Source organism: Phocoena sinus, chromosome 14 (assembly GCF_008692025.1).
Source record: "Phocoena sinus isolate mPhoSin1 chromosome 14, mPhoSin1.pri, whole genome shotgun sequence".
In the NCBI taxonomy this organism is placed as follows: Eukaryota; Metazoa; Chordata; class Mammalia; order Artiodactyla; family Phocoenidae; genus Phocoena; species Phocoena sinus.
Genome location: NC_045776.1, coordinates 57,778,320 through 58,066,677, shown reverse-complemented (window position 1 = coordinate 58,066,677; position 288,358 = coordinate 57,778,320). Strand labels below are relative to the sequence as shown.

The following is a 288,358-nucleotide window of genomic DNA, read 5'->3' as shown; positions in this document are numbered from 1 at the left end:
AAAAAAAAAAAAGTTAGAAAAATGTCTAGCATAGATACTATCATACATAGATGTATGATAAATGTTAGCTCTCATTTTTTATGTAGGCAAATATGTTGCTAATTCTAAATAACTTTCTTAGAGTTAAGATTTAGATTACAACCTGTTCATACTTTGCATATTATTATGTAGTAGAATCACCTGGAAATTTGTGCTTTTTACATGAAGCATTCATTTGTTCATTCGCTCATAAAATAGACGTGTATTCACTGCTGAACTTGAGGCAAGAACTAGGGTGCCAGGAGGACAGAAGGGGTAGGCCACAGCTCGTAACCCTTCCTTAAGGAGGAGCTTGCAGTACCTCAAATGGTCCAATATGGGGCTCGTTGTCTTTAGCACGACGGAGTGGAGGCTGTAGGCCACAGGGTTGAACACAGCAATAAAGGAGAACTACTCTCTGTCTGCAGGGTAGGCAGAAGAGGGGCTCTCTGGACCCTCTACCCGAACACACTCTGACAGAGAAGGATTGCAACAGTCACTTACGCAGTCCTTAGGGAGGCTGCCTGCATAGCCAGGTTAGATTTCTTTGCAACTATAATGTCACTAATAAGTTTCACAATTTCTTTATTTTCTTAAACTATTTCATTCAGATATAATCGATATATAATAAAATATACATATTTACGTTGTGTTATTTGGTGTTTTGACATATATATACACCAGTGAAACATTGCCACAATCAAGATACTAAGCATATGTTATATATATGTATCCCCAAGTCTCCCCATGCCCCTTAGTGATCCCTCCTTCTCACCCCTTCCCCTCCCCCTGCCTGCAGGTGACCCCTGATCTGCTTTCTGTCACTGTAAATTAGTTGGTGTTTCCTACAATTTTATATAAATAAAAGTATGTACTGTTTTTCATCTGGTTTTTTTCCCTCGGTGTAAATACTTTGAGATTTGCCCATGTTGTCTGTATGTATCGGTAGCTCCTTCCTTTTGTTTTGGTGAGTGGTATTCCATTGTATGAATATGCTGCAACGTTGTATCCATTCCCCTGTTAATGGACATGTGGGTTGCTTCTGGTTTGGGCTTTTGCAAATAAAGCTACTATGAACATTTCTGTCAAGACTTTGTATGGGTATAGCCTTTCTTTTCTCTTGGGTAAATACGTAGGGGTGGAGTGGTTGGATCCTACAGGTGTATGTGTACTTTCTTCAGAAACTGAAAACTGTCTTCGGAAGTGGTTGTATCATTTTACCCTCCCACCAGCAGAAAATGAGATTTCTGTTTCCTCTATGTCCTCTTCAATATGTTCAGTCTCTTCAAATTGCAGTTATTTAAAAAGTTGTGAAGTGGTGTATCATTGTAGTTTTCATTTGCATTTCTCTAATGATTAATGATGAAATGTTTCTTCAGAGCTTTTGCTGATTTTTTAATGGGTTGTTGGTTTTCTTGTTATTGTTTGGAGGGTTTCTTGTATTTTCTGGATTCAAGCCCTTCATCAGACATATGCTTTGCAAATATTTTCTCTCAGTCTGTGGCTTAGCTTTTCATTCTCTAAACATTGTCATTTGAAGAGGAGACTTTAATTTGAATGAAGTCTAATTAATCAATTTGTTCTTTTATGGCCCATGTTTAGGTGTCGTATCTAGAAAATCTTTTCCTCACCCGAGTTTCCAGTGTTTTTTCCTAACTTCTTTTCTAGAAGTTCCATAGTTTCCGGATCTGTCTTGAATTAATATCAGTCAGGTCAAGTGGATTCATAATTATGTTCACATCTATAGCCTTCATGATTTTCTAATTGTTCTATCAATTATTGAGAGAGGGATGCCAAAATCCTTGATTGTAATTGTGGATTTGTTTATTTTCCCCTGTACTTCTATCAGTTATGGCTTGATGTATTTCGAAGCTCTATTATTAGGTGCATATTGAGGATTGTTATGTCTTATTGATATATTGACCCCTTTATCATTATGAAATAACCTTCATTATCCCTGGTAATATTCTCTTCTCTGAAATCTACCTTGTGTGAAATTGTTATAGCTACCACAGCTTTCCTTTAATTAATGTTAGCAGGGAATCTATTTTTTCATTAATTTATTTTTAATCTGTCTTTATATTGAAATTGTATCCTTTATTTAAAGCATATAGTTGTGTCTTGCTTTCTTATCCAATCTGAGAATTTTGGCCTTTTAATTGAGGTGTTGAGGCCATTAACCATTTACTCTGAATATGGATTTGCATAGGTTTATATCCACCACCTTGTTGTTTATTTTCCATTTGTCTCATCTTTTCTTCATTCCCCTTCTTCTTCTTTTGGATTAACTAAATATTTTTATTTCTCCATTTTATCTCCTTTGTTGGCTTACTAGCTCTAACTCCATTTTGTAATTTGAGTGGTTCCCTTAGGGCTTATAGTACACATCATTAACTTGTCCTAGTTGGACTTCAAATGATATTTACACCACCACACGTTTTGCCTTAGACCATTTCAGCTGCCGTGACAGAAGACCATAGACTGGGTGCCTGAAACAACAAACGCTTATTTCTCACTGTTCTGAAGGCTGAGAAATCCAAGATGAAGGCACTGGCAGGTCCAGGGTCTGCTAAGAACCCTCTTCCTGGTTTGCAAATGGCCTTACTCTTGTTGTGTTCACACCTGGTGGAAAAGCAAGAGAGAGAACAAGCTCCCCCGTCTTTTTATAAGGGCACTCATCCCATTCATGACGATGGACCTTCGAGATTTAATTACCCCCCAAAGGCCCCACCTCCTAATATCATCACATGGGGGGATTAGGATTCCAACATACAAATTTCGAGGGACACAAAACATTCAGTCCATAACATATATGAGACATACAATAGTATAGTCCCTTTCTCCCTGCCAGCCTGTGTGCTATGGCTGTCATATATTTTACTTCTGTATGTTATAAAACCCAGAATGCATGGTTATTATGTTTGTTTAAACAATCATTTATCTTTAAACATAATTAAACAACAGGAAAACAACCATCATCTATTTAACCATTAGTTACTATTTTCTGAGGCTCCTCATTTCTTTGTGCAGATCCAGATTTTCATCTGGCATCCTTTTCCTTTGGTCTGAAGGACTTCTTTTAATAGCATTTCTTGCAGGATGAGTCTCCTGGGGTGATGAACACATTCAGCTTTTGTATGGTCTAAAAATATCTTTATTTTGTTTTCATTTTTGAAAGATATTTTTTTGGGCATAGATTTTAGGTTGACTCATTGCCTTTAGAGATGTTTCTCCATTGTCTTATCTCTGACATTGGCTCTGACAAGAAATCTGCTGTCATTCTTAAGCATATGCCTCTGTACACGTACATACGTATCTTTTTTCTCTGGATGATTTAAAATTTTTCTTTAGCACTATTTTTGAGCAATTTTGTCTTGAGTTGTCAGTGTATTTTAATTCATATTCACTGTGCTTTGAGTTCATTGAACTTCTTGGGACATTAAGTTTACAGTTTTCATCAATTTTGAAAAATTGTTGGCCATTACTTCTTTAAATATTTTTTCTCCCCTGCTCTCCCTTGGAGATTCCAATGTCATGTATATTAAGGTGCTTTAAGTTGTCTCACAGCTCACTGATGCTCCTTTTGTTTTTAAAAAATACTGTTTCTATGGTCGAGTGGATAGTTTCTGTCTTCAAGTATATTGATCTTTTCTTCTGCGATAGCTAACCTGCCACTAATCCCATTCAATGTATTTTCAACACAGACAGGTTAGTTTTCATCTCTAGAAGTCGGGTTTGGTTGTTTTTATATCTTGTATGTCTCTGCTTAACTTTTTGAACATATAAAACACTTTTAACAACTGCTTGTCCTTGTCTGCTAATTCTAACACCTGTGTCCGTTCTACATCAGTTTTGATTGACTGAGTTTTCTCTTCATTATGAACCATATTTTCTTGCTCTCTGCATGCCTGGTAATTTTTTTAATGGAATGCCAGAAATTATGAATTTTGCCTTTTGGGGTACTTGATATTTTGCATTCCTAACAGTTTTTTCTTGAGCTTTGTTTTGGGATATAATTAAGTTGTTTAGAAATAGTTTGGTTGTTTCAGGTCTTGCATGTACGATTTGTTATGTGGGACAAGAGTAGTGCCATCCCCCACTGAGGCAAGACTCTTCTGAATGTTTTACCCAGTGCTCTGTGAATTATGAGATTTTCCATTCTTACTGGTGGGAACAGGCACCATTCCTGGCTCTCTCTGAATGTCAATTATGAGTCCTTGTCATCCTTTAAGAGAAGAAAGGGTGGTTCTTTCCCTGTCCCTGGGTTGTTTTCCTCACCCACACGCACTGTTCAGTACTCAGCTGAACATGCAGGGGTGACCTGCAGATCTCTGGAGTTCTCCTTCAACGCCACTCTGTCCTCCCAAAGTCTGTCCTGTAAATTCTGGCCACCTTCTTCTCCTAGATTCTCAGCTCTGTCTCCTCAATTCATGAGCCTCCTGGTCGCCCCCTTCCTGTGATGTGCCCTGGGGACTCTCTCAAGGCAGTAAACTCAGGTGGTTGCAGGGCTCCCATCACTTGCTTCCCATCTCATGGCAATCACTGTCCTTCATGACTGATGTCCAGTGTCCTGAAAACCAGCACATTGTGTATTTTCACAAAAAGTATGATGTCTTATGACCTGGCCTCAGAAGTTACACCTCATCATGTCCACAAAATCCTGCTGGTTAGAGAAAGCAGCCCTCGCCAATGGGTGTGTTTTGGGGAGGGGGGCATGCATTTCTGAAGTCAAGGGTCTCTGGAGGCTCGTTACCTCCCACAGGCAGTGAGCACACAAATGCGGGGAGTGGGTAAACTAGATTGGATGGGCGGGTTGGGGCCAGATGGTAGTACCTCAGAAAGAGTTGACAAAAATAACCTTTCCACTCTGTACTCTGTAAACACCTCTGTCGGCATTGAGATTTCATCACACTGCTTCACTATTATTTAAGTGCTAGTCTCCACTAAATTGAGAACTTCGGGAAGGAAGAGACCATTTGTTATCCATCCTGCATCCTCTGAGCTCCTAGAGTGATGCCAGATTTAGAGCAGGAGCTCACCATGCTTTCTTAAGTGAAATCAGAATAAATGGGCTGGAACAGCCCGCCAGGGTGGCCCTGAATTCAACCACGTTGGCCAAGCCTGCACCTGCTCCCATCACCCAGCCATCAGTCCACAGTGGGACGGGGAGTGACCTCGGGGAGGGGCTCTGTGCTGCTCCAGGTACAATCCCTGAGGGCCCAGCCACAGTGTTCCCAGTAACAGGGCAACAAGTCCTTCTCCGACAGGACATTTGGGTGACACAGCACAGAGTCCACATCACTGCCACCCCCCATCTCCATCCCCAACCACGTGGGTTCATTATTAGGGGTTCTCATCACTTTTCTCCTGAATCACTGCAGCAGGGTCCTAGTTTTTCTGCTCACCTTCTTCACCCATTTCCAATCCATTTTCCACACAGCTGCTGTGATGCACTTTCTAAACACAGACCCAGTCGTACCATTCTTCATTTTAAAACCACACGATGGCTTCTCATCACCTCTGTGGTTCAGTCCGGACCTCCAGCACCCTACACCCCGGCCCTGACAAACTCCTCAGAAATGGTGCTGCTTTTCACAGGTCTTCTGGTTCTTTCTCTGCCACATGTCTTTCCTCTCTGACCTGACTTTTTGCTTAGCTGATGCTTCCTGCCCTGTCCTTCCAGATTCACCTCCTTTATGAAAGCTCCAGGACTCTGCTAGCCTGCGTTAAGTGGCATTTCAGGATGTTATTATAGTCCTCAGTATTTGCCTTTTGTAACATTCATTACACAGTGCTGTGAATGTCTGTGACCAGAGACTCAACCTGTTGAGAGTATAGACAGACAACTTTCTCTCTCTCCCCAGCACTTAGAATACAGCCTGGCATATAGGGGGTTCTCAAATGTTTGGACAGTAAATGAATCAAATGGTTTTGGACTTCCCTGGTGGTCCAGTGGTTAAGACTCTGTGCTCCCAATGCAGGGTTCAGTTCGATCCCTGGTCAGGCAACTAGATCCCGCATGCTTCAACTAAAGATCCTGCATGCCGCAACTAAGACCCAGTGCAGCCAAATAAATAAATAAATATCTTTTAAAAAACCTCTTAAAAAAATAATGGTTTAAAAAACACCCCAACCCAATTTTATTCTACTGGTTACCAGCCACCCTTTTTGAACATCGGACAGACAGTTTTCAAAAGCAGGAATCAGCCTGTGAAATGAGGCTTATTTACGGATGAGCTGGACTTCCTATAAAAATATTGAAGTTGAGCCCAAGAGCTACTGTGACTCATTATGGAAGATCTTCCTTGTGGCTGCTGAGGAAGGCCCTAGAGGGAAGGGAGTGGCTGAGTGTATCCCTGCCCCTCCCAGGGGGCTGCAAGCTGTGTGGATGTCTTTCCTGCGCTGGTTTCTGGGTTTCAGGTTTCTAGACTGGCTGAGATGAGGAAGTGACCCTTGAAGCATCCCTCCTGTCCCCACCCCCAGCCAGTGCTGTCCAGACTCTACCTTCTCACTTCTTCCCTGAAACAAGAGAGAATCTAGAACCCTCCCAGCCACCCATTCTTGTTAACAGACGTTCAATGCCCGCCTCACCGATCACACTGATGGACGGAGGTGATCCTGTCCTCAAGGAGCCGTTGAGTTTTCCTGAAAGACCTGCACGCAGGAGCTTAGAGGCAGTTGTATGAGTCGCAGTGATCTTTCAATATATTCTCACACCACATCTAGGATTACTTCTAAAAGGATGCTTACACAGAATCCTGTCTTGCTTCAGATACCACTGGCTTTTTGGAAGTCACAAAGACACTTTGGGAAACTTTATTTTACAAGGCCATCCCCTGTCCTGGGAGGTTTTCATGTTGAATTCTATTAACCGCTTTTGTCTTTTGTTATAATGCATATATGAACAATTAAAAGCCATTTAAAATAATTGATTCAATTCACTAAAGCCAACAAATTAATTAACTGATGTATAATTAATCAAAGCAGCAAGGCATCCCTTCTTAAGGGACCAGAGAGGAAAGCTGTGATTTGTGTGTTCGTGAATGGAGTAGATAACAGTCAGGTGTGATCTTGGACCAGATACTGATACAATCAGGGTCATAATATAAGAGCCAAAGGTGATACTCCAGGCTCAGAGTCTTAAGATAGACACAGAACTCCGGCTGTCAGAGAGGGGAGGGTGAAGGTCCTGAGAGCACATCCTGGTCCATGGAAACATACACACCCTCAAATCGCCATCCCAGGAAGGTGGCCCTCAACAATTTGTTTCAGGTCCATGAGATGAGTACAGACTGAGAATAAGCATTTAGAAACTTTTATAGGAACTTGACAGAGTCATTTTATGCTTGCTGAATCTAATGTAAACTTAGGGCTTATATTTTTATGTCCTTTTTCATTTAATTTTTCTACTAATTCATTTTTATCACATTTAAAATATGTATCAGGGTGCAATGAATTATAAATAGCAAAAAAAAAAAAAAGCAAAACAAAAACAAACTGGTCCTTTACCAAGATATTTCTAGAACCACTGGTTTGGATCATTCCAGAAATCTTTAAATTAAAACCTTGCAAAACACTGTCTGGCCTGAACATGTTCTAGAGGACGTACTAAGAGCTCTAATATTCCTTTGCAACTGAGTTGGAAAACAGGATTGGTGCTGCCTTGCATCTGTCTCTCTGGAGAGGCTCCTGTGCTCTGCAGACCCAATGCCATCCGGACAACAAGGGGAACAAGGATGTATCAAAGCCGTGTATGCTGTACATAATACAGCTGCACTGATGCTCATTTTGAACATGTGCTCACAGAGAGGGTCATGAGTTAAGTGAAAAGTAAGATTACGGTACAATCACCAGCCACAGCTGTGCATTAGAGCCAATTCCACCACAGTGAATGAATGGTCCTAAGTCCCATAATAAGAGTGGCAGGGGCTGAGGACCTATATCTAAGGGCTCTTAGCAGTGAGATAGCAGAAAAGAAGCCCAAAAGTCATCCTTTGTGATAGTAGGATGTTGGTGAACAGGTTAGAACAGAGCTAGCTAGTCATGCCCAGGCTTTCCTAGTAAAATGGAGGGAGTATAGCCACTTACTGAGACTGAAATGGACACTTGTTGGATCTGATTCAAGTTGTCCTGGGGTCGTTGTGATGGGAACATCTTCTAGCAAGTTTATCTAGAGGCTTTTTTGGTGCTAAAACAGCTGTAATAGTTTCTGTAGCCTCTTGGTTGGGATTCCAGGTGGGCCTGCCTTGTGACTTACAAGTATCGTATATGAACATATACACCCCAGGGGATGACTCCCCACAAATCCATTCACTACTTCCCATTCCTTGAACTTCTACCATGAACAACAGCTCTGACATGGGCATGAAGAAGGCTTATGGTTTGGTTCTGATGTGTGAACTGTGAGCTCCAGATTTTAAAAAGTAAAATAGCTAATCTGGAAAGAGAAGTTGCTTATTGCCAAACAGCTACCATATTTACCATATCGTAGTAGAAGTGAAAATCCCTCACCTTCTATTATGATATATGGAGATGGTACACGGGATCCATTGGGTCAAATGAATGGGAACAGATCTGATGCCCTGAATCAGGAGTATTATTCTTCCAGAAACCTATGGGACACTCAGTGTAACATACCTGATATTTAATAGCAGTGGAAAGTATCAACAGTGGACAAAATCAGATAGAGCGGGGTCAAATCCTAACTTCTCTGCTTCCTGGCTATACAATCCAGGATACTTGACCTCTCTGAGTCTCAGTCTCCAAATCTGTAAAATGGGGATAATAAAACCAATCTTGAAAGCCTAACACTGACAGAACACTCCTTATACACTAGTCCCTGTACTAACTATTTAGAGATTTTTTCACTTATTCTTACAGCAAATCTTCAAAGTTATATACTATGATAACCTGATACCCACATCCAAACACTTACTCGTTACGGCTTCAAAGATAAAGCATGTAAAGGACTGAGGACAGTGCCTGGCACATAGTAGGTTCTTAATAAGTAGACTCATTAGTCTATTATTGTTGCTGCTAACCGTTCAGGGAGCCAAAGGCAACACGGGAGGTGAAAATGCACACTTGGCTTTTGCTCAGAATTCTCTCCTCTGCTGGAGGAACCCAGGGCTGCCCTGCTCTAGGGTGCTGGGGGGTGGTCCAGGATCCGGATTTCTCAGGCCCCACTCCCAGGTGCATCAGTAAGGAAAGCAGGTTTACCTTCAAGGCCAAACTTAGGCAGAGAATGGTTTAAAGGACAACTAGAAGGCTCCATGACCCCCCATAAGGCCTAGATGTCACCTGAAACTCATTTCAGGGGAGTTCGGCCATTCATTCTGCTGGGATCTCTAGAAAGCTCTACCCTGCTAATGCCCAGGAGAGGTTACACAGAAGTGTGAAGAAATTCCACACAAACAGTATAAGATGATATCAACAGCTGTGCTAGAGGACCTTTGACATGTAAAAGAGCAATGGTCACCTGGCAGGGGTTAGAAGATGTTCTTGAAAGAAAAAAGAGGCCTGCAACAATTTGGGGTGTGTCTCCGTTTGTACCCGGCTGACCCTGCTCATCTTCATCTGTGTGCAGATAAGTTACACGTTGTGAGGACAGGTAAGAAGCCTCTGGAAGGAGCCTGCCTGGCCCTCAGCGCACCTCAGCGAGGGGGGCTGCCACGTGACCCAGCACATCTCCCCTCGGGCCGTGGGCTATGGGGTGGACCCCCAGGCAGTGACCGGCCACCCGGGCAGGTGCCAGGCCACCCTGTCTCCTCAAGCCAACCCTGCCCGTCAGTGAGGAACCGTTCTCCACTTACAGAGATAACACAAGTTTGAATGTTTCCCTTCTGCTTCCCAGGGATACAACCCAGTGACTCATCTCTTTTACGTGAATATGGGTCTAAAGATACAAACATCAAGGGTGGGAGATAAGGGTTCTGAATGTCACACGTGGTCTGTGACCCCACAGCCACCTTGCTCACCCCTCTGTGTCGCTGTTTCTTCTGGGTAAAGTGAAGGGGGTGCTTGAGACAGCCCTTCGGGGCCCCTTCGGCACCTCTCCTGGGTGTCGGTCAGCGAAGCCGTATTATACTTCCCAATTCTCAGTTTGCCTGTCTGCAAACCCCACTGTCACTGCCTGATGGCAACCGACCTCGTATGAACATTAATGACCTTCGCATTCTCTTTCCAGCTCTCTCGAAGCATCCCTCAGGTCATACTGCCCTCCCCCCAGGGAAAAAAGGGAAACGAGAGCTTTAACCAGCTTCTGGGGACTGTACATAGGCTGAAACTATTTGATGACAAAACCAGGAAGGAAGTTCAGTCAATGTACTTTTACATGCGGTCAGTAAAAAAGTATTCAAGAGATCCTGTGGAAGGATCACAGATACCTGCTGAGCTCCTACCGAGTGCTAAGTTCCTTGGATAAATTGAATTCACGTCCTTGTTCTGAAGGAATTTGCAGTATATTATGGGAAGATAAATGCATGAATCCGAGTAGCTCCAATTCCAATTCAAGGTCAGGGGGATAAATGCCACAAAAGGGGATACAAAAGTATCATATTAGTTCAAAGGAGAGAAAGTTATTGGTGGCTAGGAAATCAGACGCCCTTACGTTCTCAATGCTTGTTGTAGGAAGGCTTTGTGGAGGAGTCTGGGTGGTGAATAAGTAGGACGTGGATCTATGAAGATGGGCTGGGGGTGGGAGTCTGGAGGAACATTCCAGAGCAAAGGCAGGAGCGGGGAGGGGAAGGTGGCAGGTAGGTCCCCGGGCAGTGGGTGGCCCATTTGTTTGACTTGGTTCTGAGTCATGAGGTTATAAACGCTGGCTGAGATCTCAGAAAGCCTTGAACTCTGGGTTACATAATTCCTGCCCTATTCCTTACGTTCTTAGAAAACATTGCATGTTCTGCAGGAGGGAAAGATACGTAGGGGAAAATAGGAGTAGAGCTGGAGGGGAGAGGGCTCAGTGAGGAGAGCCTGTTACTAATGCAAACTAGAGGGGATGGTGGTCCAGAGAAGTGGTTTCAGGACAGAAGGATCACATAGCCTCCAGGCTGCCTGGGACTCTCGTGCCCTCAGCCTGCTGTTCTGGTGTGATTATGAAGACCTCTCTCTTTACAAGTGTACCAGTTGGCACAATAAATGATAGAATCACTCTAGTTAAAGCGGAGTAACTGGAAAGGTGGGATAGAGAAAAAGAATCAGGTTTAGGAGGAAAATGAGTCTGGTTGTGGACATACTAAGTTTGAGGTAGTGTTTGGGCTTCTAAGTAGGAATAGATAACAATAATAACAGTAATAATAACAATAGCCAACAGTCCCTGAGTACTTCCCCTGTGGCAAGCTATTACCCATTTATTCTTCACAATGACACCATGAGGCGGACACTATTATTATCCTCATTTTATGGAGAATGAAACTGGGCAGAGAGTCGTATGAGTAGTAAATAGTTGAAAATTCAGGCCTTGACCTCAGGAGGGAATTCAGAAGGGAGACAAGAATCCAGAAATTATCCACCAAGAAGAGGTAGCGGAGGCTGAGAGGTCCAGGCAGGTTGCCAAACAGAGAGCGAAGCAGAGGACGAGAGTTAAAGAACAAATAAGGACATAGCAGGAGGAAGGGGAGGTCGGACAGCCCCGAGAGGAACATTGGGTTAGGAAGAAACCAAATGACAGCATCGCGAAAACCAGGCAAGAGACAAGAGAATGACCGGCTTTTGAGCGCAGGACGCTCTGGAGAAATGGGGCTAGAGGGGGACAGTCACCAATGCTGGATTGGTGGCTTCTGACCCAACTGCATGCCTGTGAATTTCTCCATCGTCAGAAAGGTTTCCCTTGTACCAGCTCACCAACCCATGCACAAATGGTGGCCCATTTGTTTGAATAAGGACAGATGTCAAGTTCCTGGCAGTGTTCTGCATGGTGTGGGGATTGCATCCCAGGCTCCTGCTCTGGGGGTAGCAGCCCATCTGAAGGCCGCTAGTGGCTCTGGAGGTGGACCGGCTGACACAGGAGTGAGAGAGCCCATGTGTGTGTGCCAGGGGTCACTAATGCCTGGAGCTTCCACTGAACTAGGTTTTTTAAAAGAAAAGTGATCAAGCAACTCCCTCAGAATGGGAGTAGATAAGAACTGTAAGGCTTATCTCACCTTTGACTATTGAAGGCCACTCGCTGACCTCCAAGGGTAGGATTTTGCTAATCTGTAAGCCTAACTTGCCCTGAACCTCACCCAGATTCAGTGTAGGCTGTGCATGCCAGGTGGGGATGAAATGAAATCTCAGTGTTGTTGTCATATCGTGTGCCTATTACTATTATTTTTTATTTTCATTGAAGTTCAGTTGAATTACAATGCTGTGTTAGTTCCTGGTGTACAGCAAAGTGATTCAGTTATACATGTACATATTATACATATATATACATATATATTCTTTTTCAGATTCTTTTCCATTATAGGTTAATATAAGATACTGAGCAGAGTTCCCTGTGCTATAAAGTAGGTCCTTGTTGTTTACTTTTTTTTTTTTTTTTTTTTTGCGGTAGGCAGACCTATTACTGCTGTGGCCTTTCCCGTTGGAAAGCACAGGCTCCGGACGCGCAGGCTCAGCGGCCATGGCTCACCGGCCCAGCCGCTCCGCGGCATGTGGGATCTTCCCGAACCAGGGCACGAACCCATGTCCCCTGCATTGGCAGGTGGACTCTCAACCATTGTGCCACCAGGGAAGCCCTGTTTACCTATTTTATATATAATAGTGTGTATCTGCTAATCCCCAAATCCTAATTTATCCCTCCCCTCAGACTATTAGTATTTGGAATCTTTGTCTTGTGTACTTTTGAAAGTAGGATGCAATTAACCTGACATTCCTGCTTCTCTTGGTGGTACATATAATCAGTGACTGTGCTGAAACTATGGGCCCTTCCATATCTGGAGTAGGCTAGGATTTATTTTCTCTCTCAGTTTTAATTTCTATTCTTCCCCACCTGCACAACCTTCCTCCTTGAGGAATTCAGTCCTTTAATGATGAAACTATCTTTTGATTCAGGAGAGAAATGGAGGGCTTCTCAACCTCAGCGCTATCGACATTCATTACTGGATCGGTCTTTGTTGTGGAGTCTGACCCTTGCGTTATAGGATGTCCAGCCGCCTCCCTGCCCTGATCCCACTAGATACCAGCAACAACCAACCCCTCTCCCCAAGCTGTGACAATCAAAAATGCCTCCAGACATTACCAAAGTCCCCTGGGAGCGCAATCTTCCACATTTGGGAACCACAGTGATTAGCTCATTCAGACTAAGGTGTTAGTGACTTAAATATGTATTTCTTTGATGAATATTTCCATGTTGTAAGTGGAACCAAGGAAGAGCTATGCAGACAGGCAGAAATGTCAATTTCTCTTTTCTTCTGTGACCCAGTTAATCTCTCATTCATGCTTCCTGATGGCAGAAATACAATCCACCTAATGGATAGACTTGGTCATCTTGGGGATTGGATGCACTCAGTTCAATTCAGGATTCCTCGCTCAGTCCTGGGACGTGTACACAGTGCTGTGATGCCCTTCAGGAAGGAGCAGCAGTGGTCGTTGGGACTTGGTACTCCTTGTGCTGGTACCCACGGCGTCATGCGAGCATCCTCTTTGCTTCTCCTGTGGACTCCTCCCTGACGCGTCCGCTGGGTTCTACCGTCACTTCAAAAGGGCTTTCACCACTCTGCATTTTCCTTGTCCTGACCACAGACTCCTCTGGGACGTAGGAAACTTGAGAACTTGCTCCCTGTCTTCTCTGAGATGGAGACAGACTCTCCTGGCCCGGACGCACCCTGCTCTGTTCCTGTCCACTGCTGGCGACGCAAGCTGGTGTGATTTCCCTCGGTCACTGGGTCCTTGTGCCCAGCTGGGCTCTCCCCCTTTCCACCACCCCCAATACAGGTAGAGGGGGAGGCAGCCAGTGCCCACCTATCTTGCTTTTCCTCTCCCCCAGCTTAGAGGAGGGAGAGGGAAAAAGAAGTCCCTTGAACTTAAAAGTTAAGAATTTAATGCCTTTGTTTGGTTCTGCAAAGGCAACTTCCCCCTTAGACAGTGATGAATCGCTGCTAGTTGCCTGGGCTGGAAGAAAGCCCTCGGGGCCTCGTGGAGAAATTGACTGGAAAGAGAACACATGGCTTAATGCCCTTCCCACCCCCCACTTGGCACCCCTCCCCTCCTCTGTCTGCGGGTACCGGGGCTCTGGATGTACAGATCAGGCAGCATTTTCCAGGCACGTCCTCCATAATCCGAGAGACATGGCACCGGGTTACTTACTTTACCTAATTCCATCAGGCTCTTTGATGGGTGAGCATGGGCCTCAGGAGGTACGGAACTTAAGAGAATCCATTTCTCATCATCAGTCATCAAGACTACAGTAAAGTGTCTACATAAAGTGTCCCTGCAGATCTGAGGATTCTCATGGGAAATTTGGGAGGGTGACGACATGAACGCAAATATTACTAAATGTGTGCATTTGACCTATAGAGAGTAATAATTCCCTCTATACTGGGGACACATAAGACCCAGCGAAAAATAGCTGTGTCTTCCTGCATCTATAGTTAACAAGAAACAGCGTCAAGCGTCTATCCTTCAGTGGAGAATAGCTCATGTGGTCTTACAGTTACCAAGATTACTATCTCACACCCTCTCTTTCTCTAAGCCTCCATCCTCTCCTGCACTAACACTACCCCGTGATGCACTTGCTTCCACTCTCACTGAGAAAGTAGAAACAGAGAGAGTGGACACACGCCACATCCTCTGCACTTGCGCCCACATTCCCTGCCTCTCTCGCATCACTGCGGTCAGGACCAGCTCCCCTCTTTTCACGGGATCCCACCCCCTCTCCTTCCTAGAATTCCTTCATTCCTTCATCCTCCCGGCTCTTTCCTCTCCTGTCAAAGCCTGCCTTTCTACTCTTGTGTCCTCATCAAAAGAGGGAATATACTATCTTTCCGCTTCAATATCAAAGGAAAAGAAATAAAAACTCTCTCTGGACCTTGCGTCTCCTCCTCTACCACCTGATTTCTCTCCATCCCGTTACGGCAAACTCCTCAGCAGAGCTGTCCATCCTCACCTTTCACCCACTCACTCCAGTCCACATTCGTCCACGCCATCACAGAAACTGCCTGGATCCAAGGCACTGTGGACTCCAGGTGTGAACTCAGTAGTCGGTACTGCTCACTGCTCGAGGTTGTCGACCACTTTTCCTTCTTTATACACTTTCTTCACTTGGAACCCAGAACCCCACAGCTTCTCTCGTTCTCCCATTCCTGCTCAGTCTCCTTTGCTATTTCCTCTTCTCATCCCCCTGGATGTTGCAGCATCTTTGGATGCTTTCTTCTATCTACACTCACACCCTGGGAGTCACAGCCAGTGCATGACTTTAAGTCCACGTATATTCTGATGACACCCCACATTTATATCTCCAGCCTGGATGCCTCCCTTGGATGTCAGACTTGTATGTACATTTACCTGCTTGAAACTTCTGCCTGGATACCTGCAGACATCTAACAGCTGTCACGTCCATGGCCGAGCTCCTGACCTCCCATCCCTGCCCTCCCCCGCCTCGATCCTGCCCCCCCACCCCACTGCCACCCTCACTTCATCAACAGCACTGCTATCCTTCTGGTTGATCAGGTCCCAACCAAGGAGGAATTCTTGACTCTTCCTCTCAAATCTACGTATGGTCCAATCAGCAATTTCTGTCAGTTCAAAATATATCCAGAATCTAAACGCTCCTCAACGGCCCCAGCGCCACCATCCTAGTCACCCTCCGTCCTGTTATCGAAATCACTTCCTCCATCTCGACACCACACACGAGGTCCGTGCAAACCTTTGTTAGACCAGTGGGGCTCACCTGTTTGGTCTCAGAACACTTTATATCCTTAGAAATAATTGACGACCTCCAAAAGCTTTGCTACATCAGGTATGTCCATTGATATTTACCGTATCATGATTTAAAACTGAAAATTTTAAAATAATTCAGTAAAAAAATAACATGCACATTAACAATTTTATGAAAAATAACATTTTCTAAAACAAAAACAGTGCAGTGAGAAACGTAACAGTATACAGTTTGAAAAGTATGTTTTGCAGATCTCCTTAAGGTCTGGCTTAACAGAATTTACTTGGAGTCTCTGATCTACCTCTGCTTTCAAGCAATTAAAGGTTATATGTCGTGTAGCCTCAGCAAAACTCCACTGTATACTCGTGAGAGGATGAGAATGGAGAGGGAAAATTAAGCCTTACACAACTATGAAAATATTTTGACTTCATGAGGGTCCCTGAAAAGGTCTCAGGGACTCCCAGGAGATAGGAGACTATGCTTTGAAAAGTGCTAAGTTAGATGATACCGTGCCTCTGCCCGGACCCCTCAGTGGCTCCCAGACACAGGGAGAATAAAAGGCAGGATCCTTCTATCTTATCGGGGACCAGTATGATCTGTCCCGTTCCCTGCCTGGCCTGGCCCTCTCCTTCCTCTGTTCCTGCCGTACTAGCTTCCTTCCCAGCCCTAAACCATGGTCCTGCCTCAGGACCTTTGCCCTTTCTGTTTCCTCCGCCCAGAAGCTCTTCCCCCTGGTGTCTTCACGGCTCGTTCCTTCACATCCCTCAGTGTCACCTTTTCCATGGTCTTGCCTGGCTACCTCTCTAAAACTGCCATCCTGTCGCCTCTCTCACTGGTCCACCTATCATCCTTATCCCTGCCTCCACTTTCTTTTCTCCTTAGCGTTTATCTCCATCCAACTTACGACTTATTTACAATTCATTTTTGTTCACTTCTCTTCTCCCAACCACATCCTATGATCATTTATGACCTTAAAATAGGAAACATTCTAAATATCTAACAGTGATGGGTAAGTTAAATAAAGGATGTTGCCTCTGTTCTATGTATCCCCACAAGAAAGCAGGCAGGGAATTCCGTTGTTCTGTTCACTGATGTCTTCTCAGCGACCAGGCAGGGACATCGTGCCTTGTAGGCGCTCAATGGAGTTTGGAGAGTGAATGAATGAAGGAGCTAGTGAGTGAACGACTAACCCTGTGAGGCAGCGTTATGATGTCTGCGTCCCAGCTGGGGAAGCAGAAACCTAGTGAGGGTGAGACTTTCCGTGACTCATGGAGCTGGTGAAGAAGGAGCCTTGGGTGCAGGTCTGTGACTGTAAACCCTGGGCCCTCCCAGCCCTGCAGCCCCACCACGCACGCTGGGTGCACCCTCCATCCTACAACCAGCCTCCAGCCTACCCGGAGAAGGGGTTTCCAGGTTCTAAGTGTGCCCTCTGTGCTGGAATAGCCTTCAGGGATGTTGGGATCCAGCGCTCTGGTCCCCCAGGTGAGACAATGACCCAGAGATGTGCCATGACTTACCTGGTGTCGCAGGCCCCAGAGCAGGAACTGGAACCCGTGTGAGACCCACCAAGGAAACGCGGATCACAGAGGACTTGGTTTAACCCACTACAGTCTGGCCAGACATTTGGCTTTTAGAGGATTGATGATGTCACAGTCACATGGACGGTCCGGCATGGTCTCGACGCAGAGACATGCACTGGGGTGTCTATTTTCGTGGAGACGAGTCAGGACACATACTGGTGCTGTAGAGCCACCTTCCCCAAGGTCAAGGCCAGGCTGCTGGTCTCAGGTGCCCAGAGGCTCTGCTTGACCTGCTTTCCTAAGGGCAAGGGCTTAGCGTGGACCATGTGTCTTTTCCTCCATGCCAGCACTGTGCTTGCCTCCTTATCCACCTTCATGATCCCATTCACCGCCCAGGACAACCGTACAATCTGCTTATTATTATCATTTCAACCCTCAAGCTTAGAAAGGCCAAGTAACTCGATTCAATTCAGAAAGACGATGAGAGAGACATGACGCACCTTATAAAATAGGTGTGCAACACGCCTGCCATTCTAACCTCGTAGGAAAAGCAGGAGACAGGGCTTAACCTCCCAGAAACCAGGGCCCTCGGAGCGGTGGGGGTGAGACAGGAAAGGAAGGAAGGAAGGAGGTCTTATCTGGTGATCCTTTTTTATACTTCTCTTCCTGTCTTTCAGACAGAATTTAGAAAGTGTCATATTTATTTTAAAGTACTCTAGGGAAACAAAAAGTGTGTTTGTGTGTGTGTGTGTTTGTGTGTGTGTGTTGGGGAGGGAAACAGATGAAACAAGATGGACACAATGCTGATAATTTTGAACTTAGGTACTGGGTTTGGGGTTTATTATATTATTCACTTTAGTTTGTGTATGGATGAAATTTTCCATAATAAAAAGAAAAAAAGGAAAAATGATTCAGCTAAAAGAATGCTCATCCAATAATTGTTTATGATCGCAAAATATAGAAAATATTCTAAATATCTAACAATAATGGGTACATTAAATAACTGATGTTACATCTGACCTGTGCATCTAGAATAATATAGATGTAATTTGTTGATGTGGAAAATATCCATCATGTGCTAAATAAAAATAAAAAATAATTTTCAAGAAAAGATGTATATTAAAATTTCATTTTAATTGCACATTTATAGTTTAATGCTTGTGTTTCTCTCTGCATTGAAAAAGTCTGGAAATATTCTTTGAAGACTTAACTTTACATATTTAGGTAACACATGAACTCTCAAACAAAGTATGTATCACCACTGCAATTAATTAAAAAAAATTTTTAAGCAGATCATAAAACAGCATGTATAGGATGATTATATTTTCATTTAAGAAAAAAAAGGAAAGAAAAAGGAAAGACCAGAGCCTGGATGTAGGATGCAGACTAGGTCTCAAAATTCCAGAACCAAAGCCAATCAGCTGGAAGGAAAGTTTGGGAGAAAAATCTGGGACCAGATACATTGCTGGTTGCACAGAACATGAGCAACCCTCCACCCCAAAACTGGGAAGGGGGCTCTAGTGCCCAGTGCAAGGCAGGGTTCAGCCAAAGCTTGTTAAATTTAAAAAGCTCTTCTCTGCTCTGCTCTGTGCATTCCCTGAACAGAGGGGGAGGATCGAGTTCATTATTTCTTAGATTGGAAAGTTCTGACGGAAGGAAGCCTCCTTGGAAGGGAGAAAGGCAGCAAGGAGCAGAACAACAGGGGAAGGCGCTGCTAAGAGTGGTCCAGGCATCTATCTAGCGACATCTCTGCCGAGGGATGAGGGACAAGGGGAAGGACGCTGCAGATGTACTTTTACTCCAAGGGAGGCTGGGGTGGGGGAAGGTAAACAAGTGCATTAGAATGTGGTGGGCACTCGTGGGGGCTGTAAGTGCAGACACAATCGGAGCCACAGATTCATGTCGTCCGGCTAAATGAAAAATCTGTAATTCAGACCGTGAAGTCAGCAGCTGGGTTTGCTGCTTTAGCAAACATAAATCTAAGGTCAGAAATCTTACCCTCGATGGGATGCGGGGCAAGGTTCTCATCTGCATCCTTTAGCCATCAGCTACCAAGATAAGCGAGTATGTCAATGTGATACTAATGGGGCTCCGTGGATCCCGTTACTCAAGTGTCTCCAATCAATTAGGGGTTTTAACTTCGTCATCCCAACATAAATATCCTTTAATACGCAGTTAAGGCCACTGTTCATCATCATGATGGCTTTATCATGGCATGTGGGGGTTTAATGCTGCTCAAATTTTAACAGAGAGGAAGACAAGACATTTGGGACTGAGGAGGAGATGTCCTGGCCCCTTGACGCACACAGGTGCCAGGGAATAAAGATCACGCCTGCCCTCTAGATGCTCGGTACCCAAGTGCTCCTTGAGCTTGGGGAGGGGAGGCATTCCAGGGGACAAATCTTTCTCAGCAGCCTATTTTGAGAGAGAAACTCTGTGAGGCCTGAGACTATGTCTGCTACACAGAATAAATAAATTGAAGCCCATCCCCTTCTGACAAGGTTTCCAAAGTTAAGTAACATCAGTAAATGTCTAAATGCTAAAGAAACGCAGATTGGACTAAACATTACAACCTCTGATTTAGGATGGAACTGCATCCAAGGCAAAGAGTAAAAAACAGTTCTATAATGATTTTCACCCTCTTCCTACTGTCACAATCCTTTCCCTTCTTCCCCGCTTAAAAATCTGCAGCTGGGGGACTTCCTTGGTGGCGCAGTGGTTGAGAGTCCACTAGTGGACTCTAGGGGTCACTAGGGCAGCGTGCCGAGTGCTGTGTGCTGGGGGCACAGAGGAAGGGGCTGTAGACCTGCCACCACTCTCCTCCCCTAAGATCGCTGGCAAGATCCAAGGTCAAATCCAGATGTGCAGTTAATGTGCCTCCGTGAACCGTTGCTTCTTTGTAAACCTCAGTGAAATCACACATTAGACTTCAACACCAGAGCTCCTTGAGAGAAAAACAAACATACACCCAGAAGGGCATAGCCACTCAGCTGTCTCGCTACAAATCTGCTATCCACTCACTTACTTTGTCATCGTGATCAGTGCTGCGACCAACAGTCCACCTCTTCCCGCAGTGGATGGATGGCGGCGGCTCTGTACCAATGCATCCATCCCCAAAACTGCGAAACAGAGACCACCGGTGACTCGTGATAAGGCAGAGCAGCATGGGAGAGCTCTGTTATCTCCTGGGAGATTAGGGAAATGTCATTCATTTTATTTCACCTCCCCCAGCACAGAGCCTGGCACAAAATGCAATTTCTACAAACGTTGAATGAGGCAGAGAGTCTGCGGGATGCAAATGAGCTTTAAGGACAGAAGTGAAAAATTAGGTTGGGGACATCAAGAGACGCTGACAGAGCTTGGAATGCTATACTGCTGAGTGAAGCCCTCCCTCAGCAGCGAGGACCTGAAATGATGAAAAGTTTTTGAAGGGAAGGGGAAAACCATGAAAATCTCTTGGGAGAAGGGTAAGAATGGTAATAGTCTCACCTGCCTCTATTGGGTGTTTACCAGACCCCGGCACTGCCTGATTGCTTCATCCTGATCAGCTCAGTTGATCTTAGCTGCAGCCTTGCTAGGTGGGTACTTTCATTTCCACTGCTTTATAGATGGGGAAACTGAGGCACAGAGGATGCATAAGGAGACACTAACGTAGGGCAGAGCACTCAACACCGGCTCCCAGACCCTGCCCGTCATATCAACCTCCTATTTGCATGGGAGGGAGTCAGGTTGGAGAAAACAGAAGCAAATATGAGGAGACTATGAGCTTCTAAGACTCTACGATGGTGAGGAATAGAGAATTCTGGAAAGGAGTGATGAGCATAGAACAAAAGAGACAAATAAGTTCCCTTTCTGCCCAAGTCCAGCTTTGCCATCTGCTTAAGCAGCCTTTGTGCAGATTTTCCTGGAGTCTCTGCACATCACCCGGAAGTCAGGACTGCATAAACACACAGCAACAGCATAAACATTCAGCATACAGGCCAAGTAACCCTGCAAATCCTCAGTCGCGTTTCCCTAGAAGGTTCCAATCACGGGACAGCAGGCTGCCTTTCTCCTGGAAGTTGTTTTGAATACAAAACGATCTGATTGTATCTAAATATGTTTTATCCAATTTGACCTCAGTGATGTTCTGCAAACATTAGCTGGTGTTAAAAGACGTAGCAAACAGTCTATTTAGAGAGCAAGCAAATCATTCCTTCTCTCAAGAGGTTTTCTTCTTCAGATTTTCTGGAGTGGATCAACATGGATTTTTAGAGCTGCTGATGGATTGACTGGGAAACCACTTTGTATGCCGGTTCAGACAAGTGGTGATTTTTTTTTTTTTTTTTTTGAGAAAAATGAAAACAACCTAAATCTATTTGTTTTCCTTTCATGGGCTCTTAGGTCTGAAACCCAGCTTCTTTTCGTTACATGTCTTCACTTCGTGTTCCCAGGATCTGATACACAGGTGATCACTGCAGACAGCTGAGCCCGGCCCCCCATCCTGGGGGGAAAGTGCTCACTGTGTACAGGAATGGCCAACACTGGGGCCACCATCGGCACCTCTCAACCCATGGAGAGGCCCCCATGCGCTCTGCTTAGAGAGAGGCTTTGCAGGAACTTTGAAAGAACAGCTCATGTCTGGCCTCCCTCCTATAAACCATGTCTTCTGAGATCCTGGGTCCTGGCAGCTTCCGTTTCCCATAATCATTCCCATCTTTCCCCCTCATCCCGCCAATGTGCTTCTGCTCCTCTAATTCACCTGTTTTTATATCTTAGCATCTTTTCCTGGTCCAAACTGAGGGCATTTTGGTCCACGCTCTTGTATGCTTCATGTCACCATCCAGCATTCTTTGGTTTGACTGTTGGTTTTTTCTAGAAGGATGTCGTGGGCCAGCTGTCTACCAAGAATAATCCTGACTATGTGATTTTGTTATTAAAGTAGATGTTGCATTACCCTGCATCGTTAAGTTTACGTAATTTAGGAAATTATGTTATCGTCCTTTAACTCAGTAGTTCTACTTTCTTTGGAGAAGTCGGAAGGATTTCTCCTCTTTGTGGCATGTGTTAAACTCACTCTTTTCCTCACACCTGACAGGGAAACATCACCTCATCCAGGTCCCTGACTTCTCCTCCCCTCCAGGCTGCTCTGGTTCTGTGCCATTTGGCGAGTGAGTGTTGAGGACGCTCTTTTTAAAATACAAGTTGGATTCTATCATTCCCCTGCTTAACCCCCGGGGTAGCTCCCATACAAGTCCCTCTGTGATTCCTTCTCTAAACTCACCTCCCACACCTGCCCCCTTGTTCACTGGGCTTCTTTTGGCTCCTTGAACTTGTGCAGTGGTCTTCTGAGAGTGAGATCCCAGGAGCCTCCAACATCCACTCGCCAGGGGATTATACTAGACCATTCTATTGGCTCTATTCCCCTTGTCAGGAAGTGGCTCAGAACAGACAAGCCTACACCTACTTGGGCTAATGAGGAGGGAGGGGAATTCAGCAGGGGGGCATCGGGGAAGGACGTCCTCACTCCTAAGGGAGACGAGGGGGAGGTGGGTGTGGATATCTCAGCCATTTTTCCAGTCTTGAAGAAAAGCAGGCCTGGGATGAAACAATATGGGTTTCCAGTTTGGTTCGGGAGCACAAGTGTGTTAGCCTCGCAGAGAATGTGGTCATGAAGCAGCGGAATGAACAGGACCGTTGCTGGATGGCTTACGACTTGAGGGCCTCGTGCTTGCCTCTTCGGCTGCTTGATCTGATTTCATCCTCATAGAATCAAACAAGGTGGGTACCATATTCTAGATGCGGATGCCAGGCTTAGCCAGATGCTACCTAACTCGGCCAAGGCCAGGCCTGCACCGGTCCTGAACCCACCCTCTGAGCCATTTCTCTGTCACTCAAGTGTCACTTTGGGGCCCAGGGGGCCTCGGTGTCCACGGGACAGAGCAGAAGCTCTCTCTGGAGAGAAGGAGTGACCTGGCATCCGCTCTCTATCCCACACCCCGGGCTCAGCATCTCGGGAGGTGGCTGCTGCCGCCAGCGTCCCAACCTCCCGGTGGCAGGTCCCCGGGGAGCCATGCAGCGAGCTCACTTTGAGAATGACAGCGGGGTAGTTGAGATAAGAAATAATGCAATTCTCCAGGTAGAACTGCAGTCTTCCAGCCCATATAAATGATTCCTTTAGTAATTTTGCCAAGGATTATGCGTTATGTGTGCTTGGGGAACCAACCCAGCCTGAGAATCTGTCAATATATCTAAAGAAGAGTGCATGTAATCAGTCAAGCATTCCCAAAAAAATGTAGTCAATTTGACTGTGAAAGCATTTAACTATAGTTTTTCAGGGTTTTTTTTTTTCTTTTTCCCCAAGAATCACCCAGAGCAATTTCTTAAAAATTAAAATGAAATGTTTCTGGGATAACAAATCATCCAGTATTCTGGTTCAGAGCCGTATCACTCTCCAGTTAATGGGTCTGAAGAGAGATTTCAGAAGTTTCTCCAGACTGCCGTAGAGAGCCTGCAGCCAGAGGGAACACAGGGAGGTGCTGTCCGGACAAAATCGTGTGGGTTACAAGCCAGCTTCTTCATTATGCCCTGAAACACCAGGGCGAGGACGAACAATGGGAGGGCTTGTAGGGAAGGGGGCCTCCAGTCCAAGGGGAGCACGGGGTGGGGGAATGAGGGGGTCTTGGGGGGAGATGCGGTGAGTGGAGCTGTGTCGAGGCTGGGTGTCGCATTCATGCAGTCCCCTAAGCTCCGCCCCGGCTGCGCACCCAGATCTGGCTTGGTTAATATAATGTGTGCCTTTGTACGGAGCCATTCATCATTTTGTGGAGAGGCAAAAGCAGAGATCTGTCTGGAAGTGACTTTTCTTTGGAAAAGAAGATATAATGATTTATTACCAGGTTACTGTATTTTGGACACTGGCTCAAATTTGCAGTCCTCCAGGAAACATTACTGACAGAGCCTTGCTGGTTTCCAAACAATATCCACGAGCACCTTTGCTACAGGAATGATCTTTGAAGAAGAACAGATGAGAAGGGTGACCACATGCTAAGGACAGAGCTACACGCTGCTCTTGGGGGTGAGATGAAGTTGTCCCCAAACCACCACGTTATGAAAGGAGGGGCAGGATGGATTTGACCTTGACTGAACCGTCTCAGGCGTCCCTGAGAAATTCACCCACTGTGAGCCCTGCGAGGAGAGTTTCTGGCCCCCCTGGCTTCCCCGTGACCTCTGTCTCTTCTCTGTCACAGTCACCTGTCACAGGTGACTTGAAACAAACGCCAGGTCCAAGTTCCTATCCTGCCCACCTGAAATTCTCCTCTGGCCTCTTATCAGTTTCTATTGATTAAAGAGTCCAAGGGCCCTGGTCGGTTACAGGAGAGGTTGTCTTCAAGTAATGGCCTCCCTGCCCCGGTAGGAAGTAGGAATAGAGAGTGAAGGGATGAGAGTGGCTGTGTTGGCTGCCAGGGCCAGGAGGAGACTGGGGTGCTCTGCAACGTGCTGGGGAAGGAACCTTCAGAGGGGTGATGATGGTGCCCTAAGGATGCTTACCATGTGCCTGCCATGTTCCATGGGCCCCTCCTTCAATTCTCATAAGAACCCTATGACTTAGGTACCATATCACCATTTAAGACATGAGAAAATTGAGGCTGAGAAAGGTTAAGTTACCCTGTTCATCACTCAGCCAATAGGGGTGCAGCTGGGAGATACAGGCGAGGGCTACTCCGGGAGGGAAGCCTACAGCAGACGGGTCCCTCTCCTGACCCCAGGGGCGCGGGTGCAGATGAAGGTCTCACTTAAAACACAGACGGCACCAGGCATATTTCTGGGTCTTTGCTAGGTTAGATTTTGTATTTGTCTTGTACTTTCCAGGTGCAAGGTTGGTAGGGGAAGAGAGGAAAGAGGGATGGAGGGTGTGGCCCCGAATCCACGTTTTGTTTCCCTGTGATTAAAGACCAAAAATAATATCCTGTGAGAAGTCTGTTTTGAAAACTCAGAGTGCTGCCCACCCAGAAAGACTGAGCTTTGAAATCCAAAACAAGTTGAATGAAATGTTTTAGAGCCAAAAGGGAGAAAATTAATCCGCTTATATAATACAATATATACTAAGGCACCTACAGCGTAAAAAGGAAGGGGAAAAAAAAAAACACAGGAAGAATTGACCCTAAATTTCCTAGGACACCAATGGATGTGAATTTTTGGAAAAAAAAAAAAAAAGTTATTTGAAGGGGGATTCTATTTCGCCTTAAAAGAGAAATAGAGGGAGAGGGAGAGGGAAGGGGAAACTGTAATCATAAATGTGTCAAAAGCTGTTCTGGGGTTGAGGAGAGTCAGGGGTCCGTTTTTCTTGTGCCCTTGTGTGGATCTCCCCAAAGCTTATGTGGCAGGGCCGGGGGGTAGGGGCGTCGTTGTGCTCAAGTGATTTCTTTATAATCTTTCCCAAAGCACATATCAGTGTTCATGATATCAAACTAAAAGCATGTAATCCATTCTATAATGATATTTGTATCAAAGACACCACAATTTGGGAACTACGAACATGGACGGGATATGTAATTCGGTGATTAAATGATACGGATTTTACAGTGGAGAATGTATTTTCAGATTTTAATTAGAACCAAAATGAGCTGTGTGGATTCTTGTTAACTAACATGTATTATCTGGTACATGATAATATTAATAAAACTCTTTTCTCGTGTCACATCTGAAGGAGTCAGGGAGCCAAAGTGGGCAATCTGAGAGAATGGGGTTTCTCCAGTGAGTCCCCCATCCGCCGGCCCTGAGGACAGGCCTGTGCACGACGCACACACAGCTCCAGAAGCCTCACCAACGGGCAGGTCACCCGAGATGCCCACAGGATGCTGGGGATCAGACATCTGATGGGAGCTGGACAGATGACCTTAAATTCCCTCATGGCTCCGTGACGGTCGGAAACTATTGTTCCTGAAGAGGTTATTCTGTGACTTTCCCCCACGGGCAACTACCTGCTCCACAAGGTGGGGAGAGACAGGACTTGCTGTCCTGCCTAAGAAGAGGATCCCTTCTAGGTGCCGAAAATGTGCCATCGGCAGAATTGCTGTTTACTTAGATAGTCTCAAGCCCAGCCACAGGCATTTCTTGGCTTACTATTCATACAGTTTTTAAGCTCTTAGGACAAGTGCCCCTGTGCCAAGACAGATCAGCACCTCTGCTAACTGAGCAAGAAGGCTTAACCAGTAAGTTTACCCCACTCGTTAGCACTAACCAGTCTCAGACCCTCCTCAGCTCCTGCCTATAAGGAAGGGAGAGGCTTCCCCGGCCGTGCCGTGAATCAGAAAGGTGGGTTGGCCTCATCCACCTTACCCTTGGACCTTGAACAAGACACAAGTCTTCACTTCAGGGAAAAAAAGAAGAGAAAAGGGAAGTACTACCTTTTCATTGTTGACTAGCTACCCCGACGCCACTTGTACATATGTCCTCTTATTTAACTCTCACGAAATCCCGACAGGTAAGGGTTGCCACCTCTACTTTACAGATGAAGAAACTGAGCCCAGAGAGGTTAAGCAAAAGGCCCATGATCACATAGCTCTAATTCAGAGGTGATGTAGAGGATGGACCTCCCTTCCATGTAGACCTTCAGCAGGGTGATGTGGCTCTGCCATCGTCACCCTTCCCCCTTTCTCCCAAGGAAGGTAGCTCCCCAAGCCCCAAAGAGGGGATCACTCACACTGATCATGGACCTCCAGGAGCTGGAAAGCTGGCAGGCCTGTACCATGGATGCTCCCGGACCCCCGCCTCCTTCTCCATCTTTGCCCACTGCATCCGCAGGTAAATAGATGATTGAGAAAACAAACATGTCTCCTGAGGTTTGTGTAGTTTCCGTCTCTGCAGACTGAGAGCGTGTGCATTGTTCCTCACTGCTAAAGAAGTTTTCACATAAATAAAGGTGCCAGTGTGGGGCTTCCCTGGTGGCGCAGTGGTTGAGAGTCCGCCTGCCAATGCAGGGGATGCGGGTTCGTGCCCCGGTTCGGGAAGATCCCACATGCCGCGGAGCGGCTGGGCCCGTGAGCCATGGCCGCTGGGCCTGCGCGTCCGGAGCCTGTGCTCCGCAGCGGGAGAGGCCAGAACAGTGAGAGGCCGGCGTACCGCAAAAAAAAAAAGGTTCCAATGTGACTCCTTTCACCTATGTTAAAATTCCATTTAAAAGTAAATTGACTTCCTGAAATATACGTACTGGCAGCAGTGGCTACCACAGCTGGTTTTACATTTCACATTGAACAGAGTGCTGTTTGCCTTGACAGATTCCATATTTTTTCATACATAGATCAATAGAATGATGTTTGAAGAGCTTGAATCCATCTCTCATCCTCTCCCTACCCCAACCCTGTGTTCTGAAACCCATAAAGAAGGAACTTTCTAACAGGTGTCATTTAATGGGAGACTATTATTTACAGCGTTTGACTAACACAATCAACTGTAAACTCAAACAAGAAATGCTGGGAGAGAGAGCGAGGAATCTGGGTGGGTCTGAAAAAAAGCATTCTAATGAATTTTTAAAAAAGAATTCGTGTGTGTGTACACTTGTATGTGCATGTGTGCACGCGTGTATGCTTACGTATGGGGTGTGTGTGTGTGTGAGCGTGTGCCTGTGTGTTTAAGACTAATTCTATGTAGTTTTCCCATGACCCTCTGACCCGACCGTGATGGCCATGGACGTGGCAAGGAGCCCCCAGCCGAGGCAGGAACCATCAGGCTGAGGGGGCAGAGAGAAGCAGGGAATGAAAAGTCGTGGGCAATGGGGGAGTGGGAGTGGAAGTGAGAGTGTGTGTGATGGGAAATGGGGCCTCAGAGGGATGTGAGTCTGGCCTTGGCTTGCCAAGCATCTCCCTTTGAGATCAGCATTTGGCTTTGGGAAGGAAGAAAGCCACCTGGTCCCAAGTCCCCACCCATCACTCAACCCTCTGCTGGTCAGCTAATCACATTCTGGGCTGGAGATTTGGTTCATTTTCTAGTGGGTGGAGCTTGGGACTGTACAGGACCTCATGCAGAATAACGGGAGGCTCCCTGACTCCATTTTTTTAATGTAGCAGGAAGTCAAAACTTTGGCTAGAACCTTTTTTTTTTTTTTGGTCTTTGAGACTAATGACCCATCGTTTGTTGTTACCATAGAACGACATGACTTGTAGCGTTATTTTCTAGAACTGGTTGATGGGTCTAAGACAAAGAGTAAATCAAGAACTTTCTGGGGCCTTTTACTATTTAACATTGCAGGAAAAGTCAGAGATGCTGAGTCACGATAGAGGCCAATGAGGAGGGGACGGAGAGGAGAGAGCCGGCATTTCAAGCTGGGAGCTGACCCCGTTGTCTGTGTTCGGATGGCCCAAAGGACAAAGCCAAGTCCAGAGCTGCTGCAGTAATTCTGATATTGAAGGATGTCTCCATCATTCCCCTCCCCAACTTGCTTTTGAAAAAAAAAAATATCTTCTTTTATCTTAATGTGAAACATTCTGTTTGCTTTACGTATATAAAAATTCTCTGAATAGTTCACCTCTTCCCTGGGCTTTGTAGTGCCTAGATTTTCACATCATTTATTCTTTACAGTAAATGCTATTCATTGGAAAGGGAATCCTGTGTGATTTTGTTTTCATTCCTTTGCCGTCCGATGTATTCTACTTTGCAGATCAGAAACGAGGGTAACTCCTGAGACTTTCCAGGGGAGAGATGTCTCCCTGCCTGTCTCCACGGTCAAGGAAGAAATGATCAAAGCCAGCGGATCAGGCCCCATTCTCGGGCGGGTTGAACTTGGAGATGAGCATAAATTCTGACAAGGAAATGAGGACTCTCTGTTCTAGTTCTTATCTGTCAGGGATATAAATATACAGCTTTTCTTTGTGCAACAGTATAATCTGAAATTTAGGTTTGGAAAGAGAGAAAAGTGACTACTCGGGCATCAGTCCTGGACAACTGAGTCTTTGTCAAGATCCAGCCCAACCTATTGGAGTTCTACACTGGGATTTGGGTCAAAACCAAAGGCAGTGCCAACTTCCTTAGCCCTTAATATACTTATCATCATCCTTGAACCTCAGAGACTTAGGAGACAGTTGTGATGATGGGTTGGGTTTTAGTAGTCCTGGTTCCCTGAGTAAGTGCTCTCAGAATACCATTCCCCGTATAACAACTCTACCAATCGGTCCCAGGATATTGATAGTTGGGGCATAAAAGGAATTCAATCCACCAAGATGCATGGCTAAGAACTGAATGAGAAGAACCTGGTTTAGATACACTGGCTGGAAGATCACAGAGAGAATCAATGCAGTGAAGGCAGAGGAAACTAAATCAGTGTACTGTTCCCTAACGAGGCTGGAGGGAGGGCGTTAGCATGTGGCTGGCTCCAGGGAGGTCTCCGATGAATTTTTTTTCCAGCTTTTTTTTTTTTTTAAACATCTTTATTGGAGTATAATTGCTTTACAATGGTGTGTTAGTTTCTGCTGTATAACAAAGTGAATCAGCTATACATATACATATATCCCCATATCTCCTCCCTCTTGCGTCTCCCTCCCTCCCACCCTCCCTATCCCACCCCTCTAGGTGGTCACAAAGCACCAAGCGGATCTCCCTGTGCTATGCGGCTGCTTCTCACTAGCTATCTATTTTACGTTTGGTAGTGTATATATGTCCATGCCACTCTCTCACTTTGTCACAGCTTACCCTTCCCCCTCCTCATATGCTCAAGTCCATTCTCTAGTAGGTCTGCGTCTTTATTCCCATCTTACCCCTAGGTTCTTCAGGACCTTTTTACATCAGAGCACTCTGCTCTTCCCCAGTAGCGGAGCACAGAACACCGCCACTGCTGTCTAGACTGTATCCATTCCACAAGATCCAGTTCAAGTCCAAAGTCTTCCCTATGGCGCCAGACCCCAGTGATCCTTCCAGAATTATCTGTAACACAATATGATGGCTTCTTCTGTTTAAGGTTTTCTTTTCTATTCTCTGTGATTCCTCTTCTCGACTAAGTCATAAAGACGACGTCTTGAGGCTTGTTGCCATGGTTTACAGCTCTCTGTGCCCCACGGAGCCGAGCAGAGTGCCTTGTGCACGGCCTCTGCTCATATACTATTAATGGGTTTTTGAATGGATGGTCTAAAAGACCCAGGAATGGGAAACCCTGCCTGTATTTTTGGTAAAAAGGATCTTCATCTTCAGATCTCTGATACTTCTACCTCCTTATTCCAAACTGCACTTAAATGAGTTAGAAAATAACCTAGTTTGGGAAAGAAGGTGCATACTGTATTCCATCAATTCGAAAGGCACTCTTGTTTTTCATTTTTAACACTGATGACTCTTATAATTGGCAGTATTTTTTCCCTTTCCTAGTGTTACGTAATAATAGTCCTTCCTATAATGGATGATGACTGAATACAGTGTGTTGGTCTCTATCATTCGTCACCTGCCTGTCTAGTAACTCATCTATAACTCCATGCAGCGGCCTTCACTTGGCAAATGAATGTGGAAGGCATCCGTAACACATCAAAATGCGACAGTCCCCACCATGTTCCTTCCTCCTGCTGCTACTGCCATGTATGTTCATAGGTGAAATAGAAGGAATAGTAAGAAAAGTGCATCCAAAGGAAGACACCTAGACACAGCTGGACCCAGGCACAGCTGGACCCAGGCACAGCTGGACTCAGGCACAGCTGGCTTACTTATCTACTTCCATTTCCTCCTCTTTTTATTATCTCTCTCTCTTTATGCAGCCTGAAATTTCACCAATCCGTGATTTACTGGGATGCTGGGGTTAGAAATAATCACCTACTTTAACGACACAAATACCTGAGTTAGTGACTCATCGACCTCAGTGTGTCTTAGTGTATCTAGCAACTTCTTACTGGTCAACTGAGATCAGCAACACCAATGTGGGTGTAGGGGGAGGGCGTGGGAGAGGAGAATGGTTGGCATGAAGAACTGGGGGAATTGAACGGGTTATTCTGCGCTAGGCTTCCAAACATGAGGTCTGCTATGGACCACTTTGACCTCAGTGGAAGCCTGGGTATGCTGGCAGCTGGGATTTAGGGAGGAAAGGTGAAGTTGGAGGTTTCCAAGCTGGCATCGTACAAAGAACAGAGAGAAAACACTTCTTGCTCTTGCTTTTTTCTGTAGTACATGTGTGGTGAATGGGGGTGATGTACCTGGCTGTCCAGAATCCAGACTCCCTTCCTTTTTTTCCCTTTATTCAGGTATTGATTGGTCCTTCCCCCGTCAGTCCAGGAGTTTCAGGGAGGTCTTACATCACCCCCACCTCCTGATTGGCTGAAGTCAATGAACACACCCTGTGCCAGAGAAAGTGTTTAAAAATGGACACATGACCCAATTCGGAGTCCTGAGATGTGTGTTTCTGAGAAAGACTCTTCTCTCTGCTTCTGAGGAAGCTGGGAGACGAAACGCTTTCCCGTAGCTTGGACAGAGTGATGTAAGGCTATGGTGTCCATTCTCTTTTATGGTTGTATAGATTCTTGTAGGTTGACCTATAAACCTAACTGACGTATATCATTTTTATAATAGAAAATATTCATCTTGGGGAAAACAGTGGACTTCAAACAAACTTTTGGAAACCAAGCTGTTCATCAATCTAAGAGTAATAGTGACAATTTCTGAATAATGAGAGTCGTTGATATGTATCAAAGAAGTGAAGATCTTTTCTACAATTTTTCAAAAATCTGCGAGTGACATTGTGTCCTGAAGTGATATATGAGATTAGAAGGGAATATGACATCCTGATATAAAAAATGCAAGAACGGAAGTGATTTATGAAGTGCCAGCTAACTTCATGTTAACTCTACTGGGTGGAGTGAATTATTTTGAACACCGTGGTGAGACACGTCAGTAACTTTTTAGGAAAGTACCAAGTTCAAGGTCCAATGGTTGAAGGTGGGAAGCTCTGAGGAAGGGGAGTCTGCCCAGCATTTTGGAGAATAGGTCTATTTCAGCTCAATCTGGTCTGAGGATGGGGCCCCAGGGCATATGAAGGTTGAGATCCATTTGGACCCAGTATGGTCCTAAAGGGTCTGCTTGATGGGTCATCTTCCCACCCACATAATAAATAAACAAAACAATGATTAACAGCCCATGACTTCAGCGGACTTTCCAACTTGTAAGACGCTTTTACATTCATATTTCAGGTGCACTCAGGGAGGTAGACTTCCTGTTCTAGAAAAGCAGCAAAGAGGGAAGGAGGAGCTCAGGGTCTCACAGCGGAGCTGGGACCCCAACACCTTTTTCTGATTCCCAAACAAAAAACTTCAGTTCATTAACTTATCTAGATGTTTCCATTATATCTTGCCTTGAGTTTTACCAAGAAAATTGAGACCACCTGGTGGGAATTCCCTTGTTTTCCATCTTCTGCATTTTGACATGTCTTCACAATCTTCTGTACTCTCTAAATTTTCTCTTGTCTTAACTAAAAGGAAACGATGACCCTTCCCATAGGTAGACTGAATTCAGTGGCTTGCGTGTCTCCCTCTTCCACCTGCCCGAGACCACCTTTGGTTTCTTTGTCTCCTGCCTCCTTTCCCTTTGTTTACCTTTTGTGTTAAACTCTCCTCTATACAAAAAACAACTTTTATCTGTGGTCACCTTGTTCATCCTTCTTCTTCCTTCCCCTCCATCCGTTACCTTTTAGGAAACGTGGTCTCCACGGCATCTTCTCCCTTCCCCACACTTCCAGCATTTCACTAAGAGTTTTAGTTCTGCCTTCATGACGCCTCCAGATTTTTTTCTTCTTCTTCACACCCAAGGAAACCATCTTCATTCAAGCCCTTATTATGCCTGTTACGGACTGAAGTGTGCCCACCCCCCAGACTCACAGCTTGAAGTCCTAATTCCGAATACCACACAATGTGACTATATTTGGACATAAGGCATCTAAAGGGTAATTAAGATAAAATGAGGTCATTAGGGTGGGCCCTCATCTAATACGACCATGTCTTTATATGAAGAGATTAAGATACACACACACACACACACACACACACACACACACACACACAGGAAAGACCGTGCGAAGACAGAGGGAGAAGACAACCACCTACAAGCCAAGGAGAGAAGCTTCAGAGGAAACCAACCATGCCGACACGTTGATCTCAGATTTCTAGCCTCCGGGACTGTGAAAATCCATGTCTGTTGTTTAAGCTCCCCAGCCTGGGATACTTGGTTATGGCAGCCCTAGCAAACGAACACAACACCCAAACTCTAAGTAGCTTACTGGCCACTTTCCATGCCCCCAATTTATCCTCTTCCAATGCCAATGTCCTTCTGCACGACCAAGAATGATTTTCCTACATCACCCCATTGACTACAGCACACCCCTTCTCAAAAGGTTCTGACAGCCTCTTCGTCCCTGTACAGAAGGTCTGGAGAGCTTCATCCTAGCGTTGAAGGCTTGCACTGGTTTGTTACCACCTCCATTTCCAGCTGCATCTTCCTGCTCTTCCTATCTGCATTTCTGCTCCTTGCATACGCCACTCTTTGCCAGACCTCACCATGTTTTTCCGGAGCACACCCCTTCCCTCCCTCCACTTAACATCTCCTTTTATGACACCTTGGTGCACATGCCGAGGCCAAGGCCAAATGGCACCTCCAAAAAGCTTTGCCTTAATTTCTCTTTTCTTCTAAATTCCAGAGGAAAATAGCATATAGTCTACTTATAGGACACAGAACCCTCGTCATCTAGTTTCATAGTTTTGTGTGCACTGGATATAACTTAATTCCTCAGCTAGACTCTGATCTCCTGGAGGACAGGATCAATAGTTTATGCCCCTTTTTTTGTATTCTCTATACTTCTTGCCAGAATGCTTTATACATAGCAAGTGATCAATAACTATTAATAATAAAGTAATAACTCAAAGTTCAGGTTAACGTGAGTCCCTATTGTTTCTTCTTTCCTAGGTAATAAAAATAATATGATGAAGGGCTTTAGAAATGTGAGATCCAGCTCAATGTTCTGCAGTGGATCTTATTTATTTTTACATGTCTATTGCCTTGGTTTTTATTTCTCTATCTCCTGTGTCTAACCTGTGGATTGTTTTGTTTTTTTATCTGGTTACAGAGAACTGTTGGTAGGGAACACCGCTCTATTTCACTTGGGTTCTCACTTAATTACTTTGGTAATGTATTCATTGCCTTATTTGAAGTAAGCAGCTCCTGCACAACTTTCATGATGGAGTGTATTCATTTCATGAAGATTAAAAATGGATAGCAAATCATTTTTATCATCATATATGTGTGGTTATGGAAAGGATGCTGTTGCTTTGGAACTTTTGATTCAGAGAGAATTTCCCTTTGTTTACTGTGTGGCTGAGTAATTCCCCTGCTCGCTACTCCGACTACTCTCGAGAATAGCTCTGGCTTTGGCTGTGCTTGCTGGCTAGACAAATAGATCACTGCAATTGGAAAAACATCACAAGAGGGACAGTTCCAGGTTTGAAAATAGGGCAATTAGCTCTCAGCATGGAAAGGTGTGTCAGATGTTCCTGAAACTGAATGACAGATAATGTTGGCTTGAGCCAGACATAATACCAACGGCTGAAATGGCCACGGGGGATGCCTCCCTGTCGGCTTCTGCCAAAGAGGATGACTTCTGGCCTGAATTCCACTGCTCACCCCAGGAGAACTCGCCCGTGTGTGGTTGTGCAGAGATGTATGTCTATGGGATCAAATACTCACTCTCATTGTTCCCTTTATCCATAAGAGGAGGAATTTGCTGCACAAATGATGTGTTGATTCTTCAGGGGAATCACCATCATAGACACTCGGGGTGGGTACCTTCCTCTGGAGAGCTGCCTGTCCACAGCTCTTGTTCCCAGTGGGGCTACCAATCGTGGTTTCTGAGAGCCTACCTGGGGACACATAGCACCAGCCCCGTCCCAGGGGCTGGTCACTGCAGTGAGCGTGTCACCTACATGAGGCCCATGAGAGAGCTTCAGGAGGAGGAAGATGCTCTTCTCCTCTGAGGTTGCTGCATTGACACGACGTAAGCCTGGTTTCAGCAGCGCCCCATGCCAAGTGAATATAAATTGTTTGGATTAGAAGGGAAAGAACAAGCCAACCTACCAAAATAAGCAAAGACAAGCGGGAGAGAGAGAGAGAGAGAATGATGACATCATTTGCATCGCTGCATCTAGCCTTCCCTAAGGCCATTTCTCCCACTGTCTTCACAGTCCCACAAGTGCACAGTCACACAATTGATCCCGTGTATTGATCTGTATTAGGATGAAGAGAAGCTCCTGGGTGCGGGTGTGGGTGTGGAAAGCGGGGACACTCTCTCACCGGAGGGTTGCCTCTTTCCCTCCCTACACAGGAGTCGTGCTTGGGTCTGCCAGGGAACACTGGCTGGAGGGTCAGAAGTGACCACATGGTGTTTTGGTCAGCCTCACGGGAGCTGGGTTGCCAGGCAGGATAGGCACGGTGGCTGTGTGTGGCTCTCTGGTTCCTAGTTTCTGTCCAAGACTCTTCTAGTCTAGTCAAGGAGATGGGACAAGACACTCAGAGAAACGGAGAACCTTCTAGGGCACCTGCGTCAGCCGACCAACATGCGGGCAGGCTCATTGTGTTGACGGTGCTTGGTGGTTGTGGTTCTTGATCAGAGGCTTGGAAGGCCGGCTAGAGTTTTAGTCAAATAGAATCCCAGCTCTTTTTCTAAAATTTGTTTCCATTATGATTTTTATTACAGGATACTGAATATAGTTCCCTGTGCTATGCAGTAGGAACTTGTTGTTTATCCATCCTATATATAATAGTTTGCATCTGCTAATCCCCAACTGCCAAATCTTCCCTCCTGCACCCCTCCTCCCCCTTGGCAACCACAAGTCTGTTGTCTATGTCTGTGAGTCTGTTTCTGTTTCATAGATAAGTTCATTTGTGTCTTATTTTGGATCCTACATATAAATGATATCATTTGGTATTTGTCTTTCTCTTTCTGACTCACTTCACTTAGTATGATAATATCTGGGTCCCTCCATGTAGCTGCAAATGGCATTATTTCATTCTTTTTTATGGCTGAGTAATATTCATATATATATATGTATGTACACCACATTTTCTTTAGCCTTTCATCTGTCACTGGACATTTAGGCTGGTTCCATGTCTTGGGTATTATAAATAGTGCTGCTACGAACATAGGGGTGCATGTATCCTTTCGAATTATAGTTTTGTCCAGATATATGCTCAGAAGTGGGATTTCTGGATCATATGGCAACTCTATAGAATCCCAACTCATTAAGTGACAGGATAAATTTATTCTCTTCACCTTTTAGACTTTTAGAATAGCTGGACAAGTTTTATTTCTACTTTTCTTGAAGGTTTCTTTTTATTTTTCTTTAAAAGGAAAATTTTATTTTTAGTATACCATAATCACATGCAAATATTGCCATCTATTAAGAACAACAGCAACAAAATATGGGTGAGGTGGCAACATAAGCAAATATGTCCACTTGGTAGAAATCATAGAATTATAAGGTAATTTGTAATAATAACTTCTACACGAAAAACATGTCTTTATTTTTGTGACTCATTGTAATAGACTCTTATTTTGTCTTCAAATTTGCAGAACCAAAATTTAAATACAATTATATTTATAGTATCATTGGATAACAAAATACGCAGAAAAAAATTAATGGAAGATATTTAAGACCTCTACACTGAAAACTACAAAATACGACTGACAGAAATAAAGACCTAAATGAAGATCTATACATACCATGTTCAATGAATGGAAGTATTAAAGGTCTTATTCTCCCTGAACTGATTTATCGATTTAATGCCATCCCATTCAAAATCACAATGGAAATTTTTATAACACTGACATATAGATTCTTAAAGTTATATGAAAATGCAATGAACCTAGAAGAGCAAAAAAGATCCTGAAAAAGGTGAGCAATTTTGGAGAACTAACAGCCCCTGATTGCAAGACTTACACAAAGCTACAGTAATCGAGGAGAATTTGATGCTGATGTCAGGATAAACAAATAGATCAATGAAACTGAAGTTCGGATAATGACCTACCCATTCAGTGTGGAAAATAAAGTCATGTTAAATGTGTTGAAACAACTGGTAAACAAATGGATCTTCATTCCTACTCATATCACACACAAAAAGTAATGTGAAGTAGCTCATAGACAGGAACATAAAATCTAAAACTTTAAAGCCTCTAAAACAGTGGTTGGTCAACTTTCTTGTTTTTTTTCATATTGATAAACAATTTATTCAACTCATTGTAAATTAGTCTTTTTTTTAAATTGGGGTATAGTTGTTTTACAATGTTGTGCTAGTTTCTACTGTACAGCGAAGTGAAGTAGAGTTCCCTGTGCTATATAGCAGGTTCTCATTTGTTATCTATTTTATACATACTAGTGTATATACGTTAATCCCAATCTCCCAGTTCATCCCACCCCCCACTTCCCAGCCCCTGCTTTACCCCCTTGGTGATCATACGTTTGTTCTCTATGTCTGTGTCTCTATTTCTGCCTTGCAAACAGGTTCCTCTGCACCATTTTTCTACATTCCACATATATGCATTAATATATGATATTTGTTTTTCTCTTTCTGACTTACTTCACTCTGTATGACAGTCTCTAAGTCCATCCACATCTCTACAAATGACCCAATTTCGTTCCTTTTTAATGGCTGAGTAATATTCCATTGTTTATATGTGCCACATCTTCTTTATCCATTCATCTGTCGATGGGCATTTAAGTTGCTTCCGTGACCTGGCTATTGCAAATAGTGCTGCAATGAACAATGGGGTGCATGACTCTTGTTGAATTATGGTTTTCTCTGGGTATGTGCCCAGTAGTGGGATTGCTGGGTCATATGGTAATTCTATTTTTAGTTTTTTAAGGAAACTCCATACTGTTTTCCATAGTGGCTGCACCAATTTACATTCCCACCAACAGTGTAAGAGGGTTCCCTTTTCTCCACACCCTCTCCAGCATTTATTGTTTGTAGATTTTTTTTGATGATGGCCATTCTCACCGGTGTGAGGTGATACCTCATTGTTGTTTTGATTTGCATTTCTCTAATGATTAATGATGTTGAGCATCTTTTTGTGTGCCTCTTGGCCATCTGTATGTCTTCTTTGGAGAAATGTCTTTTTGTCTTTTTTGGTATTTCTTTCTGTCTTACCCTTTTGTTGCCCTAAGGATTATCAGGGCCAGGCCAAGAGAGCAGGGCAGGCTCTGCACTAATTCTGGTCTGGGCCAAACTGGGGTGCCTGGCTGTCACAGCTGCAGGGAAAAGTGTGTGTCTTTCCAAAGTGGTCAAATGGAGGCATGTTCCTACTTGTTCTCCTTACCTCCCCGTATCTTTGTGACCAACCGATAAGATCATCTGTGTAGTAGCACTAAAGAACAGCAAATACTAAGCATTATCAATCAATGTCTCTCACTTAAATACCAAACACATCACTCAAATGAAAGGACAATAGCCTTGTAGATTTGGTCTGCATGGGTCAGCACGGTCCTTGCTCAGAAATGCCACGACCAGATGGACCAAGTGGTCCCCATTTAGACTGTTATTCTGACCAACAGTGCTACCAGATCCTTCCACTTTTCAGTATTTACAAGGAAAGAACTTATTCAAGAAATTGTGAATGGGAAATAATAACAAAGCATTTATTGAACCCTCTGCGATTTATAAAATTTTACATGTATAAGCTCATAATATAATGCAGATTTAAGACAAATTAAAACTAGAAAAAAGTATAAATAGTGGGAGACAGAGCAAAGAGGAAGAATCTATTTGTGACAAGGACTGTTCAAAATAATTCAGTTTCAGGGACTAAATTCTTTTCCTGCAGATCAAGAACCCCTGGGAAGACAGAATTGATGGAGCCATCTCAATCCATCCCACATGAGTACTAACACCCTGAGACAGTGAACAGCTTTTAAAGAGATGAATCTTCATTCCAGGGATGAATATTAAATTTCACCTTTCATAAAAGACTTGAGTCAGATTTACTGTGTGAAAAGTGATTCTCATTTACCTTCGTCCACAGGAAAGAGGGCACTGTCTGCTTGTTTCTAATTTGGATTGTCTGGTTCATACCAGCAAAAAAGGCAGGCATTTCCTCATAATAGTCACCTCAGCTGTCCCTTGTACATTACAGGTACTGGAAGGATATTTAATTCTGGATCAGGAAGAAGAGGTTTCTGAAGCTATCAAGATTTGTCCAAACCTAAGTTTGGTCATCAAGAAATATAGCGAATATAATCTCTGAGCTTCTTGAAACTTGTCCAGCTGGTAAACACGGTGGCATAAGACTTACTCATCAGAGAAAATGACTTTATAAAGGAATGTGCCTTTTGGACTGTGCTCCCCTCACACCTCTGAATTAAGTATGAGTTTGCTCAGGAAAGTAGAGACCATTTTAGTAGATCAAGCAGGAAAGGATTGAAGAGAGGAAATTAGGTGCTTATAAAACCACTGGAAGCCTGAAAGAGGGGGAATTAGGCACCACCATAACTTTCAGATTTGCTGTTAGAAACCAAAGAGGTGCTGTCGCCCCAAGTCAGGAACCTACAGAGAATTGCTGAGGGTCCCCTAGATGAACCTTTGCAGGCTGATACAAATGTCAGGGCTGAAGTTGCTGACAACTCATCTGCTGGAAGCACAGCCATGGCTTCCAGAGGGAGAAACATCCTCCTCCCGCTTTCCACATATCAACTGAGCTCATCTCACTGATGGAATGTTAAATGTATGCCAAGCACTCCTGGCCAGGGAGGAGGGGAAATGCAGTTTCCAAATTTCTGGCCTGTGAACCATGAGAAACAACAGCAGGAGATGTACTGCCAACAGATAATTCCCAGCCCAAGCTCTATCTTCAGTACTTCTAGTTTGGTACCCTTCCTTCACCAACCACCTGCCTTCCTAGCTTTCAGCCTCTGTACAGTTTGGACTGGGGCTTGTCCTTTGATACTTATTGTCCTTGATAAATCCATGGACAATGACCAGGTGGTCTTCAAAATAATTCTCCATTCAATTCTATTTCCTCTCCTTTGGACCCAAACCTCCACAATACCTTCCACTTCTACTTTGCTTGATTTAAAAAAAAATGCGTAAGTCAACATTCTAACAAAGAACGGGAATGCCAATATATGTCAAATGGATTAGATCTGATAACGAGACGTTACCGTCATACTGGAAGCTGTTGAAAGTGTAGTAGTCGCTCTGTCTAGTTTCAAAGTGCATTAATTCAATCCAACACATCCATTTACGTTCAACAAAAGACCCACGATGACATTGTGACATACTTTTCTTGCTCTTATATCTGATTTTTGTGAAGAGTAAGACCAGGCTAAGGAAACAGGAGTATGTAATGATGGGAGGGAGGTGAAAAGATGGGAGTGAGGAAATTTCATTTGAATCTTCAAGCAAAAGAGAGGAAATAAGTTATGTTACGTTTAGTGAAATTTTATGTCCCATTGGAGCAACAAGAGGAAATGGGTCCTGCTCGCCGTCTAAGATGAGCCCATGGGGGTGGGAATGAAGTTCCATGCATGACTCGGCACTGTCTCTACACCTTGCCCCAGGGGCAGGGTCCCTGACTGCGCATCACTGTTGTGCGCTGGCCCCGACCTGCCAGTGGGGGGCGCTAGAGGGAGACTGCAAGGAGGGAGCACGAAGCTGGGACTTGATCCTCCCAGAGCTCCCCATTCCTCTGAGCATCCCTGCTGGCTGCGTTTCTTCACCCCGATGGTGGCATTTCCTGTCCACAGCAGCGGCCGACTCAAGTTTGCAGTTTTTCTAACACTCACAGAACCGCTCTCATCACACAGGCTCAGAGACCCAAACCAGCTGAGCGGAGCCTTCTCAGAGCTAAGACCCAGCAGGACTGGCCGGGGCTTCCAGAAATGGTACCCACCCCCATCCCCACCCCCAGGGGACAGCCACTCCTCCCATCACCACCGCCGGAGGATATACCTTGCTCTTCTTTTGTCTATTTGGTTGCCTAGTTAACAGTTTATGCAGAGTTTACAGTTCTTTAGATTAAATTCTCTCTCTTAAAATAGCTGATGTGGTTTTTGACTCCTGAGTGGACCCTGACTAATACATGGGCAAACAGCACTTTGGGCACACAGGAGGCCTTGTGTTTACTGAATGAATGATTGCAGGAATGAGTGAATGAACCAGTGCCCGGTAGCTGACCAAAGGCGTGCTCACGTTCCATCACTGGGAATGAGCACAGGTGCCTCCCGGGAGGCCAGCTGGGTGCCCCTGGGAATTGCCCCCAGCACCCTCCTTGCCTGGCACAGACGCCCTCCCAGCTTTCTGCGGAAGCCTTTTCCCGGCTCCAGGCTCCCTTGCCTCAGACAGGGGAGGAGACAGGCTCCACACCCAGGGCAAACATGCCCCCGTCAAGACGGTGTCTGCACGAGGCCACTTGGAACTGTCAGGAAGGACACCCAGCCTAGCCCTGCAGTAAAATACAGCACTTAATGTCTCTGCCAGACCTGCACTGACCACTAACCCTCAACTCCGGCAAATCTCAAACCTCATACCCTGCTCTAGGAAAGAAGATAGCCAGAGGAGAAGCCGGGTTGACTATTACCCAATTGAAGTAACACAGTAGGAAGCAAATGAACCCGATTAAAGAAAATGGAGTACATTTCTGGCTTGGCAGAGAAAAAAAATGCATAAATTTTTATATGCACCTGAAATTTTCCGTGGTGACTGCCGCACTTAGGAGCTGGAATCCTAAAACGAGCGCGCCATCTGCTGTCCATGGTCAGAACCCACAAGTAGTGTGTATTTCAAAGCACACGGCCAGATGTGGACAAACATTCTATGTTAACGTTGCACGAAGCCATACATGCATGATGCCTACATCACGTAGTTCCCACAACAGGCTTGGCCCAGCTCAGAGCAGGTAAACGTACCATACGTCCATAGTGATTCCAAGGGATGCATGTTCTCCAGCATCTGGGTCTTTAAAGAGGCGCATCACCCGAAGATTGGAAGTATGCCACACTTTATGGCAACACTCTTGGCAGATGCAACTGAAAATGAACAGTTATTGTATCGAAATAAATAGCTATGTCTGTGGATAAGACAGAAAAAGATTGCAGGAGCCTGTTCCATGGAACAAGTCAACTGCAGGATGTTAGAACTAGGAAGGATCTTCGAATATTTTTTTTCAAGAACCGTAACAAGCCTCAAGGGTAGGTGACATGATTGACAACTTATAGATGCCATTGTAGGGTCCTGGAAAGAATGGTGCCTATGGAAGAGTTTTGAAAGTCTATAGTGGTGACTATGATGATGATGATAATAATAAATATTTTTTGTTAACTCACTCCCTGGATGAGGGAAAAAAAGACCGCCTTTTTTTTTTTGCTTCTTAACACATTTTATTTACTTATTTATTTATTTATTTTCCCTTTTTATTTTATTTTTTTATATCTTTACTGGAGTATAATTCCTTTACAATGCTGTGTTAGTTTCTGCTGTACAACAAAGTGAATCAGGGACTTCCCTGGTGGCACAGTGGTTAAGAATCCACCTGCCAATGCAGGGAACATGGGTTCGATCCCTGGTCTGGGGAGATTCCACATGACGCCGAGCAACTAAGCCTGTGTGCCACAACTACTGAGCCCATGTGCCACAACTACTGAAGCCCTCACACCTAGAGCCCGTGCTCCACAACAAGAGAAGCCGCCGCAAGGCGAAGCCCGCATACCGCAATGAAGAGTAGCCCCCGCTCGCCGCAGCTAGAGAAAACCCGCACACAGCAACGAAGACCCAATGCAGCCAAAAATAAATAAATTTTAAAAACAAAGCAAAACAAAACAAAGTGAATCAGCTATATGTATACATATATCCCCATGTCCCCTCCCTCTTGGGCCTCCCTCCCTCCCTCCCTATCCCACCCCTCTAAGTGGTCACAAAGCATCGAACCGATGTCCCTGTGCTGTGCGGCTGCTTCCCACTAGCCATCCATTTTACTTTTGGTAGTGTATATTACAAGACCACCATTCTTAATCAGTTTCTGAAAACCCTAAAAAAGAGACATAGCTCTTTTAGAAAAAATTCAAGGTGAGTATTAAAATGCAAATACCACAGAAAACAAGAAAACACAGACTCACATGTGTTTCTCCAAACAGCAAAGGGCTTTAAGTTAAGTTCTTTCCTGAAATAAGTTTTGGAGAGATGTGAGGGCAGGGGTTATCTAGCATGGGTGAGCTAAAAATTAAAAAAAAAAAAAAAAAGGGTTGACCACGGCGATCATATCAAGGGGGCAGAAGGAAGCACAAAAGATTAGGGTGGTATCAGACCAAGGACACGTGATCAGGACAGGTGCTCTCGGACCTGCTAAGTTGGGAGGGGGACAAGCCTCATCCTTTTCCTGCCAGCTCAGCCTCTCTGTCTGGCAGCCCAGGAAAGTGAAGAGGGGCCGTGGGAGCCACAGCCCTGCTTACAAAGACAAGGACATGTATAACCTCTGATAACTTAACACTATGGTCTCCAATGTAAGAGGGTTTTTTTCTGTCAAGTTTCATCTTTCAACTTTTTACTGCTTTGTTTTTACTTCATGTGGGACTTATTTCACAACTGCGGGGAGGGGGGAAATGTGACTTATCCCCTGTCCTACCGCCAATAAGAGTCCCCATTCTTGTCCCCGTGTATTCATGCCATCTGTCTCTGCAGTGGACCAAATAATCCATCGTCATTCACTGGCACACGGGCAGAATCAAGGGGTCGTCACAGCAGACACCACAAGACCCCAAGGTGCTCTGAACCATCAATGGTTGGGTTACACTCAGTGAGATTCTAGTATCAAGTCTATTTTCCCGTGACCCAATTTCCTAACATTGAATATCAGCCTTGCTAAGTGTGACATCTGGTGGTTCCCTGTTAACCAGAGTATCAGCTGACCAGAATTTCTCTCCTAAGTGTGTTCACACATCGTTTGCAATAGGAGCCTAGAAAGTCAAATTAATTTCTGATATGACATTTTCATTTCATGCTGATATGACATTTTCATTTCAGTGATAATCTGAAGTCTTTCTGGGCCAGAGAAATGTTCCTTAAGGTAAATCTCAAAAAATTCTTAAAGCATGTCGGTCATAATAGATATTTTTATGATGTTGATAACATTGACTAAGAAAACTATTAGTCTGTAGTTCCTCAGACTGTGCTCAGCCGTCTGGGGGAAGAAGAGTGAATAAGATGGGGTCTTACCTTCTCTGCATTCTTGGTCCAAACCTGCCTCCTTCTGCAGCTGCTTCCCCCTATATTACCATCTACACCGTTAGCCTGGATTACTTTTCTTCTATAGCAGTTAACACTCTCTGAAATCATATATAGCGGTTATAAAGCAAACTAACATATTGGACAACCATGAACACACTCCCGTCATGCTTTCCTTCCTCGTTGGTTTCCTGTCTCCTCCCAGAAGAAGGTAAGGTCCATGAGGGGAGAGACTTTCTTATTCTCTTCTGAAACCTCAGTCAGTGACTAGAAGCACAAAGGAGGTCTTCAATAATTATATGTTGATCCAGGGATGATGGCTGAAAAAAATCTATGTCAATATTTGGGAGTTTTTTTATACTGGCTTATTTTTTTCCATTTTAGGTTAAACCTGGTTATTTCCCGTTGATGCAAAATGATTGTTGAAAGGTATGAGGTGCGTTTAATTGCTATGCATGATACATTTCTAAAAATGAAACATTTTCTAAGCCCTATATATCTTCCCAACTCATTCATCTCCTACCAAATGATGTGTCTCGTATGGTGAAACACATCCCTGAGAAAGAGACGAGGTGCTGAGAGCAGAGGTGGGCTGGGCAGGTCTGCTAACCCAGCCCCTTGGGAAGACATCATGCCCATCAGTCCCTAAGGTTGACCAGCGGTTTGGTCTGGGGATGTCCTGCACATCTGTCTACACATCTGGTCCCACCTTCTTATTTTGTGGTTGTTGCTGTTACATTGTTTTCTCTAAATATGAAAGCAACATATGTTCGTATAGAAACCAACACATTCTGGCCCATTTCTCCTTGGTCTTTTTTCTAACATCTACCCACATGCATGCATGTGCACGTATTAAAATTTGAATCGCACTGTATATATAAAGTTCTGCATATTTTCCCTCGTCCTTAAAAACTGACTGTTTTTCATGGCTCTTTGCTAAGGTTTGTGTTTCAAGTTTTCTGTTAGTGCACGAGGTTCTTCCTGCTCATATCTTTCCCAAAGATTTGGAAGTCATCCTATTTGAAATCGAACAAGAGCTTTCTTCGAAGCTTTAAAAATATGACTTCACATATATTTCCCAGAGTGATTGACAGGTGGCCGGAGCAAAGACCCGTCCGTGTCTCATGCAGCCAGTCTGGTCCTCGGTGAGTTTGCAGTCGTGCTGTAGAAGGCTTAGCCAGTGAAGGGGGCCTCTGGGACACAGGAACAATACAACTGCTTTTGTCTCCCTTAGAGGTAGTACTGTTTGATCATCGAATGAAAATAATCCAGAAATGGATACTGAGTACTTAATATATAAATTAATAGGGTGCCATGAGTCGATTTATCTAAGCAGTTTGGTCTTGAATTAACAACTCTATTTATTGTGAGCCTGGGAATTCTGAATAAAAGTTCTTCTTTCTCTTTTTTATTCTTTTTCTTTTTTCTTTTATGCTGCTCATCAGAAAGCCAAAAGTTGACAAAGCCTCAGCTGACCCCAGTTTTGTGAACAAGCAAACCAACCACCGTGCTGGGGAAGGTCTATTGTCTGTCCCTCTGTTCACAGCAGATATCAAATTACAAGGTGGGAGATAAGAGGAGGTACTTTTACCAGCATCCTCCACCCGAGAAGGGAGCTTGCAGGAGGCCTGTGCAAATTCTGTCCACAAGGGAGGGGAGAGAAAGAGAGAGAGAGAGAGAGAGAGAGAGAGAGAGAGAGAGTAATTTTCTAGGTGTCCTTAAATCCATGGTTTGTTAATTGGAGGAAAGCACGCCGGGTTCCCTGAGAGGACCAGGAAAGAAGGACCTCCCTCCCCTGACTCAAGGGGGTCCCATGATTTAGTGAGCAGCTTTCCAGAATGTTCAGCCACTCAGCCATCTCATCAGGGGGTGCTTGGATTAACAAATGCAAGCATTCTAACATTACTGGAGGGATTATTACATCGTGTTAAATATTTCATTTATCTGACACCACCCTACTGACTCACGGCTATCATTTATTTATTTACTTATTTATTTTATTTATTTTTTTTTTTTGCGGTACGCCGGCCTCTCACTGTTGTGGCCTCTCCCATTGCGGAGCACAGGCTCTGGACGCGCAGGCTCAGCGGCCATGGCTCACAGGCCTAGCTGCTCTGCGGCATGTGGGACCCTCCAGGACCAGGGCACGAACCCGTGTCCCCTACATCGGCAGGCGGACTCTCAACCACTGCGCCACCAGGGAAGCCCACGGCTATCATTTATTAAATCAGCCTCCAGGTAAAATGACTTGATCGTTTTTCACAGTGGGACTCAACTTTCAACGCCCTCTTTCTGCCACACTTGCAAACTTGTGTCTTCCTTTCTGCTTCCATTTCCAATTCCCCACAGGTGCACGTGCTTGTGGGGAATCCCGGCTACGTGAGCGGAGCAGATGGACAGGCTGAGGTGTCAAGGGGAGGAGGGGTGCATCAAAAGCCGGTATGGACGGACATCTGGTCAGTCTTGTGGACAGAATCAGGACACAGGCAAAAGGCTTGGAAATAAGGGGCCACCCCCAGGTCCAGATGCCTGAGCAGACACTGAGTGCACAACTCAGATGCTTGGAGCTGTTGGAACGTCCCAGTCAGCGCATTCCAGCAGAAAGCAGCCCAGGTCCCTCCAGGTCCTTGGAACAGTCAGTGAGGGACTTCTACACCTCTAGGGTAGGCTACGGTCTGCGGCCCCTGTCCAGCAGGAAGAAGTTTCAGAAGCAGAGACCTTCGGCCCCTTACCCCTTAAGAATAAGGATGTAGTCTCTCAGGGGGGAATGAGACCAGCTGGGATCTGGGAGCTTTTGCTGCAGTGCTTGCACCTGGACACACCTCTCCTCAAGCAACAAAATACAAGGAAACTAGGGCTTCCCTGGTGGCACAGTGGTTGAGACTCCGCCTGCCGATGCAGGGGACACGGGTTCGTGCCCCGGTCTGGGAGGATCCCACATGCCACAGAGCGGCTGGACCCGTAAGCCATGGCCGCTGAGCCTGCGTGTCCAGAGCCTGTGCTCTGCAACGGGGAGAGGCCACAACAGTGAGAGGCCCGCGTACCGGAAAAAAAAAAAAAAAAAAATCAATTTGCTGTATACCTGAAACTAACACAACATTGTAAATCAACTATACTCCAATATAAAATAAAAAATTAAAAAAACTGACAAGTAAGCCAAATCCAGCTGCCACCTGCTTTTCTTTTTAATAAAGTTTTACTGGAACATAAAGAAATTACTATGTGCTAGCTATTTTAGGAGCAATGATGATCAAAGTATGACTCCAGAACACATGGACCTACACAGTCAGGTGAAATCACTGCTGGTTACCTGTGCCAGGTAGAGAGATCACCTTCAATCCTGCCAGCACCCCAGCAACGATAGGGATTATCATCACCATGTTATAGAGGACACTGTAAGTATCTCTTGTGAGTTCACACAGCCACGGAGCTGCTGACTTAGCACCTAGACTCTGATCATCTCTGACACCAGAGCCTGTGCTTTTTGTCATAGAAAGGGGTCCAACTCGCCCTAAATAAAGCTCAATGTATTATCCTTCGTCTGACTCTGAGTCAAAAGGTAGCGTACACCCAGCTAGGACTTCTAAATGAGTCAAAAAATGACCCTCCACCTTCTGTGCTCCTGGGATCTAACCAGAGGTACTTGTATTTCCTTGGCCTTGCTGACACTTGTGGCCTTGTGTTCTTTCATTGGAATCCTCTCCCATGTTCTGCACCCCTTATACCTCCCCGCACCGGGAAATTGGGTCCATGTTCACTCAGGGAGGCTCCCTCCCAGGCTTTAGTGGACAGGAAAGCATGGTTACAGACCAAAGTATTTCAGCTCAACTGGAGATCTTTGTCATTTTTCAGAGACTTTAGCATCTTGGATAAAGAGCCCCTATCTACCCAGGGAGTCCAGATGGTCACATTCAAGATGCCTGGGGTGTGAGGTGGGTGCACCTCTTTCCCTGTCTCAGAGACAGGCCCTGGAGGTCTGAGCTAATGTGAAACTTCTGTAATTATAATTAGATTATTATATCGAAGCATTTTTATTTGTAAAATACAAATGACACTTTCAATCCTGGCCCTCATTCCACCATATCCCCCTTTCCATTCCTCGGAGCTCAAACACAGCCTACAGCAGTATTTAAATGATGATAAGGTCATTTCTGCCTCAGTCCTTTACAGCTGGACACTTTACACCCCTCACCGAGTGACACTGTTTCTTCAGTTACTACTCCCCCGTGGTTTTCTAAGTGGATTCTTTTGATTAGATGCACCAGGCTAGATTACACTGAGGAATGCAGTGTATCTTACAAGCCAGTTAACTGATCTGCTGCGACCTCAGAACAGAAAGGAGAGAAATAAAGCTGTCCTGTGACTTACATCTCAAAAAACAATGATCATCTTCCAGTTAAATAAATCTATTTGAAACAATGCATTTTCAACTATTTAAAAATACAATAGCCTATCGAAGCTGAATAAAAGTAGATATAACAAAATATGAATAGCAGCTACTTCTGGATGGTGGGATTAGTGGTGATATTAACCTCCTTATCAATACTTTTCCATTTCATTTAGTGTCTGCTGTGAGCATATAATGTTGTTATAATCAGAACAAAGGCAATAAACATTTTGTTCAATCTTAATTTCTGAAATGTTACCCAAAACACTCACATTAAAACTGTATGTTATACACGCATAAAGTTACTTGAATGCTAGAGATGTAAACTGACGTTTCCATAAAGTCTGAATTCCAGGTTTTTGTCTCTAGCACATGGCCAAACCCAACTGATTCCATACAAAACAGGTACAAATTCTGGGTATTGTATTTTTTTTTAATTTATTTATATTATTTATTTATTTATTTTTAGCTGTGTTGGGTCTTTGTTGCTGCACGCAGGCTTTCTCTAGTTGCGGCAAGCGGGGGCTACTCTTCGTTGGTGTGCAGGCTTCTCATTGCAGTGGTTTCTCTTGTTGTGCAGTAGGGGCTCTAGGCGCGTGGGCTTCAGGAGTTGTGGCACGAGGGCTCAGTAGTTGTGGCTTGTGGACTCAAGAGTGCAGGCTCAGTAGTTGTGGCGCACAGGCTTATTTGTTCCGAGGCATATGGGATCTTCCCGGACCAGGGCTCAAACCAGTGTCCCCTGAATTGGCAGGCGGATTCTTAACCACTGCGCCACCACGGAACTCCTGGGTGTTGTATTTTATTTTACTTTATTTTATTTTTTTTGCGGTACGCAGGCCTCTCACTGTTGTGGGCTCTCCCGTTGTGGAGCACAGGCTCTGGACGCGCAGGCTCAGCAGCCATGGCTCACGGGCCCAGCTGCTCCGCGGCATGTGGGATTTTCCCAGACCAGGGCACGAACCCGTGTCCCCTGCATCGGCAGGCAGACTCTCAACCACTGTGCCACCAAGGAAGCCCTAAGGTGTTGTATTTTTAAAAATGTTTTCGATGCTGCAGAGACCTGGAAAGTGGGGATTTAGAGAAAGACAAGAATTACCAACGCAGATATTTTCCAAACAAAAGTATTTGCCAAACCTAGATGAACCTGAGCTTACATGTCCATAGCTTTTTAGGGCATAAGGAGAAGGAAACAAAACCAGGGGTCTGTCCAAGGTGAGAAGTCTCCCCCTGCCCCACAAAAGAGCGCAACTTCAACCAGATTGCCAGCCCTCAACATAAAGGTGAACTGGAAATAAACCCACATTCCTGTCCCCAGGGGATAGCTAGAGAAATGTCCAATCTTAAAGATTTGAGCTGGGTAGAGAAAGAAAATTTCCACCTAGTATTCGTAAGGACAAGCCAGGCCTCAAGCAGGTGAGTCTTATACAGATAGTCCAAAACTTTAACCCTATACATTAGCTGAAAGCCATCCCTGGTAGGTAAGGCACCCGGGAACCAACAGAAGCAAATGCAGATCCTCTCTGAAAGAATCTCTTTCCCACCTTTAACCTAGTTTTCAAAGGATACTTTCAGATAAAGCTTCATGGTTAAAAATCGTGAAATTTACAGGGAAGCTAGGCCTATGAGCATGAGGCAGAAACAAAATTCAGCAGAACTGGAATAAGATATTAGATGTTGGATTATCAGACAACAGACATTAAAACAAATACATTGGATAAGTTCAATGACACGGAAAGAAAAGGGATCAAAAATAGTAATGAAGAAGAGATTAGAAAGAAAGACCTAGGAGATTGGATTAAGAGCCATGTAGAATGTCTAGAAGTGAAAAATATAAGCACTGAAATTTAAAATTCAGTGAATGCTATTTAACTGACCCAGACTCAGAGGAAGAGAAATTAACAAACTAAAAGATAGACCTGAAGAGATGTTTTAGAATTCAGTCCAGAGAGAAAAAGTGATGAAAGGAGGTTAAGACCCATGATAGAGAGAGAAAGATATAACAAACACTGCGACATGGTCTCTGTGGCAATGGACGGCACGTCAGGAATGGTTTCAGGCAGAAGTGGGCCATGCCAGGTAATTCACACAGCGCTGGACAGCGTCCACGAGGCCACAAATCTCCTGTCACCCACAGAAGGCACAAAAGGTTCTGGTCACTCAATCAGATGGCATCTTTGGACAAGTGTCCCTCACGGGCACATACCTACGACTGTGCTTGGGCGCTGCTGGGACACCAGAGCCAGAGGCTGTGGACACAGGTGTTTCCTTGTACAGTACAGGGATTAGCCTTGTTGAAATACATGACAAATATAGCGCAGGACAGGCGGCTCTACTTCATGACTTTTGAAATTAGAGGCACATTTCAAAGAGCCTGAGAGGCGAGTGACACTAATCCCCTTCAGCCACTTAACAAGGACGGCCTGGACCAGGTCTCACTTGCAGCTCGTGGGGGATAGATGATCCCATGACCGCATCTTGGGAAGTGGAGAGGGGGCTCCCACACAGTCCTGGGATCAGAGAAGCCAGTGGCTGACCCTGTTCCTCCACAAATAATGTTTCGTCCAGCAGAGGGAGATAGCTTCAGAGGACTCTGCATGGAAACCAGAGCCAGAAATGGAACTAGGAACCACTGCAGTGGGTAGGAAATGAAGCTCTACCATATGGAGACTTTAGGACACATGAGGGACGCCTGGGCCTTGGGCTTGGGAGGACTCTGCTGGTGAGACAGGGCAGAATCAGTATCTGAGAGGTGGGCATGGCACGGGAGGATCCTGCAAGGGACCAACCCGGGGTGCCTGGCAGAGCTGTTGATCTCTTTGTTGTTTGTCTCTCCCATTGAGGGGCTAAACACTGAATAGCGTGCCTGGACTCCCATCTCTTGCAAGGATATCCCAGGGCATGGAAGCTCCCGTGAGATGAGACTAAACTTTGCCAGACATTAAATTTCTTTTTCTTCTGACTTAGAATACATTGTGCAAAAAGCATGCCCTGCGTCAGCAGCCAAAGCAACTCATCTGGGACATGCAAGCCTCATCCATCACGTTCGGCATTTTGATCCACTGTTCCATCTGAGGCTTGAAATGACAGAGCTGCCACCATATGTGAAATCTGCCTTCGCTCTGTTTACTATTTCATTTCATCCTTGATTTCCTCTTGCTTTTCGAGGTGTTGAATGCATTATTGAAGGGCTGAGTTGATGTCTACAATACTCTTTCAACTGTCTTCGATTTTCTCAGCCAAATATTTTAACACAGTTACTGGAACTGAAACCAGGGTGTAAAAATGTTTGCATTCGTTTATTGGGAAAAAATAATCAGTAAAGTCTTACTACGATGTCTTGTGGAACTTACTACAATGTTTGAGTCAGAAATGATAGACTTTCTAGGCGGACACGTTGGCATTTGAAGCCCTGAACGATAAAAGTTGCTCTGGAGCCCGGGATGCAGGGGGCTTAGCACTGGCCAGCTTTGACTGTGGTTTGGAAGTGTGTCACAGATTGCGTTCCACCTGGGAGACCACGGCTGTCAGCCTCAGCCCAGGGTCAGACAGAGGATGCTTGTGGGGAGAGAGAGGATGGGCCACCGGGGCAAGGACAGAGCCCTTTCTGCAAGCACGCAACCCACGTGAGAATTTCTTCACTGGAAAACACCAGGGAAGTCTGGGAACAAGATGCCCACAGGAGCCAAGGATCCTCTGGAGCCTGGGGTGGGAGGCCCACATCAGAGGCACCTTGACTCCCCAGGGCTGCGAGTTGGGGCATCAACCACTAGGAACTCAAAGATCATCTGTGGGAGAAACGTGACGGTGAGGGAGGGTGGTGATATACACTCCGTGCAGCTAAAGTGCAAAGTCTGTCCTTGGAGGATGTGACCGCAGGCCATCACAGCTCAAAATGAACAGCTTTCTTAGAGGAGCTGGTTTTGGTTCAGGAGGGTCCACTCTAACGGTGACAGCAGGGACAGTGCTGGCGAGCAGGGAGGTGAGGGGGAGGCCTTCCCAGAAGCAGACGAGACTGCCCCCAAGGCTCCTGGCTGGTGGCCAGAGGCACAAGGATGGGCAGGGTTCTGCCCGCCTGGCCAGCGCCCTCGGACCCATTTACTTGCTCAGCACCTGTGCCGGAAGCTTGGACATCCAGCCCCCTCTGGTTTCACTCGCACAGCCCACCCCTCCTTTCTTTTATTGGTTCCAGCTTGGACTCACACTGACTTCTGATCAACCCCACAACAGTCCCTGCTTCGGTGGCGCCCCCTGTTCATGACGGTCCTGACTCTTGACGTTTCCCTAAGGAAGCAGGGATGCGCCCAGCATGCCCGGGAGGTGGGGAGGAGGCATCCATTCGCTCCAGGCTGGCTGCTCCATGACTTGGACACGGTGTTTGCCCCACTTTCCTTACTTATGGAAAATACCGAATTCATAGAGTTGTTTTAGAGATTAATTAAGAGATATACGTCACTATAGTGTTACCCAGTGGGGGATCAGTTCCTAGATGAGGCCTCACCAATACCAATATTGGGGAATTTGGTAGTAATGCCAGGAACTACCGTGCACAAGCTTGAATATTAATCTCTTTCTTAAATACACGTTCAAGTGCACAAACAGGATTTAATCATCAGTCAACTACATAGCTCTCTTTACTTCAGTCTTTTCTCATCAAGCTGAGTTAAGAAATCTTCTGTGTGCTATTAAGGGGAGATATCTAAACAGAAAGGAAGGTGGTCCCCTGTGCCCTCCCTGGGCAGGTCAGGGAAACGTACCCAAGAGAAGACAGAACAGTGCAGTCAGACAGACCTGGGGTCGATGCCCTGCTCCTTCCATTGCTAGACTGACAAGTAATTTAAGCTCTCCAAGTCTCAGTTTTCCAACCTGTAAAGTGGGAAGATGATATCTATGTAATGGAGATCTTATAAGCATTAAATAAATCTGACTCAGAGTAAGTACTCAAGGAATGTTATCTATATTTTTTACAATATCACATTAAATAATTATTATTTATTCCACATACTACCAACTAAGAAACATATGTAACTAAACTGCAGCAACTAGGTAATGTCGTCCACCAGACAAACAGTGAATGAGATGATACTGTGCGCGGTGGCCATTCGGTCCCCAAGGTCATCATTTATTCATTTAACTCATGACTGCATGATTAATTATGCACCGTTAATGTTAGCGTCAACCTAAATAAGTGATGACCACTCTCATCTGTTTATTCTTTGCTTCTCAAGTATGATATTTTTAAATGAATGTAACTTTGTTTTGTACCAAAAAGCACTTTTTCATGATGGATACACATACATCATTTTATTTCATCTGGTTGATAAAACAAATTTCAACTAAGGCACGATTTTCAAATTAATGATTTTGAATAATTAGATATGAATGCATTCTGTACAATGCATTAAGTACTTAATGTGGCCCGGAAAGAAAGTTACATGTGGGGCAATGCAGCCATGAAATAAGGAAAATATGCTGCGTGCTGTCATGGGGGGTGGGAGATAGATCCTTACTAGTTGTACGTGTGTATATGTGTGACGACATGCATTTAATGGTATGTGCATACAGTTACACACACATGCATGTAATTTCAACTGTGGTAGGCGATAGGAAGGAAAAACAGTGAAAGGCCAGGGAAAGCTTCTCTGAGAAAGTGCTTTTGATCTGAAACCTGGAGGGCAAGCAGGTGTTAGCCATCAAGGTCATCCCAAGGAGAGGAGAGAGTGTGCTTGAAAGTCCTAAGACAGGACAGTGTTCAGAATCTTCAGGAACTAAAGAGGGCCAGGATGGGTGCACATTCGTAAGAGAATGAACAGTGGAGCTGGGGTTTGTGAAGCCTTGTAGATCGTGTTAAGGCTTTTGGATTTTATTGCAAGTACATTTTGATAGGACATTAAGCAGGGGTCTGCAATGGTCCAGTTTGCATTTTTAAAAGTCCCTCTTGGGCTTCACTGGTGGCGCAGTGGTTGGGAATCTGTCTGCCGATGCAGGGAACACGGGTTCGTGCCCCGGTTCTGGAAGATCCCACATGCCGCGGAGCGGCTGGGCCCGTGAGCCATGGCCGCTGAGCCTGCGCGTCCAGAGCCTGTGCTCCGCAACGGGAGAGGCCACAACAGGTAGAGGCCCGCGTACCGCAAAAAAAAAAAAAAAAAAAGTCCCTCTTGGTGCCTGTGTGAAGTATGGATGAAAAAGGGGCCAAAGGAATGGATATGGAGGCCAGAATGAGGCCCAGTGGTGGCTTGAATAGGACAATAGGAGGATGTGGAAAGAGGATTTTGGAGGCAGAATCTCAGGATTGGGTGAGAGATTAGATGAAGGACTAAGACGGGGAGAAGGCTAAAATGCATCTCAGGTTTCTGGGTGGGTGGAGGTTCCTTTTTTTTTTTTTTGCGGTACGCGGGCCTCTCACAGCTGTGGCCTATTCCATTGCGGAGCACGCGGGCCTCTCACAGCTGTGGCCTATTCCATTGCGGAGCACAGGCTCCGGACGCGCAGGCTCAGCGGCCATGGCTCACGGGCCCAGCCGCTCCACGGCATGTGGGATCTTCCCGGACCGGGGCACGAACCCGTGTTCCCTGCATCGGCAGACAGATTCCCAACCACTGCGCCACCAGGGAAGCCCGAGGTTCCATTTATTGAGATGGAGAGCAAGGAGAAGACATATCAAGAAATGCATGGACTGGACCATTTGCACATGGGTGAGCCCCCTGTTGCTGAAGAGTGTTTGAGCATAAATGGTTTTTTTAAAGATACATATGGGGGAGAAATTTAGATGAGATGAATTTTAAGATTCGTTTGTTCTAATTCTAGAGTTTGCAAGTCTTGGTTGGATGGCAGCCTGGTAGTATTAAGAGAAAAAACACAAATGCTTGGCCATCTCTTGACCTATGGAATTGGGTACAAGGTACAGTTTTCTATTACCTTCAATACCAAAATAATTGACACGTCTCTGAGTTATACAATATTGTTATATTATATGAAAATTTGAGTTTTATAGATTTGAAATAATGTGGTGACATTAATAACAATGCCTCCTTTCTTGCACAAAATTCAAAATAATGTCAATCCTCTAAGTTAAAAAACATTAAGAATTTTGCATCAACAGATGAATGGATAAAGAAGATGTGATATGTATACGCACACACACACACACACACACACACACACACACACACACAAAATGGAATATTAGCCATAAAAAAGAATTAAAAAGTGCATTTTGCAGCAACGTGGATGGACCTAGAGATTATACTAAGTGAAGTAAGTCAGACAAAGACAGATATTATACTATATCACTTATCTGTGTAATCTAAAAGATAATACAAGTGAACTTATTTACAAAACAGAAACAGACTCACAGACATAGAAAACAAACTTATGGTTACCAAAAGGCAAAGGGTGGGGAGGGATTAACAGATACACACTTCTATATATAAAATAGATAAACAACAATGATTTACTGTATAACACCAGGACCTATATTCAATATCCAGTAATAACCTATGATGGGAAAGAATCTGAAAAGAATTCACTTTGCTGTACCCCTGAAACTAACACAATATTGTAAATCAACTGTAGTTCGATGAAAGAAAAATCAGGAATTTTAATTTCAAAGGTGATTAATCCTGTGGATTTTGAATTGTGTGTCTGTTGCTTTCCTATGGCTGTGTCATTTTAGCAGGTAAACTGAAATACTGATCATTCTTTTCTCGAATGAATGATGAACTATGACAGTTTTGAGTTAGGTGATGTATACAGGAAAACATCCTCACTTAGAGTGAGAGTCTATCATTCTTCCTATGTAGCAGAATTATGGAATTTAGCTTACAAATGAGCTTGCCCAGCCCCCATGGATGTAGCTTTATAGAATGTGATACAGCCAGTAGAATTAGTGAATCATCTTTTCTTCCAAATATTATACATATTTTCTCAAACGTGTTATTTTAAGTTCCTTCTTCTCTTCCCCTTTGTCTCTCATCTTCCCAAAGTATAGATTTAAAGTAAGTTATTAGCAGGTATGTAGACAGTCTTCAAACTGCAGTGGTACATGGGTAGAAAGCAAGTATCAAATAGGAAATTATTCCTTACATTTCTGTTCCCCCAAGGAGGAGGAACAGCAAGACGTTAAAAGGGCTGTCATCATCAAAATATATGTGGAGAAAATAATTTCCCAGAGAGAAGATAAAATTCTGTGGGCTATCTGGTTTGAGTTGGGAGCGGTTTGAGCTCATAGCATACAACATGTTCAAAAAGACTTGTGTTTGCAAGATGCAGAGGACAATGAGGTTTTGGACCAATATGTGGGTAAAATAAGAGCACGTACATGCCAGTAGGACATTTTCTTTGTTTTTCAAAACTGTTCAGCATTTTGTTTTATTTTCTTTCAAATACCCTGTGCAAAAAGAAAGGGGGGGGGGGACAATGGATCACATCCTGCATTGATCCCAGAAGGGGCATCCTTTCTCTCTGTGACTTACGTCAGAATGTATGGGGCAGTTTCTCTGTTTTACATGTAAGAATCATCATCTAAAGTACCATAGTTTCTCCTTGTACCTGACTTCATGGTGTTTCCATGCCTGTGTAGAGAATATGAAATGAGGCCAAAATAAAAGATCAGATTTAGTTAGAGTTCCAAAAGAAAGCTCTTTGGTTCTGCTTAAATAGGACGGGCGTTAGTAATTCAGATCAAGAAAAACAGTAGAATACATACGACACCAGAGAGTAACAGAGAAGCCTTCTGGGCTCCTTGTCTGTGGACCCACCCAGATGCCATGAGGTGAAGCAGGTATGCCATGAGGTGAAGCAGTACACAGGTAAAAGAAAATGCAGGGCCAGCTCATCAATTATATTTGTCACATTGTGCACTCTAAAATGTTTTTATTAGAACGATAGATTGGAGTAAAAATTTCATTTCCAAAGTTTGGAGAGGAAATCGAATGCAACTGTTGATTTTGCTCCCCCTCACCCTTGTTTTAAACAATCTTAATCATGTTCCTTAAGATCTAAACAAATTAAAACACACAGAGAAGGAAAAAGGGTGAAGGAAGACAAATTGAGGCTTTTCCTCCTGTATTTCGGTGAATCTTGAGCAATACCAGCATATTTGTCTACTTGATGACTGACTAAAATCACCTGCCAGGTAGGACTGTGGATGGTAATTTAGCAGAAGGAAGGCAAATGGGGCATCAGGTGTCCACTCGGAACTTGCCTTTCTGTGCTCTGATTTCTATGTGACTAGAGAAAGCGTCTCTTCCTGTTAACCGATGATTTCAAGGGTTTTCACAAATACAGCTCTGAGATCTAGATACAGTAACATCCTATTTATCCAGCACCTGGAAAAAACAAGCATCACCAAACATGGAATTTTCATAGCACTTTGCATAGCACTTTGAGTACCAAAACTTAAGGAAAAAGAATCACCAATTTTGATTGAAGCCCTTCACAAGAGATACATTTTCTCCTTACTTCTTCCTGTGTGTTTTGCTGGTGATTCCTAAATTTATATCTCCAATGGACACTTCTCCCTGAACCCTATTTTCTTTATCTAAGTACCTACTTAGCAGACCCATTTGAAAATCTATTAATCATCTCAAAATTAACATGTTGATCTCTCTTAAACCCTTCTTCTCTCAGTAAATGACAATTCTACTCTTCCAGTTGCTAAAGTCAAACCCATTGAGGTTATTCTCTCTCTCTCTCTCTCTCTCTCTCTCTCTCTCTCTCTCTCTCTCCTCATATCCAATTCATCAGCAATTTCTGTTACTGCTATTATCAAAGTATCTCCACAATGAGATCACCTCTACCACTTCTGCCCTGGTTCAAGCCACCATCACCTGTCACTTGAAATACTGCAACAGATTCCTAACTAGTCTCCATGCTTTATTCTTGCCCCTACAGTCTATTCTCAATAGTAGTCAAAGTAACGCCTCTAAAATGTAAGTCAGTATGTGTTTCTTCTCTACTTAAAACCTCCAATGGCGTCCCACCTCACTCAGAGCAAAATCCAAAGTCCTTCCAATGGCCCAAAGCTGTCCATGAGCCATCCTGACACCAAAGTGACCTCAGTGCCCTCCCCTGCATCCACCTCAGTCCATGGACATGCCAAACACACACTATCTTTCCATATGCTTTCTCTTCTGTTTGGAATATTTTATCCTACAAGACCTACGTGACAATGTCCCTCACTTTCTACAGGTCTCTCTGTTCCAACAGGACGCTGTTGGCAACTTTCCCAACCACCTTATAACAAATACCTTTCCCGCCATATTCCCTCTCACTGCTTTATTGTTCTTCCATACATTTATCATTATATAACATAATATGGGTGGACGGATGGATTCATTCATTCATTATTCTTATGGCTTAAAGCTCTTACCTATGAATAAATGTGTAAAATGTATGATGTTAACTCTGGGATCTTAGCTATATCCTGAATAACTGAGATGGACCTATAAATGACTTCCGAATAGAGTAGAATTATTCCACCTGGGGGGAAATTGTGATATGCCTAATAGATTCTCAGAAGTTTGTGTGAGGAGCAAGAATGTCCACAATGATGTAGCAGCTCCCACCGGGCTGCTTGGAGTGAGTGGGAGCGGAGGAGGAAATGGTACCCCAGGTTGTCTTCTCTGGGGCTCGTGACATCCATTGCTTGTGGCAAATCCATCATGCCCCCAAATTTGGGGTGCTCTGCAGCTGGCTTTCTTACACAACTCCCAGAATCAAAACCAGACAGGCAGACACCAAAGGTGTCTGGATACCGTGCTCAGGATTTCCCCATAAAAAGAAGGAACTATACAGCAGGTGAGTTATCTCCCAGGAGGTCTGACATGGAGGAGGAATGTGAGGACCTCTCGCTTCCCTTTTCTTGCTTTTTTTTCCAGCAAGTATTCCTTTTTTTTTTTTTTAGAGTATAATTGCTTTACAATGTTGTGTTAGTTTCTGCTGTACAATGAAGTGAATCAGCTATATGTATATATATATATATATATCCCCTCTCTCTTGGACTTCCCTCGCCTCCCCATCCCACTCATCTAGGTCATCATAGAGCACCGAGCTGAACTCCCTGTGCTATACAGCAGGTTCCCACTAGCTTTCTATTTTACACATGGTAGTGTATTTGTCAAACCTAATCTCCCAATTCATCCCACCCTCCCCTTCCCCTGCTGTGTCCACACGTCTGTTCTCTATGTCTGCGTCTCTCTTCTTGCCCTGAAAATAGGTTCATCTGTACCATTTTTCTAGATTCCACATATATGCATTAATGTATGATATTTGTTTTTCTCTTTCTGACTCACTTCACTCTGTATGACAGACTCTAGGTCCATCCACATCTCTACAAATGACCCAATTTCATTCCTTTTTATGGCTGAGTCATATTCCATTGTATATATGTATATGTACCACATGTCTTCTTTATTCATTCTCTTGCTTTCTTAATAAAGTCTACTTTTTAGCTCATGCTTTTTGGAGTCCACAGGAGCACCCTCAGGTTCAACAATTTGCTAGAAGGACTCATAAAATTCAGACAATCTCTCCTATTCATGATTATGGTTTATTACAGCGAAAGGACACAAGTTAAAATCAGCAAAGATAAAAGGAATGCCTCCAGGCAGAGTCCAGGAGAGATCAGGCACAGCTTCCCCTTGTCCTCTCCTAATGGAGTAATTTGATGATCATTGCTTAATTCTCCCAACAATGATAATTGATGTGCATGGAGTACTGCCAACCAGGGAGGCTCACCTGAGCCTTGGTGTCCAGGGTTTTTGTTGGGAGTGTGTCTTGGAGGCATGGAGCTCCCCGTGGCTGAACTTAGTACCTCAGTTCCCAGCCTCTCCAGAGGTTACACAGCTGTTGTGTTGCCCAAGACCTCACCATAAATCACACGGTGAGCCCAGACTGTCTGGTGTGACCCATGGCCCCGGGTAAACAAAGACGCCTTTATCAGACAGGGTATCCCAAAAGCTTAGAGGTTATTTCCCAGGACTTGGTCAAAGGCCAGACCTTTCTTTGAAATGTACAGAGTTTCAACACCCAAGAACTGCTGAGTCAGACCTTTACTGCACACATGCCGTGTGGTTTTGTCAAATGCCTCCTTGGCCTTTGCACAATAGATGATGACCACGAAGGACACAACCTCAGTGGCAGAAGAAAAGGAACCTGTTCATTCTGATCAGAAAGGATTACATTCCCTCTTCAGCCACAGAAGAAAGCCAGCTAAAATGACAGTAGTGGATGAATCCGTGAGACCCTGGCAAGTTCATGTACAAACAAAGTGGGTCAACTCAGTTATTCTATAACCAACATATTATGTGGTTAGTTGAACAATTAAAATTTTCTATAACAAACATGTACATTTCTGAGAGAATAAACAGATTTCTTGATTATTTACCATAGACATTTAATCATGATAAGAAGAAATTATAAAACATAAAGTAGACATTTATCCTTCTTGCTAGATTCTTAATTTACACTACTCCTGTGATTTCCAGAGCGAAAATATTCCTGAACCTTCACTCATAATCCTTGGCTAAGCAGGATAATACCAGAACCATCCTTTGAATTTTCAAAGTACTTATGGCAACAAAATTATTCAGGACTTCTTATCCAACACAATTGTAATTTGCCCTTCTAGAAGGAAAGGTAGTCAAAAACCAAATTATAGTCATTAATTTCTAATTTCCACACTGTAAATATCACCCATTTGTGGCTTTGATTAAAACAGTAGAGGCAGAGAGAGGAGCAGTTTTATTAAGAATCAAAGAAACCAAAGGAAGAGCTGTTTTGTAGCTTTCTGCGTGTCCACCTGCAGGAGTTGCTTTGGAAAATTTATAGCAAAATTCAAGTTTGACTCACATATGTATGTGGACTGGGATGTAGAGAAGGCATGACTCATTACAAGAGTTCAACTCAAGCTTTGAAACACATTATGCTTCCTCTTTTATAAGAGAAAAGATTTCAGCTCTGCGTACCCAAATGATATTATTTCATCAAATCCAATTCGTTCTTTTTTTTAGTGGGAAACAGATAATTAGGAATTCCTTCTCTTCCAGAAACGTAAGAGGAGCTTCAAATCTTTCAATCAACAAAGCCAAAGAGAAATATTCCCTCTGAGCCTCCAATCCAATAAAAAGTTAGAGATGGAATCCAGACAATCTAGAGGTCTGCAAACTCCTAGACTCACCCTGAATAAAGGCTTAGCTCTTTTCATATTTTTGAAAGTCAACGAAAATTAAATGATATTTTTTTATGGTACTACAAGGAGGTAGTGATCTTGATGCATTTCATCAATGTTTTTGGCTTTTCTTGAGTCATCACAACAATTCTTATCTCAGGTAGCTATTTATCGAGGCATTAGACAAGGGAAAGACAAAGAAAAAAAATACAGTCTGAATTTCAAAGCTAAAAAAGGCTTAAAGTGAGTTTACTTCAAAGTGAATTCAGTCGCCTTACTTTATAGAAAACTGAGGCCTGGACAGGTGAAGTCACCTGCACATACTCGTTCACTTTCTCATCTATTCAATGAATGCATTAAGATTGAATCTCTTCCCTATGCTTTATGCGAAGATTTAAGTCAGCCAAGAAGACAAATTCCAGTGGCTTTGCAATCAGAGAACCAGCAACGCCAAAGAAGCCACTGAGGCTGGAATGTGGATTTGCCCCCAGTGGCATGTCCTGGCTCTTCTGGGGAACTCAAGTCGCTGAAGACCAAAGAATATGGGGGACTCTATGATGTTCCATAGGCTGCTCTAGCTCATTCTGCAGAAGCCAGTAGTCCTGTAAATTTCATAATGTACGCTTCTCTCCAGAGTGTCCAGAAATACTTTGACACTTTCCTGATGGACTCAAGTTCACTTTCATTTTCTGTCCTATGCTGAAATAAGAAGTAAGTTTAAACTCCCCTCCCATCCAGGCTGCCACATAACATTGAGCAGAGGTCCCTGTCCTAGACAGTAGGAGTTTGGGGGAGAATGGATACATGTATATGTATGGCTGAGTCCCTTTGCTGTGTACCTGAAACTATCACAGCATTGTTAATCGGCTATACTCCAATATAAAATAAAGAGTTAAAAAAAAAAAGAGAAGTAAGTTTAAGCAATGGGAGATAAGCTCTTTCCTTGCAAATAGATGCCTGCGACACTACTAAAAAAAAAAATCTGGTAAAGCAATTATACTCTAAGATGTTTAAAAAAAATCTGCATAGCAAGCTTGATGCTAATAGCTTTCAGTTATGCTCTCCTAATGATGCCCAAGCTCTTACAAATTCATTATGAGCCCTCTCTGCTTCCCTTTTATTACTATGCTGTCATTTTTTTTTAATTAGTAATGCTTTGGATTCAACATATAACTTGATGGATACCATCAAAGGAACACTCGCACAAAGTTCTTTTCTCAACAAGGTCAAGATTGTTCCCATTATTGTTTATAATAGCTTTCATGTTCCTCTGAATTTTGTTTCATTTTCTTAAAATCTATGAAAAGTTGTATCTTTATGCTCTTGGATTAATTATAATTACATCACGGGTACCAGTACTTAGTTGCGCATTTAATCTAGGCTGGGGATTTTGTGTTTCTCTATATCACACAGCGCTGAAAATAATTCTTTGGTGGGATAAGAAGATAGAGTACATGTGGATACTTAAGGAGGTATTGATGGAGTCATGGAGTAGTATCTTCCTATTAGCTAAAATCTAACAGATTTAATGTTTGCTTTTTTAAAAAAGACCATTTCCTGAACTCATCTTCTGTTTTTCACTGTTTGTAGTGAAGGTCTGGACTTTGTCCAGACTCTCCCTCACCGATGTATGTTACTGATGAGAGGCACCCCAGCCCAGCTTCGAGCCTCACTCACCCTGGTCATCTCAGGGTGCTGATACCTGCATCGTCTTCCAGTGACCAAGCCCACAGTGCTTTCATCTTCCTCTGTGTGTAATGCATAGCCATCCACATGCATACTCAGTCTGTGCTTTGAGGCATAGGAAATGGAATTTTAAAATGCAATAATCCATTCCCACGAGAAAAGGGTTTAAAGTATCTCTGCCAATAATGACAGCTTTCCCTCTCCATCTCTTTGCAGGCACGCCTGGTTGTGAAGTACACGTGCACCCTGATTGTCCCTCTGGTTGATATAGAGACGCAGTGCATTAACTATCTGGTTAATATAGAGACGCAGTGCATTAACGAAAGCCTGAGAATGGAGCCCATTTCTACTATTAACCATTTATTAAGTCAACAAGTAACTAATGACGACACTCTTCTTTCTAATGTGCAGCAGTTTTATGCATTTAGCGGTATTATTCTTTGAACAGATGTGTCTTTTCAAAGCTGTCTTCCTTTCCTAGGAACAGAGGATTTCTTAATTGTATGCTTGTAAGATGCTTCAAAAGGTGTCTCTGAACACACCACTGAGATCCTTCCTTACAGAGGGCCCAGTGATATGCAAACCAACCCATCATCAGGATGTGAACAGCCAGCTCCCCACATCAAGCACCCAATTAGCTCGTATTCTTTTGCTAAACGTACTCCTCAGCCAATGCAGTGAGCCTCAATGCTTTGATTTGGAAGCCTTAGAAATACCTGGGAGTTATTTGAATGTGGCAGTATCAGAACTACAAAAGATAAGCAGGAAGCATTTCACAGCCCGTCAGCAAACTGTAGGATTTGAGAGCAGACACCCAGGGTTGTACCAAATTCCCTCCACGTTAATGTTTTGAATAACCAAGCTCGTTAGCCAGGTTTTTGCTCAGCACTTCCCTTTATCGATAAAAAGGGGCATTCACAAAGAATCAATATCTAAAGTTCATCAGGCAACTGCAATTACTTTTATGATGTCCTCAATGCCGAGCGTTAACAAAGAAAACCTCGCTTCTATACTCTGAAAGGCACTGATAGATGCTGGCAACCACATTGATAGCACTTTTTCCTCAAGAAGTATAATAAGCTCTTGGGTCACCTTCAAAATATGCTTACGTTCTTTCCCTGGAATAGAGTTACTGTGAGGTATCAAGTGACTGAAAAAGCGAGGAGAAGAAATAAAATGATTGCTCAGCAGGAAAAGCGTGATGGTGGTGTTCCAGCCTGCCTCTCTGCCAGAGCAAAGGTCATGGAAATTCAGCGTGAGCCCAATTGGGTCTTCAGCAGCAGACACCGTGAGCGCGATCCTGGCACAAGTGGTGTTTGTGTGACAGCTGCATATATGGGCTCCAGCTCCAGCCTCAGCCCTGCTCTGCAGAGGAAGGTGCGTCCCACAATTTCCCACTGAGTCATGAGATCAAGTAAGAATTCCTCTGATGTCTTTAAATAGCCTTGGCTCCAGCAAGCAAACGTGGGTGTGGTTACTGAGTGTGTCTGTGTGTGCCTGGCGGGGATAAGCAGGTCTCCGGTTGCTGCTGGAGGGGGCTGTGGAGGGGGCTCTGGAGGGGACTGCAGTTGCCTCCCAGTGACACTGGTAAGATCTGTTTGCAGTGGTTCAACACAAGAGCTCATGCACTAAGGTGCTCATGGAACGATGGTGTCTGATGGTAAAGGCAGGAATTGGCTGCCTTCTTTGCTGGATGGGAAATTGATGTTGGGGCCTGCTGGAAAAATCACTTGTCCTGTGAATAAGTTACATGGACCACCACCAGCCCCCGCCCCCCTCCAGCCTTGAGCAGCCCTTAGAAGACATAAGACCGCAGTCCCCCATACTAAAGCTGCCTGAGTCTGAACCTGAGAAAGAGCCACCCACTGCCCCAGGCTTTGTTGCCCTTCCCCACATGGGGTGAAGGCAGAAGGGGGAATTAGGGTGAGACGACTGCTAGAATGGGGGTTTGACTGATTCATCCCGGTAGTGTCCTTTGGTTTCTGAAACCCGGGACTCAGTCTGCTCCACGCCATCTACTGTGTTATCTTTGCTTCAGTCCTTTCTCTTTAGTGGGGATCACAACTTGCCACATTGTGGAAACCCACGTGGGTCTGTCTCTTTCACCAGAATTTGAGCTCCTTGGTAGAAGGAGCTGAGCGTTATTCCTCTCGAGGTCCTTGCCCAGGGAAGGTGCTAATAAATATAAATTTAACTGAATTAAACTAAGGGTAGTAAGAAGTTAGATAAATCCTAGCAGCAACCCCCATTCCTGTCTTGCTATTACTTGTGTCCTGTAAACAAACGTGCCAAGAAACCCGAATGCTTGACTTCCACTGATCTGAAGGTACTGGAGGTTCACTGCTACCTTTTCATTCTAATTCTTGAACTGTCACCACATAATGATGTCTCAGGGGCTCTTGGCTGCTGTGACAACAGTGAGGTTCAGGGACTCTCGTGGCAGGAGCTCTGTAATCCCTCGTGCTGATTCTGCGTTTACCTGACAGCTGTGTACTCTCAGAATTAAAAACAAAACAAACCATATTTTTACAGATCCTTTTGTCTAAAGAGTTTTGCGTGTTGCAAACTTATCTTTAAATGTCCATATGGGAAAGCCAAGTGGCAAATATCACCCTTCTCTGAATGTGAAAAAGGTAATGAATTTTTTGGGTGGCCTGTCTTTGCCTTACCTCCTCCTTCCTGCCTTTTGTCCATTTTTTGCCCTATTATTAGCTCATCTCTGAGAAGGCAAATGTATACGGGAGGAATAATGAAATTATTAAAGGATAACGTAACCACTGGCAAGCGTCTCTAGAAAAGCTCAAGGATGTGACCGTGAGTGCAAGAGGAGGATTGGGAAAGAAGGTGGACACTGAATGTGAGCTTTGGTTTGTATTTATTCTCTGAAAGCCATCACTCTGTACCCCCGTCACTCACCACCAGACGTCAGCACGAGCGGCTGGATTGTTACCCAACAGCCATTCTGGAGACAAAGTTCCTGTGGCTGTTTCCCCCCGGGACTCATGGGGAAGCTCTGGCTGATTTGGTCATTGCCGGGAGGGCAGGGGCCCAGCTTGCTCTTTGGTCCCAAGTGATGCTTGATGGCGGCTGAGGTGGGAGTATGTCTTGCCACTGCTACCCACGTTGCCAATTCAGGGGCTGAAATCAGATGGTGTCAATGCCTCCTATATCGTACCTGGCCCACTGCACATACTTAACAAATATTTCACTTTTGATTGACTTTGAATCAGACCTGCTGTCCTCCCTTCCAAAGGCTGAATCCCACCGCTCCCCAGAAGAATCAGAATTATTTCTCTTTGGGGAAAACCCAAGTCCTCTTTCAATTAATATTTAGAAGGAGATGAACATAGTATTATGCGGGTTATTAAGAACATACAGCGCTAAAAGCAAATGCCTCCTTAAGGGGCATTCAGTGTGATTTAGCAAATAATAGCACAAGCATCGACCCACAGAAACAGGAAGAGGAGAAGGTTTAGACCAGGAAAGTACCCGGCTAAGTCTGTCGGTGTCTCCGGCGCCCACGTCAGGTGTGTTTTTTGTCCTTCAGGTAACTAAAGAGCATCTCCAGACCCCCCTCCAGCAGCTCGGGCAGAGGTTTGGATAAAGGGTTGTGGGAAATGTGAAGCCCTTTGTCCATGGGGTTCCAAGCGATCCTGGCCAGTCTGCACAGCAGGTAGAGCTCCTCGGGGAGGGTCTGGATGTCATTGTCGTTCAAGTTCAGCAGCTCCAGGCTCGTGAGCAGGCAGAGGGAGCGGGGGAAGGTGTGGATATTGTTACTCTCGGCAATGAAGATCTGCAGGCTGGCCAGGCACTGGATGCTCTCGGCAATGTTCTCCAGGCGGTTGGAGCCCACGTGCAGGAAGTCCAGCTCCCTGAGCGAGAACACGCAGACAGGGATGTGTGCAAAGCGGTTGTGGCTGAGGTTCAGCTTGCGCAGCCGGGAGAGGTCCGCGAGGCTGGCGGGGAGCTGGGACAGGAAGTTGTGCGACAGGCTCAGGACCTCCAGGTTCCGGCAGGCGCTCAGCTCTGCCGGCAGCTCCGTCAGGCAGTTCATGTGCACAAACAGGACCTTGAGGCTCTGGAGGAGGCTGACCTCCCGGGGCAGGGTCTTCAGGCGGTTCCCGCACAAGTTCAAGACCACCAGCCGTGTCAGCTTCCCCACCTCGGGCGGGAGGGCCCGGAGCTGGTTGTGGGACAGGTTGAGCTTCTGCACCTCTGACAGGCTCCACAGGAAGTCAGGAGCATCTGTCATGCCCTTGGTGACCAGGCTGAAACTGACGTGCCGCAGGCCCCGCTTCAGCAGACACCGCGGGTCCCTCCCTGAGAGCAGAGCATCGTCCCACGGGGAGAACTTCTGCCTCCCCCGCAGGACCCCCCGCCCCGGGAGGCCCTTGTCCTTGCAGCGGGCACCAGACTGCCTGGCCCCCATTTACCTGCCTTCCTCGTGCCCCTCTGTCGCCGCAGGTGGGGATGGGCTCCCGGCCCAGCTGCTGAAGCCCGGCAGGGAGCCGATCGGGTGATGGGAGCCGTGGCCGGTGGTGCCGAAGGGTGAGTAGGACTTGGGGGGAGGTCCCAGATCCCCGGCTCTCAGGGTCCCAGATGCCTGGTCCTCGGGGTCCCAGATGCCTAGCTGCGCCGCCGAGAGCCGCCCGTCTTCCAGGCTGGGTTGAAGTGGCTTCTCTCGGAGCAGCCGGGCTGTAATGATACCCTTGTCCCTGAGGCTGCAGAACTGAACCTCTCGGGTCCCTCTGAACACCACGGGGCAGCTGTCACTGTCATTCTGCCCGCACTTTATTGGTCTGGTGTGTGCAAACAGGTCAAGGGGAGGCCGTGTCTGACTTTCCTGTCTCTGCTTTTCTGGGTGTCACAGCTGAGCAGGGCGATTAACCAGCCCGTCTCCGAAAAGAAGCCAAGGGGGAAAATAAAGCCAGGGTGTCTGCAGGTCTCAGGCTTATCCGGACCGTGGAGCGGAGCCGGACTGAATGTAAGTCACAGAATTATGTTCCCAAAGTTAAGGATTGGCAGACGTAACATACATACCGATTCAAACCGCAGTGAATCGTGTCGTTGAGAAAAAGTAACAGAGGGAGCCGGGACACCTGGAATCCTCCAGGACAGGGTTTTACACGGTACTGGTCAGAGGTGATTCCTTGAGGAGAGGGTGAAGGGGTCTTGACCACACTCACATTTTCTCCCAGAGAAGCTCTGGGGTCCTCTGTTCTACAGAGAGCTCCTGGGCTTGGTAGGGTGCTCTGTAAATGTTTGGACAGCCCTTGACTGTCCACTTAGTAAGGAAAGCACAGTGTCTATTGTCCTGGAAAGTAGTCTGGAGAGGCCTCCCTGGGTACACACCTCTCTCCATCTCTCTCTCTCCATCTCTCTCACTGAACAAGTTAACTTACATCCTAAGTAGGTAGTCAGTTGTTGGTGTCATGGGCTGAACTGTGCCCCCGCTCCCAAATTTCCAACAATGAAATCCTAACTTCCAGTAACTCAGAATGTGACCGTGTTTGGAGACAAGGCCACAAGAGGACACAGGAAGAAGACGGCCATCTGCAAGCCAAGGAGAGAGGCCTCAGAAGCAACCTGCCTGCCAACACCTTCTCCTAGATTTGCAGCTTCCAAAATTGTGGAAAATAAATTTCTGCTGTTTAAGCTCCCCCACCGGCCAAGTCTATGGAGCTTTGTGTGGCGGCCCTGGCAAACTCACCCAGCTGGGGCACAGGCGGACACATCTGCATAGGTGAAATAATCCTAAAAATAAGTTGTGGTTAAGGGGAGAAGAGATATCGAGGTTGATGGCCCAGGTTCTGAGAAAAGGGCGTATGGGCTTTGCAATGGCTGGCGTGGCCCGCAGGCCTGCGGCTTTTGCTGGCACAGCCGTGGCATAGCAGTTGGGCCTCCTGGACAGCAGTGCTGGTCCTGTGACTGCGGTCTCAGAACAGTCATCACCAAGCCAGGACCTTGAACTGGGCTCTGGCTGGGTGCCGCCCCGGGGAAGCTGCAGGCCCATCCACTGAGGTGGAGCGGCAGGAAGTGTAAGACAGTGCCAGGCCATCTCTGCCCCACTTGGCATTTGAGAGCGCTCTGACCCCTTTCAACTGATTAAGCCCAGGCATTCCTGGACAAAGGTGGACACTCTAGACTTTTTATTTTTCTTTCTGTATGCGGGCCTCTCACTGTTGTGGCCTTTCCCGTTGCGGAGCACAGGCTCCGGACGCGCAGGCTCAGCGGCCATGGCTCACGGGCCCAGCCGCTCCACGGCATGTGGGATCCTCCCGGACCGGGGCACGAACCCCTGTCCCCTGCATCGGCAGGAGGACTCTCAACCACTGTGCCACCAGGGAAGCCCACTCTAGACTTTTTTTTATGGTATATCTGAGTATACCATAGGTATTAATTGGGGAAGGGGGTGGGGGAGTAACGTGATTAATTTGTATCCTAGGTTTTTGGAGCAGATCACACCTTATATATGTAAATTTCATGTGACAATAGAATTCTTCTGCTTCCATGAGCCTGAGAAATTATGCTAGAATATCTGAAATGTTGAGACCAGCAGGAGCTGGAGTGGTTTGAGAAAGAGTCATGGCTTTCTTCCTTGTGACAATTCTCTCTCTTTCCCCTTAATACATTCTTTCCAATAAATACTTTTTGAGCACTTATCAATAGCCAATATTGATCGAATATTTACTATGTGAAATGCACTGCACTAGGCACTTTACATAGAAGATGAATATTAAAATTAACTCCATTTTAATATGAGGAAAAGGAAGCCAGAGAGAGGTCAAGTTGCTAATGCAAGATCAAGTTGCTTGCCCAACTTCAAGTATCTACTCAATGGCAGGACCAGAATTCAAACCGAGTTAGTCTGACTCAACAGCCCTGGCTGGAACCATAAGAAAACTCTGGGCTTAAACGTATACAGAGCTGGAATAACTGTGGCTAGGATATGGTTTTCTCTTTTCAAGTTTCTATGGAGTAGGTCTGGAGAGAACATAGGTAAAGAAATGACTCTGTAACCACATGATAGAAATAACTACATAATTAGGCATTAACCCTACTTTCTCTCCCCCAACACAACTAGGAGAAGCCAAAGTTAAAATACCATTACCAAAGACTTTCGCATAATGGATTTAATCCCCTCCCCAAAAGAGTTCAGTTCTTTTTTTTTTTTTTTACATCTTTATTGGAGTATAATTGCTTTACAATGGTGTGTTACTTTCTGCTTTATAACAAAGTGAATCAGTTATACATATACATATGTCCCCATATCTCTTCCCTCTTGCATCGCCCTCCCTCCCACCCTCCCTATCCCACCCCTCCAGGCGGTCACAAAGCACCGAGCTGATCTCCCTGTGCTATGCGGCTGCTTCCCACTAGCTATCTATCTTATGTTTGGTAGTGTATATATGTCCATGCCTCTCTCTCGCTTTGTCACAGCTTACCTTTCCCCCTCCCCATATCCTCAAGTCCATTCTCTAGTAGGCCTGTGTCTTTATTCCTGTCTTACTCCTAGGTTCTTCATGACATTATTTTTTTCTTAAATTCCATATATATGTGTTAGCATACAGTATTTGTCTTTCTCTTTCTGACTTACTTCACTCTGTATGACAGACTCTAGGTCTATCCACCTCATTACAAATAGCTCAATTTCGTTTCTTTTTATGGCTGAGTAATATTCCATTGTATATATGTGCCACATCTTCTTAATCCATTCATCCGATGATGGGCACTTAGGTTGTTTCCATCTCTGGGCTATTGTAAATAGAGCTGCAATGAACATTTTGGTACAGGACTCTTTTTGAATTATGGTTTTCTCAGGGTCTATGCCCAGTAGTGGGATTGCTGGGCCATATGGTAGTTCTATCTGTAGTTTTTTAAGGAACCTCCATACTGTTCTCCACAGTGGCTGTATCAATTTACATTCCCACCAACAGTGCAAGAGGGTTCCCTTTTCTCCACAGCCTCTCCAGCATTTATTGTTTCTAGATTTTTTGATGATGGCCATTCTGACTGGTGTGAGATGATATCTCATTGTAGTTTTGATTTGCATTTCTCTAATGATTAATGATGTTGAGTATTCTTTCATGTGTTTGTTGGCAGAATGTATATCTTCTTTGGAGAAATGTCTATTTAGGTCTTCTGCCCATTTTTGGATTGGGTTGTTTGGTTTTTTGTTATTGAGCTGCATGAGCTGCTTGTAAATTTTGGAGATTAATCCTTTGTCAGTTGCTTCATTTGCAAATATTTTCTCCCATTCTGAGGGTTGTCTTTTGGTCTTGTTTATGGTTTCCTTTGCTGTGCAGAAGCTTTGAAGTTTCATTAGGTCCCATTTGTTTATTTTTGTTTTTATCTCCATTTCTCTAGGAGGTGGGTCAAAAAGGATCTTGCTGTGATTTATGTCATACCGTGTTCTGCCTATGTTTTCCTCTAAGAGTTTGACAGTGTCTGGACTTACATTTAGGTCTTTAATCCATTTTGAGCTTATTTTTGTGTATGGTGTTAGGGAATGATCTAATCTCATACTTTTACATGTACCTGTCCAGTTTTCCCAGCACCACTTATTGAAGAGGCTGTCCTTTCTCCACTGTACATTCCTGCCTCCTTTATCAAAGATAAGGTGACGATATGTGCGTGGGTTTATCTCTGGACTTTCTATCCTGTTCCATTGATCTATCTTTCTGTTTTTGTGCCAGTACCATACTGTCTTGATTACTGTAGCTTTGTAGTATAGTCTGAAGTCAGGGAGCCTGATTCCTCCAGCTCTGTTTTTCGTTCTCAAGATTGCTTTGGCTATTCGGGGTCTTTTGTGTTTCCATACAAATTGTGAAATTTTTTGCTCTAGTTCTGTAAAAAATGCCAGTGGTAGTTTGATAGGGATTGCATTGAATCTGTAGATTGCTTTGGGTAGTACAGTCATTTTCACAATGTTGATTCTTCCAATCCAAGAACATGGTATATCTCTCCATATATTTGTATCATCTTTAATTTTTTTCATCAGTGTCTTATAATTTTCTGCATACAGGTCTTTTGTCTCCTTAGGTAGGTTTATTCCTAGATATTTTATTCTTTTTGTTGCAATGGTAAATGGGAGTGTTTTCTTGATTTCACTTTCAGATTTTTCATCATTAGTGTATAGGAATGCCAGAGATTTCTGTGCATTAATTTTGTATCCTTCAACTTTACCAAATTCATTGATTAGCTCTAGTAGTTTTCTGGTAGCATCTTTAGGATTCTCTATGTATAGTATCATGTCATCTGCAAACAGTGACAGCTTTATTTCTTCTTTTCTGATTTGGATTGCTTTTATTTCCTTTTCTTCTCTGATTGCTGTGGCTAAAACTTCCAAAACTATGTTGAATAAGAGTGGTGAGAGTGGGCAACCTTGTCTTATTCCTGATCTTAGTGGAAATGCTTTCAGTTTTTCACCATTGAGGATGATGTTGACTGTGGGTTTGTCATATATGGCCTTTATTATGCTGAGGAAACTTCCCTCTATGCCTACCTTCTGCAGGGTTTTTTATCATAAATGGGTGTTGAATTTTGTCGAAGGCTTTCTCTGCATCTATTGAGATGATCATATGGTTTTTCTCCTTCAATTTATTAATATGGTGTATTACGTTGATTGATTTGCGTATATTGAAGAATCCTTGCATTCCTGGAATAAACCCCACTTGATCATGATGTATGATCCGTTTAATGTGCTGTTGGATTCTGTTTGCTAGTATTTTGTTGAGGATTTTTGTATCTATGTTCATCAGAGATATTGGTCTGTAGTTTTGTTTTCTTTCTTTGTGACATCCTTGTCTGGTTTTGGTATCAAGGTGATGGTGGCCTCGTAGAAGGAGTATGGGAGTGTTCCTCCCTCTGCTATATTCTGGAAGAGTTTGAGAAGGTTAGGTGTTAGCTCTTCTCTAAATGTTTGATAGAATTCGCCTGTGAAGACATCTGGTCCTGGGCTTTTGTTTGTTGGAAGATTTTTAATCACAGTTTCAATTTCAGTGCTTGTGATTGGTCTGTTCATATTTTCTATTTCTTCCTGATTCAGTCTCGGCACGTTGTGCATTTCTAAGAATTTGTCCATTTCTTCCAGGTTGTCCATTTTATTGGCATAGAGTTTCTTGTAGTAATCTCTCATGATCTTTTGTATTTCTACAGTGTCAGCTGTTACTTCTCCTTTCTCATTTCTAATTCTATTGATTTGAGTCTTCTCCCTTTTTTTCTTGATGAGTCTGGCTAATGGTTTATCAATTTGGTTTATCTTCTCAAAGAACCAGCTTTTAATTTTATTGATCTTTGCTATCATTTCCTTCATTTCTTTTTCATTTATTTCTGATCTGATTTTTATGATTTCTTTCCTTCTGCTAACATTGGGGTTTTTTTGTTCTTCTTTCTCTAATTGCTTTAGGTGTAAGGTTAGGTTGTTTATTCGAGATGTTTCCTATTTCTTAAGGTGGGCTTGTATTGGTATAAACTTCCCTCTTAGAACTGCTTTTGCTGCATCCCATAGATTTTGGGTGGTCGTGTCTCCATTGTCATCTGTTTCTAGGTATCTTTTGATTTCCTCGTTGATTTCTTCAGTGATCACTTCGTTATTAAGTAGTGTATTGTGTAGCCTCCACGTGTTTGTATTTTTTACAGATCTTCTCCTGTAATTGACATCTAGTCTCATAGAGTTGTGGTCAGAAAAGATACTTCATACAATTTCAATTTTCTTAAATTTACCAAGGCTTGATTTGTGACCGAAGATATGATCTATCCTGGAGAATGTTCCATGAGCACCTGAGAAGAATGTGTATTCTGTTGTTTTTGGATGGAATGTCCTATAAATATCAATTAAGTCCATCTTGTTTAATGTAACATTTAAAGCTTGTGTTTCCTTATTTATTTTCACTTTGGATGATCTGTCCATTGGTGAAAGTGGGGTGTTAAAGTCCCCTACTATGAATGTGTTACTGTCGATTTCCCCTTTTATGGCTGTTAGTATTTGCCTTATGTATTGAGGTGCTCCTATGTTGGGTGCATAAATATTTACAATTGTTATATCTTCTTCTTGGATCGATCCCTTGATCATTATGTAGTGTCCTTCTTTGTCTCTTCTAATAGTCTTTATTTTAAAATCTATTTTGACTGATACGAGAATTGCTACTCAAGCTTTCTTTTGGTTTCCATTTGCATGAAATATCTTTTTCCATCCCCTTACTTTCAGTCTGTATGTGTCTCTAGGTGTGAAGTGGGTCTCTTGTAGACAGCAAATATATGGGTCTTGTTTTTGTATCCATTCAGCCAATCTGTGTCTTTTGGTGGGAGCATTTAGTCCACTTACATTTAAGGTAATTAACGATATGTATGTTCCTATTCCCATTTTCTTAATTGTTTTGGGTTCATTATTGTAGGTCTTTTCCTTCTCTTGTGTTTCTTGCCTAGAGAAGTTCCCTTAGCATTTGTTGTAAAGCTGGTTGGGTGGTGCTGAACTCTCTCAGCTTTTGCTTGTCTGTCAAGGATTTAATTTCTCCATCAAATCTGAATGAGATCCTTGCTGGGTAGAGTGATCTTGGTTGCAGGTTTTTCTCCTGCATCACTTTCAATATGTCCTGCCAGTCCCTTCTGGCTTGCAGAGTTTCTACTGAAAAATCAACTGTTAACCTTATGGGGATTCCCTTGTGTGTTATTTGTTGTTTTTCCCTTGCTGCTTTTAATATGTTTTCTTTGTATTTAATTTTTGCCAGTTTGATTAATATGTGTCTTGGCGTATTTCTCCTTGGATTTATCCTGTATGGGACTCTCTGTGCTTCCTGGACTTGATTAACTATTTCCTTTCCCATATTAGGGAAGTTTTCAACTATAATCTCTTTCAATATTTTCTCAGTCCGTTTCGTTTTCTCTTCTTCTTCTGGAACACCTATAATTTGAAAGTTGGTGCGTTTAATGTTGTCCTGGAGGTCTCTGAGACTGTCCTCAGTTCTTTTCATTCTTTTTTCTTTATTCTGCTCTGCAGTAGTTATTTCCACTATTTTATCTTCCAGGTCCCTTATCCGTTCTTCTGCCTCAGTTATTCTGCTATTGATCCCATCTAGAGTATTTTTAATGTCATTTATTGTGTTGTTCATTGTTGTTTGTTTCATCTTTAGTTCTTCTAGGTCCTTGTTAAATGTTTCTTGCATTTTGTCTATTCTATTTCCAAGATTCTGGATCATCTTTACTATCATTATTCTGAATTCTTTTTCAGGTAGACTGCCTATTTCCTCTTCATTTGTTAGGTCTGGTGGGCTTTTATCTTGCTCCTTCATCTGCGGTGTATTTTTCTGACTTCTCATTTTGCTTATCTTACTGTGTTTGGGGTCTCCTTTTTGCAGGCTGCATGTTCGTAGTTCCCGTTGTTTTTGGTGTCTGTCCCCAGTGGCTAAGGTTGGGTCAGTGGGTTGTGTAGGCTTCCTGGTGGAGGGGACTAGTGCCTGTGTTCTGGTGGATGAGGCTGGATCTTGTCTTTCTGGTGGGCAGGTCCACGTCTGGTGGTGTGTTTTGGGGTGTCTGTGGACTTTTTATGATTTTAGGCAGCCTCTCTGCTAATGGGTGGGGTTGTGTTCCTGTCTTGCTAGTTGTTTGGCAAAGGATGTCCAGCGCTGTAGCTTGCTGGTCGTTGAGTGAAGCTGGGTGCTGGTGTTGAGATGGAGATCTCTGGGAGATTTTCGCTGTTTGATATTATGTGGAGCTGGGAGGTCTCTTGTTGACCAGTGTCCTGAAGTTGGCTCTCCCACCTCAGAGGCACAGCACTGACTCCTGGCTGCAGCACCAAGAGCCTTTCATCCACTCGGCTCAGAATAAAAGAGAAATAAAGTAGAAAGAAAGAATTAGTAGAAGTAGAAAGAAAGAAAGAAAGAAAGAGAGAGAAAGAAAGAAGGGAGGGAGGCAGGAAGGAAGGAAGGAAAGAAGGAAAAAAAGAAAGAAGATAAAGTGAAATAAAATAAAGTAAGATAAAATATAGTAAAGTTATTAAAATAAATAAATAATTATTAAGAGAAAAAAAGAAAAAAAAAAAAACGGACGGATAGAACGCTAGGACAAATGGTGGAAGCAAAGCTATACAGACAAAATCTCCCACAGAAGCATACACATACACACTCACAAAAAGAGGAAATGGGGAAAAGAATCATAAATCTTGCTCTCGAAGCCCACCTCCTCAATTTGGGATGATTCATTGTCTCTTCAGGTATTCCACAGATGCAGGTACATCAAGTTGATTGTGGAGCTTTAATCCGCTGCTTCTGAGGCTGCTGGGAGAGATTTCCCTTTCTCTTCTTTGTTCTCATAGCGCCCAGGGGCTCAGCTTTGGATTTGGCCCTGCCTCTGCGTGTAGGTCGCTGGAGGGCGTCTGTTTTTTGCTCAGGCAGGACGGGGTTAAAGGAGCCGCTGATTCGGGGGCTCTGGCTCACTCAGGCCGGGTGTGGGAGGGGCACTGCGTGCGGGGCGGGCCTGCGGCGGCAGAGGCCAGCGTGACGTTGCACCAGCCGGAGGCCCGCCGTGCGTTCTTCCGGGGAAGTTGTCCCTGGATCCCGGGACCCCGGCAGTGGCGGGCTGCACAGGCTCCCCGGAAGGGGGGTGTGGAGAGTGACCTGTGCTCGCACACAGGCTTCCTGGTGGCGGCAGCAGCAGCCTTAGCGTCTCATGCCCGTCTCTGGGGTCCGCGCTTTTAGCCGCGCCTCGCGCCCGTCTCTGGAGCTCCTTTAAGCAGCGCTCTTAATCCCCTCTCCTCGCGCACCAGGAAACAAAGAGGGAAGAAAAAGTCTCTTGCCTCTTCGGCAGCTCCAGACTTTTCCCCGGACTCCCTCCCTGCTAGCCGTGGTGCACTAACCCCTTCAGGCTGTGTTCACGCTGCCAACCCCAGTCCTCTCCCTGCGCTCCGACCGAAGCCCGAGCCTCAGCTCCCAGCCCCGCCCGCCCTGGCAGGTGAGCAGACAAGCCTCTCGGCCTGGTCAGTGCCGTTTGGCCCCGATCCTCTGCGCGGGAATCTCTCCGCTTTGCCCTCCGCACCCCTGTTGCTGCGCTCTCCTCCGCGGCTCCGAAGCTTTCCCCTCCACCACCCGCAGTCTCCGCCCACGAAGGGGCTTCCTAGTGTGTGGAAACTTTTCCTCCTTCACAGCTCCCTCCCACTGGTGCAGGTCCCGTCCCTATTCTTTTGTCTCTGTTTATTCTTTTTTCTTTTGCCCTACCCAGGTACGTGGGGAGTTTCTTGCCTTTTGGGAGGTCTGAGGTATTCTGCCAGCGTTCAGTAGTTGTTCTGTAGGAGTTGTTCCACGTGTAGATGTGTTTCTGGTGTATCTGTGGGGAGGAAGGTGATCTCCGCGTCTTACTCTTCCGCTATCTTCCCCAGCAATCAATAGTTCAGTTCTTTAGCGAGATTCTCATATATCAAATGGACGAGTTGTGTGGATAGCTGACTGTTTCTTCTAAGTTTTTGAAACATGGATGATGCCTCTTATTAACCATGGTGATCCAGTCCAAGCTCCAGTCAGAGCAGGTTCACAGAGGGGATGGTCATAGTCTCTGGGTCGTGTCCTTGTCTATGATGTGGGCCGTTTGTAGGCGGTGATTTCCCGGAGCCCCTTCCTACCCTGCGAGTCAAGTTTCTCACTACTAGTGAGACTGTTGTAGGGAAATGCAAGTCAGACTTAACGCCTTCTGGTGAAAGCAGGAAAAATCCAAGGCAGCTTTTATTTTCCTCACATTAAGTTTGGTCCCTGGGGAATAAACAGTAACAGGAAATGCTGTGGGGCTTTGGGACTTACTCTTAAGCCTATACATCCAATTTTTGCCAAAAGAGACTCTTTGAGGCTGAGTGGATTTCAGTTTGGCATAAGCCTCAGAGGGCAGCATTGTTGACAAGTTTTTGAAATTCCAGGGCATGTAAGTAATTTGACTGTCTTTAAAACCTAAAGAAGTTATAGAATTATAGAAACATATTTAATAAGCCTACCATGTTAACTACATTGTTATATATTCCAAGTGATTCTTGTTCAACATATGAAAATCAACATTTCTTATTTCCTTAACCCTCAATAAATACAACTGAAACGAGGAGAGTATAAAATAGTAGGTTATGAAAACATCTAGAGCTTCTCCTGAATTTACACTAATGGGACATCCATTGAAAATCTCTTTATTGTCACTATGGCTTTTCAGCTTATGTCTACAGATCATGTCTTTTAATTTTGGAAGAAAGAAATGTGCCTGTTTCAACCGTTTGCTAAAATAACCATTTTATTGATTTAAAGTTTTTAAAATAGAAAGTATAGAAAAGTATGGAGACAATCCAGTTAATGTTTTGCATATGTAAATTTCGAGCTTTTTCCTATACATATCTACTTCAATGTATTTTCTTGTACCAAAAAAAATTTCTTTTCATCTGTTTTAGCCCAGGTTTCCTCAATAGCATAGCTGGAGGCAGGAGCTCTGGGGCTAAGTTGGCCACATCTTTGTAGCAAGGCCTGCCTGTTGCTAGGTTTCATAGACATCTGCACGGTGGCTGGACCACCATGTCTCTGAACAGTCCCTGCTTAAGCATCTGTAAAATGCATGTAACGGTGAAACCCAAAGTACATAACAAAATGCCTTAATTCATGGTTATTAATGGTACATTGAAGGTTCATGGTGACCTCAGTAAATGACAGTTGCCCCATGAATGGCAGCTATTATACACATAGACCACCCGCCCCCCCCCAACAGACACCCCTAGATTCATTCACTGAACATCCCCACACGTTTGATGCTTATTTTGTCCTTGTTCATGAACTTCACACTCTTGTCAAGGGCAATCAGACCTATGTCTATGAAGCATCTCTCACTGATCTTTCACTCACCTTCTGTTTACTGTGTATTTACTTAGTGCCAGGAGCTGTTTTAGACACAGTTATACAGTCTATCTGATATTCAGAAGACTCGTGAGGTAGATATTGTTAACCTTAGGTTAAATATGAGGAAGTTGAGAGTCAGTGGGGTTAACTGATGCATAACGAGTTAGTATCAGAGTTCAATCAACACCTGGTCTTCTGATCTAAATCCTGTTCTCTTTCTACCATGTGACTAGCCAGCATCCCTCTGCACAGCTTTTCTTCTTAGTAAAGTGGCTTATTACTACTCTGATTAGAGCATGCCCCCGCCTGCCAGCTCAGAGCCACCGCAGTGAGAGGCAGCCCAGCCTGGTGGTCAATGTCGTGAGCCCTGGTTGCCAGGGCTGAGCATCTTGGGTTGTCATCCTAGATTTATTACTGAAAGGCCATGTGAACCGGGGCAAGGTACTTAGCTTGCATGTATTTCCATTTCTTCATATGTCAAGTGGAGGTAATCACAGTATTTTATAAGGGTGCTTGTGAGAATTAAATGGCTTAATACACATAAAACGCATAGGACCCATCTCCATAGGTAGCCCATGAATGGATACTAGACAGAGCACAGGAAAGACGGCCAATTCCACGGCTGCCCCGGGGCTCGAGTGCCAGGAACTTCATCCGTGCAGGGCAAGCCTGGTACTTTCCTCTCCTGGACCTTTCTCTTAGCCACGCTGTGCCAACAGTCAGCTCTTTCCAGGTCACAGCACGTTCTCCTGGTGAGCAGGGGGGTCCTGGGGCAGATCCAAGCGCAACTGCTTTCCCTCAAAGTCAGGCTCCTCCTCCAAACCCGCTTATCCGCACATTTGTTCACTGTCTCAGTCTGTTCCTTCAGCTCAGGTAGATTTCAAGCTCCTTATCTCCCCAGATCCCTGAAACAATTCTGAGGACACGGTAGGTGCTCAATAAATGCTCACTGAAACGAACAAACATCTGGGTGCTGATGGAAATCTGATGTGAGGGAAAAAAACAACAGAGAAGGCACCTGACTTTCCTGTTTGTTTATTTGTGTATTGTTTTTATTGGTTGATTGATTGATGTATAGTTGATATACAATATTATGTAAGTTACAGGTGTACGACATAGTGATTCATAATTTTAAAATGTTATACTCCATTTATAGTTGTTATAAATACTGGCTATATTCCCCATGTTGTACAATATATCCCTGTAGCTTATTTTATTTTTACTTTTTAAAAAATTTTATTTATTTAATTTTTTAAATGTATTTTTGGCTGTGTTGGGTCTTCATTGCTGTGTGTGGGGTTTCTCTAGCTGTGGCGAGCAAGGGATACTCTTCGTTGCATTGTGCAGGTTTCTCATTGCGGTGGCTTCTGTTGTTGCGGAGCACAGGCTCTATGTGTACAGGCTCAGTAGTGTGGCTTGCAGGCTCAGTAGTTGTGGCTCGCTGGCTCTATAGCGCGGGCTCAGTAGTTGTGGCTCACGGGCTTAGTTGACCCGTGGCATGTGGGATCTTCCCAGACCAGGGAATGAACCCGTGTCCCCTGCATTGGCAGGCAGATTCTTAACCACTGCACCGCCAGGGAAGCCCTGTAGCTTATTTTATATGTAATAGTTTGTACCTCTTACTCCCCTCCCCCTACACTGCCCCTCCCCCTTCCCTCTCCCCACAGGTAACCATAGTTTGTTCTCTGCATCTGTGAGTCTGTTTCTTTTTTGTTATACTCCCTAGTTTGTTGTAATTTTTAAAATTCCACATAGAAGTGATATCATCCAGTATTTGTCTTTCTGTCTGACTTATTTCACTTAGCATAATGCCCTCCAAGGCCATCCATGTTGCTGCAAATGGCAAACTTTCATTCTTTTTAATGGCTGAGTAGTATTATCCCGTTTGCCTTTAATCGCTTCTCTGTTACTATATGTTGACATTTGTCTGTTTAATGCGCCCCTCCATTTACCCGCGTCCTGTGTGCATGGGCTCATCACATAATCCAGAATTGTTTTTATTGACCTATAATTGACATATAACATTATATTACTTTCAGGTGTACCACATGATTCAACATCCGTACATATTGTGACGTGATAACCATACGGAGTCTTGTAACACCCATCACCACACATAGTTACAGAATTTTGTTTTCGTGTGGTGAGAACTTATAAGATCTACTCTTTTAGCAACTTTCAAACATGCAACGCAAAGTTAACTCTAGTCACCAGGGTGTACATTTTATGCCCAGGACGTTTATTTCATCACTGGAGGTTTGTACCTTTTGACCCCCTCCACCCATTTCGCCCACCCTCACCTCTGGCAACCACCACTCTGTTCTCTGTGTCTATGAGCTCAGTCTTTCGTGTTTTGCTTTTTCAGAATCCCCGATCTAACCGCCATGGCAGCAGTTCCTTTGAGCAAAGCTTTGTCCCACAAGCCGAGTCTAGTCTATCGCTCAGAGGAGGCCTTGGTGCTGTCTCAGGAAGGTCCTGGTCCCACCCTCCTGCGAGCCGCAGGGCATTGGGCAGCTGAGGTGCAGCCCCTCCATGTCCCCGTCTGTAGATGGTGACTATGCTTCCTCCTCACTGACCTGTAGTGAGGATGGATGGGATGACACTGGCAAAGTGAGTAGCAGGGCACCTGGTGCTACCCTCCCGGAACCCTCTGTGGTCCATCCACTCCCCCCCACCCCCCGACCCCCCCACCCCTGGGCCATGGCACAACCGCAGTCTTACGTCCCACCCTTCCGCCCAGACACACCCACACCTGACTAAGGAATTGTTCCAGATAAGAGAGGCCAAAAGAGAAACGACAACTAAATGCAATGAGTGATGCTTGATTGGATCTTGAACCAGAAAGAAATTAATTTTCTCATTTTATTTTAAGGACATTAGTGAGATAATTCTGAAATTTGAATAAGGCCTGTAGATTAGATCGTAGTGTTGCATCAATGTCAATTTTATGCTTTGAAAGTCATTGCATGGTTATATAGGAGAATGTCATTTTTAAAAAAGAAATACACACTGAAGTATTGAGGAGCAAAGAAGCATAACGTCTACAACTTACTCTCAAATGGTTAGGAAAATGTGCATATAAGTGTATTTTTAAAATATAATATATATATATAAAACCGAATAATAAAGCCAAAGAAGTAAAATATTATCACTGGGGGATTATGGGCTAAGAATATGTAGGAATTGTTTGTACCATTTTGAAACTTGTCTCTGTCCAAAATTATTTCAGATTAAAGTGTTTAAATTTTTTTAAAGTAATGGAACATGCAACAAAAATGGTAAAGATGAACAATTAAATAAGTTGCAATTATTCTCTCCGTGTGAAGACAAGAAATTGAAGTTTTAAATGGTAGTGGACATTTTTTAATACATAAAATGAACAAAAGAACTGAGGAATTTACCCAAGATGTGTTTAAGCGATAAGAAGAGGAAAGCATAGTTAAAGGCAGCAGTTGGAGAAAATAAAAACATTTCACTTTTGTGCCCGAGCTCAGACTGTTCAATGCACGAGTCTTACTCTTATGACCTTATATGGAATCTCTGGAGAATCTTGAAAGCAGAGGGGCTGCAGAAAAAGAGGAGATTGAAACTATTTCTTCATGAGGAGAGGGCGGTGTGGTGGTGGGGAGATGCTGCTGTCAGGAGTCCGGATGCTGGGATTCAAGTTCAGCCCCCGCTTTGCTATCAGCTGTGTAGCTCTGAGAGCATCACTCAAGGGCACCAAATCTCAGTTCAACTATCTAGAAATCCAGAGGCGGTAAACCAGAGACCCGGGAGTCCTCCCCACTTTAGGAGCTAGGTTTTTGTTAAGCATTTTGTATGTTCATTGTTGATGTTTAGACCTTTCAACTGTTTTGAATTATGAGGTTAGAATCAGCAGCGGAAGAACACAGACTTCTGTTTGATGACCTACTTGAAAGAGTCTTTGGTGTCTACTGGTTAAAAATAATTTACTTGGCTCCAAAACGATAGTTGTGAAACTTTCTGGCAGGATGTTATATGGAAGGACTTGACTGTGGTTAGGCCATTTCAAATGAAGCTTGTTGAAGGTGCTGAAGACAAAATCTTTCTTGAATACTCTTGTAGGAAAAGAGGTTGCTGTGTCGACTTGATTCTGAGTGCAAACGTGCTCCTACAATGACTTTCAAAGACGATAACCTTCCCAAATCCCTCCAGCTCTTATTCTCAGTAGTCACCAAACCCTGCGTCCTTTTCATATTTACTCCATGTACTTTCTCTGTTTTGTTCTTTCCCTCCTGTTCCCTCCCCACCCCCTGCTTTTCTCCATTTATTTTCTATTCCATTTAGTTTCACTGTCTATTCTACTCTTTGGGAAAACGCCTAGGGCTCAATGTCTTACAGACTTTCAGTAAACAGAAGAGTTTTATTGTGACATTGGGGCTAATCTAGCTAGTTGATAGAATGCTGAATCTGTTAAACCTGTAAAATGTCATTCTTGGGATTATGTTAAGCCTTGTAATTAGTTAATAAAAACCATTACCCTGTCAAAAGTCTATTTGGCCCTGCAATGACATCTTTAATGTCCCACCTGCCCTCCCACATCACCACCTCCTCCTTCTGGCTGCTGCTCAGGGCAGGGTCCACATCCTGGTGCCGCTGCCCTAGCAGATGCCAAAGTGTCTGATACTCAGCAGTGATGCTGGATTGAATAAGAGACAGAGGACTAGAAACACTAGGTATGTAGTATAGTAAATACACACAGGCAGATTGGAAAGGGAAGAATTAGAAAAGGTGAAGCAGACTCAATTCCTTTGATGTTGACTACCTAATTTTCCTAATGTACTTCCTTATTTCCTTCCCCTCCCCCTCCCCCTCCCCCTTCCTCTCTCCCCTCCCCCTTCCTCTCTCCCCTCTCCCCCTTCCCTCTCTTCCCCTCTCCCTTCCTCTCTCCCCCTCCCCCTTCCTCTCTCCCCCTCCCCCCTTCCTCTCTCCCCATCCTCCTCATTCTTCTTCTTCTTCTCCTTCTTCTTTTCTGGCCTTTGTTAAATCGCTTTTCAAACCTTTTCTCTAGGCTTTCTCATATTTCCTTTCTCCTCCAGGTCTTCAAGTGAGCTTGCCCCTCCCAGTCCCACCCACCCGTAAGGACCCCCTCTGTTTGGATAACTGTCACTAACCCTACAGCTCTCCCTGTGCACAAGGATGTTTGCCTTTTCAGTTGGGTTTCCCTGACTTTGTGATCTTTTTAGAGACCCAGCCGACAAGGAAAGGTGATCTGGATTTGAGAAATCACCCACCATGATCCATTCTGGTTTGGATGAAAAGTTGTAATGTTTTATTAGTTTACCCGACAGCTCTTGGTATTTGGTTTTTATTTTATGTCATTATTTGGTAATGTTATTTTTTAATATTCCTTACTAGCTTAAAAAAAACAGTTAAGGGCTTTGGAGGTATGAAACTCTGGTCAGAAGTCAGTATTTTTAAAAATTATGAAATGGAAATGAGGAAGAGCATAAATAAACAGTGGCAGATGGTGAAAGGCTAGAAATGAGAATGATGGAGAAAAGGACAAAGCAGTCCTAACCAAGGAAAAGAAGGATCTGTGCATATTCAGTAACTTAATTCAGATGAATTCACTGGAGTGTCGGCTGTGAATGAAACAATGGAAGCTAGATGTCCTCAGACAAACATCACAAACCATCAGGGAAATGCAAATCAAAACTCACATCTGTTAGAGTGGCTGTTATCAATAAGACAAGAAATGACGTGTTGGCCAGGTTGTGGAGGAAAGAGAACCCATGTGTACTGCTGGTGGGAATGTAAACTGGTGCAGCCGCTATGGAAAACAGTTTGGAGGTTCCTCAAAATAATTAAAAATAGAACTACCCAGCAGTTCTACTTCTGGGTATTTATCCAAAGAAAAATGGAAACAGGATCTTAAACAGTTATCTGCGCTCCCATGTTCATTGCAGCATTTTTTACAATAGCCAAAATATGGAAATAATCTAAATGTCTGTCAATGAATAAATGGATAAAGAAGATGTAGTATGTATTCATACAATGGAATATTATTCAGCCATTAGAAAGAAAGACATCCTGCTGTTTGTGACAACATGGATATGCTTGAGGACATGCTAAATGAAATAAGTCAGAGAAAGACAAATACTGTATGATATCACCTATATAAGGGAACTAAAAAAGCCAGACAAAAGATTTAGAACCCTTCCTAGTCAACTCCTATGGAGAATGTGAAGAGAATATCAGCTCTTTTTGTCATGTTTCTATTTGGGAAGAGTTAACATGTGAATAGCTTGGAAGTTCAGAAAATACCTTGAAGTGGTCCTCTGTTTTCATCCCACCCATTAAGTCTACTTTGTGTCAAGGTCCAACTCCATTCCCACCTTCTCTTTAACACCTTTCTCTGGTCCTTCCATCTCCTAGGCATACTTTGAACTCTGATGGAAAGTGATGGAGCAGATTTACTCCACCAGAATCCCCTTTGGGAAAATCACTTGAAAATCTTCTTGGATTAAAAGTGAGATTGAAAAGAATGAATCAGTAACAAGAGATGGCCACCAGCTGCCTTCTAAAGAGGATGGAGCTGCTACCTGGACAGCTCATAGCTCTGCTGAAGAATGGTGACTAGTTCAGGGATGCAAGTTTGGAGGGCAGTTTGCCGGTACAGAGCAGAAGTTTCTTTCCATGACAGAAAGGAAAGGCATTTGAGTGGAAAGACGCCAGAGAGGCTGATATAGGGTAACGGGAAGAAGAGAGTTTTTGCAGCCAGCCGAATGGCTGAGAAATCACTTTGGAGAATATCAATGTCAATGTCAAGATAGGACCTTTGCTGAGGAGCACGTGATCTAACCCCCCTCCCACCCCTCACCCCCCAATGTTCACTAAAGCTGACAGTGCTCACGAGGGCTTTCACCTGAACTCACAGAGCTGAGGTGAGCGTCCGGGCTGGTTCCAGGGATGGAGATGCTGTGTACAGACAGACCTGGCAGGTGAGGGGTACCATCTGGGAGAACCGCTGCTCTGCACCTCATCTGTCACCTAAAGCCACATATTCAGGTCTCAGCCTCACGGAGGAGCTAGACAAGGTACATAAACACAAGGAACACAATCAAAGATTGCATCCTAACTGTAGCCCTGTGTGAAGAGATGGGGGAGGGAGGAGTTTGCTTCTTGGTACCTGGGTCCGAGCACTTAGTAGGTTCTTACTTGTCTCTACTCCTTCTAAACAGCTTCCTAGGCTTCTCTTTCATGTGGGAGGGCACAGTTGCGCATCATGACTACCCCCACCAGGAATATGTAGCCCTTTCTTTGACTAAGCTTCTATTAAGGAGAAGTTACTATATGATTCGATGGGTGGCTCAAAAAATAAGCAAAAGTTTAAAAATCAGCTCATGTCAGATTTGGAGCCTGCAGAGACCACCAGTGTTGCAGTCAAAGTTGGTAGCACCCTCTCATGAAACTTTTATTAGGATTGTGGTTTTGCAAATGACAAATCAATTAGTAATGTTTCTTCTGGTAGATGGAGAAGCACAGCTGAGCCTCACGCACATCACGGGCTGACATTTCCTTGAACCTCCCAGATTCAGCCTTCCAGTGTGTTGCAAAAGTATGACACAAATGTAGCAGAATGGAATGCTCCCGCAAGGGCACCAGCGGCTCTAACAAGGCCAGCACAGCTGCCCGAATGCCCAACATAAATAAAGCATCAGCAACTACAGGACAAACAGAACGCGTAAATGAACTGAGATGCAGACAAGAGTCAGGTTTTGTAAGATCATCCCTGAGTGGATGCGGCTAATGGCTTCCTCGTTTCTTCTCAGATCAGGGCTGAACGGTTGAGTAGGAAGCCTTAGGAAGTCCCTAGCAACCAGGGAAGGACGCTTGCAGAGCTTCCAAGTGGCAAACACAGGCCGTCTTGCTGGGGAATAGTTTTCTAGGAGGCTTAGGAAATGAATGGAGGGAGAAGCAGAGGAAAAAAAGAAATGGGTAGGGGTATTCTCTGTTTCAAAGAGTAATCCTGAAATCTCAGAAAACCTGTTTCTTAACTGCATTCAACTCTAAATCCATAGGGGACTATGGCTTATGCAAACGTCTAATACCTGCTTGACACCAAGCATGGTGCTTCACAGGTAGGAGGAACCCAGTGAAGGTATTGAACTAGTTTTATCTTTAACTTGATTAATTCTCTGTTCCTTCTTTCCTCCAAACCCTGGATTCTCATTTGACATGACTTTGGTTTCATGAAATCCTAGCATCTGATTAGAAGTGGAAAGGCAAGCAGAAAAGACAGAATCATGTAAATCGAAATTAGTGTAGATAGTAAATTTGAGACTTTCACATCTAGTCAAGATGGGATGTCTAAAAAAAGAGGACAAAATCCATGAAACAATGATCTTTAGACATTGGACAAAAGCAAAGGACAGAGATTCCTGAGATAGGAGAAACAAACAAGGTGAGTCCCACCATCACCTGGAGGGGAGGGCAACCAGGAAGAGCTGGGCAGCCTCCCTGAGTTCAGGAGAAGATGTTGGGAGGAAGAGGAGGTCAAAGGGACGGAGTTTTCAGGGCAGAGAACCAGAGAGGCAAGAGCTCCACAGAGAGAGCTCTAGAAATCTACAAACGGCCCCTTCCCCTCTGTCCGCAGAGCGCCAGTCAGCATAGGCACGTCATGAAATGACCCGAGGCCAGGAAAAGAACCACCGGAAAGGATTACAGAGAACAGCTGCTTTAACTCACACAGGACCAGCCATCGTTTTTGCTCCAGAGTGGAACCCTTGCCATTTATACACATCAGTTGGGGGAGGGGGGTGGGGGAGGGATGGATTGGGAGTTTAAGATTAGCAGATGCAAACTATTATATATAGAATGGGTAAACAACAAGGTCTTACTGTACAGCACAGGGAACTATATTCAATATCCTGTGATAAACCATAATGGAAAAGAATATGAAAAAGAATATATATATATATATAAATATATATATATAATTGAATCACTTTGCTCTACAGCAGAAATTAACCCAACATTGTAAATCAGCTATACTTCAACAACATAAATTTTAAAAATATATACTACATCAGTTAAAGGACTCATGTAGTATTTCCTCAGTAGTGGACAAACTTCAAAAGCAGATGTGCTTGTACCCAGTCAACAAACCTACAAGCAAGTCACAAAAGGATAGAATCCTTTTCAAGGAAATGAATGGCATTCCAGAACAAAGCTCAAAAATATTTATAGTAACACAATATCCAGACTCTAACAAGGTAAAAATCACAACTTTATTGTTATCCAATCAGAAAATGCTAGGTAGGCAAAGAAGTAAGAAAATATGACTCAGCTGCAGACTGGAGGGGACCCCTTTGCAGATCTAACACTTAAGGAAGAAATAATACTAATTCTATACAAACTCCTCAATGAAATTGCAGAGGAGGGAATACTTAACAACTCATTCTATGAGGCCAGCATTACTCAGATACCAAAACCAGACAAAAGTATTACAGGAAAGAAAACTACAGACCGATAACCCTCAAGAACATAGATGTAAAAATCCTTAACAAAACTGTAGCAAATTTAATCAAGCAATATATTAAAAGGGTAATATATCATGTCCAAGTGGGGTTTATTCTAGAAATGCAAGGTCAATTTAACATTTGAAAATCAATCAATATAGTTCACATATTAACAAGCTAAAAAAGAAAACTACATGATCATCTCAATAAATGCAGAAAAATCATTTGGCAAAGTTCAACAACCATTCCTGATTTAAAAAAAAAAAATGTCTACAAACTAATAGAAGGAAACTTCCTTGACCTGATAAAGAGCATCTAGAAAACACCTACAGATAACATCACACTCAATGGCTAAAGATTAAAGTCTTTCCCCCCTAAGATCAGAAACAAGGAAAGGATGCCCACTTCACCACTTCTATTCAACATTACTAAAGGTCCTTGCCAATGCAATAAGAGAGGGAAAAGGAAGAAATTCTTCTAGATCAGAAAGGAAGAAGGAAAGCAGAGAAGAGCAAAAATTACCAAGGGGTATGAAGAAATTTTCAAGTTGTATCAAAGGGCATATTCCTTGCTAAATAGGGATGTCTGAGAAGGGAACGGTGTTGGCCTTCCAATCAGAGTCTCTCTAGGAAATGAAGAAAGTGGGTAAAGCAACACTAACAATCAGTGCTTTTATTTTTCAATTACCTACCCCAAACTGGTCTATTCAATTTGAGAACTAGACAGAATATTCATCCCTTTTATGTGGTTTCAGCTGTATTCCCATCTGCAACGACGACTCTCTTCTCTGTCTGCCCCATGTGACTCCAGGGCCTCTCCTCACCAGGTCCTACCTAGAATCAGCCACCCCACTGCAGGCACTCTTCCTCTAAGCCTCATTTCCAGGGCCACCCCTTTTACAAATCTTCTCTGGCCACTTAATGAGCCCCATTTTGCTCTCTGCCCCTCTCCTATCACTTTATATTTGGTGTGCAAATTCCTAGTTGCTTTTCAGTTCCTACATGTGTATTTCCTTCACTGCAGAGAAAGCACCTTGAAGGCAGTATTGCATTTCACTCAACTTTCTAATCACATGAACCTCTCTCCTGGCTAATTCATAGCACTGAGCAGATACCAAGATGTGTAAGAGAAAAGAATAGGGATACAACGCACAACTGTGTGCCCACAGCTTAGATTAAGAAATGACTAATTACCACGACCTTGGGAATCCCACCCGTGTCTCTCACCAACTCCACGGTTGACATATTATTTAACTTAACCAAGTTTAAAGCCAAGCAATGGCTCCATAGTTTTGCTAAATGATACGAGAAACTTGGAACACCATAACTTTGATTATTCCTTTTTTTGTAGTGCCTTTTTCTGTCTTGTTTTTATTTCATCCAACAGGGTTGATTGATACTATTTTATACAGCCAGTGTTTGCATAAATGTATGCTTTCTCAGTGGTCCCTCTTACATCTCAGATCTATATTTGGGGTCCTTTTCCTTTTCATGAAACACTTCCTTCAGAATTTCCTTAACAAAAGCTATTGGCTTTTTAATTTTTTTACATATTTTTTTGTTTTATGTATTTTATTTTTTTATTTTTGGCTGTGTTGGGTCTTCGTTGCAGTGCACAGGCTTCTCATTGCAGTGGCTTCTCTTGTTGCAGAGCATGGGCTCTAGGCGTGCGGGCTTCAGAAGTTGTGGCGCGTGGGCTAAGTAGTTGTGGTGCACGGGCTTAGTTGCTCTGTGGCATGTGGGATCCTCCCAGACCATGGCTCAAACTCATGTCCCCTGCATTGGCAGGCAGATTCTTTACTACTGTGCTACCAGGGAAGCCCTATTGGCTTTTTTATTGATCTGAAAATTATTTAAGTTTACATCTGTTTTCTCTAAGTGCACTAAAAATAGAGTTTCACTCTCCTGGGCTGTGAAAAATCAGATCTCAGAATAAATATCAGACTAAAGATCATCAGAATAAATCTCATGCCATTGTTGATAATATGCGTTTTCTCTCTAGCTTTTGAGAAGATCGCTTTGTCTCATTGGGATGCAACTAAATGTTGATTTCTTTTCTCTTTAATTGTGTTTGGAAATTGTTGGGTTTAAACTTTGAATTGAAATTTTTTATTAGTTCTGAAAAATCCACCACAATTATTTCTTCAAATGTTCCCTTTGACCCATTCCTATGGTAGTAGAGCCTCTCTCTCTCTCTCTCGCTCTCTCTCTCTCTCTCTCTATATATATATATGTACATCCGAATCACTTTGCTATTCACCTGAAACTAGCATGACATTATAAATCAACTACACATCAATTAAAAAAACCAAGGGGGTCTCCTATTAGATTCTCCTTCTTGGACCAGCCATAAAAGCCAAAGACCAAGGCACCAGGTTTGGCAAATGAACCCAGGGCTAAAACCTGCTTGCAATGTACTTTCTATTTCACGTTCCACTTTCACTTAGTTTTTGGCCTTAATTTCTTTTTTTTTAAGACTTGTTTTTCTCTTTTTAATATATATATATATATTTTAATATATATATTCTTTTCCCTTATAGGTTATTACAAGATATTGAGTAGAGTTCCATGCGCTATACAGCACGTCTTTGTTGTTTATGTGTTGTATATATAGTATTGTGTGTATGTTAATCCCAAAGTTCTAATTTATCCCTCCCCCATCCTTCCCCTTTGGTAACCATAAGTTTTTTCTATGTCTGTGAGTCAATTTCTGTTTTGTAAGTAAGTTCATTTGCATCATTTTCTTAAGATTCTTATTAGTTTGTCAATACATTTAATTATCTTGTAGCCCAGCAGACTTAGTTTATGTAAGTGGAAGAACTGGTCAGGGTCTCTCGCGCCCCCGAGTGTTGGAATCATAAAACTTCTACTGTCTTTTCATTGTTATCTCAACAGTGATTATATTGTGTCAACATAGTCTCATTCACAATGATTGAAAAGATGCTACTTTGGGAAAATATGCTTCCTTTTCTTGTCCCCATAGCTAAGTTTTTGAGAGCAAATATTGTAGAGAGAGGGGAGAAAAAACAGCAACAGGATCAAAGAACCAAGGTCACCAGGGAGACACAAAGGATTAAAAGCAGGCAAGTGGGAGACAGGATATTAACTCCTGAGTTGGAAACAGCAAGCTCTCCTCACTTCCAGGCATTTCCGTGGTCAGGACAGGTGCATTTGAAGAGGCTTGGGAGGATAGAGAGGCCCAAATAACCACTGCTGCACATTAGCGGGGATCCAAATTTAGATCCCATTCCAGACATTATACCCATTTAGATGGGGTTTTTATGACCCATCACATTCTGTTAATGAAAACCAATTGCTTTGAAACTCATTTTTCTAGGTCTCTATATCAGAAACTCTATGCCTAACCATGGATTCTTCGATTTTTAAAAAATTGGAGTATAGTTGCTTTCCAGTGCTGTGTTAGTTTCTGCTGTACAACGAAGCGAATCAGCCATATGTATACATATATCCCCTCCCTCTTGGACCTCCTTCCCACCCCACTCCCCCATCCCACCCATCTAGGTCACCACATATATTTCTGCCTGAAAAATCCAAACAACTTTGAACTTCTCACTTCCTGGTTCAAAGCTTGAACTTCTCTTTGTTCTTTTCACCGAATGCCTCAGAATGGTGGGTTAATCTTAAATGTTAACCAACCCTATACAGCTTACATTTAAAAGTTTAATTTGTTAAGAGCTTTCCTCTAACCCATCAAGTGAATGCACTTAGATTGTGAATGAATCCCATGAATACGTGTTCTATTCAACAATTAGTAGAATCTGAAAGAAGTAATTTCTTCTCTATCAAGCCTTTTCCATTAGATTATCAAATCTTACTGACTTGACTTCTGTCTGCAATTTGTGGCTCCATGTAATATTGGCCTTTGGGTCTCTTTCCATGTAGTTTTCAAAGTCTTCTGGGAATCTCTCCTCTCCCGTGGTGCATTAACTGAGAATTATGCAGAATAACTTTCCATTTGCATGAATGAAGCAAGTAGGGAAGACCTTCATGAATATCCCAGTCTCTACTAAGCATTGTTCACACCTGGAGAAAAGAAAAATTGAATATGGGTTTCTTTCTTGGCATTTTATAATTTTCCCCAAATGTATTAGTGGCAGTTTCTTAACCATATTTATCAATTTCTCATGAAAATCCAGTCAAAATATTTTTGGTCTTACCAGTAGTCTATCAATATTTGCTATTCTTTTAATAAGCCCTTATCATTATGTTTTGATAAGTTAAGATGAATGATTGTTCTGAGACAATTAAATTCACTTTTATCTGTTTTTTTTTCAGATTTAAGACGCTTTAAATAAGGGCATATTATAAAGTCTTTCAGTCACAAATATAATAATTGATATATTGTTTAACTTCTCCCTAACTGATAATCAGAAGTCTTACTGATACGTTTCCATTCTACTTGTGAAGATCTGCAGTAGAAAGAGGTTTGATCCCGACTTTGTGCGGATTGAATGGGGTTTTTAAGGTAGCTCGTAGAAACGTTTAGACCCCTGTTATTTCACTAGGGAGAGCTGTTGGTCCTTCATTAATCAGTAGAGCAAGTGCCTCTGCCCTGTCTGTGCAGCTACTTTCTGATTGTCTCATCATCATGTCAAGCTCTGCACAATTATAAAAAAAACTCTCTAATCATTCAGAGAGGCAGTAAAGAAGCTTCGAAAGAGAAGCTGATAAACTCAATCAGATACCTTGAAAACTTCTAAAGGATGTTCGGCTGGCTTCAGGCCCATCATCAAATACTAACTACTCTAACATAGAGAGTAGAATTATAAAAATTCCGTACAAGAAACTCATTTCATTACAGTCGAAAGGAATGGTAGGTCAAGAGGGACATGGTAAATGGTCTCAATACTGCCTATTAAAGAACAAAGTACCATGAAAATGTTGTCAATTAGCTTCCTTTTTTTTTTACTTTTTTCCTTTCCAATCCACTTCAAAGAATCTGGATCTTCCTAACCCTCACAGCTTGAGGGTGCCAAAGGGTTCATATGATCACTGAGATTTTCAGTGGCTTGCTAGACCCATGTTGTCACTGTGGAATCTTGGCCCCATGGGGAAGTGCTCCCGCTGTTCTAGAATCTGAGAGCCCCAGCAGTCTCTCCAGGTGGGGAAAAGGCTCCCTCTTTTACGGTTCTATCTCCTCCTGGGGTCCAAATGGTTACAGAAGCAGGGAGCAAACTCTCCCCACTGGCACAGAGCCTTTCCTCCCAGGATGTAAATGTGCCGCAGGGGCCCCGGCAGGAAAGGCTGAGGGAGCAGAGCACCGGGCATCCTGGAGCCCAGGTGAGCTCACCCTCCTTTGCTGGAGGCCCTGCCCTTCCTCTTGCTCATCGGTTCTATCAACCTCCTTTCCTCACCATCTTGCCAGGCTTATCCACGGGGATCCTCGACCTCCACGTAAAGCTAAGGAAGAGAAGACTTTGACAATGTGAAGTCAAAGGACTTCTCATCTTTCCCTTCAAAGTCATGTCCCACGGTCACCTTTTCCCCGTTATGGAAGGGGAGATGGCAGATTAGAAAGAGGAGTGATGAGAAAACTCCCATCTGGAAAGAAAAAAGAAATGGGCAGGCGGGGATTCTGGCCCCTGGGGATTGGAAGAGAACAGAATGGAACGTGAGGGAAACAGCAGAGAAGAGCCGTGTTCTTGGGGCTGAATTGTGTCCCACACCCCAATTTCATATGTCGACGTCCTAACCCCCAGCACCTCGGGGTGTGATTGCATTTGGAGACAGGGCCTTTAAAGAGGTGACTGGGGTAAAATGAGGTCCTATGGGTGGGCCCTGATCTTGTATGGCTGGTGTCCTTATAAGAGAGGCACCAAAGGGGGAAAAGCAGGGGCGGGGGATGGATTGGGAGATTGGGATTGGCATGTATACACTGGTATGTGTGGAATGGATGACTGATGGGAACCTGCTGTATTAAGAAAAAAAAAAAGTAAAATGGAATTCAAAAAGGAAAAAAAATTTAAAAAAGAAGCATTTATGACATCGACAGGCACAGAGGGACGACCAGTGAGGACACAGCGGGGAGATGGCCATCTGCAAGCCCAGGAGAGGGGCCTCAGAGGAAGCCAGCCCTGCCCACACCCTGCTCTTCAACTTCGAGCACCTGCAATGGGAGACAATAGGCTTCTGCTGGCTGAGCTGGTGGTAACACAGGCCCCAGCCTCCCTCTCCTGGCTGATGTCTGGAGAAAGGATGATGTGTGAACAGGCTGAGGGGAGGCTGACGGCAGGTCATTTGTTGTCTGGACATTCTGGGGTTCTGGGCAGAAAACCTCCACAAGACCTCGATCTAGTGTAGGGGTTCCGCCTGCGTGCCATGAGTCCAGAGCTGGGCTGGAGAGTGGCTTCTGCTGTGTGGGCCCTGCGGAGGGCGGGGCAGGCAGCACCCACGCCCGAGGACAGTCACCCTGGGCGGGCAGAGGAGGCCGGACTCTAGGAGAACCTCGGATTGGACTCCCTGCAGGGGGCAAATGGGAGTCAAGGTCAGACCTTGTTCCTGGGAGAGGGCGGTGAGGCCAGGCTGGCAGGGAGCACACCAGGCCCAGCTGAGTCGGGGTTGAACCACCGGCAGCAGATGCCCGCAGAGTGAGTAGTGGCCGCGGCTGAGGACCGTCGAGGCCCTGGGGCTCAGCAGGCTCCCCTTGGCCAGACGGACTGCATCCTGGGGAGGGAGACATGGGCTGTGGAACCTGAAACCCTGAACCTTTCCCGGAAAGGAGACTGAAAGATGGTTCTTTAGCAGACGCAGCTTTCCCTTCCACCTGGCGGATGGGGAACCAAGTTTGCGATCTGCCTACACAGGCCACAGGAGGGCCGCAGATTTAACCCTGGGATTCCACGTAGCTGCCTCCACTTCTGCTGTCCATCAAGGCCCAAGTTCCCTGTGGGCCCGGGGCCCCAGGATGTCCTGCTGCTGCATGAGCTGGTCCCTGGTCCCCAGTGAAATGTCCCTATTCATCTTTCTTTGTCTTATTTCTCTTTTTTTTATATTGCTATTTTTGTTATTGCAATATAGTTGATTTACAATGTTGTGTTAGTTTCAGGTGTACAGCAAAGTGAATTAGTTATACATACACATAGATCCACTTTTTTTTAGATTCTTGTCCCATACACTACCATATATAAAATAACTATTGATAATAAGCACTTACTGTATAGCACAGAGAACTCTTACTTTTCCTCTTTTCTTTCTGTTATCAAATTCCAGCTCCGCAAAAAATATCGCCCAAACAATCTGCTGGTTAGCAGACCCAGCTGTGTTCATTCTTACTGTGCGGGGAGCAGGGAGGAGAGTCAGAGGAAGGAGGCCAACGCTGGGATCCTCACCGAAATTCTGAAGGCTGGTTGAGGTAGGTTTTCATGGGAAGGAGCCTGGATTCAGGTAGGGTGAGCTCACTAACCCCACCCCTTAGGCTGGGCACCGCAAGGCAAGGATTAGAGAGGCAGAGGTTGAAAGCGTCTTGGGGTGTGAGCTATTTCTGATGCTCTCGATTGAAAAGCTGATGGGTCTCTGAAGAAGATTTGGGAAGCCAAAGTAATCCGCAGCTTCCTGGGTGAGAGCTTCCTGGAATAGGAAACACTTTGGGGAGGACCTTGGAGTCATGGTAATGCAGACAGCGAGCTGGCAACTGGAGACACTTCCTTCCAGGTCTCAGTCGGGGGAGAGCCTGGCTTGGAGAGAGCGGGCGCTGGCGCTGCACTTATTCTGCAAGGGATTTGGGCAAGTTACCCAACCTCAGTGCCTGGGAGATAACGCGTCCTTGCTCTAATGTTATCAGACTCTCTCCTGAGCCCTCAAAGACCTCCAGCATTCCTGGAGTTGAAGGTCACATAGGAGAGGCCGGGGTGGGAAGCAGGGGTTTCTAGGAGCTCCAGGAATCAACAGGCCAGTGAGCTGAGCTTTTAAGGAAATGAGGTTGGTGGGGCGAGGGAGAGGCATCTCTTCATTGAGGGGATTTGGGAAATCATTGCTGTCAGCCTCCACGACTCCTCCCTCGACAGTCCGCACTCCAAGCTCAGATGGAGGCTCTGATGGCCACGCATTTCCAGCCCTGTCTCTTTCCCAAACACAGTCGTCTGATAAAATAGAAAGAGCAAGCAGGCCTGGAGCTGAGGGCGCCAGGCTCGCCTCCCGGCGGGTCCTGGCATCACAAACTGAGTACCTGGACCTTGGACGAGTCACCTAGCATCTCACCTCTCACTTCCCACCTGTGCCATCTCTTCTGTGTACCTCACAGGGCTGTCACCTGAGATGAAGGACAAACTGTACTGTTCCGTCAAACGTCCTCTGCTAATGAGAGCATCCTTCCGGGGCCTGCCCTGCACTTTCCTACCTCTCCTCCCCCATCGCCCTTACATCCCTCCCCCACCTTTTCCTCCCCTCCCCACCCCCCACCCCCACCCATCTCTGCCTTTGTCTCTATTTATCTCTTTGTGTGTCTTGGGCTTCATTTCAGGGTTAAAATCTCTATTCCAGGCCTACATTTTGTCTAATTTCACTAAATACATGTATCATAGATTACAAGCACTCCAGGCAGTCCTGGTCAAAGCACTTGGCTTTGGAAGCAGAGTCCTAGAATGAACCCTGGCCCCTTCCCTTACCAGCTGAGTAAACTGAGGCAAATTGTTTCAGATATCACTGAATCTGTTTCCATATCTTAAAAATGAGCCAGTTTAAAAAAAAATTTTTAAGAGCATAGTGTAGGCCATGTAGAGATGTTTCTCAAGTTAGCCAGGGACCAGGACAGGTAAATGAAGGAATGGCTTCCTCACCTCCCCGGGTCTCTGACCTCAAGGATTAGCCCAATGCTCCTTCCCCTCCAGGTCTTTTTAAGGAAGGTGAGCCCAGTGTTTGAGAGCACAGGCTCAGGGCCAGGCTTTCTGTGTTCAGATCCTGACTCCACCACCCAGGGCAGGACCAGGGTAAGGAGACGGAGGCCCCGGCCTTGGGCACAGAATTTAAGAGGCTTCCAGACAACTCATTAATCAGAACAGATACTGTCTTAATGCAGTATTTTAAAAAGTCGTGTTAGCACTACTGAAGCCCGCACACCTAGAGCCCGTGCTCCGCAACAAGAGAAGACACCGCAACGAGAAGCCCGCGCACCATAGCGAAGAGTAGCCCCTGCTCGCCGCAACTAGAGAAAAGGCCCACGCGCAGCAACAGAGACCCAACGTGGCCAAAAATAAATAAATTATAAAAAGAAGTCACGTTAGCAAACCACGGCTCCCAGGCTGGCCCCCTCTTTTCATAAATAACATTTTATTTCAGAGCTGGGATGAGCACGAGGCAGGTGAGGTTGTGCAAACACAGGGTCTGAACCCGATCTTTAGAATTTTAATATGTTGTTCATCAGGGATTTTGACGTTAATTTTTGATTTTTTGAAAATATCGTAATAAGATATTATCTCGTTTACTAAGAGTTTCTGGTGTGCGTGTTGTACGCGCATGTCTGTACGTGTTTTATGCGCACTGTGTGTGTGTGGTCTGTGTTGTGTTGTATATATTATACACGTACGTGCGTGTGTGTGTGCATTCGCGGGGGGTGGGGTAGGCTGCCTTCTTCTCTGAGTCTCTGGACTAAGGGGAAGGGCTGGGCAGGAGGTGGTCAGCAGTCTCCTACAGTAGGAAATCTGTTTCCGGGTGGATTTCCAGCATCCTTTAGTGCAGCAGTTATGAACCCTCATCCCCACTGGGGCAGGCTCCTGCCCGGGAGGCCTGATGGGGGTCTGGAGTAACTAAGGCTCCTCATTTTCCTCTCTCAGGGAAGCTCAGGAAGCAAAGAAAGTAACTGTTGCTCTCCACCCACTACTACCCCCCCGGGGCAGAGTTCTAGAAAAGCAATGACAGTGGTTTCAGTGGTATAATCTCCAGGTTGGCATGGCCTTGGTGGTAGCTCCAGACAGGAATTTGGGGTGCTCTCCCCAGGAAGCCCTGTCGTGGGAGTGCTGAGTGGCCTGTGTGGCCCCAGGGACAGAGCAAGGAGATGCCCAGGAGGGTCTGGAGGAGAAGGTACCCAGGAGCCATGCAGGTGAAGAGGGGCCCAGTGGCCCACAGTGGGGGGAGGCAGAAGACCCCAGGGCCCTCAGAGGGGTCAGAGAGGAACACTATGTGGGCCTCAGGACAGCCCCGGCAGCCCAGGGACCCTCCCCAGGGTAGCAGCCACCAAGAACCAGCCGGAGGCCAGAGGTTCCCCCAATAACACCTCAGAGCCCTGTCCCCTGAACCCGTATTAGCTCGACTTTGCCTTAGTTGGGTCCCCAAAATGCCCATGGCCTCCCCAATGCCACCTGACCTTAAAGAAACTCTGGGAAGGACAAGCTGGAGTGAAAAGATAGGATGCTTTTGACCCAGTGCAGTTAAATCATCTTAATTTTGTCAGTCGGATATGCCATTAAGACCATGTGACAATAGAGGGGGTCCCTCTCAGGCCTCACAAGGACCGGAGGAAGGAGCTGCAGGTTCATTACGTCTGCAGGCAAGTCCTCCTCTTGCTGAAAGGGACCAGAGCTTAAAGGGAAAACAGGTAAAAGATGAGTTTTCCTCCCAGTTAAACCTCTGCTCATTAAACTCCAGGCCTGGTCTCTGTTTAGATGAAGGATTAACTACTTTCTTTGAAAGATAAAGTAGAGAGTAAACAGGCACATATTAATGAATTCAAGCTTGCTTATAAAACCCTCACCATCAAACATTAGATTTGGGGCAGGTTAAAAAAAAAATCTATCTTCAAACATTCCCTTGGAAATGATGTGTGCAGAATATGAATCTCTATAACCCTTGACCTTTAAGTTCTGGTTGTTGTCTATTTTCTTTAGTCTTTCTGACCTTTAGTCACTGAGCAGGTTATTGCTATACTTTTTTTGCTTTATGGTGTTAAAAAAATTTTTTTAACTACTCTGGGGTAGCCTATATAGAATATCTCATACAGGTTTCAGAGCACAATCTTTGGCAACATAAAGTCAGGGCAGGTTAATTAAGAAATTTAGAAAATTCTCCAATAGACATCTCTGTGCCCTGAGAAGAAGGGTTATCATTAAGATAGATTCGGTGTCATTAGGATCACTGAAGATGCCAACTCTTCAAAAACTAATAAAGTCAGTAGGGAGAAAACGTTCGGTGTGTTTAACTCATTTATTGAATGAAACTGACCCTTGTTCAGAACAAGGAAAGGGGAACTTTTTCCCCTCTCACCCCACTGTCTTCACACCTGTAGGATCTGATCCCTATTTCCAAGGCCAGAGGATATCCCTAAGCTTTTCCTGTCCCTTTCGAGGATTAGAACCGTCTCATTTTCAGACCCTGAGAAGTCAAGACCCTTTGTGACTCAAATGTAAGTCTGTCCTTCAAGTCAAAGCTTTCCACAGCTCAGGCCTGGCAGGGTTTGGGAACTCACAGGGCAGGGGCAGGATGGAGTCAGGGAGGAGGAAGGAGCTGCTGGGTGAAGTCCTCCCCTCCCCGCCTTGTGGCAGGAGTCCCAGGATGAGGGCTAGTCCCATGGCTGCTCTTGTGGGTCTCAGGCACACACACCTGGGACGGACGTCTAAGGCTGCTGCTCCCTGAAGGGACAGGTGGGCTTCGAGTCCATCCCTGAAGCACGGATAGGAGAGCGGGGAAGGGGTGAGGCCAGGGTGAGCCTTCCAGGCCAGGCTCCAGTGGCCAGCAGACATGGCAATGACCTTGTATTCATTTCCTAGGGCTGCTGTCACAAAGCACCACAGACTGGGGGTCTTATAGCAACAGAAAGGTGCTGCCCCACGGGTCTGGAGGCCAGAAGTCCAAAGCCAAGGGGTCAGCGGGGCTGTACTCCCTCTGATGTGCAGGGGGGTGGGGCTTCCTCGCCTCCTGCAGCCTCCGGTGTTTGGGGACGATCTTTAGTGTCCCTCTCTTGGCTCGCAGCCACGGGGCTTCAGTCTCTGTCTCCCTCGTCACGTGCCTGTGTCTCTTCTCTCCCGAGGACGCCAGCCGTGTTGGACCTCATCTTACCTTAACCAATTACATCTGCAATGTCCTTCCAAACAAGATCACATTCAAAGGGACTGGGGTCAAGGCTTCATATCTTTTGAGGGGGAGACACAGTTCAACCCGTAACAGACCTGGAAAGCCTTTGCCAGCTCCTCATAGCCCAGAGTGTTTAGGTCTCAATGTCAGAGGGGCACACGTGGTCCATCCTCAGCAGTCCCTCCCGTCTTACAATCAGCCAACCTCCCACTGACTCTACACTCAAGCTTCGAGAACTTCTTAGTCAGGCTGCATGGGATGGTCGCTGTGGACCTCCCCACCAATCCCCAACCCTCCGCTGAGTGAACTCTTCTGGTTCAAACTCAGCATCACCTCTGGTGGCTTCCAGAGTCAGGCCAGGTGTTTGCAGGTGGTCCTGGCAGATGGCTGACGAAGGGCGTGGGTCCCTAGGATGAGAAGTCAAGGGCTCTGGCTCTTTTAGGACAGCAGTAGGGTTTTGAGGAAGAGAGAGGTAGATGGGAAAGAAGGAAGGCGTCTACTTAACTGAAGGGAAGGTAGCCTTCTGCTGTTGTTTGGGAAACCTCAGGAAAAGGACCCAGGGTTGGGGGATAGGGTTTGATAGTTGATTGTGTTCGGCGCGCTACCCATTATCAGGAGGTAGTGTTTTTTTGTTTAGTGAGTCAGACTGTTACTAAAGACAAATGAAATGGTAGACTCGCTTTGTGATCTCATCCAGGAATTTACACCTGTTACATTTGAATTAGACGTTTGGAAACTGGCCCAGAGAGTGCGGGTTTCTCCTGATGAGTGGATACGCACCGCCATCTAGTGGCTCTCCGAACAAACTGCCCGTGGTCCGGAACAGGTAAGGACCCACGTCCTCTTTCCCTTCCGACTCTTCGACTCCGTATGCATGTGTTCAACTTAATTTATTCCAGATTAGGGTATAGCTTTAAAGAGAAAAGACTTTTGGGAGGAGTGAAGGGAGGAAACAGGGATCTTTGGCTGGAACAACATTTTATCATTTGACAGATATTGAATGCCCACCGTGTACCAGACCCTCCCTGGGCTGCAGTGGGGGGACCACAAAACCCTGCCTTCGTGAGAAATGCATAGTCTTGTGTGGGCACCCTCTCATATTTCAGAGAATCTGCTTCACACATTTGCATCCTAGGAAATTATAGAGAGACAATCTTTAGTGTCTACAATTTTCTAGAACATTCAAAGGTCTGCATTTTTTGATATACAAGGAACGTCCTGATTTAAAATTTTTTAGTTTTGAGTATTAGTATTATCGGTGCCATCCCAATGGTAGGCTCATTTCTGCTACTCCCTACTCTCCTTGACTACAGGTGCCGCCCTGGGAGCTGTCCTCAGCCCATGTCCCCCTAGACCCTCGACTTTAGCTGCAGCATCTATGCTGGTGACTCATACACTACAGCCCTTCCCAGTCTCCCTCCACATTTCCTAACACCCATCAGTCATCTCCCCAAAGATGACCTGCAGGCGCCCAAAACTCCAGTGTCATTATTGGGCCACGAGGTAACCTTCAAGAAAGAAGCCTCAGAGAGAGAATGATGGAGCAGAAACATTCTGAAGACTTTCTGGAATCTCCAAACCAGTCCTGAACTGGCTCCTCCAAAATTCTTTGTGAGAAAATACAATTATTTTGCTTTTTCTGTTATATGCAGTTGAATTTGATGTAAACAGATGTAAGATCAAACACGGTAAATGATGTACAGAAGAGAATGTCTGGAAGGTAGTTCTGTGCACTGCACAAAGGGCAAAGCAGTGAAGGCCTGATCAGGTTAATAGACAAACCATAAGGAGGGGGCTGTTTTTTACATCTATTTCACTACGTGTCTGTCCCACCGATGTCCTCAAATCCCCCTTCCTTTGAGGACTGTTTCTTCCTTTAGGAGCACATTGAAATGAAGCAGTCCCCACCCCATCTAGGGTAGCAAGTCTGGGCCCTGCCGCCTCTTCTGGAGCTTCTCTGAAAGATTCCCTCACGGCCCCTTGGTCACTTCCTGTTCAGACTCTCTGCTCCGAGGAATTCTCCGTCATCCCCTGTGTCACCCCCCCACACACTCACCATCACGTCCTCCCTCCGTCTCCATCCTCCTCCTAACCCCGGACACCGTCCCTCTCTCCTGACTCCACAAAACCCCTCTAAGACTGGCATGGAACAGTCTTTTTCTGAAGAAAAGGCCGTCTTAGGGTTTTTAAGCAAGTTACCGGGACACATCACCGTTGTTCAGTTTCTCCACGGTTACGGAGAGACCCTCACCCCATGCTCATTCCCCCGTGGCCCCACCTGCCACCATTTTGCTTGGATCCCACTCTTCCTGCCAAGAGCATCATTGGGACGTACACGCTTCTTGAATGTTTGTCTTCTCCCCCGAAAATAGGTAATAGGGAGATTGTCCTGCTCCCTGAATTTTTTTTTTTTTTTGTAGTTCTGTAAATTCTTTTTAAAATTTATTTATTTTTGGCTGTGTTGGGTCTTCGTTTCTGTGCGAGGGCTTTCTCTAGTTGCGGCAAGCGCTTTCTCTAATTGCGGCGAGCGGGGGGCCCCTCTTCATCGCGGTGCGCTGGCCTCTCACTGTCGCGGTCTCTCTTGTTGCGGAGCACAGGCTCCAGACGCACAGGCTCAGTAGTTGTGGCTCACGGGCCCAGTTGCTCCGCGGCATGTGGGATCTTCCCAGACCAGGGCTCGAACCCGCGTCCCCCGCATTGGCAGGTAGACTCTCAACCACTGCGCCACCAGGGAAGCCCCTGCCCCCTGCATTTTAACTGTCTGTGTGCCAGAGGTGATCCTCCACAGCCTTCTACGTCCTCGTGTCCTGTTGGCACTCCTGCCAAAATCTCCCCTGTCTGCCATCACCAGGCCTTTCTGGATCCCTTTCCAAGGCGCTCCTGGATTTCCTGGCTGTAGTTACTCTTTCTCTTTTCCCTCGGGTATTGAGAAATAGTCCCCTTTAACGTACGACTCTGGTGATTTTTCTGTCACATTTTCCACATCATCTCAAGCAGGTCTGTAGACGTGTTTCAACCAGTTCCACACATAAGGGGAAAAGAAGTCGCTTTGTTAGATTAGGTTCTCAGAACAAGCGAAGTCCATCTCCTTCATAGTTTGCCAGGCGTGTTTTTTTTCCACAAAGGACTCAATTATATTCTTGACCATCCCTAATTTAGAAAACAAGAGGATAACAGTAATAACTTCCCAAATAAAATGTTTGACGCTTGCTTTCAAAATGTGAGGGAATCTCTTTAGGATTTTTCCGTCAATTGAAATAAATAAGCAATACCAGCAGAAGGATATATATATATTATATATATAATATATATGTATAATATATATAATATTATATATATATATTTAAAATCTATTGTTAGGCCTATGTTAGAAGTGAAAATATAATTATGACAATTATGACTAAACTTATTATTTGGGAGGTTTTTGCTCTTTTGTTTCATTTTGCTCCCTCATTTAAATTAAATTTGCACAATATTTAATAGAACGTGCCAGATAACACAGTAGGGGGCTTGTCAGGAGTCAGCTCACTTATGTCACTTGGTGTTTTGTCCCCTGCAGACATTCCTAGAGAGATGTAGGGTGTTTCATGGACTGGAATACTTACCTTTATTAATGTTAATTCTCCTGTAGTTTCTTCAGAAGACTGCTCCATGCCCACCAGTGTTCAAGGAGCTTTGTGGAGTGAGGAAATGAGAGGTGCTCACTTTTCCTGTAAATCTAAAAGTGTTCTAAAAATGAAAATCTTTTCATTTAAAAAGTAACTATTCAGAAAATGAAAAGACAAGCATATGCTGGTAGAAAATGTTTTTGAAGCATATCTGCTAAAGGATTGATATCCAGAATACATAAAGAACTTTGACAATTCAATATTAAGAAGATAAATGAGTTTTTTTTAAAAAAAGACAAATGATTTGAACAGACATGTCACTAAAGAAGAGGTACAAATGACAAATAAGCACGTGAAAAAATGATTATCATATCATCTGTTGTCATTGGTAAATGCAAATTAAACTACGCTGAATTCCCACCGCTGGAATCATTGCTATTTAAAAGAGGAACAGGGGCTTCCCTGGTGGCGCAGTGGTTGAGAGTCCTCCTGCCAATGCGGGGGACACGGGCTTGTGCCCCGGTCCGGGAAGATCCCACATGCCACGGAGCGGCTGGGCCCGTGAGCCATGGCCGCTGAGCCTGCGCGTCCAGAGCCTGTGCTCTGCAACGGGAGAGGCCACAACAGTGAGAGGCCCATGTACTGCAAAAAAAAAAAAAAAAAGAGGAACAATACCGAATGTAAGCAAGGATGTGTAGCAACCAGAAATCTTGGAAATCAAGAATTGTTGATGGCAATGCCGCGTTGCCTCTTAAAGAGTTCTCATATACCTGCCTATGACTCAGCAATCTCACTCCTAAGTATTTACTGAGAAATGGCGACACAGGTCCGCGCAAAAATTTGTCCTTGGATGTTCACAACAGCTTTGCAAGTATGAGCCCAAAGTCTGTCATCCATCCAAACTGACGAGTAAATTATGGTACTAGTGGTGTCCAGGGGAGAGCCGCTCAGCCATGTGTCCAAGAGGCCACTGAATCACCGAGCATCATGGAAGAGTCTCAGGGCGTTAGGTTAAGTGAGAGAAGGTACACAGACCTCATACTGTACGATTCCATGCACGTGATGACTTAGCGAAGGCCAATCCATAGTGACATAAAGCAGAGCAATTGTTTCTAGAAGGTGGGGGAAGGAGCTGACTGCACAAAGACAACAGGAAGCTTCTGGGGGTGAGGAAAATGTATGTCGTGAACCTGGCAGTGGTTACAGGGCTGTTTACGTTTGTCGATCTTTTCAAATTGTGCACTTAAAATTGCTGGATTTTATTATGTGTAGAAGTATATACCTCACTAATGCTGATTAAGAAAAGAACTGAGCCTTATCTAAGCCAATCCCTGGGAACAGAATAGAATTCTCTGATGGATCTGGGTTTATCGAGATTCACGCCCTGGGGTGGGGAAAGAGCTCACCTTCCCTCAAACACAGACCATCTGAAACCTGGATTAACTGGGGGTTTGTTAGCAAGAAGGAAGGTGGGGTTATGACCAGGTGTGTCTTCTACCCAAGGTCAGATCTACAAGCTTCAGAGAACACTAACATCCTTATTCAAATTAACCATACATGATCATCTCATAATTACAATGCAGCCTTTCATGAATAGGTAATTACGTGTTGAACCCTTCCTGAGGACCCAAAGTGTGTAGATGTTACTGAATAACAGCTGTTCAATGAAAAGACACATTTCAAACAAATCCTGCAGCTCCATGAGCTGGCACTTCAGGGAAGAGAAGATTAAGCTCCCCTTGAACGAGCTGTGATATTGTGACCGGCACATGTGGTGAGTGACCTTCTTTAAACGTCTCTTTTCCTTCCCTTCATTTGGGTTGTTTTGTTTTCAATCCTTGGCTACTTTGCTTGTCCTGCTGGCTTTGAAGGGAGGGCATTTTTGGCCAAACTCTCAGAGAGGAAAGAATATGCCGCTTTGCTCTTAAAATCTGTTTATTTTTCCCCACTACATAGGTTTTGCTTCCATTTCTGATGTCTGTGCTGAAATTTAAGAAGCCTGCCTTGTACCAACAGTTCTCATTAAAATAGGCCTAGGCTGGTCCTCGCTACTATCTAGATTTCAGGAACAAAGCTCTTTATGGGTGAGTTACAGGACTGTGCATAACTTAAGTTCTCTATTCATGATGTGTTCCTGGTAGCTGTCAAAGAATTCACGCATAAATTGACTGAGATCTAGTACAAGCTTAGCTGAAACATCTGATATGTAAGAAAGACAATCTAGGAGAAAAATAATCAATGCATTCTTCTACTTTCTTTAGGTCCTAAATACCTTAGGAATGTAGGTAATCAAAAAACAAACAAACATTACCTCAAAAGTCCCTTTCCTTCCTTAAAAGCCCTCCCAGAGTGACAGAAGTGAAGCTGTGCCCTGGACACTCAAGTAGGTGAATATAACAATCTCTGAACAGCACTGTCACTTGGAAACCTGTAACGAAAAATATTGTCCGTTATGCCAGTAATTCACAAATAGTAAATTCATCCTGGAATGTATTTACACTTAAAGGTTTGTCTTTGCAGATAAATATCCATGTTTTATTTTATTTGAAAATGAAAAGTAAGTAGCTTGGGGCATTTTCATTTTTGTGTTGGTTGTTAGGATACATAAAGTTAAAACCTTCTGAAGAATTAATTGTAAGATGAGCCCGGCTTAGACACCTATTAACAGCTGATATGTTTGTTTTTCTAACAGTCTGGCACATGCCCAGCTATGGAGCCCCTGGGCCCTGGGGATAACATGATTCTGGCCACTTCTACTTAAGGCCTTTCTTGTCCCCAGTGAAGTTCTCACCCCACCCTTGAATTGCTAATACATTATCCCAGGGCAGACTTGGAGAATGGTTGGACCAAAAGGAAAAGAACCTTCTCATCCTAATATGGAATAGAGTTTCCTGAATAGGCGAGAGCTCAGGAGAACTCCAAGCTGCTCTAACAGTAAGCTTCCCTGTTTGCAGCATCTTCCATCCACACAGCTGCCGTTTGGAGAGTGAACCTGACTGTGCTTTGATCCCGCTGCCCCTCACCTGGCCTCACCACCCGGCTCTGTCTTCCTTGCACCCCATTTCATTCTGCATACTCAGCTGGTGTCCCTGTGCTATCCCTAGACTATACCACACCTATGTTCTAGTTATGTGTCTCATGTCGTAGCAGAATCCTCAAGAATGTATCTGCGGTTGTCATTAGCAACCTTTCTCCAAGTATTTCTGGGTCTTCTCCACTTACAGGCACACAGTAAGATTCCCCTGAGGCTAGTATGGCCCAGTGACTTGCCTTGGCCCAAAACATGCAAATGGAAACTTTAAGAGCTGGCCTGCGATGTACCTCTTTTGCGGACACAGTGATTATGGAAGCAGGTGTTTTTTGGTTTCGTTTTTTTTTTTTTTAACATCTTTATTGGAGTATAATGGCTTTACCATGTTGTGTTAGTTGCTGCTGTATCACAAAGTGAATCAGCTATACATATACATACATCCCCCTATCCCCTCCCTCTCGCGTCTCCCTCCCATCCTCCCTATCCCAACCCTCTAGGTGGACACAAAGCACTGAGCTGATCTCCCTGTGGAAGCAGGCATTGAATGAAGCCTCCGGCAGCTTGGATACCTGAGTTACAAGGGTGAACAGAACCCACAGCTAACCCACCATGGTTGGTCAGGAAAGATACCTTGGTTATTTTCTCTTCTGAGGTTCGGGAGTTGTTTGTTGCTAGAGTACAGCTGGCATGTCCAGACAATACGTCCTCTCCTGTGTTTGTCTATTATTTTTGTTTCACAGTATTGTATAAACTTTTCGCATCCTGTATTTTACTGGAGACTTCAGGATTGGTTTGCATTCTTTTTTAAATTTTTTGCCTTATTATCTATCCATCGTTATTCTTTTTGTTTTTTGTTTTGTTTTGTTTTGTTTTTTGCCGTACGCGGGCCTCTCACTGTTGTGGCCTCTCCCGTTGCAGAGCCCAGGCTCCGGATGCGCAGGCTCAGCAGCCATGGCTCACGGGCCCAGCCGCTCTGCGGCATGTGGGATCTTCCCGGACCGAGGCATGAACCCGTGTCCCCTGCATCGGCAGGCGGACTCTCAACCACCGCGCCACCAGGGAAGCCCCATCGTTATTCTTTTTGACTTCCATAGCCAAGTTCATGACCTTCAGTATCTTCGGCTCATAGTTGTGTCCTCATTACCTTTAAAACTTTTCTTTGTATTAGTCAGCATCCAACAGGCTCATGTCCTGGAATTCATTATTCTAAGACATCTACACCAAGACTGTAATCACTCAATCAAACCTTTCTTCCAAATTCCAAACTCCTGACCCCTCTGCCTGGATTCATCTTGGTTAAGCTACCAGGCATGTTGAGCCTGTTTCCTCACTGAAAGATAAAGCTAACGACCGTGCCGGATCGGATTGCGGTGGGGATTAAATGAGATCATGCATAAAAGCCCTCAGAGCAGCGCCTGGCCCACTGCAAGTGCTCAACAGCCATTAGCTCTAATCATTGTTGTTATTACCATGTGCTGTAGGCAGCTGCTCTCTACCACATATTAGATTCGCTCTCCGTTCCTGTTACTTTGGATATTTTGTTCTCATTCTAATTTCATCTATTCTAAATTTATTAATTTCTAAGTCACGGAATCTATTAGCTTCCTCGGACCATGCTGCTCTCCGGTGGTTTAGCTCCAGGCATCCCAACCGTGGCACCCCCTAAATCACTAGTTCCTTGTGAACATGCCCAGGGAAGACCAGCAGGTAAAGCTCCCTGCTGAACTGGACCACCTGCCAACCCACAGAATCGTCTGGAGGAAAAGAAATGATTATTGCTCTAAGCCATTACCTTTGGGGGTGATTTGTGACCATAGCAGAAACTAACTGATATACATTTTAGGTGTGTGACTTTGAGCAAGTTGGTTAACCTCTCGGGGCCTCTTATTGTTTTACCCTTGAAATGGACGATTGAAATGAACAATCATTTCAACAAATGAAATGTTGATTCTGCACGTGTGGGTTAAGCAGCTGGCAGTCATGACTGCTCAGTAAAATGGGTGTCACTCATCTTCCCCACAGCTTCCTGGAGTGCTCACCATAGCCATTAGCTCATCCTCTGTCCTATTCCTTCCTCGAATCTCCTTCCTCTAGCTCTCGCCTTCCGTGGATGATTCTGCACCTCCTTTCCACAGAAGGCTTCGGCCATCTGCCAGGAGCCCCTCCTTGCCTTGTTCTCACTTGAGTCCTCACTGCCTCTCTCTCTGAGCATCCCATTTTGGGAGCTCACTTCTGTCTGTGGCTTCACGATCATGCAGAGAGAATGGAACTCTCCATCTGTCTCGAATTTCCAGCTGTTTTTCTAACATCTCCCTTGGACTCTCTTGTAACATCAAAACTACAACAAACAACCGGACTCGTGATTTCCTCTGCCAGTGGCTCACCTGCCCATGTAACCAGTTTTTTGCGGTTTTGGAAAGAAAAATGTAAATCCCCGATTTCCTTGATCATCTGTATCCAATTAGTTACTAAGTCGTGTTTCTTCTTTTGAAATCTCGTTTTATCCTACTTTTCCCCATTCCCTCTCTTCTCCGTTCTCCCCACCTCACCTCCATCACCTCCCTAGTCACCCACCTTCCATTTCGCTTGATTCCACTCTTTCTGTTCACTGCCAGCAGACTTTTCTAAGAAAGACTTCACTCTTGTTTCTCTGCTTAAGAATCTATAATCCCTTCCCATCACTTCTGTTTCAAGCTCAAATTCCTCGCCCCAGTTTCTCCCTACACACCGTGGTCTCACTGCTGTAGCCAAACCAACTTCCCACTTGTCCCTAGTTGCTCTGTTCCGAGGCCAGCATCTCAGACACAGATGCAGAGGCAAAGATTAAAATGCTGATACTCTAGCTGGGAGGTGAAATCCATGGCAACGGAGAAGAGGAGAATGAAGAGAGGTGGGAGAGGGGGAGGCAGCAGAGTGAGGCCAGGGCTGATTCTGCTTCTGCATGAGCCAGAGCAGCTCACGGGCGCTCAGCAGGCCCGTCTGCCTGCCGGCTTCTCTGGGCCGAGAAGGAGACCCCGGGCCTTCCCGCAGGGCCTGGTAGAGAGAAGCAAGAGGGTGTCTCAGTCTGGCTCATTTGTCTTCTATTTCCCATTGGTCAAAACTACTGGAGGGCTTCCCTGGTGGCGCAGTGGTTGAGAGTCCGCCTGCCGATGCACAGGACACGGGTTTGTGCCCCGGTCTGGGAAGATCCCACATGCCGCGGAGCGGCTGGGCCCGTGAGCCATGGCCACTGAGCCTGCGTGTCTGGAGCCTGTGCTCCGCGATGGGACAGGCCACAACAGTGAGAGGCCCGCGTACCGCAAAACAAACAAACAAACAAACAAAAAAAACTACATGCGCACAGGATTTAAGCTCTGCCAGTGACTGGTTCCCCAGGTTTTGGAAGTTGAGCTAGAAAAACAAAGATGAAGTGGGCATTTGAAGGTCAGATGGCTCTTGGGCTGTAGTCCGCGTCAGCTGTTCTGTTTGGATGGGAAACCTTGCCCTTGGGCCTGTTGCCGAGCGTCTGGAACTCTCTCGGTTCCTACCCGTTCTCCAAGCCCCATCCTCCAGGTTCCTGTGGATTCTGTGACCCCCATTCTCCCCACTCCACAAATATCTCCGGAATTAACTTGCCCTTTTTAAGGTGACCAGGGTCAGCTTGTGTTGCTTGTAACTGAGAACTCTGTTTATACTTAGTAGCTTACGTTGCCTTCTGCCACCTTGGGATGTTTACAGTACTTGGAGATAGTTTATGTGACGTGTTAGCATAACGCAGGAACTGCACCAACGTTATTACATAGTGTTGAATGCAGCAGCCTTATCATCATCTTCAACAAGAATTTGTCCAGTTTCAGACGCTGTGGGAAGTGTAAGACAAAATAAAATAGAAAGGGGCAGGCATTCGTCGCTTAATGTGAAAAAGAGGTTAATAAAATCCGCAGGTGGGTTATGATGGAGATTGCATTACAAGGTACGTTGGTGACAAAAAGGAGAAAGCAGTCCTTGAGCACTGGACCAATCACAGAAGGCTGCCTAGGGGTCGGGATGTTTGAGGTGGGTCTTGAAGGATGGCCATCAATTCAACAGGAGGAAAAAGAAGAGATGGGCATCCTAGCCGGAGGGAAAAGCGGCTGAGCTCTGAAAGGATGGGGTCCATCAGTGGCATGTGAACAGTTGAGAGCAGGTCCTGAGATCTCCAGGCAATTCTAAAGGTCGACTTTAACGACTGTGGGCATGTGTTGAAGAGACACTGGTCAGTGTAGTTCTCTAGCCTCATTCCGCAGACATGATGCAGTCCTGGGACAGAGATTGAAGCAGAATACGGGAGAGCACGGGTGTAAAGTACCCTTTCAACATTCAGTACCTGGTAGCTGTTATTATTATTGCTGTCATTAGAGGCAGTAATTACAACATCTGTTGTTTTCCAGATTTTACAGAGGAGAAATACTGAGGCTCAGAGAAGGTAATTGACCTGTCCAAGAGTCAAATAGCTCACATTTTCCAGAAACACAATTTTAATCTTAGATCTTCTGAATTTCTAATATACAACGTTGCCTTCCAGAGTTAACTACTTCCTGAATCCTGTAAAGGACCTTTTGATGGAAGAATGCTGTCTGTTCCTACCGCAAATCCTATTTCTTAGTAACGTCTACTTCCTAAAATTTGAATATTGTCTCTGCCACTAGATCACTACCAGGTTTATAGGTTATTTGACTATAAATTGACTTCCTGATGAAATGTATGTAGAAGGTGTTATAAAGAGAGGAAAGACGGGAATCTGGAGATAAACATGGAGAAAGGAAATGCTCTGAGAACTGAAAGCGCAGAATATTGTAGAATATCTGCCTCCGCAAGGAGTGAATAGAAGGAGACCTTAATAAAAAACAGAAGAAAGCACCAATAACAGTGGTGGTTTGTAGGCGTCTTCTCCCAAACCAGGGCGGATGAAAATGACACGACAAGTATCTTTATAAACATCTATTTCCTGATGCAAACTATTATATATAGAATGGATAAACAACAAGGTCCTACTGTATAGCACAGGGAACTATATTCAGAATACTGTGACAAACCATAATGGAAAAGAATATGAAAAAGAATGTATATATATGTATAACCGAATCACTTTGCTGTACAGCAGAAATTAACACAACGTTGTAAATACTTCAATAAAATAAATTTTAAAATAAACATCTGTTTCCTAATTTTCAGATAATTTGTGTCCAGCTTTAAATTTCTTGTGTGTTGCAAACCTTGATTTCAAAATCTAACTTTCCTGTTGAAGGTTTTCATTGTTACAAATACCCAGCAGGCAGGGATGTCCTGCAGGGTCTGGGGGACAAATGCTGTTTACATGTCCTTATAAACAGCTGTCTTCCAGACCACCCCCCACCTCCCAATTTGGCTTCCTCTTCCTTGATGAAAGAAAAAACACACTTACCAAGTTCCCTAATGACCCATTCCCTGCCAAAATTTTTAAAAAATCTTTTTGGGTTTTGCTGTAGCTGGCCGCTATTTTACATTAATCGCTATCTACTACTTGGCTTTCAGGAAGATGTTCGTTGCTAGTTTGCCTTTCCCCTTAGGGTCTCTTGTGCTTCTTCCATATAAATAAGAAGATGAAAAATGGTTTATCTCTTCACGTGTGTCCAACTGCCTTTTATAAGCCTGTGCTGACAAATCTGCCCATCTTCACGACAGTGGCTGTAACAACATTGCTTTCTAATCCTCTGACGATGATGATGACAATAATCGAAGAAAATAATTATTGGACACTTACTTGACTTGATACTGGGCACTATGCTAAGAACCTTGATTCTCATCTTTGTTTGTTTGTTTGTTTTTTTTTTTTTTTTGCTGTACGCGGGCCTCTCACTGTTGTGGCCTCTCCCGTTGCAGAGCACAGGCTCCGGACGCGCAGGCTCAGCGACCATGGCTCACGGGCCCAGCCGCTCCGCGGCATGTGGGATCTTCCCAGACCGGGGCACGAACCTGCGTCCCCTGCATTGGCAGGCGGACTCTCAACCACTGCGCCACCAGGGAAGCCTGATTCTCATCTTTTGATATAGGTCTTCTATGTGTACAGATGAGGAAACTAAGGACAAGAAAGCCAAATAATTTCCCAGTGATCACCCAGTTAAGTAAATGTGGGAACTGGTATTTGGTCTTAGGCTGTCTGATTCCTGTATTTTTTGCCATGGCTTGATTTGTGTATGAAATTCTTGTGAAAGTCTAATTAAATGTATTTTTTAAGTATGCTCTGAAAACTTAGATTTGCAAATGTAAAATGATACAAGCACTTTAAGAAACCATTAAGGGTCAGAAAGCAGATGCTACCTGACATTCTCTATGATCAGTAATGGAAGGTGTATAAATATTTAAAAAGTGCATTAAGACTCAGTTTCAAGTGACAAAAACCCAACTCAAAATAGTTAAAGAAAGAGGAGAGTTTATTGGCAGGTGGATGTAAGGAAGGCTGAAAAACCAAGATGGTGCCAAGATTCAGGTACACCACCTAGGTGGGGTCTCAGACAGTGACTGTGGTTGGCCAAGCCACGGGGGGTGAGGCGGGGAGTGGTGGCCTGGATATGGGTGGGTAGAACAAGGTCATGTGGTGCAAACTGGGTCTTCTTGCGGTAACAACAGAACCATGGGAAGGTAGTTCTCAGAGAGTGTGTGGGAGTGTGGTTAAACTATCCCATCCATGTCTACAAAGACAGTGGAGAAGCTAGGAGATTTCCTTAAGAAACGTTTTCTAAGAAATGTTGTCAAAAGTACAGGCCTAAATTGAACGGTGAGAAATGTTCTCATTTGATAAGGCAGTTCTAGACCAGGCAAGGCATGATAGGCTCCTGACATTAATTATAATTCTACTCATGTGGTTCTGTACTCTTGCAAACAAATATTAATAACAGAGTTTTGAAAAGTAAAACTTTCCCTGACATTGAAGCAGATATAAGACACAATGTTTGAGGCAAAAGAAAAAGCTATGACTAGCCAAAACAAGAGAGAAAAATCTTGTAAGAAGTAATGAAATGAGGACATACTATTTGAATCAAAATTAATTCAAAGTTAAGAAATTCAGGGTGAGGGAGAAAGTAGCTTTCTACTCAGGCCTGGAGCACACTGAGGGTAAGTTTTGGCTTTGAGATGGTATTTATCTTAACTTTTTTTTTTTTCTTTTTTTTTTTGGTACGTGGGCCTCTCACTGTTGTGGCCTCTCCCATTGCAGAGCACAGGCTCCAGACGCACAGGCTCAGCGGCCATGGCTCACGGGCCCAGCCGCTCCGTGGCATGTGGGATCTTCCCGGACCGGGGCACGAACCCGTGTCCCCTGCATCGGCAGGCGGACTCTCAACCACTGAGCCACCAGGGAAGCCCTCTTAACTTCTTTTGAAGCTGACTCTTGTGGAGTGGCTAGTTCATTAAGTAAGCTTAGCTATCTTAAAAATTTTCTATTTTAATTTTAAAATAATCTGGTGGAAAGTCATGATAAGTTACTTCTGTTAACTACATAGGGAGCCTGTTTTGGGGGGTTATAGGATGTATTAGGGTAAGACTATGTTGGCTTTATAAAGGACTTCAAAATACAGTGGCTTAGCTTAACAACATTTTATTTCTTTCTTCCAAAATGCAGTCCTGGCAGCAAGGCAGCTCTCTTTCATGAAGTTATTTATGTTCCTTTGCCATCCTCCCGGACTGGCCCACCGTTGTGGGGTAGAAGCTTCATGGCAAAACAACATGTGAGTTTAAGCTGGTGAAACAGGGGCCGACCCAGCATGCAGGGCAAGGAGGTCTTCAGTTGAAGGTGGACTGAAGTCATACACTTCACCTCTGCTCATATCCTGTTGGCTTGAACCTAGTCAGAGTCTGTTGTGGACTGAATGTTTGTGTCCTCTTCAAATTCCTTATTGAAGCCCTAACCCCTAAGTGTGGCTGTACTTGCAGATGGGGCCTCTCAGGAAGTAATTCAGGTTAAATGAAGTTAATAGGGTGGGACCCTGATCCAATAGGACTATGTCCTTGTAGGAAGAGATAGCAGAGAGCTTTCTATTTGAACACACAGGAAAGGCCATATGGAAACACAGCAAGAAGACCAGCCATTTACTAGGCTGGGAGAGGTCTCACCAGGAACAGAATAAGCTGGAATCCTGATCTTGGACTTCAGATCTGTGAGAAAATAAATTCATGTTGCTTAAGCCATCCAGTCCGTGGTATTCTGCTACAGCAGCCTGGGCAGACTAATACTATTTCTGCCTAGCTGCAAGGGAGGCTGGAAATGCAGTCCCACCTGGGTGACCATGTGTTCAGAAGAGAAGCCTGGATCTCAGGAGGCAAGTAGCTATCTGTCCCCTTGGGCTACAAGCAGAGTCCTGCCTGTCACTTTATAGCTGCTTTGCCCACTCATTTACAGAGTTTATAGAACATCAGTTCCTACCCGAAGACCAAAGCTTATAAACCTCACAGTCCCTCAGAAAAGCAGTCCTGTCCCGCCCCAGGCCCTCCTCTACTGCTGAGCTCTGAGACCTTCTCTTCTTTTTTTCCCTTCTCCTTAATAATTCATGTAATTTCTTCAAATTATTCCTTTTTCTGATCTTTCTTTATCATGGACACGAATGGAATCTTCAGTATCTGCTTAGATCTCAATTTTTATCTGCTTAGATTTTAGCTACTTATTATTTTTCCCCCCAATGTCATCTATATCTGATTTCTGGGCCATAGTCTTTACCTAGTATCTTGGTTCCCCATTGCAGCTATCACAAATCACCATAAATTTAGTGCCTTAAAACAACTGGAATTTATTGTCTTACAGTTCTGGAAGTCTGAAGTCCAAAATGGACTTTCACTTGGCTGAAGTCAATGTGTCCTCAGAGCTGGTTCTTTCCGGAGCCTCTGGGGGAGAATGTGTTTCCCTGCCTTTCCAGCCTCTAGAAGCTGCCGAATTTCTGGAACACGGTCCCCTTTCCCTGTCTTCAAAGCCATCAATGGCAGGTTCGGTTGTGTCACACTAAATCTCCCTCCCCTCCCCTCCCACCTCCCGTTTCACTTACAAGGACTTCTGGGATTACATTGGGACCACCCAGAAAACCCAGGAAAATCACTTCATCTCAAGATCCTTATTTATACAGAGAAATGCATGGACCCTAAATCTATATAATTGAATGAATTTTGGTGAATGTTTGTATGCATAAAACCAACACCCCAACCAGGATACAGAACATTTCCATGACCCCAGGTTCCCTTTTGTTTTTTTCCAGTCAATCTTCACTCTCTCCATAGGCAAGCACTCTTTTGATTAGTTTTGCCTGTTGCTAAACTTCCCTTAATAGACTCTTTTGGGTCCGGCTTCTTTCTCTTACCATAATGTTTTTTTAATTTTTTATTTATTTTTAAATTTTTGGCTGCGTTGGGTCTTCATTGCTGCACACGGGCTTTCTCTAGTTGAGGCGAGCAGAAGCTACTCTTCATTGCAGTGTGTGGGCTTCTCATTGTGGTGGCTTCTCTTGTGGCGGAGCACGGGCTCTAGGTGCATGGGCTCAGTAGTTGTAGCTCACAGGCTTCAGTAGCTGTGGTGTGCAGGCTCAGTAGTGGTGTCTTGTGGGCTCTAGCGCGCAGGCTCAGTAGTTGTGGCGCACGGGCTTAGTTGCTCTGCGGCATGTGGGATCTTCCCAGACGAGGACTCGAACCTGCATCCCCTGCATTGGCAGGCAGATTGTTAACCACTGAGCTACCAGGGAAGCCCAGCAAAATTCTTTTTTAAATGCATTCATGTGGTGTGTGAGCCAGTAGTTCATTCTGCTTTACTATCAAGTAACATTCCATTGCAAAACATCCAACATTTTAAAATCCATTCTCCTGGAGATGGACACGTGGCTTGGTTCCAGTTTGGGGTTATGAATGAACAAATATCAATAGATAAAGTTATTGTAAAAATTCCTATTGAATCATGCTGCAACTTTTCATGCATTTTGTCACGTAGCATAACATCCTCCCAGGTTCCAGCCATTAGGACGTGCACATCTCTGGGGTGCACTATTCGGCCTCCATCCCTAATTTGCTACTGTCTACTGGACCAGCACCCCTCACCCCTGCCTAAGGCTTAGTCTCCTAATCACCTTATTTATTGCCACAGGACGTTAAGAAGCTTAGCTTACACTCAGCCTCTTTAGCTTTGCCTTGGATCAGATTCTGACACCATAACCCAATTTTAGTGACTGACCTCTTACCTCTTTCCTTGTAATTAACCCCCCCCCCCCCCCCCCCCAGCTGTATACGCCAGGCTTGGTGCCTGGATCCTAGTATGATGTCCCTGCCTGGAATCTAAATTCCTTTAGAACTAAAGGGCAGCCTTGCTTATTCCAAGCCTCCAGAGAAACGGTCCTGCCTCATGCTCTGGGCATCACTGGCTGGGTTCCTGCTACGTGGCTGTCTGTCCTCGAGGGAAAACATCTGTCAGGCCGTGCTTCCTCCTCTTGCCTGTGACCATACTTCTCTGAGACTGGCTCCTCCAGCCTGCCCAGCCACCAACGACTAGACCTGGATTAACTTCCCTGCAGGAGCTGGCCAGTCTAGCCCAGGGTTTCTCCAATTTTGTTGCCCGTTAGCACCTGGAGAGCCTTAAAATATTTTAATGTCTAGACTGCACCCCTTACCAGCTGAACCCGAATCTCTGGGAGTAGAAATGAACAGCAGTATCTTTTCAAACTCCTCCGTTGATTCCAATTTGCAGGCAAGATCAAGGACAGGCAAGCCAGGGACTTCTGTTCAAGGTGTGCTCTGCCTACCAAAAGCATCAGCATCACCCAGGAGCTTGTCAGAGATGAGGAAACTCAGGCCTCTAATCCCAGCCCTACTGCAATGGAGTCTGCATTTTAACAAGATCCCCCAAGTGGTTCTGAAAGCTCTGATCTAGCCCATCTCACTCTGTCTGAACTCTTGTTCTGCAATATGTTCATAATGGAGCAGGGTTTATTTTTTTTCTTTTAATTGAAAAATATAGTATTAGAAAAAAATTGAAATAATAATTCATCTTTCTTGAGCATTTAGTGTATGTTAGGCAGAGTGTGGGTGATTTATAGACATTGCATCATTGAATCCTTATGACGAAGTTTCTCAGCAAAACCTTCCCAAACTGCCCGATCAATGCTTGGTCTCAAATTCTCTATCTCAGTGAACTGTTGTTTCCTTTACAGAACTTATTACGTTTATAATTTTAGTATACTTTTCTTTCTGTCTTAACTGTCAGACTGAATACTCCACAGAGGTGAGACCCTGTCTAGTTTAATGGTGAATCCATCGCACCTGGTACTTAACAGGCACTCAAAAAGTATTTGTTGAATGAAGGAAGTTGGCACTATTATTATTCCTATGTTATGGATGAGGAAACTTGCCCACAGTGTCATTTCTAGTAAGTGAGGGGGAATGAGAGCCGTCTCTGAGCCTGGCTCAAGTTCTTTATCATTGTTAGAAGCACCTACCCCACCATTTGCCCTCTTATCAGCTGAACACAACAGTTTTCTTCTGTAACCTGCCTTCTAGTGTCTTGTTTACACGTGCTATTTTATATAATTATAACCAGGATGCCCATGTTAACTGGAATTTTGCTTTTCTTACTTAATGTTTTTTGTAAGTTTTTAAAGTTTTCATACTTTAAAAATGGGTACATATTATCTTATCACTTGATTACTATAAATTATTAACCATTTAACCCTTGCTTAGCATTTAGGCATTGTCCTTGTTCTTTATTTACAGGTGACATTGAAGCCAGCATCTTTGGATGCCTGGTTGAGCTGAATTTCTACTTTCTCACAAAACATGAACATTCTTATATCGTTTTCACCTTGAACAGGCCACCTCTGACCTTCCATGGTGCTGTAGCTAACTTAGATATTTCCAAGCCTGCTAAAGAATGGGAACATTTTGCACTGCAGGGTTTCATAAGACACGTAGAATTGTGACATTTTTACTGTTCCATCTTATCCAAGCTTGTTCATTAAAGTGGCTTCTGAAATTCTTCTTTCGCTGAAATCTTTCTGCTTAATTTTGAGCAGTGACAAAACAGGCCAACTTGGCAACTTTTATTCACTCCTCGGATGTGCTGACCCTTCGTTTCCCTAAATCAGGAGCCTGAGTTCCCTGTCTGCAGTTCAAAGACAAGGTCTGACTGAAGTCCGGAGGGACTTTCTAGGAACCCAGGATATGGGGGGGACAGGTGACCCCTCGTGATTCCCCTGTTGCCTTTCAGCTCATCCTCCACGGTCTCAGTGCAGCTAGGGAGAGAACGCAGGACCAGAAATCAGATCTGGGGACTAGCTCTGAACGGGACATTCACTGACATTGGGACCTAAACCCCCTGAACTCACTTCCTCATCTCTCATACAAGGGTAATTGCATCTTTTAGAATTGGGAAGATCCCATGAGCTAATCTACATGAATGCCCTTAAGACATTCAAAAAGATATATCTGTATGTGTATAATGTAAATACAAAGTTATTTCAGTGCAGAAACACTTGTAATTCTTTTAATATTAAATGCTCAATCCTTGATTACTTATTAAATGATGACTGAATGTCATCATTGATTTGTTAAATACTTAATACTTTTAATACTTAAATATTTTAATAGTTAAGAACGTCTGCATTTTAAATTCAGTACTGTGATGAGTACCTTCTTACCTAACCATATTGCATCCTTTTTAAAGGGCCAAATTCTACCTTTTTGTTCTGTACTTCTATGATTAAAAGTAATAATAATTGCTAATATTATAATATTTTATTAAGTGTGGAAGGATATGTCTTGAGAAAAACTGTAATTGGTGAGGTTGTCAAATTGATTGACACAACTGAAATAAAATTATCTCCCTATGAGGCAAAAAAAAAGACAAAAATGAGAGCGTGGGCCGTAATAAGTGACTTACGTTATCTTGCATGTTTATATTGTGAGAAAGTGAGATCTGCAAAGTGTTATGAATACTTTCAATAGGAAAAAAAATCAGAGGAAATTAAAAATTCTTTAACGGGGACCAGATGTAGTTTTAAAAAAAGAACAAAGCTGTTGAAATCTCCTGTTAAGACTGAACTCCGCTCCCCCCCATAAGCCCTCTTTCTTGAACAGTAAGGGTATGCTAATGATAATAATTAAATCCAAGCGATCCTTCTTGCTTTTCTTAGGCAAAGTGGGAAACAAATTACAACTCATTTTCAGAAAAACCTTCACAAAATCCTTTGCCAACAGCAGAGCGGGGACACTGGCAGCTAAAAGCCCCAGAGGGTCCCTTCCTGGGAGGGGAGGCTCTCGGCCAGGCCCGAGCCACCACCCCCTGGGGGACAGGGGCGCCGGTCAGTAGGCCCGGGGTCCCATCCTTGGGGCGAGGCCGGGGCACCTCGGGCGCGGGCTAGAAGAGCGGCGGGCCCGGCCGCGGCGGCCGCAGCGGCGGCAGGGGCAGCGGCGGCGTCGGCGGCGGCGCGGGGTCCCCGCCTCGGGCTCGGCTGCAGGGCCGCGCTGGGGCGGGAAAGGTCAACAGGGCAAATACTTTCTCGGATCCATCCGCCCCGGCCAACTTCGGCAGATCTCCTCCGCACCCCCTCCATCCCACTTTCTCCGCCCGCCCCCCAACTCCGAGCCCGCGGCTGCAGCGGGTCGACCCCCACGCCACCTCTGAGTTGGGGGATGGCTCTGGCGGTCCCCGCGAGCCGAGCGCGGGGGCCTCGGGGGGGAGGGGCCTTGGGGGGAGGGAGTCTCTGTGGGGAGGGGTCTCTGGAGAGAGGGAGGAAAGCTCTCGGGGCAGGGGGAGGTCTCCGGGGGGAGGAGCCTCCATGGGGAGGGCTCTCGGAGTGGGTGGGAGGTCTCCTTGGGGAGGGTCTCCAGGCTGGGGGAGGAGGTCTCCAGGGGGAGGGGTCTCTGGTGAAGGCCGCGGGGCGGGGTCGGGCGCGGTGGAGGTCGGCGGGGGTGTGTCCGAGGGGCCCGCAAGAGCGCAGACTCGCGCTCCGCCGAGTCCCGGCGTGCGGTCGCCGCTTTTTCCCCGGAGTCACCCGAACGGCAGAGACGAGATGCGTGGCGGCGGCGCGGGGCTGGCGCTCCTGGCCTCGCTGCTCTGGGTCGCCGTGCAGGGCCAGCAGAGAGGTGAGCCCGGGTCGCGTCCCGGTCCCCTGGCGGGCGGGAGGCTACGGGACAAAGCCCCACGCCTGGCCGCGCCTGAGGTCGGTGCGCGCATCCGCGTTCACCCCTGACCGGGGACCAGACACGTGGGTCTCCCGTGCGGCCCCTGGAAAGGTCGCCCGGCCGTGGGGGGGAAAGGGCTAGGGGAGCACCCCTGACGGACGCAGCCCCCTCATCCGCGCCTCGGGCTTCCCCTCCTCGGGCTCTGGGTCCCCGGGTCTGGCTTGGCGACCTGGTAGCCCCTATGGAGAGCCGCGCTGGCCCAGCTCTCGGTCTGGGCTAAGGCGGGTGGGCGGAGAATGAATGGGAAAGGCGCCCACAGAGTCCCCGCCACCGACCGGCGGCGGAAAGCTGGTGGTCCGCGGCCGGGAAAGGGGGCGGTCCCATGGCCACTCGGGGCGGGCCGGCGCGCGGGTAGTGCGCGGGGAGGAGCGGACGTGGGAACCGGCCGCGGGCGGCGTACAGGGCCCGGACGCGCCTCCCGGGCGTGCTGGGTGCAGGCCCCGAAGTGACCGAAACGGCCGTTCCCTCGCAGCATAGACGATGGTCACTTCGGGGTGAGGGAGCGGGAACTTGGACGCTGGCTGGCTGCGCGGACACGCTGACTCGCGGGGCAACGTTGGCGAAGAACAGAAACTCGAAGCGAACTTTCAAAGCTTCTGTCAGTGCCCCAGAGAAAGGGAAACCCCCCTTCGGTTTCTGTGGACAACACCGTGCCCGCTTTCCCCAGAGGCTAAGGCTTCTCGGCGCCGGCTGTTGGCTAGGCGGTCACAAATATTTGTTGAAAACGTCTTAATGTATGCAATACGTGACCGCGGGCATGCTCCCACAAATACACGTGCCATTAAAAACGGCGGAAAGTGCAGGCCAAAAGTAGGTAGGCGGTGTATATATGCCAATACACTATGTATAAAACAGATAACTAATGAGAACCGACTGTATAGCACAGGGAACTCTACTCAAGGCTCTGTGGTGACCTAAAAGGGAAGGAAATCCAAAAAAGAAGGGATATATGTATACGTATAGCTGATTTACTTTGCTGTACAGTAGAAACTAACACAATATTGTAAAGCAACTAAACTCCGATTTAAAAAAAAAAAAAAAGTAGGCAGGCAGAACGCGAAATACCCCGTGGGAAAGATGGGTGTTTGGCATCGTGCTGAGCTGTGAACTCTGTAGCCCGTCCCATTCATTGGCGCATTCGTGGTGGAAGCGCTGGACCGGAGCGAGCGACACGCTTTGAATGGCTGGGCGTCCGTTCTGCGCGAGGCGGGGGCAGGGATGCAGGGAATTTACATAGTTATCCCGGGAAGAAAGGGGCCGGCCTTGCGGGAGAGCGGGCTTGGACTCTTCGAGCTGAGCGCCTTTCTCTCGGGTTGCTGACAGTGAAAAGCCTGGTTTCCCACAGGGTGGAGGGAGAGCAGCTGGACTCAGCTTCCTTGTTCTAAGAAATTGAAAGTCCTGGACTGGGGAGATGCCCTGAGTGTTTTCCGCCCCCCTCTGGGCTCAGCACTTGGCCTGGGCGGCTGTGAATGGTGTTTGGAGAAAGTGGGACCGCGTGGGGCTTTCCTGCTTTAAGATGCTGCGGAAAACCACCCACTGCGTGGGAGCCTTTGAATCCTTCACACTACCTTCCAGATTTTCAGTCCTCACCCCACAACCATCACCCTTCCTAACAGGCACCTTTAAGGGAGTTTTGACTTTTTAAAATATAAGTTGGGACCCCATGTATATAGCATGAATGACTAGTGAAATGGTGTAATCTGGTCATAATATAATAATAAAATAATTCTGACTAGCATCATCAGTGAGTTAGTTATCTGGTGCTTATATTTTTTAAAACAATCATCCTATAGCATTCAGATTATTAGGAATTCTCTATCATTTCACAGCCTCTCTGGATTACTTTACATATCATGGTATGTGACCCAATAGCTCAGTTCCTTTGAGATGTAACCTGTGCAAAGTGAGCTATTCCTAAGTATAAAAAACTAGGTGGTATATTTCTAACAATAATGTTGTGTTACGTCCACAGCTGGCATTTACATGGATTATAGTTGCTTCACAGGTCAGCTCAGCAGCTCTTGTTTTGAACTGGGTTTTTTTTTTTTTTCTTAGTAAAAATAGACAATTCCAAGGATAGGGGAAAAAATCTGTTCTATGACTAGAGGAAATTTACTTCATTCTCATAAATGATGTAGCATTCAAATTTAGCATGTATGTGCTCTCCAGTGAAGTATGTACCTGAATGGCTTCCAAAGGTGCATTTTTCTTTCCTGTAGCTGTATTCCCCAAGTAAGGGCCAAGAAAAAATACTGATTTTAGCAGTTGGAAACAAGGATTGTGTAATAAAAACATCACTGCCCACTTCCTACGTATCCCAGACTTTGGCCCATTCCTTTTTTCTCTTCCACTTTTCCAGACATTAATATAAAGCCTACATCTGTAGTTAATATAGCACCATCGAGAATTCAAATGCAACAAAGATATGAGATAAACACATGCTGTTCCATAGTGTCTCGTGCCACTCTTAGAATCGCCAGTATTGTAAAATGTTTATATGACCACTTATTTCAAGGTAATCTTCCTTGAGACACCCTACAATTTTAGAATAATTCATAAGTTTCTACAGATATTCATTATCATCTACAGTAGGTTTTTTTGTTTTGTTTTGTTTTTTTGCGGTACGTGGGCCTCTCACTGTTGTGGCCTCTCCCGTTGCAGAGCACAGGCTCCGGACGCGCAGGCTCAGCAGCCATGGCTCACGGGCCCAGCCGCTCCACGGCATGTGGGATCCTCCCGGACCGGGGCACGAACCCGTGTCCCCCGCATCGGCAGGCGGACTCTCAACCAGTGTGCCACCAGGGAAGCCCTACAGTAGGTTTTTATGGAGAAAGGACAAGATATGCCTTTAAGCTTTAGGTGTTTTACTTTTTGGCTTTACAAGCTGTGGGAAATTGGGCAAGTTACTTAACCTCTCTGTGCTTTAGTTTCACCATCTGTAAGTGGGAGTAGTAATGGTGCCTCCTTGGAGAGGCTGTTCATGATGAAATGAAAGAATGCAAGATAAGTTCTTAGAACAGTGCCTAACCCAGGATCAGCCCTCAATAAGCATTATCTAAGCATCATTATTACTATTTTGCACAGAACTATTGGGAGAGGCCCTCTTGCCAGCTGTATTCTCTGGAATTTGGAGTCTGGGTTTGGAATCAAGTAGTCTTGGGCTCAAATGCCAGACCTGTCACTTTGATGAGCCGTGATGTTGGTTAAGTTTCTCAGCATCTCTGGATCTGTGAAATGCAGAGAACTGATGTGATTCAGTAACACAGGGAGAAAATTGGCCCAGCGTTGGGCATGTCAGCATCATAGGCACGCAGTCCATGGTGATGGTCTTAACTGTCCTGCCTGTGGTGCATCCTCACCATCCTGGACCCACATTCATTTGGGCATTAAGACTTGTTGATTTTACCTCTTGAAAATCTGTGCAATCCATCTCCCATTTTTGTCCCCACTGCTGACTAGGCTCAGGAACTGTTTGTCTTTCCCATGAAATATTGTGACGATTCTCTCATTGGGCCTCCCTCTTCCTCTCCTCTCCATCTTCGGCACCACCATCACCGTGATTTTTCTAGAAGTACCACCCTATAGGCTTGGACTAACGCCTCTCAAACTCCTGATTTCATAACACAGACATACAAAATGACATTGGAGAATCCCATGGGGCTAAAGGAGGAGGCTGGGACCCAGCTGGCCTGCTGGCCCAGAGCTCAGGGTGTTACCTGGGGACGAACGTGCCCCTGTTCATAGCTGACCAGTGATGCCGGGCACATGGGCTATTCAGTGCTGGGCAAGCCTCCCATTTGCAGTCTAAAACGCCCAGAAACCTCCCCGGTACCGTCATTGCTGAAGTATTTATGATGTGCCCTTCCCTGGACTCCTGGTGCTCTGGTCCCTTAGCATTATTGTTGTCCTTCTCCTGGTGGCCTAAACAAGTGGCTCACTGATCTGTCTCACCCACTGACCTGGGCTTCCTGAGGGCAGGGGCTGTTTTATTCCCAACTGGGTGTCCATCGCTGTGCCTGTCTTGGTTGAGCCACATTGAGATTAATATCTTTATTCACGAATCAAGTAACTTTAAAAACTATTTTTGAATAGGTAATCCATGCCCATGGTACAAAGTTCAAAAGATACCAAAGGGTATATAGAAAAGGTTAAGTCACCTACTTCTGAGGCAACTACGGTTTTGAGTTTCTTGAGTATCTTTCCTTACATGTTTCTTCATGTAACTCCTAAAAGCAAGCTACTTCCTAAAACCTGCTTCCTCCCTAGCACTTCCTAATAGTATAAGAAAGGTACTAGTTATTTCCTGATAAAACAGGAAACACTCTTCCTATCTCCACTGCCCTTCCTTCATGCTATTTCTTTAATATCCCTCCTGCCGGATGTTAAATGCATCACTTAATCAATGTCTACACTTACCGACTTTTCACTTTCCAACTTGTCCCTTTCAACGTGGCCTTTGACAGACGGTATTAGAGCCTTGTTTCCTAGATCTTTTGGAATTTAAAAACTAGCTCATTGATTGCTTTCATGACCCTGTACTCCTTCTGAAAGTATTGCTTACTGTAGCATTAATAAGCTATTCCTGAAGCTGTAAATAATTTAAAAAATATATATTTAGACGATTTATGATGTAGAGAGGTTAAGTTTAAGAATAACTCTATCAGAAGTTAAGGATAGTGTGTTATTTATTTTTCCAAAAAGTATGATTTATTACTGGAACGACAATGGCAGACACAGAAAAACTTAAAATTTAAAAATAATTCCTGGGCTTCCCTGGTGGTGCAGTGGCTGAGAGTCCACCTGCCGATGCAGGGGACGCCGGTTCGTGCTCTGGTCCGGGAGGATCCCACATGCCGTGGAGCGGCTAGGCCCGTGAGCCATGGCCGCTGAGCCTGCGCATCCGGAGCCTGTGCTCCGCAGCGGGAGAGGCCGCGGCGGTGAGAGGCCCGCGTACCACAAAACAACAACAACAACAAGTAATAATAATAATTCCTGATGAATAAAGTTAAGCCTGTACCTGTACCTTGAATACAAAGTTAAGTGGAGATAACCAGAGAGAACTCTTGCTCTGAGACCTTAGCTGGACCTGTTACTGATATTCCTCAGAAATGTTTGGATGAACAAGATAAACTATAGTCTCCTAAGAAGGATGTATGTAGCTTATTTACATGCTTGCAAATAATTATTTTACTTGTTTTACTTCTAAAATCCTAGCGTGTATCCATGGACAATTGAGTAAATAAATGCATTTCAAAATTAATGAGGAGAAGAAACTCCTTTATAGAAGTAATTTAGGTAAGTTCGTGAACTTGGGTTCTGTTGGGACATGCCTGCCAGGGAGCTATTTCAGTGTAAAATGCTGCACTCCAGCTGGGTTCATTGCATCTTCATGTCCTTTGTACTGAGGTGACAGCACTCAGAGTAACCATTTCATGGCACAGATGCTTGCCACCAGCGTCTTTGTTTTCTCAGGGCTGGATCGGGAGAGCTTTCTTTGGGGTAACTTGTTCCCAGTGATTTTGTGTCTTGCTTAGGGGCAGGAGACAGACAATGGAAACACTGAGATTCCACACCAGCGTGGTGGATAACATTCTTGCCTAGGTAAGCATTTACCTCAGAGGCTAATCCAGAAACGATGCTGTGGAAACACATCAGATCCTGATTTCAGCGTGTGTGTGCATTTTTTCCCTTTTTTGATTCAACCATTTGAAGTCTGAATCTCTTCATTCCTGAACTTATCTTTGAAGTCGGATCTGCTGGCCCAGCAGGCAGTATGACTCCAGTTCTTGTGCCAGAGAACCTCCTGCCTTGCTGATGGGAATGTCAGATTTAGCTCCATGAGTATTTATGGAAAGTGCCATCTTTTCCCATTCCCTGAAGGATTTCCTGCATTTTGTTGCATTGCTCCATAATTTCCTGCCAGAACCTCAGGAAACTCTTTACAACAATATAAAAGATGCTTAAGTTTAGCAGATCTTTTTTAGTTAAGAGGGGACATTCAGAAAGGAGAAAAACCTCGCTCCACAATGCTGATTACTGTACACCCCACTTTTAAATGTCTTCCAACCTCTTTGTAATGGCAGGATTTTACTCACTAAAAGCGATTCTCTTGTTATCTCAGGCCCAGCACAGGAATTCTTTCCTGCTCCAATGACTTCTTTCCCTGTTTCTCCCAGTTTATGGCATTCTTTCGGTCGCCTTGGTTTCATCTTCCTTTTCTTTCTTTTCTCTTTTTGGTATTCCCCCTATCTAAATCATCCCTCTGCATTTTTGTTTTTTCCTTTAAAAAGGTCCCTGATTTTTTTTTTCTGGTTTTTTTGCCTTTGTTCCTCTTTATTACACTGCAGATGATCACTGTCTGTCCAGAAGACTATAACCAGCCACTTGGAATAAGTCTCTGATGGCAGCATCCGCTCTTCTAATCTAGTCCCACATGGCAGTGAGACTGGTGCTCCTTAACCACTGTCTTCATAATGCACCCCCTGGCTTCACCCGCTGGCCACAGCCGTCCGTCATCCCCCCAGATTCACAAAGTCAGGTATTGACTCTGGGCTGTGTGATTTGTTCCCATGACTCCCTCACTTGAGCGGCATCCCCACTCTCTACCTGAAGCCTGAGCCGATCCCCCATGGCCAGTTGGTCCCCGCCCCAGGGCAGACTTGTTTTTATGGCCTCTATGGCCATTTTTGAACTTGCATTGTATTTTGTGATCAGTCGGGGTTCCCATCCAGCCAGAGTTGCCATCTGGTCCTCTTGTGGATGGCTTGCCCAGAATGCCATCGATCAAGGTCAAAAAGAGGGCACATTGTTCTTTCAAAGAGCAAAACCTTAGCTCCCCACATTTCTTTCCACACACAGATAACTTGGGGGCACAGGTTCTAGTGCTGGGACCTGAGCCCTAGGCAGTGAGAGGGCAGTAACGCCAACAAACCGCCCCCCCCAGCCCCCCGCAGAGGCAACGGGGTTGCCTTAACAACGATGAAACCCTTACCCAGCCCCTGGATTGCAAACCCAGCCCTGAGTCCGGCTCCTCTCGGGGCAGGAGGTCCTCCAGCTTCCTAGATTTCGTACCACTGGAGGGAATTAGGATTCCACAGGTCTGAGTAGGATCTAGAATCTGTTTCAGGAAACCTTATTCCTATCTGGATACCAGAGGCGGAAGGAATTTTCCAACTGGCCTTCAAGCTGAGCCTGTTGGGTTTCTAGTTTAAATAGTTGTTTCCAGAACTATCTTTGCCACTTGGTGTACTTTCTGTCCCTGTTGCTCTGTCCTGTGGTGGGCTATCACTCTTTCCCCATCCTCAAAATTCCCACTGTCCATCCTTCAGCCCCTTCCTTCTGAATCTCCAATTCAGGCATTTCTGTCTTTGTTTTTGTACGTGATCTAGTTTTCCCAACTCTTTACAACTCTGCCCTGGCTTCATGGCTGCACTTTTGTTCATCCCAGCAGTTTGGGGTGGGGAGAGTTTGAGATATTCATGAACGTTGTGAAATGTCTTTGGGAGCTCCCACCGCTTTTCTTGTAAGGGAGTTGGCATTTTAAATCCTTGATACCTTCTTGGGGTAGGGAATAATGTTCTCTTGTGGGATCGTTGTCATTTCTAGTCAGTGTTTCTAGATTTTCCCCCGTGTTTGCTCATTCACTTGCTCAGTTTCATGCACCAAACGTGTAGTGGACCCTCAACCTTCCAGGCCCCAAGTCGGGGTGTGTCCTGAGGTCCTCCTCAGCTGCTTTCCTCATTATGATTCCACTATGGACATTCTTGATGGAATTGTTTTTGAGGAAGTCCAAGTGCATAGCTAGAAAGGAACGTTCTCCATGAGAAATCATGGTTGAGGGGATTCAAGTAGCACAGGTGGAAGTTAGCATCTGTATTTTGCTTGCTCCCAGTCACAGAAGTTCAGGTTGCAGCAAGCAGGCCCCGTGGGGGTGGGGTGGGGGTGGGGAGAGGGGAGGGGCAGCGAGTGCCCTGCCTTAGCTTCCTCACCAAACCCCCTGCTGGGTGACATCTACTCCTCCAGACTTCCTTTGTCTCAGGGGGCCTCACAGCTCACCTGCTTGGCCAGCTCTTTGCGCGTGGAGAGCAGGTACAGTTAGTTCAGAAATTCTCTGTCTGGGCTGCGCGTTAGATTTTAATCACATGAGTGCCCAGGCGCCCCCCCCCCCCCCCACACCCCAGGGACTACAATTTATGTGGTCTGGAGTGGGGCCTGGTCATTTGCATGTTAGAAGGTTTTTTCAGTGTTTGGCTTATGACTTCCCTTCAAGCTCCAACAGCAAAATAAGAGCCTTTCTACCTTCTACGTCCCTAACACACCCCACACACCACAGACACACACCACACACACACCACACAACAGACACACACCGCACACACCACACACACCACACAAACACCAGACACACACCATAGACACACACCACACACACACCACACACACACCACACACACCACAGACACACACCACACAAACACCACACACACCACACAACAGACACACACCACACAACCACCAGACACACCATAGACACACACCACACACACACCACACAACAGACACACACCACACAAACACCAGACACACCACACATACACCACACACACCACACACACACCACACACACCACACACACCACACATACACCACACACACCACACACACACCAGACACAACAGACACACACCAGACACATACCACACACACCACACACACCAGACACACCACAGACACACACCACACACACCAGACATACCACACGCACACCACACACACCCACAACCCACCTACACTGACCTGCAGACCAGCGCCCACCTAAAGGCTTAATGGTACTGGAGGGTGCTGTATTGGACTAACCCCAGACTGATGGAGCCGGAATCTGGACCCGGCCCATCTGCTGGGTTGAGGCAGGTTCTGCAGGAATGGGTAGCTGGGCTGCAGATGCTGGGATGAGTCTAATGTGGCCAATAAAAGTTTCCCCAGGGCCCAGAAAGCCGTTGGCATCCGAAGCCTCCCAGGGGTTAGCGGGCCGTGAAGCTAATGGGGTCATCCTGTCCCTGTGGAACTGTTACAGTGGCTTCTCGCTCTACTGAGCAGGACTTACTCGGCCCTCTGTGGTCTGGCCTTGCTGCAACCTCTCCACAGCTGCTTCTCCCGCTGCGTACCCTCTTCGGGCCATTCTGACGCAGCCGTGGTTCCCATAATGTGACATGGTGGTTCACCTGTGACACTGCCTTATTCTGGTCCACCCAGTCATCCAGGTGTGCCTCCTGCTCCTGCCATAGCAATCTGTGCACACCTCTGACCAGCACGTCGTTTTGTAACGGTTTGTTACCTTGCCTGTCCCTCCTGGAGGGCAGAGATTTTTGTTCTTATTTCTAATACCTACTCAGCGTCTGGCGTTTAGGGTTGATTCTGTAAATATTGGTTGGATGAATGAATGAAAGTCCCAATTCAGACAAGCACCAGGGGCTGTGAGGGAACCCAGTGGATGGATAGTATTGAGAGGTTCAGACAGACAGGCGGTTGGGATTTGGAAAAGTCCCTAATGAAGAGGCAGAGTGATGATTCCTGGGCACAGATGGGCTGGGAAAGGACAGATGCCAGCTTGAGAAGGCTGGGAGGCCTTAGCAGGTACCCAGACAGGATGCAGGGATGGGGAACAAGAATGCAGGTAACCAAGCTACGGTAGGAGATGGTCAGACATTCTCGGGACCAAAGCTCACATTCTGAACCAAAACACATGACCAGGGACAACCTAGTAGCAGAAACACTAAGTCCAGATACTTTCCCTGCTCGCAGACGGGGTCCAACACAGAGAGAGAAGAGCCACAGAATCTGGAAATCAGGAGGGGCTTCGCAGCTTGAAGAGATCATTCACCTTTTTTTCCCCATATACCAATTCAGTACAAAGGAGAAAAAAGGATTACGTTTTTGTAATTGAAATAATATTGAATGACGAATAAGGCTTGAAGCCCAGATTATATTTAACAAAATCTTATTTCTAGATTTGGGGCCACTGACTTCTAGGCATCTCAAGCCCACAACTCATTAACTCACATATTCAATAGGTATTTGTTGAGTTTCTAGAGTTCTGCACACTGGTCCTTGAACCCCTAGAGCTGTAGTCAAGCAGGCACAAGAAGTGCCCAAGGAATCCTAGGCTACGTGTGTCCATCAGTTCAAATCTGGAGGGATTTTTGTTGCTGAATGCCTGGACCACCGATATCACCCCACTTATTGCTGTAAAATAGTGTCACTGTGAACAGAGAACTCTGATTAAACACTGCATTTCTACTGCAGTGTGTTTCCTTTTAGTTTGAAGATGGTGACTGTAGAACACTCTGTTTTGTCTTGACTTCAGTCTTGTTGGTATTTGTTGACTAGCTCTTGGAGTTACATTCTTATATAGAGTTTTTGTTTAAAGGAACTCTACCTGCCTGCCTTTGGAGGACATCGTTTAAGTGGGGAACAGCTGTTCTCCTCCAGGCATTTTGGGCTAAGCCAGCCTGGTCTTCTCAGGAACAGAACAAAGGCATACAGAATTTATGTCACAGATGGATTTTTGTGTGATAAAAATCACTTATTACTGAATGGAAGAATGGCCTATTCTCTTTGGAAATATGAGCATAACATCTAGTGTGCCTTTAGTAGTTTCCAACCTTGTTGGTTTAGTTTTAATTATTAAAATTGACTAAGTTAAGATGTGCCTTGTTTTCTGTGGTCAAACATTCCCTGAAACTTTGTGCGTAAGACAGTTTTCTGTAAATGAAGTAATTTCAAATTCAAATAATTCTGAGATAATATTTGAAGGAATCAGATAGATTTTCAGTGTATATTCCTGGACCCTCTTTTGTTCTTTTGATCCATGTGTCTGTCCCTGTGCTAACATCACACTGTCTGGATTCCTTTGGCTTTGTAATAAGTTTTGAACTGGGTGATGTAAGCCATTCCACAATTCACTTTTGCTAAATTGCTTTGATAGTTCTAGGTCCTTCGCATTTCCATTAGTATCAGCTTGTCAATTTCTACAAAAGAGCCAGCTGGGATTTTGGTAGGAATTAGATTGAATCTGTAGATCAGTTTGGGGAGAAGTGCTGTCTAATAATACTGAGTCTTCCTGTCTATGAATAAGAAACCTGTCTTCATTCATTTAGATATTATTTAATTTCTCTCAGAAATGTTTCACAGTTTTCAGTGTATTGGTCTTGAATTTCCTTTGTTAAATCTTTTCTTAACTATTTTATTCTTTTTCAATAAAAAAAGCCTGGGAAGTATGGAGAGCCGATCTGGTCCTTCTTTGATGCCCATGTGCCCAGGATCCCCTGTTAAGTGTTTGGCTGGTCTAGCCATCTGTATCTTCCCCTACTAGGATGGCAACCTCAGCTAGCCGAACTACAGGGTTTCCCCATTTGTTTTCTACTGAGTTTACACCTTTGTCAGCATTACGGAGCATCTGTTTCCACTCTCTGCTCCAAATCAAGTCAGCTGTCCATCTCCAGCACTAAAGCTGCTGGTTTTCAGGGCTCACCCTGCCCTGGGAGCGGGGGTGAGTATGGAGTAGACCCAGGCGCAAAGCTACTCTCTCTCTCACAGTCTGAGAGAGAGAGTAGCTTTTCATAAAGAAAAGCTTCCCAACTTGTTTGTTGTTGGTTAGTTTCAAAATCCTGAAATGGTTGTTTCTGAAAATTTTGTTCAGTTATATAACTGTTTTTGTCAATCTCTTTACTTACCATAGCCAGAAGTCCCACTAAAATATTTTAATTTATATAAATATCTTGACTACCATGAAATTCTCTTTATGAGATTCTATTTCTGTTGTTCGTGATTCTGTTAACAATCCACTAATTTTACTAATAGCCCATTTAAAATATTTTCCTCGCTAATTAGCAAAGTATTGGTGTTGATGGAGACAGAGAACATTATGGTGAGTGCCCCGACCCTGGACAGTCTTCCTTATTGGAATACGCCCTGACCACCCCAAGAGACACAACATTGATATTAATACCAGCTGCAAATGGGTAGTTTAACCTAAGTAACACACACACACACACACACACACACACACACACACACGATATCACGTGCACCAAGTCACTGTCTTTATATTGAAGTTTCTTAATTTCAGACACTGTACTAGTTACTGTTTATGTTTAGAGGATGCTCTTCTTGAGTCAATCAGTTTACATCCTCGGTTTCAAGGTACTCAAGTCGGGGAGGGCTCTGGAAATTGCAACCCCCAGGAGGGAACAATTGCTGCACTCACAGAAGTTCTGGACTGGCCAGTGGGGAACCAATCTCAGAGGTTGAAAGAAGGGCTGACCTCCTCCTGTAAACAAATTAGGCTCCTAACCATGCCAGCTTGTCCAGTGTAAAGGGCAGAGGATTGGAGAGTCAGCAGGGGGAGGTCTGTGCTGAAGTGCTGACCCGCGGGGGAGGGGCAAGTATGGAAAGTGCCACTTAGGACTAAAACAGAGAACTCACCGTCCACAGTCCATTGTTGAAGATGTGTACTTTGCTCAAAGTGGGGGACCTATATGTGAATCCTACTGCAGTTTGCAGGAAAGACAGGCTATTTGGTTTTTACTGGTTTGTTTGAAAAGAAAATGTATTAAAGAAGATGAATATGAAACGAGGACCTACTGTAGAGCACAGGGAACTATATTCAATATCTTATAATAACCTATAATGGAAAAGAATCTGAAAAAGAAGACACACACACACACATATATATATAAAACTGAATCACTTTGCTGTACGCCTGAAACATTGTAAATCAACTATACTTCGATTTAAAAAATAAAAAGAGAAGTTGTATATAAATGTGGCCTGTTTGAGAGTCACCTATTCATGCGGTCCAGGCTGGGTTCTGATTCACTACTAATGTGTGGAAATAGACTAAATTTTCCCTATTATCATAATGAAAATATAGGGAAAAATTCAGAAAATGAAAGAAAAATAATATTAGAAATCTTACTTTAATATGATGGGGGCAGAGGGCTCAAGGGAACTGCTGTGTCCTTGACCTTTCCCAAGTCTCTCCAGCTGTCTTCCTCTCTAGGATGGGGAGACGGCCCCACCTTCTGAGGATGGCCCTGTTTTTGCTCAGAGGCTCTTTTGAAAATGCTTCCTCTCCTCTGTCACCTAGACCTGGACCATGTCCCGGAAGCTCAAAGGCAAGGTCCCAGGGCAGCCAGGGGATGGATGCCGTGCTGTCCCCTCTGGCCCACCCCACCCCCGTGTGTAAAGCCCCCTCCAGGCCTCTGTGAAAAGACATCAGGTCAGAATACCAGCACCATCAGGACAGGACAGGCTGCAAGGGCTGGGTCTCTGTCAGCATTAGGCAGCGCAGGTACATAGCCTTCTTTCAAATTGAACATCATCGAAGCATTTCACCATGTCTTCAATAGCAGCATTTTCAACATGGATGAACCAGCCAGTGGCAGCATCACTCGGGTCGAACAGGTTTGCTTTAATAGATTGTCCTGGCTGATGCTCAGGTGACCTTGTTTGTATGTTACATCTTTAATTTTGGAGGCCTTGACCTTTTTTCCCTCTTTACTATAAGCCAAAAAACTTTGTTTTAACCGAAGTCCCGAATTCCCTCTAAAAATAATTGCCATAGGTTTCCAAAACATAAATGCAGTGCGGGGAATCTGGAGATCTGGTTAAATAGTGACAGAAGACTCTGGAGGAAGTGTGATCTTACTCATCAGTCTGATGAACTTTGTTCCAGGGCTTGGCTGAATTGGCCAACCCCAGAGAGTTAGAGCTGGAAAAACCCCAAGAGACCATTTCATCTGCTGAAGTCAGAGTAGCAGCCCCAGGGAGATACCTAACCAGGAAGTAGCTCAGCTCCAGCCCTGCCCTGCTGAATCAGAATCTGCATTTGTAACAAGATCTCCAGCTCATTTGATAAAAGTTTGAGAAGCTCTGCTCCAACCCTCTCTTTGCCCAGTTGAGCACAGAAAGACTTTCGTAAATCTTGTGCATAGTTCAATTATAAAGATCAAATCTGTGGATGCCAAGGGTCATTTTCTATTAATTCAACCTTAGGTCATGTTCACTTTTCTCATAGCACCGTTTTCATGTTGTGTGTCCCTGTCACCAGGAACTAGAGCATCTTTTCCGTCTTCACCCAGATTGCGCTGTGCTTGCAGGTGGGTTTGGGGAAACGTGGAAGGTCCTGCATCTATCCCTGTGAAACTTATACTGGATTTATTTTAGCCACTGTTGAGATTCCACTCATTCCAGGACACAGTGTGTTCACTTCCCATGCGTGTGATGCCTTGTTCTGTTGTTATCCACATGGGGACTAATCATATCGAACAAGGGAGTGCTGGGCACGTGGGGTGGAAAACCGAAATAGTGTTTGTAAATAGTTTTGGGGGAAAGTATACGCCTCCCGCTTTCCCCCTGAGAATGTGCCTGTATGGGGGATGGGCCTCTTCTGCTTTCCTTGGGACATCGGGTCATGGGGAGAGTCTGGATCACTGGCAGAGATGGCCAGCAAGCTGCTGTGACAGAGGGAAGAACTAGGTGTCTGCAGTTATGACAGGGCCAAAAGAAGAGGGGTTTAAACCAGAGAGAAGGGTCCTTGTTTACAAAAGCTACCGTGAGGTCCAGTAAACTGCAGGTGAACTGCACGCTGGGGATGGAGACCTTGACGAGGGCATTTTGAGGGATTTAAAGGAGGAGAATCCGAACTGAAGTTGAGTGAAGAGCCAGCGTGAGGCCAGGAACTGAAGAGAGTGATCACGGTTCTCATATACATCCTTGACTTAGTAATCGCTCTAAAAAAATAGAAGATTATCCCATTAAGCGTATGTATCTAGATAAAGAAGCAGCCCAATCTCAGAAAAAACAATGGTACTAGAACTCAGAAAGTACAGTGTTATCAACCCCAGTGAGAATGATACCAAGATAATGTGACTCTGGACTTTTGATTGGGGTGTTTACTCTAGCTGTCAAATGCGTTTGTCTGCTGTTGGACTCTGAGGTGGAAGATACTGCAAATGCTTTCGTGGTTTGTAAGCTGTCCCTCTCAGTATGTTCTGGAATAAATGGAGCTGTAATCCGGTGGATCCAGCCTCCTTGGGGTCATTGTCCTGGTATTAGAAGCGGTAATGCATCGGGCATCTCGAATGCCAAGTGATCCAGTCAGAGGTCCATGGATGCTCGTGAGGACAGTCCCTGACTGACGCTTTCACAAGGCATATCCAGAACCAACTACATAATTTTAAGAGCTGGTGCAAAATGAAAATGTGGGCCCCCTTGTTTACATTATGAGAAATTTCAAGACAGTGTCAACAGGGCTGTAAACCAAGGGCGACTGCACACCCATGAAGTGGCCTTGGGTACATCCCTAAAGAGCATGCCAAAGCTTTAAAGCATAAGCAAGTAAAATTTATATAATGGAGCACAGAAGTGGCAGAAGAAGGGGGAAGAAATAACTAAGACCTTGAAGCATTCGTAGAAAAGTTGGTGGTTTTTGGAAGCGTTTAGGTGGTTAGGAAATGTTGAATTAATTGAGGCTTTTAGGTATTTAAGCAAATGATATAAACATTGTAGACATGATAAATGATATTGATACAAGCAGAATATAACTGCATTTTCATTCAACAGAGCTGTCAACATTCCACCTAAAGGCTGCACTTGCTTTTGGATTTCCCTTTAAGCTGAGGAGGAGGAGGGAGGAGGGGCAGTGGCTTCCCAGGGTAATGGGAATAATATGAAATATCAAAATACTTATGGATGTTGAGGTGCTTTTGTGCTTTGCCTGTGTGCTATAGTGATTTCGATCCTGTAGAGCTTTTTAATTCTTGCCCTTAAATTTCAGTTTTGTGGCAACAAAAGAGAAAACCTCTTGATGGATGAATTGTAGTTATGGTCTCTGCAACTAAACTTGGGTATTGAGTCAAAACCCGCAGTGTCATCAAATATAAGCATTAAGGAACCTTTGTGGCAGGAGGAGGCGGGTCTTGATAAGGTGTTAGTTTCTGCAGACAGTATTCAGGCCTAGGTCCTCATGGCTTGTTTATCTTATAGTGAAAACCTCTGTCTTTGTCAAGGACACCTCGAGCCCATTGCTATGGAAGTGGACTCTGGCAGAACCCTTCCAAGGCCTTTTGCCCACCACCCCATCTGGGTTTTCTGAGATTAAATTTCTTTTCATCTTCTCACGTGAGAAAAAAAGTCAAGGGTGTTAAATGCCATACTCCCAGGAGCTGGGATTTGACTTCTCCCTCAAGTTCCTGTGGGGTCTTTCTCTCTCTCTTTCCCATCTTTTTTTTTTTTTTTTTCCCACTGTGCTGGAAAGGGCCTTGGAATCCCTAGAATATTTTAAAGCTTTTTCTTTTACTAACAGCCACCAATGATTAAATAGGTTTCGTCCAAAAACCAAGTATTTGCTTTTTGGGAACGGAGGGAGGGGCCATTCATTCTCTGTCTCGGCTGAAAGGGGTCCGCTACAGCCCACAGGGGACTCAAGTCACTTTCCTTCACAAGTGCTCCCAAGTGGTAGATTTTTTGAGAAATAAAATAACTGGTAAGTTTGCAGAATTCTCATTGGAAACAGAAGCCCTGTTTGACACAAAGCAAGCAAAACTTTCATCTATTTCAACTTTAGTGTCGATGTTTTATTGTTTCAACATTCTGAAAATATTGGTATTTGATAAACAAAACAACTAATGATTAAAGTGATTTTAATTTATAATAAATAACTTGAAATAGAATGTCTTTAAATGGTGTAGTTCTGTTTGGCAAAATGTTGGTTGTAGGTTTCTTGTGGGAAAGAAGCAGGAATAAGGAATCCCTTATTGTCAGAAGCCGCTGTCAATGGCTGATGAATTAGAAGTAAAAGTGGGAAAACAGTTTAATTTATAATATTTTTCAAATACACATACTTCATAATATACAGGTATATTTGTATTGTTTTCTGGGAAAAAAAGTTTGAGCTAAGATGAATTGTGCCACAGCTTGTAAAGAGCCTCCTGAACATATCTTAGGGGTTGGGATGCATTACTGTTAAGTAATTTCAGTTTAAACGTTCCTCTGTCTCTACCCCTCTCTCCTTTCATGTGTGGTCCTTAGCATCCACAGAGAGCGTGCCCTGAAAATACGCTCGTGTGCCAAATGTGGGAAATCAGATGATAACCTACATCTCATGAGGGTGATTATATTCCCTGGGAGAGAGGGAAAGTTTTCATTAGTTTCCTCAAGGCATCTCGTCTTCTGGTCCTGCAACCTAACTGGCATTAAGGACTCGTTTTCCACTTAGGGCCCCTGAGCTGGAGGCAGCTGCTTCTCCAGGCCACCTGGTCAGGTGGCTGAGGACTTCACCTGAGCAGGACATTAACTCCTGCCTTGGTCCAAGCCCCTCTCATCTTCACAATCCACCTGGATCCTCCTGGCTGCCCTTGTCCAGGGATGAGCTAGGTTCCTGGCAGAGGAGGTGGGAAAGCAGACTTACAGAGTCACCTACGCCATGAACTAACTCCTGGCTCCCAGCACTTTAGCCGAAGTGCTTTCCCTGCCTGGATGCTTGACCTTTTGGCGCCAGTGGACCCCTTTGACAAAGCTCACAGACCTATTCTCAGCATGTTTTTAATGCAAGGAGAATACAAAGAAAGCCAGATGTGTTAAACGATAGTGCTACCCCTGCATGGCTAGTCCCTTCTTATTTTTGAGGCAGCTGCTCAAATGTCACCCCAGAGATGCCTTCCCTGTCAGCTTACAGAAAAATGAGAGGAGGGGATCGCTGTTTACAAATGTACGTTTAACTTGGATCCAGCTATACAGTGTTGCAAAGGCAACAACAGAAAGAATAATAAGAAGGAAAAGAGGAGAGGGAGGGCCGGAGGGTGAGGTGGGATGAGTGAGTCGGGCGAACACTCCTGCTCAGCCTTCCGTGCAGGGACACCCTGCCTTGGAGGAGGGTGGGGTGACCCGAGGGTCTGAGTTTCCTCCACTCCTCTTTCATGATGCACGGCTTTCTGGGCTGCATGGTTCTTCTCTTTAAAGGTAGATCCTTTTCGTACTTGATGACCCTTAAATGCAAACCAACTACTTCATCTAAAACTTAATCAGAGATACAGAGACTCCAATAGATGAAATATAACCATGAAAGTCTAATTATATTTGTATTAGTGATATCCAATGATAATATGAAAATAATCATAGCAATTATTTATTGAGCCCTTCATACAATGTATTAGGCCCTTTATGACACAGTCTCATTTAATGCTCATAAATATTCCCAGGCATAGTGCTTCTCATTACACAGACAAGGAGACTGAGAGGGGAAGCCCTCAGCAGGCAACTGGTAGACCCGGAATTCAAGCCAAGGGCTTTCTGACTCAAAATCCCAAATGCTCACTTCTTACCCAAAGCTGCTGTTACAGGCACTAGTGATTCTAATAGAGGTGATAGTAAACCCATGATTAGAATGGACAGTCCATTTTAAGCCCGGACACCTCCAGGTTAGATATTAAATATGCCATTAAAAACAATCTGAACATATTTTCCCAGATACTTTACCTTAGAATTGCAAATCGTTTCCTTTTCAGAATATCACAGTGACTCTGAGTATGGATTAGACAAATATAACATTTGGTAGAACCCCAAAATTTTTTTTATTCCAAAAAAGAAAAAAAAAACTCATTAGAAAAAACTCATGCTTCTCTTATACCCCAAATGCATTAAGGCCACGAACGGTTGGCCCCGAATAATTTGAGAAATATTGATAAAGAAATTGCTGCAGTGAGCCTTGCACCTTGGCGCTAGTCAGTATTTTAGATACCCTATTTTTTAGATAGCAAAAATATTTTTTACTGGGAAAAAGCCCAGAAACTTTTAAAAACAAATTATTCAACGTGGAAAGTATCTCAGCTAAAAACCACGCTCATCATGTGTAGTAGCATTTTTTTGCCCTCAGTTTCGTGGTAGTTTTCACCTACTATTAATGAGGGAGTTTCCAGTAGATGAAAGTGGTCCTAAAATGCATTTAAGAAGGCCAAGTGGACCCAGACTGTGAATAAAGGGTTTTAAAAAAGAAAAGAAACTCCTGGTGAGTGAGAAGGAATTTATTTCATGCTCGATGGAGTTTGGTGTCATGAAGTCTTTAGCTACTGGTTAAGTATAGGGGTGGAAAAATGATTCCATTGTGTGTCCCGAATGGGGGCAAAAGTACAAATCACAGTTAACACTAACTAAAGTAAATAATGTCTCTCAACAAAAAATGTATAGTCGTCTAATATATTAAGTGCACGGCCAAGTGATGGGAAACTGTGTCACATGTGCCTGCTGCAGACCTCGTTCTGCCTTTGATTTTTATGTGTAAAGCCGCACTTTTTTTCTTGGCAGGTTCTTGATCCCAGTGCCCTTTCTGACCATTTGATTTCCTATTTCTCCCCCTACCTGAAGCTCACGTTAGTTGCCCTTTATTGAAATATTTCAGTAGTCTTTGAAAAGGTTCAGCAACCTGAGGAATTTTTTAAAATTCTTCTTCAAACATGCTTCCTCCAGTACAAATTTCCAACTCTCTTTCATATTCTAGCAGCTGTGGTCATATGCAACAAGGAATAATAATTATTCTAGAACTATGAAGTGAGAGCAAATGTAATAGGTAAGGAATAATTTTTAGTGATTTTTTTTTTTCCCCAAATATGAGCTTATCTGAGAAGAAAGATTTAGTTTTAGTGAAAGGCAACCCTATAGATTTTAGAAATTAGTTCAGGGTGTTTCTACACAACCATGCTAACAAAGGGACTTATCTTTCTTTTTATTAAAAGTGTTTTTAGAATACCAGCCAGGTAAGGAGGTATGGAAGTGCTTTAAAACCTGTCTAGTGTAAGACCTACCTGATTCCTACAATTGAGATATTATTCACCAAAGTTATGTTATGTTCACAAGGTTTAAACTTCTTTTTCTCAGTGACTCAGAGCACAGGCTCCTGAGTAAAGAGGCGGGTGCCCTCCTGACCCCCACCCCCTTCACCCTCCACCTCCCCAATAACTCAAGGCCCTTGCAGGTCGGGGTGTGGGGAGCTCCGGGCAGGAAGTGGGCTGTTCTCCTGATGTCCAGCAACTGGAGGGGGAGAAAAAAAGAGAAAGTGGGAACATTTTTTTAGTTAACTAGTAAAGGATTTGTTGATAGAGAAATGCATTGTTAAATTAGTTCCTGTGACCTTTTTTCTTCTCCTTGCTTGGCTAGTCTGTGAGAAGGGAAGGGGTAGAGTTGATTGCACTGCAAATCGAAATGCATAGACGTGGTCCAGAGCCTGGAAAACACCGCTGCAGCTATTTGGATGTAACACCACAGTTATTAAAATTAATATTTACCTCGGTACCAAACAGAATAAATATCAGCTCCTCCCCCCATGTAAGTACGACTCCCAAGAATTACATGTCGCTTTAGGAACTAGATCATTGCCTAAAATGTAAGTGTCTAACTACTGGTTGAGAAAAATAATAATTTGGGGACCTGCATAAATTTTTTCATAAAGCCTTTTTAATTGACAAAGAAATCCCTTTAAAAGAATATGATAAAAATGACCAACTTTAAGTTAAAAACGAAAAAATACACATCATATTAAAACTTTATATGATGTAAGTCTGTGTTATGTTTCAAAATTAAGAGTAATGCTCTAGAATACAATATTCCATAACTATTTTCTATTGAGAGGCTAAGGGTCTATTGATTTGAGTAGGGCCATTCTCCTAGGATAGAACTGCTAATAGGTAGCTCTGTTTTATGTGAAAATTCTTTGGAAGACTACCTAATAAGTTATTTTTTTTCTATTTATATTTTTATTTTGACTGAACCATAAGTTATTTTTTTTAATAGTTGCATGGTGAGTTTTTTTTAAATATAGAAACTCATAAAAATAACCATTTTTATTTTATAATTTAAATTATTAAAATATTTGTAATAGAAAAGGTTGGGAACTCCCTTGCGGTTCAGTGGTTAGGACTCCGCATTCTCACTGCTGAGGGCCTGGATTCAGCTGCTGGTTGGGGAACTAAGATCCCACATCCCACAAGCCATGAGGCGTGGCCAAAGGAAAAAAAAAAGAAAAGGTCATTGAAAATATTAAGCAGTACCTAAAAAGTAAAAATTAAATACATGAATTCCTTCTAGATTACTAAAATTATATTGTGCTTTTTCAAATTTCACTGGAAAAGAAATATTTTAGAGATAATATTGATTCTATATCCTTTATAAAGAAAAGTTTATCTTCTGTGACCTTGAGTCAAGTTCTGGTAAATTAGAGGAAGCCCGCTTAACTGAAACCCCTCCTTCTCACACTACCTGAGTTCACAACATCCATTCGTGAAGAACACCTCTTCTGTATCACCTGCCCCATCCTTTCTAGAACTTTATAGAATCTTCACTGCTATGATCGTCTTTACCAAGATAAAGTCAAATCTCTAAAGAACCCAATGGAGTTATTTTTCTCACAGTCATCCAAAGGTTGTTTTCTGAAGAGTTTGGATCAGCTGCTTAAAGATAAAAATCTCTGGAGACAAAGAGATTATACAAAGACAGAGAGAGATTCATACTGACTTGAAGAGAATTTTGAAAACTGGTTCTTTGTGTTCTAATGTTTTCTTCACCAAAACAAACAGGAAGTAAAGAAAGCAAAGAGAGAGAAATCCTAGATAATCATAGGAAAGACCTCGTAAGTACTAGCAGAGGCACCTGGAACAAAGTGAACACAGGATGGATGTCCTAAGTGAAAGTTGCTTGAATTTCAGTGGCAAATACGGGTTTTGGGTCATTTGAACCTTGTCTTAAAACCTACTTTCCCAACATTTTATTATGAACATTTTCAATCAGAAAAGTGGAAAGAACTGTACAGTGAACATCTACGCTCCTACCTAGATTCTGCAACGAACATTTACCTACTCTCTTCCTCACCTGTCCGTCCATGTATCCATCTCTACCCTTCAATCCAGGTTAATTTTTTGATGCATTTCCAAGTGAGTTAAAGACCTAAGTATACTTTGCTCGTAAACTGTTCAGCATTTGCATCAATATTTTTATGACTCTTCTTAAAAAATTTTTTTTTATGACTTTTATTTTTTGAGGTCACATCAACCTATAGCGGAATACACAAATCTACCCAAACCTTGTGCATTCTGTGATTTTTCACACCTGCGTGTGCCTGTGCAACGCAAACCTTTATCAGGTAGAGAATGGAGCCCAACCCCACAAAATTCCCTCCAGTCCCTTCACGGTTAGCCCGCATCCTTTGCAACTGCTCTTCGGTTTTTCCTATAGATGAGCTTTGCTTGTCCTAGAACTTCATGTAAATGAAATTGACATATATACTGCTTTCCTATAGGGCTCCCTCCACTCAGCATGTGAACTTACCATCTTTTTCTTTCTTTTTTTTCTTTCTATTTATTATTTTATTTTTTTTAATTAATTTTTTTTTTTTTTTTTGGCCACACCGTGCGGCTTGTGAGATCTCAGTTCCCCAACCAGGGATTGTACCCGGGCCACGGCTGTAAAAGTGCCAAGTCCTAACTACTAGGCCACCATGGAACTCCCCTCCTTCTTTTTTTTTTTTTAATTGAGGTATAGTTGATTTACAATGTTTCAGATGTGAAATGATTCATTTATATATATAGATATATTCTTTTTCAGATTCTTTTCCATTATAGGTTATTCTGTGATACTGAGTAGAGTTCCCTGTGCTATACAGTAGGTCCTGATTGTTTCTCTGTTTTATATACAGTAGTGTGTATCTGTTAATCCCAAATTCCTAATTCATCCCTCTCCCCTCCTTTCCCCTTTGGTAACTGTTAAGTTTGCCATCTCTTTCTGATTTACTTGCAAAGTGAGATGAAGTGATCTGACCTTTCGGTTTCAAGTGGCGGAGCTGATCTGGTGCCTTTTGATTTTCAGGGCTGTTCCCTGCCATTCTCAACCTTGCCAGCAATGCCCACATCAGCACCAACGCGACCTGCGGGGAGAAGGGGCCGGAGACGTACTGCAAGCTGGTGGAGCACGTACCCAGGAGGGCCATGCGCAACGCCCAGTGCCGGCTCTGCGACGGCAGCAGTGCCAACCCCAAAGGCAAGTGGCGCCCCCTTTGGGAGGACCCGTGGAAATGTACACCTTCTCAACCGACTACTGGAGACTTGTGTTAGGGAGCCACAGACCTGCGTTCTCCTCACCTGTTCATTTCCACTGATTTTACAGTTTAGAAGTTAAAAAACTTAAACCAGAAGCTGGGAGCATTGCGTGTTCTTGTTTTCTTTCAACAGAACGCCATCCCATATCAAATGCCATCGATGGCACGAATAACTGGTGGCAGAGTCCTAGCATCCAAAACGGGAGAGAGTACCACTGGGTCACAATCACTCTGGACTTGAGACAGGTGGGTAAGGCCAGAGCCACTGCAGGAGGCCTGTGGGTTGCTGGGTTGTAATCTCATGAGCTTCCGGAAAGTCCACTTGTTTCTTAATACGTTTACATTCTGGTCTCACTGCTTTTCCACCCGGTGAATTTAAGTGAGACACAGAAGTTGTCCTTGGTACCGTTTCTTGTCACGTTTATCGTGCCCAGGTATCCTTGGGGAGGTGAGTGGAGTGTTTCCACGTGGTCTGATGTTCTTAGAAGCTATGTTGGGACGCTGATCATCCATCCGCCCAGGATGCCACGCCAGGCAGTACCCAGGTGTCCACACACACTGCAGGTGGCGTCACAAAACGCATGCATTTCCAGCCTTTTGAGCTTGTTATCTTGCTGTTATCACTATGCAGCTGTTGTAAAAGGGTTCTACGTAGAAAACAAAGCTTGGAAACAAAAGAGGATAGTCTTAAACCTCTGGACACTGCCTCACCCCTGTCACGCCGTCTGCGAGGGCTGTGAGTACCTGGGGTTGTCGATTACTGCTGTGAGCAAGCCTTCAGCACAAGCTGGGAAAGGCAGTGTTTAAATGGCTCAGACCCCACTTGCATCCCCTTGCTTTGCTTTAAGACCACATAGGAGAATGGAGAGAAACATGGTACGGGCTCTGGCTGCTCCAGATATTTCTGGGGAAGGGAAGGAGAAGGAAAGAAATCTGAGTGGAAAGGATGAAAAAGAAAGGTGGCAGCTGTTGTCAAATTTCTGATTTCAGTTCTCCAGAAAAGTGATGGCATACCCTTCTTATTTATGTCCATTCCATTTCTCTTGGGTTAGAACTCATCACTGTCGTGTGAAATATCCTTGAAAGAGACAACTAGTTGAAATGTGCACTGTAGGATGGAAATAGGAATTTTGGCGATCTCATGATGAAAAGTCGTAATTCTTTGAATAAGTGATCATTAAAAAATATGTAGGGGGCTTCCCTGGTGGCGCAGTGGTTGAGAGTCCGCCTGCCGAAGCAGGGGTCGCAGGTTCATGCCCCGGTCCGGGAAGATCCCACATGCTGCGGAGCGGCTGGGCCCGTGAGCCATGGCCGCTGGGCCTGCGTGTCCAGAGCCTGTGCTCCGCAACGGGAGAGGCCACAACAGTGAGAGGCCCGCGTATCGCAAAAAAAAAAAAAAAGTAGGATTTTAAGTAGAAAACAAGACAATACTGTGTCTGTTTGTGCACAAGGAACTTTTGAGCTCTAATCATAACAGTAAATGAGGTAGTAAAATGTGAAGTTCAGAAGACATTTTTAAAGTTCAGGTTCATAGTGTCAACGTTTAAGTGAAATAATACTTCTGGGTGTTTCCAGCCACGAATCCTGAATTAATATGTCATGCCTTTGTATTTTCAAATCTGCCTGAAGGAAGAGAGAAAAAAGCCCCTTTTTGCCCTGGTTTTTGTTTTTGTTTCAGTGGTTAAGGATGCTTCTGCAGGAAATGTTGGTTTTCTCATCATCTTTTCAATGTATTTTCCTTCTTTAAGGGAAAAACTACAACATTTTCATCATTACAAATGCGATACTACGTGAGTTTGGCCAAATTAACAGCTGGACATTTTACGAATAGACTTCAAATCCATGTTCAACTGTTGTTTATCTTGCAATTTGTCGATTTTGACTTCTCCTAACAGGAGATCTTTTTGCTGTCAGTTGGACTGAATCAGCTTGAGGAATTCGGGGGCCTCACTTTTAGGTCTTTAAGGCATATTCAAACACAAGCATACACACAGAATATATAGGCTTCTAAGTACTTTCTAGTGTTTTTACATAAGCTTCTAAATTGAGATTATTTAAAATAACAAAATACTCAGAATTTTCTTTACCTTTTACACAACGTGAAGTTTCTACTGTGCTTTCAGTTTAAAAATGCAATATGATTATCGCTGAGCAAACCTTTCTCAGATATTTATTTATTGAGTCTTTTTATTGTGAAAATGTTTGAATATGTAGAAAACAGTATTATTGTGACACACACATACCCACCCCCGAGATTCAGGAATTTTTAAGCAATTTGTCACATTTGTTTCATCTTGGGAACACTTTGCAAGTGAATTGCAGTCATGGTGACATTGGACCAATAAAAGATTTTTTTGTATCTTCAGAAAATAGGACATTTGTTCTGAATAGGCACCAGGCCATTAGCTAACAAAACGAACAGTAATTTCCTAGTAACTATTTCTCCACCCATATCCAGTTGTCCCAGTTTAGCCACCGATGTCTTTTATAGCTTTTCTTTTTCTTTTTCAAACCAGGATCAGTAAGGAACACTCATTGCATTTGATGCCTGTTATGTGCTTGTTAAATCTCTTCTAATCTGAATTGTCCTCTCTTACAGTTTTAAAAATGATATTCAATTTTTGAATAGATGAGGCCAGTTGTCTTGTAGAATATCCTACATTCTGGATTTGTCTGGTGGTTTCATTGTGATGTTGTTAACATGTTCCTTTATGCCCTCTATTTCTTATGAACTAAACTCAGCTCTAAAGTCTTGATTACTTTCCAGTTAAATATTTTTGGCCAGAACCCACCGTTGGCGATCCTGGCTGCTCTGTTGCATCCAGAGCTGGTTGTCCCATGAGGATTGAGGCTATATTTGGGTCCTGCTTAGGTATTGACAGCTGGATGGCTCCCTTCCGCCTCATCTCATCCTTGTTTCCTGGGCCTCATCGACACTCAGCTCTAGAATGTGGTTATACCTTCTGATGACTTTTCTGTCGTCAAAGCCTGTGTATTTCCCTGTCAGGCCAACAATTCACCAGCTGCTAGTTAATTTCTAGATTATACACCCCATGAGGGCAGGGACCACAGCTGTCTGCTTCCTCCTTTCTCCTTCCTCTTCCCTTTTCCTTCCCTGTTAACGTTTATGGAGGCTTGACTTCACACCCTGACGTCGGCAGCGGTGAGGCAGTGAGTGTGTAATCACACTGTGAATCAGTGCTTTATTTTCACACTCCCCTCCTTTTTTTGGTTCACAGCCTGATTAAAAGATGACCATCAACTAATAACCCATTGACTGCTTTGTTTCACTCCTTTAAAAACGTAAACTCTGGGGGCTTCCCTGGTGACGCAGTGGTTGAGAGTCTGCCTGCCGATGCAGGGGACACGGGTTCGTGCCCCGGTCCGGGAAGATCCCACATGCCGCGGAGCGGCTGGGCCCGTGAGCCATGGCCGCTGAGCCTGCGCGTCTGGAGCCTGTGCTCCGCAACGGGAGAGGCCACAGCAGTGGGAGGTCCGCGTACCGCAAAAAAAAAAAAAGTAAACTCTGAAGTACAGGTTTCTAAAGTAAAATTAGGCAGACCTCAGTGTTATCAGGAATCAACAATTTCATGTTGTAAATGTGTTCATGTAACTTAATAAATATGTCAGCCCCTGAGGTTTTATGACCAAATCAGTCAGTTTCGTTCTGTTTTGGCAAATGCCAAAGACATTGATACCATTCTTCATTCTCTAGTTGATGACAGCTGTAGAAATTATGACATTTTAGCCTCTGTATATAATGTTTGGTTACCTGAAAGATAAGCTAAAGAAAAGATAAAAAGTGGTGTTATCAGAAAGTCCATAAATGTTGTGTGGTTTGCAATAAGATTTAACTACGGAGTGTTTGCTTTAGTAACACATTACAAGAGGAACGCTTAGATTTATTTCTTTACTTCTTTAAAGTAATGCCTGCTATTCATTTCTTGCATCGATTCACCATATTTTAGAATTTACGCTGATATCTAGCAATGTCTTACTTAAAAAGAAAACAATCTGTGGGAATTGAATGAGTGTGGTAGTTTTAAGAAAAAAAATAAAACTGACGAGTCACTTTAACAAATGTAAAACTAACATATACATGGGTGGCGTCCAGTCATAAACTGTTGCTCACTGTCCAATGACCTAGCATGATACCATGGACATGAGCCCAGGATCTCTTGTGATAACTTAAAATTTTAAAGAAATCATTCTGAGAGAGTGAGCATACCCATTCGATAGATCTTGAATTTTGTGATTGTCAGCATTATTTTAGTTGTTAATTATATTAAACTGTATATATGCTATTAAATATATTAAAATGTATTCCTATGGTAGAGTTTCTCAACTTAAGAACTCAAGGATTTCCAGTTTGAGATACTCTAAGTTAAGACACTGGGCAGATAAAAAGATGTTCAACATCTTTCATCATTAGAGAAAAGAAAATCCACAATGAGATACCACTTTTCACCCATTAACATGGCTATTATCAGAAAACAGAAAATAAAGGTTGGTGAGGGTGTGGAGAGATTGGAACCCTTGTGCATTGCTGGTTGGGAACGTAAAATGGTGCAACACTATGGAAAACAGTGTGGTGGCTTCTCAAAAAGTTAAACAGGATTTCCATATGATCCAGCAGTTCCACTTCTAGCTATATCCCCAAAGGAATTGAAAGCAGGAATTCAAAATGATATTTGCACACCCATGTGTTATGGCAGCCGATTCACAGTAGCTGAAAGGTGGAAGGAACCAAGTGTCCATCGACAGTGAATCGATAAACAAAATGTGGTCTATACATAGCATGGAGTATTTTGCCTTAAAAAGGAAGCAAATTGTGATATATGAACAACGTGGATGAACCTTGAAAGTGTGTTAAGTGAAATGAGCCAGACACAAAAGGACAAACACTGTATGATTCCACTTACATGCAGTCCCTAGAACAGTCATGTCTATGGAGGCAGAAAGCACCAGATGCTGAGCAGAGGGGGATGGGGAGTGAGCGGTAATGGGTGCAGAGTTTCAGTTTGGGAAGATGATGAGGTTCTGGAAACGGATGGTGGTGATGGTTGCACAGCTATGTGAGTGCACCTAATGCCACTGAATTGTGCACTTAAAATGGCTGGAATGGTCATTTTAATGTTATATATATTTTACCACAATTAAAAAATGTTAAAATACTGTGAAATACATGCTGTTTTCTATCAGCCAGGGTCCAATCAGGAAAACAGAAACCACAGCAGTTATTTAAAAGGACAGGTCTAGTAGGAGGAACTGGTTAATGGGTGTGAGAGAACTGGGAAAGAGAGTCCCTAGCTAACTGAGAGTTAACCACTGAGGAGGAACTAAGGGAGGCGATTGGGGTTACTCACAGCTGGAGGCTTGCAGGAGAGTACCCCACCTCTGAGCTGGGGTGAGGAGGCTTATGTGGGGAGTTCTGGAAAGCCAAAGACTGGGGCCAACTGCTGCTGGGCGAAAGACATTGACCGGAACAGCAAGTAGACAGAGGGGGAAATATCTTCCCTCCCTCCTCCAGCCTCCCTGCCTCCAGCCTCCCAGTCTCCCTCCTCCAGCCTCCCTCCTCTGGCCTCCCTGCCTCCCTCCTCTGGCCTCCCTGCCTCCCACTAGTGCCTTCAAACCCTGAGAAGCAGAGTACAGCAGGTGGATTTGCAGTCACTTTGCAACCGGCAGTAATACTGTCATCTCAGTAGGTGATCACTGTGCCAGGGCAGTGACATGAACACAGATCGGCAGCCTTGAAATCCTGGGTCAGAATTTTGTTATACAGTGGTCAGCCAGATTCTGAATATGCTTTTATAAGTTTTTAGATTAACTTCGGAATGAAAATGCAAAATTGATAATCCTCATGGCGAAATCATGGACTGCCTTCTAATACGTGGACAGACTAGGCGTCCTGGGATCTCAGCTGAGAGGCTGCCGTAGGTGACACTGTGACTTTAAGGACAGTGGTGGGGGAAGTGGAAGCAGTTCTATTTATTTCTGTATGTATTTATTTATTATTCCTCTTTGATCGTGTGGCATCGTGGCAGAGATGCGTCAAGGGTGGTTGGGTGCTATGCTTTCGGACAGCTTACAAAGTAAAATGCAACACTACTCTATATAAAATGGATAAGCAACAGAGACCTACTGTATAGCACAGGAAACTATATTCAAGGTCTTATAATAACTTAATGGAAAAGAATCTGAAAAAGAATAAACATATGAAACTGAACCACGTTGCTCTATACCTGAAACTGATACAACATTGTAAATCAACTGTACTTCAATTTAAAAAAAAAAATGAAGGAGGGTTCCTGGTTGAGCACCTGACAAATTCCTTATAAAAAATATGTTTCCTTTCCCCTGTCACACTGGTAGTCCACAAATGACTTAGGAGTCCTAAAAATCTTCAGGTATCACATGGGAAACATTAAGCAAGATACAATCTAATTAGAGTTAGCTAATAAGGTTAGCTAAGAAGTACAATTATGCAGATTTCCAGAAAATAAGCTCATAAGTCAATAATTCTTATTTTTTTCTTAATTAGGGAAGTAATACAGGCTCACTGTAGAAAAACTGGAAGGTACAGATAAGTGTAAAGAGACAGAAAAACCTGTCATCCCTTTACTCTGACACGACCACCAATAACATCAGTGTACTTGCTTTTAGACTTTTGCATGCACGTCTATGTATTTAAATTAACAGTGCAGTCATAGGGCTGCCGTTTATTCCATACTCCTGCAGGCCAGGCTTTCTGTGGAACCCTCGTAATCACACTATGAGTTTGGTTCTGCATTATCTCCTTTAGACAGATGGCAGAACTGAGCCTTAGTTGAAGTAATTCAAGGGTAGAACTCATCCCTGTCTGCATTCTTGGACGATATCATCCTTCCGGCTGAGGTTTGTGACAAATACGTTTGTGTCCTGATGTTTTATTTAACTTTATAGCATGATCATTTCCCAATATAACTAACATCATTATTAATAATTTTAAAGCTGCGTTAACATCCTACTCTGTGGCTTACCCATGATTTGCATAATAGCTCCCACGCATGACATGTTGGTTGCTTTTCTGTTATGGGTAATAACTTGAGGTTTCAGTGAAAAAGGATTGCATGCCAGTGAAGGAGTGCAGTGCATACAAATCATTTTCAAGGCTCATATGGCAAGTTTCTGTTTAGTTTTGAGTATCCCTTTCAAAAGAAATGTTCATTGCCTGTTGTGTATAGGAATCTATACATATATTCATATATATCGTGTATATGTATAGGAATCTATATATAATATATAGAATTTAGTATTATAGAATTTAGAATAATATAGAATTTAGCAATATAGTATATAGAATATATACAGTATATTATCTATGTAGCATATAGAGTCTACAAATGTATATGAACACTCAACCTATACATTGTATATTCATATGCTATGCATATGTGTGTCTATATACATATATATGGGTATCTATATAGGTATAGGTTATAGACTCGACAGCATTTTTTTCTCATCCATGTTACTTCATCTCCAACAATCCTGGAGAGGAGATGGCCCCCTCTTTGCAGGTGAAGAAGTGGCAGTGCAGAGTGGTCCACTGGCTTGCCCAGTGTCACATGGCTGTACCTGCTGCAACTGGGGCTGGACACAGCGACTTCTGGTTCCTTCCACACCACCCACACAGTCCCACCTCATTTGTTCCCGGTCTCCCATCATTGTTTCTCTTTCTAATACGATTTCCTGGGGAGGCTGGCAGGAGTTCTGACAATTTCCTTCTGATTTGGGAGTGTCTGGGTTCTTCCTAAACCCCTGTTTTCTTTGTCACTCAATGGGGTCCTCTCCCCTGGGAATGGGGCAGAGTATCAACGCTTCTCTTATGGTAAATCTGGGTGCTGTCTAACATGTGATTTTTGGCCAAGAAGCAGGAAAATGAATCAGTGTTTAGTAATCTCCTTTCAAAATGTTTAAACCTGGGCAAAATGTTCGCTGGGAGTGGTCAGATTTGTGAGTAAAAATGTGTAATGTCCCTTTAGAAGACAAAGTGTGTTTCGTAAAAAAGGAAACGTTTCCTATGGCATTGAAAATAAAGGCTGCTTTTTTGAAGCAGTGCTCTACACTCTGTGTAGGTTTAATTAGGAAGTAACACTTTGTTGTGGGCACATAATCACAGAAGGGCCTTTGTTTTATGCAAACCTTTAGACAAGAGCTGTTTGTTCGCTGGGTTTTATAAAACCTCATTAATCTGGACGTCTGCTGTTGTTTTTTTTCCCCCAAAAATTTCTGAAAAATTGGCCAGAGCTGGATTGAGGTTTATTATTGTATCGTCCATATGTAAAGTGTTTGCTAAGCACATTGGCACGGTAACTAAAAAAAGAACAGGCAAATTTCACATTCTTAAGGCAGAAAATCTTGAAAGACTTTTAGAACAAGAGTTGCATGTAAATTGGAGCTTCTCATTACAAATGAGTCTTGGGTGTTTGTTAAAAGAGTTCAGGCAGAAATTGTCCCTGGAAACCCTGGTAGAAATGACCATGACTGTGTACTTGTATTAATTCAAAATGATTTTATTTCAATTTTATATTACTTCATACTGGGATCAACCAGTATTTCAAATTTTTCTTGAATTTGTTTGGCAAAATGAATAGATTGGAAGAAATCAAGCCCTTCATTACTATTTGGAAGTAAGCCACACGAAATTCTTCTCCTTCATTTTTATCTTTTCCGTCCTATTCTCCATGAAGCTGCTTGTCTCAGAGATATGTCTGTCTTTTGTTTTCACATTTTTGTTATCTCATTTTGTTTTCTCCTACACAGCCGCTTTTCCAATTATCTACTGCTTTGTAAGAGACCACTGCCAAACTTTATGGCTTAAAGCAACATTCATCTTATATCTTTCTGGGTTTGTTTCTGGGGGTCAAGGTTTCAGGAAGGGCTTGACTGTGAGTGGTTGTATCTCAGGCTGCAGTCCTTGGGATGGAGTTGCTGGGGGAGGGGGTGCTGGGGCAGCTGAGGGCTGGCCAAGGCTCTCCCTTCATGTGGTCTCTGGGCTTGTCTGTGTGGACTCTCCTTGTGGGCTAGGGGCTTCCTCACAGCATGGCAGCCCTAAGGCAGCATTGCGAATAGGGCAGTTCAGGGCTCCAGCACAGGTGTTCCAGAGAAAGAGGCAGAAGTTGCATCCCTTTAAGACCTGGCCTCAGTGTCACACAGCATCTTCCTCTGTGCTCTTTGGACCTTCCAGTCTCTGAAGTGGGCAAAGATTCAAGTGGAGAAAACATGAGGCAACCCCACCCTGCCACAGGACGTGGGGTAAAGACTTTGAGACACATCTGAACCCCCCACTGCCTCCTCACACTTCTGAAAAGAGGCTTCCCTCTGCTGGTCTCCCATAGCTTACCTTTTAGGGGCTATACCTTTATCTTCAGGTGATGTAAAGAGCTATAGGACCAAGTGGCAATACAGATATTGTACCTTAAATTGTTCAATGTTAGTGACTAGTGAGCTGAATACATGAAAATAATTGAGGCCATATGTGGAGCTTCCTTTCCTGGCAAGATTTATTTTTAAGCTTTATCCTTTGTCTGTCATGAACGGTGGTCTGCCAAACAGTCAAGCATAACCATTTTTCCAGTTAGCACAACTTAGTTTACCAAACCTTCCCCCTTTTTTCTTTTCTGTTTTGAATGGCAGAGTGTTGGCCATACTGTTACAGTGTTGCTTGCTCTGCAGGGCTTCTTAGATCAGCCTTGGGAGGGTTCTGGGAAATGAGCGAAGAGAGTTTTGCAGGACTCTGTCAAAATATACTTTTCATATCTCCAACTGTTTTGGCTTCAAAATAAAGCTTTTTGTATATTTATGGAAAGAAAGGGAGGTCTGTTCTGGAATTATTTCTTCCTGTTATAGTAAAGCTAAAAAAAAAAAGATGTTTTAGTTTCTGAAAAAATTTTTCTTTGAAAAATACGTTTTGGAATCCATTCTAGTGTTTGCTTTTTTTTTTTTCTTTCTGCTTTTTACTTAGCAGTGTATTCAAATTGGAACATCTAACATCTTGATCTTTAAAAAGAAAGCTGTAACAAAGTAAAAAAACAAAGTAGCTCCTGAATACCTCTGCTATACCTCAGAATAACTCATGTGCTTCTTATGTCTTCAGTGGAACTTTTCTCTATGTAGAACTTCCTTTATTATGATACAGAAGCAGAAATTTTTTAACATAAGAAAAGAATTGTTAAAAAAACTCCCTTGTGATCCTAACACCCAGGAATTATCTTCTGATCCGTTCCAGCATATCTGAGCGCATTGTCTATATTTAATAATTCGTAACGTCTGCTTATTGATGGCAGGGGTCTCAGGATTCCTTCATGAACAAGACAGTAGCGACATCCAGGGAAAGTATTCAACAAACAGTAGGTTCCATATAAATGTTGGTATCATCACTGTACTTCAGTTGTTGCTTAAGGCTGACTGTGGTCCTCAGGGGCTTCTGGGCTAGCTGGGGAAAGAGGCAGGTAAGCCGATCACTTCTGCTGGCTGATATGGGGGTCAGGGGAGCTGAGCAGGTATGGGGCACATATAGGAAGGGCAGCTCAGAGCATCAGAGAAACGACCCGAATGTAGGACCAGGTGGAGGAAAGGTACCTGGGAGAGAGCATCATAGAAAAGGCCTGTTTGTGGAGCCAAAATAGTTCATCCAGTGTGATCATAACAGTTGTCTTTCATTTTTTCTTTCTATTGAGATACAATTTACATGCAGTGATGTGCACACATCTTAAGGGTATAGTTGGGTGCACTTTGACAAATACAGTCACATGTATAAGCCTCACCGCCATCAAGATGTAGAGCATTTCCATCACCCAGAATGTTCCCCTGTGTCCATCCTGTTCCGTTCACCAGCTCCCCTCCCCGACACCTGCTGGCCAGAGGAACCACTGTTCTGAATATTTTTTCACTTAGATTGGCTTTGCCTGTTATATAGCGTCATATAAATGCAATCACATGACCTGTCTTTCTTGTGTCTGTCTTCTTTCTCTTGGCATTATGTCTGCGAGATTCCCCCATTGTTGCTTTTAGTGGTTCGTTCCTTTATTTCTGAGCAATATTTCACTCCGTGAATATACCACACTTTGTTTATCCATCCTCTTGTTAGGGTGTTTGGGTTATTATAATTTCTCCTGTCAGTGCCTATTTTATTTTATTCTGTTTTATTCATCTATTTAGATATAATTGAATATAACGTTGTGTAGGTTTGAGGTACAAAACACGTTGGTTTGATAGGTTTATATATTGCAATATGATTACTACAGCAGTGTTAGCTAACACCTTTATCACATCACATAATTATCATTTCTTCCTCTGTATTGAAAATAATTCCAACTCTGACGTTTATAATCCAGTATTGTTGACTATGATCACGATATTGTGCATTAGCTCTCCAGAACCTTTTAGTCTACTAGTTGCTACAGTTTTGTCTATTGTAAATAAAGCTGCAGTGAACATTCTATAAAAGTCTTTCTGGACATATGTTTTTATTTCTTAAGGAGTGAAATTGCTTGGCCAATGGACGTGTGCACATTTAACTTCGTAAGACATTGACACACCAGCCTAGAAAGTGGCTTCAGTAGAAAACCCTTTGTCCAGTTTCTAGTTGTTTATTGCCAGAGGGCCAGGCAGTACCCATTTCTTCTTCATGGCTGGCATCTGAATTTCTGTAACAATTTTTAATGGCAGAATAATGTCATCATCTGGGTATACAGAGATTTGTTTAACCTGCTCACACTGTTGAACATTTAAGGTGATTGTAATTTTATAAATTACACTGCAACAAATATCTGAATAGTTTTGCGGCTGCAGTGCTGGTTATGTTTTAGCGTAGATTCCAGGAAATGGGATTTCTGGGTCAAAGAGCTTAAACAGGATCGCGAGAGGCCGCCTCGGGGGCGTAAGGCCCTGGCCGCAATGTGGGCTGGGTGCCAGCCCCGCGCGCGCAGGAGGGTCGCCCCGCAGGAAGCAGGACATCGGGTTATTCTACATGAGTGGAGGAGGTAGTTGTTGCAAGTAGAAGAGACACAGCGTTTTTTTTAGGATGTCTGAAGATGAAGAAAAAGTGAAATTACGCCGTCTTGAACCAGCTCTTCAGAAATTTACTAAGATGGTAATCCCAACAGACCTGGAGAGGTTAAGAAAGCACCAGCTAAATACTGAGAAGTATCAGAGGCGCAGAATCTGGGACAAGTTGCATGAAGAGCACATCAATGCAGGACGTACAGTTGCATTGACACACCAGCCTAGACGTACAGTTGCTGAAGCAACTCCACTCCAGTATCCGAGAAATGGAGAAGCTTTGTTTGAAAGTCCAAGGGGATGACCTAGGACTTCTGAAAAGAATGATAGATCCTGTTAAAGAAGAAGCATCAGCAGCCACAGCAGAATTTCTTCAACTCCATCTAGAATCCGTAGAAGAACGTAAGAAACAATTTAATGATGAAGGAACCTTATTACAGCCTTCTCTGACCAGATCCATGGCTGTTGGTGGAACATTTCACGCTACTGAAGATGAAGCTAATCCTCAGAACATGACTCAGATATATGTGTTGCCTGAAATTCCTCGAGATCAAAATGCTGCAGAATCATGGGAAACCTTAGAAGCGAACTTAATTGAACTCAGCCAACTGGTCACTGATTTCTCTCTCCTAGTGAATTCTCAGCAGGAGAAGATTAACAGCATCGAAGACCATATCAACAGTGCTGCTGTGAGTGTTGACGAGGGAACCAAAAACTTGGGGAAGGCTGCAAAATACAAGCTGGCAGCTCTGCCTGTGGCAGGTGCTCTCATCGGAGGAATGGTGGGGGCCCGACTGGCCTCCTTGCAGGCTTCAGAGTGGCAGGAATTGCAGCTGCGCTTGGTGGTGGGGTGGTGGGCTTCACAGGTGGAAAATTGTTACAAAGAAAGAAACAGGAAGTGATGCAGAAGCTCACTTCCAGCTGTCCAGATCTTCCCAGCCAAACTGACAAAAAATGCAGTTAAAAACCAAACTTCAGTATTATTGGTGCCAACATGTCTATCCTTTGCTGCTGTTGGACACTCATCAGCTTTTGGAACATGAACATGGTTATATCAAAATAGTGGCCGTCGATGCTCAAGTGGGATCAAACTGTGATAAGTGCATATATTTTGTTGTTTGCTGGGGTGTTAACGGGGATGTTAGATACTGAGAAGCCTGGACTGAGGGTGTACAGTGTTTGTCACGTAAAGTTTAAGGACTGCCAGGGAGCAGACTTTTTACCTGGAAATGTGAAAACCCAACCCATAACTTTGATAAGGACTTGTGACGTGTGAACATGTTGGGTTACGGAAGGGCAGTTTTCAGAATAGTTTCTTCCATAACTCTGACATGGAGACTCCAAGGCTAAGCATATTGTAAATATGCTTTTCTATCTCCTAAATATAGATTTTTTAGGCATTTTAGCAGAGAAAAGAATGGAAGTTCACTAGCTTCTTGTATCAAATAGGGAAATCAGGAGCCAGCAAGGGGCACAATTGAATTGCATAATGGAGTCCATTTGGTGAACCCTATTGCAATTTGGTCTAACAATAGTTTCAAGTGAAGGAAACAAATAGTGTAAGAAAATGGAAAGAAAGGCCTGACTTCTCTTTCAGATATCTTAAGTTGTGACACTGACCTCTTCTCTGAACTCTTTTTTCTGCCTCTCTATAAATAAAGAACACAGAGTCTCAAGTGGTAGACTTATAAGGCCAGTCACTAAGCTTGCTCTGTTAGTCTCTTTTTTTAATTTTTGAATTTTATTTTATTTATTTTTTTGTAGCTCCAACCAAAAGACACAGGCTTGCTGAATGGATACAAAAACAAGACCCATATATATGCTGTCTACAAGAGACCCACTTCAGACCTAGGGACACATAGAGACTGAAAGTGAGGGGATGGAAAAAGATATTCCATGCAAATGGAAATCAAAAGAAAGCTGGAGTAGCAATACTCATATCAGATAAAATAGACTTTAAAGTAAAGAATGTTACAAGAGACAAGGAAGGACACTACATAATGATCAAGGGATCGATCCAAGAAGAAGATACAATTATAAATATATATGTACCCAACATAGGAGCACCTCAATACACAAGGCAGCTGCTAACAGCTATAAAAGAGGAAATCGACAGTAACGCAATAATAGTGGGGGACTTTAACAGCCTGCCACTTAACACCTCAAATATCTAGTCCCTTCTGCCTTCCCTCCCTTGTAATTTTGAAAAGTTCTTTGACTTATGGGGTGAATTCTACCCATGTGTAATGCAGACTTTTCTCATAATCTGTTTTGGTTTTTTTGTTTGTTTGTTGTTGTTGTTGTTTTGGTTTTTTTTGGTATTGGCTGCCATCTCTGTTCATCCTCTACTGTAACCTCTAGGTAAAAAAGAAAGTGAGAGAAAGAGAGGTGTCAGTCTCCAAATACTTTCAACGTTGTCAGAGTTTGAGCTAAAAAATAAGCAAGAGGGGAACGCCAGGTCATTTCTTGGGGCACCTTACAATTTCAGGGGACTCATGTACTTGCCGTGCAGGGAGTGTTTGACCCTAAGTTCTTCAGCTGACAGTTGGAGGAGCTAAGGACTAGCTTTCTACCTCACTTCTGTTACTACCATCCTTTTCCCCAGGCTTTGCTGTCTCCTGTGATTTCTTTCACCTTGCACAGCTGCTGTTTCTTCCCAAGAATGGTATTCATGCTTGCCTTTTCTCACATTCAAGGTTGATGATGGACAAAGCCTGATGCCAAGACTCAGTCCTGGTGGAGGATTTGTGGTGCTAATCTCAACGCTTGACGTTGACAGCAAGCATGGCTCAGCCCAACCCAATGTCGATGTCAAATAGCAGAAAAGTTTTAAATTTAGGAAAAAAGAACTTAAGATTATAGGCTGACTTACCCTGTACTCTCAACTCATTTGAAATAGGAAGGAACCACCTTTTGCCTTATTCTTTATTCTTTTCTGAGGACGGAGGAAAGGGCACCTACACCACAAAAGGTATGAGATCTCTGCTCAGGAGCCAAATGGATTCATCAAGCTGTTGAATGATTTATCACTTCTCTCTTGCTGAGTTTACTCTTAATAACTTTTATTGATTGCTACCTTTTACTTCTATGTCTAATCTAAAGAGACCTTTCTCATTCATACTTTTTGCTTCTCACCAGTGAATTCCAATGAAGCAACATACCATTTCTTATTCTTAAATAACTGGAAAACATCAAGTATTTCTACCTGCTGACTCATATCTTTAATATAATACCAAGAAGGAAGTACTTTGAGTGTCAGAGTCTGATCCAGTATTTGACATTGGATACCTGTAAGGTTGGGATAAATACTTTTGAACTCCATCTTTTTATATTTTTGGATCCTTGCTGTCCCTTTAACACAGGGCGTTCAAACCAGAATGAGGATCAGAATTGCCCAGGGCGCTAATTTAAAACAAGATTCCTAAACTTCAGTTGCATAGGTTCTAATAATAGCCAATCTGGCCTGGTCAGCTAAAATTATAAATTTAAGATACAGTTATATCAAGATTCAGCTGTATCATTGAATCCTGTAATTTCTAGTATTCTACCCTTCAGCCAACCTAAAATTCCTATCCTGCCAACCTAAAATTGCCTAGCTCACCATCTTAACAGCACTAGGGACTCATTCTACTGTCAGTCTGGTTCTACATCAAGACCTGAAGGAGAAAAGAGGCCTGTTATTGACCCTCACAGTTTGTTTTGGGAGCTCTCCTTTTTACTGAGCCAGTGTGGGACATCACTGTATGTGCTCATAGAGGCCTTTGAGTTTTACTACTCATCAGGATGGGAATATTACTCTAGCAGTCTTCATGCTTAGGCAAGTTGCAATCCTTTTTAAAAGTTTTATAATTTAAAATTATTTAGAAATCGTATCTAATTTTCCCATAATAGAAGCTAATAGCCAACTTTTTGTAGAAATTTCTAGATGTGTTTAATCAACTATAAATGATATACGTATAAACTATAAAGTGTTTAGAAGTATAAATTAGTCAGTATAACACAGAAACCAATCTTAAAATAGAATTTAATGCCCTACAGTAGCAGATTAAATTTATCTTCTCTATGATTCATGTCTTATTTTTACTGCAACAAGTTAGAAGGTAAGGAACACTTTGATTAAGTTCTTAAAATTTACAGAGTACCATTTGGATAAAGGCAGCACTCCTAAAGCCTTTTTAATATAATAATCTGAGAATTTCTCTGTAGAACAGAGACTTTGAAACTTTTTGGTTGTAATCCACAGTAAAAAAATGCATTTATATCAAAACTCAGCATATGCATTATGGAACAATACTTACCATTATGTGCAGTGCACTCTGATGTTTTTTATTGTTTCAGTTTTTAAAATATGCTAGTTGTAACCTACTAAATTGATTTCATAATCTACCAAAGGCTTTTGACCCTTAGTTTGAAAAAAAAAAAAACCCACCCTTACAGAGGAACTGTTATTTATGGAGTATTTTCTGTTTGCCAGGCCCTTCACTAGACATTTTACAGGTAAGGACACTGGGCCTCAGAGAAGCTAAATGATTTGCAGAGGGTTATTCAACTACAAAAGGGTGAAGCCAGGATGTAAACTAGGTCTGTTGAGCTACAAAAACTTCTGTTATTCTCATACTGTGTTGCTTCTGTATATTAAAATTGAGACGGGCTATTCACTCTGCTTCACCCAAACACCCATATATTCTGTAAGGCAGGCTTGCTTTGAAATTACACATGCCGTTCATTTGCACTTTTCTTAAAATCTTGTTTCCTCATCAAATGTCCAGCAGCCTCAGTTTTTAATGGTGGCCAGTGCAGAAGTACATAGCGCTGAATTTAGTCCTTAGACTATAAAATTAATAGCGTTTCCATCCCACCCACACATCCTACAAATTTCCTTATATTTGTGGGTCACAGCCATCACTTAAGCAGTGCTTTTTATATTGAATTTTAAAATAAACTCTAATATTTTTTAAAACAATCATATAACTCATAGAATCAAATGATTATCCTTTAAAATGGTACCCTTGGGGGGCCATGCACTTATTGTAGTGATGCTGGTATTACTTAGACTATTTTTGAAACTTTTCTTTTGGAATTGCCTCTAAAGACATTTTACAAATCACATAAAAAAGCCATCTCAGTGTTTATTAGTCACAGACTCTGCTCCCTTGTTCTTATGACCTCTCCTGTCTTCCTTCCTCAGTTTTTGCTTTTCTTCTGCTGATTTAGCTCTCCTACCCACCTATGCTGGAGCCAATAACCTAAGAAGCCCCAGAAAAGGCTGTGCTGGCCAGAGTTCCTGGGGCAAGAACTTTCAGGTTATACTGACGCTGAGTGCTGTATAGGGAGAGTTCTGCGAATCCAAAAGCCTTCCTCTGTGGGCCGCCTGCCTGCCTGTAAGTGCCCTAAAGTAGTTTGCCCAGGAGTAAGGACTGAATACTGGCGTTTTCTATCAATCACAAGAAGCTGAGGAAACTTACGTATATAGTGTACAACATTTTTCTCCAGTGAAAGTCACAGAAGCCAAACCAAGCCATTCTTTGTGTTAACTTAAAAATGGAAAGGTCGTTTTCAGGGTGCCCCTTGCCCTTCGTTGCTGCCACATGAAATCTTTGGGAGGAAGGATGAAGAAGAGTGTGGGGAAATGGTTCTCCTGTGAAATGGGACATTTTCTTCTCCTAATAAAGTATAACATGGCAGTGGCTATCAGGTACTTATGAATGCTAGAAACTCTTTTTAAGTAGTCAGAGGCCTAATAAAAGGTAGGGAAGCTTCCCCACTAGCCTAAATTAATGTGAACAGATCAGGTTCTGTTTGTGTGGGGTTTTGGGGTTTTTTTTTTTTTTTTGCGGTACGCGGGCCTCTCACTGCTGTGGCCTCTCCTGTTGCGGAGCACAGGCTCCGGACGCACAGGCTCAGCAGACATGGCTCACGGGCCCAGCCGCTCCGCGACATGTGGGATCTTCCCAGACCGGGGCATGAACCCGTGTCCCCTGCATCAGCAGGCGGACTCTCAACCACTGCGCCACCAGGGAAGCCCTGTTTGTGTTTTTATTAACATTTCGTGTTGTTTCTAACAAGATGTTCTCAACTATTTATATTCATTAATTTGACACCATTTCACAGAGCCACTTCTTAGGTATGATAAACAATCAATGGTAGAAGATCCACCTATAGTCCATATTACTGCCCTCAAAGAAATTATTTATTGTGGGAGACAAGAAAAACGTCTGTGCAATATTAACAAAAGAAATAAATTCATATAAAAACAGAAGAGGTGTCAAAGGCAAATGATTTGCCCAAGATTAAAGCTAGTTAGCACAAAAGCTAGAATTATAACCATGGTTTAAGAAAAAAAAATCCTCAAAAGTAATTTAACTGAGTTTTTGTTATGCCATATCAGATTGCCTACTGAAGCTTGTGGTCTTTCAGACCAGCTTTAACATTCCAAATCAGTCAACAGCTACAGTGGAAAGAGAATTGGATGGGGAATCAGGAGATCAGAGTTCTACTTTTGGCTTTGTCTCTTATAGTAAGCTTTTACTCAGGGGTTGCTGCTTTCTCCCATTCTAGTCAGGGATTCTCCATTCTTTATATCTAGCCTCTTACTGGGTCTTCTTGTTAATTGTTTGAATATTAGTTGCATTCATTTCTTAAATATATTCGTAGCCATCACTCTAGTAAAAGACTTTATTACCTCACATCCGCTACCTCATCTTCCCCAACTTTAGGCCATTCCTCACATCACTGCCACAAGAACCGTCTTTCATTTTTCTGCTGAAATGTTTTCAGCAGATCCTGTTGAATACCTGATAAAGTTCAGCCTTCCGTATACTGGCCCCAGCTTTGTCTCTTCAGACTCACTACTCAACCATCTGACAATGCCACTGAAAATCAGACATTCCACAAGAATGATTTGAAGGCTTTTCTATGGTGAAGGTACAAACTGGTAATAAACTATGTTTACATTTTTTCCAGACTAAAGCAATTTCTGTAATACTACATTTTACAAAACTAGTCAGCTGAGTTTTGTTTCAGCTTTGAATAAGTCTAAAAGTTGTCTCCTAAGGAGAAGAGATCTTTTGTCCCCTCAGAGGAAATTACATTCAATTTCTTAACCTCCAAAACAATGTCAGTCTTGTCACCTTTGCACTGGATAGCCAAAGCATGAAGATTTTAATTTAGCAGCATAGATACTCCAGACTTGAACGGACCATCGTCCAGCTCCTGTGAGAAACTTGACTAATAAATATTTGAGGAAATTACTCAAGAGTACGTACATGTTATCCATACATTTCTCAAGTACTTGAGATTGTCTTTTATTAAGGTTAATCACTAAAAAAGATGTTTACCAAGGTTTCATTAATTAACCCCCTAAAGATGTTTTCCATTTTATTGTTAAAACCCTTGGTGTTAGAAAGGGTCAGCACAAAAAAATGGCCCAATGGTGAGAATGTCTACAAATTCTGTAAAGCTTACTGAATTCGCTTATGATGTTGCTAAGTGGTGCTTATATAAGGAAACATGCAATATATTCACTCATTCAACAACAACAACAACAAAAAAAACAAAACCAAAAGAGCTTAAACATTTTTGAAAATTAATTTTTATTGTTTTATTTTTTTTCAAAAATATTGCTCAATTTATATACTCACTAACAGTGAATGAAAGAGTGTGTCTCACAACCTCTCAGCAGCATGGAGACTAAAAGGTTCTTTCTTTCTTTGTTCTCTGTTAATTGAATAGCAAGGAATTTACTTATTCATTCATTCACTCATTCATTCATTCAGATATAGATATATTCATTTATTTACATTTGGTCACTGTATTGAACATGTATTTGGGAGCACTGGGCTGAGTTCAGATGCTTAGACAGTATTTGTTTGGTCTTGTTTATCACCTTCACATGTGTAAATTATGCCAGGATTATTTATCTCTGATGAGGCAAATGCTTTGTCAAATGGTGGTGACAGTTTTAGATATTTGAAAATCAGTGTAAGAGGCAGGACAGAATTTTCAGGTCATAACAAATGAGAAAAAAATTGAATGAACTGCAAATGTCATCATCGTGAGAGGTGCCAGTTGTCAGCAGAATAACTATGGCGCTTAGGGAAAGTGATTACAAATCTGATAGTGATACCTTACATCTGTATTGTGCATTTTATAGTGTTTTTCTATTTGTTATTTCACACTTACAACGTGAGAAATCGGGATAACATGTAGATCCATATTCACAGTATTCGTTGTGAATAATGCAGTGGGGTGTAGAGAACACAGCTGGATTTATCACTTTAAGCCTGAATCCTGGGAAACATTAAATTTCCTTCTGTAATTCTCTGGATTGTAAGAAATTTAAGATCTGTTAATCACTACCTTTTTGGGAGGAGGGTGGGGAGTAATTCTGGAAGTCTGACTCTGCAAGCATTGGCCTTGGTGAGGTGATGAGGCTGCCAAAGTAGTGACAAAGGTGGAAACTCTAGGGACTAGGCCTGCTTGTGCCAGTGCATTCAGGTCTGTTCTCCTTTGAGATTTCTGCACAGATACTTGGAGAGCACTGGCTCGCCCTGGCTTGGTGGCCTCCATGCCCCATAAGGTCCGGAAATGAAGGCTGGGAAAACCGCGAGATCAATTTAAAACCTGCAGATAATTAACTGGGATGCCACAGCTGTCTAAGCCCACATACCTGAGAAGTTTGGTGAAGCCTGAAAACCACTTATTAGCTTCTGTGCAGCCAACCGGAGGGGTTTAAGCTTTCTTAGAATAACTGATAACTATTATAACATGTGTAAATAGTTCTGTTCCTTTGTTTTGTGTGTCTTTTTAAATTAATAGACTTTATTTTATAGCGATGTTTTAGATTTACAGAAAAAATGAGTTTCCATATACCCCCTCTATAATAGTTTTTTAAATCAAATTTGAGTTACTCTTAATCATCTTTCTAAAAATAAGATCATAAAGTGACCTATCTAGTGTTGTTTTAATAGTGTCCAATACCTTTTCCCTGCCAATTAAGTGACCGTGAGAATTGTCAGTCTTATAATTTAAAATTTTGTTTTCTCTATTTTATGGCATACAATCAGAAGATATTTATCTTTGTTCTTCAGGGGCTAGAAGCACAAGAAAGCCCGTGAAATAACTGTTTCTTAGGCCTCCATTGAGTTGCTCACCATTTAGGATCGTTTACAATGCCGTACTGGACTCCAGGGCCAGGCCAAGAATAGGGCTGCCCAGAGGTCAGCCAGGCACTTAGTCAACGTCACCAGGAGGAGATGCCGCCCTCTGAGCTGAGAGTCTCCAGCCATGTCACTCAGGGGTCTCCTTTCACTCTCAAACCCTAACAGTTTGGGCTCCAGTTTTGTATTTTGTGACGTGTCATCAGGCCTCACTAGAGCTTAGTAAGAAACTGACAGAAATAGGGTCATGGGAAAGACAGGTTATCACGCATCCCCTCTGAGCTGCTAGCTTGCCCTCCAGATGGCTCGGTTGGCTTCTCCAAGGTTGGTCCCTCGTCATGTTCAATTTAGAAATCTTCATCTTCCACAAAAAGTTGAGTCTTTGTATCATTCACTTTTCTCTCCTTATTTTCACATCTTTTTTTTTTCTTGTGGTAAAATATACATAACATAAAATTTACCATTTAAACCATTTCTAGGTGTACAATTCACTGGCACTAAGTGCATTTACATTGTTGTGCAGTCATCGCCACCATCCCTCTCTAGAACTTTCCCATCATCTCATACTGAAACTCTGTCCCCATTAAACAGTACCTTCCCATCCTCCCCTCCCCTGCCCCCGTTTTCCGCAATTCTTATTTGGGTCTCGATGAATTCGACTATTCTAGGTAACTCATGTAAGTGGAATCATGCAGTATTTGTCCTTTTGTGTCTGGCTTACTTCATTTAGCATAATGTCCTCCAGCTTTATCTATGTTGTAGCAGGTATCAAACTTTCACACCTGAATAATATTCCCTTGTATCCCAGAGTTTGTTTAGCCATTTATCCGTGGTAGACATCTGGTTTGTTTCCATCTTTTGGCTACTGTGAATAGTGCTTCAATAGACATTGTTGCCCAGATACCTGTTGTTGAGTCCCTGCTTTCAGTTCTTGTAGGTATATACCCAGAGTGGAATTGCTGGATCACATGGTAATTCTAAGTTTCTTTCTTGAGGAACCGCCATCTTGTTTTCCATGCAGCTGTGCCACTTAGCTTCCCACTGTACTTTTTTAAATAAACAAAAGCCTTCCTGTATAAGACCTTTGTTTAGATATTCCTTTTTAAAAAAAGCTTTAAATGTGATGATGTGTCAGCTTGATGCCTGACGAATGATAGATGCTCAGTGAAGTTAGAGGTACCTAAAGAAAGATGAGAATCTTCAAATAGCATGTAGACCAAGGTTCCATGTACTGAGTGAAATCTTGCAAAAACAAAAAATGCTTTCTAATCTCTCTAGGGCTAAAACTATAAGCGATTCAGCTAGATTTAGTGAAAGAAACACATAATTATTGTGTCTAGAGGCTGTAAATGTATAACTCACAGGTTAATGTTTAATGGAGTTAGTAAAGTGCAGATTTGCACAGCTTTTCTAGATGGTGTCGCCAGTTGGATTTGTGAGGCTTAATGATTAGGGGCCCCTTTTACTTTCTGAGGTGCAATTGAACTGTTTTCTCACGATGAGGGATGAAAAGAGGGCTGTCAGGCGGTTTGCTGCTAACCGTTGCTGGACCTGCTGGGCACCATAGGTCAACGTGAGGACCAAGAGAGGATGTGAAAAGAAGCTTTCAAATGTTTTCAGCCAGACATTCTCTGGGACTGAGGGAAGAAGGGCAAAGTGTGGGCTTTGGGGCCATGTCGGGGAGACCTGTCCCATCTTCCTGAGGTGGAGAGGGGGTCTGGCCAAAGCTGGAAAGCCCTGCTGGGCTTCCGTGTTTTCTTTCTCACTCACACTGGGCCTTCTGGCAAACTCTTTAAGACCCGCTGGCTTTTTTCTCTACTTTAGTCTTGGTCTTCACTGTGTCAACACCACCAGCTCTCACCATTTCCCGGCACCAGCATCCAGTTCCGGCATCCAATCTTTTCATCCCTGGTGACCTGGTAACTCCCTGGTTTAGGGTCTTCGAATGGTCTAGAAGTTTTAACGTTTCGCAGAGAGCCCTGCCCTGTCCAGTCCCCTCCCGTCTCGACACTCAAGCCAACCGGGCCTCCTGCCATGTCCCACACTCCATGCTCTGGCCCCGCAGGGTCCCACTCTCCATCCCTCTGACCTCCCTCTCTTTACCTAGACATCTCCTACTCACTCTCCCCCACTTTCCAGGCAAGCCTTCCCTGACCACCCCTTCTCCAGACTAGGCTGGCCCCCACCAGACACCCTGGCCGCCTTCTGTCCTTCTCCCGGGGGACTTGGCCCACCTCTGTCTCCCCGTCGGGGCATCCAGGCCACCCTGACCGTGTCCCCCACTTCACCGCTGTCTTTGTGGCACCTGCCACGGTCCTGTTCCAAAGCAGATGCTCAATTAGTGTTCACTGAATGAATCTCCAGTGAAAAGGTGTTAGGGGCATCCTTGGTCCCAGTGTCCTGTGTCCTGGTTGGGGGAGGAAGGCGAGCTTCTCTGACAGTAACATCTCTGCTGCCTGCCCTCCCCCCAGGAGAGGGGCAGTCATTTTTCTAACTGGGAGACGAGCTGACCGCATCACTCCGGGGCTCCATCTGTCTCTCTTCCGGGCAGGCTGTTCTCAGGAGGCCCAGGTCCCTGACCCACAGGACAAGGCCACCAAGCGTGTGTCCACTCAGCCTGTGCCACCAGAGGCAGAGTGTCAGGCTGACCTCTGCAGCCACCGTCGAGGCCGCCACCTCCAGCTTTGCTTTTTCCTGGAACGTTGATGACTTCCTTCCATCTCCATGATGGACTCCCAAGCCCCCTTCACATTCGGGAGGGAAAGGAAGGAATGGTATTTACTGCCCCCTCTGTCTACATGTGAACAAACTGCACTGCATTTGGGGGAAAAGCCCAATGTAATTTCAAAGACTGAGACGTTCCTGGGTGAAAACCGATGGCTCCGGCTGACCGGTGGTCAGGAGTATGGGAAAGCCACTCTTTGCATTTCCCAGGTCCTAGAATGGCCGGTAACTGCATTTTGCAGCGGGTTTATCTCATTCTTGGGGCTCAGCTGTCACCCGGCACCTACAGGTGGGGGAAAGCAGTGAAGATCCCCACAAAGGACATTTGGTGACCTGCCTGGCTGTGCTTTTGAAGTCGTTCCAACTCACCTCCCACAAAACCTAGCAAAATCTTCCCAGAACCCTTGGTGAAATTGAACTGTGGGAGCAATTCTACAGGGAGATCCATGGAGACTAAGGACGGAAACCAGCCTCTTACTTTCCAGTTTTGATTCTTAATGTAGCGCAACACGTATCCTTTGAGATAATCCCCCTAGCATCCTGAGACGGAACTAGTGGCTTATGGACCATGGGACAGCTTATCGTGGGCTCTTTTTTTTTTTTTTTTTTTTTTTTTGGCGGTACGCGGGCCTGTCACTGTTGTGGCCTCTCCCGCTGCGGAGCACCGGCTCTGGACACGCAGGCTCAGCGGCCATGGCTCACAGGCCCAGCTGCTCGGCGGCATGTGGGATCTTCCCGGACCGGGGCACGAACCCGTGTCCCCTGCATCGGCAGGCGGACTCTCAACCACTGCGCCACCAGGGCAGCCCCGTGGGCTCTTTTTGAGGTAACTTTTCTAGTTGTTGAGAAACAGAACTCCTTCTGAAGGAGCTTTAAATACCCCTTTCCCACCTTCAGGTAACGGGTCCTGGTTCCCCTGTACTTCTGTGATGGGCCCGTCTCTCTGCCCTTCCTTCCTTGTTCATCATCTTTCTCACCCTGGCTTTTCCTCAGGGTCCACCTGAAGAATCTGAGCTTGCTTCCGAAGTGAGCCTTCCTTGATTTCCTGAGACACGAAGCTTAAGAATTTTAAGGAAAAAAACCTACCTGATCTAAATTTGCCATTACAAGTAACCAGCCCCTCCTGCCCTCAATAAAAGGAAAAAGCAAGAAGAAAAGAAAGGGGGGGAAAGAGACTGGATTCTGACGTGTTTATCCCGCACTTCTATTGACAGCAGCAAATTTAAAGAGAAACAAACCTATTTTATTCCACACTTCTCACTCATGAAGCTATTTCCTTTTGTCTGTTAATTTTGTATACTGGTCCTAAACTGAGGCAATAATAGTAAAACAGCTACTAAAATCAAATAGAAATGACATTTCAAGATCATTGCCCGTAAGAGATTTACCTAAAATGTGTATCCCACGGATCTTACGTGCCAAGTGAACGTCCAAGCCCCAAACTTCTCTTGTTCTGCCAAGTGTTTGTTTCTACTTCACACGATTATCCATTGATTAGTTAGTTCCGTGATCCATACTCTGTAAAACCAGAAGGGAGTCATAGCTGCATTTAGTAATTAGACTTCTAGTAAGTAGTTATTTCTTTATTCTTGAGTAATAGACGTTAGCTCAGACGATCATTTTGAATCTTATTGTCTAATAATGTCCTAAGAAATAACGCTGACAGAGCACAGATTCACCACTTTTATAGGGATAACTGAGCAATGTTACTTACCAAATAGACTGAACTCTTTTTTAAAAGTTTAATTTGACTGTTAAAACTAAACCTCTCTTGCCTGTGAAAAGGTTTTTCCCATCGGGTAAGAGAAAACAGTTCTCCATTCATTGTTTCATTATGGCCTCGGAGGCAGGTAAGTGCTTGTGTGGAGAATTTCCAGCCAGGGGTCCCGTGTGGTATCTGGGCCCCTGCAGCTTATGCAGCTGAGCTTTCTGTGGAGAAGAAACACTTTGCTTCCCTGAGCACGTCTGAAGCTGGCCCCTGATATTGGAGAATTACGCTCTGTGTATTTTTCTTATCTCTGTGCCTGAGGGGGTTTTAATATATTTAAGGTTGAGGCCCACATGAAAATTCCTGTCTGGATTCCTGTGTAGAAAGCGGTGTTTGGTGTATGTGTGCTTTATTTATGTGGCACTGTTTATGTGCATTCCAGTGATCATTAACAAAGGCCTCTTGGTAGAAAACCCTGATGAAAGTGGATTTGAAAGTGGCTGTATCAGCTGCAGGTTTGGCAAGACCTCAGTGACTCTGCATTTAGTGAAAGCCCTGCATCATCACTTTGTGTTCAGCCAACCTTATATGGAGAGAAAAGGCACTTTAGTCAACCATGCTAAAAAGCAGCAACGGAAATATCACGGATTTCATTTGGGCAAAGGTTTAAAATTCTATATATTAACAGAGAATTCCTTACTTTTTCTATAGGGGGCGTTAAGACTGGTCTGTCAACACACAATTGGTGAATTAGACTAGCTTGTGTTCATTTGCTTAGGGCCGCCGTAGCACATACCGAAACCTGGGGGCTTAAACAACAGAAATTTATTAGCAAACAGTTCTGGAAGCTGGAAGTCCAAGAGCAAGGTGTTGGCAGGGTTGATTCCTTCTGAGACCTTGCCCGTTGGCTTGCAGATGGCCATTTTCTCACTGTATCCTCACAGGGTTGCCCCTACGTCTGGGTCCTAATCTTCTCTTCTTAAAAAGACACCAGTCAGATGAGATTAGGGCTCACCCATTTGACCTCATTTGACCTTGATTATCTCTTTAAAGACCCTCTCTCCAGATACAGTCACATTCTGAGGTACTAAGGGTTAGGACTTCAGCCTGTGAATTTTGGGGAGACATAAGTCAGCCAATAACGTGACTTAAGTGAAAACAAATAGCGTTTAGATATTTCATAGCTTCCTCTTCCTCTTTTGCAGATTTATATTTCATAGTCCCTTTCTTGGTTTGTTTCCTAGTCTCCAATTTGGGGACCTAGAGAACTAGTGAGACACTGTGAGAACAACGCCCAGCTTCATAGCTGAAGGCCTTGATCCTTGGAGGGATGGTTCTGAAGTTTTCCCATTATGGTTGTTCTTCCACTGGGTTACGTTTTGTTACATGTGACTAAGCTGTCCGTCTAAAAGTTGACAAGGGTTTGATGAAAGTACAAGAACATGGTATTGAAATAGTTGCTACTGGTTGAGGTCAGTGGTTTGGAAAACCAGATTGGTACCCACCAGCTGCTCAGCTGGGAGTTTCATTCTTTTTCCTTGCAATCTGTAGAAGTGTGGTTTACATATTAGTACATGTGAGATCCTGGGAAGATTATGTAACCTTTCTGTGCCTCGGTTTCCTCATCTGTAAAGTAGGGGAAGTGACAGTACATATTTCATAAGAAGAACATAGTTGGAAGGGTCTGAAGACTAGTAATTCTAATAAAGGACTTAGCATTGTCCTTGGCCACAGCGGGTGCTACGTAGCATTAGTTTTTGTTCCTTGCACACTCTCCATCCCCTCCCCCCCACACATCCTGGGCCGTCACAACAGAAACTGCAGAGTTAACAGAAACAATTGCCACGGTGCCTGTTTAGACATGAACCCAGCGCCCAAGTGAATGTAGGAGTCTTTTTCTGGGGTTACAAAAAGAAAATTCAATGACCTTAGTGTGTGTGGACATTTGGGGGTTGTCTAGTGGATGCTAAGGACTCTGGAGTGAGACCCCTGGTTTCTCATTGGGACCTGCAACTCTCAGTAGTTTGTCTTTTAACCTCTCTAAGCATCAGTTTCCAAATATGTAAAATGGGAACCACAATGACTTGAAACTCATGGGGTTGTTTGGAGTTAAATGGGATGATATACATGAAGTTCTTAGCACACAGGAGGTGAACCTGTTGGTTCTGTCCATTTTCTAATGTGAAATTGGAAAACAGAAGGTAAATGCAGTCAGTCCATTTGTAAATGACCTTGATTTCCGTCCCTCTCAAAGGGGCTGCCTGATCATGCCATCTCACTTGGCACCTGCAATTTGTGAAGTCTATTTTAACATATTCCACAGTGGTCCACATGCTCATAGACGTCTCCTTTTATGGTGAAAATACTTGCAAGGCAATTGGACAGTGATGAGTAAAGAAGAGGGTGTCCTTCCTCCAGTTAGCTTGGGCATCAGTATGAAAACCAAATGGAAAGCTACTTAGGCCGGTTTCCATCGTGGTGTTCTGGGACAGTCCTGGAACTTTGCAAAGGTGAAACTAACCTCCCCCAAGCCGCATTAAAAAAAACTCTGATGTTCTTCAGGACTAGCTCTAGAGGAGACAGTAAGATTAATTGCCAGGTATTTCTGAGAAGTGTTTGGTTTTCCAGTAATATTAAAAAATAGTAGACTTAAAAAATATAAATTATGGAATATATGAATTACAAAATTGGGAAAAAAGGTTTTTTTTTAAAAATAAACTCACAATAAGAAAAAAAATGTACTTATGTTCATAGGAGAATGTTCTGGAGATATTTATGCTAGGACAAAATGGCCTTTGCATTATTTTAATTTTTTAAAAAGTGGTTTAGGGCTTCCCTGGTGGCGCAGTGGTTGAGAGTCCGCCTGCCGATGCAGGGGACACGGGTTCGTGCCCCGGCCCTGGAAGATCCCACATGCCGCGGAGCGGCTGGGCCCGTGAGCCACGGCCGCTGAGCCTGCACGTCCGGAGCCTGTGCTCCACAACGGGAGAGGCCACAACAGTGAGAGGCCGCGTACCGCAAAAAAAAAAAAAAAGTGGTTTAAATCGATGAAGACGGTTCTAGATTTTTAAACATTGGACATTCAGCTCCAGATATAAACTTTCATAACAGATAACACAGTTCCTGATTTTCCTGATTATTAAAATCTGAGAACATTATTTTGCTCTAAATGTGCTTTAGAAACAGTGATTGTGTAATTGCACATGAACATGGGCACTCAACGTTTCACACTCACACCATTTATAGACTAAATTTTATTGGGAGACATTTCTTGTAGGTGAACAGAGTTATTATAATGAGATAAAACCGTCCTTTGCAGGGAATAATTCAGTAGATAAATGTGAAATATTGTGGCTTCAGCTGGGTTAATTTTAAGGGGCTCTTGTGTTGCTAGAATTGTTGACGGCTAAGATGGGGAGAAGCTTAAAACCAAAAATAAAAAACAACAAGCCTAGAGGCAATATAGTTGGAATCATCCTGTATATAGCCTTTTCAGATTGGCTTCTTTCACTTATCAATATGCATTTAAGTTTACTCTATGTCTTTTTGTGGATTAAGAGTTCATTTTTTAAATCGCTGAATAATATTCTGTTGTATGGATGTGTCACACTTCCTCTATCCATTCACCTATGGAAATTTTCAACTCCTTTGGGTAAATACCAAGGAGTATGATTGCTGGATTGTATGGTAAGACTGTATTTAATTTTTAAGAGATCACCAAACTGTCTTCCCAAGTGGCTGTACCATTTTGCATTCCCACCAGCAACGAATGAGAGTTCCTGTTGCTCCACATCTTCACCAGCATCTTGTGTTGTCAGTGTTGTGGATTTTAACCATCGTGATAAGTGTGTAACGGGCTGACTTTTTTTCTCATATTCAGCTGTGTTATCTCCAAATCACTATATGAGAAATACATTTAACACGACTACTAATGAAATATAATACAACTATTATCATTCAGAATCCTGATGGAGAAAGACATTGGAAACAAGAAAACAAGCACTTATGTCAATATTAACACTGTTAATAACAACAACAATAATAATAATACAGATTTATTTGTGAGTATTTTTTGAGTTTATTTTGAAGACAAATGCCACCAGGAAAACATTTACAAGATACATTTCTGATTAACACTTATGAGCAGTGAGAGACACTTATGAGCAGTGAGAGACACAGGCCATCATCAGGTGGCAACGCTCTCAAGAGGCACTTTGGTTTTTGAGCACTTGTTACTGATTTTCGATTGACAGTTTTCAATGTCTTTGTTCCAGGTCTTTCAAGTCGCTTATGTCATCATTAAAGCTGCTAATGCCCCTCGGCCTGGAAACTGGATTTTGGAGCATTCTCTGGATGGCATGGAGTTCAGCCCCTGGCAGTACTATGCAGTTAGTGACACGGAATGTTTGACTCATTACAATATCACTCCAAGACGGGGGCCGCCCACTTACAGGGCAGATGACGAAGTGATCTGCACCTCCTATTACTCCAGGCTGGTGCCACTTGAGCACGGAGAGGTATGGCGCCCCCTGCTGGCCAGAAGGTCTGTTTTTTCATCAGTGTCACCTCCAGTGACAACCTAGCCATCACAGAGCCAACAGGAAACACTCAAAATAGAGCTCTCCTGGTACAGATCACAGAGATCTTTAACTATCTAGCTGCTGTAGTTAAGGTGCCATTGACTGGTGTCTACTGATGATTAATGTCACCACTGACACATTTTACTTTATTGATTTCTTCCCTTCAGGGAGATCCCTCAACCTTCACTGTGCTGTGATCTAATAACTCCATCAGATCATTCTCAGAGCATCTTTCTCATGACACCAAGGCAATAAGATTTGTTAAAATATTAAAGAGAGCGAAAATGCTTCTAAAATATAGAGCTCCCAGTTTTCTCTGGGAAGTTCTACCTGTCCCTGGAGGTGTTGAGGGTTGGAGATGGTTCATGAAATATTCCGGCTCCGTGCTCTCCATGCCCGGACTGCACACACATCCTTAAGTCAGAGTGTAATCAAAAACAAGCCATGCCTCGGTAGCATGCCTTGATGAGCTAAAACTACAAAAATCCTGCAAGTGTTTTTCACAGCAGGAACTCTGCAGCAAGCCCTGCATTGTTTCAAGAGCAGAGATGAGAAAATGGGAGTTACAAAGCTTTCTGGCACTTTCCCCCACTCTCCCCAGTCTATTCATGACATTTAGAATCTGTTTCAGAGAAGCCTGTGGATACACGTTAAAATGCCCTCACCTCACTGGGAGAAGTGGTCCTGTTTAAAAGTTTCCCGCAATCTCTGAGACACTGGAACGAATAACTTCAATAAACTGAACTTGGGCTGTGATCATGCTGTTCACAAGTGTCAATGAATATTAGATTTCTATAAGAACCCCATTGTTTGGTTTGATTTTAGATAGTATCTGTAAAGATTATGTCCTGAATGTAAAACAATCAGGGCTATTTTTTGCATGCTTAAAATTGATACTTGTTTATTTTGATGTCTTTATCTCTAGATTCATACATCGCTAATCAATGGCAGACCAAGCTCTGATGATCTTTCACCCAAGTTGTTGGAATTTACTTCTGCACGATACATCCGCCTGCGCTTACAGCGCATTCGAACCCTCAATGCCGATCTTATGACCCTCAGCCACCGGGACCCTAAAGACCTCGACCCTATTGTCACAAGACGAGTGAGTGTGGCAGGGCTCCTGACCGCTGAAAAGTTTATGTTGTTTCAGGGAAATAGACTTTTCCTCCCAGGTTGGCCTTTTTTTCTTATTTTTATTGAAGATCGTTAGTTATGCTTTGTTAAAAATGCCACCTTTAAACGAGGTTATGGTTCTGACGTGGTGCCCTCAGGTCCCCCGTCCCCACCCATCCCATAACGCCATCATGCAGCAGATGTAGTGGTCATTTCTTCACGTTCTAATCTGGCTGTACATCTGATCAAGCAAGTGAGAATGGCTGGGGTTTTTTCCCACTTCGAAGAAAATTTTAAAGTTTGAGATATAAGCTACATCCAGGAAAACGTACATATTTTCAGTGTATAGTAAACGTATAAGGCTTGTGGCGACAAACATTTCCAAGTCCCTTGGATAAAGTAGGAGTGGGATTACTTAGTTACAGGATAGCTATGTGTTTAATTTTTAGGAATTTTCTAAGCCTTGTCAGAAGCAGCTGTGTTGTTTTACAGACCAGCAGTGTGTGAGGGCTCTGGGTACACCGCACACTTTCACACATTGGGGCGTCGGTCACTGTCACCTCAGCCGTGCTGATGTGCATGCATCTCCTCGGGCTATTAATTTGTATTTCCCTGACGACTGATGTTGAGCGTGTCCTTATTTGTATCTGATGACATTTCTACCCATTTTTAAATTGGGTTATCCATCTCCTTATTCCTGAGTTATAAAAGATCTCTATATATGCTATGTAGAAATCCTTTGTCAGATGTGTCTATACTGCAAATCCCTTCTCTCTGCCCTGGTTTGTCTCTTGCTTATCCGCTTTTCCTAACTATGACTTCTGAGGAGTAGATGGTTTAATTTCGATAAAGTCCAGTTTATCGTTTTTCTTTTATAGTTAGTGCTTTCTATTCCTTTCTGAAAAATATTTGCTTATCACAAGTTTACAAAAATATTTCCCGATGCTTTCTTGTAATAACTTTATAGTTTCAGCTTTCACATCTATTATCCTTTTCTTGTTAATTTTTGTATTTGGTGTGATGTAGAGGCGAAGGCTGTTTTTTTCCCCATGTGTATATACAATTGTTCCAGCACCATGTGTTGAAAATACTTTCCTTTCTCCCTTTAAATTGTTTTGGTGCCCTGTTGAAAATTACTTGACCGTATTATTGTGGGTGCGTTTCTGGACTCTATACTGTCCCAATGATCTATTTGTCTATCCTTATGCCAATAACAGTCTTTCTTGATTACTGCAGTAAATCTTGAAGTCAGGTACCATAATAGTCCAACTCAGTCCTTTTTCAAGATTGGTTAGGCTGTTCCAAGTTCATTGTGTTTCCTTATAAATTTTAGAATTAGTTTGTCAATTAATACCAAAAAGAAAGAAAGAAAGAAAGAAGGAAAGAAAGTAGGAAAGAAATAAAGAAAGAAGGGAAGAAAGAAATCCTGCTAAGACTTTCATTGGGATTCCATTGATTCCGTAGATCAATTTAGGAGGAATTTTGGAAGACATTTTGACAATATTGGATCATCTAGTCCATGAATGTGCTATACCTCCCCACTTATCTCTGTCTTCTTAATTCCTCTTGGCAATGATCTATTATTTGTTTATTTGTCAATCTTTTGTTCAGTTTATTTTTAAGTATTTCATGTTTTTGAATATTAGTGTTAATAATTTGCTTTCTAACATTTATTTTCCATTTGTTCATTGCTAGTGTATAGAAGTACAATTCATTTTTGTTGATTGAGACATTGCCAAATTCACATATTCTAGTAGTTTTTGATAGATTTTCTATGTACACAATCATGTCATCTACAGATAATGACAGTTTAGTCTTACTGTGCACTCTGTTTGCTTTGGACTTCTTTTTTCTTGCATTATTGAACTGGCTGGCACCTCCCTTAGAATGTTGAATAGAAATGGTAAGAGCAGATTTCAAGAGGGAAGCACTTAATCTTTCACTGTTAGCTCTACGTTTTCCATAGACACGCCTTCATTAGACTGAAGAAGTTCTCTTCTACTTCTGGTTTGCTGAGTTGTTTTTTAATTGATGGTGTTGCCTTCTGTAAAATGCTTTTTGTGCATCTAATGAAATGATCATATGATTTTTCTCCTTTATTCTGTTAATGTGGTGATTTACATTTATTGATTTTTTTTGTGTTAAATTAACTCTGCACCCATGGGATAAATCCTAACTGGTCATGAGTTATTCCTTTTTATATAGGGCTGTATTCAATTTAGGAATATTTTTAGGGTTTTCAGTAACATGGCCTTTGAATATGACTGCCTCGGTTTAAGATGCAGCCAAGTTGAGAAATTCTTTTTAAACTCCTTTGGTTTCTGTTGATGAGCTAATTTGAACATTGTTGTTGTTTTTTTAAAATTAATTAATTAATTAATTTATGGCTGTGTTGGGTCTTCGTTTCTGTGCAAGGGCTTTCTCTAGTTGTGGCAAGCAGGGGCCACTCTTCATCACGGTGCGTGGGCCTCTCACTGTTCTGGCCTCTCTTGTTGCGGAGCACAGGCTCTAGACGTGCAGGCTCAGTAATTGTGGCCCATGGGCCCAGTTGCTCCGCGGCACGTGGGATCTTCCCAGACCAGGGCTCAAACCCGTGTCCCCTGCATCAGCAGGCGGACTCTCAACCACTGTGCCACCAGGGAAGCCCTGAACATTGTTTACATTAATTGAACATAAATATTTTATTTATATTTACTTGTGCATGAAATATAGTTTAAAATGCATATCTGTGTTTTTGATTACCAATAACAACCGAGATATTTGTTGAAGTGCCAACATTTTCTTCTCATTGAAATAGAAGAGGTTTTAATTTTTGCTTGTTACTTTCTTTTTCCTTAGTATTACTATTCAATAAAAGACATTTCTGTTGGAGGAATGTGTATTTGTTATGGCCATGCTAGTAGCTGCCCATGGGATGAAACTATAAAGGTGAGTTATAGTATTTCACATTTTACTAAAAATTCAAAATAGCACTTGTAGCTATAATATTTGCATTGCACTTTTTTAATTCAAGGCATGTGTTGAAAGTTATAAAATCAAGCCACAAAAAAAGATTTTCAGATAATTTAACTGGTTTAATTTTTTAAAACAATTTAATTTTGTGTTGGTAGGAGAATATGTTTCTAATTAAATTCTTTCCATAAATTTTTTTTTTGGAGGGGGGTTAAAAAAAAGGTAACGTAAAATTTACCATTTTAATCGTTTTTAAGTGTGCAATTCAGCGACTTTTTGAATTTTGAAGCTCTTCTCTATAAGATAGTCAAGTGAAAATCACGTGCAGTTAGAAATCATGCTTATACTTTTTTTTTCTTAACATCTTTATTGGGGTATAATTGCTTTACAATGGTGTGTTAGTTTCTGCTTCATAACAAAGTGAATCAGTTATACATATACATATGTTCCCATATCTCTTCCCTCTTGCATCTCCCTCCCTCCCACCCTCCCTATCCCACCCCTCCAGGCGGTCACAAAACACTGGGCTGATCTCCCTGTGCTATGCGGCTGCTTCCCACTAGCTATCTACCTTACGTTTGGTAGTGTATATATGTCCATGCCTCTCTCTTGCTTTGTCACAGCTCACCCGTCCCCCTCCCCATATCCTCAAGTCCGTTCTCCAGTAGGTCTGTGTCTTTATTCCTGTCTTACCCCAAGGTCTTCATGACATTTTTTTTTCTTAAATTCCATATATATGTGTTAGCATACGGTATTTGTCTTTCTCTTTCTGACTTACTTCACTCTGTATGACAGACTCTAGGTCTATCCACCTCATTACAAATAGCTCAATTTTGTTTCTTTTTATGGCTGAGTAATAATCCAATGTTTATATGTGCTACATCTTCTTTATCCATTCATCCGATGATGGGCACTTAGGTTGTTTCCATCTCCGGGCTATTGTAAATAGAGCTGCAATGAACATTTTGGTACATGACTCTTTTTGAATTATGGTTTTCTCAGGGTCTATGCCCAGTAGTGGGATTGCTGGGTCATATGGTAGTTCTATTTGTAGTTTTTTAAGGAACCTCCATACTGTTCTCCATAGTGGCTGTACCAATTTACATTCGCACCAACAGTGCAAGAGGGTTCCCTTTTCTCCACACCCTCCCCAGCACTTATTGTTTCTAGATTTTTTGATGATGGCCATTCTGACTGGTGTGAGATGATATCTCATTGTAGTTTTGATTTGCATTTCTCTAATGACTAATGATGTTGAGCATTCTTTCATGTGTTTGTTGGCAGTCTGTATATCTTCTTTGGAGAAATGTCTATTTAGGTCTTCTGCCCATTTTTGGATTGGGTTGTTTGTTTTTTTGTTATTGAGCTGCATGAGCTGCTTCTAAATTTTGGAAATTAATCCTTTGTCAGTTGCTTCATTTGCAAATATTTTCTCCCATTCTGAGGGTTGTCTTTTGGTCTTGTTTATGGTTTCCTTTGCTGTGCAAAAGCTTTGAAGTTTCATTAGGTCCCATGTGTTTTTTGTTTTTTTTTCCATTTCCTTAGGAGGTGGGTCAAAAAGGATCTTGCTGTGATTTATGTCATAGAGTGTTTTGCCTATGTTTTCCTCTAAGAGTTTGATAGTGTCTGGCCTTACATTAAGGTCTTTAATCCATTTTGAGCTTATTTTTGTGTATGGTGTTAGGGAGGGATCTAATCTCATATTTTTACATGTACCTGTCCAGTTTTCACAGCACCACTTATTGAAGAGGCTGTCCTTTCTCCACTGTATATTCCTGCCTCCTTTATCAAAGATAAGGTGACAATATGTGCCTGGGTTTATCTCTGGGCTTTCTATCCTGTTCCATTGATCTATCTTTCTGTTTTTGTGCCAGTACCATACTTTTTTTTTTTTTTTTTTTTTTAACCATACTGTCTTGATTACTGTAACTTTGTAGTATAGTCTGAAGTCAGGGAGCCTGATTCCTCCAGCTCTGTTTTTCTTTCTCAAGATTGCTTTGGCTAGTCAGGGTCTTTTGTGTTTCCATACAAATTGTGAATTTTTTTGTTCTAGTTCTGTGAAAAATGCCAGTGGTAGTTTGATAGGGATTGCATTGAATCTATAGATTGCTTTGGGTAGTAGAGTCATTTTCACAATGTTGATTCTTCCAATCCAAGAACATCGTATATCTCTCCATCTATTTGTATCATCTTTAATTTCTTTCATCAGTGTCTTATAATTTTCTGCATACAGGTCTTTTGTCTCCTTAGGTAGGTTTATTCCTAGATATTTTATTCTTTTTGTTGCAGTGGTAAATGGGAATGTTCTCTTGATTTCACTTTCAGATTTTTCATCATTAGTGTATAGGAATGCAAGAGATTTCTGTGCATTAATTTTGTATCCTTCAACTTTACCAAATTCATTGATTAGCTCTAGTAGTTTTCTGGTAGCATCTTTAGGATTCTCTAGGTATAGTATCATGTCATCTGCAAACAGTGACAGCTTTACTTCTTCTTTTCTGATTTGGATTCCTTTTATTTCCTTTTCTTCTCTGATTGCTGTGGCTAAAACTTCCAAAACTATGTTGAATAAGAGTGGTGAGAATGGACAACCTTGTCTTGTTCCTGATCTTAGTGGAAATGCTTTCAGTTTTTCACCATTGAGGATGATGTTGGCTGTGGGTTTGTCATATATGGCCTTTATTATGTTGAGGAAAGTTCCCTCTATGTCTACTTTCTGCAGGGCTTTTACAATAAATGGGTGTTGAATTTTGTCAAAAGCTTTCTCTGCATCTATTGAGATGATCATATGGTTTTTCTCCTTCAATTTGTTAATATGGTTTATCACATTGATTGATTTGCCTATATTGAAGAATCCTTGCATTCCTGGAATAAACCCCACTTGATCATAGTGTATGATCCTTTTAATGTGCTGTTGGATTCAGTTTGCTAGTATTTTATTGAGGATTTTTGCATCTATGTTCATCAGTGATATTGGCCTGTAGTTTTCTTTCTTTGTGACATCCTTGTCTGGTTTTGGTATCAAGGTGATGATGGCCTCGTAGAATGAATTTGGGAGTGTTCCTCCCTCTGCTATATTTTGGAAGAGTTTGAGAAGGATAGGTGTTAGCTCTTCTCTAAATGTTTGATAGAATTCGCCTGTGAAGCCATCTGGTCCTGGGCTTTTGTTTGTCAGAAGATTTTTAATCACAGTTTCAATTTCATTACTTGTGATTGGTCTGTTCATATTTTCTATTTCTTCCTGGTTCAGTCTTGGAAGTTTATACATTTATAAGAATCTGTCCATTTCTTTCAGGCTGTCCATTTTATTGGCATAGTGTTGCTTGTAGTAGTCTCTTAGGATGCTTTGTATTTCTGCGGTGTCTGTTGTAACTTCTTTTTCATTTCAAATTTTATTGATTTGAGTCCTCTCCCTCTTTTTCTTGATTAGTCTGGCTAATGGTTTATCTATTTTATCTTCTCAAAGAACCAGCTTTTAGTTTTATTGATCATTGCTATTGTTTCCTTCATTTATTTCTGATCTGATTTTTATGATTTCTTTCCTTCTGCTAACGTTGGGGTTTTTTGTTCTTTCTCTAATTGCTTTAGATGCAAGGTTAGGTTGTTTATTCAAGATGTTTCCTGTTTCTTAAGGTGGGCTTGTATTGGTATAAACTTCCCTCTTAGAACTGCTTTTGCTGCATCCTGTAGGTTTTGGGTCGTCATGTCTCCATTGTCATTTGTTTCTAGGTATTTTTTGATTTCCTCTTTGATTTCTTCAGTGATCACTTCGTTATTAAGTAGTGTATTGTTTAGCCTCCATGTGTTTGTATTTTTTACAGATCTTTTCCTGTAATTGATATCTAGTCTCATGGCGTTGTGGTCGGAAAAGATACCTGATACAATTTAAATTTTCTTAAGTTTACCAAGGCTTGATTTGTGACCCAAGATATGATCTATTCTGGAGAACGTTCCATGAGCACTTGAGAAAAATGTGTATTCTGTTGTTTTTGGGTGGAGTGTCCTATAAATATCAATTAAGTCCATCTTGTTTAATGTATCATTTAAAGCTTGTGTTTCCTTATTGATTTTCATTTTGGATGATCTGTCCATTGGTGAAAGTGGGTGTTAAAGTTCCCTACTATGAATGTGTTACTGTCGATTTCCCCTTTTATGGCTGTTAGTATTTGCCTTATGTATTGAGGTGCTCCTATGTTGGGGGCATAAATATTTACAATTGTTATATCTTCTTCTTGGATCGATCCCTTGATCATTATGTAGTGTCCTTCTTTGTTTCTTGTAATAGAGTCTATTTAATGTCTATTTTGTCTGATATGAGAATTGCTACTCCAGCTTTCTGTTGGTTTCCATTTGCATGGAATGTCTTTTTCCATCCCCTTACTTTCAGCCTGTATGTGTCTCTAGGTCTGAAGTGGGTCTCTTGTAGACAGCATATATATAGGTCTTGTTCTTGTATCCATTCAGCCAATCTGTGTCTTTTGGTGGGAGCATTTAGTCCATTTACATTTAAGGTAATTATCGATATGTATGTTCCTATTCCCATTTTCTAAATTGCTTTGGGATCATTATTGTAGGTCTTTTCGTTCTCTTGTGTTTCCTGTCTAGAGAAGTTCCTTTAGCATTTGTTGTAAAGCTGGTTTGGTGGTGCTGAACTCTCTCAGCTTTTGCTTGTCTGTAAAGGTTTTAATTTCTCCATCAAATCTGAATGAGATCCTTGCTGGGTAGAGTAATCTTGGTTGCAGGTTTTTCTCCTTCATCACTTTAAATATGTCCTGCCACTCCCTTTTGGCTTGCAGAGTTTCTGCTGAAAGATCAGCTGTTAACCTTATGGGGATTCCCTTGTGTGTTATTTGTTGTTTTTCCCTTGCTGCTTTTAATACGCCTTCTTTGTATTTAATTTTTGACAGTTTGATTAATACATGTCTTGGCATATTTCTACTTGGATTTATCCTGTATGGGACTCTCTGTGCTTCCTGGACTTGATTAACTATTTCCTTTCCCATATTAGGGAAGTTTTCAACTATAATCTCTTCAAATATTTTCTCAGTCCCTTTCTTTTTCTCTTCTTCTTCTGGAACCCCTATAATTCGAATGTTGGTGTGTTTAATGTTGTCCCAGAGGTCTCTGAGACTGTCTTCAGTTCTTTCCATTCTTTTTTCTTTATTCTACTCTGCAGTAGTTATTTCCACTATTTTATCTTCGAGGTCACTTATCCGTTCTTCTGCCTCAGTTATTCTGATATTATTGATTCTATCTAGAGTGTTTTTCATTTCATTTATTGTGCTGTTCATCGTTGTTTGTTTCATCTTTAGTTCTTCTAGGTCCTTGTTAAATGTTTCTTGTATTTTCTCCATTCTATTTCCAAGATTTTGGATCATCTTTACTATCATTATTCTGAATTCTTTTTCAGGTAGACTGCCTATTTCCTCTTCATATGTTAGGTCTGGTGGGTTTTTATCTTGCTCCTTCATCTGCGGTGTGTTCTTCTGTCTTCTCATTTTGCTTATGTTACTGTGTTTGGGGTCTCCTTTTTGCAGGCTGCAGGTTCGTAGTTCCCGTTGTTTTTGGTGTCTGTCCCCAGTGGCTAAGGTTGGTTCAGTGGGTTGTGTAGACTTCCTGGTGGAGGGGACTGGTGCCTGTGTTCTGGTGGATGAGGCTGGATCTTGTCTCTCTGGTGGGCAGGTTCACGTCTGGTGGTGTGTTTTGGGGTGTCTGTGGACTTATTATGATTTTAGGCAGCCTCTCTGCTAATGGGTGGGGTTGTGTTCCTGTTTTGCTAGTTGTTTGGCATAGGGTGTCCAGCATGGTAGGTTGCTGGTCGTTGAGTGAAGCTGGGTGCTGGTGTTGAGATGGAGATCTCTGGGAGGTTTTCACCATTTGGTATTATGTGGAGCTGGGAGGTCTCTTGCTGACCAGTGTCCTGAAGTTGGCTCTCCCACCTCAGAGGCACAGCACTGAGTCCTGGCTGCAGCACCAAGAGCCTTTCATCCATACGTCTCAGAATAAAAGGAAGAAAAAGTAGAGAGAACGAATTAGTAGAAGTAGGAAGAAAGAAAGAAAGAATGAAAGAAAGAAAGAAAGGAGGGAAGGAAGGAAGGAAGGAAGAAAAAGAAAGAAAGAAGAAAAGAAGGAAAGAAGGAAAGAAAGGAGGGAGGGACTGACAGTGGGAGGAAGGAAGGAAGGAAAAAAGAAAGAAAGAAAGAAGATAAAGTAAAATAAAGTAAAATATAATAAAGTTATTAAATTAAAAAATAATTATTAAGAAAGAAAATTAAAAAAAAAAAAACAAAAACGGACAGATAGAACCTTAGCACAAATGGTGGAAGCAAAGCTATACAGACAAAATGACACACAGAAACATACACATACGCACTCACAAAAAGAGGAAAAGGGGAAAAGATCATAAATCTTGCTCTCAAAGTCCACCTCCTCAATTTGGGATGATTCGTTTTCTAAAGGAGGGAAGGAAGGAAGGAAAGAAGGAAGGAAGGAAAGAAAGAAAGAAAGAAAAAGTAAAATAAAAGTTATTAAAATTATTAAGAAAAAAAAAAAGGGACGGATAGAGCCCTAGGACAAATGGTGGAAGCAAAGCTATACAGACAAAATCTCACACAGAAGCATACACATTACACACTCACAAAAAGAGGAAAAGGGGAAAAAAATCATAAATCTTGCTCTCAAAGTCCACCTCCTCAATTTGGGATGATGCGTTGTCTATTCATTTATTCCACAGATGCAGGGTACATCAAGTTGATTGTGGAGCTTTAATCCGCTGCTTCTGAGGCTGCTGGGAGAGATTTCCCTTTCTCTTCTTTGTTCGCACAGCTCCCAGGGGCTCAGCTTTGGATTTGGCCCCGCCTCTGCATGTAGGTTGCTGGAGGGCGTCTGTTTTTCCGCTTAGACAGGACAGGGTTAAAGGAGCCGCCGATTCCGGGGCTCTGGCTTACTCAGGCCGGAGGGAGGGAGGGGGGCGGAGTGCGGGGCGGGCCTGCGGCGGCAGAGGACGGCATGACGTTGCTGCAGAGGATGGCGTGACGCTGCGTCAGAGGACGGCGTGACGTTGCAGCAGCCTGAGGCGCCGTGCGTTCTCCCGAGGAAGTTGTCCCAGGATCCCGGGAACCTGGCAGTGAGGGCCTGCACAGGTTCCCCAGAAAGCAGGTGTGGATAGTGACCTGTGCTCGCACACAGGCTTCTTGGTGGCGGCAGCAGCAGCCTTAGCGTCTCATGCCCGTTTCTGGGGTCCGCGCTTGTAGCCGCGGCTCGTGCCCGTCTCTGGAGCTCCTTTAAGCAGCGTTCTTAATCCCCTCTCCTCGCGCACCAGGAAACAAAGAGGGAAGAAAAAGTCTCTTGCCTTTTCGGCAGCTCCAGAGCTTTTCCCGGACTCCCTCCCGGCTAGCCGTGGTGCACTAAGCCCCTGCAGGCTGTGTTCACGCCGCCAACCCCAGTCGTCTCCCTGCGCTCCGACCAAAGCCCGAGCCTCAGCTCGCAGCCCCGCCCGCCCTGGCAGGTGAGCAGACAAGCCTCGGGCTGGTGAGTGCTGGTCGGCCCTGATCCTCTGTGCGGGAATGTCTCCGCTTTGACCTGCGCACCCCTGTGGCTGTGCTCTCCTCCGCGGCACGGAAGCTCCCCCACCCTCCGCAGTCTCCGCCCACGAAGGGGCTTCCTAGCGTGTGGAAACTGTTCCTCCTTCACAGGTCCCTTCCACTGGTGCAGAGCCCGTCTCTATTCTTTTGTCTGTGTTTTTTCTTTGCCCTACCCAGGTACGTGGGGAGTTTCTTGCCTTTTGGGAGGTCTGAGGTCTTCTGCCAGCATTCAGTAGGTGTTCTGTAGGAGTTGTTCCACGTGTAGATGTATGTCTGGTGTATCTGTGGAGAGGAAGGTGATCTCCGCGTCTTTCTCTTCCGCCATCTTCCCCTCGTCTCCCTGCCATCTTTCCCTCGTCTCCCCGCCATCTTCCTCTCGTCTCCTATACTTTTTAAAGGAAGGATTCCCCTCCTTCTGGCTTCGCCCTCTTTCTCTTTTTGTGGTGCTAAATCAAGGTAAAATAAAGTTTCCCTCTTTTAACATAGTATTAAGTGAAGAAGATGGCATCCTCTTTCTTTTAAAAGCTTACACGAAGCTACTTCTTACTTTTACCCAATCTTCGTAATAATTTAACTCCTGAATCGGATTTTAATTTTTTTTAATTTTTGTTTATTTATTTTTGGCTGCGTTGGGTCTTTGTTGCTGCACACGGGCTTTCTCTAGTTGCGGCAAGCAGGGGCTACTCTTCTTGCGGTGCGTGGGCTTCTCATTGCGGTGGCTTCTCTTGTTGAGGAGCACAGGCTGTCGGCGCGCAGGCTTCAGTAGTTGGGGTACCTGGGCTCAGTTGTTGTGGCTTGCGGTCTCAGTAGTTGTGGCTCACGGGCTCTAGAGCACAGACTCAGTAGTTGTGGTGCACGGGCTTAGTTCCTCCGTGGCATGTGAGATCTTCCTGGACCAGGGATCGAACCTGTGTCCCCTGCATTGGCAGGCGGATTCTTAACCACTGCACCACCAGGGAAGCCTAGGATTTTTATTATTGCTGAGAAAACAGATGAGTATCAAGAAAGTTACTAGTAGGAGCTTCCAAACCTTTCAGGTCAATGTGTCTCTTTTAAAAAGTTGTTTGTTGTTAAGCCATATGTTAGTTTTGGTTTATTCCTTCTCACTTCTGTTTGTAACCAGGTCATATGTTTATTTTTTTTCTCTAAAAATTAAATGCCAGTTTGCTTGATTGTAAACTCTTGCTGTGTATTTGACTATGATGGGTTCTTCCTAAATAAAATTAAGAAAAACATACAGGTAAATTTTCAGATGCAATTTTATATTCCTTACTGCCTAGAAATTCCAGTGTCAGTGTGAACATAACACGTGTGGTGATAGCTGCAATCGGTGTTGTCCTGGGTACCGTCAGCAGCCCTGGAGGCCCGGCACTGTTTCTTCTGGTAACACGTGTGAAGGTAAGTTCACTGAGAATTGCAAGGATGTGAAGTTTTCCCCCTTCATATTGCTTCAGTTTATGGTGACTTAACATCTGTAAGTAGTAAATAACTGGTTTTCTTATTCAAGTAGTTCACAAAGAGGCAGACTACCTTAATAAAATTTAAAGGATTGAGACCCGAATGCATTGATTATCAATTTGCTATTTCTCTAAGATTCCGCTTTCCATATATTAATTTATTCTTTATAAATTTCGATTTAAATTTTAAATAGGCAATATATTCACAAGGTTCCATTATCTACAGTATATAAAAGTGTATTTATATATTTCTGTCTCCATCCTTCCTACTTTTTATTATTTCCTGGTAAGTTCTTCCTGAAATGTTTATACAAGTAAAGCATAAGTTAATATATTCCAACACGTCACACTGTTCGTACACAGAACCTGATGTGCTATGCGTGCCATTCTAATGCATTACTTTTCTATTTAACAATATATCTTAAATAAAATATCTCCATATTAACACTATGAAATGCTGTTTTAAAAGCAGTTGCACTGAACTCCATTATATGGATGTAACATAATCAAAACAGCTACCTACCCGTGGTATTTTGCTTGTTACAAGTCCTTTGTTAACACAAGCAATGGTGCAGTAATTCACCTTTGTCATTGACAAGTGAGCAAGTCCTTCTGCAAGATATGATCCCAGAAGACAGGTTGATGAATCAAGTGGATATGCATACGTATAATTCAGATAGCTACTCCCCAATGCCTCTGAAAGATTGTTACTAAAATGACTTCTTCTATAGTTTTAATTTAATTTATAGTCATCAAAATTTACTAAAGGAGGGAAGGCTTTTCTTTATCTAGGACACGGTATCTGTATTAATTGAGATGTTAAAATATTCTCCTAGAATGCAATTGCCACAACAAAGCCAAAGACTGTTACTATGATGAAAATGTGGCGAATCAGAAGAGAAGTCTGAATACTGCCGGACAATTCAGAGGAGGAGGGGTTTGCATTGATTGCCTGCAGAAAACCATGGGCATCAACTGTGAAACCTGCGTGGATGGATATTACAGACCACACAGGGTAAGAGCGCCTCAACTGTCGCCCAGCTTTGCAGTAGAAAAGACATTCAGGCCGCCACGCATCAGTCTCAGTATTGAAGACATTTCCTTTTGCAACATTTCATCTGTATTCTTACAATATGCTGGTAGTGTTCTTCAGATATCAATTTCCTGCTCTATCCATCCTGTTTTCTTGCTCAGGGTAGGATGTTCACCATTGTTACTTAACTTGAATTGTGGGTCTACTGGCTACATCATCTGTTTTGTGATAGTAAGTGTCCCTGTGGAGAGTCAGCCAATAACTAAAGCAGCTGTATCTTGCCAGTAGGAAGTGCTCACTCCTCAGGTGACACCATATGTAGCTGTCACGGGAATCCCATGGTGACTAAGTCATAGGAGAGGCTTCTGCATGTCTCCAAGAGGTGGCAGAGTGAGGGGACGGGTAGCAGTGATAATGAAGAAGGATGACACTTTGCTAATGACGCCAGCTGCTGTCACTGTCAAAAAGATGTTTGCGCTTTTTTTCTGGCTTGACCTACACCCCCTGGGTACACAGAATCATTGTGATAGTCACATCTTGGATAAAAAGTCAATACCTTGTCACTGATATTATTCTCAATGTTAATACTAATATTGCTGTTATTTCTAGCAAGATCATCTAGGGCAACCTCTGCCTTTCAGGTGTCACCTTATGATGACAACCCTTGTCATCCCTGTGACTGTGACCCTCTGGGGTCCCTCAGTTCTGTCTGTATTAAGAATGACCTTCATTCTGACTTACACAGAGGTGAGTACTTGATTCATTTTTGTGCTTGTAATTGATGTGTGTGTGTGTCTGTGTGTGTGTGTGTGTAAGATTTGTACCTAGTGAGACTGTTACCATTGTGTAATAATTTAGTGGTGTGATTCTCTATTGATTCTTTCACTCACCAAATATTTACTAAGCACCTACTACGTGTCAGGCAGTTTTCTAGGACCTAGGAACATATATATCCTCGAACAAGATGACCAAGGTCCCTGCTCACAAGCAGACAATAAATGAACAAGTACATAAATAATACAAAGCCAGGTAGGAATCAGTGCCCTGGGCATAAAGCAAAATTAGGAATCGTGATGGGAGGGAGGTAGAGGGTGGAAATGGCAATGTTGGGGCAATGAAATGACATTTGAGAGGTTAATTAGCATTTGGCGAAAGAGGAAATAAGGCTTGGTTTCAAGTCATACATGAAACAGTAAATAGCAATCACTCTACTTAGCGCTCAGAAGACATGCAGAGCCTTTAGCATACATCCTCCCACAAAGCAATCAGATCCCCCAGTTAACTTTGTAAATGTCAGTGTTCTTTCCATTTCAAAAACTGGCAAATGGACTTGCAAATACCAGAGTCTCCTGAGGAGGTGGCATCTGTCCAGAGACCCCTGTGACCCTCCAGTGCTCCATCACTAGCAGTGAAGATGGATATTGCTCAGCAGGGAGGGATGTGCTGTCTGTGGGCCCTGCTGACAAGGGGCAGGGTAAATTACAGGAGGGAGTTGATTCTTACCTGCAACGTGTGATGAGATGCTGGGGCCGATGACAATCACCCTTGATTGGGTTCATTTTCAAATATATATCATTTCAACTTTTTTTTGGGGGGGGGGGGGGTGGTGGTACGCGGGCCTCTCACTATTGTGGCCTCTCCCGTCGCAGAGCACAGGCTCCGGACGCGCAGGCTCAGCGGCCATGGCTCACGGGCCCAGCCGCTCCGCAGCATGTGGGATCTTCCTGGACCGGGGCACGAACCCGCGTCCCCTGCATCGGCAGGCGGGCTCTCAACCACTGCGCCACCAGGGAAGCCCTCATTTCAACTTTAAATCATAGCAAATAAAAATTATTTTACCCAATTTATAGGCAAGGAAACTGTAGCTCTGAGTACTTAAGAACCTTGGCCAAGAGTACACAACTTTCAAAGCTGGCATTAGAAGCAAAGACAGTGCTTATTGCCCTCCACCACTGGCTTATGTGCTTTAAAAAAAAAAAAGAGCTTGATTTTGTGATATGATTGACTACCATACAGTACACCCATTTAAAGTGTATAATTCATTGTGTTTCGGCATATTCATGGGTGCAGCCATCACCACAATCCAATATTGGTACGTTTTCATCTCCCCATAAAGAAACCCCTTCCCCATTGGCAGTTGTTGCCTGTTTTCCTCCATCCCTTTGCCCCAGCTCCAAGCTCTAGGCAGCCACGGATGTAATTTTTCTCTAGAGATTTGCTTATTCTGGCCATTTCGTATAAATAGAACCATACGCTATGTGGTCTTTAGTGACTGGCTTCTTTAACGGAGCATAATGTTTTCAAGGTTCATCCATGTAGCACGTGTCAGTTCTTCAGTCCTTTTGATTGCTGAATGATACTCCATTGTATGCATGTTTAACTGATCCACTCATCGGTTGATGAATATTTGGGTTGTGTTGACTTTTTGTCTATTGTGAATAATGCTGCTACAAACATTTATGTACAAGTTTTTGGGAGGATGTATGTTTCCATTTTTCTTGGCTAAATACTTAGGTATGGTATTGCTGGATCTTATGGTCACACTATGCTCAGCATTTTGAAGAAGTACTAAATGGTTTTGCAAAGCTTCTGCACCATTTTACATTCCCACCAGCCTCTGTGCTTTCCATCTGTCTTGTTCTTTCTTTAAACCAGGAGTTGTCAAACTATGGTCTATGGGCCATATCTGGCACCACTGTTTTTTTATAAATAAAGCTATACCCATCTATTTATGTATTATCTGTGGCTGCTTTCAAGCAATACGGGCAAAGTTGAATAGTTGCAACAGAGACTGTGGCCAGAAAGCCTAAAATATTTACTCGCTGGCCCTGTACAGAAATAGTTGGCCAACCCCTGCTTTAAACCTCTTTTACCTTCCTGTTGGGTCATTTTGCCATTTTTCTTCGCAGGGAAGTGGCCAGGTCAGTGTCCATGCAAGGAAGGTTACGCGGGAGAAAAATGTGATCGCTGCCAGTTTGGTTATAAGGGTTACCCTGCGTGTGTGCCCTGTGACTGTAACCCAGCCGGCAGCGTGAATGAGGAACCCTGCTCCGAGGCTTGTCTCTGTAAGGTATGTGTGGAGGTTAAAGCTGCCCCAGAGTTTCCTTTGAGATTTCCTGAAAATGGGATGCATTTCATTGGCTCAGATGATCAGGTCCTAAGCAAAGCATTGAGGTGAAAGTGGAACTATCCCTTCCCCTGAGCCTTCCTGAGAAGCATGACATCATGTCACAGTGAACTGGCCACAGAATATATCCTTGGACTTAGATGGGCACCTGATTTTCTTTTTTGGTGCCTTCTGGGTGATGGCCAGATACTCCAGAAGTATTTCTGTGACTTCCTGGTTGAAACCAAATACTGCTTTTCTTAGGCCTTGGCCTAATGCCTCTTCTGTGACATCCTTTTTAAGCTTTATGTTGAGAGGAGAACCAAGTAAACACTACATTTCTAAGGACATTAATTAAAGGCAGATAGATTCTTTTGGACTTCTCTTAAAAAGGAATTGAACAATGATAAGAGATGCATGAATCTGGTGCCAGGGAGGAGTTTTCTGGCTATCTGACACTAACAACCATCTCCCCGTAATTCAGCGGACTTCTGGCTGTGTCTTGTGTTCCTTCCCATGTAAGCAGAGCCTTAGGTACGTTACATACGATGGAAAATTATCTTGAGCATTTATTAACAAGACAATTACATAGTCCTCTTTAGATTTTAAAATGCTTGAAAGATCAGCAAACATAGAAGATTTAAAACAAAGCAACACGAAAAAGCCATTTAAAAATAAGGACCAAGCTCTAAGATCCCTAGCCTCAGTCTTGACTACAAAATCCAATGATAAGTATTTCAGACTATCTGGAAATCGTGACATCATGAGGCTTCGCATTGACTTTGAGTGTCTTTTTGTTTACCTGTGTCTCTGGATCGCCAGACATTTTTCTTGCTAATGTCATGTTAATGTCATTTTAGTCTGCCTACCTATTGGTTTCAAAAGCTAATTTTTTACTCCAATTTGCAGGAGAATGTTGAGGGGAAACATTGTGATCGATGCAAACCAGGATTCTATAACTTGGAGGAAAGGAACCCCCAGGGCTGCTCGGAATGCTTCTGCTTTGGTGTCTCTGACGTTTGCGACAGCCTCTCCTGGCCAATTAGCCAGGTGGGGGAATCGTTTGAGAGCCAGGAACTGTGTCAGAAAGCGATGAGGCTGTCTTTTCTGTAACACCACTCTCATCCTTTGGACCGACGTCGGCGTGGATCAAAGGCTGCCCACTTACCAAAGTGTCACTAAAATTCCTAGATCATGTGTTTGTTCCCTCATACATTTTCCTATGGAAGCAATAGGATGCTGCGGCATTGCAGAACGCATCGTGTGTAAATTTCTTCTGTGGGGAAATGCATGGAGTTGTGGGGTCAGATCTTACCCCACCAGCCCCACCCCGGTCTCAGGCCGGGGAGCATAGCAGGACCTGGGGACATGCAGAATTTTCTAGCTCAAAGAAGCAGGCGAGGTGGGAACGCAGCAGGTGGCACAGTTTATGAGGAGAGGCAGGGTACTCCCTTTGTTTGGGGAATCGAGAATTCTGGGGGAACGAGTTCTGGGTGAGTGCTGAGTGGGTTCTAGGGAGGACAGGGTGATGGCTGGAGGTTAGGGCTAGTCCCTGACCCTCCTTCCTCCCCTCCCTCCTCCCTCCCTCCTCACCAGCGTCTGGGGAGGAGGGATTCGGATCAGTACTTGAGAATGGGGTGCGTTCCTGTGGGTGATCTCCTGTCATCTCTATGTAGATGAGAAATTGGGAGGATAGGATCTGTAGGTTGTTTTATATGGTTTCTGGCATTTGGCTAAGAAGCAGGGGGCAACAACGAAGTCAGAGTTAGCCAGAGACACCGTGTTCAATGCGTTTATTGAGTTCTTTGCTGTTTTTTAATCTAAGTTATATACCCGTGGCCTTTATGGTTTTGCTCATTATTTGCTTCTAATTGACCTGGGTTTGGGGGACGTGTGACTCGTTCTCAGGTTTTCCGGGTCCTTTGGCGAGTGCAAGGGCCACCGTGCGTTAGCTCCGTCCTCGCCGAGCTTTCTGGGTCTGTCCCTTCACGGTGAAGATACTAACACTGGGCTGGGTGAAACATAAGGTGACTTCAATTTCATGTTCTAAAATTCTTGGATCTTTTTTAAGGTGAAAGATATGTCTGGCTGGCTGGTCACCGACTTGGTCAGTTCCAGCCAGCTCCGGTCCCAGCAGGACACGCTGGGCGGGCGTCACCAGATCAGCATCAACAGCTCGGCGGTGGTGCAGAGGCTGACCTCCCAGTATTACTGGTCGGCTCCGGAGGCCTACCTGGGAAACAAGGTACTTCCAGGGCCGGTGTCTGGGGCAGAGATCTCAGAGCACATTAAGGAAGACCTTGTGTTGGCTTTTCAAGTACTGTCGTTGGTCTCTCTTGAGTTTAGCAGAATATCACACAGCGTTTACTGACACCTGATTCACACGGTCTTTTTATCTTTGTTAGACTTTACTGCATCTTTAAAATATGAACCTGTGTCTTTCTTGGCCCCGTCGAAGGTGGTTTGTTGTATGAAATCTTGTCCTCTCCCCGACAGACCTTCTGTTTTGCTCTGGTTTCCTGGGTCACCTGGGCCTTTGTGAAGGTCCCTCGCATCCCTGCCCTGTGGGGCCAGCCGTGTACCTGTCTTACCTGGTGTATAGAACACCCCTGGGAAAGGTGTGCAGGAACCCTTGCACTGCCCCCTGCTTCTTTATTGTGCTTGTTGCTCACGTGAAGTTCATGTTTAAGAGCAGGTAGAATGCTTTCCACTGTAAGAAAACGCTCAAAGGTGATTCCACAAAGTGGGAAGTTGGTGGCTACGATTTAACCTCTCCCTTCAATGACATGGTCCTGTCCCTCCTCACCAATTAGGCAGCTTCCCTCCAGACTCTGATCGATCTGAAAATATATCCAGTGGAATCTCTCTCAATACCTGCAGCTCCGTGCTCACCTTACCCAGGCCTTTGGTTTGTTTGAAGTCATGGTATGTGTAGTGTAGGTCTCGTACCGTGGTACATTTCCAGTTAATTTGATGGTTATATTTTAATTTTATAGCTGTTTTGTGTATGTTTAAGTAGTGTTTATTTTTGAAAATGATTACTTTTCCCATCAAATTATAATCTTAGAAGACATTTTCTATTTAGAATGGGATCTTATCACCAAAATTCAATAGTTTTGTTTTTTCATGTCTGGGGAGCACCTCTCCAATTTTATGGTGCAAAGATTGGATTCTGAACGTTGTACCATAGCTGGCAGAAGGAAAATCTCTCTTTTACATTAAAGGATGTCTGATCAGGAAGGAGATCCTTAGTCCTTCCTTTAGCTGATCACACGTGTTGCTGTTGCCCTCCTATAAGCAGGGTGGTGAGCCCCAGTGTTGAGATTGTAGTCCTGGATCACACTCCCTGCCCCCTAAAGTCCTTAAGTGAAATAAAGGTCTTTCGTGGGACTAGCACAAGTTCAGAGTAATTTACAGAGTAATTTACCTCGGGGTCTCTAAGAAGGAGTACATTTGTTTCTGTGCATTTAGACAGTATCCTACATTTCGTGGTATCAGTTAAACAGAACATTCGTATAACGTGCTTCCTTTCCACTGCCCTTAATATGAAATCCTTACATATTGTGGCCTCTGGGACACCTCGCAGCCTAGTTGTTGCCAGGTGGATCCTAGTGACCGTGTCCCCTTACCAAGGGCTATGATCCTTCCCCTCCGTGCTCATTGTCACTTAAACATTCCAGCTGACGGCGTTTGGTGGATTCCTGAAGTACACGGTGTCTTACGAGGTCCCAGTGGAGATGGCGGACGGTGACCCCATGTCTCACGCCGACGTCATCATTAAGGTAATTGCTTTCGCATCAGTTTGCTAGAGCTGAGGGCTTCGTGGGGCAGCAGTTTTATGACTGAAGGTGGCTAAGCGAGGCCGTAGTGGCAGGAGCTCAGGGCCAGGTGGCCGCTTTGCCCGTCTGGACTCCGCTGAGACTGGGAATTTCCAGAATTGCCTCAGGGCAGCACCTGTAGCTCTTCGCTTGCTCCTGTAGCTGACCTGTCTATTCACAATTCAGAGGGAGAGGAGTTTTTCCTTTATGTTGGGACTTCCTTTTAGGCCCTTTGGGTCCCTCCTCCCCTCCTGTAGCATCCTCCCCACGTGAATGACTAGGCAGCAGTGCCTGGCTGTGTGGGGACCGGAGATGCATTGTCATTTTTGTTCTCCACCTCTGTCCTTGTTCCTGTATCCTCACTCCCATCACAAAAAGACCCAGCAAGGCCTTGGCCTTTGCTGTACCCCTGAAACACTGTAAATCAACTATGCTTCAATTAAAAAAAAGATAAGAGGTGTCAGATTGGTTGCTTTGAGGGAAACTGTGGGCTAGTGCATGACTTTGTCTCTTTTCTGAGATCCCAGCACAGGCACAGTCTTTAGACTTACCCGAATCCCTCTGAGAGGAGGATAGTGATACGTTTTCTCTGGTCGTTCTGGACCAAGGGCTATGGACATCATTACATGTTTGCCAAAAACCTGCACACAAATGAAAAGCCATGTGGCTGAATACAAAATCTGCTTTTAGTGTTTGATCATGAAATTGAATTCTGAATATATTTCCTCTTGTTTTTAAATGTTAGGGGAATGGGCTCACTTTAAGGACCCAGGCAGAGGGCCTGTTATTGCAGCCCTATGAAGAGCACTTGAACGTGGTTAGACTCGTGCCCGAGCACTTCCGAGATTTTCATAGCAGGAGGGAGGTAGATCGCGACCAGCTGATGACCGTGCTTGCCAACGTGACACATCTCTTGATCAGAGCCAACTACAATTCTGCGAAGATGGCTCTTTACAGGTGTGTACTGAAAAGGAGAGAAAACGTAGGTGATCCTTGTCTTTATTATCATACAATTTTAAGCTGAATATACTTTACTTGATTATTTCAAGGACACAGCTAACGGAACTGTCTTGGAATTATTTTTTATCACTATAATTTTATCAAAGGCATAACAATTGTTGTCCATGGCAAATGTATCTAGTAGGAGATAGACTTGGCATTGGGATCATAAACTTTCAGGGTGGATTTTTGAGAAATGCCCAATGAGGTGACAGTCGTTAACTGTGTTGCATCTGGTTTTCACCCTCCTGATGTTAATGGTCTTAGATTTTCACAAACTATTTAAGCTCCTGAGTCCATCCTTAGTTGTTTTGTTACTCTGAGAAGGTCAGTTTCTGGCAATGCCAGGCTAAGCATACATGTTGGATGCAGCTAAAGCAAACAGAGAACTGCACATTCAGGACAATCTCTCTGACTGGAGAGAGTTCAACTGCATGGGTTCGTTCTGGAGTTCACTCTTCGGAATGGGCTTCTCAGAGCCTTCCCACGGCTGTGTATGGACAGCAGCTCGTCTTGTACCAAATGTCCAAGGCATTTCCAGGGACTAATGAACAGCTCCCAGAAAGTGTCCTGTTGTGAAAATCTTTACTTACTTACAAAAATCACATCACCATTTTGTTTGAATTAAATCTTTCTTAGGAATTCGTCTTCTTTGAGGTGTTAGATACCGTGTGCAAGTATGTAAGTCCTGTAACGGCCCTGCCTGTTTGTCTGTTTGCAGGTTGGATTCTGTCTCTCTGGACACAGCCAGCCCTAACGTTATAGACCTGTCCCTGGCCACGGAGGTGGAGCATTGCGAGTGTCCCCAAGGCTATGCGGGCATCTCTTGTGAGGTAACACTCCTCCCCCTTCCCGTCTTCTTCCTTTTCTCCTTCCTACGGGATTGGGGGAAAAGCATATTGAAGGTGATGTCATAATGCGTGTTTGAATTTTAACTTTGGAAACCCAGTGTTTCTAAACATCAGACTTTTGGAGGCTATTGGAACATTGGAAACGCATTGTTTAAGGAAATATAATTGCTCTGGGGCATCTGGGAATACTCTAAGTAAGTGTCACTGTCCTGCTTAGTCAACAGGAAAGTTGAGACACCCATGCCATATTTTGCATTTCTAAGGAGGATTGAATTTGATTGTATTTGAACATTTACCAATTACCAACATGCGACCCTGGAAAGCTTCAGACAAGCCAGGTCTTTTTGGAGGCCTTTGATGGCCCCAGGCTATGTTACTTAGGTGGGCTCTACCTCACATATGCAGTATATGAAACCATACTTGTAGTCATGGATGAAAGTAATCTGTCGCTTAAAAATTTTGAAATATTTTTTGAAATTATTTGGACATACATATTGATAGTAACTCTCTTACTGAGAACTTTCTACGCATTTGGCACTATTCTGAGCCCCTTCCATATGTTACCTCATTTAATCCTTAGAACAATCCTATGAGGTAGGCCCTTCATATACTTTCTGTTCCATAGATTAGGAAACGGAGACACAGAGAGGTTAAGTAACTTGACCAAGGTCACACAGCTAGGAAGTGGTCTTTGAACTTCATCCCTGCTAATTGCCATGAGGTCCTGCCTCTCATGAGCCCATGACTGTGATTGTGAACATTTGTCATTGGTTGTGATTTCTTGGCAAGCATTTTTACAAAGTGAGAACATTTAACCTATAATATTAGCTTTGTAGGTAATAAAGTTGGCCTAAAGTTTTGTGGTGTACATATTTAATTAAATATTTTTATTTCTATTTTAAATATTTTGTAAGATTTTTTTTGGCCACAGGGTCAGGACCAATGAACTTATTTTTACATCTCATTTATTTTTAGGACCAGCAAATGTCCATAAGTCCTAATCCCTGCGGGCCTAGTGCTTAATGGATAAATGACCCTCAGACCACCTCATAGTATGTGGATGTGGGCTTAGGGGAGTGACAGGTAGAGCAGGGACAACCGTGGAAGTGGGAGCCCAGCCAGCTGGACTGGGAGGGGACAGCAGGAAGCAGCTGCTGCTAGAGAACAAGTGGGCGGGGCTTTGTTCCTGGAAGTGCTGGTGTGCTTGAGTTCATGGCTCAAGCATCACATAGGCAGCTCAAGACTCGTTTGCAAGAGTTTGTGTTAAGTAGAAGAACTCATTCTTTTATCCAGCTGTTACTCAGCAGCTGACTTAAAGAATCAGGCAGCTACTGGTTGGGAATGGAATTTGGGGGAGCCCTGTAGCCGCAACACAGACCCCCAGGCAGCTGCCTGCTCAGTGCCTGTCTGAAGACAAGTCCACTGTCCCCGGGGGAGCCTGGCTGTGGGGCGGGGTCGTGGGGGAGGTGGCAGGGGACTTTCCCAAGGTCAGTGTGAATGAAGGCATTATATATTATTACTATAATGAAATGTTCTTTAAGAATTCTTCGGACAATAAAAGGCAAATCCACACCCCCTCCTCCCATGCCCCCAAGGGAGTGTGCCAACCTCCAAATTAATTACTCCCTGGTCTGCACTCTGGATGTGTTTCTTGTCTGCTGTGGCCCCGGGCAGCCCGTGGACATGGGTCTTGGAGGTGTGCACACCTGGTGTGGAATCACTGCACGGGTGCCATGGACCGTAGCTAACGCGCCGTGTTCCGGATTCCGAGTCTATCAGAGAGCCGATTTCTCAGGGTCGTCACAAGGGCGACATGAAGTACAGTGTCCAGGGTGGCTCCCTGCCCCTGAACGCCCATGTTGCCTGTCCAGCGCATAGCCAGAGGGAAGCTCACCTGCAACGTTTGCTCTCTTAAACTGATGCCGTTTGACGCAGACCTGCATTTAACACTTTGACGGCAACATTTACTAAAGTTTAAGCAAAAGAAAAAGTGTTGAGAGAAATAAATCTCCTTGATGGAAACAGCCTTGATTAAAAGGCTGTTACATGATTTCTAAGAATATTGCAGTGGAAAACCGCTATGATGTACGCTGACTCATTGCATAGCCATTACATTTTTGTGTGCATATTTCTACCTTTAAAACATATGAGGAACTGGATTATGGTGATGGTTGCACAACTCAGTAAACTTACTGAAAAAAAAAAAAAAACCACTGAATCGTATGCTTAATATGGGTGCATTTTATGGCATGTTTGGGCAAAAAAAATAAGTTTCCATTCATGGAAAATTGAGCGGTTTATGATTCTAACGTACTGGGAGGAAGATGATTTGCGTTTTGTGTAAATTTGCCTTCACCTGGACAGTCACCCGTCCTTCTTTTGCAGTCCTGTCTCCCTGGCTATTACCGCGTGGATGGAATACTCTTTGGAGGAATCTGTCAGCCCTGTGAATGCCACGGCCATGCAGCTGAGTGTGACGTTCATGGCATTTGCTTTGTGAGTCTGGCTGAGACCTTGAGTGCATGCCCTCCTCCCACCCTGAAACCCTCACTGTACAGAAGTGATTAAAAAAGAAGCTTCCTCCACAGGGAATATCCCTGCCCTTGTGGACCCCAGAGGAAATCTGCAGGTTTAAGTTTAAGTCATAAAATGTTTCCTGCTTTTTTCCTTCTTTTTTTTGTGAAGAAAAGTTGCTTTGGTGATAGCAGAAAAAAGATGTATGATTTTCACTGCAGGTTTTTTATTAGAACAATAAGTAATGATTTACTTTGCAAGATTAAAAAGCAATATAAAGGGAGAAAACGACCACTGATTAAATAAAAAGGATCAGATCTTTTAAACGCAAGTGCTAGTAGATTTTAACATTATATTACATAGTATATCGTAAGAGGAATAATAAAAATTTCTAATAATCTCACTTATCTGTATAATATATAATGCTTCATAGATGTTAGTTCAGATAAACTCTGCAAACAAGTACCTCTTTCATGCAGTTGGAGTTGAAATAGGGCTTAGCAAATATGTAGTTAATCTTGAGAATGAACTTTGGGGCAGATACAGGGCAAGACTTGTTTTTTAACTTCAGTCAGGAATTCTTTTAGGCTCTTATGCCTGGGAGCCAGGCCACACTCCTGGGTTCTAATGGATTCACTGCTCAGAGATGGAGTGAATGCATATGGTAATCAGCTGAACCCTATTCACTGCACAGGGAGAGGATCATGCTTTTTCCAAAAGAGCTTGATTGAGTCACAGGGTTAGGAAAAATTAACGATCAGACCCATGGGGAAGATATCGGCATGATGCCGCTGATTGCTTTTTCTCTCTAGAGCCTAATTTTTCTTTTTCTCTGCAAGTACAGCTTTTGTTTTGTTTAGTTCTTTGTCATTGTCTTTGTTCTGTAAGTGAAGCGTCTGTAGGATGGTGTGGAATGATGTTTGCACGCATACGCAGTCCCTCCAGAATGAGTTCCTCAGGTGCAACTTCCCACAAGGAGGGAGGTCGCTGCTTTTTTTTTTTTTTTTTTTTTTAATTATTTGGCTGCATTGGGTCTTCGTTGCTGCGCGCGGGCTTTCTCTAGTTGCGGCGAGCGGTGGCTACTCTTAGTTGCAGTGCATGGGCCTCTCATTGTGGTGGCTTCTCTTACTGCAGAGCATGGACTCTACATGCTTGGGCTTCAGTAGTTGTGACATGGGGGCTCAGTAGTTGTGGCGCACGGACTTAGTTGCTCTGCGGCACGTAGGATCTTCCCGGACCAGGGATCGAACCCGTGTACCCTGCATTGGCAGGCAGATTCTTAACCACTGCACCACCAGGGAAGTCCTGGTCACTGCTTTTTTAAAACCTCTCTCCCCCTGCCATTTGGGTTTGGAGGCCTCTGCCAGCACTTGGGGGTGGTCAGCAGGTCGTGGTTGTACCACCTATGGCTTTAGTGACAGGCAGGCTGGAAGATTTGCACATGCTTCTGTTAATATATATTTCCAAAAATATATTCTCCTATGAAAGTGAAGATGCTAAATAGCCTTAAAGCTCTAAGTATAGAAAATAGTAATAATTTTTATAGTTTAAATTTTTTTAAGGAATAATTTCAGATTTACAGAAAGGTTAGAAAAATAGGATAGAGGGTTCCCGTGTGAGCATCGCCCTGTTTCCCCGGATGCTCATCTTACACAATCTGTATGGTTATCAAAACTCAGAAATTAACATGGCACAGTCCCATCAACTAAATGTCACATTCCATTCGGGTTTCATCCTTTTCCTTTCCAGCATCATACCTACCGTCCCATACTGCATTTAGTGGCTTTGCCTCCTTCAGGCTGTGACAGTTCCTGGTTTTCAGGACTAGGGCACGTTTGAGATCTTTGGACCTTCTGTGGACTGTCCCTCCGCTGGAGCTGGTCCACTTTCTCGTGATGAGCTTGAGGTTATCCATTTTTGGTGAGAGGACCTTGAGGTGACGTTCCCTCCCAGTGTGTGCTGTCAGGGTCTGTGATGCCACTGGCTTCTTCTGGGGGGATGTTAATTAGCCTGGGTCACTCGGATAAGGGGGTCTCTGTCAGGTTTTTCTGCTGTAAAATTATTATTTTTCCTTTTTTAAGTAATTAAAGGAGAAAAGTAATAAAAATTTAGATTGGAATACAGGGAAATATAAAAGCTTGGTAAGATCACTTGTCTGTTTAATCTACTTTGCTTTTTAAATTCTATTTTAAAAAGAAACCTTTAATTCTTCCTTTTGCATAGCTGTAACTAGCCCCTGGCCTTGTATATAGTTATCTAGATTCTAGGGGTTGACTCCTTATATACATTTTATTAGAGAGAGGTTTCCAGTTGTTCTTAGTGCTCCTATTCTTGTTTTTTTTTTAAAGACTATTTTTAGAGTAGTTTTAGGTTTACAGTGAAGTTGAGAAGAAGGTATAGAGATTTCCAGTCTACCCACTGTGGGCACCCATGCTCATACACCCCCATTATCAACATCCCCCCCAGAGTCGTGCATTTGTTACAATTAGTGACCCCACGCTGACACATCACAGCCACCCAAAGTCCATAGTTTACCTGTGTCCTTATTCTTTTCTCTGAGCTCTCTCTGCTCTTACTCCAAGGAGAAATAAATTTCTTTTCTTTGGAAAGACAGGGGCATAAAATGCAGTTGTGCATGTCTTAGGCCCTCCTGGTTTTCCTTTTCCAATCAAGAGAAGATGTGCTCGCTCCCCAAGGAGATGAGCATTCCTATCCCTTCATGTTCCAGATCCACCAACAGGGATCATCACTTAAAGGGGTGTTGGCGCCCGCCTGAGAAAGCATTGAAACAGACCTTCAGCAGGTTTTTCAACAGAACTACATCGTAGTTTTCCCAAAGAGAAAGAAGACCCAGTCTGGCCCTTTGAGGAAAGAAGGCAAATCAGAGACATTTGCAGTTGAGCGTAATCGAATAGATTTTAACAAAACTAATTATTTTGCATAATTCTTTTAGCACAACCATGTAGCTCTTTACCAAGGCCGGTTGCATTTTGCGTAGATTTGGGTTAATGATCAAAACCAAGGTCATATGAGGGATGAAAAGCGCATGGGTGTCATCTGGAAGCTTTTTTAGAAACTCAAAATCGCAGACCTCCAGCATCAGAGTCAACATGTAACCCACATGATCTGTATACACATTCAAATTTGGAAGCTCTGTTCTGGGATAACCCTAAATAAAACTGGTGAAACCGTGATATAGAGGATGCAGCACAATTAAATTGAACAGATGGGAAAACTTTTATCAATCTCAGGAATGATAGAAAAGTATGTAGTTAACAACTGGAAATATTATTTGAATATTCAGATGAAAAATGTCCAGTAAGTGTGTGTAAAATGAGTGGCTTTAAGAGAAGGGATATAAAAGGACATGGAAGACCCCAAGGGAGAGGAAGTGAGAGGAGAGGGCCCACAGGCGGGGCTGGGGCTGGGAGTACGGGCAGGGGAGGGCAGAGGTTGTAGGAGAGCTCTGGGTGGCATCAGCACCAGGTGGGGGCAATAGGGAGACCAAGCCACGTGAGAAGAGGAGCCTGGAAGGAACGGGCAGATCAGGAGCCGCCCAGCGGCCCATCTCCCACACACCTCCTACACCTGACGTGGGGTAATTTCACTGTCTAAAGAGGTGTTTTAAATGAGGAAAAGAAATCTTTCGTACTTATTCATGTATTTACCGTTTCCGATGTTCTCCATGCCGTAGTATAAATTCAGGATTTCCTGGACTGTCTCCAAGGGGAAAGACATGCAGTTGCAGGACCCATCCCGCTGTCTCCCTTCCCTGCACATCCTGCACCTCCGCTGTCTGGGGTCTGAGAGCAGCTCTTTGATGTATTGTATTCCGTCCCTGCAGAGGGCAAGTCTGCTGCCAGTTACTCTGACACGGTTGGAAATGAAAGGTCTTATGCCTCCCGTTTACATAAATTAAAAATTTTTATCAGCAGATCTGGAAACAGGCAATCCTCCTCATATAAGAGAGTTTGGTGACTTGCTTTAGCGTTTTGCCTTTTTTCTTCACTTGGACTTCAAGTTGTTTGAAGATGAACCTGAGACTCCTTTAAGGAGACCTGAGCCGAGTCTTCTTTCCATGCGCGTGTCCTAGGCATGCCAGCACAACACCACCGGGGACCGCTGCGAGCGCTGCCTGCCCGGCTTCTACGGGCTGCCTTCCCGAGGGACCCCTGGGGACTGCCAGCCGTGTGCCTGCCCGCTCTCCACGGCCTCCAACAAGTAAGCCGGGCTCCTGCACCAGCGGGTCCTGCCCCGCGTGGCCTGGGTCTCCATCCAGACGTGCACTGAAATCTTCAGAGCAAGACCTGTGTGTGATGAGAGTGTTAATTTTGCCCTGGGGCAATTAGTTGGGATTAGAGATAGAGGAACAGATTCTCTCTTCTTTAAAAAAAACAAACAAAAAACTTTGATGTATTAAATTATGTAAGGCAAGTTGTGTGAAGGCAAGGACATTTGCATGGCCTTTTTTCCCCTTGGTCTAATGTTGGGCATCAGTTCCTTCACACGTATATGTTGTGCGCCTACCACTGGGCTAAGAGGCAGAGGAGATGCAGAGATGAATAAAACATGTTCCTGGGCTTCAGGAGTATTTGAGCTAATGACCAAAATATGTAAATAGGAGGCTCATTGAGAATGGGCTGAATTCATTTAGTTTAATTCAACGAATCTTTACTGAGCGCCTGGTATATGCTGGGCATCATGGTAGGTGTCCTGAGTATCAAACTCTTCCTCCGTGGCTGCCGATGCCATGGAATCCACACTGCGGTCACGAGGGCAGAGGAAGTGGGCCCACTGTGCAGAGGGAATCTGTGTGGGGCGATTCCCTGTGGGAGCTCTCCATCTGAGACTTGAAGGATGAGAGGGAGTTTGAAGGCAGTGGAGGAGAAGGGCCTGCTAGGTGGGAAGAAGTGGTGCCGCGGTCCGGCAGTGTGAGGGGCAGCTCGGTTTGCGGAGCTGCGGGTGGTCCCGGGGCCCAGAGCGCGAGGGAAGGCAGAGGACGGTTACAGTCAAGGCCTCGACCAACATGCTGGGGCTCGTGTGCCCCCAGGCCAGTGGTCTGAAAGCCTCTCTCACTGTTTACACTTTAGAACTCTCCCCCCATCCACGCCTAGAGGATTCTCCCATGGGGATTTTTATTTGGAACTCCAGTGTACAAAACAGCAATCAGGGCTGCTCTGGTGAAATCGTGGGGACCTCGCTATGGCCCCCAGGCCTCCCTTCGCGGTCCTCCCAAGAGCCAGGAATGGAGTGTGAAGGGACCTCGGGCTGCGTGGGGGCCTCGGGGGATGCTGGTTACACTCACTGAAGTGCGGAGCCCCTTGGCTCTGTCCTGTAAGCGGGCTCACTATTGGCCAGTGTGGGCAGCTCTAAGGCAGACAGCCCAGTACCGGGAACTCGAGGAGAGGAACTCTGTCTGAGCATCGGACCCGGCCTCCTGGAGGAGGGGACCACTGAGCTGGGCCTTGGGGGTGAGCCGGTGAACCCAGGCAGACGGGGAGAAGCGCAGTCCAGGCCGAGGGTCGAGCAGGGAGTGTCCAGTGCCCACGGGCGGGCTGCGTGGCCTGGGGCCTTGGGCTCTGGGTTAAGGAGTGAGCATGCAGTGAAAGTTTGTAAGGACAGGAGTGGTAGAAGCTAAGCATTTTAATATTTCGGAATTCTGCACCATCCACTGGAGAACTGCATTCATTTCTACTGCTTTGTCAGTTTCAGCCCCACCTGCCACCTCGACGGTGGAGATGAAGTGTTCTGTGACCAGTGCGCCCCGGGATACGCGGGGGATTGGTGCGAGAGGTACTCTGCTTCTCTTGACCGGTTTCCAAACATTTTTTTACTATAAATTCTATGTGTTTATTCTTAAGCGTGTGGTTAAGTGTGGCTTTAGAGCCTTTGGTATGTCATTATTATTCCATCGGATCACAGAGAAAAATCAGTCGATCGATTAAAAAATTAATGTTGGAAGTCCCTGGGGATTTTTTGATCTCCTTGAGCTAATCTCAGTTTTCATCAGTATCAATAGGAAACTGCCGGGAGTCAGTACTTCTGTGCATACATTTGAATGTCCCGTTACTCTGGATGATTCCATAAGCAAGGGGTGGTTTGATGTAATAGTTGTCTCTGGAGCCTGGAAGCCAGGGTTGTCTGTCCTGCGTGTACGTCTTGGTGCCAAGTCTGGCTGGACTCCGTGGGAGGTGACATCGCTCAGTGGTGGGATGCGGGTCGAATTGTCTGGGGCTGGAGCATGTTCCCGGGATATGTGGCTCCTTTTGGGTGCCCTCCCCGTGCCTCACAATGAGTGACGGGAATCTGTGAATGCCTGAACTCGAGCAGCATTCCTCTCACGGTAAATCTTCGGTAAAGAGTTGGTGTGGTTGATTAACTACTCAGAGAGTCCCTGGATGGTGGGGTAATGTCTACAGTAATCGCATTTGTTTGCATCCCTCTCTCAATCTTCTGTATAGATGTGCAGACGGTTACTTTGGAAACCCAACAGTGCCCGGAGATTCCTGTGTCCCTTGTAACTGCAGTGGCAATGTGGACCCCTTGGAGGCCAGGAGCTGTGATTCCGTCACCGGAGAATGCCTGAGATGCCTTGGGAACACCGATGGCCCCCACTGTGAGAGGTGTGCCTACGGGTTCTATGGGGACGCCGTGACTGCGAAAAACTGCCGCGGTGAGTGTGTGACCTGGCGGTCGGGTCCATTACTTATCACCCTGTGAAGTCTCCATCCATTTACTTACTTGCATCAAAAAGCGCTCGGCCCAGGAGGTCACTTGACCCGATCTGCGCTGGGTTAGCTTGATCAGTTACTCCAAATGAAGGTCAGATGGCCTAGAAAGCATGTGCCCTTCCATTTCAGGAGAAAGTGGTCCTTCACAGAGTGTTGGCACTGCTCCCAGTGACCAAGGAGGTGAAGGAAGCCTGTCCCGTTTGTCAGGGAGATGCTACGGGCTTCGTGAGGCAGATGGGATTTCAGGACGTGGAATGGGAAATGGGGAGACCCTAGCCCCCAAAACTGGTGTGTCTCAGTAGTCTGCGCCTGAGTCACCAACCCCCACGTCGCTTGGCAGGGCTCTCTGCTTAGACCCTTGAAATTACATACCATGTAAAACCAGTTACTTAGAAAAGTAGATTTTCAGACTCCTAGAATGACAAACTTATAGCCTTAGGGCTGATAACAGCTCTCAGATTTTTTCACACAGTTCTTGAAAAAGGAATGAAAGAGTAAAAGTGACAATTATAAATTATTTTGATAATTTCCTATAAATGCTGGTCCTACTGTGCTGTTACAACGTGGAGACACAAGAGGGAGCTAGCGATCCAGAAAAGATGTTTTCCTAGGACCACGTCAAGAGATTGACAAGCTTTTGTTGCCCTGGGCCTCTGAACCCGACCTTCAGCACCTTGACTGGTTATCATAGGTAGATAATTATGATAACCAGTAATTGTATAAAGCTTCAAAGTTTATGGAGTGCTTTCACAATTCTCATGGCATTTGTTTTCATCCTTACTGCAAACCTTGATGATTAATTTCTTAGTTCATTTGTCATTTATTAAGTGTCTGTTACTTCCCAGGCACTATGCCAAATACTGTGATTGGAGTTGGAAATTTATTTAATCAGACTTGAACATCCCAAGTCTATTTGGGAGCTACACACGATGGTGTAGGAGAGAGGCACGTGTGTGGATTCAGGGCTTTAGAGTCTGACTAGTTTAGAGTCCAGGATTGGTCACCAACCAGCCCTGTGACATTAGGCAAATTTTATTAACCTCTCCTAGCAACTATTTCTTCATACATAAAATGGACATAATTATACGTATACAGTAAGGCCTTTTTGAAAAGTCAATGGGATGACAAATTTAAAGTTCTAGACAGTAAATAAATGGTAGCTATTACAATTGCTGGTAATAAGAGCAGTCATTTTTATTATTTTTCTGTATCAGTGCTGTCCAACAGAAATATGTCACACATGTAATTTAAAATTTCCTAGTAACCACCTTTTAAAAAGTAGAAACAGGTGAAGTACATTTTAATAATACATTTTATTTAACTCAGTATATAGAAAGTATTATTTTATCACGTAATCAAGTTTTCAAAGTATTAATAACTGTTTTCTTTCTTTTTAATACTGTCTTCAAAATTCAGTGTGTGGTTTTTTTTTTTTTTTGCGGTACGTGGGCCTCACACTGTTGTGGCCTCTCATTGCGGAGCACAGGCTCCGGACACGCAGGCCCAGCGGCCATGGCTCACAGGCCCAGCCACTCCGTGGCATGTGGGATCTTCCCGGACCGGGGCACGAACCCGTATCCCCTGCATCGGCAGGCGGACTCTCAACCACTGCACGACCAGGGAAGCCCCAGTGTGTGTTTTATGGCCCATCTCTATTAGGATGCTAAGTTTTCATCAGAAATATTTGATCTGTATTTAGATTACATAAAATTCAATGTTGAAGAAATGGATTCAGACACCCAAGTTGTTCAAACATATTTAAAAGTTTTCCATCATGTTTTCCTTTATGTGCATCCATGCTGACAAAGCTGCGTCAGCATTTTGCCACGGGGATAAAAGGGAAGATATAAAATAGAAGGTCTCAGGGATGAGTGGAGAGTGTGGGGGAGTGGGGGGGGGTCAGAACAGGTGGGATTTGGGTCTAGGTCCTCGTTGTTGGCCCAGGGAGCTGGACTGGTTATGGGCTGACCCTGCCTGGCTTTCTCTAGTTTCTGAGCATTTACACTTTTTATTCTTTTCCTATCTCCTTTTCCCCCCATTCCTAGCTTTGACGAGATGAATTCCTACAACTGTTTCTGAATATTTCACTAGAAATCCTTCCAGGTCTATAATAAGGGTCCTTCTTATGAACTTCCCAGAAGTCTCCACATGATAACATAATACCATATTTTATTAGGTGAACCCGGTAAAAATGCCAATGTTCAGTATTGCTGACATCAGCTTTGGTGTGATAGATGCAGTAGTGGCTGCGGACACAGTTGTCCAGGGCAGAGAGTGGTGTGGAGGGAGAAAGCCTCCTGGGCGCTAATACTAAAGAAACCTTGTGTGAAATAACTTAAGTAGGTATAATTTTTATATTGTGGGGTTCTTCTGAGAATTAAAATACCTGTAAAGGACCTGGCAGAAGGTAATTGCGAGATATTTCGAATTAGTATTATTTATAACATGAACAATTTTTATTAATAATTGCTATTATAATTGTTGCTATAGAGGGATAACTGCAAGTAACAGTGTGATCTCTGGCTAGTTACATCACCTTTCTAAGTGTTAGACTTCTCACCCCAAAACAGAAAATTATAGTACTTCCCTCGTATGTTTGTTATGAAGGTTCATTCATTTATTTCACTTATTGACTGTAACGTGGTGACACAAGCTGATGGGTGTGTGATAAATGTGATTTGTTATATTATCATCAATATTTGGTGATGATCATACTCGAAGTGAACTTGGAATATTCCCCAGAGGAAGGGTGGGGTTTGAGTGAGGCACAGAAAGGGAGGATCAGAGGGAAATACAAGAGAAAGAGGAAGGAAACGGAAGAGTTTCAAAGGGGTCCCAAAACCTTGGTAAGAGAGAGGTTCAAAAGGGAGAGAGGGGTGCATGGCCTGTCCCACCGAAAGATGTATCAGGACGGAGGCAGGATCTGCTCGCTGGATCTGCACCCGGGAGTCCTGGACATTTTAGGAGGAGCAGTTGTAGCAGCCCAGGGGCCAAGAATTGGGCTGGAAGATTGGGTGGTGTGAAGGGGGAGGGAGACGGGAGGGAGAGTAGGGGATGGAAACTCAGAGAGAGTTAAGGAGGCGGGGGAGATGGCGGGGTGTGAGTGAATGTGTGTGAGTGTGTGATGTTTTCCCTGGGAGACAGTTAAGAGTGGTGGGAGGCTGAGGACGGTTTTAAATACAGGCTGTGTTGTTATTTTGGTACAGCAAGGCCAGCAGATGAGGAGAGGACCACCGTCACAAAGGCAGTTTGTTACTCTGGAGGCCAGGTCAGGGGGGAGTCTGGGGCACAGGGGACACCCCACAGCATGGGGGTGGCTACACGGGGAAGCACCTAGGTTGGTCACGAGGGGAAGTGTGGGCAGGAGCCTTTATCTGCAGGAAGACAAGGGCGGGCAGGGTAAGCAGGTCTGGGACTGGCTAGTCTGAATCATTTCAGCTGGTCCCGGGGACCTAGGGACTGTGCCTCTTGTCTGATGCCAGGCCCTGGAGTGCTAGGACTGGTGGACAGTGGAATGTCAGGGCCCAAAGGAACCTGAGAGCCAGTGAGGAAGGCATGGGGTGTGGGCTCTGGATTGGATGGTTTGCATATGAAAGGTATTCCAGCAGGTGAGCTGTTTACAGTCTTTGGAAGTTGACTAGCCCTGGGTGTGTGGCTGTCTCTCCAGGGTCAGCAAGGCCCCAGAAGTCAAAGCGTCAGAAAAACAGAAAATAAAAGTTAAACTACAAGAATGGGCAGCACTGTGTGGTGCCCATGACACTTGACCAGCCTCCTACAAGAGCTGGTGAGCATCGATCCATGCACACAAGGGAAAAACTAGGGGAGAGAGGCCCAGTGACATGGCCATAGTCAGCCAAGGAAGCAGAATCCCACCTCCTTTCCTCTGGCCATCAGCCTTCTAATTTCCAGTGCCCACCCCTGTTCTGCCCCACAAAGGCTGCCACACAAAGTGTGCTAGGGCTTGAGATAATTCGTGACGTTTTTCTTAACGTGGTTATACCATAGGACGGAGAGTGTGCATTTTCCGAGCCCAAGCATTCATAAATGGTACACGTCCTGGGATATCTTGTCACTGAACATATTACAAATTTTAAATGAAGCACATATTGACAGCTGTGGTACGAAGTAAATGGTTCTTGGACCCGTTAAATTGAATCACTTTGAGAAGGGGGGGACTTTGTGGCTTTAAACATCAATATTCTGGCTGTAGATAAAACGGAAGCATCTGCCCAGAAGGTAAGAACCTCAAAGGACTCATGACTCAGAACACGGAAGTAGTTCATTAAGTTATGGTGTACAGTATTAGTTATCTAGGTCGTTATAACTGAGCTTTAAAATATTAAATATGTATGATTGGGATGAGCAAGTGGCTAAATTGATTTTGAAATCTTCTTCGCATGTTTTTAATGAAGATTGGTTGATATACATTGCTGGCTCACTTTAAAAATTTCAAAGAATTCATGAAATTGGTTAAGTTCGTTTGCCAATTATTGTCTTAACAGCTTCAAGTAATTTTTTTTCTCTGTGATGGTTCCTTTCACCAACCTTATTTTGGCTTACTCTTCAGAAAAACACTAAAATTTTCAAGTTACTGCAAAGCAATAATTTTGTTTTATGATTTGAAACAAGAATGTTAAAATTTCTCCTTTGGGGACTAAGGGATTTTATAACAGCCGTACCCAGAAATGGGCACAAATATGCCTTCTGTGTGTGTTAGCCTGTGAATGCCATGGCCAAGGCTCTCTTTCTGCTGCCTGCCATCCTGAGACTGGACTCTGTGACTGCAAACCACACGTGACCGGACAGCAGTGTAACCAGTGCCTGGTAAGACGCCTCCTGGTCATTACATACAATTAACGTGTGTGTCAGTGTTAATGTCTATAAATGATGCCTTAACTGCTTCAAATGAAATGGAATCCCGACCACCAGAAAGAGCAGGTTCCTGCAACATGGCTGGTGAGTGCTATGCGGCCCTACCTGGAGAGTATGTATTCGGTTTACAGAGACCAGTGGAATGATGTCAGGAACACTTTAGGAATCTATGACACATGCAGTTGTTGATTTGGGAAATGTTCTAGTAGATACTAGCCACCTACTAAAATGTATTTTGTCTTCCGTGGTTCTGCCCCTGTGAAACAGCACGGCTACTACGGGTTGGATACGGGGCTCGGGTGCCTGCCCTGTAACTGCAGTGCATCGGGCTCCCTGTCGGACGACTGCACGGAGGAAGGCCAGTGTCGCTGTGTCCCAGGTGTAGCTGGAGAGAGGTGTGACAGGTGTGCCCGCGGCTTCCATGCCTACCAGGACGGTGGCTGTACACGTAAGCTCCTGAACTCAGTGTTTGAGACTTCATTGTAATTCCCAGACTTTTCTTTGAGCTCTCCTTTGACTTCTGTCTAATTCTGTTAAGTTCCTATACATTTTTTTTTCTGAACGTGTAGGATTTCATACCTTTTTTCTATTTCCTGATCCCTATTCTGGGTAAGTCCACAAGCCTTGGTCAGGCTGTCCTAACTGTGTGAGCTTAGACTAATTACTTAACTTTACTTAGCTTTGGTCTCCTCATCTGTAAAATGGAGAAGTCGATTATTCTCTCCATCCAGGAGTTACCGTCAAGGTTGTGCTTAAAGTCCGTAGCATGGCGATTGGCAAACAAGTGCTCGGTAAGTGTTAACTCTCTGTTCTCCCCACCTGTGGAGGCCTTTCCCGGTCTTCTCTCTATTTCTCCCACTGTGCCCTATTCTCTCTCATCCAGGAGCAACTCTCCACAAGGAGGAGCATTCACCTCCCGTGAGACACGGCGGGGTGTTGGGGATCACAAGTTTTCTTTCAGGAACTAGAAGAGTGATTGAGATTATTTAACACAAGGGAAATAACTTGCAGCATCATCTCTGACCCCTTCGGTTGACCCGACGGTCCTGATCTGTAACAACACCCTGTGTCTCTGTTGTAGCCTGTGACTGCGCTCACACTCAGAACACCTGTGACCCGGAGTCAGGGGAGTGTGTCTGCCCGCCTCATACTCGAGGTGCGGCGTGCGAGGGGTGTGCAGACGGACACTGGGGCCACGACCCGGAGCTCGGATGCCAGGTGTGCACTATCACCTGCACATTTTCTCAACTGAGAATTACTTTGCTGTGTCGGGTTTCATTCTTCTTTTATCTATTCGCTTGATTTTAACCTGTTGAGTAGCTTGATGGTTTCTATTCAGAACTCAGTACCGATTGTAGGAGTCAAAGTGGAAGAAGCAGCATCCTTAAAATACAGTATTCGAAATTTTCTTCAAGAGTCTAGCTGTGGAATTGATGGTTAGAAGATCAAAAATTTATTTTGGTGCCCTTTAAATATATTCTGCAATATATGCTATCTTCCAGGAGAAAGACATAAATCACTTTATTGGGGGTGGGGGAGGTATGTCCGATCTTCAGCGGTTCTGTATTTCTGTGTTACTTTTGTCAGTTAAACTTAGACTTTGCATTTTGGAAACAGAGGGAGTGTTACTGGACTTCTAAAATAATTTTGCTGGACTGCTTTGTCTTATTAAGTAGATTGAATTTCAGGCCACGGTTGTGGCCCAGCTGCATGTGTCACAAAGGTTCACTAACGTCCAGCAGCATAAGTCCTGGCCTCTTGATGGCTTGTGGCAAAGTGAGTCCATATGGCAATAGTGAGAGCGATCCATTTGTTTGTGTAATCTCCCCACGTTTAGTGTTTTCCTGTAATCCCCGTATGTGTACATTATGAAAATATAAAAGCTGCCTTTTTATTTATTCAGTATTTTTCTTGCAGGCCTGCAACTGCAGTAGCACGGGGTCAGCCAGTCATCACTGTGATGTGCTCACTGGCCATTGCCAATGTAAGCCTGCATTTGGTGGACAGACCTGCCATCAGTGCTCCCTGGGGTACAGAGACTTTCCGGACTGTGTGGCCTGTGACTGCGACCTGAGAGGGACACTGGCCGACACCTGTGACCCGGAGCAGGGTCTCTGCAGCTGTGCCCCGGAGACCGGAACCTGCTCTTGCAAGGTACTAGCGCCCGGTTCCACTTCCTCCCTCCCTCCCACTCGCCATTCTGACTTCGGGGCTTTAACTATTTCAATAATCACTTGGGTTTTAGACGCTTCTCATAATGAGTTTGCACCACCTTCTGGGTCTGGGCTTAAATTCTGTGTATGCTCTTCTATAATGATGGATGATTCTTTAGAAGGAATTTGTACTGTTAATTACAAGTGTCAGATGATGGGACTGATTTGAAAAACACGCTGAGTTTTCTATCATGTGTTTCAGTTGGCTAAGTAGCCTATCTGTCTTGAATATACAGGTAAAATAGATAACACAGGGCTTCAGGAAGATTTGTGATTCTATACCTGGTAAGTAATTATTCTCTTGTGCGTGCTGGCCAGACTGGAGGACATTTGTGTTTATTATTTTCCCAGGAGGTTAGATTTCAACATCATACTTAACTCCGTGTATTTCCTTTCGTTTTCCCGTTGTGCTTTGTTATTAGAAGGTCCTTGGCCATCTTCTCTGTTCCTTTCCCAGGGTCTGAGAGATGGAATCCTGGTTGATTAGCGGTGGGGGAGGAGGAAGGGGAAACTCATGTGGCTGTGGGGTAACGGGAACATCAGTGGACGTGTGCTTGGTTCACCACATCTGTGGTAGCAGTTCTCACCACGGATGGTCAGCACAGGAGGACCTGCCCTAATAATTATCTGGCCCGTGGCTCTCCACCTGACTGGTCACTTGGGACCTCCAAGAGGATCCGGGCCCGCCCCTGGAGACTCACCAGGGAATCTGCATTTTCCAAAAGCTTCCAAGACGATTCTTATGACCAGCTGAGTTGGGGAATCACTGAGTCTGAGAGAACTGATTCTCAGAGAGGTTAAGGAACCAGCCTAAGGAGCAGCTAGTTAGCCATATTTGTTCATCCAAAGTTTTTTGTGTGTTTTTTTCCCATTTCTGCTTGTTCATAAACTGTGTCTCTTTTTTTCAGGTAAAAATGAGTCTGTCACTTTGCTCCCTTTAGGAAAATGTCATTGGCCCTCAATGCAGTGAGTGTCGAGCTGGCACCTTTGCTCTGGACGAGGCGGACCCTCGGGGGTGCACCCCATGCTTCTGCTTTGGGCTGTCACAGCTCTGCTCCGAGGCCGAGGGCTACGTGAGAATGCCGGTGGGTTACACACGCAGATAAATGTTCTGTTTGCAAGCCTCTACCCTTGGGAGTTGGGTGAGGGTGGGAAAGGCAGCCAAGTACTTACATTAAATTTTGCCCTTACTGCATCAGAAATTCTAGGAAGCTGATATGGGTTAGTCCAGAGTCAGAGGTCTGCTTCTGCTGTCCGGGAAGTAAATGGAGCAGGAACCAGGGCGTCAGTGTCGTTCTGTGCTAATCTGCCTGCAGCTTTAGTTGGAGTGAAGAGAAAACTCTCAGCAGTCTCCTTCATGTAATTGGACCTGGCCCAGTATAGGAAGAGTTTGACCCTAAATGCAGTGGTTTAAAGGCATTTTCAGTTCATTTTAATCCAGGTGTTTAAATTGAAAAGAAAAGTCTTTCTTATTCCTGTTTTCTTTTTTTTTTTTTTTTTTTTTTCTTTTTTTTTTTCTTTTTTGGCTGCATTGGGTCTTCGTTGCTGTGAGCAGGCTTTCTCTAGTTGTGGCGAGCGGGGGCTACTCTTCATTGTGGTGCACAGGCTTCTCGTTGCGGTGGCTTCTCTTGTTGCAGAGTGCGCACGGGCTCTAGGCACATGGGCTTCAGTAGTTGTGGCTTGTAGGCTCTAGAGCGCAGGCTCAGTAGTTGTGGCGCACGGGCTTAGTTGCTCCGTGGCATGTGGGATCTTCCCGGAGCAGGGCTCGAACCCATGTCCCCTGCATCAGCAGGTAGATTCTTAACCACTGCGCCACCAGGGAAGCCCTTATTCCTGTTTTAATAATGAAGCTGTCTCGTCTGAAACAGTGGAAGAATCTGATGGTCAAAGGTGCGGCGTTAATTCACATTCTAAAGTGGCTTTGTCCTCCCCTCCGTGACTAGGTAATGCTGGGCTCAGATCAGCCTCTTCTGCGTGTGGTTTCTCAGAGTAACCTCAAGGGTACGACTGAGGGGGTGTATTACCAGGCCCCTGATGTCCTCCTGGATGCCGTGACCGTCAGGCGGCATGTCCACACAGAGCCGTTTTACTGGCGGCTGCCCGGGCAATTTCAGGGAGACCAGGTGAGACGTGCACCCAGCCTCCAGCCATCCACATTTTCTGGGTGCACTTTGAAATCACAGTGGCCTGGGTTGGCCTATTGCTCACTGGAGTAGTTGTTAATTTCCTTTTCTAAGTGGGGATGGAAAAGTTTAACACTTGTAAAAATCCCCCAGATGAATGGCTCTTTAAATTCATCAATCTTGAAAGTCTTTTAAAGTTCAAAACATGTTCTTTTTCTTCTTAAAGCAGTCATTCGACAAACATTTATTGTTTTTACTAATAGAGGCTCAATGCAAACTTGGGTGCTATGGCCCGAGAGGGTCTTCTCAAGAAATGGGCACTCATTTTGGGGCGGGGGGGGGACAGAGACTTGAAGGCATCATATGCATCTTTGCTTATATAAATATAGTCTGTATGTGAATTCAGCCTGATTTTTAAAACTTGAAAATATGTGCTCTGATGGCTATACATAATTTTCAATTCAAAGGAGTGTGAAAGTAATTAGAATGACTGTTTTGTTACTTTGGAGCTTACCTTTGTTAGTATCATCAAGAGGAAACATTGGGAGGTGATGGCTGTGGCTGTGGCTTTGGTGATGGTGGTCCCATGGGTGTATACTTATCCCCAAACCCATCAACCTGTACACAATACATAAGTACAGCTTTTTACAGCCCATCACACCTTCATGATGCGGTTTTTAAAACTTTTGGAGGATCGCTTACTTAGGAACGATAGCCTAGGTCAATTTTACGATCCATAATTAAGTAGAATTAGAAGGAAACTCATATCAGACAACGTATTCCACCCACGTGATGTATTTTTAAGACACAAGATTTCTTTCAAATGGCAGCAGGCTTATGATAAAATAGTTCTAAACCAGTGCTATGCCAGAGAAGTAAACAACACTGTACTCTTCGACAGCTCATGGCCTACGGCAGCAAACTGCGGTACAGCGTGGCCTTCTATTCTTCCAGTGGGATCGGCACCTCCAACCTGGAGCCTCAGGTGCTCATCAAAGGAGGCCGGACCAGAAAGCAAGTCATCTATGTGGACGCGCCCGCCCCCAAGAATGGACTGAGACAAGAGCAGGAAGTGGGGATGAAAGAGGTGACCTAGCACTCTTTTAACGCAGGCCCCTCAGGCTGGGAACTCTGCTCTGCATGCAATGAAATCATGAAGCTGCTGTAATAAGAGAGTGAAGAAGAAGGCTGTGGGTCAAAATTCCAGTGGGTTTAGCAGAACTTCTACAGAGATTCAAATTTCACATTCTCAAGAAATGTATATTAGGCTTATGTTAATTTAGTGCAAATTGCATCTTAAATCCTTTATCGTGGTACACGAGTGTCAACCTGTTTGGATATGATGATCTGGAGTCTTTGCCCTTGAATTTGGAAAGTGTGGATTCCTTCCTCCAGCGGATGTTTACTGACTGACTGCGTGGCTAGCGCTGCCAGAGGTGATGTGAGGCCATTGATAAATGAGATGGTGCGGCTGCCACCCCTGGGAGGTGACACGAGAGCTTCCTCACTTAAACTCAGTGTCACTTAGAACTGGGCTCACTGCTGGAGAAATTTCTAAAGGAATTAAGTTCATATGCCTCTGAGGATCTGTACCCTGAATTTAACTGAATGTGCTTCTCATCCACAGAATTTTTGGAAGTACTTTAACTCTGTTTCTGAAGAACCTGTCACACGCTCAGATTTTATGTCTGTTCTTAGCAACATTGAGTACATCCTCATCAAAGCATCTTATGGCCAAGGATTACAGCAAAGCAGGTACTTGGAAACTTCTAGACGTTTCCAAATATTTTCCTTATTTGAAAGCAAACTGAAGGGGTTTGATTCACTTTACCCCCTTTACCTCCTATCTTTAATATCATATATATTTCTGTCCCTCACCCAAACCTTATTAAATGTTAATATTATTATGAAATATGTGAAAAGTGACATAGATTATCCATCTCCTGTATTAATGTGGATATAACATGTAAGTACATAATGGTGATATCTTCTATGTAAACAACAAAGCAGTTCTGCTATTTTCTGCCCTTAAACTGCAGTGCCCATTTCTCTGTCACAAGGCATCAAGAATGCTCTTCCCTGCTCATGTAGTACTACTCCCATAAAGAAAGCCACCTAGGTTATAGCCAGGCGAGTACTTCAGATTCTTTCAGGTGTGCTTTCTCTAACATTATATTGAAGTTCTAAACTTTTGGCTGTGGACCTTCCCTGTATAATGACTCGTGTGCTTTTAGTGTGTTTTTACCCGTTTCCTTTACAGCTGTGAGTAGGAACTACTCTCAAACTGGCAGGAAAGCTCTGGTTTCATATATGTGCCAACATTATTCAGTAATGTGCTGTTTCAAGAAAGTGTCTTTTTAAATATTAGTGTCTCCTCTCACGTTTCTTAACCCAACGGTTTCACAGAATCTCAAATATTTCTATGGAGGTTGGCAGAAAGGCTGAAGAGTCGCACTCCAAGAGGGAGGTGGCATCCCTTTTAGAGAAGTGTCTCTGTCCTCCTGGCACAGCTGGATTCTCATGTCAGGTAGGGAGACTGTGGTTAAAATCCGTTTCCTGGTTTGGGGTTGAAATATACTTGTTACAGCAGCTCCGAGTGATGAAGAGAACTGTGTGTCTCTATTACGTCTTTTTTGTCTTTTAAAAATTACTTGTGATAGAATAGGCATAAACATAAACTTCACCATCTTGACCATTTCTAAGGTTTGTACAGCTCAATAGTCTTAAGTACACTCACACTGCTGTACAACCAATCTTCAGAATTCTTCATCTGGTGAAACTGAAACTCTGTACCCAGTAAACCCTAAACCCCCTAGGCCCTCCCCCAGTCTCACCCTTCTGCTTTCTATCTCTATGAATCTACTACTGTAGGTCCCTCATGTAAGTGGAATCATGCAGTATTTGTCTTTTTGTGACTGGCTTATTTCACTTAGCATGATGCCCTAAAGATGGATCCATGTTGTAGCATGTGTCAGAATTTGCTTCCTTCTTTTTTTTCTTTTTTTTTTTAAATTTATTTATTTATTTTTGGCTGCATTGGGTCTTTGTTGCTGTGCGGGCTTTCTCTAGCTGTGGCGAGTGGGGGCTACTCTTCGTTGCGGTGCGCGGGCTTCTCATTGCGGTGGCTTCTCTTGTTGTGGAGCACAGGCTCTAGGCATGCGGGCTTCAGTAGTTGTGGCACACGGCTCTAGAGCTCAGCCTCAGTAGCTGTGGCGCACGGGCTTAGTTGCTCCATGGCATGTGGGATCTTCCCGGACCAGGGCTCAAACCCCATGTCCCCTGCATCAGCAGGTGGATTCTTAACCACTGCGCCACCAGGGAAGTTCCTTGCTTCCTTAAAGCTGAATAATAGTCCATTGGATGGATGGATCACATTGTGTTTATCCATCCATTCATCAGTGGACACATGGGTTGCTGTCACCTTTGGCTATTGTGAATAATGCTGCTGCAAACATGGGTGTACCAGTATCTCTCCAAGATCCTGCTTTCAGTTCTTGGGGTTTATACCCAGAAGTAGAATTGCTGGATCATGCGGTAACTCTGTTTTTAACTTTTTGATGAACCACCATACTGCTCCACAGTGCCACACCTTTCTAATTCCCACCAGCAAAGCACAAGGCTTCCAGTCTATCTATACCCTTGCCAACATGTTATCTTCTGGGGGTTTTTTGTTTGGGTTTTTTTTTTTTTTTTTGATACTAGCCATCCTAATGCATGTGAGCTGGTATTTGATTTGCATGTCCATGATGATTAGTGTTAATGAGCATCTTCTCATGTGCTTGTTTAGTCATTTGTGTTTCTTTTTTGGAGAGGTGTGTATTCAAGTCCTTTGCACATTTGTTAATCAGGTTTCTTGTTCATTTCCTTTGCTTTTGCATTCCCTCAGGACTGCGCACCTGGTTACCACAGAGGGAAGCTTCCAGAAGGTGATGGCAGGAGACCACGCCCTCTGCTGGCTCCCTGTGTGCCTTGCAATTGCAACAAACACAGTGACACCTGTGACCCTGAAACGGGGAAATGTCTGGTACGCTGGTTTGTTTGGGTACTTGCCTGACGCTTAGAATTAGAGCAGGCCCTGAGCATCTACATTTCCAGTTCGAGGTCATACAAGCTTCTTGATTTAGAGAGAGTTTAAATTTAGCTAAATGTAAGATATACATATATTTCCTTTAGAAAGGTCTAGCTGAGTGGTCTGATAATGTTGGTGGAAATTCTCTTATAAATTTTACTTCCTTGAATCTGTTTATGGACATGAATTTGGGAATTAGTCAAGTGTCTCTTGTTTTTTTTTTTTTTTTTTTGGCGGTACGCGGGCCTCTTACTGCTGTGGCCTCTCCCATTGCGGAGCACAGGCTCCGGAAGCGCAGGCTCAGCGGCTATGGCTCACGGGCCCAGCCGCTCCACAGCATGTGGGATCTTCCCGGACCGGGACACGAACCCGCGTCCCCTGCATCAGCAGGTGGACTCCCAACCACTGCGCCACCAGGGAAGCCCGTCTCTTGTCTTTATTTGCAGTACTGGTGGTTGTAGTCAAAGTACGTGAGAACTTTCTGTCATAGAATTTGAAGGATCACCTGGAGGTTTCAAAACGAGTTAATGTCAAAGTTGAAAATGTGTTTCTCTATGTAAAGTGATGCCCTTTCCTTGCGTTTGTTAAAAACTGCATGTTGTCCTAGAGGTCTTAGTGTGCATTTGTTTCCTGGCCACCTACCCCTAGGCCGTCAGGGACACAAGGAGAGTTCTGACCACTGCAAAGGACCAAGTGACCCAGACAGAATCTTGTGTTCCTGAGGACAAACTGTTGCATCCAGGATTTTCCTTAAGCCGACGAGACCTTATTGATAACATAGAATAACCCGATATTCTTTCCCTACTCGTGAAACCTCATTTTTTCTGATAACTCAAATGTGGGAACATTGGTTCCTTGTCTAAATTGTGCCAAGACTAACCTGCTTCAGGTAAAATAACTCACTGAAGGAAAATGAGCTCCCCACCAAGAAAAACACACCAAAGCCTTAGAGATCTTGGCTGTGGCCCAAACACAGGAACCAGGGTTCCCACACCAGATCCATCTTCTCCTGTTTGGAAACGTCTTTCATATGTGGAATTTAAAGGCAATCTCCACTGGGAAAACTGTTAAACCATAGCAGTGCCCAGGTGAATTTAGAAGCGGAAGCACTGCATGGTTCTCCTCAGTTAAAAAGATGTATGTTCACCTTGGCTGACTTCATTATATATCTGGAATTAAAGAATTATTCCAGTCATTCAAGGTAAAATGAACTTAATGAAGATGCAGATAGCTGCAACACTGTTAAAAAAATTTATTCATTCTAATTAGCTCACGCTCCGGGCAGAAGTAAAGTCCTAATACAGAAAATGAGAAAATCTCATTTAAGAATTTAAGGAGAATTGATTTCAGGCAACTTCAGGTGAGATGTAATTAGCTAAGAAGGTCCCTTGGCCAATCACGGGGACAAAAGTCACACGGATAGTTTGAGAAGTTAATTGGTTTTTTCATGCTGCATCTTTCCTTGGTGCAGCTAAGCACTTTGACAAGATTAGGTACTCCTAGGACATTAAATGATTCCCCTACCTTTCCTGACCTACCAGAACAAAGTTCTCAGGTCAGCAGCTGACCTGTCAGTTTATAGTCAGGAAAGAACACAGCCCACTTAACCCACCGTCGATTTCTTGAATCATCTATCCGTTCACTTCTGCCTTCTCAACCCTCCAGTGTGATCACTGAACCCCAACTATGCACAAATCAGTGTGCTTCACATCGCTGTTTGGGTCCCTATACATTTTAGATCCATATTTTAAGGCTCTGAAAGCTGGCCGCACTGGGTATATTTTCTATAAGAAGAATGTATCAGTAATTTCTAGGTTGTGTCGGATGAATGCAATCTTATAATGAACGAAGGCCACAGAGCTGCCAATGTGTCCAGGATTTTAAAAATACGAAGAAAAATGCTCACCCTTCCTTGAGAATAAAAAAAAGTCAACTGATATGAAACGTGGTAGTGCTGGGCTATTGCCAGATGAGAATGAGTTCTAACAGTTTCCCATTGTTTTCCTCTTCTTTTGAAACATGGGGCCCCAGAACTGCAGCCACAACACCGCCGGAGACCACTGCGATGTGTGTGCCCCCGGCTACTACGGGAAGGTGACGGGCTCGGCCAGCGACTGCTCTCTCTGCACCTGTCCTCACGGCCTCCCTGCCAGGTGAGCCTTGCAGGTGCGCTGGCACGCCTGCACCACCCACTGCTGAAGGCGGGCTGCTTCCACTCTCAGCTTCATTTTCCACGGTCTCCGCGTGATCTGTCTTAATGAATACTCTGTGTTTGTCGAGAGAGGCTAATTTTAAGAAAAAGTGTTCCTTCTTCCAGCATTTGAGGAGAATCTTTTCAAAAGCAAAGTATCTGTGTGTTAGTTTTGAGTGTTAGAATGGAACCCATTAAAGAAAGGACTTTCAGGTTTTGTTTTTTTGAAGACTAATTTTAGTCTCCAACCTGTGGAACCAGTGTGCCTAGAGATGAATTGTTATTAATTTTATGAATAATGATACGAAGAATTCAGTTCCTGTTCAGTGCAAGGGAATGGGGTTAGAATTTATACGTGCTGATGTCTGATGAAGTGCAGAATGCTTCATGGTGAGAAAACTGGGGCCAGGTTCTACCTCGCACTCATGATGCCTGTATAGAGTTATCTGAACACATAAAAGAAGCAAGAGACTTTAGGCGGGAATTGGAATATCCGTGGGTCCTCTTTGGTTGCAACAAAAACTGTCATTCATAAATAACATTTCATTATTGCTTAGAATATTTGACAAGGCATTGACCATGTGTAGATCAAATACCAACTTCTGGTATACTAAAATGAAGTTTTCCTTTTAATATTTGTTCTAATCTTCTGTCTTTTATTGTCTCCAAGTAAGTGTTGCTTGACAGCGAATACCTAATGAGAGGCACTGTGTAAACTTCTCCTGTAAACTATCAAGCATCCTAAAATTTATTGCTACTGCTATTTTTTGTATAAAACCTGTATATAAAGTTTGAATCATCAATTTCACTCATGTAATCTAAGCTATATGAATACTTGCATATGTGTATAAAGATGGGCATTGCTTGTACTCACAAGAAATTGGAGGAGGGCACTAAAATATCTACCTACACGGGACTGACTAAATACCTAGAGTGCATTGTGGTACGTACCTAGAGTGAAATATTGTACCAACACTGAGAAAAGAATAAGGCATTATCTGTATGTACAGAATTGGAGGAATGGCCAATGGAATTATGAAACTGAACATGTGGTGTGATGCCATTTTGGAAAACACTCATATCCGTATATATGTCCATGTCCACAGCTCCATAGCTGTACATGCCCAGAGAAATGTCTGGACGGGTGTCTTACACTTCTACTTTGCACAGTTCTGTACTGTTTGTGTATTTTACTTCTTCAGTTACAGAAAGTCCACACCATCCCCACAGCACACCCCCTACACACACACACACACACACACACACACACACACACACACACACACACACACACTAATAGTACACTGTTAGGAAGAGACGGTGAGAGTGTGAACGTTCCGTGTGTGCTGTGCGTCTCAGAGGCCCCGAAAGACGTGCTTTGTTTTCTACATATTTTGTGTTTTCACTGAAGTCTGTCCCTTTAGTGTTTAAGGAGGGAAAAAAGTCAGAAGTGAAGCAGGGCTCATAGCAACCCTGTAACTCATGCTGGGAACTTCTCTTACCAGCCAGATACCCCAGCTGTTTTTTTAGTGGTTTGCAGGTACCCAGCTGAGCCTCTAGTTGGTGATTTAAAATGTGGAGGCAGAGGCTATTGAGAAAAAGGAACACGCCAGAAGCTGAAGTCCCCGAGTGAGGGGTCAGAATCTGAGTGGATCATCCAGTTTTTGGTGCTCTGTCCTTTTGCTGCTGTAGCCCATCGCCCGACTCCCCACCTTTACGTCCAGTTACCCTGAGATCCTGCCCTCACTCTGCTTCTTTCCCCTGCTTTTCCCTCTTGCCTTTCACTGCAGTCAGGTGTATCCCCAGCGCTGGTCCAGCTCCCTTCTCCCTGCTGTTCCACACATTTGCTCACGTGCAGCTCTCTCCAGCCACCTTTTCATCTAATAAGTCAGATAATTCACGTGCATCTCAGAACAAGCCCCTTTTTAGCTGGGAAGCTTTCTTGTTTGGTGACTAATTAGTTGTCTTCTGTAAATCGGGCTGCATCCCCTCAGCACTAACATGGTTGTCACTGGACAGGCATCTGTGAGTATCTTCTAGATACAAGAGATGCAACCGCTTGTATCGATTACATGTTTATTTTCCTTTTTTTTGCCCAAAAGAGTATAAGCTCTAAAAAACTTGTCCAATTGTCCTGTGTAATCAGTTGTTTTTTAGGACAGTATCATGTACCCTAAGAGTAATGAATAAGTACCCTAAGAAAGATTTGAAGTTGTGTATCTGAAAATTCAAAAAAAATTCTTTTTTTCCAGTTTTAGTCCCACTTGTGTCTTGGAAGGTGATCACGATTTCCGCTGTGATGCCTGTTTTCCGGGCTACGAAGGACAATATTGTGAAAGGTATGTCACCTGCCCCTTTTATACACATAGGACATGTTTATGAAAGTGATCGGGAGCCCTTATCAATTTGGATGTGCACGATTGATAATGCAAAATGAAACCCCCTGGGCATCAAAATAGGTAAATGCACTTCCTTGTGACCATCTCGTCCTCCTTTCAGGAAATAAAATGCAGAATAAGGTGAGTGGCCTGTGTTCTCTGCACTTCATGTGGCAGAAGTGATTACTGTCCTTGGGAAGCTGCTCTGTGTATTTACTCACTGGTGTTGACCCTCCTGTCTGTCCTGCGTGTCTCCTTCTGTAGGTGCTCTTCGGGCTACCGTGGGAACCCTCAGATGCCGGGCGGCACCTGCCAGAGGTGTGACTGCAGCCCGCATGGCTCTGTCCACAGTGACTGTGACCGCGGGTCCGGGCAGTGCGTCTGCAGGCCGGGGGCCACGGGGCTCCGCTGTGAGGACTGTGAACCAAGGCACATTCTAGTGGAGAGCGACTGTGTGTGTGGGTATCACTCCTCTCAAGGATAAAAGGTGGTTTCTCCTCTCAGATGGTTTCCTGGTACGGCGCCCAGTGGCGTTGGCAGGATAGAGAAAGTCCTACTTTATTTTAACTAATCATAGATTCCTTTGCATCTGCTGAACTGAACTTTGTGAAGTGCGTTTGGAGCCAAGGAGAAGGTTCTAGGATAACAGCATTTATCTCTCCATCACTGTCAGCAGCACAGCAATGCCAGCTTCATGGTTCAGCTGGTTAATGTCCCCTCTAGTGGAGCCAAGGGTCAGTCAGAGCAGAGAAGACACCTCTGGCTGCTCATTTGTGTCACCAGATTTCACGTGTGGCCTCAGCTCTTGGCTGTTGTGGAATTTTTTTCCGCCAGTTCTGATTTATTTGAATAGCAAGTACATGAGGTAGTGACCTTGGGATGTCTCCTCAGTGGTTCGCGGGGAAGGTAGGGAAGAAGCAAGGTCAGGATCATGGCAGTCCAGAGCTCTTTTGCTTTTCTTTGTGTGTTTGTCATTAGCAAGACACATCCGTTACTTTCTCCACTCCCCTTCGTTTGTACTTGCTGAAGGTGTCTGCAAACTATCTGAGGAAATCACAGACCAGGCCCTGACAGGATTTGCACTTGGAATTCATGGCCGTTGGTCCAAGTCAAAGATGGGCAAACGTGCTGTAAAGGTTGGAGCAGCGTTTCTGTGTGGCCCTGGGGAGTCACTAATGTGACCTGCGTCTGGGCGTCGTCATCTGAGAACAGGGGCTTGGGACCTGCTTACTTCCCGAGGCACAGTTGGTGTGAGGATGAGATGGGATGAGTCCTCGGAAGCACTGTAGATGTTGTTATTACAGGATGCCATGCGCACACACGGGAAAACGTGCCGGCCGCTTTGCTTTAACTTGAACTTCCTCTACCCTGTAGCCTGTGACGACGAATGTGGAGGCGTGCTGCTGAATGACATGGACCATGTGGGTGATGCCATCGTCTCTGTGAACCTCTCCGGCATCATCCCTGTCCCGTATAGGATTTTGTCAAACCTGGAAAATACAACGAAATATCTCCGGGTAGGTACTAGGAATAGAGAGATGGATAAAAACATGTGTCATGGGGAGGTGAAGACTTGGCCTGACAGTAGGGGTCATTTTCTCTGTCCATGCGCCGCGTAGGTGCAGGAGCCTCAGTCCCAGTGTCCAGCGCTGGTAGGCACCAGGCCTTCTTCCCCTGAACCTGACCGGGGACTGCATCATCCACATGATAACTCGTTTCACTGTGGGACAGCTCTCATTGGTCAAGAATTGATCCATAGATGCCTCCTTGTAGATTCTTCCTCTGTGTTCCTCTTTCTCCTGCCTTTTGGAATAAGACAAAGTCCACTCACCCCTGTTTATAACACGTCTTTGGATAGTTGAAAATAGCTGGCCTAATACAAACACAGAAAAGGAATCAGGATGGCATCTTCTTTAATGTGCTGAATGAAGATGAACTATTTTCTGACAGTGTATTATTCTTAACTGGAGTTGCAGGGCACAAAAGTTCCTCCTCCCTGGACGACTATATGAAAATCTCTGAGGGTAAATCATAGTTTTATGTTTAGTTAAAATCTGTGTTTTGATCTGGGTCCAAAAGAAGGTGGGAAGGTAAGAAATTGACTTACTAGACAGTGTTTTTTCATTCTAATTGGGAAAACATGTGATTCTTAATTTGGCTTAAAGCCTATGCATTAGAATTTGAGATATTTAATTTGCTGTGCTATGCAGTAATGCGTGTGTGTGCGCGTGCGTGCACAGTGGACTCCAGCTGCGTCTGTGATCCACTCTTGTTAATCCCGGTCTTTTCTCTTTAGATATGATGGAGTTAAGAAAGGTTAGGAAACTCTTAAGAGATGTTTCTGTTGTTCCTCAAATAGAACGAAATGTTTTGAAAGATGAGAAAAAAAGGAAGGAAAGAAATGTTTAAGTTTCTTTTCCACTCACTATAGACACAGTCAGTAAGTACTACTTTGTCAGTTTGGGCTCCAGCAGTACAACTATATTTCTTTTTACCACGTGAGATAAACACTTGATTTCAACGTTAACTCTTTTTGAGTGATCTTCCCTCATTTAAACCACCTTGTTAATTCCCTTAAATGACTTTTTATGTTAATGTAAAGTTCTCAGGAGTTTAAAGTTGTGAACCCTTCACTTTTTCTTGTTTTCACCGTTGACCTACACTGCGACTTGCGCAAGTTGATAACTGTCTTGACCGTAAACAATAGTCTAGCCCCTTCAAGTGTTGTTATAAGGTTTGAATAGTCATACAAGTAAAGAAATTAGAAGAGTGTTGGCATAAATTAAGCACCTAGTTGTTAGTAATTATAAAGGCTTTTCTTTACTTAATACTTTTGTATTTTAGCTTAGTAAGCGTTTTTTGAGGTGTTAGCAGTTATAGTTAAAATTTATGTGACTCTACTGTTAAGTTCGGCCCAACTCACCCAGGAATTGCAGCAGTTCAGTTCTGCATAACCCACCAGACTTTAAATTCATACCTACATAGGAAGTTCAGTGCAAAAGATGGCAGTATGGAACCATGTTGCTGAAGTCAAAACTTCAGTGAATGTGATTCATTTTATTTTTTAATGCAATTTCAAGGAAAGGAGAATTTCTTTCTATGAACAAAAAAGGTAATAACAGGTGATTGTTAGTTAAGAACCAGAAGATTTATTTTGAAGCGTTATAATTTGTTTTCTTCGTTGTTTTAGGACTCTTTATTAAACGAAAATATACAGAAAGAACTGGCAAAAATTCAGCTTGAAGATGTCTCAGAACAAACAGAGGACCTGCAAAGGAAGGTAAGTTCTTCACGTAAAGGGCCCGCTCCCCCACCCACTCCAGCCCTTGTGATCCCTTGCCGGTGGCTGCCTGGAAGGTTCTGATCAGATCAGGGCAGCCTCTTCCTCCCAGGAGCTGTGCTCCAGGTACTTTGTGTTGAAATTGGTTCTGATGCTGCCAGCTTCTGTGCTTTAGTGGGAAGAGGCTCCTGATTTAATTTCTGCTGTCCTGTCCACTGAGGGAGGAGTCGGGCTGCCACTTTACCATCACCTCTCATTTCCTCCTGTGAACCAGGGGTGGGCGGCATGAAAAGATGGGGCTTCTTCCCTGTCCTGGATTCACTGCACATGGTGAGAACGGAGGTCCCCACCCCTGCCCCCAACACCAGCGCAGCTCCTTGTGTGGTGTCGGCAACACTCAGGCTTCAGCCCTGTGCTTCTGATTTGTGGACTTTGATGTCAGCAGGGGGTTATTTATTCTGTTTAGCCCATGCCAGATGAATGGTTTCTAGTGACCAAAAAAGAATCTGCTCATTTGCAGATGGTGAGGGAGGCCTATTGCTAAATTTATAATTTTCACTCATGGATTTTGTGTGTGTGTGTGTGCGCGCCACACACACACGCACACACACACACACATAGATATGCGTGTATGCACATTGATATGTGTATGATAGTGTATCTGTGTATATGTGTATCTTGTCTCTGTCTCTCAACATCCACACACGTATACAATCATGCACCCTAAAATGTATTAGCCTGGAATTAATGATGATTTGGGAAGAGTTTAAGGGTTTATATGTGGGCTTTAAAGTACCTCTGCAAGCAAACATTTGGTAGGAAGTGATAAGCTGATGAAAATAAATTCTTGTATCCATTAAAGAAGATTCTCTTTGGATTTTGACTAGGAAACACTTTTAGAACCATTCTGAGTGACTTTACATTCCTGGAAATTACGTTTGTAATTTATGAAACCTTTCTTTTTACAAATTAGAGCATTCCTAATAAAAATAACAGCTGAGAGCAGCTCTCAGCCCCTGGACTGCCGGCCTAACAGACATCATCCCATATAATCATCATGAAGTCCTGTGAGGCAGTGTCGTTATTACTGCAGGTTACTGATGAAACTGGGAGGTGTTGAGTACCGGGTCTCCAGCCTGGCAGAAGCAGGCCCGTTTGCCTAACTCTATGTCTTAACTCCTTGACTAAGTTCTCTCAGTCAGTAGAAATTAATAAGATTTTACTTTCTAGGTTCTGCATATTTGGGTCCTAAAGTGAACATGAGGTCTTCACAGTGGAGACATTGGGGGAGTCTGTGGCTTCATGGCCAATTAGGTTGCCTTTAAAAAAATAGACCACCTTTTCTCACACAGAGTGAGCAGTAAATCATTTCATGAACGGCCTAGTCCACTTCCAACCCAACTGTTGACCTTAGCATAGGTGATGGTGTACATCTTCACTCTGTGTTCTGGAATATGTTTGTTGCTTAAAAGAGACAACATCTGGAGTGCCGAAGTTCGCGTTGTATTCAAAGTCAAACTAAACTGAGGCCTTTATTTTCCATCAGCTGGACAGAGTGTTAACACGGAGCCAGCACGTGACCAGGGCCACCAAAAGGATCCTCGACAAGAGTCGTGACCTCTTGACGTTTACGGAGAAGCTGCAGGCAGACATCCAAGGTAGTGTCCTCGGAGCCTTGTCTGGCGGGTCTGGCTTCCTCGGTAGGAAAAGCTTATTCGCTTCACTCAGCACATGAGTAACCATGTCCTAGACTCCTAGACTGGACACCTGGAGCCTTCCCTGTGTCCACGTCGTTGTCTTTCATTGAGAGTTTTATCTTTTAAAAAATGGATGTTTCCTTTTTTCTTTTCCACATCATGCCGTACACTTCAGTCCTTAGTATCAAATAGATATGGTGCCTCCCCATCCATTATGAATTTGTCAAATGAACACTTATTAAACGGAGCACATTTGCCGAGTGGTGAGCCGAGGTCCAACAACAGACCACGAGAGAAGATGAGATAGAGCAGTTGATTCCTTGGGGGGGTCCAGCCTGAGGAAGTAGCCAGCCCATCTCAAGGGGCCACACGATGTGGTCAAGGCAGGGTGCAGGCAGAGAGAGGGAGACGGGACCTGGAGCGCAGGCCTTTATTAGGGTCTGTGCGTGGAGTGCTTTGGGGTTCCTGGGCTAAGGCCAGACTGGCCAATCCAAAGCAGAAGAGCAGAGTTTTGGTAAGTCCCCGGGGACCTTATCTACGGGGCATGTAAGGGGAAGGTGCTGGGAAACAGGAAGACTGTCCATCACTAGGGCCATTGGGGAAGTCATATCCAGAACTTACATTTGCTTTGCCTCTGCGGCTGCGTCTAGGGCATATGCTTGCATGAGGGGCCAGTGTTATTTTAAGGTCCCTGCAGGCCACTTAGCTGAATGAAATGAACACAGAGGCAGCAATACCACAGAGTAGCTTAGCTAAACTCTCAGCACCATCTCTCTGCCCAGAATAGGAGTTGATGGGATTTGGAGCTTCAGTGTGGTCCCAAAGTATGTCCTAATATCAGAGTAATTTACGCCCTACTCAACTGGGATGTCCCATCTGATCTGGCTTTTAGTATGCTACTGTCAGTTTTTTGGCTACCAGAAATTCTGGCTTTTCTTTTTGGATTATGATGTAAGGGCATAAAAAGTATAGACTCCAATACGAATCAGACTTTATAGGGCAAAAGGTAAGGATATTATTAGAACAAATGACATGTTTTTTTAAAAAAGACTAGTATCAGGCTTCCCTGGTGGTGCAGTGGTTGAGCGTCCGCCTGCCGATGCAGGGTGCACGGGTTCGTGCCCTGGTCCGGGAAGATACCGCATGCTGCGGAGTGGCTGGGCCTGAGAGCCGTGGCCGCTGGGCCTGCGCGTCCGGAGCCTGTGCTCTGCAACGGGAGAGGCCGCGGCAGTGAGAGGCCTGTGTTCCGCAAAAAGAAAGAAAGAGTAGTATCAAGTACTGGTGGTTTGTTCCTGCAGTAAATATTACTGAGTGCTTCTACATGCAGATGTTCGTGCCAGGGGCAGGGAATGCTGCCGTGAGCATGGTAGGCACAGCCCCTGCCCTTACAGTTTATGGGTACTGGGGAAGCAAACATGAAATAAACCAGTAATCCCAAGTCCATGAGTGTTTTGACAGAGGATGTCCAGAGTGCATTGGGATATATGGGCTGACGTGGCCTGGCTAGAGGTTCAATCCAGTTTAGGTGAGCAGAGCAGGCCTTACTGGAGAAGGTTCTAAGTTTTTCCATTTTAGTACTGTCCATTTTTGAGAAACTTATTCAATGATTGATATATTTTCTCCATAGAAATCATCGAAAGGGCAGCAACTCTAAATCAGACCTTGGATGAAGATGTCCAGTTACCCAGTTCTACTCTTCAGAATATGCAAAAGAACATCACTTCATTGCTGGAAATCATTCAGAAAAGGAATTTCCTGCAGTTGCACCAAAATGCCACTCTTGGACTCAGGTAAGTGCCTGAATACCATTCATGACACAACCAATTAGAGGTAGGAACTTGAAAGCTGAGGGGGAAGGAGGCAAGTGGAGGAGAAGGAAAGAAAGCTCTCAGTGGGGCAGAGGTCATGAGAAGAGCTGGGTGCTGGCCCCTCCAGAAGAGAAAAGTGTGATCAGTAGAATTTCTGTCTTTGCTATTACGTCATAGGTTCGGTTTTTCTCTGTGACCCTAAAACAGCATTTCTACTTTGTGTGAACAAAAAAAACCCTCAGGATACTGTCTTCCTTGAAGATTAAGTGTAATGCTGTAACCTCTCATGGAAGCAGACCCAGGCAGTGGCTACCACTGAGGCTGTGAACTCTAGGACAGACTGCCATCATGCCAGATTAATTTAGCTCCGGCATGCACACTGTCATCAAAACCGTGATGTGAAGTGACCACAAAGAGCTGTTAGACATGGTCACTGGGAGCTTGCAATTTGCTTTTGGCTTTTTTCTTAGTATTTTCACACAGTAATTACTTGATGTAATAGCAAAGCTGTCTCTCTGCCAGGTTGTGATAAATGTCTTAAGTACTGGTTTAGTCACATAATACTCCATCAAAACTCCAGTCTCTATAGTGAGATGTTAATATATTTTACTATTTTAAATAATGTTGTAATGAACAACTTAGATAAGAATCTTTTTCTGTATTTCACATTATTATCTTATCAGGGTACGTGTTAAGGAGTGAAATCATTTAGCCAAAGAGTTTGCATTTTGAGGATTCCCGACTTGCATTGCCAAATTATTTTCTAAAACGTTTTTAAAAACAACATCCACTTCTACCGGCACATACGGGAGAGCTGAGCTTACATCTTTTTTCATCATTGAATGGGATTTTTGACATTGTTGTTAATTTGTTCTGTGAGAAACAAAAGGAGGAACTTACGTTGCATGGGATTTGGAGAGGGGACTCATAATCTAATTACTAGAACATTTGTTAGGGCCCAAGAAGGGCCCTGAGAGGACTATGGACTGGTCGAGGGGGGCTCAGAAGTGGGCGAGGACCCAGGGGATGGGGAAGGGGCCGCCATCTACAGAGCACCTCTTCTGTGCTGGGTGGTGTGGACTGCACCCCTCATGGACTGCAGGGGCTCATCCCCGCCACCTTGTTAGGTGGGAAATATCCAGCTGGAGAAACTGAGGCCCAGAGAATATTAGTAGCTTGCCCCACCTGCAGGACAATATGAAATCTGGCTACACACCTAAATCTGTCTGACATTAAACCCCATTATTTTCCAGCCCTAAACAACAGGAAGTACGCTTTAGACCCAGTCCATAGAAGATGGGTGGGTGGAATTCCCATGGTCAGCTCAGAGACCATGGCTGTGTATCTACACTAGATTGTAATCACCTCTCCCTGACCCAGCCCCTCCCCTGCATCCTCCCTTCACTGGATGCATGGTGCGGGGACCCCCACAGGGAAAGGCTCATACCTCCATGCAGGTGGTCCCAGGACCCGCCTGCAGTTGAGGCAGCCACCCCAGGGCACCCTGCTCTCTCCTCACCTTCCTCAGCTCCCCGCTGCCTCCTGGACCACATGTAAACATCACGTATTCATTCCAGCCTCCCTCTTCACTCACCATCTCCCCCCATCCACCCGGCTCCAGCTCATCCTAGGCTCAAGGTCCTCCCAGCGCCACACGTGGTCGGTCATCTCATTCATTCTCTCCCTCGGCTGCACGTCTCTCCCTCGGACGGGGAATCCCTGCAGATCCCAGGAGTCATTTTGCAGGGGTCTCCCCCCACCAGTACCTTCCACGGTCATGTCATTCGGTCAGTAAAGTGGATTGAGCCCACAGGTGTCCCGCATTGTGCTAGGACTTGGGGACACAAAAGAGAACAATAAAGCCTTTTGCCCACTAGGAGCTCACAGTCCAACTGGGAAAAGTTGACTTACTGAGTAGCAGTTGAGAGGAAGGGGAGAAGGCAGGGGGCCCTCTCCCCACCTGTGCCCCCTGACCCTCGTCCCCGCTAGGCCCTCCTCCTGTCACCCTTTCTCTGTCATTGTAGCTCTTCTATTTCTATTTGGAATTAAGTTATTCATAAGATTCTTGAACTCCCTCTTTAATTTGTAAGTTAAATTATTACTACTGAGACCTTTTATTTTAAAAAGATTTTTAAATGCATTCTTAGGCCTCCACTTTCTTCCATAGATAATCCCTGTACTTAAGTCATTTCAAATTTCATGGATTATTTTAGGACTTATTTCTCAGCCTTTTTATTATAATTCTTAGAAGAGTGATAATTTATGCTGAAGTACAGCAATCCTGTAAGTGAGAGTACTTAGCACACAACCTAGCTGCTTATCGTGCATGTGTCAGGGTCCCCAAGGCCACCTCCACATTCAGAGTTTCACCAGGACTCCCATGACTCAGGGCTGAGATTTCCTAGAGCAGCGTATTAAGGATGCACCGCTGGATCATGAGGAAGATGCAGGGGAGCTGGGAGGAGCCCATGCAGGCTCCCTACACTCTCTCCATCCCAGGAGGGACCACGGAGCACACTCTCCCCCCAGCAATGAAAATGCAGCAGCTTGTGTGTGATGCCCAGGGAAGCCCATAGAGTTCAGCATCTGAGGTTTTCAGTGGGGGCTGCTCCCATAGGCTCCCTCTGCCCAGCACATACCCACATTCCAGACTCCCAGGAGGGAAGCAGGTGTTCAGCCTAAACCACATTGCTTGCACAAACAGTCGAGGCAGTGAGCCACCCTTACAGGGGACAGCGGGAGCACTTGCAGACACCAGCCGAGGGCCAGCCTGGCAAGCAGGCCTTTCTAAGGGTAGCCAACTCCGGCCTGCTATCTTTACCTTTACCACACCCTGTAAATTATCCTTTGTAGCTGTGTTTCCCAACTGTTTTCCACGCAGGTGTCCCCGGACCTATCAAAAGATATTTCAGTAAAGAAATGTGTCCTGTGCCCAGATAATTTGGTAAATGCAGTGTCTTAAGGAGAGACAAGGTCTTTACTACAAGTCTTCAGGCTGATGTTTCAGGATCTGCGAAAGGAGCCTGGAGAACACAGCTAGATGTACTGCAGCACGCAGCCCTTTCTCATGGAACTTGCTTACCTGTTCACGGCACTAGTGTTGTGGAGAAACGCAGTTTGAAAAACACTGTTTTACTGTGTTAACTAAATAAATTTTACAAGAAGAAGCTAAGAGTGCTGAGGGGTTTTGTGTTTTTTCTTTTTAGTCTTTCAAGTCACTGCTGACTATATCATTTCATCTGATCACAGCTTAGGTGGTAAATTCATTTCATAGATGAAAATATGACCTCTATATTTAAATTTCTTTGAGAGATACCTTCTTTAACAATGTGAATTGACAGATTCATGGCCACATGTTAGGAATATATTGGATTTATTTGTGTGTTTCCCATGTGCTCTTTTTGGTTCTTGTTGCCTGCATCATAATGCAACACCTTGCTATCATTTTTATAATCATTAAAAATCATAAGAATGTTCAAATGATTCCTGATAATGCTCAATGATATCAGAGTTCAAATATGTATCTTTGGAAAATGTTTTTTTGTGGTGTTCAGCCCAGCGATCTGATGATATGTGTAAGCTAAGGGTGATCTACAAGGCATTTTCCATGAAATTTTTCAAAGTTCTTCTGACAAATTGAAGCAAGAAGTTAATGGGATATATTCAACCACTGCAAAGTTCTGTAGTATGAAAACCGTATCATTCTGTAGAGCTTTAAGTTTAAATTTGATTGAAATAGCAATTTACCAAAGAATAGGGGAAAATGTCTTTCGATTTCCTAAAGCTTGCTTTTATCAATGGTACAAATTATATCTTTATGGCAATTTGGATTTGAAAGTTTTTATAAAATCTGTTTTTTAACTAGCTGCAGAAAAACCTTTATATTGTATAAATATACTGGTAACTTGAGAGCAAATCACTGAAGAGTCTCCTTTTTTCGATTTCTGGCCATATTATAATGAAACATTTCAGTTGCCGTCATTCACAGACTATGGTCCCAATTTTCTGAATCAAGATTCACTGAGATGGTTTCTTTTAATTCCATTACTAAAATATGTTAGTAAGTTTGTGAATAAGGAGAGTTTATTAAGGATAAAATGTAAATCTGCCATACTAATAGCTGTCTTAGAGAAATTGTTTCCCTTTTTAAGAGATTACGAGATACCACTTAGGACGTCACAGAGAAACTCAGAACGATTATGTAAAAGTCTCTTCCACTATCGGGGTCGGGGGGAGTGGTGGTGGGATGAATTGGGAGATTGGGATCGACAGATATACACTAATATGTATAAAATGGATAACTAATAAGAACCTCCTGTATAAAACAAAAAGTTTCTTCCACTATCATTTCAATGATACGAGCTTTCTTGTTTATTTCTTACCATGTGAACCGTCTATTATTTTCCCAGGGCTGCTGAAGATTTATTGTCACAAATTCAGAAAAATTACCGGAAACCACAGGAAGAGTTGGAGGTATTAAAAGAAGCAGCAAGCAGCCTCCTTTCAAGACACAACAGTAAAGTGCAGGCCACAGAAGAGCTCCTGAGGGAAGCAGAGAGGAAGACCCAGGAAAGCAGTCGCCTCCTGTTCATTGTCAGGGCCAACCTGCGAGAGTTCAACGTGAGTCTTACCAGCTCTCTCCCCATTAGAGCTGGTACCAAATTCTCCCATGTAAATGATACCAGTCTTAGCTTCTTAAAAACTGAGTCTCGGGGCTTCCCTGGTGGCGCAGTGGTTGAGAGTCTGCCTGCCGATGCAGGGGACGCGGGTTTGTGCCCTGGTCTGGGAAGATCCCACATGCCGCAGAGCGCCTGGGCCCGTGAGCCATGGCCGCTGAGCCTGCGCGTCTGGAGCCTGTGCTCCACAACGGGAGAGGCCACAACAGTGAGAGGCCCGTGTACTGCATTAAAAAAAAAAAAAAAAAAAATAGAGCCCCGAAGGCTAACTTCAGCACATAGTGTCAGGCACCGCGGTTCAGAAGCCGACTTGCTTTTATGAAGCATCCTTAGAGGTGATTTTTGCTACAGGATAACAAGCTGCGTGTTCAAGAAGAACAAAACTTGACGTCAGTGCTAATCGCTGAAGGAAGAGGACTGCTTGATGCTGCCACTGCACCTGCAAATGCTTCAGGAAAGGCTCTAGCAGTAAGTCCCAACTCAGCACAGCTGCAATAGCCAAAGTTTCTAAAGAATCTTCCGTCTCAGATACATTGTTAAATAGTCGCACGTGTAGTCACAATGTTAATTTCTCTATGTAGCAGTTAGAGCATCACCGGGATGAGCTGCTTCTATGGACTGCCAAAATCAGGCACCACGTAGATGATCTGGTCATGCAGATGTCCAAAAGAAGAGCATTGGACCTCGTCTACAGAGCGGAGGATCATGCCACTGAGCTCCAGAGACTGGCAGGTGCTCTGGACAGGTGAGACCACACCTTGCAGGAATTCTCAGGTTGTGATCTGTGGATCAGAGAGAAAAAGCATGGCTATTTTGATCACAGTGTTGAGTCAGATTCTTTTTTTGTCTAAAAATGAAGACTTCTCTTTCATTTCCACGGCAAGGAGGATTTTCTCCCATGTCTGGTAACGTGGTTGACCATCAGCAGGACCGTATGATGGAAAAATGCAAACCGAACCAGATAGGAGTGAAAACAAATATTATGCTCTGATATCAAGCCATCGAGGCCTTAAGTATCTACCTGGTGCTCAGGACTTTATTGTTAGCTTGCATATGGACAGAACCAGATACTGATTTATTTATACATCTTGTCTTCTTGGACCTTGTGATCCGGCGGGCTTTATGCGTGGATGCAGGTTGTGGTTGCCCGTCCCGGGCTATTAGAAGTGTTGGGAATCTATTTTTCCAACTACTGAAAGATACCATCTCCATTACTTTCTACTACCTGAAGGTCTACCATTGTACTATCATAATTTTAACATATATTTTTGGATATTTGTCAAATATATCCTCAGCTTGTTAGAAATACCTTTAAATGAGAAGCACAGCTTTAGGCCAGTGGTTCCCAAATTGTTGCAGCAATACCCTGGGGAACTTTAAAATACTGATGCCTGTGTCCACTTGCCTCTCTCCCATCCCCCGAAGACTGTGGGGTGTGAGCTGTACTTTTCCTTTTTTTTAAGATACTCAGGTGACCTAATGTGCAGCAAATGAGGGAATCGGGGTTTTAGGCCTTATCAATGATTTACACAATATTGTTAGTTGGTACATTTATTTCTTTAGAATCTGTTATAAATTATGAGTGGAAAAAGTCTGGACACACTAGAATATGTGTGTTTCTGTGTGTTGGGTGTGTTTTGTGGAAGGAGAAAAATAAATATTTTTCCAGTTTGAGGAATGCTGCCATAGAAGATTAGCTCACACAAGGAAAGCAATTGAAAACGATGTATTGAATAACATAGACTATTGCTTAAATTATGTGCTACACTGAGCACTACCGCCTGTGTCTGCCATCGGAATCAGAAAATGGAATTACATACGCATTTCTTCTCCTTTCTTCATCTTTTCCCAAAAGAGAAAAGAATGTTCTGATTACAGGCATAGCTACAACAAAATCTATATTACTTAGTATGAGTAGTAAAAGCAATTTGGTGTGATACGTAAAGTTAAATAACATTATAATCTTTTATTTATAAGTCACTGAATTTTGCCAGTGAAGTAGTAACAAGTAATAACTGCTGGTGTCTGGTTTGGGAATCACCCAACTCAATAACCTCGGGAAGAAAATGAAGTAGGTTACTCAGCAGGCAAAGATGTGTCAATTGTCAGATTTCATTTTGAAGCTAGAGCGAGCTGGATGAAATTGCACCATTGCCAGCTGGCAACTTCTTGAGTGATTTGCCCACTTACAAGAGTAAAGTTCAGATGATTGAAAGATCTGATGCTCCTCAAAACCCCCAGTGAATTTCCTCAAATTGGTCTATACTATTTGAGGAATAAGATTCAGCATCCCCATATATGCTTAGGAAAGCCTTTTTTGTTTTTTTTTTTTTTAAATTAACACATGCCGTAGCAGGAGAGGTTACAACCAATGCAAACATGCAGCGGCACCCCAGACACACGCAGGGGGTTTGAACAGAGATCAAAGAATGGATGGTTTAAAAGATGGGACACAGCAGTCATGTCTTCTTTGGGTGTTAATTAAACAGCAGTTCTTAGTGTTATCACTTCTTAAGATTACTTTTGGAGTTCAAGGGGAATCCACATGTTGACATGAAATCCTGTCTTCCTTGTTGATGATAATTCTCTAAGGGGGAAGAAACTGGAAGGCTTTTAAGAATAGTGGGGTAGTTCCATTTAGTTGATCATGACATCTCTAAATATGTTGATTTCACAGTGGCCTTGGAAATGTTAGTCATGTGTCCCTAAGTGCGACCAGTGCAACCCATGACCATTCCAACATCCGGAGCCTGATTGAAGAATCAGAGAAGTTGGTGAAAGATACTCTCAGGACTGAAAGAAAGGCGAGCGTGGTAAGAAATGCCCTGGGGGCTTCCGTGTGCGCCTTCCTTTTCGGGGCACTGTGGGGCAGCGATCCTGCCATGAGGTGCTTGAGCAAACTTGCAGTGGCTTAAATCTATGCTCGTCAACATTCTTTTCTGGTGGGATCTATTTAAGGCTTCTGTCATCATGTGACGTAAGTTTTCATTTCCTAAGTCATAAGTAATTCTTAGAACAAAAATGATAATGCTGCTTGATACCCACTTGAGACAGCTCTTCTTACCCGCGGTGAAGATCTGCATTGAATGGCTGTTTTTGTGTTTATAGATTTAAAAATGGCTGTGTTCCTTCTCTTCAGCCACAAACTAGAACATATATTAAACGTAAGATAGGACAGTTTAAATTGTCCCTGCCTGTTATCTCGCTGACTTCCTTGTTTGGAACTACACTGGAGGCTATTCTGATAGAATGGAGTTGCTTTCTCCACCTCCGCCCTGCCCTCCAGTTGCTATGTTTAAATTGTTCTGTTTTACAGGCCTCAGAATCTCTTGTTTCTAATGGGAGAGCGGCTCTCCAGCGCAGTGCTGAATTTCTAAAAGAAGGCAATAGCCTAAGCAGAAAGCATGGAGGTCAGTTTCCAGCTTGGACTGTGTTGATATCGGAGTGATTGTGGACACATCTCTGAACATACTTCCAGAACATTCATCTTTCCTGGAGCAATTTGAAGCTTAACATTTCTTTGTCACAATAATATTCCAGTTTCCTATCATAGACACATCATATAATTTTTATTTTAGTGATATCTCATTTAATGTGCAGTCCCCTCCAATCTTCCATAGACTCGATAAGCCTTCTGTAAGAACCAAAACCTCTACTCGCTGCTTTAGTGCCTGAGCCCTGGCTGTTCTTCATAGCGTTTGTCGGGTTATCTGTGATTTCATGTGCTTCTCTGTTCATCTCTCAGGGTTTCACAGTTTCTTGAAGAGATGTATTATGTTTGTTTGTTTTTTTTTTTTTGCGGTATGTGGGCCTCTCACTGCTGTGGCCTCTCCCGCCGCGGAGCGTAGGCTCCGGACGCACAGGCTCAGCGGCCATGGTTCACGGGCCCAGCCGCTCCGCGGCATGCAGGATCTTCCTGGACCGGGGCATGAACCCGTGTCCCCTGCATCGGCAGGTGGACTCTCAACCACTGCGCCACCAGGGAAGCCCAAGATGTATTATGTTTGATTTCTCTTGTGTCTTCTTCCTAGGGCTAATGTAATGTTAGACTCGTGATAGGTTCTTATTAAATAATTACTGAATTAAATAGATAAATTGATTTATCTATTTAAAAAAATACCTATGCAGTTTCATTTTTCCCAAGAGTTTCAGTAAGCAGTTTTGTAAGAGTTTTGGCATATGTAAGAGTTGTCCAATAAGCATAACACAGAATGGCAGAGGAATCTGTTGTGGAAGAGAAACATACAAGTTTTATAACATATAGTGTACCTATCACCTTAATATACTCTAATACAACAAAAATATTGTCTTTTCCTATGGGAGTAAATGGTGGGCCATAAACAAGGCTCATACCACTTAGACTACTTCCATGTCCAGTCCTGGACCCTTCTACAGCCAAGGGCTTGGATAGGTGCATATTTTTTGTTTCTCTGTGAGTGGCACAATTTAGAATTTATGTTCATCTCACAATATAAAAAGTCCCTAATTCTCAATCATAAAGCTTTAAACACAGACTCTAGCATCACTGCTGATGGGCGGTAGCTTTAGTTTACATAACTAAAGGTATTTTGTAGGCCACAAAATAGTGAACTTTCTGGCAATTAAAATTTTATGCAGAACCATCAGGTTCATCATGGATTTTATCAATAATTTATTTTTTAACCAGGTGTTCAGAATCCAAATGTGATTGTGTATTACGAACAGCAATTTTAAAAGTAAAAGCTTTGATCCAACAGCTTTGATCAAACATGAAGGAGGACGAGTTGAGTGCCTATTGGGTGGTCAGAAGGGAGCAGGAAAGTAGGGGAGGGACCCTGGCTGAGAAGCAGGTGGGGGACTGAGAAGAAGATTCCAGAGCAGGAGCCCATGTTTGGGGTCTTACAACCTAGGGGACAAAGGTGGCCAGGACTTGGGTGTGGATCGGAAGTTAGTAAGTCTGATTAAGACTGAGTGACTTAAACACAGTTTTTCACCCTAGAGCTCTAATTAAATTGGACATGAATTTAGGAAGACATATTAGTGTGAAGGGAAACAAAGTAGAAAAGATGATCAAGTAAGCCCCAAAACACACAATTTTTATAATGAGTGGTGTTAAGTCTTGCTGGAAAAACTTGCAATATTTGGGGTCTCTGTAGAAAGCTGCTGATTTTATAGATGGGTCAGGAATGATAAAGCTCTCATCTAGGCAACTTTTTAGGACTAGCCTAAAAGGGAACACTTTTTCCCCCTTGAATAGGTATCGCGTTGGAACTGAGTGAATTGAAAAATACTGCAAAGAGATTTCAAGAGAATGCTGATAAAATTACTAAGCAGACCAATGAATCACTCTTGATACTTAGAGCAATTCCTGAAGGTAAGTGGAAGGGGGGTTCTTGATTTAATTAATACCTTCTCATTGCAAAACCCTTACACGTGAGCGTGAGGAAGACCTGCCTCAAGTCTGATGGAGACCCCTCACCCGAAATGAGGCCAAGATTGGTAGAGGAATATGGTTTGGAAGTGAAGATCATTATGTTTTTTATAACATCAGAACACCTGCATTGAAGTAGTAGAGTTATACCTGAAAAACAAAAGCCTTAGATTCTTTATGCTACCGTATTAATTGCTTACTTTTAAAATGGGCCTGAGATGAAAGAAGGGCCATTCAAAGAAGCCAGGAAGTAAAGAAGCTGGAACGTTCCTGCTTTAGGGGGAAATGCTAGATTCATTACAAATGTGGGAAATTAGAGAATTCTTGCTTGGAAATTAAATCTTCCTTTGTGAGGTGATAAGCATTCTAAAATAGATCGCTTTAATGCTGACGGTTTGGGAATGCAGCGTTCATTAAAATTTTTAACAGGATAACTTCTTAAAAGTATAACACAGGCGAGTTGTGCTGCAGTGATTTATTTATTTTACACTCCTTCAACCTTTTCTTTTTTTTTTTATAAGATTATTTTAAAAGTCTTAGAAGACAGCCAAACATCTCCAAAGTTCTTCTGTCTGCTTGCGGCGCTTTGGACTGACTTAAATCAATGGAATATTTTCTGTTATGGAAATTTCTTTTTCTCTTATTTGTTTTTTTTTTTTTTTTTTTTTTGCATTACGCGGGCCTCTCACTGTTGTGGCCTCTCCCGTTGCGGAGCACAGGCTCTGGACGCGCAGGCTCAGCGGCCATGGCTCATGGGCCCAGCCGCTCCGCGGCATGTGGGATCTTCCCAGACCGGGGCACGAACCTGTGTCCCCTGCATCGGCAGGTGGACTCTGAACCACTGCGCCACCAGGGAAGCCCCTATTTATCTGTTTTTAAGGATACGTGGTGTATGTTGATCAAGCACTCAAAAATAACTTTTTTTTTGGAAGCAATTTCCAACTTGCCAAAAAGTTGCAAGAAGAGTAAAAAGAACACCTGCATACCCTTCATCCAGCTTCTTCTAGTGTTAATCTTTGCCCCATTTGTGATTAAACACTTTAAAAATGAATATGAGTGCCTTTAAAAAAACCTATCCACCAGATTTTCTAGAATAACTGAATTCCACTTTATCTTTAGTGACCGTTTAGTTTTTCCTGCACTGTTATTTCCAGCAGCCAGTTGATGTTGTGGGCAGGTACACTTCCTCTAGCCTAGGATACTTCCATGTCAGGTACAGATTTAAATTCCCAAACCTTCTTATCTAGACGCAGAATGATTTGGAGATGGCGTTAATGACCATGAGAAGGGAGTGATAGGAAAGGGACCAAAGAAAGTTTAGATTATTAACGTGTAAGACGCTGAGCACATGGCATCTCACTGTGTATTGAAATCATATATCAATACAGAGGGTTGTCATCAAAAATATTTCATTCATCCGTAAAAGGAAGCAGTAGAGCGTATGATATGCAGCCTTAATATTGCCATTAAAAACAGAAGCCTCCTTTTGTGTTCAACAACCAGCAAAAAATTCTGTAACATGTCTATGTAAAATTACATTTGTTGTGGTTTTTTGGTTTTCTCTGTGTATAACCACCAGAGTGCATGCTTGCGTATAAATTTATTTCAGGTGTCAGAGACAAAGGCGCCAAAATCAAAGAGCTGGCCACATCTGCAAATCAGAGCGCTATGAGCACTCTAAAGAACGTCGTGGGATTGGGCCAGAAGCTGTTGAATACGTCCACTGACCTGTCCAGTGTTAATGCCACGTTACGAGAAACAGAAGAACTCCTCCGTGACTCCTCAGTGACCAGTAGGTCGTGGTCTCCCCTCCCATTAGGAAAGTCTGCGTCGAGCCGTTTGAGTTTGCCAAGGGCACAGTGGTGCCTTGTTCACAAACAGCAGTCCTAAAAAATAAAAATGCACCAACATCTGGATTTGCACTTACAAAAAGAGAAGGGCCTTGGGTGATGCCTTGTGCTGGTGCATTTTTCATATATTTACCAAAATGCCAAGGATTTGATTATTAGGATATTCTGGTTTATCCAGTGCATTAGTAATGACCAATTCATTTCTCTCGTTGCCTCCCTCCTGCCAACTTTCTCGCCACCTCATATTTTAGCTTTGTTGGCTGGAAGAAAAGTCAAAGATGTGGAAACACAAGCGAACCTTTTATTTGATCGGCTGAAGCCTTTGAAGATGTTAGAAGAGAACCTGAGCAGAAACCTATCAGAAATCAAACTGCTGATCAGCCAGGCCCGGAAGCAAGCAGCGTCTGTGAGTGCCCAGCACCCCTGCAGCTGAGGCTCCTGGAACTGCAAGTCCCAGAGGCCTCCTGTGCAGAGGGCCTTCGGCCACACTTTCTACTAACCAGCTCTCAGTAACCCCAGATTCCTCACAGCCTTGTCTCCAAGTATATTTAAAGCCTCGTCTTATATGTATTTACCTAAGTATATTTAAGTCTATTTAATTAGTCTTATTTTCTTTGAGTCTTGCTTTTTTCGGTGTGTTTCAGAATGTTGCTAGCAAAGAGATCTCTGTGTCCTTATGGACATTTATCATCATGGCCTAGATTTATAGATCTGCACCAATTAGCTAGATGGTGCAGAACACATTAGGCCTGAGTGTCAGCATCCCTGTAAGTCTCACTGGTTGCATATGGTGCTATTTCCATCATTTTACCAACTTTGTGTTCTTAATCCAAGTAATCTTCAGAAGGTTCACACAGTGTGGGCCTCGTCTCTGTGATTCTGACAAAACAGCTTGAACTGCATGAATGCTGCACAAATCCAGGTCACTAACTGCATAAAACACACAATTTGAGAGACTGCTTCCTGGTCATCCTCGGCACATGGCATTGGCCGTGCACCAAAGGAGAGGCATTTCAGGGAAATAAGACTTGAGAGAATATCATTTGTCTTGATCCTGGGGACCTATAGACAATAGATGTGACCTCTGGTCTAAAGAGTATCTTCCTGAAGTTTCTAGCCAAGAAAAAGGAGCTCTGTATTCTTTGATCCCTGAGTGACTTCACTTTGGGAAAAGGGCTGTAGGTTTACAAGAGCTCTGGTTTCCATGTGTTTTAGTTCCAGTCACCAAATAAATGTAAACCCGATGGATGGTTCCAAGTGCTCTGGTTAATATAAACTTATAATCTTGAAGGTTAATATAAGGATTATATGCAAGTAATTACTTATCAGAGAAATATGTAAATGAAATAATTGCTCTATAAATATTTGCCTAGTGAGTAGATCAACCCTCCATTTTTTCCATATATGATCATCAAATGTCCTGTGTCAGGTATAAGATTCCAAGGTGATTTGGATAAGCTCCTTGTCTTTAAGGAATTAAATCTCACATGACAGAGTTCCCAACATAAAATTCCCTTTTAAAACCTGACTGACTTTTCCATATTAAAATATTTTACCAAATAAATTTCAGCATCATCTGACTTTCACCTTATGAGACACGAAGCACTGTGCACTATCCAGAGAGGAAACCTACTAGCAGTGACGACCTGGAACAGAATAGCACTGTTCAACGCCAGGCGTGCTGCTGTGTGGCCCTAAATGATTTTTAGGCACTTAGGAACACTTCCGTTTTCCTTCTACAGATCAAAGTTGCTGTGTCTGCAGACAGAGACTGTATCCGGGCCTACCAGCCTCAGATTTCTTCTACCAACTATAACAGCTTAACACTAAATGTGAAGACAAGCGAACCTGACAACCTTCTCTTCTACCTGGGGAGTAGCATCAGTGTGAGTATGACCCGCAAAAGCAACGCTGAGTCTCTTAGGGACAGAGTATATTTTCTGAATCAGTTAAAAAAAAATAGGGCCTTTGTGAAATCACTAATTCTTCTATGAGAACTAACCTTTTGCTAAACTGGTAACATTAGATTAAAAATATTCAAACTACAGAACTGAATGCCCGTGAGGAGAAGAGTGGCATTTATGAAAAGTACCTCCCTCTGCCACCTTAACTGTGAGCTGTGGGACAGAGCTTTTCTTAATGTCTCCTGTGACCTCCGAAGCCACGGAGTTATGCTTTGGGTCTGTGGACATTGGCCGCTGTTACCAGGAGTGGAGGCGTGCACCACAAGGGGCATGTCAGAATCGTCAAGCTTCCCCCCAGGCTATTCCACCCAGCGAGATTCCCAGGGTTCCCAGAGGGCACGTCCCCTATGGAAGACTACTGATTCATTTGACTGTGTCATAGGGAACAGGTCAGAGCCCTTGGGTATGTTAGGGCAGAAAATATTAGCAAGCACAAATGCCATCTGAAATGTCTTCTTAAGATACAAGGTGCAAAGCACAGGTCAGTCCGTGATGTACGATTTCATGGCTCCTGTCTCGCTGTACATCTCACGTTCGTGAATTGCCTTCTCAGACTGGGCAAACAAACAAGTGCAATGCCTCCCCTCATGACCCCGGTAGAGGCTGGTAACCCCCAGCAAGTTTTCTTGGAGAACTTCATGGGAGGCTTCATGGAGGGCTACGCTGGGCAAGGGTGGTGGGCACCGATGGCCAACGGTGGCCACCATCCCCAGTACCAATACTCCAGGTCATGCTCCAGCTCCAGGGAGGGGAGCATTTAAAGACAAAAGACGATCTTCTCTGTTTTCTACTTAAAAAAAAAAAAAGTAGAGAAAATGCTGTAAGAATCATCTTTTAAAGTGTTTCGGTGGTCATGCACAGTCTGGCGTGTGAACTCATCCCAACTCATGCCCTGCACCCCAGGCTGACTTCCTGGCAGTGGAGATGCGGCGAGGGAAAGTGGCCTTCCTCTGGGATTTGGGCTCCGGGTCCACACGTTTGGAATTTCCAGACTTCCCGGTTGATGACAGCAAATGGCACAGTATCTATGTAACCAGGTAGCAGAGAAAGTTCTTTCTGAGCATCTCGCATCTTATAAGTAATTACATGTTTGTAACATCGTATAACTGTCTTCGAAATTTCTGGGAAGTCAGTGAAAGGATACTTGGTTTAGATTAACTACAGAAATAATTTTTTTCATCATTACAGAAGAAATAAAGTTTGTTAGCAAAACCAACAATCAAAAGAAGAAAAGAGTTAAAAGTTTATGTTGCCTTGAGAATGTTAGGTCCAAGTCTGAGGCAGCCAACCCAGTAAAATGTTTGCGCCCCAGCAGAGGGGAGTAAAGTGCAGCGTGGTGGAGATGCCACGTGGCTGGCAGTGGTACAAGTAGGACAGAAGATGAGGGTACAAGTGGGGGATGCGTTTTCTCAAAATTCAGGCACGAAGCAAAATTCTTCGTTTTAAAGCCCCTTTCCAGAGGCAACTGCTGTTAAGTGGCTGTAGGTATGGCTTTCTTTTCACTTTTCTGTAATATCATGGTTGGTGATGGTGTGTTATTGGAAATTTCTGATTTTTACTTTGTTATTTGAAAAAATGGGGTAATGATAAAGGCAGTAGACCGTTCCAAATATATTTAGTTCATTATCTGAAACTATTTTAAGCATGGAGGTAACGTGATGGAATTTATGTTTTAAGAAGAAATACTCCACAAGATTTTGGAGTGCAAACTAGGGGCAGGATGGGCAAGACTGGAAGCAGGGAGACCAGTTGGAGACATGGGCAGAAGCAGGTGGAGGCTGTGTGTGAAACAGATGTGTGTGTATGTGGACCAACTTGCAATTCTGCAGGTGCTCTCTTTGCAACTCTGTGACCCTTAGGTTTGGAAACATTGGTTCGGTGAGTGTAAAGGAAGTGAGCGCATCTCAAAAGCCACCACCAAAAACAAGTAAATCCCCTGGAACAGCTAATGTTCTGGATGTAAACAATTCAACACTGATGTTTGTTGGCGGGCTTGGAGGACAGATCAAGGTAATCTTCTGAACATTCATCTCAGCAGTGCTGGTTGGTTGATTTAACCAGTGTAGAAAATGAATATGTTTAAATGTTTGAAAATATTCTAGGCAGATGAAGATTTTCCTGCTTCTGTTATTTCGTTTAAGGACAGTTCATCTGCAGAGTTGGGTTGGTTTTGTAAAGGATCATGCTTAGTGGATAGCATAAGGGAAAAGAAGCCAGTGGTTCATTTTATTATTTGGTTTTTTCCCCCAATTATAAAAGAGGAAACTCAATATTCCACATGAATTTCTGTGAACTCCCTTTATCTCTATTCTGACCCTAGTGGTGGACTAATACTAATTAGCAGTTAGCAGAGGAGCCCATCGTATATTTTATTACATCAGTTACCCTCTCACCCAATAACGTTCACTCACCTGGACTTGGTTCAGTGCTCTGAAATGAGAGTAAGGGTCCCAGGTCCCGGCAGGCCCTCACCACTGACCACATTCTCTGGGTCTCTTTCCTCATTAGTTAAAGGGCCTTCTCTCCAGTGACCCTAGTAACTGACATGACCTTTGAGATCTTGTCCTGCTGTGTTCATTCTAGGATTCCAATTCATAATTGGAAGGAAGTTCAGTGATTACAAACTGGTCATTTTCCTGGATGTTGTTTTCTCAAAATTAGGATCTGTTAGATTTGAGCTCCCAAGGAGGAGTTTTGTGCACTTAGAGAATATATTTCTTTTCACCACATATACTTGGAGTATGTTTGTTTGTTTGTTTACATTAGAAGTCTCCTGCTGTGAAGGTTACCCATTTTAAAGGCTGCATGGGAGAGGCCTTCTTGAATGGACAGTCGATTGGCCTATGGAACTATATTGAAAGGGAGGGAAAGTGCCGTGGCTGCTTTGGAAGGTAACGTGCCCCATGAGTAACACATAAGATGCTAACATGCACGGTAACCCTGTCCCGGGAGAAGGTTAGAGTTGCAGCATTTCCCAAACTCATTTGACCCTGATCTCTTTTTAAAAAGCATTCCAGAGCTGTTAATGTTCCATAGAACATACTTTGCAAGTGCTGAAGTAGACACAAATAGGTGCTTTATGTCTACATTTGTAAATGGATTAAAACTGTCTTCATTTTAGATAAGTGCCCCTACCTACTAGCCAAAAACTTTAGCTCAGTGAGTTAATAAACTACTCCTAGCAATGGAATCCATTTGAGCGGGCCAGTAATTGGAATTCATTGCGCTTTTTACCTTTGTGTGTAATTTTCCATTATTAAATCATTAGCATGGTCCGTTGACGTCCTTTAGATTTAAAAACTTCTTTTCTTATAATCATTTACCTTTAACTTTGATTTATGTTACCAAGTAAGCTAACTGATTTTTTTTATTCTTCTTTGAATATACTTACACTTCTCTAACATGGTGTCAGCATATGTTTATAATTATGAACAATCTCTCACATCCTTCAAGGATAGTATAAAATAAACCATTGATTCTAACAGTTCACATCTAAATATGGGAAAAAAACTTTCATTTAGTCAACAGGCCTTTATTCTTTTTTTTTTTTTTTTTTTCTTTTTGCGGTACGCGGGCCTCTCACTGTTGTGGCCTCTCCCGTTGCGGAGCACAGGCTCCGGACACGCAAGCTCAGCGGCCATGGCTCACAGGCACAGCCGCTCCGCGGCATGTGGGATCCTCCCGGACCGGGGCACGAACCCGTGTCCCCTGCATCGGCAGGCGGACTCTCAACCACTGCACTACCAGGGAAACCCAGGCCTTTATTCTTGTGTTAGTTTTGAGAGGCTGTTGCAATAGAGCATTGGCTGCATGGCTGACCTTGACCGGACAGTCATCTGTTTCTGGGCCCTCTGCTCGGTACTGGTGATGGCAACATCAGTCACCCAAGCTTATCTCCTTCAATGTCTCATGGTCTACGTAAAATTAACTAAAATACTTCTTTGTGGTAACATAAAAAAGAGCTCCGCGCTGTAGGGGCGATGGTAGGTAGAGCATCCTGGGCGTGGGGCCCGAGTGATGCCTCCTCACTCACGGGACAGCTACACGGAATCTGACAGGTCCCCCCTTCTCATGGGTGCCAGCTTGGATCAGAGCAGTCTAGTCATTCTTCCAGGGTCACGGGGCTGAGAGCTGGGAGGGAGGGTGTCTGCCCGGTCCTCCTGACCGCAGGGCTCCCCCCGGCCTCCCATAAATGCTGGGCGCTGGAGGAGAGCCAGCCATGAAGTGCTGTGGCAGACCCTTTGTCATTTGTCCCGGCCTCTTACCCAGGCAGGGGCCTGGAGCTGCATTCCTGAGGCCCAGCTGGGGAAAGGCATATGGGCCTCATGGTTATAGAACGGAAGTCTGACCCACAGGGGACGAGCCCCAGAAATGTGCCGCTGACCCGAGGGATGTGAGCCTTCTCAGGAGAATCGCATTCAGTCATCGTTTCCTTTGCATTCATCCCTTTTGGTGGCCACCTGACTGGGGCAGGCCCTGCTGAAGGAGAGAAGCCAGAAGCAAAGACTCAACCTCCCTGAGAACAGAGAACTCCTGAGCTCTGGGGAGGGAAAGGGCAGACGGATTTCTGGAATTTCGTTTGAAACCTGGCTTTGCATTTTCTTGTGTGTGTTCTTGGGCAAGAACTTAATCTTTGAGGCTCAGCTTTTAATAGGCAAAATGGGACCCCACTAGGACCTCTGAACACAGTACAATTCTCAGAGCTAAACCAGACTGAACATTTGCTATGTACCAGGCACCGTTTAAAGAACTTTACATGTATTAAATCATGTATAGCTCTTCCAGAGAGGTTCTAGTGTTACCCCTATTTTACAAATGAAGGAAATGAGACACAGAGGGGTTAGGTAACTTCTCTGAGGTTACACAGCTAGTAAGTTGGGGAGCTGGGATTTGAACCCTAGCAATCTGGTTCTAGAGTGTGTGTCCTTAGCTACATGAAACCGGTTGGCCAAAAGATAAAGCAATGGGACATGCTTCTAGGAGGCCAGAGTTTTAAGGATTAAATAATTGAGAATTAGGCCACAGTTTGTTTATGCAGAGTGCATTTCCTTAAAGTTATACTTCCTTATAAGAGATCTCAAGACGGAAATTTTTAGAAAAAGCAGGACTGTAGAAAGCTATAAATTTGAAAGCTCAGGTTTTACAAAGCACTGCTACATTTTGTTTTGTTAATGGAAACAGTTTCACTCTTGGGTTATTCTGTTCCTGCTTGGAGATGTGACACAGAGTGGTTATTGCACCTTCAACTGGGAAAAATGCAAATTCTTACCCCAAAACACCCTAATCTAATTCCCTCTCAAGCCCTATGACATTCCAGAAAAGTACTTTTTGAACATAAGAATATGTTCTAAGTACTTTGTACCTGAAGAGTGAATCAAGTCAGTTTTTTGAGACATTGGGAAAACTGGAAAACACTTATCTAAGAAGTGCTGGCGTCCATGGTATATAACTGCTGTAAGCTCGTCCTGCAGATTTTTGAGATTCTTTTTTGTCAATGATATTTTTGCAAACTGATCCTTTTGGCACATTGGTACATATTTGTTTTCCACCATTAGTCCAGTTTAGTTGAATTAGTTAAAAATGAGCATAAGGTGATACATGCCAGTAAAAAAATTTATTCTGAAAGTGCTGGAATTAAGAAAGGACATTAAAGGAAACTAGACATTAAGGGACATCAAAGTCACATTAAAGAGAATTAGAAAAAATGAAAATCCAGTCACTAAGTAGAACTGTTTATAGCAGTAATCCATCCTTTGAGGGAATTTCTTTTTACTACAGTGAACACTGCCCATGTTAACTTTCATTTCCTTACAAGGCAACTGGGTGCTTGTCTTGCATAATCTCGTGGGGAGCATATTTTAAGATATTATGACTTACACTTGTTATCAATTTATGGAAATAAATGCTCTATCACAACTTTTGTGAGGAAGAACTCAGTAAGAGTATCATGTATTCTATTTAACTACCTTCCTAAGAATAGATTGTATTTCACCTTCTCTCCTTGCAGCCCCCAAAATGAAGATGCTTCCTTCCATTTTGGTGGGAGTGGGTACTCTGTCGTGGAGAAGATGCTCCGGGCTACTGTGACGCAGATAATTATGCTTTTTAGTACCTTTTCACCTAATGGGCTGCTTCTCTACTTGGCTTCAAATGGCACCGTAAGAGTCTGTGGGGCCCTGCACCCTACTGTGTATATACAGCTGGATTGCTATGAGGATATTTACGTTTAATGATTGTTTTATGAGCACATGCTAGTATAATATGTACGTATGTATGCCATATCAATCCCCCCTTTTAAATGATTTATCAGTACAAAACTATTGAAGAATGTTTGGAAAATATAGAAGCATATCAAGTAGAAAATAGCTTCCTATCATTATAAATATGAGTTGAACATTTATTATTAAATTTTGAGCTTGAATAAGACGTCTTGTTTTACTCACTCTGACCACCTTATTTGAATTCCATTGGAGGAAGTTCACGTTCTTATTTTTATCTTACGTGCTGCTGATTTTTCTCAATCTTCTAGTTTTATTTTTAGGATTGGCCCAGTTGTCAATCTAAATGAAAAAAATAGAGATTCCACTTCTCTTCCTGCATTGTAGATTTTGATGACCATGAGTTTATCTGACATATGTCTGTATATTATTCTAGAAAGCCTTTGTGGACACTTTTTTAATTTTGGACTGTTGGGCCAGATCCTGTTTTCTTAGTTTGACTGTAGGAGGTTTCCGCCATCCCTGACTTGAAGAGAAAGGAAATATTGTGATAATAATGGAGCCTTGGGTAACTCTTTTCTTTATTACAGAAAGACTTTTTATCCATCGACTTGGTCGACGGCAGAGTTAGAGTTACAGTTGACCTGGGTTCTGGGCCTCTTGCTCTTACTACCGACAGACGCTATAATAATGGAACCTGGTACAAAATTGCCTTCCAGCGAAACAGAAAGCAAGGTAAATGCACAGGTAGACGGACGGAATGTCGGTCGCCCTCATAGGAATAGAAATCTTTCCAAAGTCGGCAGTCTTTTTTTACTTTAGCTTTCTAGGTATTCTTAAATGATATTCTAATCAAAAGCCATTGTTTTCTTTGGAATACTAAGCACCAGGATTCACATTTTACTGGAGGAATATTCTAATTCTCTGTCTATGGTTTCCAAATGCATTTTAACGTTAAATGCTGAATTGGAATCAAGGATCAAATTGATTCTGTTTTCTTTGACACACATACTGCTACCATTTAGCATGTATATTCTGGATTTATTGACTTTTGTAAAGAGGGTTTTCATTTGTCTTTTAACAGTCAAGAACATCCCCTGGTCAAATGTGCAGAATGTAAAAGAATATGTCTTTGTAAATGACGTTTGTTATACGTCTGTGTTTACTTTATTGTAGAAAATGACTCATTTTCTTGTCTATTCCTCTTGATCATCTCTAGGACTCCTAGCAGTTATTGATGCATATAACACCAGCTACAAAGAAACCAAGCAAGGGGAAACTCCAGGAGCATCTTCTGACCTCAATCGTCTAGATAAGGATCCAATTTATGTGGGTGGATTACCTAGGTCAAGAGTTGTAAGGTATGATATCACATTGCAGAATTGCCATGTCCCTAATTACCAACTGCCTTAGTTTCCGTAACAAAGTTCCACAGACTGGGCAGCTTAAACAACATAAATGTGTTCTCTCACAGTTCTGGAGGCTACAGTTCCAAAGTCAGGTGTCAGCAGGGCCGCTTCCTTCTGAGGATTGTGAGAAAGAATCTGTTCCATGCTTCTCTCTGAGCTTCTGGTAGCTTCAGGCATTGCTCAGCTTGTAGGTGGCATTCTTTATCTGTGTGGACACGCTGTCTTCCCTCTGTGTGTGTCTCTCAGTGTCCAAATTTCCCCTTTTTATAAAGATACCAGTCATACTGGATTAGGACCTACTGTACTGACCTCACCTTAACTTGATTACAACTGTAAAGACCCTATTTTCAAATAAGGTCACATTCACAGGTACTGGGGGTTAACCTGTAACGTTCTGTTTTGATTAGTATGCCATATAATTGGGAAGTAAAGAAAGCCTTCTGCAGTAGAATTTATGATTTTCTATTTATTGCCTACAAAACATCTAAAACTTGTGACTGTGCAATACTTGGAGACCCACTTTCCATCACACGGCACGCTCCTGTCCAGACATTCTAGAGTGGTAGAATCTTTTTGGTGACAAAAAGAAAGGAGTCATGCTTTCTGCAGACTTATCTGGATTCCCCTTTTGGTGATTAGAATGAATAATGTATGTGAAAGTTTAAAGACCAGCATCAGCAAGTTGGATTAAAGGTAGCAGAGGAGAGATGCACTGATTCTTGTTCTTGTTTAGCTTTGTGACTTTAATAATTTCATAAACTTTCTGTAGTTTACTGTCCTTAGTTTTGTAATTTTGGACTGGGGACAAAGAAAGCTCCAAGTGTCTTTCACACCATTATAAAAAAGGCATATATGGCCAGCAGTCAAGGCAGCCTAGCTTCCAGGGAGTGGAATCACCAAATGTCCAAACCGAGTCACTCAGCCCCGTGGTTTTCAAATGTATATTTGTAGCAGTACCTCATCTTCAAGCCGGGTTCTTACACAGAAGTGCAGCCACTCCAGTTGCTATGGGTTGAGCAGCCCAGAATCCACTTCCTGACACACCCCTTTCTCTGCCAGAAATGTGTGAAAGTTCCAAGGAACATAGTTTACAACCACAGCCACCCACCTTCAGGGTCTTGGAAATAAATGTCCCAAAACTTCAGGGGAGTTGGTCGCTTGTCCCAGGTCTTACCCCTCTGCCAAGGCAGAGCCAGGACTGGAAGGCTCTCCCCTACTCCCTGATTACAGATGTCATTCCTAACATAGTGGCATTGGGGATGTTTCTGAGGTTACAAGCTGTGTTGTAATTCATTTGTTCTTTACCTAAATGGTACACAGTGTAGACCCTGGAGAAAAGGACAGAGTCCCTTTACTAGGAAGACATCTCAAATCACAGACTTTCATGATAGATGGGTCTTGGGTATCATCGGGGCCAGTCTCCTCATTTACAATGGAAGAAACTGAGATTCGGAAAGGTTGAAATTTGCCCTAAATCATGTGGTTTCTTAATGGCCGACAGCTCATTGCACAGCACAGAGAAAAAGTGAGATATGACATGTAGCAAGAAGCCATGTTCCTGCACAGTTCTCCTGTCACTAGCTGATGCTTCAGGGTGTAACTGGGAGATGTTCAGTAGTCTCCATCATTTGGAAATGTTAGCCTGAGTACATTGAAGCTCACCTCACCCAGCAGAGTGGCAATTTCTGTTAATAAAAATATGGAATTGGCTTAGTATCAAAGAGATAAGGGTTCTGGATAATCCCAGACTTCACCAAATGCAGTTATTTCCTTCAGGAGGAAGTGCATGAATATGTGGTATGGACAAGAGCCGATGCTGTCTCTAACCAAGAGATCCTGGGAAATCACATTGCCCACACTTGCCCCCGTGGGAGGTGAATGTTTGCTCTACACGGAGACTGGATTGAAATCTAAGTGCTATAATTTCCTTATGGCAGTGCACTGTCTCTCTTATAATTAGCCTCTGTTTTAGTGAGTATATCTAAATGGTAATGACTATAATAGTTTCCCTTAAAATATTAAGCATGCTTTTACCTAGGGAGCCATCTAGGTAATCAGCCTCACTAAATTCAATCCCTTTCTTTAGTCCTAAGGAGAGTACGTATTTGACCTGAATTCTCACCATCAATAGTCTTGTTAGAGGGAGATCTAGACATTTATGAGAATGACACATGGAAAGAGATCTTTCTTATTTGTAGGTCCATTTTTATTTCTTCTTTCAAAACTGGAGTTATAAAATCCAATTTTGTTGCTGTTGTTCTCTTGCCCTTCCCTACAGGAAAGGTGTCACCAGCAAAAGCTACATGGGCTGTATCAAAAACCTGGAAATATCTAGATCGACCTTTGATTTACTCAGAAATTCCTACGGAGTGAGAAAAGGCTGTATACTGGAGGTGGGAAGTGTTTTATTAATATTGGGATGAGTTTCTATAAATGCCCACTGATTTACTAACATAATAAGGCAACAGGATCTAAACCAGGGGTGTGAACAGAAAAGAGGTGGTGGGGAAAATGGCAGCAGCCTCCAGGGTGGGAGGTTCAGCATGCGGGTGGGCCTCACGGTGCTTTCTCCTCTCCTTTGTGACCAGCCTGTCCGAAGCGTTAGCTTCTTGAGAGGTGGCTACATTGAATTGCCACCCAAGTCCTTGTCACCAGATTCGGAATTGTTGGCAACATTTGCCACCAGGAACAGCAGCGGCATCATCCTAGCTGCCCTGGGCCAGCATGGGGAGAAGCAGGGTCACCGGCAGGCCCACAAGGTGAGTGGCTCAAAGGCTCTCAAGCCAGGAGCTCAGGAAGGAAATGACTTCAGGAAACACTGGATGGAAGATGACTTAGTCATAACATGTATTCTACAACACGTGTGCCTGGTTGTTAATGGGTGTGCGTTTTTAATAAGTAAAAGTGATTATTGCTGAATGTCTTTCCCTTACAAATCAGCGGTCTCTTTGTGTTGCATAATCCATCTTCCTTGTCTAGCCATTGAGAAGAAAGATCCTTGCTGTCTACCTAGGATTCTTATAGGATAGGTGATATTTACCTTTCCTCTGCTTGAACTTTATATATTATGTAATTTGACGAGATTCACAGAATACTAATGTATTGTATTAATGAAGTAGAAGCCATGCAGCTACAATTTAGAGTACTGTTCTCTACTGTGCAAGGTATTTTACAGACATTGCTGTATAATTATTACAGCCACACTTCAGGGTGAATGCTGCTTCCTATATTTTGCTGAGGGAGAAATGGATTCAGAGAGCCTGGCTAACCCGCACAAGATCACACAGCCGTTATTTCAGAGCCTGACCTGGAACACCAGTCTGTAGACCCCAGATACCTCACAAGACACTGAGTGAAGGTCTGACAAGGACAGATTGGTTTATGGGCTCCACCAATCTTTTTTCCTTTTTTTAAGTTGAGATGAAATTTACATAAAATAAAAGTAACCATTTTTAGGTGAAACAGTCAGTGGCACTTAGTGCTTTCATAATGTTGTGAGGCCACTTTCTCTGTCAAGTTCCAAAGCATCTTCATCACCCAAAAGAGAGCCTATGCCTGTTAAGCAGTCACTCCCCATTCACCCCCTCCCCCAACCCTGGCAACCACCAGTCTTCTTTCTGTATCTATGAATGAATGTACCTATTCTGTATATTTCATATAAGTGGACTCGTATGAGTGATATTCTGTCTTTTGCTTAGCATGCTTTCGAGGTCCATCCACATTGTAGCATGTATCAGCACGTCCTTCTTTTTCATGGCTGAATGTTATCCCACTGTATACAGAGCATAATTTATTAGTTCATTGATGGACGTTTGGGGTTGTTTCTACCTTTTGACTATTGTGAATAATGCTGCTATGAACATCTGCATACAAGTATTTGTTAGAGTACCTGTTTTCAATTCTTTTGGGTATATACCTATGGGTGGAATTGCTGGGTCATATGGGAATTCTATGTTTAACTTCTTGAGGAACTATCAAACTGTTTTTCTCCACCAATTTTAATAGGACCTCTTGTAAATCAAAATTTGCTACTAAGTCAGCAAAAAGGAACGGTGTCATCCAGTGCTGGCAAGACCTTGTGAAACACTCCCATTCCAGTTCTGCTGGTGGACCTCTCTCAATGTGGCAAAAGAGTGTTAAGAGCTTTAAACATTTTCAAACCTTCAACTCTTTAATCCCACCTTTAGAAATCTTAGAAAAATTTCACAGGCAAAGAAAAAAAAAACAAACAGTTAAATGTTCATTACGTATGGTAATAAAAAGTTAGAAACTACCTACATTTTTAAAAAAGGAATAGATCCCACAGTGAGATTTCACCTCACACCTCTGAGAATGGCAACCATCAAAAAAGATAAGAGATGGGCTTCCCTGGTGGCGCAGTGGTTGAGAGTCCGCCTGCCGATGCAGGGGACACGGGTTCGTGCCCCGGTCCGGGAAGATCCCACATGCCACAGAGCGGCTGGGCCCATGAGCCATGGCCACTGAGCCTGCACGTCCGGAGCCTGTGCTCCGCAACGGGAGAGGCCACAACAGTGAGAGGCCCGCGTACCACAAAAACAAAAAAAAGAAAAGATAAGAGATAACAAGTGCTGGTGAGGATGTGGAAAAAAGGGAATCCTTGTGCACTGCTAGTGGGAATGTATAATATATTGGTACAGCCACTATGGAAAACAGGATAGGGCTTTCTCAAAAAATTAAAAATCACACTCCCATATGATCCAGCAATTCCACTTCTGGGTATGTATTTGAAGGAAACGAAATCACTACCTTGAAGAGATATCTATATCCTCTTGTTCATTGCAACATTATTTACTGTAGTCAAGACATGGAAACAAACTGAGTGTCTATCAGTAGACAAATGGATAAAGACGTGGTGTGTGTATATGTATACATATATATCAATATCTATCTATTTATTTATACAGTGGAATATTATTCAGCCATAAAATAGGAGGAAATCCTACCATTGAAAACAACATGCATGAACCCTGAGGGCATTACGTTAAATGAAATAGGTCAAAGAGAGAAAGACAAATACTGTATGATCTCACTTATATGTGGAATCTTAGAAAAACAAACTCATAGAGACAGAACAGATTAGTGGTTACCAGAGGTAGGGGCAGGAGAGAAGTGGGTGAAGGGGGTCAAGGGTACGAACTTCCAGTTGTAAGATAAGTTCTGGGGATGTGATGTACAGCATGGTAACTATAGTGACAATGTCATACTGCATATTTGAAAGTTGCTAAGAGAGTAGATCTTAAAAAGTTCACACTACGGGCTTCCCTGGTGGCGCAGTAGTTGAGAGTCCGCCTGCCGATGCAGGGGACACGGGTTCGTGCCCCGGTCTGGGAGGATCCCACATGCCGCGGAGCGGCTGGGCCCGTGAGCCATGGCCGCTGAGCCTGCGCGTCCGGAGCCTGTCCTCCGCAACGGGAGAGGCCACAACAGTGAGAGGCCCGCGTAACGCATAAAAAAAAAAAAAAAGTTCACACTACAAGAACAAATTTTGTAACTATATGAGGTGATCATTTACAGTATATTCAAATATCCAATGGTTGTGTTGTATACCTAAGACTAACACAATGGTATATGTCAATTACATCTCAGTAAAATGGGAAAGGGAGAAACAGAACAATGACTTAACAATGTAACTGTTTGTTAGTACATAATGTAGCAATAAATAATAAGTATGAAGACTGTAGAAATGGAAATCTTTGATATGGTTAGTGATAATAGCATAATGCAGAATGTAAATTATGTCAGCAGAGGTTAGAAAGCAATATACAAAGTATAAAATAGTTGTTAGATGGTGATATTCTTAAAGAACTGCTTCCTTGGTGCCAATACTCCCACATTACCTTCATAAGATGATAATTCTTTAAATCCTATAGTAATGTCTTTTCTTTGGGAATTCTCTGTGTGACCTTCCCAGCCCTTCTTTTCCATCATGCTAATTGAAGGCCACATTGAAGTGCATGTTAATCCTGGGGATGGAACCAGCCTGAGAAGAGCTCTCCTGCATGCTCCCACGGGCACATATGGCGACGGTCAAGAGCATTCCATCTCCTTGATAAGGACCGGGAGGTATTTGCGTCACCTTACGAAGGGCCCCCAGTAGGAGGCCTGTATGCAGTGAAATGATTGGGATAATCAGTATGATGTCATCCAGAGTCTTTATAATTCCAAAATAATTCTAGAAGCTTGATAGAATACCTCTTTGGAAAACAATTTGATCTGTTTTGTAATAAGATATTTGCAGAATTTTCATAATTGAACAGCCTTAAACCTGCCCTTTTCTGGGGCCCGGCATAAAGTGTCTTTACACTGGAATAATTCTGTGTCAAATAGTGTTACAGTATTAGTAAGTTCTAATAGTGAATGGTAAAATAGCAAATAGTGACATAGTAAATATTAAAATGTAAACAGTGAAATAGTAAGCAGTGTCATAGCAACATTTCTATATAATTTCTCTCCAAAAGTGTAGACCAAAAGTTTTAAAAAAACACTGCACATTTTGTCACAGGTAAAGAAGTAAAAGATTCTCTCCAAAAAGCAATTGAACTGAATAATATTTAATCACATTCCATTCAGTTTTGGAGAACGTTTACCTGTAAGTTTTAATATTCAAGATTCACTTTTTTATTCACACACATGTTAAATGTCATGTTAAAATGTATCTTCAAGGCACTTTTATAATTCAGTAAAAACTTGCTGGAATTAGATATTAAAATGGACAGTTATGTTTCATTATATTCGAAAACCTTTATTTTCTCCTTTAACCTTTTAGAATTATCACTGTCCAACTGGATGAGACAGCTCCTGTGGAAATGAAGCTGGGCCCATCAGCAGAAAGCAGGACAATAAGTGTGTCCAACCTGTACATAGGTGGTGTTCCAGAGGGCGAGGGGACACCCATGCTGAAGATGAGAAGCTCATTCCATGGCTGTATCCAAAACCTGATCTTTAACATGGAGTAAGTGTGACTGTGCTCTCAGCATGATTTTGCACTTCCTCATCTTTTAATGCCCAGTACTGACACTAACATACAACGTAATTTTGCTGTTTGAGATGGCCCCAAATTCTACAAGTTCCCGAATAACAAGTGAATCCCGTGTTCTATAAACTCCCCCAAATGGCTTTATTAGACTAGAATGATGGAAAAATCTGGTCATCATGCATGAGAAAAAAACAACCACTAAACATTAGTTCCATAGTACTGTCAACACACAGCAGGGGTCGAATACATTTTGGCATGCTTTTTTCTTTTAATATCTTTATTGGAGTATGATTGCTTTACAATGGTTTGTTTCTGCTTTATAACAAAGTGAATCAGCTATACATATACATATATCCCCATATCTTCACCCTCTTGCATCCCCCTCCCACCCTCCCTATCCCACCCCTCTAGGTGGTCACAAAGCACCGAGCTGATCTCCCTGTGCTATGTGGCTGCTTCCCACTAGCTATCTGTTTTACATTTGGTAGTGTATATATGTCCATGCCACTCTCTCACTTTGTCACAGCTTACCCTTCCCCCTCCCCATGTCCTCAAGTCCATTCTCTGCATCTGTGTCTTTATTGCTGTCCTGCCCCTAGGTTCTTTAGAACCATTTTTTTTTTTTAAGATTCCATATTATGTGTTAGCATATGATATTTTTCTCTTTCTGACTTAGTTCACGCTGTATGACAGACTCTGGGTCCATCCACCTCACTACAAATAGCTCAATTTCGTATATTTTTATGGCTGAGTAATATTCCATTGTATATGTGTGCCATATCTTCTTTATCCGTTCATCTGTTGACAGACACTTAGGTTGCTTCCATGTCCTGGCTATTGTAAATAGAGCTGCAATGAACATTGGGGTACATGACTCTTTTTGAATTACGGTTTTCTCAGGATATATGCCCAGTAGTGGGATTGATGGGTCATATGGTAGTTTTATTTTTAGTTTTTTAAGGAACCTCCATACTATTCTCCATAGTGGCTGTATCAATTTACATTCCCACCAACAGTGCAAGAGGGTTCCCTTTTCTCCACACCCTCTCCAACATTTACTGTTTGTAGATTTTTTGATGATGGCCATTCTGACTTGTGGGAGGTGATACCTCATTGTAGTTTTGATTTGCATTTCTCTAATGATTAGTGATGTTGAGCATCCTTTCATGTGTTTGTTGGCAATCTGTATATCTTCTTTGGAAAAATGTCTACTTAGGTCTTCTGCCCATTTTTGGATTGGGTTGTTTTTTTGATATTGAGCTGCATGTACTGCTTGTAAATTTTGGAGATTAATCCTTTGTCAGTTGCTTCATTTGCAAATATTTTCTCCCATTCTGAGGGTTGTCTTTTGGTCTTGTTTATGGTTTCCTTTGCTGTGCAAAAGCTTTGAAGTTTCATTAGGTCCCATTTGTTTCTATTTCCATTTCTCTAGGAGGTGGGTCAAAAAGGATCTTGCTGTGATTTATGTCATAGAGTGTTCTGCCTGTGTTTTCCTCTAAGAGTTTTATAGTGTCTGGCCTGACATTTAGGTCTTTAATCGATTTTGAGTTTATTTTTGTGTATGGTGTTAGGGAGTGTTCTAATTTCATTCTTTTACATGTAGCTGTCCAGTTTTCCCAGCACCACTTATTGAAGAGGCTGTCTTTTCTCCATTGTATATCCTTGCCTCCTTTATCAAAAATAAGGTGACCACCGGTACGGGGGTTTATCTCTGGGCTTTCTATCCTTTCTATCCATTGATCTATATATATCTGTTTTTCTGCCAGTACCATACTGTATTGATTACTGTACCTATGTAGTGTGGTCTGAAGTCTGGGAGCCTGATTACTCCAGCTCCATTTTTCTTTCTCAACATTGCTTTGGCTATTCGGGGTCTTTTCCATACAAACTGTGAAATTTTTTGTTCTAGTTTTGTGAAAAATGCCATTGGTAGTTTGATGGGGATTGCATTGAATCTGTAGATTGCTTTGGGTAGTACAGTCATTTTCACAATGTTGATTCTACCAATCCAAGAACATAGTATATCTCTCTCCATCTGTTTGTATCATCTTTAATTTCTTTCATCAGTGTCTTATAGTTTTCTGCATACAGATCTTTTGTCTCCTTAGGTAGGTTTATTTCTAGGTATTTTATTCTTTTTGTTGCAGTGGTAAATGGGAGTGTTTTCTTGATTTCACTTTCAGATTTTTCATCATTAGTGTATAGGAATGCTAGAGATTTCTGTGCATTAGTTTTGTATCCTGGTACTTCAGCAAATTCATTGATTAGCTCTAGTAGTTTACTGGTAGCATCTTTGGGATTCTCTATGTCACTGCAAACAGTGACAGCTTTACTTCTTCTTTTCCAATTGGATTCCTTTTATTTGTTTTTCTTCTCTGATTGCTGTGGCTAAAACTCCCAAAACTATGTTGAATAATAGTGGTGAGAGTGGACATCCTTGTCTTGTTCCCGATCTTAAAGGAAATGCTTTCAGTTTTTCACCATTGAGAACAATGTTGGCTGTGGGTTTGTCATATATGGCCTTTATTATGTTGAGGTAAGTTCCCTCTATGCCTACTTTCTGGAGGGTTTTTATCATAAATCGGTGTTGAATTTTGTCAAAAGCTTTTTCTGCATCTATTGACATGATCATACGGTTTTTCTTCTTCAATTTGTTAATATGGTTTATCACATTGATTTGCGTATATTGAAGAATCCCTGCCTTCCTGGGATAAACCCCACTTGATCATGGGGTATGATCCTTTTAATGTGCTGTTGGATTCTGTTTGCTAGTATTTTTTGTTGAGGATTTTTGCATCTTTGTTCATCAGTGATATTGGCCTGTAGTTTTCTTTTTTTGTGACATCTTTGTCTGGTTTTAGTATCAGGGTGATGGTGGCCTTGCAGAATGAGTCTGGGAGTGTTCCTTCCCTCTGCTACATTTTGGAAGAGTTTGAGAAGGATAGGTGTTAGCTCCTCTCTAAATGTTTGATAGAATTCGCCTGTGAAGCCATCTGGTCCTGGGCTTTTGTTTGTTGGAAGATTTTTAATCACAGTCTCAATTTCAGTGCTTGTGATTGGTCTGTTTATATTTTCTATTTCTTCCTGATTCAGTCTCAGAAGTTTGTGCTTTTCTAAGAATTTGTCCATTTCTTCCAGGTTGTCCATTGTATTGGCATATAGTTGCTTGTAGTAATCTCTCATGATATTTTGTATTTCTGCAGTGTCAGTTGTTACTTCTCCTTTTTCATTTCTAATTCTATTGATTTGAGTCTTCTCCCTTTTTTTCTTGATGAATCTCACTAATGCTTTATCAATTTTTTTATCTTCTCAAAGAACCAGCTTTTAGTTTTATTGATCTTTACTATTGTTTCCTTCATTCCTTTCTCATTTATTTCTGATCTGATCTTTATGATTTCTTTCCTTCTGCTAACTTTGGGGGTTTTTTATTCTTCTCTAATTGTTTTAGGTGTAAGGTTAGGTTGTTTATTTGAGATGTTTCTTGTTTCTTTAGGTAGGATTGTATTGCTGTAAACTTCTCCCTTAGAACTGCTTTTGGGGCATGCCATAGGTTTTGAGTTGTCATGTTTTCACTGTCATTTGTTTCTAGGTATTTTTTGATTTCCTCTTTGATCTCTTCAGTGATCTCTTGGTTATTTAGTAGTGTATTGTTTAGCCTCCATGTGTCTGTATTTTTTACAGATTTTTTCCTGTAATTGATATCTAGTCTCAGAGCGTTGTAGTCAGAAAAGATACTTGATACGATTTCAATTTTCTTAAATTTACCAAGGCTTGATTTGTGACCCAAGATATGATCTATCCTGGAGAGTGTTCCATGAGCACTAGAGAAAAATGTGTATTCTGTTGCTTTTGGATGGAATGTCCTATAAATATCAATTAAGTCCATCTTGTTTAATGTATCATTTAAAGCTTGTGTTTCCTTATTGATTTTCATTTTGGATGATCTGTCCATTGGTGAAACTGGGGTGTTAAAGTCCCCTACTGTGATTGTGTTACTGTTGATTTCCCCTTTTATGGCTGTTAGTATTTGCCTTATGTATTGAGGTGCTCCTATGTTGGGTGCATAAACATTTACAATTGTTATATCTTCTTCTTGGATCGATCCCTTGATCATTATGTAGTGTCCTTCTTTGTTTCTTGAAATAGTCTTTATTTTAAAGTCCATTTTGTCTGATATGAGAATTGCTACTCCAGCTTTCTTTTGATTTCCTTTTGCATGGAATACCTTTTTCCATCCCCTTACTTTCAGTCTGTATGTGTTCCTAGGTCTGAAGTGGGTCTCTTGTAGACAGCATATATACAGGTCTTGTTTTTGTATCTATTCAGCCAGTCTTTGTCTTTTGGCTGGAGCATTTAATCCATTTACATTTAAGGTAATTATCAGTATTTATGTTCCTATTCCCATTTTCTTAATTGTTTTGGGTTTGTTATTGTAGGTCTTTTCCTCCTCTTGTGTTTCCTGCCTAGAGAAGTTCCTTTAGCATTTGCTGTAATGCTGGTTTGGTGGTGCTTAATTTTCTTAGTTTTTGCTTGTCTGTAAAGGTTTTAATTCTCCAGCGAATCTGAATGAGATCCTTGCTGGGTAATCTTGGTTGTAGGTTTTTCCCTTTCATCACTTTAAATATGTCCTGCCACTCCCTTTTGGCTTGCAGAGATTCTGCTGAAAGATCAGCTGTTAACCTTTTGGGGATTCCCTTGTATGTTATTTTTCCCTTGCTGCTTTTAATATTTTTTCTTTGTATTTAAGTTTCGATAGTTTGATTAATATGTGTCTTGGTGTGTTTCTCCTTGGATTTATCTTTGTATGGGACTCTCTGTGCTTCCTGGACTTGATTAAGTATTTCCTTTCCCATATTAGGGAAGTTTTCAACTATAATCTCTTCAAATATTTTCTCAGTCCCTTTCTTTTTCTCTTCTTCTTCTGGAACCCCTGTAATTCGAATGTTGGTGCACTTAATGTTGTCCCAGAGATCTGAGACTGTCCTCAAGTCTGTTCATTGTTTCCTTATTCTGCTCTGTGGTAGTTATTTCCACTATTTATCTTCCAGGTCACTTATCCATTCTTCTGCCTCAGTTATTCTGCAATTGATTCCTTCTGGAGAATTTTTAATTTCATTTATTGCATTGTTCATCATTGTTTGTTTGCTCTTTAGTTCTTTAGGTCCTTGTTAAACGTTTCTTGTATTTTCTCCATTCTGTTTCCAAGACTTTGGATCATCTTTACTATTGTTACTCTGAATTCTATTTCAGGTCGACTGTCTATTTCCTCTTCATTTGTTTGGTCTGGTGGGTTTTTACCTTGCTTCTTCATCTGTGTGTGTTTCTCTGTCTTCTCATTTTGCTTAACTTACTGTGTTTGGGGTCTCCTTTTCGCAGGCTGCAGGTTTGTAGTTCCTGTTGTTTTTGGTGTCTGCCTGTAGTGGCTAAGGTTGGTTCAGTGGGTTGTGTAGACTTCCTGGTGGAGGCGAGTGGTGCCTGTGTCCTGGTGGATGAGGCTGGATCTTGTCTTTCTGGTGGGCAGGACTGCGTCCAGTGGTGTATTTTGGGGTGTCTGTGACCTTATTATGATTTTAGGCAGCCTCTCTGCTAATGGATGGGGTTGTGTTCCTGTCTTGCTAGTTGTTTGGCATAGTGTGTCCAGCACAGTATCTTGCTGGTCGTTGAGTGGAGCTGGGTTTAGCGTTGAGGTGGAGATCTCTGGGAGAGCTTTTGCCGTTTGATATTATGTGGAGCTGGGAGGTCTCTGCTGGACAAATGTCCTGAACTCGGCTCTCCCTCCTCAGAGGCACAGGCCTGACATGTGGCCAGAGCACCAAGATGCTGTTAGCCCCATGGCTGAGAAGAAAAGGGAGAAAGAAAGAAAGGATAAAATAAAGTTGTTAAAATAAAAATTATTAAAAATAAAAAAATTAAAAAGTAGTAAAAGAAAAGAAACAAGAGGGCAACCAAACCAAAAAACAAATCCATCAATGATAGCAATTGCTAAAAACTAAAAAAAAAAAACAAAAACAAAATGGACAGACAGAACCTTAGGACAAATGGTAAAAGCAAAGCTGTACAGACAAAATCACACAAAGAAGCATACACATACACACTCCCAAAAAGAGAAAAAAGAGGGCTTCCCTGGTGGCTCAGTGGTTGAGAGTCTGCCTGCCGATGCAGGGGACACGGGTTCGTACCTTGGTCCAGGAAGATCCCACATGCCGCGGAGCGGCTGGGCCTGTGAGCCATGGCCGCTGAGCCTGCGCGTCCGGAGCCTGTGCTCCGCAACGGGAGGGGCCACAACTGTGAGAGGCCCACGTGCCACGAAAAAAAGAAAAAGAGAAAAAGGAAAAGATATATATATATCTATACATAAAAAAAAAGAAGAGAGCAATCAAATCAATTAACAAATCTACCAATGATAATAAACTCTAATTACTAAACTAAAATAAACATAAAACCAGAAACAAGTTAGATGCAGGAAGCAAACCCCAAGTCTACAGTTGCTCCCAAAGTCCACCGCCTCAATTTTGGGATGATTTGTTGTCTATTCAGGCATTCCACAGATGCAGGTACATCAAGTTGATTGTGGAGACTTAATCCACTGCCCCTGAGACTGCTGGGAGAGATTTCCCTTTCTCTTCTTTTTTCACACAGCTCCTGGGGTTCAGCTTTGGATTTGGCCCCGCCTCTGTGTGTAGGTCGCCTGAGGGTGTCAGTTCCCCGCCCAGACAGGACGGGGTTAAAGGAGCAGCTGATGCGGGGGCTCTGGCTCACTCGGCTGGGGGCGGGTAGGGAGGGGTACGGATGCGGGGCAAGCCTGCAGTGGCAGAGGCCAGCGTAACATTGCAACAGCTTGATGTACGCCGTGTGTTCTCCTGGGGAAGTTGTCCCTGGAACACGGGACCCTGATAGTGGTGGGCCGCACAGGCTCCTGGGAGGGGAGGTGTGGAAAGTGACCTTCTTGTTCCTGATAGCCGTGAGACTGGGAACCTGATAGGGCAGAAACGTCTATGTACTACTGTTCACAGCCATGTCCTCAGAAAGTGCCAATAAAGGACGTGCAGACAGGGGACATGTTGTAGAGTAAAGGGACATATGACAAGGGTAGTTCACGACTTCCTGGCAAAGGGAAGCTGTGAGAAAGAAGCCAGTGTTTCATGGAGGCTGCTGTGCAGCGCTGTGGGAGCCACAGCCAGCTTCTTGCCCTGAGGCAGCCCAGCCAAGGCTGCAGGAGCAGGTGACAGCATTTGAGCCGACTCCTGAGGGACACTCAGGAATGGGCAGGTGGACACGGGGGGGGGAGGGGTGTGGGGGGGTGGGGGGTGGGGGGGAGTGGGGGATGGGCTGCAGGGCGGGCAGACAGGGGGCTGCCATTTCAGGTAGAAGAATCAAGACGATAGATAAGGGAGGTTATGTGGACTTCTAGTCACTCTGGGAGACGGTCAATTTGGTTACTCTTAAGAGAATTAATGTTTGTTTTTTAAAAAGGTTTATTGAGGTATAATTTAAATACAGCAAAATTAACTCTCTTAGGTGTACAGTTTGATGAGCTTTGACAAATACATAGTTAGATAAATACTACACATTTGATTGCCATCACCCCCAAAAAGTTTCCTTGTGCCCCTTTATAGTCAGTCATCTCCCACATGCTTAGTCCCTGGCAGCTGATAATCTCATTTCTGTCTCTATAGTTTTGCCTTTCAGAATTGTAGTGTGTAGATTTTTTAAAAATTAATTTTTGGCTGCATTGGGTCTTTGTTGCTGCATGCGGGCTTTCTCTAGTTGCGGCAAGTGGGGGCTACTCTTCTATGCGGTGCGTGGACTTCTCCTTGCAGTGGCTTCTCTTGTTGCAGAGCATGGGCTCTAGGTGTTCGGGCTTCAGTAGTTGTGGCACGTGTATATTAATGTTTTTTAATGGATTTTAAGTGTTCAGTAATCACATGACCTTGGTTCATGGGTTGGTTTGTATTATCTCCATTAATTTTGAAAACACTTTGTTTCTATCTAGACTTTTGGATTTCACTAGTGCCACTGGCTATGAACACGTGGACTTGGACTCCTGCTTGCTCTCAAAACAGCCAAAGCTGGCTCTCCACGGAGAGGACGGCGAACTCCCGCCAGAGCCCCAGCCTTTACCAAGTCCGGTAAGAAGGGCTTTCTTAAATTCTATGGTTCAGGTCCAGTCAGAAAAAAAGAGCACCACCCAGAGGACATTAAAATGGGGACCTCATGATAAATCCACAGGAGCACACAGAGGGAAGAGCCGGGGCCGCCCAGGGAGCGAGTCTGAGCAGAGCGTCTCCCAGTGGGCACTGGAGCACAGAGAAGACAGGCCCTGCCAGGGAGGCAGGAAGGAGGGAGAGACACGCAGCTTCTCCCATTCACCCTCTAGCCTCCCAGCACTGCCTTCCATTGGCTGGATGAACCAGCTGGAAGCCACTTTCCAAAGGAATCTGGGAGTTACAGGGTCGCCCCTGTGATGAGAAGCAGGGGGGCAAGCGGGATGGCTCTCTGAGAAAACAGCATATCAGACATGGCAGAGTGTCCCGAGCTGCAGGCTCTAATGCTCGGGTGCGTCTTTTGGTTGCCACACAGCCAGCTTTGAGGCAGAGGCTTTATAAGGACTCAGTATCACTTTGGACTTAGTCAGAAACATGAAAATAAGTATTTATATAGGCCATCGTACGTATCATTGTTGCTTTAAAAAAAAAGATTTGATTCATCTAGGAAAAGCCAGTTTGACCAAGTATTTTTAACAGCAGCCATTGTCAGTTTTCACTTTTCTTGCCCTTTTCTGATTTCTCTACTTCCTTGGTTGAAAGTTTACTCTCTGATTTAGATGGCACAATCACACAAAAGCAGTACCTTGCAAGCAGGGCCCATCTTTGAGTTCAGGACAGTTGTCTTGGTAGCATCTGTCCACCGACCTGGAAAACTGAGTCTAAGGCCTCACTTGGTCCGGAGTCAGGGCACCTGCCCCTCCAGCCCAGCTCCTCCTGGCTGCACCCGCTCCTGTCTTGGTGGAACTGGCTCGGCCTGTCACCTGTGGGCACTTACAGCTGCCTGGTGCTTGTGAGGCAGGTGCTCCTGTAACCGCTGACATCCTCAGGCCCTCCCCAGGGCAGGGGTTTCAGGGGCACAGGGGCGCAGAGCAAGGCCTTTGCCCCTTAGGCCTGATGAAAATTCATGGGAATTTAGGTGAACTTGAGTGGGGCTGAGGTGAAAAACAAAAACTCTAATTGCCTTCTCAGAGAGATAAAGAAAGGGATGTGTAGTAAACTGTTCGAAGCAAAGAAGGTAAAATCGGTGCTGTGTGTTTGTGTTGCTGGTGCTCTGACACAGTTGCTTCTGAGATGTTTCCCTCGTGGAAAAACGCATCAGTGTTAGTGGGGGTCTTGGTCGTGTGTGGCTGAGAACCATGTGCATGTCTTACAGGAATTGTGTGTCGTGGACAGAGCCCCGGAGTACGTCCCCAACGCCCACCAGTTCGGCCTTGCAGGAGGCAGCCACTTGGTGCTGCCCTTTAATCAGCTGGCTGTCAGAAGGAGGTAGGCATTGCTCTGACGTCCTCATGAGTTATCTCACTGCTAGATGAGTCTAGGACGTATTCTTCAGCAATGGGTCTTTTCTAGAAGAAGCTTCTTGTGTTTCACCATGGAGTGTTCAACTTGCCACCATAGGGCAGCAGTGAGAAGGCAAAGAGGGGAAGGCAGCCTCTGTGGACCTCAGATGCTTAAATGTGATTAAGTGGGGTGCTGTGGTTTGTCTTTACCCCATCTTGATGATGGCTGGTTGCTGCCTGTCTGTGTGTATGTAGGAAAGCACGTAGGTATCTAAATCCCCCTTCCTTCTGGAATCCCAGGTTCTCTGGATCTATCATCTGGCCTTTGAACCCCATTCTACAGTAAGCATTCACTAATCTGATGAAACTGCCTACCCAAACTTTCACTGTGCCCCCAAATTCCTGATGCCACACCCACACCAGTCTGCATGTCCCCCCGGCCCTCACACATGCCTGTCCCGGGAACCCTTCTCCGTTCAGTGAAAGCGGCTCACATCCCAGGGATCTCATGACCGAGGACCCACAGTCCTCCCCGCTCTTCCTGTGGCTCAGCCCTGAGGTCTGCACCTTCAGGCCTGCCATGCTCTTGTGCCTCTGCCGTGTCATCTGAGCTCACCGCCCCAGCACACAGCTCGGCTCAGCGTCTTCTCTCTGCAGCCCCTGCCGTCGTTCCCCATGAGTTCAGCAGCCACCCAGCACCTCATCTTTGAGGTCCTCTGGCTTAGATCTGTCTTTTCGTCCTTCCCTCTGAGCCACCCTCTCCCATGCTCACACCCTTGAGTACTACATAAGTACCCACCCCACCTCCACAACCTCTGCCTTAAGCATCCTACTAAACCCTCTTCCTCCTCCTTACTTCCGGCTCCAGCAGTCCCTCAACCACATCAAGACCCCTGAGCCCTCATGCTTCTCAGCATCATCACCCTTTTTCTATCTCCCACAGCACAGTTTACCCCCTTACCCAGATAGGTTTGATGCCTTTATTACAGGTGTTCCTCTGCAAACTCCCTTAACCCTCTCATCTCTTCACTGTGACGCCAGGTAAAGCCCATACAGGGCCTAATCCATGCCAGAACCCGAGCTGGTAGTCAGGGCTGCAGAGATGCATCTCTTTTTCCTACCTGGTTTGACTTTAAAGCTGTGGCCACAGATCTCAGATGGAACCTCCAAACTCCAAATGTATGGGGAGCCAGTATACGTCTCTAATACATTCACATTTTTTATTTTTCGTAGCTTCTTCTCTTCTTTCAAAACTCTATGCATCCCCACAGCTCCCTTCATGCCCCAGCTGCTGTCTTGCGTCACTGAGAAGAAAGAGCCCGTTCTGTCCACCATCAGAAGGAGTACCCTGCCTCTGTCCCCCGCCCCTCCCCTGCCACATGGAGGAAGGGTTCTTGTCTTGCCCACTGGAGCCGTCACCCCTCCTCCCAGGACACGGGCAGCATCCATTTCTCCCTCTTTCATACCTGCTCCTGTCAGCACACAGAATCACTTCCATCACCCCGTCATCAGGGAGACCAAGGAGGAAACACTTGTACCGGAGACCGTCTCGGTATTTTACACACAAACCCCAACTTAGTCCTCGCAATTATCCTGTGAGGAGGGTATTATCTTCATTTTATAGACCAGGAGATTGAGGCACCTGCTCAGACTCCCATCCAGGTGCTTGTGACCACTGCGCCGACTTCCTCTCTAGGAGTTCCTAACTTTGAAAACAGAAATGCTCTGGTACACTGCACACCCCAGCCCACCCCATTCAATATCCCGGCTCTGCTTCGCAGTGGAACGTCTTGGAAGAGTTGCCTTACGTGGCTGTCTGTCTTTCCCCGCCTCCCCTTCCCTCCTCTCCCCACCTGGTCAGCCTCGCCTCGCTCCTCGCCAGGTCATCGGAGCCCTGCTGCAGCCACGTCCATGCGTGGTGGTGCCACCCCCTCCAGGCGCTCAGCGGCATCAGCGCCCGGGGCCCCTCTGTGTCCTTCGCGGCCGAGGCGCCACGCTCCCCTCACCCTGCCCCGCCCGCTGCTCAGTCTCCTCCTCTGCTCCTCTGCTATCAGAGGGGGCAGCGCCCCTCCCGCCTCCCCTCCACGGCACCTTCTGTGTTCCAGTGGCTGTGAAATGCCATCTGTTCGCACCAGCACCCACATCACTAGCTCTGAGCTCCACCCAGAACTCGGGCTGTACACCCAACCACCTGGACATCTCCACGTGGATGGGGACAGGCCTCTCAGCCTCAGTGCACCCAGAGAGAATTCACCATCTCCCCGAAACCTGCATTTCTGTAGGCATCACCACCATTCACCTGGCTGCCCAAGGCCCACACCTAGAGCTTGTTCCTTCCCTTGCTCTCCAAATTTAGTCCCTTAGCAAGTCCTGAGGCTTCTTCATCCAGAATATTTCATGTGTTACTTCACCTCCTCCGCGTCCCACCCCCCCCAACCACCCTGGTCTGAGCCCCAATCTGGCCTCTGTGGACTCTTATAACAGCTGCCAGCCTGACACCTGCTGTCACCCTGGCCCCATCCGATTTGCTTTTCACATCACAGGTTCTTTTTAAGATATAAATCCAGCCATGCCCATCCCCCTTCTTAAAACCCTCCCGTGACTTCCCACTGCACTTACACTGAAATCTGCCACGCTCTCCTTTCCCTGTCCCCGTGTGCCTCAGTGACCCTGTGCTCCCTTCTGTGGGAAGACACCCAGACGAAACCTTCCTCCACCCCTATGTGGTGCCGTTTCCCACATGGCCCCCTTGGGGATTGCTGGCTGACCACCAGAATCAACCAGTGGTTTTCACATACTCTGCACTGTCTGGAAACGAAATGCAGGCCTTTCCTGCAGAGGTTTCTGGGGCTTCCTCCTGTCTTTCATTCAGATCTCAGAAATAACAATCTTTCAGAGTTGCCTGCCCTGACTACTTAATGTAGCCACCACTTGGGCCTTCACATGCCCCAGTTTTAACCCTCTGATATATTTCTGGTATTAGTTTCAGCGGGGAAGGGACCTTCCTCGGTTCACTGCTTGATCCTCTGCTCCTACAACCGTTCCTGGCAGGTGGAGGTACACAGTAATCATGAGTTGAATGAATGGATAATAAGTAAATGAAGGGATGAATGACCTGAGATGTTAAATATAAATGTTGAAACACTTATTGGGGTCTCTCTTTGAGGTTAAAGAGTAAAAGTGAAAGCATATTCCTGAGAGCTGAGCTCTCGCTTCCCTCCAGGCTCTTGGTCCAGCTAAGCATCCGAACGTTCGCCTCCAGTGGCCTGGTTTACTACATGGCTCATCAGAACCAGGTTGACTACGCCACGCTCCAGCTGCACGGGGGCCGCCTCCACTTCATGTTCGATCTTGGGAAGGGCAGGACAAAAGTCTCGCACCCTGCGCTGCTCAGTGATGGCCAGTGGCACACGGTACGCTCTCAGGAAGCTGTGATCACTTGTTCTGAGTTTTGCTCCACGTGTCCCTAGTGTCCACTCCATTTCACAGTAGTGGGATCATCCCCTTTGATTTCCAGCTTGCTTTGTGTCTGACATCTGCCCCATAGAATGTAAACTCCTTGCAGGCAGGGACCTTTTCTGCTTCTGGAAATATCCCCAGGGCCTCACTCAGTGCCTGACACTTAGTAAGCACTCAGCAAACATTGGTAAATGAACAAAAGGCACCAGAAATGTCCTTGGCTTGACGAGAAGTAAATCAAGCCCGGGGTGGCATGAATGGGCCAAACCTGACATCATGGCATTTGTGTTCTTGTGACTAGGACTCTGGAGCATGCTGTATTCTTTTTTTTTTTTTAATTTGTTTTTTTCTATACAGCAGGTTATTAGTTATCTATTTTATACATATCAGTGTATACACGTCAATCCCAATCGCCCAATTCATCACACCACCCCCCGCCCCGATCCCCACCACTTTCCCCCCTTGGTGTCCATACGTTTGTTCTCTACATCTGTGTCTCAATTTCTGCCCTGCAAACCTGTTCATCTATACCATTTCTCTAGGTTCCACATATATGCGTTAATATACAATATTTGTTTTTCTCTTTCTGACTTACTTCACTCTGTATGACAGTCCCTAGATTCATCCATGTTTCTACGAATGACCCAGTTTCGTTCCCTTTTTATAGCTGAGTAATATTCTGTTGTATATATGCACCACATCTTCTTTATCCATTCGTCTGTCGATGGACATTTAGGTTGCTTCCATGTCCTGGCTATTACAAATAGTGCTGCAATGAACATTGTGGTACATGACTCTTTTTGAATTATGGTTTTCTCAGGGTATATGCCCAGTAGTGGGATTGCTGGGTCATATGGTAGTTCTATTTGTAGTTTTTTAAGGAACCTCCATACTGTTCTCCATAGTGGCTGTATCAATTTACATTCCCACCAACAGTGCAAGAGGGTTCCCTTTTCTCCACACCCTCTCCAGCATTTGTTGTTTGTAGATTTTCTGATGATGCCCATTCTAACCAGTGTGAGGTGATAGCTCATTGTAGTTTTGATGTGCATTCCTCTAATAATTAGTGATGATGAGCAGCTTTTCATGTGCCTCTTGGCCATCTGTATGTCTTCTTTGGAGAAATGTCTTTTTAGGTCTTCTGCCCATTTTTGGATTGGGTTGTTTGTTTTTTTAATACTGAGCTGCATGAGCTGTTTATATATTTTGGAGATTAATCCTTTGTCCGTTGATTCATTTGCAAATATTTTCTCCCATTCTGAGGGTTGTCTTTTTGTCTTGTTTGTAGTTTCCTTTGCTTTGTAAAAGCTTTTAAGTTTCATTATTTATTTTTATTTCCATTACTCTAGGAGGTGGATCAAAAAAGATCTTGCTGTGATTTATGTCTGAGTGTGCTTCCTATGTGTTCCTCTAAGAGTTTTATAGTGTCTGGTCTTACATTTAGGTCTCTAATCCATTTTGAGTTTATTTTTCTGTATGGTGTTAGGGAGTGTTCTAATTTCATTCTTTTACATGTAGCTGTCCAGCTTTCCCAGCACCACTTATTGAAGAAGCTGTCTTTTCTCCATTGTATATCCTTGCCTCCATTGTCATAGACTAGTTGCCCATAGGTGCGTGGGTTTATCTCTGGGCTTTCTATACTGTCCCATTGATCTATATTTCTGTTTTTGGAGCACGCTGTTCTAACCGGCTCCAGGCTCAGCCTCCTCTCAACACCAACTGTGAAAACCTGAGCCATACCTTTAGGATTTCATTCAGGTTATTACTGCTATTTCTCAGATTCCTTAGAAATTATGCATGTTTTCACATCGCTCTAGGTCAAGACAGAGTACTTTAAAAGGAAGGGCTTCATGACAGTTGATGGCCAGGAATCGCCCATGGTGACCACGGCGGGAGATGCTACCACGTTGGATGTGGAAGGAAAGTTGTACCTAGGAGGCCTTCCCTCCGAGTACAGGGCCAGGAACATTGGAAATGTAAGCAGCATTTTCTCTCTGGGCCCATTTTGCCTTTACTGTGGTTGTGTTTGTTTTGTGGAGGAATATGTTTATGTTTAAATTATCTTGTTTGCGCCCAGGGCTTGGCTGCAAGATGCAAGCCTTTCAATCCACATTCCTAGATTGTGTGTTGGAGCTCCTCCTTGAAGCCCAACCAGCCTTCCTGCTGGTTAGTTAACAAACAGTTCCCTTTCTACAGCCACTTAGCCCCAGTACAGTGCAGGAAAGTCTGGCAAATTTGTATTTGCAGATTAGAAAACCCCACATTCTTAATTTCCACAATATTTACTCAAAATAATATAAAACCCTTTTACTACATTACAGTAGCTTTAAGTTAGACATTCATGTGAAGTACTGTGGCAATTAGATTTTTAAAACCGAAAGGCAGTATTTTAATGTGTTTTGTTGACGTGTAGGGAAAATTTGTGCTTGCCCTTCTCACTGTCCTCACCATCATCTACTCCTGCATCATTTGGCTTAGATCACCCACAGCATCCCCGCTTGCATTGGGGAGGTGACAGTGAACAGCAAACAGCTGGACGAGGACAGCCCAGTGTCTGCATTTGCAGTAAACAGGTGCTATGCAGCAGCCCAGGAGGGAACTTTCTTTGAAGGAAGTGGATATGCAGCCCTTGGTATGTATAATCAACAATCTCGAAAGAAATCTCTGGGACGCACCTGCACTCCTAAGGTGATACGGGTCCAAGAACTATATGAAAGGACAGGACCCACTGCCCCAGCTGCAGCTAGGCCATGTTTCGTGAAATGTTCTGGCGCATTCTGGCTTCTCAGCTTCTAGCGTAAAAGCCTTCCCACCTCTTGTGCTATCCAGGTGGCTTCCTCCCACTAGGGGTGGTGCCACTCCAGATGGAGTGCAACATGTGGTGCTGGTTTCATCTGTACTTTCCCCAAATTTACATAAGGCATACTTTCCCTGTCCAAGTTAATTAGGACCTTTGAATTCAAAATCAGTAGCATAAATTGTCTGGACCAGCCAGCCAAATGTGAGTCAGATTTGATGAAGAAATTAACCCCATTTAGGTTGTTGAAATATTAATCAGGTATAAGTAGAGGAATGTAAATCTCTAAAATGCCTTAGAATGTAAAGTCCTCAAGGCTTAGAACTAGCCCTTGTAATATATCTTACATTCTCTCCCCATTTTAGATGCTTGATTTGCTGGTTAACTTCCTGTTTGCACTCAGAACCGTGCTTCTCTGGCCCCATTCTTCTTTCTATCACAGAGAACAAATTTCTGGGCTCCTTTGCCCTGGCTTCCAGGAAGGCTCTAGTGGAAGACTGAGGTTGGGAGGGAGGAGGGGAAAGCCAGCAGGCTTCCTTCCTTCACTCTGTGCTTCCAAGATCTAGTAGCACCACCTTCTCCCATTTTTCCTTCAGCCCTGGGCACGGTAACAACTGCCTGCTATTGCTAATATCCCTAGCCTATCTCAGCTTTTTTATCACCTGAATGAAAAATTCATTCAATTAAAAAAAAAGCCTAGTGTGGACTCTAATATACTCAGCAAATAATGACATATCCAGTAAGTAGATATTGGGAAAATAAAGTGCATTCTTCCTGGATAGATGATGATGGAGTTACATGGATCAAATCCCTTGTGATTTTTTTTTACCCACATGGCTGTAGCTGGGAGGATGTGCCTACCTCAGCTCTAGTCAGCTTCATCCTACAGAGGTGCAAGCTGAGGCTCGGGGGTTGGAAATGACTTGCTGGTGGGGGTGGAGCCGGATTCAGAGAAAGAGGTGGAGCCAGCTCTCCTGACCCTCATCAGGAGCCCAAATGCACAGCCAGCCAGCCCAGCCTGAGGCCATTCTGAGCCTGGGCCTTCCTGGGCAGGGCAGGCCTCACCACCAACTGGGGGTCTTCCTTGGTTTTTCAGTCAAAGAAGGCTACAAAGTACGATCAGATGTGAACATTACGCTGGAGTTTCGTACCTCCTCAGAGAATGGTGTCCTCCTGGGGATCAGCAGTGCCAAAGTGGATGCCATCGGATTAGAGATTGTAAATGGCAAGGTGGGTGCTGAATCTGGATGGGGTCCCCCCGCCCCACCCCAGTGTCAGAGACAGAGCAGTTAAGAAACAGTAGACATGTCTAGAACCAAATTTCCAATTATTCACTTTAGTGGAATGGAGAAAAGGCTGATTAATATTTAAAAATAGATAATCCTGAAAAATCTTTTTAAAAATAATTTTTTGGGCTTCCCTGGTGGCACAGTGGTTGAGAGTCCACCTACCAATGCAGGGGACACGGGTTCGTGACCCGGTCCGGGAAGATCCCACATGCTGCGGAGCGGCTGGGCTCGTGAGCCATGGCCACTGAGCCTGCGCGTCCAGAGTCTGTACTCGGCAACGGGAGAGGCCACAACAGTGAGAGGCCTGCGTACCCCCCCCCCAAAAAAAATTTATATTTTTGAAATTAAATGTAAAGCAAAACTGCAACTACAATACAAAAAACTTTTTTTTCCCTGAAAACCATCTGAAAGTAAGTTACCAACCTAATGCCCCACTCTCCCTAATATTGGTTAACTTTTTATTTGGAAATTATTATAGATGATAGAAGCTGCAATGTAATGTACAGGGAGGTCCTTGTGCGCCCTTCACCTAGGTTTCTCCAGGGTTAGCATCCTGCATAACTAGTACATCAAATCTATGAAACTGACATTGGCTCAATCCACAGAGGTTATTCAGTTATGCTAGTTATACGTGTTTACGAGAGTGTGTGTAGCTCTTCACAGTTTTATCACACGTGTAGCTTCATGTAACCACCACAATCAGGACAGTGGTACCATTACCACAAGGCTCCCTCAAGCCACCACCTTCATATCCATGCCGACTCTCTCCCTGCATCCCTCACCCCTGGCAACCACTGATCTGCTTTCTGTCGCTCTGATTGTTAGTTCACAACTGTTACATAAGTTAAATCATGTAGTCTCTTGATATTGGCTTTTTACACTCTGTCTCATTTCCTGGCAGTTCATCCAGGTTTGTTGTGAATCTCGAAGACAATTCATTTCTTTTTATTGCAGAGTATTCCATAAGATGGATGCACAACAGTCTAATTCTTTTAATACAAAAACATAATTGTTTTCTATAACTTCCTTATCCCCAGAGGGCCAGATGAGAACTTGGGAAGGTCTGCTATACCACTCATCAGACATGGGGAGTCAAGGTGGTGGTCTCTCGGGTCCTCTCTCTCCCTAATGCACTTTTACTGCACTGTGGTTAACTCATGTTGTTGTGGGACTATGATGCTTGACTCTTCCTGAGCTACTTACTGCCTCCTAGAAGGCAAGGAACAAGTCTCTTGATTCTCCCAAACTTATTAGCTTGTTTCTCACATTTCCCTACTTACTCCCCACTGGGACTTTGGCCCCTAGGATATCCTAGAATGGGGGTGGGGAGGATATAAATAAAGTCACAAGTCCTTCACCTCTTCTCCCCCTTTATGTCATCTTCATGTTGAAACAAAAGTGCCTTTACATCCTATTGCTGACGCTCTGCACTGTGGCTTATAGCCAATATCTTTTCTTAGCTGTACTTCAAAAGAATTTTGAAAATTTTTTTATCCATTTGTACATTTAAAATTTTTTAAATTTATTTATTTATTTTTGGCTGTGTTGGGTCTTTGTTGCATGCAGGCTTTCTCTAGTTGTGGCGAGCGGGGGCTACTCCTTGCTGCCGTGTGCGGGCTTCTCATTGCGGTGGCTTCTCTTGTTGTGGAGCACGGGCTCCAGGCGCGTGGGCTTCAGTAGCTGTGGCTCACAGGCTCTAGAGCACAGGCTCAGTAGTTGCATCTCACGGGCTTAGTTACTCCGTGGCATGTGGGATCTTTCCAGACCAGAGCTCAAATCCGCATCCCCCGCCTTGGCAGGCGGATTCTTAACCACTGCGCCACCAGGGAAGCCCCATTTGCACATTTTTATGTGACATCTGAAAAATGTTATAAGTGTAACAGTTGCAAAAATGTAATTTCTGACGTATTGTATATTTTACTTCTATTATTAGCTTATTATTTATTGTTCTTTTAAAAATATTTCTGGTGGTTGCCCAAGTCTTTACAGTATATCTCTTTAATTTGTCAGTCTACCTTGAAATGAGTAGCTTCACATATAGCATAAGAACCTTACAACAGGATAGTCACAATTCTTCCCTCTCACCTTCTGCAGGTCTCCAATTTTTTTGTGCTACCACTTGCTGTAGTAGAGCATCTGTGGTTTGTCAGAAGGGAGTTAGTAAATGTTCCTTCACAGGTGCTATAGCAACTTCTAGGAACTGACACCCTCAGTAAACCCATGCCCTCTTGTTGTGCTGAAAATGAGGCACTGATCTGAGGATGCAATGCTAAGATCGTGGCTCAGGCTTGTTCCCATGGAGGTGGCCATTTTCCATTCTGAAACCTCGGGAATAGGATAGCATCAGAATTCTTAAGAGGCTATTTTTCAAAACCATTGTTTGTTTTTCATAGTTAGCCCTCCTTTTTAGAAGAATGCTCTGATGTTTTCCACTCCAAGAACATTATGTGAATGGACTGCGTTCCTTAAATAGGGAAAAATTCACCAAGATATTTGCTTGTGTCTGTTGTTTGTTTAGCTCTTGTTTCACGTTAACAATGGTGCTGGTAGGATAACAGCCACATACGAACCCAGTGCTCCCAGTACTCTCTGTGATGGAAAATGGCACACACTTCAGGCAAACAAAAGCAAACATCGCGTGGTTCTGATTGTCGATGGGAATGCAGTTCGAGCTGAAAGTCTACACACCCAGTCTACCTCTGCTGACACCAACAATCCCATTTATGTTGGTGGCTATCCTGGTGCGTATGTCGTCTGCTCTGCTCATTCACTTTTGAGGGGCATTGCCACTGGGGAAAGTCTTAGTTCTTAGTTCATGTGCATATAGAATAGGGATGAAGAAAAATACATGGCTTGGGTGACAAATCCTTCACCATTTTAGAAAGTCTATTTCAAATTCCTAGGAATTCTTGGAAAAATTAAAATAATCTACGTATATAAGGTAATCACTAAGACTCTGAGAACGTCAGATGTAATGTACGGGAAGCTGGATGACTTCACTGAGAAACATCTTCTCAGATGACCCCCAAGTTGGGAATCATTTTAGGGGTCAGTAATCATTTTAGAGGACAAACGTGTCTTATCCTCTCACATCGATTTTTGGATTCAAACTATGCATTTATAAAATAAAAATCCCTTTTATGACTTTTTAAGTCACTGTACCTTAACATTGTTTATTAAGAATTCTGCTATCACTGAAGCCACTTATGTAGAAAAATCTTCTAATTTTGATCTGGAAACCACAAGAAGTTATTTTTGTTCCTACTGTGCTACCTACGTCATTTAGCAAAATTTAACACTATCTTCTCTTCTTTCCTAAACAGCTGATGTAAAGCAAAACTGCCTGAGCAGCCAGACCTCCTTCCGGGGCTGTTTGCGAAAACTCACTCTAATTAAGGGCCCACAAGTGCAATCCTATGACTTCAGCACAGCTTTTGACCTACAAGGAGTTTTCCCTCATTCCTGTCCTGGGACTGAGTCCTGAACTTTGGGGAACTCCTCAGTTGGGAATCATCATTTATATTTTGAGGAAAATTATTTGGTGAATTAAAACCTTTACAGTTCATATTTCATTTCCAACTCAGGTTAAATGTTTCCAGAGAGAAATTTTTTGTTTATGTCAAACTAAAACCACATGTACAACAAATACCTCTATTAAATAGTTTAAAATGTAAATTGAATTCACTGGCTCTTTCTTTAAAGTTTTTTAAGTGAAACTTTTAAAATGTTGAATATTCTATTGATTACTTGACAGTATTTCATGTTTTGCATTTTGAGCTTTTAAAAAATAAACTATCACTGTAGACGATAATAAATAGATTAGAGCAGAGTATGAATACTTTCATTTCTTTATCAAGATTTTAAGCTCCAGTTCCTACAAAGAACATGTATTCAATAATACTGCTGGGTACGTTCCAGCTGAGGGCACCAGCTGTTTGCCCCAAAAAGCACTTTAAACAGACTCCAGCAAGTCACAGGCAAAGGGAACACAGGAAGAAGGCAGAGCCTCCTCTAGATATATCCTTGTTTGGTAAGGACCTAACCTAACAGAGTATTTTGCAAGACAAAAGAAAAAAAAAGTGGCATCATAACTAGTTAGCTCTTCTTTTACTGTTAATTTTATTTTCACTCCTTGGAATGAGACAGTTTTCCTTGATCAGCTACTTTTTCTGGGAGAATGTGTGTAAATTCCAGAAGAAGGAAAATTTTAAAGCCATAAATATATTTTAATGAGCTAAGCAGTTTTAAACTAAGATCTCTGAAGGATCATTTAATTCCCTGCAGATATAATTTAGTTTTGCTCTGCAGCTGTGGCTGGAGTCAAAATGGCTACTGGCTGGGAAGATGGTGGAAGAGTAAGACGCGGAGATCACCTTCCTCCCCACAGATACACCAGAAATACATCTACACGTGGAACAACTCCTACAGAACACCTACTGAACGCTGGCAGAAGACCTCAGACCTCCCAAAAGGCAAGAAACTCCCCACGTACCTGGGTAGGGCAAAATAAAAAACAGAGACAAAAGAATAGGGACAGCACCTGCACCAGTGGGAGGGAGCTGTGAAGGAGGAAAGCTTTCCACACACTAGGAAGCCCCTTCGCGGACAGAGACTGCGGGAGGCGGAGGGGGGAGCTAAGAAGCCACGGAGGAGAGCACAGCAACAGGGGTGTGGAGGGCAAAGCGGGGAGATTCCCGCACAGAAGATTGGTGCCGACCGGCACTCACCAGCCTGAGAGGCTTGTCTGCCCACCCGCCAGGGCGGGCAGGGCTGGGAGCTGAGGCTTGGGTTTCGGTCGGAGCGCAGGGAGAGGACTAGGGTTGGCGGCTTGAACATAGCCTGAAGGGGTTAGTGCACCACGGCTAGCCGGGAGGGAGTCCAGGTAAAGTCTGCACCTGCCGAAGAGGCAAGAGACTTTTTGTTTCCTGGTGCGCGAGGAGAGGGGCTTAAGAGCGCTGTTTAAAGGAACTCCAGAGACGGGCGCGAGCCACGTCTAAAAGCGCGAACCCCAGAGACAGGCGCGAGCCGCGGCTAAAAGCGCGGACCCCAACAACGGGCGCGAGCCGCGGCTAAAAGTGCGGACCCCAACAACGGGCGCGAGCCGCAGCTAAAAGCGCAGATCCTAGAGACGGGCGCGAGCCGCGGCTAAAACCACGGACCCCAGAGACAGGCGGGAGATGCTAAGGCTGCTGCTGCTGCCACCAAGGGGCCTGTGTGCGAGCACAGGTCACTCTCCACACCCCTCTTCCGGGAAGCCTGTGCAGGCCGCCACTGCCAGGTTCCCGGGATCCAGGGACAACTTCCCCGGGAGAACGCACGGCGGGCCTCCGGCTGGTGCAACGTCACGCTGGCCTCTGCCGCCGCAGGCCCGCCCCGCACGCCGTGCCCCTCCCTACCCCCCCCCCCCCCCCCCCCCCCCCCCCCCCGGCCTGAGTGTGCCAAAGCCCCGGAATCAACGGCTCCTTTAACCCCGTCCTGTCTGAGCAAAAAACAGACGCCCTCCAGGGACCTACACGCAGAGGCAGGGCCAAATCCAAAGCTGACGCCCTGTGAGCTGTGAGAACAAAGAAGAGAAAGGGAAATCTCTCCCAGCAGCCTCAGAAGCAGCGGATTAAAGCTCCACAATCAACTTGATGTACCTGCATCTGTGGAATACGTGAAGAGACAATGAATCATCCCAAATTGAGGAGGTGGGGTTCGAGAGCAAGATCTATGATTTTTTTCCCCATTTCCTCTTTTTGTGAATGTGTATGTGTATGCTTCTGTCTGAGATTTTGTCTGTATAGCTTTGCTTCCACCATTTGTCCTAGGGTTCTATCTGTCCATTGTTTTTTTTTTTTCAATTTTTTTCTTAATAATTAATTTTAATAACTTTATTATACTTTACCTTCTTTCTTTCTTTCTTTGTTTCTTTCTTTCTTTCCTTCCTTCCCTCCTTTAGACAACGAATCATCCCAAATTGAGGAGGTGGACTTTGAGAGCAAGAATTATGATTTTTTCCCCTTTACCTCTTTTTGTGAAGGTGTATGTGTATGCTTCTGTGTGAGATTTTGTCTGTATAGCTTTGCTTCCACCATTTGTCCTAAGGTTCTATCTGTCCCTTTTTTTTTTCTAAATATTTTTTAATTCAATAACTTTCTTATACATTATTTTATTTTACTGTATCTTCTTTCTTTCTGTCTTTTTCCTTCCTTCCCTCCTTCCTTCCTTCCTTGCTCCCTCCTCCCTCCTTTCTTTCCTTCTTTCCTTCTTTTTCTTTCTCTTTCTTTCTTTCTTTCTTCCTTCCTATCTTCCTTCCTTCCTTCCCTCCTTTCTTTCTTTCTTCCTACTTCTACTAACTCTCTCTACTTTTTCTCCCTTTTATTCTGAGCCGTGTGGATGAAAGGCTCTTGGTGCTGCAGCCAGGAGTCAGGGCTCTGCCTCTGAGGTGGGAGAGCCAACTTCAGGACACTGGTCAACAAGAGACCTCCCAGCTCCACATAATATCAAACGGCGAACATCTCCCAGAGATCTCCATCTCAACACCAGCACCCAGCTTCACTCAACGACCAGCAAGCTACAGTGCTGGACATCCTATGCCAAACAACTAGCAAAACAGGAAAACAACCCCACCCATTAGCAGAAAGGCTGCCTAAAATCATAATAAGTCCACAGACACCCCAAAACACACCACCAGACGTGGACCTGCCCACTAGAGAGACAAGATCCAGCCTCATCCACCACAACACAGGCACTAGTCCCCTCCACCAGGAAGCCTACACAACCCACTGAACCAACCTTAGCCACTGGAGACAGACATCAAAAACAACGGGAACTACAAACCTGCAGCCTGCAAAAAGGAGACCCCAAACACAGTAAGATAAGCAAAATGAGAAGACAGAAAAACACCGCAGATGAAGGAGCAAAATAAAAACCCACCAGACCTAACAAATGAAGAGGAAATAGGCAGTCTACCTGAAAAAGAATTCAGAATAATGATAGTAAAGATGATCCAAAATCTTGGAAATAGACAAAATGCAAGAAACATTTAACAAGGACCTAGAAGAACTAAAGATGAAACAAGCAACGATGAACAACACAATAAATGAAATTAAAAATACTCTAGATGGAATCAATAACAGCAGAATAACTGAGGCAGAAGAAAGGATAAGTGACCTCGAAGATAAAATAGTGAAAATAACTACTGCAGAGCAGAATAAAGAAAAAAGAATGGAAAGAACTGAAGACAGTCTCAGAGACCTCTGGGACAACATTAAACACACCAACATGCGAATTATAGGGGTTCCAGAAGAAGAAGAGAAAAAGAAAGGGACTGAGAAAATATTTGAAGAGATTATAGTTGAAAACTTCCCTAATATGGGAAAGGAAATAGTTAATCAAGTCCAGGAAGCACAGAGAGTCCCATACAGGATAAATCCAAGGAGAAACACACCAAGACACGTATTAATCAAACTGTCAAAAATTAAATACAAAGAAAGTATATTAAAAGCAGCAAGGGAAAAACAACAAATAACACACAAGGGAATCCCCATAAGGTTAACAGCTGATCTTTCAGGAGAAACTCTGCAAGCCAAAAGGGAGTGGCAGGACATATTTAAAGTGATGAAGGAGAAAAACCTGCAACCAAGATTACTCTACCCAGCAAGGATCTCATTCAGATTTGATGGAGAAATTAAAACCTTTACAGACAAGCAAAAGCTGAGAGTTCAGCACCACCAAACCAGCGTTACAACAAATGCTAAAGGAACTTCTCTAGGCAGGAAACACAAGAGAACGAAAAGACCTACAATAATGATCCCAAAGCAATTTAGAAAATGGGAATAGGAACATACATATTGATAATTACCTTAAATGTAAATGGACTAAATGCTCCCACCAAAAGACACAGATTGGCTGAATGGATACAAAAACAAGACCTATATATATGCTGTCTACAAGAGACCCACTTCAGACCTAGTGACACATACAGACTGAAAGTAAGGGGATGGAAAAAGACATTCCATGCAAATGGAAACCAAAAGAAAGCTGGAGTAGCAATTCTCATATCAGACAAAATAGACATTAAATAGACTCTATTACAAGAAACAAAGAAGGACACTACATAATGATCAAGGGATCGATCCAAGAAGAAGATATAACAATTGTAAATATTTATGCACCCAACATAGGAGCACCTCAATACATAAGGCAAATACTAACAGCCATAAAAGGGGAAATCGACAGTAACACATTCATAGTAGGGAACTTTAACACCCACTTTCACCAATGGACAGATCATCCAAAATGAAAATCAATAAGGAAACACAAGCTTTAAATGATACATTAAACAAGATGGACTTAATTGATATTTATAGGACACTCCATCCAAAAACAACAGAATACACATTTTTCTCAAGTGCTCATGGAACATTCTCCAGGATAGATCATATCTTGGGTCACAAATCAAGCCTTGGTAAATTTAAGAAAATTTAAATTGTATCAGGTATCTTTTCCGACCACAACGCCATGAGACTAGATATCAATTACAGGAAAAGATTTGTAAAAAATACAAACACATGGAGGCTAAACAATACACTACTTAATAACGAAGTGATCACTGAAGAAATCAAAGAGGAAAAAAATACCTAGAAACAAATGACAATGGAGACACAACGACCCAAAACCTATGGGATGCAGCAAAAGCAGTTCTAAGAGGGAAGTTCATAGCAATACAATCCTACCTTAAGAAACAGGAAACATCTCGAATAAACAACCTAAACTTGCACCTCAGCAATTAGAGAAAGAAGAACAAAAAAACCCCAAAGTTAGCAGAAGGAAAGAAATCATAAAGATCAGATCAGAAATAAATGAAAAAGAAATGAAGGAAACAATAGCAAAGATCAATAAAACTGAAAGCTGGTTCTTTGAGAAGATAAACAAAATAGATAAACCATTAGCCAGACTCATCAAGAAAAAAAGGGAGAAGACTCAAATCAATAGATTTAGAAATGAAAAAGGAGAAGTAACAACAGACACTGCAGAAATACAAAAGATCATGAGAGATTACTACAAGCAACTTATGCCAATAAAATGGACAATCTGGAAGAAATGGACAAATTCTTAGAAATGCACAACCTGCCAAGACTGGATCAGGAAGAAATAAAAAATATGAACAGACCAATCACAAGCACTGAAATTGAAACAGTGATTAAAAATCTTCCAACAAACAAAAGCGCAGGACCAGATGGCTACACAGGCAAATTCTATCAAACATTTAGAGAAGAGCTAACACCTATCCTTCTCAAACTCTTCCAAAATATAGCAGAGGGAGGAACACTCCCAAATTCCTTCTACGAGGCCACCATCACCTTGATACCAAAACCAGACAAGGATGTCACAAAGAAAGAAAACTACAGGCCTATATCACTGATGAACATAGATGCAAAAATCCTCAACAAAATACTAGCAAACAGAATCCAACAGCACATTAAAAGGATCATACACCATGATCAAGTGGGGTTTATTCCAGGAATGCAAGGATTCTTCAACATATGCAAATTTATCAGCGTGATACACCATATTAACAAACTGAAGGAGAAAAACCATATGATCATCTCAATAGATGCAGAGAAACCTTTTGACAAAATTCAACACCCATTTATCATAAAAACCCTGCAGAAATTAGGCATAGAGGGAACTTTCCTCAACATAATAAAGGCCATATATGACAAACCCACAGCCAACATCATCCTCAATGGTGAAAAACTGAAAGCATTTCCACTAAGATCAGGAACAAGACAAGGTTGCCCACTCTCACCACTCTTATTCAACATAGTTTTGGAAGTTTTAGCCACAGCAATCAGAGAAGAAAAGGAAATAAAAGGAATCCAAATCGGAAAAGAAGTAAAGCTGCCACTGTTTGCAGATGACATGATACTATACATAGAGAATCCTAAAGATGCTACCAGAAAACTACTAGAGCTAATCAATGAATTTGGTAAAGTAGCAGGATACAAAATTAATGCACAGAAATCTCTAGCATTCCTATACACTAATGATGAAAAATCTGAAAGTGAAATCAAGAAAACACTCCCATTTACCATTATAACAAAAAGAATAAAATATCTAGGAATAAACCTACCTAAGGAGACAAAAGACGTGTATGCAGAAAATTATAAGACAATGATGAAAGAAATTAAAGATGATACAAATAGATGGAGGGATATACCATGTTCTTGGATTGGAAGAATCAACGTTGTGAAAATGACTCCACTACCCAAAGCAATCTGTAGATTCAATGCAATCCCTATCAAACTACCACTGGCATTTTTCACAGAACTAGAACAAAAAATTTCACAATCTGTGTGGAAACACAAAAGACCCCGAATAGCCAAAGCAATATTGAGAACGAAAAACGGAGCTGGAGGAATCAGGCTCCCTGACTTCAGACTATACTACAAAGCCACAGTAATCAAGACAGTATGGTACTGGCACAAAAACAGAAAGATAGATCAATGGAACAGGATAGAAAGTCCAGAGATAAACCCACGCACATATGGATACCTTATCTTTGATAAAGGTGGCAGG

General features: G+C 43.8%; 3 protein-coding genes across 3 annotated transcripts; 2 read left to right on the top strand and 1 right to left on the bottom strand.

The window, feature by feature from the left end:
• Positions 1-67,356: 67,356 nt before the first annotated feature.
• LRRC30 (leucine rich repeat containing 30) lies at positions 67,357-68,262 on the bottom strand. Its single transcript, XM_032654029.1, has one exon. The coding sequence runs from the start codon at positions 68,260-68,262 to the stop codon at positions 67,357-67,359; it is 906 nt and encodes a 301-aa protein (XP_032509920.1).
• A 53,362-nt stretch (positions 68,263-121,624) lies between these two features.
• LAMA1 (laminin subunit alpha 1) lies at positions 121,625-281,472 on the top strand. Its single transcript, XM_032654047.1, has 63 exons — positions 121,625-121,931; positions 144,942-145,112; positions 145,304-145,416; positions 175,080-175,322; positions 176,311-176,490; positions 179,340-179,429; positions 188,317-188,434; positions 189,330-189,508; positions 190,168-190,273; positions 192,436-192,596; positions 193,542-193,682; positions 194,704-194,877; positions 196,313-196,414; positions 197,196-197,407; positions 198,171-198,282; positions 200,686-200,796; positions 204,908-205,035; positions 206,521-206,607; positions 207,276-207,487; positions 212,263-212,369; positions 212,685-212,865; positions 213,499-213,635; positions 214,335-214,571; positions 215,572-215,715; positions 216,574-216,753; positions 217,655-217,840; positions 218,381-218,508; positions 219,160-219,280; positions 220,640-220,777; positions 222,854-222,975; positions 225,266-225,352; positions 225,656-225,849; positions 226,766-226,908; positions 228,582-228,671; positions 230,218-230,329; positions 231,996-232,158; positions 236,586-236,796; positions 237,204-237,320; positions 237,434-237,597; positions 239,530-239,665; positions 240,169-240,262; positions 242,089-242,205; positions 243,872-244,054; positions 244,364-244,518; positions 245,855-245,998; positions 246,980-247,113; positions 247,936-248,086; positions 248,843-248,967; positions 252,084-252,234; positions 252,885-253,029; positions 253,514-253,655; positions 255,982-256,096; positions 256,292-256,462; positions 259,636-259,787; positions 260,491-260,676; positions 268,694-268,829; positions 270,121-270,233; positions 273,471-273,660; positions 275,524-275,682; positions 276,185-276,338; positions 277,600-277,733; positions 280,311-280,533; positions 281,116-281,472. The coding sequence occupies exons 1-63, from the start codon at positions 121,625-121,627 to the stop codon at positions 281,274-281,276; spliced, it is 9,480 nt and encodes a 3,159-aa protein (XP_032509938.1). The 3' UTR covers positions 281,277-281,472.
• LOC116739036 (syntaxin-17-like) lies at positions 157,238-158,179 on the top strand. The gene is given in 3 exon segments (XM_032603084.1): positions 157,238-157,420; positions 157,452-157,995; positions 157,998-158,179. Coding segments are annotated over 3 exon segments (909 nt in total).
• Positions 281,473-288,358: the final 6,886 nt, after the last annotated feature.

Coding starts and splice junctions, on each gene's coding strand:
- LRRC30 (XM_032654029.1), bottom strand. CDS start 68,262: ATGGGGGCCAGGCAGTCTGGTGCCCGCTGCAAGGACAAGGGCCTCCCG.
- LAMA1 (XM_032654047.1), top strand. CDS start 121,625: ATGGGGAGGGCTCTCGGAGTGGGTGGGAGGTCTCCTTGGGGAGGGTCT. Junction 260,677..268,693: donor AACCTGATCTTTAACATGGA/GTAAGTGTGACT, acceptor GTTTCTATCTAG/ACTTTTGGATTTCACTAGTG. Junction 280,534..281,115: donor TTATGTTGGTGGCTATCCTG/GTGCGTATGTCG, acceptor TTTCCTAAACAG/CTGATGTAAAGCAAAACTGC.